The following is a 288358-nucleotide window of genomic DNA, read 5'->3' as shown; positions in this document are numbered from 1 at the left end:
GAATTTAAACATTATGGAGGGCATGGATGGATTGGGATTGTGCTGATTTTGCAGTGTTTTTCGATTTTTTTGTGCTCTATAACTGAACTGATGTTCCTCTGTCTTCCATTTTTTTTAGGTGCACAAGACTCAAGAGAACCACCAGTGCCAGGAAGAAGTCCTGCAGCGGTGCGTGTGTGTGTGCAGCATAACGTCACGCGACGTCATGTCTGGCCTCAGACAACTCTACAATTCGTGCAACTGCGGCCTGCTGTCTGACCTGCTCTGAAGAAGATGGCCCCGCCCCCAAAGAAAGTTCTCCGTAGCTCCTCTAGCAAGAAAGTTGCTAGTAAGCAGCAGAAGAAGCAAGTTACCAAGGAGGCTGGTGTGCCACCCGCCACTTTTTTTGGGAGCAAAAAAAAAAGTACGCCTGCAGCAGCAGGATCTGCTGGGGACCAACCTGAGAGCAGCACCCCTGCTCCATTGGGTTCAGTGCCTCCACCACCAAGGCAACTTAAGTCAAAGCCCTTGAGTGCTTCAGAGGCAGTCAGTGTACTTCTCCAATCACCATCGACCAGTGATGTTGGCTCATCGCAAGAAAGTAGCAGCAATGTCCCTGAATCAACACAGGTTGTTGTAACTCATCTGACAAGTGTTGAACAACCACAGCCGCAACAACACCATGTGCAAGTACACGCCCAAGTACATGTGGAAGGAGAGGCAGCAAAAGGAGATGCGCAAGCAAAGGTGCATGGAGGTTCACAAGTGCCCACAATAGTTGTTCCTCCCGAAGTAGGGGCACATTTGGAAATCGACATTGAAGCTGAGGTATCATTGGAAGCCACTCCTCCTGATGATCATTCATTGTCTTCCACATCCCTAGCAAGGAAAAGATCAAGGGGGGTGTCTACATCTTCTTCAAGCCCACCTCGTTCTGGTGCAAGTGATCTGTCTTGGGAACCACAACAACTGCGGTCTGACAGTGAGGCAGAGGCACACCATGATCTGACACCGGCACCTAAGCGTAAAAGGAAGGTCGTCCAAAAACTCAAACCTATGGAGTGTGATGAGGCTCAACAAGAAGTGACAGATACTGCTGGTGATGAAGCCTCTCACGATGACGACGAGCCAGTCATCACAAAGGTCACTGCAGCCCCACCGGGCATGCAGCAAAGAGACATTTTGACCCTATCCCGAGAAGCTGCTGAGCATGATGATGATGTCGGCGAGGAGGCAATGGAAATGGAATCATTAGATTTGGAGTTAAGTAGTACACCAAAACCTACCGCTTCCATATTTCTTCGCAAGAAGGTACCCACCTCGTCCTCGACCTCAATTCGTGGTGGTGAAAGTGCAAAACGTACTGAAGTTCGGCAATCCACATCCTCCACTTCATCTGTCATTAGCAGCAGGACCACCACCACCAGTATCGCCACCTACTCCGGCCCCCGAAGACATTTCAAGTCTCCAGTTTGGGACTTCTTTAGTGTTTGCCCAAAAAAGGAAAACGTAGCCATTTGTAGCCTTTGTAAGCTTCGATTTAGTCGTGGTAAGCTTGGTTCTAACTATGGTACCGGAGGCCAGAGAGGTCATCTTGAGAGAAGGCACGCTGTCGAATGGTTTCCGCACCTAGAGGCGGTCAAGAAAGCCGGAATTGCACGTAATGAAAACGTTGATTTGTCATCTGCTGATGACGAGGAGGTAGAAGAAGACGATTCAAACACTTCACTTACACCCAGTTCCCATGTCAGCAGCACACCCCATGGGAGCCACACTAAGAGTGTGGGAGAGAGTGAGACATCAATGCGGAAAAGTTCATCAGCGAGCGTAACTGGGTCGAAGAGATCATCATCATCCCGTAAATCATTGGTCCAGGGCAACATTAAAAAGATGTTGTTTACAGAAGCGCAATATGAACGCAACCACCCAATGACCCGTCTGTATAACACTAAGCTGGCTAAAATGCTAGCTCTGGACCTTCTCCCTTTTTCTTTTGTAGAAGGGGTTGGTTTTCTAGAATTAGTGGCAGTGCTCTGCCCTAAATGGAAGGTTCCTAGCCGGTTCTATTTTGCCCGAGTTGCGGTTCCAGCACTACATGAAGATGTTCTGAAGGTGATTGGGGCAGCTTTGCAGAAGAGTGCTGTTCACACTATACATCTGACAACAGACATGTGGACCAGTGGCGCAGGCGCTGATTACATGTGCATCACTGCACACTGGGTCTCTTTTTCAGGGGCTAAAGCAAAGCTAAACTCAGGTGTTGACACTAACATTGTTTTTAAAGGTGCTCGGAAACATGCAACACTAGCCATGTTTGGTTTGGAGAAACGTCACACAGCAGAAAACATTTTGGATGTCTTTAACACAAAGGTCCTTAACTGTCTGTCCCCACTAAAACGCAAGGTTGGTTATGTTTCCACGGACAATGGCTCCAATATAGTTAAGGCCATGAGGGACGGTTACTATTTCAGAGTGCCGTGTTTGGCGCACTGTATAAACCTGGTTGTCCAAAAATTCTTGGGTAATAAACGCAGTGCAGCGTACAGTGTATTGGAGAACTGCCGAAAAATTTGCAAGCATTTCAGGCATTCTTTTAAGGCCCGCAAGCAGCTGAGGAGCATGCTATATCAATGTCAAATGCCAGTGAAAGCACTCATCCAGGAGGTGGTAACACGTTGGAACTCAACCTTCTACATGCTTGAGCGTCTGTATGAGCAGTATACGCAACTCGATCAATATTTCTTGAAAGAGGGTATAGAGGAGCTGAGGATGGGTGGGCCGCAATGGAACATAGTTGAAAGCCTAACACGCATGCTTCGTCCTTTTGAGGTCTTCACGCGTGCAGTCAGCAAGGAGGACTCTAATTTGGGAAAAGCTATCCCATTGTTGTACATGCTGGAGGACCAACTGAAGGAGGTGTGTTCTGTGTTTCGAAAAGATGACAAAAAGAAAGACTCTTCTTTGCTTCTGGCTGAGCAATTATTAGAGCTCCTACAAGGTGATGAACGTCTTAAAAAGATCCACTCAGAACAGCATTACATTTGTGCTACTATTCTGGATCCACGCTACAAAAAGGCGCTGGCAGGCAGAGCATTCTTTCCTTTTGCTGATGAAGATGTTACAAAGTACAAACGTTGGCTAGCCTTGTCAGCCAAGAAGTTTGAAACAGAACGGCTGGAAATTGAAGGAAATGGCAGTACATCAGCAGGCCATCCCCAGTCAAAACAATCCACTTCTGCACCTGTGGCTGTGGCACAAGTGACCTCTCAGCCGTTAAAGACACCGGCAACCGGATCATCTGCACGAAAGACAACAGAAACATTGGAGGCTGAAGAGGATTGGCTAGCTCTGCGTGGGTTTGGTTCTCAAAAGGTCAGAGGCACAGCAAGAGCTACGCAAAGTGGAGGAACCTTGGAGGAGGACCTTGAGTCGATGGTGAAGGACTATCTGAATGACTCCACAGAGGTCTATGTTAATTCTGACCCATTGGCGTATTGGCATGGGAAAAAAGAATTGTGGCCACAGCTCACCAACCTGGCTTTAAACTACTTGTCTTGCCCACTCGCAAGTGTGTCTTCTGAACGGGTTTTCAGTGCGGCTGGTGGGATTGTAACTCCCAAACGGAGCCGCCTCTCGCCCAAAAATGTGGAGAGGTTAACAATGATCAAGATGAATCAGCACCTCATACCACCAGATATAAGAGTACGAGAGAGCGTGCCGGATGAAGAGGAGGTGGCCAGCACCATAGATGAGGGAATTTCTACTCTGTCAGGTGGCACTGACCTCACCCTGGCTGAATTCGCAGAGTATGATGACGAAGCCTTATTCTTATTCCTGGACCGTGATACCGACTTCGAGCCCTGAAAATGAGACAACGAATCAATAACTTTCTTTTTCATCCTTATTCACTTTTATTCCTGTGTGTCTGTCTTTCTTTGTTGTGCACAGTTAATATAATTCAAACTTTAATCAGATAATCACAAAAACAAGCCCATCAGCAGAACTGTCTTCACTTGTTTGCTAATTTATTTGAAGGTGCCGCAGTCTGCATTCCTCAGGTTCACAAGTTCAGAAGAACATGCTCCTCTATCCTCCTCCTCCAGACTCCTATTTCCATCAAAGCAGAGGGCTGGTTTACGCCCAATGAAGAAAGACTCAGCACTTGTGGGGGTGTTGTTCTACCTCTTTGCAGGTGAGTTGACGGGCCTGGGGCCATTGCTGGGAAGCACTAAAAGTGGTTTGTGCCAAATCCGAGGCGGAAAATTTTTTGTGTTTTTGATGACTTGCTTGCCTTTGAGGTGCTCTTAGGGGGGGTTCCGTCTGTTTGTGGGTGAGTTTCGTGGTCTGAGAGCATTGCTGGGACACTCTAATCTTGATTGCATTTGCTTTTCAGGAAATCCGTCGTGCCAACCCCGACTTATGGCCTAGCTACGCAGCGCGTTTGGACCGAAGGCCCAGAAATATTGCAAGTATGAGATTTTGCTTTTGGCCTGTTTGGGGGTGTTATGCTTCTTGGCGGGTGGGTTGCCGGGTCTTGGGGCATTCCTGAGAAGGTCTAATACCGGGTAGAAGTGGTTGGTACAAAATCCAGGCCGATTTTTTTTTGGGCTATTTCTGACATTTTGCTCTATGTAGCGTTTTCGGGGGCCTGTTTGGGGGGCTTCCTGGTGTTTGTGGGTGAGTTTCGTGGTCTGGGAGCACTGCTGGGACACTCTAATCTTGATTGCATTTGCTTTTCAGGAAATCCGTCGTGCCAACCCCGACTTATGGCCTAGCTACGCAGCGCGTTTGGACCGAAGGCCCAGAAATATTGCAAGTATGAGATTTTGCTTTTGGCCTGTTTGGGGGTGTTATGCTTCTTGGCGGGTGGGTTGCCGGGTCTTGGGGCATTCCTGGGAAGGTCTAATACCGGGTAGAAGTGGTTGGGACAAAATCCAGGCCGATTTTTTTTTGGGCTATTTCTGACATTTTGCTCTATGTAGCGTTTTCGGGGGCCTGTTTGGGGGGCTTCCTGGTGTTTGTGGGTGAGTTTCGTGGTCTGGGAGCACTGCTGGGACACTCTAATCTTGATTGCATTTGCTTTTCAGGAAATCCGTCGTGCCAACCCCGACTTATGGCCTAGCTACGCAGCGCGTTTGGACCGAAGGCCCAGAAATATTGCAAGTATGAGATTTTGCTTTTGGCCTGTTTGGGGGTGTTATGCTTCTTGGCGGGTGGGTTGCCGGGTCTTGGGGCATTCCTGGGAAGGTCTAATACCGGGTAGAAGTGGTTGGGACAAAATCCAGGCCGATTTTCTTTTGGGCTATTTCTGACATTTTGCTCTATGTAGCGTTTTCGGGGGCCTGTTTGGGGGGCTTCCTGGTGTTTGTGGGTGAGTTTCGTGGTCTGGGAGCACTGCTGGGACACTCTAATCTTGATTGCATTTGCTTTTCAGGAAATCCGTCGTGCCAACCCCGACTTATGGCCTAGCTACGCAGCGCGTTTGGACCGAAGGCCCAGAAATATTGCAAGTATGAGATTTTGCTTTTGGCCTGTTTGGGGGTGTTATGCTTCTTGGCGGGTGGGTTGCCGGGTCTTGGGGCATTCCTGGGAAGGTCTAATACTGGGTAGAAGTGGTTGGGACAAAATCCAGGCCGATTTTTTTTGGGGCTATTTCTGACATTTTGCTCTATGTAGCGTTTTCGGGGGCCTGTTTGGGGGGCTTCCTGGTGTTTGTGGGTGAGTTTCGTGGTCTGGGAGCACTGCTGGGACACTCTAATCTTGATTGCATTTGCTTTTCAGGAAATCCGTCGTGCCAACCCCGACTTATGGCCTAGCTACGCAGCGCGTTTGGACCGAAGGCCCAGAAATATTGCAAGTATGAGATTTTGCTTTTGGCCTGTTTGGGGGTGTTATGCTTCTTGGCGGGTGGGTTGCCGGGTCTTGGGGCATTCCTGGGAAGGTCTAATACCGGGTAGAAGTGGTTGGGACAAAATCCAGGCCGATTTTTTTTGGGGCTATTTCTGACATTTTGCTCTATGTAGCGTTTTCGGGGGCCTGTTTGGGGGGCTTCCTGGTGTTTGTGGGTGAGTTTCGTGGTGTGGGAGCACTGCTGGCTATATATACTTTACTTTGCAAGAGGTTTGAAGCAAATCCATGGTGGCTGAGGGGACTTAGGGCCTAGCTGCAGAGCGCGCGCGGAGTGATTTGGGAAATTTGTGAAAAAGTGACTAAGTCCCCATTTTTGTACTTTTGCTCTTTGGCTGTTTGGGGGTCTTCTACTCGTTTTCTCCTGGGTTGACGGCTCTGGGGCCATTGCTGGGAAGCTCTAATACCGGATAAAAGTGTTTTGGACCAAATCCCAGGCGGAATTTTTTTTGTGTTTTTGATGACTTGCTTGCCTTTGAGGTGCTCTTAGGGGGGGTTCCGTCTGTTTGCGGGTGAGTTTCGTGGTCTGGGAGCACTGCTGGGACACTCTAATCTTGATTGCATTTGCTTTTCAGGAAATCCGTCGTGCCAACCCCGACTTATGGCCTAGCTACGCAGCGCGTTTGGACCGAAGGCCCAGAAATATTGCAAGTATGAGATTTTGCTTTTGGCCTGTTTGGGGGTGTTACGCTTCTTGGCGGGTGGGTTGCCGGGTCTTGGGGCATTCCTGGGAAGGTCTAATACCGGGTAGAAGTGGTTGGGACAAAATCCAGGCCGATTTTTTTTTGGGCTATTTCTGACATTTTGCTCTATGTAGCGTTTTCGGGGGCCTGTTTGGGGGGCTTCCTGGTGTTTGTGGGTGAGTTTCGTGGTCTGGGAGCACTGCTGGGACACTCTAATCTTGATTGCATTTGCTTTTCAGGAAATCCGTCGTGCCAACCCCGACTTATGGCCTAGCTACGCAGCGCGTTTGGACCGAAGGCCCAGAAATATTGCAAGTATGAGATTTTGCTTTTGGCCTGTTTGGGGGTGTTATGCTTCTTGGCGGGTGGGTTGCCGGGTCTTGGGGCATTCCTGGGAAGGTCTAATACCGGGTAGAAGTGGTTGGGACAAAATCCAGGCCGATTTTTTTTTGGGCTATTTCTGACATTTTGCTCTATGTAGCGTTTTCGGGGGCCTGTTTGGGGGGCTTCCTGGTGTTTGTGGGTGAGTTTCGTGGTCTGGGAGCACTGCTGGGACACTCTAATCTTGATTGCATTTGCTTTTCAGGAAATCCGTCGTGCCAACCCCGACTTATGGCCTAGCTACGCAGCGCGTTTGGACCGAAGGCCCAGAAATATTGCAAGTATGAGATTTTGCTTTTGGCCTGTTTGGGGGTGTTACGCTTCTTGGCGGGTGGGTTGCCGGGTCTTGGGGCATTCCTGGGAAGGTCTAATACCGGGTAGAAGTGGTTGGGACAAAATCCGCGCGGAAAAGCCTTTAGTTTTGGCACTTTTTGTAACTTAGGGTTCGTTAGGGTTAGCCCTAGCAGCAGGATTGCATGTGTTTCGGGGTGTTCTAGATTTTTCAAACTGAGTTCTGGGGTCTTAGAGCACTCGTGAGAATGTGTAATTTTGGTTGCAAGTCATTTGAAGAAAATCCATGGTGGGAAAGGGGGGATTTGGCATAGATAAAGAAAGCCTTTGCCACTATTCTTAACTTAGGGTTCGTTAGGGTTAGCAGTATTTCTATTGCATGTGTTTGAGTGGGGGGGATTTCGAGTCTTGGAGCGATGCTGGCTATGGCTACTTTTGCTTGGTTGCTTGCAAGTGGTTTGAATGCAATCCACGGTGGGTAATGGGTAATTAGGGTACTTCGGCCTACTTTTACTTTCAAAGTAAGTTTTGTCACCAGTTTTCTGCTAGGCCTCGTTTTTTGAGATTTGATTGGGGGTCTTCTACATTTTTGCGACTGGCTTTAGTAAGGGTCTGGGTGGGAGCACTGCTAGGAAGATCTAATTTTGTTCTAAACCACAGTTTACAGCCTACATACCTTATATTTATTTATCAGTGGTGTTGTAATATTATATCACTTCCTGTTTTTCGTTGAATAATTACAGGCCGGGTTTCAGTCTCTGCAATGGGGAAAAAAGGATGGAGTCAGGCTTCACAGTAGCGAGCCACAATTCAGCATCAGGCAGGCAGTGGACAGGGTGTCTTCTGGTGACCAACATCGATGGACGAAGCGTCGGCTGCAATGGAGGAGTGCCGCTAATAGGAGGATTTTTTTTCTGCGGGCAACTTACTTACCACTTCCAACAGGACCACTACAACCACATAGATACAGTATCCCTTGCCTTTTTCTCTGACTGTGACTGCATTTCTTGGCTCTCTCTCTGCTTCTACATTGATCCCTTAACACATCACTTAGTCCACTCCACTATCACATCTGCACCACACATAGTCATTTGTAAGTGCTCCTACGTAATTCGCAAGTCGCAGCACGCCCCAGGCCGTAGAGGACTGGGATGGCCCCAATGATGAAGCATGTCACCAAGGGGCAACCCTGGTGAGTGAGGGGACACCTAGAAAAAAAGCAATTTCTCCTTTTCTATCTACTATACCTTCTGTCAGGTTACGCAGCCCCTAAGCGCCTACCGTACTATGAAACTACATTTCCCATGAGTAGGCGGGAGACTTGCAGACTATTTAGTGAGACTATATGAGAGTACCCTTGTATGTTAGGACAGCACTTCACTGATGCCTGTCTTGTCTTCTGTTACAGGTATCCTTTCCCTGCTGACCCTACCTTTACCCATCCCACATTTTTTATTTTAGTTTGTTATTTTTCTCCCCCGCCTAATGCCTCGAACACCCTGTGTTTACACTTCTGGGTGTTGGTGACATTTGGAGGTGGAACCATATTTGCATCGACTGGATCACGGGGAGTAAACCTGACACCTTCCAGACCAACCCCATTGAGTGTTGTTGTGAATGGATTTATAGTGACCAGCAAGGCTCTCAGGTATCTGGCTACAGAGACCTTATGTTGAATATAGTTATCAATATTTCCACCCACGCCCTGTACTGTCGCATTCTTTCTTCCACAGTTGTCGAAAGTACTAATTACTTTTAACTGACATGCATGCAGTTACAGTAGTGTATGCACTTTCAAAGATTGATGGATAGGTTTGTACCCAAAGATTTGTTTATGTTCACAATTGTTCGTCCATGCTGTGCTACTTTTTCTTGTCTCCCAAAACCTTTCCCAAAAACCCCCGTACCCATCCATTTTTCAAACCCTAACCCTCTTCCCCCGGGCTGTGTGGTTTTGATTGATGTGTGACTAAATTACAGCAATAAATCCACACACTTGCTGGGGAGGATAAGGTGATAGCAACAGGCTGGTGAAGAAATCCCAGGATATATTCTTACTCTGCTTGACAAAGACCCATGGCTAATGTCAAAGAACTTCAACCGAATTAGTTATACTTTAACATTTGTTAGGCTACAACGTGGCACTGTTCTAGTGTACTTCTGTCACCTGCTATATTCTGTATTGTACCTTTGTATTGCTCAGGAGGACAAACCAGATTTCATTTTCTTTTTTTCATAGGCAAGCAACTGCCACTGTGTCACACCACTAGTACCACCGCTATGAGGAAATTTTATCCGCCCAGGATTGCCAACCTTATTTGCTGTTTCCCGTGGAGCCAGCCCTGGGCCTAGCCCTACTTGCAAACAGAAATTACAGGTAAGATAGGCGTTTGGTTGGAGGTAGTATAATGGAGTATTAGGAGAGACGAGAGATTTGATTGACGGTAGTACTACTAAAGTCCTAGGACTATTCAGGAAAACAAACTTACTGTTATGTTAAACCCCCACCCACCAGACTCAAAAGCAGTAAAAAACAGGTATGGTCAGATAAAGTTTCAAAAAGTATATTTTTATAGCCCTAACAAAAGAATCTCCCGCAAGACCCTCCCTAACCCCAACGATTGTCCTTCAAAAGTCCCCAAAAATCCCAACTCCCAATTCCCACCCCCCAAAAGTCTCTAAAAAAGGGGCAAGGGACACTATGGCAGGGTGCTGTTGGAATTAGCAGCCAGGGCATCATGCTCCTTGCGGAGGGTGGCAAGTTCGAAGCGGAGGCCCTCCACCACGTTCTTATAATTATGGACCTCCTGCTCCAGGTAGGACAGTCTGAGGGATAAGCGGCGCCGGTGTGCCTTGCAAATCCTGTGAGGGGCAGCTGCTTTCTTTGCTGCTGGGCGGTGGCGTTTGGCTTTGGTAGCCCGGCTCCGTACCGCTGGAGCACTGCGCTGGCTGGCAGCCCGCACGGAGGAGGAGGCAGCTGTCCCAGTGGACGTTGTTGTTGTTCCAGACTGCGTCTCCTCCTCCTCCAGGGACACCAGCCGCCGATATTCAGCAACAGTGGCATCCAGCCTCCGTTGCCGGGCCATTCGAGCCTGCTCCTTCCTCCTTGATGGTGTCTTGGATTTGGAAGGAGCAACTACATGAAAAAAGAAAGACATAGTCTGTAACCAATGCTCCTTAAGATTAACACAAAATGATTGAGCAGAAAGTTGTCACAGTACAAGTAGCAAATTGAAAGCACAGTGCATAACTATTGAGGACAGTATCTATGTAACCTCCGACTTCTTCATCCTTGCTCTAACATTAGTGGGAGTTTAAGGAACAAATTCTACGAGCACTATGGACTTCTATTACAGTCGACTATGACAGTACACCACTCTTATTCTTCTTCTTCTCTCTTGTTTAGGAAAATTGGTACGTTATCTTATGCAAGCCGGCATAATGCCAGCGCAGTGAACTTGCACCCGAGAAAAACAGACGCACACCATGGTGAGTGAGACAGACTTGCGTTACTGTACCGGTCCAGTACATGCAGGTGGTGAAGCTCTTACTTTTCTATTACGGGTGGCACTGAGAATACTCTGTTAAAAGGGCTACTGCTTAATTAATTTAGCTTTCACCCTACAGTGCAAATGAGTATTAGAAAAGGAAAATGAAGAAGCTAAATTATCTGATTATCTATCACTTCACATGGGATGTATTTGATGACATATGGGATGACTTTAGGTGCTTTGCTTATTATTGAGTGAACAGTGATACCCCCACACATGAATGACGTACTACTACTAAACTAAAGTTATTAAGGGAGGTAGGGAGTGCCCACCGTAATAACTGGATATATGCTGTGCTTGCAGTTGCAATACAAACTACTGCTACTATTCATGGTAGTCTTTGGACAACGTTACAACTTCTTTTCCTTGCCTTTCCTACACTGGAACGGACGTGCGGGTGCGGTGTTACATGCTCTTCAAAGTAACACTTAGTTCATCCAGTGACCGTCTACTCTCTCTAGATTCACATATGCTATCTAAGAGTCAGATAGTACCATGAATGATCCAGGCATCCATCCATCCATTCAAAGTATATTGCACACATACAGTTTCTGTCTCACCCACCCAGGCTGTTCTCCTTCCACCCATCCTTGCTTCATCATTCACCCAGCCATGCACCATACCATTTTCTTACCTTCCCAGCCACCTCGGGGACCAAGCAAACACATATCATTCTTCTTTGCCAGTCATCATTACATTTCTCGTCCTTCCACACTTACTTACACCCTTCTTTCGCTTTTCGTTCATCCCATCCATCAAGTTCACCTCAGATCTGATTGGGATTCTTCTCGCCAAAAACTTCACAGCTAAGTCGAAGTACATTTAGAGGAGGCTACTACCTGCTTTTTTTATAATACACCCGTGCAGAAAGCACACTCTGCAGTCTTCAATCTCAATGACTAAGGAATGTATAGCTTACCTCTGCCCGCCACCACCGTGTGAACCCTCACAGGCATGTCCTTTTCCGGCACTTGCACCGCCTCCTCCCCAGAGTTGTCCTCCTCGTCCAATGCCACCACCTCCGCGCTGGCCCCGTCTCCAGATGTTCCACCTACAAAGTACATTTAATAATGTTAGAATTCACCACTCACTACTATATAATATTTGGTCTAGGAGGAAGAAAGAAATGTGAAAAAAAGTGTACAATTTAATAATTTTTGACTGTGTACTCTAGAGTAAAAATGTCCCTTTTTCCAGGGAAGGCTGTTGTCTTGCTGCACTTTTTGGCACAACTGATGAATGTTTGCTTTTTACTTTTTAACACGCACCACTTTTTCTCCTAACAGACAGAACCTTGACTTCTAAGAACACGAGCAGGATCAAGTTCAAACCAGGTGAGAGCTCGGCTCGACCACAAGAAATGTGTCCAATTAATCGTCAGCACTAAGCACTTTTCCATTTTCAGTTACACGTTCACTTTTATGACAAACTTGAATTTAATAAATGTGTTTACTTTTAATAAAGCTTTTAAACTTAAATAGACTCTGTGGTTTTTGGTCCTCCAGACTAGAGTGGATGAGCTAAAGGTTTTCAAATTTTTGCAAGCATGAGTCCGTGCCTCTGCCATCGGTGACTTTGGGAGCTAAATGACTCTGCCACACTATCTAGTCAGTAAGGAGATTGGGGGTTCAACTACAAAGTCTGTTATCACTGAGGTATGTGGAAAGTCTAACAGTTACAGCACCTATTATAATTGATAAGCTAAGCGATGCATTATTTAGTGTCCATAGTTCTGTTTGTGCAGATTTGTCCCTGCAACAGTAGTAGAATGGATTGTCCTATCCAAACCAAAAGTAAAGTAGTATCTTATTATTTCTTGGTGGTGGTCATTCACCTTTTTATTGTTGGCAATGGTCAAAGCATAAACATTTAGAATACTTGAAAAGACATTATGGACAATCCCAGAGGACTACACTCAGTGCATAGAGCTATTGCTGACTAGAATGGGAGTCCAATGGAAATGCCAAATGTGCAATCTTAGTTAGCTACACAGACAGACTAATAAGAATAATCTAGTAATACCACACGGAGTCATAGGGATAAGAATTTAGATCCTGTCTACAAGAAGATCAAAGACGATTTAGAAAAAATCGAATGAGGAACGCTAGGAAAAAATAAGTACTCTATATTACAATTAAAACTTACTGGGGCCAGCAAAGGAGCCCTCGACTGCCCGGTCCTGGCCTGCATCGACAACAGCACCCTCCTCCTCCTCCTCCTGTGTCCTCCTCTTGCCCCTGGGGGAAGCTGATGTACAACATGAAAGAAAGAAAAACAGAAAACATGGATGATATTGATTTCTCAACCAAATCAAACATTTAAAAAAGAACTAACAAAGTAACAAAATATTTTTGCGAAATAGCAAATAGGGAACGACTCCACGGGATATATTATTGACCAATCTCATGTGGTCGACTACGTCATTACTTTAGTATTGCTTGATTTGCGGACCGTCGAATTGGAAACTACCCTATGTAACTCACTAAACAAAGTACTAAAAAGGTTTGCCTAGGATTGGCAGGCAGCAGTCCGCAGCACGCAAAGTGACAGCCAAAGTCCATCGTGATTGAAGATCAGCGACAACACTAAAGTTTCCTACCACATTCACCAGGCATTAAAATACTCAAACTATTAATCCACCACCACTATTTCTTCTTATCGCCATGTGTACAAAGGAAGGACTGGACTTGAGTCTGTAGGGGCTGATTTATAAGGCCCTTGCGGCTCTTTTGCTCCATTGTTGCGTGACTTTTGTGACGCAGCGACAGCACAAAAGAGGCGCAATGGTGCGGCGTATATTAACAACGTGACGCATCTGGGAGATGCATCACGTTGTAAAGCCCTGCGCCAATAGGGGTGTTCCGGCGCAAGGGAGGGCGTTCCTGCGCAGGAACGCATCCTAAAAGTGGCTGAGGGAAATCTACAAGATTTCAATCAGTCACTTTGAGGACAATGATGCGTGACTCAAACCCTGCGCCTGCTTGAAGCAGACGTACGGCTTGACGCAGCATTGGGCAGATAGGGCACCCCAGAGAATTGATGGAGCTGCACCATCGTTGCGACGCAACTCCAGCAATGCGCCACCTTTACGGCACAGATGCGTAACGCTTTGGTGACGTTTTGGGCCCATGGCGCGCCGCATTGTAATACGGCGCACCATGGGTGATGGTGGTGTGACGCACAATTACTGGCGCATCCCTGCAACTTTGCAGGGATGCGCCGGTAATTAAAAATCTGAACCTTAGTGTGTAGCATTGCGCAGTTCTTTCAACTACACTCATACATAATTTCACAGGCCAATGAAATGAACACAAAATCTAAAAAAAATAAGCATAGTAGCAACACTACTGAGAAGGAGAGCAGTGTACCTGAAATGCACAGAAGATTTTGAAATAAAATGTACCTACAATGTAATGAGCAGCATTATTGCTCTTGGTAAAAAACAAAAATTTGCAATATAATAACACAGCAGGAGAAAACATAGTAGTAAAGACATAGCTACTACTACTCACCAAGCCCGGGGATCTCAAGGCCAAGGAGGTCGAGCAGATCTCGCTCACGGGTCAGGACATCCGTCCAGCGGTGGGTGGCCTGGTTGTAGGTGCGCCAGACCCGAGAGTGGTGGTAAATGGCCTGGCACACCTTCTCCCACCGCTTCCGGCGCTCCCGGGCCCCGTACCCGGCACTGATCTTGCCGCCTCCCATGATGGTCCTGGGGAGGCGGCGCTGAACATAAAAAATGAGTTGGGCCACCTCCTCCGGGGTAAAGATCTCCCGTGGCATCACTAGCTCCCCCCTCAAACGCCCGCACGGGAGCCGGACACGGGGTGCGGGACCCTTCCCCTTCTTGGGATGCTTCCCGGCTCCCTTCACCATGGTCTGGGCGGAAAGGAATAAAGAAAATAGAATAGGGAAGAGAAGAAAAGAAAAGAGTTTACAAAAGTAGTTTAAAATTAACCAAAAGTAGCAGTAAACACAAAAATATAGGGCTAGAAAAATAGAGGGATAGATAATAAGTAAAATAGATTAAAAAAAAGTTCAAACAAGCAAAGGATGGCAGAGATTGACAGAGGATACAAAGACCATGCCCAGAACCATAGCAATGAATGAGAAACAAGATGGCCGCGCCCGTTCACGACCGCGCGGGTAAGTTCGCGCGAGATTTTCCTTGCGAACACGCGCGAGACTGTACTGGCAAACCGCGGACTTTGCGAGATTACACTTCGCGCCCGGAAACGGAAATACGTCAGGCAAACAAGATGGCTGCGCCCTTGAACGACCGCGAGGGTAACTTCGCGTCTTGCGCTACGAGCGGCTCGCAAAAACGCACAAAACCTTGCCAACTAACACGCCGCAAAAAAAACAAATTGCATATTCGCACGAATTTGCGGCTTCCGAATCCGATCTTGCGCGTGTTCGCACCCCGCGAACCCCGCGAAATTGCAGAAAAACGAGTTTTTCAAAAGTGAAAGCACTCGGCAGGGGCAAGAGTTCAAACTCATCATTAGTAACAATTCCCGGTAGTGCTTCCTGACTGGGGCCCCTCAGAATTCAGTTGCTAGTTGCAACAATTGTATGACCCTGCTCTGACCCTCACAGCAGGCTCATACAATAGCTACAAGTAGGCCACAAAGAAGGTCCTGGGGAAAAAAAATGCACTGCAACAGAAAGCAAAATTACAGATAAGGAAGCAGGTGCCAGACTGGAATTTTAAAACAGTGACACATTAATAAACTAACCCCAAATTAATTCATCTGAGTTGAAGCAGGGATGGTGTGCTTGCTTTTCCCCCCCATAATCTACAGTAATGATGAACCAGAGGGTGGCATTGATGTAACAGAGGGTTGCAGTGGTGAAACAGAGGGTGCTGGGAACCTGTGATGATGAACCAGACGTAGAAACAACATAATTCGCGACCGTTGCGCGACGAAATGTAAGTTCGCAATTGCGAACTGGTACGAAACCCTCGCGAACTGGCAGAAATCCTTGCGAACACAAAAAAAAAAAAATTCGCAAGAATTCGCGGATTTTGCGGATTGCGAGTTCGCAAATCCGCAAATTCGCGAACGCGAGATCCGCAAAATTCGCTCATGCTTAACTCTGTCACACTCACACATAGACACACTGCCATTGCTTTTATTGTGTTAGAAAAGTGTGCCCTGTTGCTTCCGCTATACCCGCCTTGCCTTGTAGTGAAGCTTAATAAAAACATATTCTCTATACGCTATTAAAAAATAATAATATATTGCCTTGTCAATGTTTGTTACAAGCATGATGGGAATGAAAAGTGCACTTCCTTACAAAAGCTGTATGGGACTTATATATGTGGTATCATGTCTGGCTCAAGCAGTTACAGTATTGGAAATTAACTAATCCACGTTCTAACATGTAATATCACAGCATCCAACTGATTTTATAAAATGCTTGACTTCTTCTGTAACCATGGATTTCGTCCAGTAACACTTTGCATTTTTGGGTTTTTCAGACCCAACTTACAATATTAAAAAAACGACATGTTCCGTAATAAAGCATTGTGGTGAATGGAAAGCCAGGAATGGCTGAAGGTGTCACAAAATCCTCAATCCAGCACCATACCCCAAAGCCTCAGTCCTAGTCTTCCTCCTCGCCCCATCCCACATTCTCAGTCCACTCTCCCCTTTTGCACCAGTCCTGTTGTTGAAGATGGAATTAAGTAGGCATCTAGTACTACGGAAAGAGCACGTACTGCGTGGGTGCCTTTGTAGAAATATGTGTATATTCATGAGAGTGGTGTAATCTTTATATGGGCAGAGCAAGATGTATGCTAATGTACGTGCTGAATGATGGTGAATAGTGTGAGTGAGTGCAGCGTGAGTGGTGTGAGTGTAGGGTTTGAAATGTGCTGATGTGTCAGGTGAGCTGCATGAAAGTAATGTGAGAGGAGTTCCCATGTGATTGTCGGTGAGAGGAGTGTGTGCAGAGTCAGTGCAGGGTGGTGTGAGTGGTGTACATGCAGGGTAAGTGGTTTGCCTGTGTGTGGTGCAGGATGAGCGGCGAGAGTGGAGGGTGATCTGTGAGAGTGACTGGTGAGTGCATGGTGAGAGGAGTTAGTGCTAAGTGAGTGGTGTGTCCCTATGAGTTCCAGCAGACTGCCGTCATTGTGGGCAGACAGACAGGATGTACAGAGTGCCTGTATGAATGCAGGCTGGCAGGATTGTCTGTGTGAGTGCAGGGTGAGAGAAGAAAGTGCAGGGTGAGTGGTGGGACTTCAGGGTTTGTGTGGTGTGAGTGCTGTGCCCATATGAATGAAAATGTGCATGAAGATGTGAGTGAAGGGTGAGCTGTGTGAGTGACAGGAGTGCCTATGTGAGTGCACAGTGAGCAATGTGACAGTGTGAGAGGAGTGACTGCAGGGTGAGTGATGTGACATACGAGTTTGGGTGTGGGTGAAAGTGCAGAGTGAGAGGAATAAAATGCATAGTGAGTGATGTGTTTGTTTGAGTGAGATAGCAAAGTGAGCAGTGAGAATGACAGGTGAGTGAAGTGCCACATGAGTGCAGGGCGAGTAGTGTGCTCGTGTAAGTGCAGGATGAAAAGTGTGAGTGCATGGTGAGTGGTGTGATTGCAGTGTGATAATTGTGAATTCCGTGTGAGCAGTGTTCCCATGTGACCACAGGGTAAGTGGAGGGAGAACGACATGAGTTCATGGCAAGGGGCATGAGTGAGTGTGGTCACTGTGAGTGCAAAGTGAGCAGTGTACTCATGTGAGCACAAGAGGAGGATAAACAGTGTGAGTGTAGGGTAACAGCATGAGTACAGTGTGATCACTGAGTGTAGGGTGAGCAGTGACAAGTGAGTGGAGTGTCATGTGCATGCAGGGTGAGCGGTGTGCTCATGTGAGTGCAGGGTAGGAGGAGGGTGAATGTAAGCATGGGCGAATTTTGCGGATCTCGCGTTCGCGAATTTTGCGGATTTGCGAACTCGCAATCCGCAAAATCCACGAATTCCAGCGAATTTGCGGATTTTTTTTTTTGTGTGTTCGCAAATGTTTCTGCCAGTTCGCGAGGATTTGGTACTAGTTCGCAATTGCGAACTTACTTGTCGGCTCGCAACGGTCGCGACTATGTTGTTTCTACGTCTGGTTCATCATCACAGCCTCCCAGCACCCTCTGTTTTACCACTGGCACCCTCTCTTTGACCCATGCCACCCTCTGTTACATCAATGCCACCCTCTGGTTCATCATCACTGTAGAAGATGGGGGGGAAAAGCAAGCCCACCTGCCCTGCTTGAACTGACATGAATTAATTTGGGGTTAGTTTATTAACAACACCTGCCCTGCCCCAACTGACAATAATGAATTAGGGGCTAATTAATGTGTCACTGAAAGAATTTAAAGTTCCAGCCTGGCACCTGCGTGTCTGCTCCTTTAGCTGTAAATCAGGACCTTTGTGGCATACAGTTAAGGTCAGAGCAGGGTCACACAATAGTTGCAAGCAGGCAACCGAATTCTGGAGGGCCCCCTCAGGAAGCACTACAAAGAATCGTTACAAATCATGAGGTTGACCTTTTGCACCTGCTCATTGCTTTTGCTTTTGCTGAAATAGTTTTTCGGTTTTTTTCGCGCTATTCGCGGGGCGCTGCGTCGTGCGAAACCGACCGCGGAAGCCGCCAATTCGTGCGAATGAGCATTTTATTTTTTTGCGGCTTGTTGTTTCGCGAGTTTTTTTGCAGTATTCGCGAGCCGCTTGCAGCGCAACACGCGAATTTACCCCAAGGTCGAGTACGGGCGCGGCCATTTTGTTTGCGTGACGTATTTCCGTTTCCGCCCGCTATGTATAATCTCGCGCAGTAAGCGCATTGCGAGTAGAGGTTCGCACGAGATCGCGCGGGAAATCTAGAGGTTCGCACGAGATCGCGAGGAAAATCTCGCGCGAACTTACTTTCGCGCTCGTGAACGGGCGCCGGCCATCTTGTTTTTCATTCATTTCCTGTGTCTGGGCATGGTGTTTAATCCTCTTGGTATCTTTGCCATCCTTTGCTTGTTTTCAGTTTTTTTTTTTACGATTTTGCTTCTTATCTATCCCTCTCTTTTCCTAGCTGTATATTTTTGTCTTTTCTGCTATTTTTCTTTACTTTTAAACTACTTTTTTAAACTCTTTTCTTTTCTTCTTCCCTATCCTATTCTTTCTTAATTTTCTACTTCTTCCTACCTTACCTGCCCAGACCATGGTCAAGCCAGGCGCCGTGAAGCTGCCCAGGCACTTGAGGGCCGCAGCGGCGGCGGGGAGTAGTGCTGGACCCAGTGGCAGGACAGCATGCGGGAGATTGAGGGGGGAGCAGGTGACGCGACGGGAGATATTCAGCCCGGAGGAAGTGGGCGCGCTGGTCTACTTCGTCCAGCGCCGCCTGCCCAGGACCATCGCGGGAGGCGGCAGGATCGCGGCCGGCGGCTACAACATGCGGGAGCGCCGGAAGCGGTGGGAGAAGGTGTGCTGGGCCATATCCCACCTCTACGGGGTCCAGCACACCTACAGCCAGGTCACCCATCGCTGGACGGACCTCCTGGACCGCGAGCGCGACCTGCTGGACCAGCTCAGCTTGGAGATCCCCGGGCTTGGTGAGTAGTAGTAGCCATTTAATCACTCACTACTATGATGTTTTCTCCTGCTCTGTGTTGTTGTATTGCAAATATTTGTTTTTTACATGGAGCAAGCCAATAATGCCGCTGATGACGATTACATTGTAGTTAAATTATATTTCAAAATCTTCTGTGCATTTCAGGTGCACTGCTCTCCTTCTCAGTGGCGTTGCTACTATGCTTATTTGTTTTCTATTTCGTGGTCTCATTGGCCTGAGTAACTATTATGTATGAGTGTACTTTACAGAACTGCGTAATGCTAGACACTAGGGGGCAGATTACATTTACAAGCCCCTTGCGCCACGTTTACGTTGCCTTGCGTGACGCAACAGCGGCGTAAACGTGCCGCATCCCTGCGAGTCATTTACAGCATGACGCATCTAGGGAGATGCGTCACGTTATAAAGCCATGGGCCTGCACCACAATGGGTGCGTTCCTAGTACGCAGGGTGGGCGGTCCAGCGGCTGTGCGCCTCGCAAAATTGCCTGCGTGAAATGTACAAGATTTAACGCAGGCACTTCTGCGACGCTGCTACGTCAATTCAATTCCTTATGTCTGCTCGAAGCAGGCGAAAGGACTGACACAGCATGTTAAGTATTGGGTGGTCCTGAGCATTACTGGAGTTGCATTGCGTTGGCGACGTGACTCCAGCGATGCGCCGCTCTTACGTGACGAGATGCGTCACGCAAGTGCCTACCCTTGCGCCAGGGCGCGCCGCATTGTAAATGAGGCACATCTGCCGTGTCGCAAGGGTAGTTTTGCGTGACGCATTTGATCTGGCGCATCTCTGGAGATGCGCCAGAACGCGTAAGTAAGTATGCCCCTAAGGGGCAGAATTGCAATTACCGTCGCATCCCTGCAAAGTAGCAAGGATGCGCCATTAATTGTGCGGCCCGCTACCACCACCAAACATGGTGCGCCGTATTTGCAATGCGGCGCACCATGGGCCCAAAACGTCACCGAAGCTTTACTGCTGGAGTTGCGTCGCAACGATGGCGCAGCTCCATCAATGCTCTGAGGTACCCTATCTCCCCAATGCTGGGTCAAGCCGTACGTCTGCTTCAAGCAGGTGCAGGGTTTGTGTGACGCATCATTGTCCTAAAGGTGACTGATTGATATTTTGTAGATTTCCCTCAGCCACTATTAGGATGTGTTCCAGCGCAGGAATGCCCTCCCTTGCGCCGGAACGCCCCCTGATGGCGCAGGGCTTTATAACGGGATGCATCTCCCAAATGCGTCACGTTGTTATAATATTATACGCCGCACCATGGCGCCCTTTTTTGTTTAGCTGCTGCGTCACAAAAGTCACGCAAGAACGGCGCAAAAGAGCTGCAAGGGCTTAAATCTGCCCCTTCCTTTGTACCCCTGACAATAAGAAAAATAGTGGCGGTGGATTGATAGTTTGACTATTTAAATGACTGGTAATGTAGCAGGCAACTGTTAGTGTTGTCACTGATCTGACTGAAATCACAATGGAGTTTGTCTGTCACTTTGCGTCTTGCCTGCGGACTGCTGCCTGCCAGTCCTAGGTGAACGTTTCAGTACTTTGTTTAGTGAGTTACGTGACTTTCGAAGTCACAGGTCCGCAAATAAATGAAAAGTAACCATAATCAATATAATTTCGCGGAAATATTTTGTTATTGTTCTTTTGAAATGTTTGATTTGGTTGACATTGACAAGCAACAATCATCCATGTTTTCTGTTCTTTCTTTCATGTTGTACGTCAGCTCCCCCCAGGGGCGAGAGGAGGACACAGGAGCAGCAGGCGGCGGATGCTGTTCAACAGGGCCAGGATCGGGCAGGCGAGGGCTCCTCTGCTGGCCCCAGTAAGTTTTCATTTTAGACTAGTACCTATTTTTCCTAGCGTTCCTCATTTGACTTTTTTCAAAATTGTCTTTGCTCTTCTTGTAGACTGTATCTAAATTCTTATCCTGCCTCTACTATGACTCCCTGTGGTATTACTAGATTATTCTTATTAGTCTGTCTGTGTAGCTAACTAAGATTGCACGGTTGGCGAAACTCCCATGATTCTAGTCAGCAATAGCTCTATCAACTTAGTGCAGTCCTCTGGGATTGTCCATAATGTCTTTTGAAGTGTTCTATCTGGACTCATGCTTGCAAAAATTGCAAAACCTTTCGCTCAGTCACTCTAGTCTGGACCAAAAAACACAGATTGTATTTAAATTTAAAAGCTTTATTAAAAGTAAACACATTTATTAAAATGAAGTCATAATAAAACTAAACGTTTAACTGATAATGGAAAAGTGGTTAGTGCTGACGATTAATTGAAGACATTTCTTGTGGTCGAGCCGAGCTCTCACCTGGTTTCAACTTGATCTTGTTGTTAGAAGTCCATCTTCTGTCTGTGTGGAGAAAAATGGTGCGTGTTAAAAAAACAGCCTTCATCAGTTGTGCCAAAAAGTGCAGCAAGACAACCTTCCCTGGAAAAAGGGACATTTTTTTTTACTTTAACGTAGACAGTCACAAATTACATTGTTTTCACATGTCTTCATTCCTAGACCAAAGACTAGTGACTAGTGAGTGCTTTATTCTAACATTCTTAAATGTACTTTGTAGGTGGAACATCTGGTGGCGGGGCCAGTGTGGAGGTGGTGGTGCTCGACACGGAGGCGGAGGGCGATTCTTCAGGGGAGGAGGCGGCGGCTGTGAGAGTTGAGACGGTGGTGGTGGCGGCCAGAGGTAAGCTCTTATATATTCCTTACTTATTGAGATTGAAGACTAGCTGGGAAGGCAAGAATATGAGATGCATGGCTGGGTGAATGATGAAGCAATGATGGTTGGAAGGACAACAGCCTGGGTGGGTGACACAGAAACTGTATGTGTCCATATACCTGGATCATGCTACTATCTGACTCTTAGATAGCATATGTGTATCTAGAGCAGGGGTACTCCTAGTACGGCCCGCGGGCCGGTGGTGGCCCGGCAAGCCTTCCTTGGCGGTGCGCAGACCTTGCAGACAATCACTGCTCCCCCGGCCCCCACAGAGCAGAGGCTTTTTTGTATTTCACCTGTTAGCGCCCCTGCATCTCCACTCTGACAATCACTGCTCCCCCGGCCCCCACAGAGCAGAGTGGAGATGCAAGGCCACAAAGAGGTGAAATAGAACAAAGCCTCTGCTCTGTGGGGCCGGGCAAGCAGTGATTGTCAGGGTGGAGAAGCAGGGGCGCTACAACAAACAAAGCCTCAATAATATGTTAATGGTCTTTTAAAGACCTGTTAAGTACTTTGGTGTTGTTGTCTGTGTGTGCGCGTTGAGGAAGCGGTCTCAACCCGGGCTGAAGGCTGACACAGATAGACACACACACAGTGAGATGACAGAGGGGGAGGGAGAGGGAGGGCAGGAGGGAGAGAGAGATGGAGGGAGGGCAGGAGGGAGAGCAGGAGGGAGAGAGATGTATGTAAATGCTGGGTCTGGTGGCTCAGTGGATGAGGGCATCTACTGCAGGGACCTGTGTGCAACCTCATGGTCACAAGTTATCGTTTTGCTTTAGCCCCGCCCCCTCTGACTCCGCCCCCACCAGTGCGGCCCTCGGCCCCAAACTACACTGTAAATGTAGCCCCTGAGAGAAAGTTTGTGAGTACCCATGATCTAGAGAGAGTAGACGGTCAGTGGATGAACTAAGTGTAACTTTGAAGAGCATGTAACACTGCACCCGCACGTCCGTTCCAGTGTAGGAAAGGCAAGGAAAAGAACTTTTAATTTTGTCCAAATACTACCATAAATAGTAGCAGTAGTTTGTATTGCAAGCACTGCATAGATCCGGTTATTATGGTGGCCACTCCCTACCTCTCTTAATAAGTTTAGTAGTACTCAGTCATTCATGTGTGGATGTATCACTGGTCACTCAATAAAAAGCAAAGCACCTAAAGTCATCCCATATATAAGCAAAAACATCCCATGTGAAGTGATAGATAATCAGATTATATATCTTCTTCAATTTTCCATTTCTAGTACTCATTTCCACTGTAGGGTGAACGTTAAATTAATTAAGCAGTAGCCCTTGAGTTGTAACAGAGTATTCTCAGTGCCACCCGTAATAGAAAAGTAAGAGCTTCACCACCTGCATGTACTGGACGGGTACAGTAACGCAACGGCAACGCAAGTCTAGGTCACTCCTCATGGCGTGCGTCTCTTTTTCTCGGGTGCAAGTTTACTGCGCTGGCATTATGCCGGCTTGCAGAAAATAACGTACCAATTTTCCAAAACAAGAGATAAGAAGAAGAATAAGACTGGTGTACTTTCATAGTCGACTCCAATGGAAGTCCACAGTGCTCGTAGAATTTGTTCCTTAAACTCCCACTAATGTTAGAGCAAGGATGAAGAAGTGTGAGGTTAGATAGATAATGGCCTCAATAGTTATGTAATGCGCTTGCAAGTTGCTAGTTGTACTGCAACACAAATTTCTGCTGAATGATTGAGTTAATCTTGAAGAGCATTGGTTACAGACTATGTCTTTCTTTCTTCATATAGGTTCTCCTTCCAAACGAACAAGGAGGAAGGAGCTGGCTAGAGCGGCCCGGCAACGGAGGATCGAGGCCACTGTTGCGGAATATCGGCGGCTGGTGGCCCTGGAGGACGAGGAAAGTGTGCAGTCGACAACAACAACAACGTCGTCTGCATCGGCCTCCGTGGCCCCACGGGCTGCCACCCAGCACAGTGGTCCACCCAGACTGAGCCGGGCTGCCAAAGGCAAATGCCACCGCCGAGCAGCAAGGCCAACAGCTGCCTCTCACAGGCATTGCACCTGCAAGGCAGTGAAGGCACGCCTGCGCCGCACTACCCTGATGGTGTCCCGCCTTCAGCAGGAGCTCGCCTTGCTCCGCGAGGAGCATGATGCCCTGGCCCAAAAAGTTAACAGCATCCACCCATAGTGTCCCTTGCCCCTTTTTTAGAGACTTTTGGGGGGTGGGAATTGGGAGTTGGGTTTTTGGGGACTTTTGAAGGACAATCGTTGGGGTTAGGGAGGGTCTTGCGGGAGATTATTTTGTTAGGGATATAAATATACTTTTTCAAACTTTATCTGAGCATACCTGTTTTTTACTGCTTGCCTGGTGGGTGGGGGTTTAACGTTGACTGTTTTCCTGAAAGTTTAGTTCCATTTTCTTCCTTTAAGTGTAAATGCCCAAATGTTTTCAACACTAAGTGCCTCTCACAGACTAAGTGAAGTGAATCCAAGAGTCCTAGGACTTTAGTAGTACTACCTTCAGTCTCTCGTCTCTCGTACTAATACTCCATTATACCCCCAAACCACCAAACGCTTATCTTACCTGTAATTTGTGTTTGAAAGTAGGGCTAGACCCAGGGCTGGCTCCACGGGAAACACCGAATAAGGTTGGCAATCTTGGTCGGATAAAATTTCCTCATAGCGGTGGTACTAGTGGTGTGACACAGTGGCAGTTGCATGCCTATGAAAAAAAAGAAAATGAAATCTGGTTTGTCCTCCTGAGCAATTCAACGGTACAACTGAGAATATAGCAGGTGACAGAAGTACAGTAGAGCAGTGCCACATTGTAGCCTAACAAATGGTAAAGTATAACTACTAATTCGGTTGAAGTTCTTTCACATTAGCAATGGTTCTTTGTCAAGCAGAGTAAGAATATATCCTCGGATTTCTTCACCAGCCTGTTGCTATCACCTTATCCTCCCCAGCAAGTGTGTGGATTTATTGCTGTAATAATAATTTAGTCACACATCAATCAAAACCACACAGCCCGGGGGAAGAGGGTTAGGGTTTGAAAAATGGATGGGTACGGGGGTTTTTGGGAAAGGTTTTGGGAGACAAGAAAAAATAGCACAGCATAGACAAACTATTGTGAACATAAACAAATCTTTGGGTACAAACCTATCCATCAATCTTTGAAAGTGCATGCACTACTGCATGCATGTCAGTGAAAAGTAAGTAGTACATTCGACAACTGTGGAAAGAAAGAATGCGACAGTACAGGGCCTGTGTGGAATTATTGATAACGATATTCAACATAAGGTCTCTGTAGCCAGATACCCGAGAGCCTTGCTGGTCACTATAAATCCATTCACAACAACACTCAATGGGGTTGGTCTGGAAGGTGTCAGGTTTACTCCCCGTGATCCAGTCGATGCAAATATGGTTCCACCTCCAAATGTCACCAACTCCCAGAAGTGTAAACACAGGGTGTTCGAGCCATTAGGCGGGGGAGAAAAATAACAAACTAAAATAAAAAATGTGGGATGGGTAAAGGTAGGGTCAGCAGGGAAAGGATACCTGTAACAGAAGACAAGACAGGCATCAGTGAAGTGCTGTCCTAACATACAAGGGTACTCTCATATAGTCTCACTAAATAACCAAGGAAGTAGACAAGTACCTGAGCACCAAGAAAACATGACCTTGGATAGGAAATACTATAGCCCTTCTGCCACAATCTGTGAGGAAGGCCTAAGAAACACATAAACATATAGTTAACGAACACACTCCTGTCGCACCAAACACACTCGCGTTATACTAAGACATCAAACCCACTACTCACAACATACCACAAACATGGTAGAGGACTCAATGTACAAAGGGGGTTCCAAATAGTCAAAGCAAAGATGTATGGTCCAACAAAAAGGAAGAGGGAAACGGTAGTGTGTAGGAAGCAAGAACTACAACACTGCGCTCTCTAAGTAATGACCCAGTAGAGAATCTTTGGTGAAGGTCAAACAGAAAAACGTAGTTGCGACCACCACTGAATTCTGCCAACAACACACCCCACGGTGCACTACACAAAGAGAACTGGGGTAGCCTGTAGTTACCTCACTACATGCCCAGTTATGGAGGTCCTTTGAAATACACAGTTATACAACGGAGACGCGTAGTTGTCCTTACTACCGCGCTCCGTTTTAATAGTACAAAAACGATCCCCGATGTGAACGCTAACACGTGGTATAGACCGCCACTGTGCTCCGCCACACACAATTCAACCAAACAGGAATTCATCAAAGGTAGAATTCTGTTAGAAAACAGTCACAGAACCTCCCTTAACAATCCGTTCAGGCAGTAATCAGCTGACCGCACGGGCGGCCGAAGAGTTTAGAGCGGCTTTACCTGAAGACGCGTGAAGTCCGTCTACCGCCAAGGACAGAACACGGAAGCGCTCCCCACTGAGCCTCAGGGGGGGGGGGGGGGGGAAGGTGATAGTCCACAGGAGACACGATAGAAAAGCATGCAGAGCGTCCGCTCTCATGCCGGTGCAGAACAGAAACCAGAATAACGCGCAACAGGAAGCGCGTCTGTTCCCCAGATAAACTTCCTGCAAGTCTCCCGCCTACTCATGGGAAATGTAGTTTCATAGTACGGTAGGCGCTTAGGGGCTGCGTAACCTGACAGAAGGTATAGTAGATAGAAAAGGAGAAATTGCTTTTTTTCTAGGTGTCCCCTCACTCACCAGGGTTGCCCCTTGGTGACATGCTTCATCATTGGGGCCATCCCAGTCCTCTACGGCCTGGGGCGTGCTGCGACTTGCGAATTACGTAGGAGCACTTACAAATGACTATGTGTGGTGCAGATGTGATAGTGGAGTGGACTAAGTGATGTGTTAAGGGATCAATTTAGAAGCCTAGAGAGAGCCAAGAAATGCAGTCACAGTCAGAGAAAAAGGCAAGGGATACTGTATCTATGTGGTTGTAGTGGTCCTGTTGGAAGTGGTAAGTAAGTTGCCTGCAGAAAAAAAATCCTCCTATTAGCGGCACTCCTCCATTGCAGCCGACGCTTCGTCCATCGATGTTGGTCACCAGAAGACACCCTGTAAAAAAAAGCACAGCATAGACAAACAATTGAACATAAACAATTCTTTGGGTACAAACCTATCCATCAATCTTTGAAAGTGCATGCACTACTGCATGCATGTCAGTGAAAAGTAAGTAGTACATTCGACAACTGTGGAAGAAAGAATGCAACAGTAAAGGGCCTATGTGTAAATTATTGATAACGATATTCAACATAAGGTCTCTGTAGCCAGATACCCGAGAGCCTTGCTGGTCACTATAAATCCATTCACAACAACACTCAGTGGGGTTGGTCTGGAAGGTATAGTAGATAGAAAAGGAGAAATTGCTTTTTTTCTAGGTGTCCCCTCACTCACCAGGGTTGCCCCTTGGTGACATGCTTCATCATTGGGGCCATCCCAGTCCTCTACGGCCTGGGGCGTGCTGCGACTTGCGAATTACGTAGGAGCACTTACAAATGACTATGTGTGGTGCAGATGTGATAGTGGAGTGGACTAAGTGATGTGTTAAGGGATCAATGTAGAAGCAGAGAGAGAGCCAAGAAATGCAGTCACAGTCAGAGAAAAAGGCAAGGGATACTGTATCTATGTGGTTGTAGTGGTCCTGTTGGAAGTGGTAAGTAAGTTGCCTGCAGAAAAAAAATCCTCCTATTAGCGGCACTCCTCCATTGCAGCCGACGCTTCGTCCATCGATGTTGGTCACCAGAAGACACCCTGTCCACTGCCTGCCTGATGCTGAATTGTGGCTCGCTACTGTGAAGCCTGACTCCATCCTTTTTTCCCCATTGCAGAGACTGAAACCCGGCCTGTAATTATTCAACGAAAAACAGGAAGTGATATAATATTACAACACCACTGATAAATAAATATAAGGTATGTAGGCTGTGGAGTGCAAAAAGTCACAATTTGATTTTCCTAGTAGACAGTACAATATTTTTGAAAGTGCGTACTCTGAGTCACCTTTTGAAGGATAAATAAGTATGGGCAAATTAATGTAGCGGATCTTGCCCCTCAAGCTAGGTGTACTGTAAACTGTGTTTTAGAACAAAATTAGATCTTCCTAGCAGTGCTCCCACCCAGACCCTTACTAAAGCCAGTCGCAAAAATGTAGAAGACCCCCAATCAAATCTCAAAAAACGAGGCCTAGCAGAAAACTGGTGACAAAACTTACTTTGAAAGTAAAAGTAGGCCGAAGTACCCCCTTCCTAATTACCCATTACCCACCGTGGATTGCATTCAAACCACTTGCAAGCAACCAAGCAAAAGTAGCCATAGCCAGCATCGCTCCAAGACTCGAAATCCCCCCCACTCAAACACATGCAATAGAAATACTGCTAACCCTAACGAACCCTAAGTTAAGAATAGTGGCAAAGGCTTTCTTTAACTATGCCAAATCCCCCCTTTCCCACCATGGATTTTCTTCAAATGACTTGCAACCAAAATTACACATTCTCACGAGTGCTCTAAGACCCCAGAACTCAGTTGGAAAAATCTAGAACACCCCGAAACACATGCAATCCTGCTGCTAGGGCTAACCCTAACGAACCCTAAGTTACAAAAAGTACCAAAACTAAAGGCTTTTCCGCGCGGATTTTGTCCCAACCACTTCAACCCGGTATTAGACCTTCCCAAGAATGCCCCAAGACCCGGCAACCCACCCGCCAAGAAGCATAACACCCCCAAACAGGCCAAAAGCAAAATCTCATACTTGCAATATTTCTGGGCCTTCGGTCCAAACGCGCTGCGTAGCTAGGCCATAAGTCGGGGTTGGCACGACGGATTTCCTGAAAAGCAAATGCAATCAAGATTAGAGTGTCCCAGCAATGATCCCAGACCACAAAACTCACCCACAAACAGACGGAACCCCCCCTAAGAGCACCTCAAAGGCAAGCAAGTCATCAAAAACACAAAAAAAATTCCGCCTGGGATTTGGTCCAAAACACTTTTATCCGGTATTAGAGCTTCCCAGCAATGGCCCCAGAGCCGTCAACCCAGGAGAAAACGAGTAGAAGACCCCCAAACAGCCAAAGAGCAAAAGTACAAAAATGGGGACTTAGTCAATTTTTCACAAATTTCCCAAATCACTCCGCGCGCGCTCTGCAGCTAGGCCCTAAGTCCCCTCTGCCACCATGGATTTGCTTCAAACCTCTTGCAAAGTAAAGTGTATATAGCCAGCAAAGCTCCCAGACCACGAAACTCACCCACAAACACCAGGAAGCCCCCCAAACAGGCCCCCGAAAACGCTACATAGAGCAAAATGTCAGAAATAGCCAAAAAAAAAATCGGCCTGGATTTTGTCCCAACCACTTCTACCCGGTATTAGACCTTCCCAGGAATGCCCCAAGACCCAGCAACCCACCCGCCAAGAAGCATAACACCCCCAAACAGGCCAAAAGCAAAATCTCATACTTGCAATATTTCTGGGCCTTCGGTCCAAACGCGCTGCGTAGCTAGGCCATAAGTCGGGGTTGGCACGACGGATTTCCTGAAAAGCAAATGCAATCAAGATTAGAGTGTCCCAGCAGTGCTCCCAGACCACGAAACTCACCCACAAACACCAGGAAGCCCCCCAAACAGGCCCCCGAAAACGCTACATAGAGCAAAATGTCAGAAATAGCCAAAAAAAAAATCGGCCTGGATTTTGTCCCAACCACTTCTACCCGGTATTAGACCTTCCCAGGAATGCCCCGAGACCCGTCAACCCACCCGCCAAGAAGCATAACACCCCCAAACAGGCCAAAAGCAAAATCTCATACTTGCAATATTTCTGGGCCTTCGGTCCAAACGCACTGCGTAGCTAGGCCATAAGTCGGGGTTGGCACGACGGATTTCCTGAAAAGCAAATGCAATCAAGATTAGAGTGTCCCAGCAGTGCTCCCAGACCACGAAACTCACCCACAAACACCAGGAAGCCCCCCAAACAGGCCCCCGAAAACGCTACATAGAGCAAAATGTCAGAAATAGCAAAAAAAAATATCGGCCTGGATTTTGTCCCAACCACTTCTACCCGGTATTAGACCTTCCCAGGAATGCCCCAAGACCCGTCAACCCACCCGCCAAGAAGCATAACACCCCCAAACAGGCCAAAAGCAAAATCTCATACTTGCAATATTTCTGGGCCTTCGGTCCAAACGCACTGCGTAGCTAGGCCATAAGTCGGGGTTGGCACGACGGATTTCCTGAAAAGCAAATGCAATCAAGATTAGAGTGTCCCAGCAGTGCTCCCAGACCACGAAACTCACCCACAAACACCAGGAAGCCCCCCAAACAGGCCCCCGAAAACGCTACATAGAGCAAAATGTCAGAAATAGCAAAAAAAAATATCGGCCTGGATTTTGTCCCAACCACTTCTACCCGGTATTAGACCTTCCCAGGAATGCCCCAAGACCCGTCAACCCACCCGCCAAGAAGCATAACACCCCCAAACAGGCCAAAAGCAAAATCTCATACTTGCAATATTTCTGGGCCTTCGGTCCAAACGCACTGCGTAGCTAGGCCATAAGTCGGGGTTGGCACGACGGATTTCCTGAAAAGCAAATGCAATCAAGATTAGAGTGTCCCAGCAGTGCTCCCAGACCACGAAACTCACCCACAAACACCAGGAAGCCCCCCAAACAGGCCCCCGAAAACGCTACATAGAGCAAAATGTCAGAAATAGCAAAAAAAAATATCGGCCTGGATTTTGTCCCAACCACTTCTACCCGGTATTAGACCTTCCCAGGAATGCCCCAAGACCCGTCAACCCACCCGCCAAGAAGCATAACACCCCCAAACAGGCCAAAAGCAAAATCTCATACTTGCAATATTTCTGGGCCTTCGGTCCAAACGCACTGCGAAGCTAGGCCATAAGTCGGGGTTGCCACGACGGATTTCCTGAAAAGCAAATGCAATCAAGATTAGAGTGTCCCAGCAATGCTCCCAGACCACGAAACTCAGCCACAAACAGACGGAACCCCCCCTAAGAGCACCTCAAAGGCAAGCAAGTCATCAAAAACACAAAAAAATTTCCGCCTCAGATTTGGTCCAAACCACTTTTAGTGCTTCCCAGCAATGGCCCCAGACCCGTCAACTCACCTGCAAAGAGGTAGAACAACACCCCCACAAGTGCTGAGTCTTTCTTCATTGGGCGTAAACCAGCCCTCTGCTTTGATAGAAATAGGAGTCTGGAGGAGGAGGATAGAGGAGCATGTTCTTCTGAACTTGTGAACCTGAGGAATGCAGACTGCGGGCACCTTCAAATAAATTAGCAAACAAGTGAAGACAGTTCTGCTGATGGGCTTGTTTTTGTGATTATCTGATTAAAGTTTGAATTATATTAACTGTGCACAACAAAGAAAGACAGACACACAGGAATAAAAGTGAATAAGGATGAAAAAGAAAGTTATTGATTCGTTGTCTCATTTTCAGGGCTCGAAGTCGGTATCACGGTCCAGGAATAAGAATAAGGCTTCGTCATCATACTCTGCGAATTCAGGCAGGGAGAGCTCAGTGTCACCTGACAGAGTAGAAATTCCCTCATCTATGTTGCTGGCCACCTCCTCTTCATCCGGCACGCTCTCTCGTACTCTGAAATCTGGTGGTATGAGGTGCTGATTCATCTTGATCATTGTTAACCTCTCCACATTTTTGGGCGAGAGGCGGCTCCGTTTGGGAGTTACAATCCCACCAGCCGCACTGAAAACCCGTTCAGAAGACACGCTTGCGAGTGGGCAAGACAAGTAGTTTAAAGCCAGGTTGGTGAGCTGTGGCCACAATTCTTTTTTCCCATGCCAATACGCCAATGGGTCAGAATTAACATAGACCTCTGTTGAGTCATTCAGATAGTCCTTCACCATCGACTCAAGGTCCTCATCCAAGGTTCCTCCACTTTGCTTAGCTCTTGCTGTGCCTCTGACCTTTTGAGAACCAAACCCACGCAGAGCTAGCCAATCCTCTTCAGCCTCCAATGTTTCTGTTGTCTTTCGTGCAGATGATCCGGTTGCCGGTGTCTTTAACGGCTGAGAGGTCACTTGTGCCACAGCCACAGGTGCAGAAGTGGATTGTTTTGACTGGGATGGCCTGCTGATGTACTGCCATTTCCTTCAATTTCCAGCCGTTCTGTTTCAAACTTCTTGGCTGACAAGGCTAGCCAACGTTTGTACTTTAGAACATGTTCATCATCAAAAGGAAAGAATGCTTGGCCTGCCAGCGCCTTTTTGTAGCGTGGATCCAGAATAGTAGCACAAATGTAATGCTGTTCTGAGTGGATCTTTTTAAGACGTTCATCACCTTGTAGGAGCTCTAATAATTGCTCAGCCAGAAGCAAAGAGTCTTGGTTTTTGTCATCTTTTCCAAACACAGAACACACCTCCTTCAGTTGGTCCTCCAGCATGTACAACAATGGGATAGCTTTTCCCAAATTAGAGTCCTCCTTGCTGACTGCACGCGTGAAGAACTCAAAAGGACGAAGCATGCGTGTCAGGCTTTCAACTATGTTCCATTGCGGCCCACCCATCCTCAGCTCCTCTATACCCTCTTTCAAGAAATATTGATCGAGTTCCGTATACTGCTCATACAGACGCTCAAGCATGTAGAAGGTTGAGTTCCAACGTGTTACCACCTCCTGGATGAGTGCTTTCACTGGCATTTGACGTTGATATAGCAGGCTCCTCAGCTGCTTCCGGGCCTTAAAAGAATGCCTGAAATGCTTGCACATTTTTCGGCAGGTCTCCAATACACTGTACGCTGCACTGCCTTTATTACCCAAGAATTTTTGGACAACCAGGTTTATACAGTGCGCCAAACACGGCACTCTGAAATAGTAACCGTCCCTCATGGCCTTAACTATATTGGCGCCATTGTCCGTGGAAACATAACCAACCTTGCGTTTTAGTGGGGACAGACAGTTAAGGACCTTTGTGTTAAAGACATCCAAAATGTTTTCTGCTGTGTGACGTTTCTCCAAACCAAACATGGCTAGTGTTGCATGTTTCCGAGCACCTTTAAAAACAATGTTAGTGTCAACACCTGAGTTTAGCTTTGCTTTAGCCCCTGAAAAAGAGACCCAGTGTGCAGTGATGCACATGTAATCAGCGCCTGCGCCACTGGTCCACATGTCTGTTGTCAGATATATAGTGTGAACAGCACTCTTCTGCAAAGCTGCCCCAATCACCTTCAGAACATCTTCATGTAGTGCTGGAACCGCAACTCGGGCAAAATAGAACCGGCTAGGAACCTTCCATTTAGGGCAGAGCGCTGTCACTAATTCTAGAAAACCAACCCCTTCTACAAAAGAAAAAGGGAGAAGGTCTAGAGCTAGCATTTTAGCCAGCTTAGTGTTATACAGACGGGTCATTGGGTGGTTGCGTTCATATTTGCGCTTCTGTAAACAACATCTTTTTAATGTTGCCCTGGACCAAGGATTTACGGGATGATGATGATCTCTTCGACCCAGTTACGCTCGCTGATGAACTTTTCCGCATTGATGTCTCACTCTCTCCCACACTCTTAGTGTGGCTCCCATGGGGTGTGCTGCTGACAGGGGAACTGGGTGTAAGTGAAGTGTTTGAATCGTCTTCTACCTCCTCGTCATCACCAGATGAAAAAACAACGTTTTCATTGCGTGCAATTGCGGCTTCCTTGATCGTGTGTAGGTGCGCAAACCATTGGACATCGTGCGTTCTCCTAAGATGACCTCTCTGGCCTCCGGTACCATAGTTGGAACCCAACTTACCACGACTAACTCGAAGCTTACAAATGCTACAAATGGCTACGTTTTCATTTTTTGGGCAAACACTAAAGAAGTCCCAAACTGGAGACTTGAAATGTCTTCGGGGGCCGGAGGAGGCGGCGATACTGGTGGTGGTGGTCCTGCTGCTAATGCCAGATGAAGTGGAGGATGTGGATTGCCGAACTTCAGTACGTTTTGCACTTTCACCACCACGAATTGAGGTCGAGGACGAGGTGGGTACCTTCTTGCGAGGAAGAAATATGGAAGCGGTAGGTTTTGGTGTACTACTTAACTCCAAATCTAATGATTCCATTTCCATTGCCTCCTCGCCGACATCATCATCACGCTCAGCAGCTTCTCGGGATAGGGTCAAAATGTCTCTTTGCTGCATGCCCGGTGGGGCTGCAGTGACCTTTGTGATGACTGGCTCGTCGTCATCGTGAGAGGCTTCATCACCAGCAGTAGCTGTCACTTCTTGTTGAGCCTCATCACACTCCATAGGTTTGAGTTTTTGGACGACCTTCCTTTTACGCTTAGGTACCGGTGTCAGATCATGGTGTGCCTCACTGTCAGACCGCAGTTGTGGTTCCCAAGACAGATCACTTGCATCAGAACGAGGTGGGCTTGAAGAAGATGTAGACACCCCCCTTGATCTTTTCCTTGCTAGGGATGTGGAAGACAATGAATGATCATCAGGAGGAGTGGCTTCCAATGATACCTCGGCTTCATTGTCGATTTCCAAATGTGCCCCTACTTCAGGAGGAACAACTATTGTGGGCACTTGTGAACCTCCATGCACCTTTGCTTGCGCATCTCCTTTTGCTGCCTCTCCTTCCACATGTACTTGGGCGTGTACTTGCACATGGTGTTGTTGTTGCGGCTGTGGTTGTTCAACACTTGTCAGATGAGTTACAACAAACTGTGTTGATTCAGGGACATTGCTGCTACTTTCTTGCGATGAGCCAACATCACTGGTCGATGGTGATTGGAGAAGTACACTGACTGCCTCTGAAGCACTCAAGGGCTTTGACTTAAGTTGGCGTGGTGGTGGAGGCACTGAACCCAATGGAGCAGGGGTGCTGCTCCCAGCTTGGTCCCCAACAGATCCTGCTGCTGCAGGCGTACTTTTTTTTTGCTCCCAAAAAAAGTGGCGGGTGGCACACCAGCCTCCTTGGTAACTTGCTTCTTCTGCTCCTTACTAGCAACTTTCTTGCTAGAGGAGCTACGGAGAACTTTCTTTGGGGGCGGGGCCATCTTCTTCAGAGCAGGTCAGACAGCAGGCCGCAGTTGCACGAATTGTAGAGTTGTCTGAGGCCAGACGTGACGTCGCGTGACGTTATGCTGCACACACACACCGCTGCAGGACTTCTTCCTGGCACTGGTGGTTCTCTTGAGTCTTGTGCACCTAAAAAAAATGGAAGACAGAGGAACATCAGTTCAGTTATAGAGCACAAAAAAATCGAAAAACACTGCAAAATCAGCACAATCCCAATCCATCCATGCCCTCCATAATGTTTAAATTCAAGACAACCCACAGAAAGACTAGGCCCATGCAAGACTCACTACCCCTGGGCATAAATAAAGGTTGAAAAGTAGGCAAAATGGTTGGAGGCCTAACAACAAAGCCTGCATTCAAAATGGCCACTTGCCTGCCAGCACATGGCCAGTGCCTGTAGCTGCACTCAAAATGGCCACCAGCCACATGGCATGTCCCTCCCCATGAACACCCCCAAAAATCGAAAAACACTGCTAAATCAGCACAATCCCATTCCATCCATGGCCTCCATGATGTTTAAATTCAAGACAACCCACAGAAAGACTAGGCCCATGCAAGACTCACTACCCCTGGGCATAAATAAAGGTTGAAAAGTAGGCAAAATGGTTGGAGGCCTAACAACAAAGCCTGCATTCAAAATGGCCACTTGCCTGCCAGCACATGGCCAGTGCCTGTAGCTGCACTCAAAATGGCCACCAGCCACATGGCATGTCCCTCCCCATGAACACCCCCAAAAATCGAAAAACACTGCAAAATCAGCACAATCCCATTCCATCCATGGCCTCCATGATGTTTAAATTCAAGACAGCCCACAGAAAGACTAGGCCCATGCTAGACTCAAATACCCCTGGTGAAAAGGCCACAAGTACAGGCCCAAAAAACGAAAATCACTGAAAAATCTGCACAATCCCATTCCATCCATGGCCTCCATGATGTTTAAATTCAAGACAACCCACAGAAAGACTAGGCCCATGCAAGACTCACTACCCCTGGGCATAAATAAAGGTTGAAAAGTAGGCAAAATGGTTGGAGGCCTAACAACAAAGCCTGCATTCAAAATAGCCACTTGCCTGCCAGCACATGGCCAGTGCCTGTAGCTGCACTCAAAATGGCCACCAGCCACATGGCATGTCCCTCCCCATGAACACCCCCAAAAATCGAAAAAAACTGCAAAATCAGCACAATCCCTTTCAATCCATGGCCTCCATGATGTTTAAATTCAAGACAACCCACAGAAAGACTAGGCCCATGCAAGACTCACTACCCCTGGGCATAAATAAAGGTTGAAAAGTAGGCAAAATGGTTGGAGGCCTAACAACAAAGCCTGCATTCAAAATGGCCACTTGCCTGCCAGCACATGGCCAGTGCCTGTAGCTGCACTCAAAATGGTCACCAGCCACATGGCATGTCCCTCCCCATGAACACCCCCAAAAATCGAAAAACACTGCAAAATCAGCACAATCCCATTCCATCCATGGCCTCCATGATGTTTAAATTCAAGACAGCCCACAGAAAGACTAGGCCCATGCTAGACTCAAATACCCCTGGTGAAAAGGCCACAAGTACAGGCCCAAAAAACGAAAATTACTGAAAATCTGCACAATCCCATTCCATCCATGGCCTCCATGATGTTTAAATTCAAGACAACCCACAGAAAGACTAGGCCCATGCAAGACTCACTACCCCTGGGCATAAATAAAGGTTGAAAAGTAGGCAAAATGGTTGGAGGCCTAACAACAAAGCCTGCATTCAAAATGGCCACTTGCCTGCCAGCACATGGCCAGTGCCTGTAGCTGCACTCAAAATGGCCACCAGCCACATGGCATGTCCCTCCCCATGAACACCCCCAAAAATCGAAAAACACTGCAAAATCAGCACAATCCCATTCCATCCATGGCCTCCATGATGTTTAAATTCAAGACAACCCACAGAAAGACTAGGCCCATGCAAGACTCACTACCCCTGGGCATAAATAAAGGTTGAAAAGTAGGCAAACTGGTTGGAGGCCTAACAACAAAGCCTGCATTCAAAATGGCCACTTGCCTGCCAGCACATGGCCAGTGCCTGTAGCTGCACTCAAAATGGCCACCAGCCACATGGCATGTCCCTCCCCATGAACACCCCCAAAAATCGAAAAACACTGCAAAATCAGCACAATCCCATTCCATCCATGGCCTCCATGATGTTTAAATTCAAGACAGCCCACAGAAAGACTAGGCCCATGCTAGACTCAAATACCCCTGGTGAAAAGGCCACAAGTACAGGCCCAAAAAACGAAAATCACTGAAAAATCTGCACAATCCCATTCCATCCATGGCCTCCATGATGTTTAAATTCAAGACAACCCACAGAAAGACTAGGCCCATGCAAGACTCACTACCCCTGGGCATAAATAAAGGTTGAAAAGTAGGCAAAATGGTTGGAGGCCTAACAACAAAGCCTGCATTCAAAATGGCCACTTGCCTGCCAGCACATGGCCAGTGCCTGTAGCTGCACTCAAAATGGCCACCAGCCACATGGCATGTCCCTCCCCATGAACACCCCCAAAAATCGAAAAACACTGCAAAATCAGCACAATCCCATTCAATCCATGGCCTCCATGATGTTTAAATTCAAGACAACCCACAGAAAGACTAGGCCCATGCAAGACTCACTACCCCTGGGCATAAATAAAGGTTGAAAAGTAGGCAAAATGGTTGGAGGCCTAACAACAAAGCCTGCATTCAAAATGGCCACTTGCCTGCCAGCACATGGCCAGTGCCTGTAGCTGCACTCAAAATGGCCACCAGCCACATGGCATGTCCCTCCCCATGAACACCCCCAAAAATCGAAAAACACTGCAAAATCAGCACAATCCCATTCCATCCATGGCCTCCATGATGTTTAAATTCAAGACAGCCCACAGAAAGACTAGGCCCATGCTAGACTCAAATACCCCTGGTGAAAAGGCCACAAGTACAGGCCCAAAAAACGAAAATCACTGAAAATCTGCACAATCCCATTCCATCCATGGCCTCCATGATGTTTAAATTCAAGACAACCCACAGAAAGACTAGGCCCATGCAAGACTCACTACCCCTGGGCATAAATAAAGGTTGAAAAGTAGGCAAAATGGTTGGAGGCCTAACAACAAAGCCTGCATTCAAAATGGCCACTTGCCTGCCAGCACATGGCCAGTGCCTGTAGCTGCACTCAAAATGGCCACCAGCCACATGGCATGTCCCTCCCCATGAACACCCCCAAAAATCGAAAAACACTGCAAAATCAGCACAATCCCATTCCATCCATGGCCTCCATGATGTTTAAATTCAAGACAACCCACAGAAAGACTAGGCCCATGCAAGACTCACTACCCCTGGGCATAAATAAAGGTTGAAAAGTAGGCAAAATGGTTGGAGGCCTAACAACAAAGCCTGCATTCAAAATGGCCACTTGCCTGCCAGCACATGGCCAGTGCCTGTAGCTGCACTCAAAATGGCCACCAGCCACATGGCATGTCCCTCCCCATGAACACCCCCAAAAATCGAAAAACACTGCAAAATCAGCACAATCCCATTCCATCCATGGCCTCCATGATGTTTAAATTCAAGACAGCCCACAGAAAGACTAGGCCCATGCTAGACTCAAATACCCCTGGTGAAAAGGCCACAAGTACAGGCCCAAAAAACGAAAATCACTGAAAAATCTGCACAATCCCATTCCATCCATGGCCTCCATGATGTTTAAATTCAAGACAACCCACAGAAAGACTAGGCCCATGCAAGACTCACTACCCCTGGGCATAAATAAAGGTTGAAAAGTAGGCAAAATGGTTGGAGGCCTAACAACAAAGCCTGCATTCAAAATGGCCACTTGCCTGCCAGCACATGGCCAGTGCCTGTAGCTGCACTCAAAATGGCCACCAGCCACATGGCATGTCCCTCCCCATGAACACCCCCAAAAATCGAAAAACACTGCAAAATCAGCACAATCCCATTCCATCCATGCCCTCCATGATGTTTAAATTCAAGACACACCACAGGAAGACTAGGCCCATGCACCACTCACTACCCCTGGTCAAGGCCCCAACAACAGGTCAAAAATCGAAAAACACATAAAAATCAGCACAATCCTATTCCATCTATGCCCTCCATGATGTTTAAGTTCAAGACAGCCCACAGAAAGACTAGGCCCATGCACCACTCACTACCCCTGGTCAAGGCCCCAACAACAGGTCAAAAATCGAAAAACACAGAAAAATCAGCACAATCCCAATTCATCTATGGCCTCCATGATGTTTAAGTTCAAGACATCCCACAGAAAGACTCAGTCCACCCACCACTGAGTACCCCTGGGCAAAAGGCCCCAAAACAGCCCAAAAATCGAAAATTCCAAAATTTTAGTTGCAGCAACTGTAATGCCCCAAACAAACTTACTTGTAAAATTTCTAATCCAACAGTGATCCAAAGAAAGTCAAAAAGGCCTCAAATCCAAAGATCCAGCAGCATCCACAAAAAGCAATCCTTCCAGCTCCACATCCAAATGAAAAGTGACCAGGAGATGGACAAAGCACTGGGAGGAGCCTGCTGAACAGGAACAGGAAGTTGAAGACTGTGGGGCACTTCCTTCCTCCCACCCCCCTGCCCCCCTCCCCAAAATGGACTCCTCGCTAAAAAAGTGCAGGCAAATGTCAAACTAAGGAGTTATTCACATAAAAATCATCATTTCTAGAAGGTTTATGCTGCTTGCTGGTGGATTTCTTGTGCAGAATTGCAAATTTATATTTTCGCTCGCCGCATCTCAAATCTCGCAATTGCGAAGTACCGCGAGACGTGATCTCGCCGTACTCGCGTTGACAAACTATCGCTGGCAAGCCGCGATGACGTAATCGCGCTCGCCAATTCCCGCGGGATCACACAGCAAGATCCAAAATGGCGCAGCACTCGCAAACTATCGAAAAAAACAACTCGGCAAACGATGATAAACGCCGCGCGCCGCAAAAATTGTATCACCAACGCCGCGCGCCGCCAAAAAAATCCGCTGCGTGCGAATTTGCGGATTTTGCGGGAAATTCGCAAATCTCGCGGATTGCGAATTTCCCAAAAATCCGCAAAATCCGCGAGCATAACGGATTTTCCGCCCACACCTAGGTGAATGGTGTGAGTGCATGGTGACCAGTGTGAGTGCAGTGTGATCGCTGTGAATGCAGGGTGAACATGAAAGTGAAGGGTGAATGGTGAGAATGAGGAGGGAGTTTTCTGAATGCAGGATGAATTCTCAGACGCCTGGAGTAACTCAGCACTGTATTGACGGCTGGCGTAGGGTTTCAGATATAAGTTAAATAATTGCCATTATGGCATCAATCAAGGTTGGAAGGTGGAAGAAATAAATAACGTGCTGATCCTGCAACTCCTGCATTCTCTGGATTAGGGTTGCCAGCTGATCGGATTTATAGCCCACCACTGGTATTTTGATGTCCCGGCCAGTACAAAAATAAGCAAAACTACCTTAAACGAGTATTATTAGCACTTATCTGTGCATACTTCAAACAGCAAATACAAATAGAAGCACTTTTAAATGAGTTCTAGGGCTGCATTAATGATCCATGACTAATCTTGAAAGAAACAAAGACAGAAAAGACATGTTACAAATGAATACATACATTGTATTTACAACCCTGTTTATTTTCTAGGTGAGGCATTTGCAGACTCTTTAAACAACACCAAATAGCAGGTATGTTTCCTTTGGAAAGTTGGCATCCCTACTTTATACTAAATGGGTTCCGGGCTCACTGTGCCACTGGATTAAAGCTAGCCTGGCTGATAAGGGGTGAAACCCTGAAACCGGTCCCAGGATACTTGTTTCTGGTCCAAGGAGGACATGGCTTGGCAGTTCAGACTGGACTGTTCCCATGAATACCAGGGTCAAGACTGATTTGTATATGACTGCATCTAAACTGGAGTGGCGTGGTGAGCAAAAGAACGATGGATCAAAATACATCTCTTGACCTGGGGGGTGAATGTTTTGATTTATTCCAGATTCCTTCCATCATTTGTGTGCCTTTTTCTCACATTACTATACAACATTCCTTTAGAGCCAGACATACTGGCATTGCCAATGCTTGTTAATATTTGAAAGTCACCCCTAAGATAGGTCTGAGTAGCCCGTAAGCAGGGTAGGGGGCTAAATACTAAAGAGAAGGACATGATTGTTTTCTGCTTTACATAAATCTCATAATTGTCGTTTTCACTGTAGCCGGGCTAGTAGTCCCACTGGCCAACATGGGGTTGCACTAGCTCACACACTAAGTGGTAACTTTCCATTTGGGACCACCAAACATACTAGTGTAAAGTATCAAATTAATTGTTACAATAAACACGACTTATTGCTGAAATCAGATTTAAAGTAACTTGAAATATAAAGATGACTTTAGAAAGTCACAGCTAGGTTGTCTAAAGCTCTGGTAGCCTTTTCTGCTCCACTACTGCAGTTGTCACCTGAGAGAGCCTCCTGCTCTCCTGCTGGGAGGCGTGAAGTGCTCCCAGGGATGGGGAAGGAGGGGAACTATTGATGGGAGGAGGTGTGACCTCCTCCAGCAGCATGGCTACAGGGAGGTGGCTACAGATGGTCCAGCTTCAAAGCTGTTTCTTAGTACAAGTCACACCTTAACCTGCCCGCTCCTTTGGGAAGGTAGACAGGCCGGTCATCTCCTCCAGAGGGAGCAAACCTATTGAAGAACAGGTTTTCCAGGAAGAATGACTAAATATACTGGGCACACCTCAGGGGTGTGCCCAATTAATCAGAGGATTTATATAGCATGGCTAACCATCCGGGAAGCCCATAGCTCTCACCAAGGGAAGATGAGTCCCAACATTTTGGAACTGAGCAGGGAGTTGCACTGTCTGATTGTTTACTGCCACCGCCCACAGGAAATGATGTAAGAAGGGGTAGTGTTCCTGCATGGGATTGTAGCCCCATTGGCTAGGGAGTCCTCCACACACAAAAACTCACATATATATAATCTTTATTGATTGATTAATTAAAATCATTGCAATCACAACATCTTACAACTTCAAGAAAAACACATTTACAAGCAAAACATCTTCTCATCACATAATAATAAAAAAACTGTCCCATGAATACAATTAAAAAAAACAAATCTAACCACCTTACATACTTAATTGCAGGATATTATTGCACATTTTGCATTTTAAAGTGACGGCTTGCATTGCATACTTTTCCATATACATGACGGAAAAATATTCCAACAAATAACCATTAATTTCCACTATGAAACACTACACGTTATATTTCAAAGTGCTAATGGTAAAGTGCAGAAGTGACTAAAGCGGAGATGTTTCTATTATACATTTCTTGCACAAATTACCTTTCAAAGTGCTAATGTGCAATAATTGCAACAACCATCATATCAAAACAATAAAAGTGCATCAATTTACTGTGATGGTAACCCAGCCATTGTTACATTTCAAATTAACACCCTCGAAACAAACGTTATTAGGTGATAACATTTATGAGCCAATTCAAACTGTTAGTCACCAAAGCCATAAAAATAGTGGAGGAATATGACATGTTATTTCGCATGCTATTACTTCGCATGCTATTACTACGCGGTTATTACTTAGCAATAACCGTTACTACGCAAGTTTTTAGTTCGTATACCATTACATTGAAAGTGTTAATGTATGTGAAGTAAAAACTTGCCTACTAATACAAATGGTATGCTGAATACTGTGTCATATTAAAAAAATACATTCAACCCCTTTTTTCAAATGTATAAAACACAAAACTACAATAAATAATAAATAGAAATACACTACCCTACGCATCTAAAACTCTAAAACACTACCAAAACAGTAAAACACTACACTACCCTACACTACTGAAACACCACTACACTACCCTAAACCCTAAATCACTACCCCCTGCACAGACATACACATTCCCCTACTCCGGTCCCTACACTCATTCACTACCAATCACAACCCCGACACTACACTAAACACAAAAACAGTAAACTACACTACACTAACACCACAACACTACCCTAAACCCTAAAACACTACCCCAGCACGACCCCGCCCCTAGCCCCAGTCCTGCCCCTACTCCCAAAAACTACCCTGCACGACCGACACTACCCTAAACCCTAAAACACTACCTCAGCACAACCCTGCCCCTAGTCCCAGTCCCTTCACAATCCTCAACACTACCCTGCACGACCCCGACACTACCCTAATCTCTAATACACTACCCTACACTACACTAACACCACAACACTACCCTAAACCCTAAAGCACTACCCCCAGCACGACACTGCCCTTACCCCTAGTACTGTCCCTACACTGAAACACTTCCCCACACAACATTCCAAAACTACCCTAAACTTTAAAACACAACCCTACACTACACAAACTGCACAACACTTCCCTAAACCCTAAAACACAACACTGCCCCCTAGCCCTAGTCCTCTCCCTACTCCCAAACACTACCCTGCCCAACTGCCGACACTACCCTAAACCCTAAAACATTACCCTACACTAATACCACAACACTACCCTAAACCCTAATACACTACCCCCAGCACGGCCCTGCCCCTACCCCCAGTCCTGTCCCTACTCCTAAACACTACCCTTCACGACCCCGACACTACCCTATACCCAAACACACTACTCTACACTACACAAACACAAGTACACTACCCTGCACGACCCTACACAGCCCTACACAACCCTACACAGGCCCTCTTACCTCTCTCTCCTCGTGGTTCCTCCAGGCGTGGTTCCTCTCTTCTCCCCCTTCCTGCTTCCTGTGTTGTGCTCCGGCTTCCTTCGTCGACCACGTCGTTGTGACGAAACAAAGAAGCACCTGTTTCCTCACAAAGAAATGAAGCCATTACAACGCATGCGTTGTAACAACACATGCAATGTAAAAACTTGTGTACTAAAGGCTACGGGTTGTTACATTGCATGCGTTGTAACTCATGCCAAGTAATGGTACGTGGACTAATGTCCACGTACTAATGGCTGCTAACGATAGTGGAGATCAGCCTTATTGTATTAAACATTTTACAACTGCCATTAAAATTTTTACCAGTTGACATAATAATGGAACGGATTCACCAGACTATAACATGATTAAGGCCTGTCGAGCAGATCTCACGCCACTCATCAAAAAGTAAGGTCTCAAAACTAAACGTCTAAGATTAATCAAGTACTATATGTACTAGAGTTTCCTGTGGCCATCCACAAAATCTGCAATCCGGCCACTGCTTGGTCCAAGATTGAATGCCCTCCTTTGTTGGATTTATTCCCATACGTAACCTCAGAAACGTTTTTTTAAACTTTGCAGAAAAGAAAACATTCAGATACGCTGAACATGCAGGGATTGGTATGAATTAATCACATACCGTGCATAATTTTTCTCAGCTAGTGAATTTTTATCTAATTTAAACAATTCAGCTTTGATATGCTTTTTTAAAATTAACTTATAATTGGGCATTTTCAAATCTCCCAGTGCACTTTGCAGGCCAATATCTTGTAGGGAAGTTAAAATATAAGATCTCCATTTAGTCGCATAGACAGACTTGTCTATTTCGTGCCAACAAATATTCCCTAAAGATGCAGGGACATTGACAATGCAACCATCCATTTAAAAAAAGCTCCCTTTGATACCAGACTCTGTCTCTGGAGACCAAATTCCAATCTTATTGCTGCTTGACACACTGACCTGGCAATCCCAAAAGTTGCGTTGAAGACTGAGACAATCAATAGGTCAAGCACCTTCACATCTTTACCTCTTGTAATGAGGGAACCATAAAGGAGGATGGGTTGTAACTTGGCTTTGATTACTTTAAGAATAAACTCATATGATTGACAATTCAATTATTTTTTTTCAACATTTAAAAGCATGGATCAAGGTCACAGCCATGGCCCTTAAATCCTTAAAATGAAATTTAAAAGACACTCGATTGTCAAACATCACCCCTAGGTATCTATACATTTTAACAATATCAATTGTACCTGCTCTGGCCTTTCAGAGATTAAACCTCTGTTTAACTACACCAATTGTCATCTCTTTGTTTTTTTTTAACATTCAGTTCAAGGCCATTCTGTTGTGTATAATCATCAAAGACAGTAATAAGTCTTTGTAGGCCGATATATATAGGAATATGACAAGAATTGTGTCATCGGCATACTGGAGGTAACTAATTTGCACCGCCCCCCATCCTAGGAACATGCCCTTTAACAGCATCCAAATGCTGAGAAAGATCTGATATGAATAAATTAAATAAGCAGGGGGCAGGAACACAACCCTGCTTTAGGCCATTATAAGTTCTAATCTTCAAGGATAAGGGTTTGCCCTCCCCCCAGCTTAATTTGAACCCAAGTGTCGGTATACAGAAGAATAATAGCTTTCAACAATTTCTTTGATATGTCCTGATCTGACAGTTTTTTCCACAACAGGTTTCGTGGCACAGAGTCAAAGGCTGCCTTAAGGTCAATAAAAGCAATATATACATTTTGTTTATTCAAGACAGCCCTCTCTGCAAGTGAGGCTAGAGGCACCAACTTTGTAGAAGTGGATTGTCCTTTTCGGAAATCAGTCCGATTAAATGGAATAATACCCTCCTGCATAGCCCAATCTTCCAATTCTATCAGAAGAGCAGAAGCAAACACCTTTGCATCAACATCAGTCAACGAGATTAGTCGATAATTAGCAGGATTTGCCACCAGGCCGCTTTTATAAATAGGTTTCACTATGCTGCCTTGCCATGATTCTGGTACAACCCCCAGTGTCAAAACCCCCCTAAATAAATTATGCAGAATGCCGGCCCACATGTCACTATTAGCACGAAACAGGGCTTTAGATATCCCATCAGATTCAGGAGCTCCATTTGCTCGAAGCCCACGTAACAGGTCAAAACTTGATTACAACTTGGAATTTCTACGTCAAAATCTGGATCTGGACTAGAGTCAATAACATGATCTATGGAATTCTGATCCAGACATTCACCATTCCCCACATTGGTTGTTGATATATTATTTACCTCATATACAACCAACATGTCTGGTTGATTTCCCATCTGAACCAGTAAACCATACAAATTGGCTATAAACGTTACCCAACTCGATTCTGATGTATGTACAGAAAAAGCCCTACAGCCTCCCCTTTCGAACATATTAACAACTGCCCAATTTTTTTTTTGCATTATTGCATTATTTTGCTTTGAGGCGGATAATAAACTATTCCATAGCCCAGTTTGATGTTTTAGTTTGGCTTTCAATACTTCTTGTAGGTCTTCTTAGGTTCCTTCAGATTTTCTTTATACACTAAATAGGTCCGACAAAATCTTCGGGAGTATACCTCACAGACAGCTCTGTTAAGTAATTTCTTTAACTTTAATAGTTTGGGAGGGAACCATATTTTTTTGATATTCAGATTGGTATTAATTTTCCTAGCCTTTCCAGTTGCAAATTTCTCCACAAGGGAAGTTGTAATAAAATTCCATTTATTAATCATATTCGTATTGCCATGAACACCCTGATCACATTCCTTAATCAATACCTCAGCTGCTTGCATAATTTCCTCCTTTTTGGCTAAATGAAATTACCAGCCTCTTCAGGTTATATGCAGAATATGCCATATAGGGAAGATCATTAGGTTTAGAATGAAATTCAACAGAAAAATTAAATTTTACAACCTGGGGGTTGTGATCACTTTCAGGCCAGCCGATTACCTTATATTCAGACATACTTGATCTCAAATTGTCTGAAATAAATGTATAATCAATGATTGAACCTTACTTAGAATTCTTAAACGTGGGAGTAAATCTAGATTTTTCTTTTAACTGGCTGGCTCCAGCCTCAGACATAATGTCACAGCAGTCCTTTGCCAGACCTCCCGACTTACAATTAAATTTTGAAAACTGAATTAGTTGCAAATTAAAATCACCTGATACTATTAAGCCAGCATCTGGGTATTGAATTCTTAATGCGCTCAGTACTTCCTGCAGGATGTACAATTGTGCAGACTTGTTTTTATTGGCATTCAGGTACATATTAAGAATAACTAAGGTTAAATCAGTGGTATTTACCACAGGGCATTGTAGCCAACCCAGATAAATGTCTAGCACTTCCACAACTAGGTTAAAGTTGGCCGCAATGTATCACGCCAATCCACATTTTGCACAGCCAAATTTATTGGTTTTTACTGCCGGAATACTATATTCATTAAATTCAGACACAGGACTCATTTGTTCGCACCATGTTTCTTGGAATAATAAAAATGCAAATGAATTTATAAATAATATTGTATCTGGGTCACACAATAAATAATTCAATCAGTGGACGTTGCAGGAGCATAGAATTAGTTCATTTACATTAACATTCATAGCTCCGGCTATTCAATCACTATCTACCCGGGGCCCCTTTGCCAATGATGCTGGCTGCCAAGACCAGTCCTCCATTCGCACAATATTTTTGGGTTGCCACTTGCAAAACCGACCCCCTGACTGGGGATTGGTAATCAACAGACAAGAACTGCAAGATTGGTTATTCAATGGACCTGCTGCTCCTCTAAGTACTGGATTTGGCTTGTTACTTTCAACTACTTTGCAACCTTTATCCACCTTAAGAGCAAATACCATCTAGATCGGGGGATATTGTACACTGGCCCAGATCTCAACCTTAATTCCACATTCCATAAAGTGCAAACTTGATCCTAAAATCTTAGTAACAATATCACTCGAGGGCCAAATTGTAATAGTGGACTCTCGAGGAGTGTTGGGCTGTACCACAAAAACTCAAAATGGCGTAAAAGTGGACACCCAAGGTTCCAGCCTCAGAACACTGCTGAACTCAAAAAGGACAGAAGAAGGACTGCACCTCTGGAGCCTGCGGACCTCAGAAAGAAAGACTGCATCCAGGAAGACTGCACCTGCTGAACCAAGACAGGACTTCAGAAAGAGAAGGGCTGCTCCTACTGTCGACTTTGTGGTGAAAGACTCAAAGGCGTCCCACTTGGGCCAAGGACCCTTGAGGGGATTCCAAGGACTAGTCATCTAGCCTCTGTTAAGTTTCATGGACACAAAAGGTAAAGAAGCCTGCAGAATGCCAAGCTGACCAGTTGCCACAGGACGTTCCCTGGACTCCGTTGGTGTAGCCTGTGAGATTGAGTGCCGGCCCCCACGGGGTGCATCTCAGGTCCTGGATGCTTGGCCAGTGCCGGAGTGTACTCTTTCTCCCCAAGCCCTGTAACTTGTGAGCATAAAGCAAAATATGACTACAGATTCTAAAGCTCATAGACTGCCACTACTTGCCGATTTTTGGGTAGCCTCTAACACCGTTGAGAACCAAGACTTCACTGCACTGCCGCCGACACCAAACCCAAATCTAGCTTCAAGCTGCAGAGGATGCCACAGACCTCACTGAAGATGAGAAAAAGAAACAGAAACACTTCCAAATGAAAAGGTAAAATCCTGACCGGGACCAACCCGGCGCCCACATTTGACTCCGACTTCCATTGTGGTCGGCCTGAAACCGTGACTTCGCGCTGGGCCCTCGAGTTCGAGGCTCGTAGTCTACCACTTAAAGTGAAAAGCAGTAATTTACAAACTGAAAACTTTTTGGAGTGAATTATGAGACAAACAGAGAAGTGGAGAGATCTGCTGAGATGGGCATTGTTGAATCTTACCGTACCTTGGATTCCAACAGAAACTGCAAGATAACCTCACAGTAGGAAAAATAAAATAAATAAATAAATAAAACCACTTACCTTGCGCCTGCCGCATTGCCGAGTTGGTGATGCTACAAGCGCAAGGTAAGTGGTTTTATTTATTTATTTTATTTTCCCTATCCTTTCGTGTGTCAACTTACCCCCCCCCCACCCTGCTCCGCCCCACTGCTCTTACCTGTACCCGCCGTGCCTGCTTGTTACCCATAGCAAGAAGAGTAATGATCAAGGATCTTCGTAACCCACGGATCCTCCAAAAGAAAAAGATGACGGCTATATCTACAAGTTAAATTCAAGCACTATAAACAAAACAAACAGATAAGCCATAAGAAATCTGTGGGAGACCCTGCTTTCTCTGTACAAGCCGCCAAGCTCTGGAACTCACTAGCATCCAGGAGCTGACACTACAAATGACAGCTGAAAACATGGCTGTTTCCAAGGCAACTACACTACTCCACATCTCAGCTATAGAACCCGGAAAGACAGTCGCTCCCTCAGACTCAATCTTCAGCTTACAATCCACAGACGGGAAACATCCCAAGCTGCAGCTAATTTCGATTGGCAGGTAAGTTAACGAGGGTTGACCTATGGTTTTCTAAGTATTACATAGCTATATATTTCATGTATAACATTTCTGTCCCACACTAAAACTAATACAATAATACTTAGCGGTCTTAAATTCAATTAGGTCATGTTTGCTATGAGGGTCGCCCATCACCCCTCACCGTGCAGCCAATAAACCAGCCATCACCGAGTGAACAGGCATGGCATAACCGAAGAGATCTGTCACATACTGCTGGTAAATCACAGTCAAATCTACTACTGCAGGTCCCAAATATCTATACACTACGGCTGCTTTTATATATCTCTCAGTGACACTCAGATATGAGATCATAGTAACAATGCACATCCCAGCGAATCTCTCCACTTCTCTCTCCTCCCAACCATGCCAGCTCAGGCACAGAACTATACACAACATTTCTGATTGGACAGGCCAAGGCAGGAACCAGCTAAGCAGACTATATTATAAGTAGGGCTCCCGGTTTCATGGTATTTTTTTAAAAACTTTTCCGTCTGTATTTATCCTTATTTATTTTCTGCTAATTTTATGTGTATTTATCCATGTTTATTTTGGGTTTTGTGAAAAAATGGAGCTAAAGCTAGTATATTTCCACATGTATTTAACCAATAAATGTTCACTGATGCTTAAATCGCTGAGAAATTTCAATGACATGAAAACCCAGAGACAATAAATTAATGTACTTATATGAAAATATATGTATAGGAGTATCAACCTTGTGCATATCTACTGCTGTTTAAGCAACACCCTTGCCTGTTAATCTGCACAGCTATACACTTGACAGCCACGACTGACAGCATTTAGAATCACACAAAAAACAACCCAATTTCCATTTTTATCCACAATTAAAAATAAATAAGGACAGGAAAATAAATGGGTTTCTGTCTGTATTTATCTGTAAAAATCTGTAAAAACGGAAAACAGGGAGCCTTAATTATAAGAAATACCTTAAAGGGACCTGCAGAGCTGCTCAAAGCTGCCAGCGTACTGAAAAAGCATATACTGCCCTCGTGCATGTCTCACATCTCATGCGCCGCACTGCATCCCATATCACGATAACCACACCTCAGTGGCCATCACACATGACATGGAAATACTTCCCACAAAACAAAGACAACACTCTTCCAATCACACACCCTTGTAGCCCTTGGAGGTAAACACTTCATTGTCCCAATTAGGAGTGTACGCGTTATGCAAATTCAGAAATACAATACAATGCACCACAATATTTGTCATTTGTGCATCACCAAGATCTGTTTGGATCGTATTGAATTCTTTATTTCTATCAATCTTCAGAATTACAAAACAAAATGTGCTTCATTTCCATTTTCATAACTGCTGATATATTTTGAAATATGCGTACAGTTCATTTACAGGTATTAAAATGTTATTGTTTATTAGAAAACAATTGACATCCAACAGTCTTTCTTTTCACACTTCCTCTACTCCAGTGAACTTGTCACAAAGTTCACTTTACAAAATTCTCTCAGTTTGCAGAAATAGAAACAAAAGTATGCAACATCTCCAAGTTAAAAGAATAACCACAGGTTTTAAGGCCAATGATAGACTGCTAATGCAACAAGCCAGACGGACGTATAAAAACGTCATACGAGAAGCAAAACGTGAATGGGAGACTGAGAAGTGGGAAAGTTTGCCTGCAGAGGCCAAAAGAGGAGACTCACATACTGTCTGGAATGTTATTTCCACTAGTTCTGGCAAAGATTTCCCCCGCTGAAAACCATATTATGACGACTGAATGGGTTGCCCCTTTTAACAGCTTATACTCCCCATAGGAGGACAGTCTAGGCACTGGGTTGACAACCCGTGGTACAAGTTTAGCAAGCGTAGATGGGTCACAAACTACTCCGGGACTGCCCACCTTGGTTAGCGGCCCACAGGAAGACACAAGCATTAATTGTGGGGAAATTAGTTGGCCTGGGTGGAGTTCTCAGAGTTTATAGCAGAGTTCTGCCAGTGGCGGAGTCTGTTAAGTCACACTGCTCGCACTGATTTTTAGTGCCGGGAGTTTGTGCCGCACTGTAAAAATCAGCACGAACTGCACTGCGCATCACACCAGAGGCTGCTGCTACTTTCTGTCACTCGAGTAGACATTCTACTCGAGCAACAGCTTCATCAACGCAAGCGGCAGATTTCTCAATGCAAGCGGTCGTGACCTGCCGCGACTGCCCACATTGAGAAATCTCACCGGGAAGAGGTCTAGCACGCAATGTTTTCTTACAAGCACTCACCAACTTAACGTTGGCGAGCCACTCGAGAGAAAAAACACTGCACCAGTTAACTGAGTTTTTCAGAACTCCGACTGGAGAGGGCAAAATTCTGCAAACTCCGCTGGCTGAGCCGAATTCTTCGCCCACCCCTAGAAATTAGGCAAACTATAAAAAAAATAGCGATAGATAAAGCGCCAGGTTTGGACAAGGTACATGGAGATCTCCTCTTGTGCGAGGTTGATGTGTTGACCCCTTATAACGATGTATTGAAAAGGGCTTCTAGTGCCGCTACTTGGGTGGGTGCTGAGATTGTTCCCATTTTTAAGAAGGGATGTAGAGATCTCCTCTCGAACTATAGGCCTATAAGCTTAATATACAGTGCCCAAAAGCTCTTTGCAAGGGCTATTTCGAGGCGATTGCAAGATTGAATGGCTGTATCAAACATATTCACTTCCCTACAGGCAGGATTTAGAGAGCGGACTTGTACGTTAGATCAGGTTTCTTTGGTTCCCGCTATTGTACTGGAAGTTTATACAGGTAGGATGGTGGTGGCTGTACGCGGTGTTTGTTGACCTCAGGTCAGCTTTCGATCTTGTCCCCCGCCCCAAGCTGTGGCAAATTGTAGCTGACATGGGGGTAACACTTTATTTTTGTTGCAATTTTTTTATTATTAAAACCATATTTTTACACAAATTATACATGAAACGGGGTACTACTTTTTTGTTGCATTCTTTTTATTATTAAAACCATCTTTTTACACAAATTATACATGACATGGGGTACCACTTTACATATTACATTTGATTATAAGACTCCATGACTGCAATTTCCCCCAAGTAAGGTGTGGGCAGCTGGGGGAAATGACAGATAGATTTTCAGTCAGTAGGGGGTTAGGCAAGGGTGTGTCCTTGCACATAGACTATTTTGCTCTTCTCAAAGGACTTGGCAACATATGTGGATCGCGATTAGTCTGACGCACCCTGCCTGGCAAACCTCAGGGTTCCTGTCTTGATGTTTGCTGATGATGCCCTGCTAAAATCTAAATCTCCCATTGGATTGCAAAAAACTTTAGACAGGTTTGATAACTTTTGCATGATGAGGGGACTAGACATCAATTTGGTAAAACCAAAGTTAATGGTGTTTAACCCTTGCCGCTCCACCTGATCTAATCCCATCTTGAAAGCCCCGCCCCATTGGAGCCAGTCCACACCTATGAATATCTGGGTATTGTTTAGAACGAGCACCTCACTAGCACACCCGTATTGCCAGGTGCAAACCTTAGATTAGAGCCAACTACTGGGTGATTGTTGAAGACAACAGTGGCCTTGCAATACAGTTCCATCAAGCCGGTATTGCATGTCTACAATCACCAGGCGTTTGGGTCTGCATTGCTTGCGCTGAACTCTGGTGACATAAAAATGTTTAATTTCTAGCCACTGTAGAAAATCGCTTTATACTGCAACTGATTGGCTTGTCAACCAGCACACCGTTGCATTCCCTGCGTTTAGATCTGGGGCTTACAAATATAACAGATGTAGCTAGGCTTCGACCCCTTTTGTTCTGGAGAAGGTTGTGGGCCACCCCGGAACTGAGCCCTTATCATCAGGGGCTGGCCGAGATCCTGTGACTCCCAGGCCTGTGAGATCAACATTAAAGGACACTGGGCTTGGGAACCTGGGAAATGCCCCTGAAGAGACAGGTGCAAACTCCAAAGAGCAAAATAAGAGGGCTTATTGGCAACATCAACTAGGCTTATTGCCAGTCAGTCAGTCAAATTTGCTTTATTCGAGGTAAAAAACTCATAAAAGCATAAAACATTTAAAACCGTTACATCCACAGTTAGCAAATTTTTAAAACATATTACATCCTCAAGAGAAGAAAAAAAATTAAAACGATAAAGCATCGTGACATCAATAATGTTAAAATTCATCAATAAAACCTAGAATTCATACAATTAATTAACCACTGTAATCACAGAAAAGCCGAGTTCCCATTAGCTGAGAGAACATACAATGGCCTAGCTTCGTCTCATCAAGCCTACTGTTATGCAAGACCAACCCAACATGATTACCCTGACATTGGCCTTTCTAATGTTAAAAGACGGGTTTCAGATAGAGCAGGTCTTGGATGAAAGACAGCCTTGCATTGCAGCCCTCCCACCCAGGGCCTTGAGACCCTCACGGGTGAGTAGCGCTCTTACAATTCCCTGATTGATTGATTGTCAGGAAGCTATACCTACAATTCAGATACAGGCACTCAAGATTCTATGACGTCATCAGACATCCCAAGACCCACACCAGCTGAGCAGCAGGGAAGTCACACAAGCTAACTATAACAGGGACTCTACCACTTGCCTCGTTTACAGCCAGTTTGGGGCGAACAGCAAATTCTGGTAATGCTCATTCATCGTGTTGTGCAACATGGTCCGAAAAAATTGAACGTGTCTTGCTTTTTTGCCCTGGCTTTCGTAGTATAAGAAGTAAGTGGATCGGGCCGCCCTGCCGAAACCTTGGTGTCAGAGACTTCAGGGAACCTTTCGGAATCATAAAGTCTGTAAACAGGCAATCAGTGTTTTTTTAATCTTATTTTTATTGCCATTTCTTATACATTAATTCAAAACACAGACAGCTGGCAAATCTACGTACAGCATTCTTCTTCGGAAAAACATGGCGCTTTAAAATATATGTTCTCAGGAGCACTCTGAGCCATGGTTAGCATTTTTATCACCGTGCTGCATTTAAGTCATCCGAATAATTGCATCCGCAAGACCCTGGAGTACAAGGGTACATTCTATTACTCGCAGTCCAGTTCTTTTGGGTTTACCACATATGCGGCCTTTGGCCTCGCATTAGGGTATGACAGTATAGTCCAGAATTAATGAATTCATGTTTGAAAAGCTTCTAAAACAAACCTAAACCTGTGCAGAAGAATGGTATGAATTAGGGATTGACTGTTCATATCTGGGGAATCCGAGCTTTGGGGTCATGAGCCCATCGGGGTGTATCAGAGGAGAGCGAAGGGCCTCCCCCCTCATCAGTTTCCGTCACACTCATGAGCACATTCCAACGCACTGCATATTTTGGGAAAATCAACATGGTCATCCCCATGTTCACAGGGATAGGATCAGGCCATTATCTTTCAATGTCATCACTTGGGCTACCCCAGGGCACAAGTCCTAAAAAAAATAAGGGGGGGACGCTGACTTCATGACAGGAAGTGACGTCACGAAAGATGGCTTGACACCATCAGACTCATTGCCTCCCCTTGCTCACCCCTTAGATGCGATTGCATCAGAGAAGCCAGCGCGTGAGCAGCGTTCTGAATGAGCTCCGATCTCGCCCCCAGAGAGGCCAAAGAGTGAATGTGTGGCTCCCTTTGCTCCAGTTATCGAGCTCCCGGTAAAATAAGTGGGGGGACGCCGTCCACCCGCGTGGTACCCCGACTCGAGCCCTGCGCGTCTCCCATGCCCCCTCGTCTCTAGTGTGTGTTGGCTGCTCCCAGGACACCCTCATTTACTTCCATAATCCAGCTGTGTGGCGTTTCTGCACTCCCCTAGCCTCTTCCCAACTCAGTGCTCTACCTTCTGCTCCCACCCAGTTAATCATGTCTCGATTCCAGCTTTTAACCTTGGGTCCCTGTATTGATTTCCATTTTAGCTCTATTCTGCGCTTAGCAAGACCCAAGGCTAAGTCGATCAGCCTATTCCCAACATTATGTTAACCTCATCCATGCTGTTGACGAGCTCAGCTCGTCATGAAGTACAGTTGAGCTGTACTCATGACGAGCTGAGCTCGTCACGGCCGTTGGAACGTTTGCATGCGGGGGTAATTACCCCGCTGCGCTGAACGTTCTAAAAACGGGTGCGCTGTGACGAGCTCAGCTCGTCTTGAGGGCAGCTCCGCTGTGCCTCATGACGAGCTCAGCTCGTCACCAACATGGGGGCGCTGCCCACGTTTTGGCATTAGGTGCTTAAAAGGTCGACGGCGTTTCGGACCCCCTAGTAAATCACGGGGACCATCATCAGGACATTACAATCAAAGCCTTAACAAAAATATATAGCCTCTAATTGCCTAGAAGGGGAGAAAAGGGAAAAGGGAGATATATACATTAAGATATATAGCCTGAGCCTTACAGATCAAGTGAATATAGTGACCAGTGAAACGCTCCATTGTGGGAGCAAGTGGAATACAAAGGCATTACCGGTGTAACAGTGTTTCTTCGGAGCATGCTGGTGAAAGATTGCACATTTGAAAATCAGGTTGAATAATTGCACAACCTATGTCTTGACGAGCGTGACGCTTACAAGATTGCAGGCTTACCGCGTTCAGGATTGCGCAGTGGAGGGGTGTTTTATTATTATTATTATAAGCTAAGCCGATTGGTTGGGCGCGGGCATAAAAATAAAGGATGGACTCCCGTGAGCGGCCATATTGGGGCAGTGAGGCTGAATATAAGCCAATCCGATTGGTTGGACGCGGGCTATATATTTTTGTTAAGGCTTTGATTGTAATGTCCTGATGATGGTCTCCAGGAGCCACGTGTTACGTTTCACAGAGACAACTTCTTTTTTAGACACAATGAGAGATCTGTGTTCTTTAACTTGTGATATTAGTATATATAAACATTGGCAATGACAATAGGTTAGGCTTTTAATGTGCTACACCCTGCACTCACACAGGCACATTTGCTTACTGTACAATCACACATGCACACCACTCACCCTGCACTCACACTATTCACGCTGCACTCACCCTGCACTCACACATGCACACCACTCACCCTGCACTCACACTATTCACGCTGCACTCACAAGGCCTCACTGCTCATTGTACATTCACAGGCACACCATTCACCCTGCACTCACACAGGCAAACTGCTTACTGTACACTCACACATGCACACCATTCACCCTGCACTCACACATGCACACCACTCACCCTGCACTCACACTATTCACGCTGCACTCACAAGGCCTCACTGCTCATTGTACATTCACAGGCATACCATTCACACTGCACTCACACATGCACACCACTCACCCTGCACTCGCACTATTCACCCTGCACTCACAAGGCCTCACTGCTCATTGTACATTCACAGGCACACCATTCACCCTGCACTCACACATGAACACCACTCACCCTACACTCACACTATTCACCCTGCACTCACAAGGCCTCACTGCTCATTGTACATTCACAGGCACACCATTCACCCTGCACTCACACATGCACACCACTCACTCTGCACTCACACTATTCACCCTGCACTCACAAGGCCTCACTGCTCATTGTACATTCACAGGCACACCATTCACCCTGCACTCACACATGCTCAGAGAGAGAGAGTTCCGGTAGCCGCCAGAGAGCGCAAAAGAGCCAGAGAGAAGCCAGAGAGTAGCAGCAGCAGCCGCAGCGTGCAGCAGGACGCCGGGATTATCAGAACCGCGAGCCAGAGCCGCCGCCGCCGCCGCAGCACACCGCAGCTCACCCCGCCACAGTCCATCACAGCCGGGTGGGGCAGCGGTAAGCAGTAAGCAGTAGGCGATAAGCGAGCACCGGCTTCCAGGCATTCCCACCGCCGCCACCTCCGCCCTCCGCCCTCTGTCATTCACAGCCGCGGCTTCACCCGCCACAGTGGCGGCTGGCGTTAGAGCGGCGAAATAGCGGTGAACTCCATAAGGAGCGGCAATTTAAAAAGCACACAAGTGAAGCGGCGGACGGCACAAGACTGCACAAGGCACAAGGCACAAGGTACAGAAAAAGCAGCAAACAAACCGCTAAGCAAGCGGCATCACTGCCCCTGGCCCACAGGCACTCACCACCTTATTGCCTGTACTCCCCCTGCCCCCCCCCCCGCCCCAGAGGGAGCTGCCGGAATGGAATGGAATGAGAATTTGTAGAGCGCGATGGCTACCCAGGGGCGTCCCAGCGCTGTAGAAAACTGGATAGTTGAGCAGAGGAGGGGGGAGTGGGGTTCGTAAGGAACAGAAGGGGTTAGGTGGGAGTTTTATGAAAAAGCCAAGTTTTTAACAGCCTTCGAAAGGTAAGTAGGTTGGATTCTGACCTGATTGAAAGGGGAAGGGAATTCCATATCTTGGCCAGATTGTAGGAGAGCGAGCGGCCTCCGCATCTAGCTCTTCTTATGCGTGGTACAAAAGTGAGGTGAGAAGTCGCGGATCTGAGGGGCCGGGAAGGGTGGTAGGCTTCTACCAAAGGCTGGTTTATGGCGGGGCCCATTCCCCAGTAAGAGCGGTGTGCAACGCACATGCTCTTAAATTCTATCCTAGCACGCACAGGGAGCCAATGAAGGTCCTTCAGTCTCGCCTTGACTGAGGAGCGGCGGGGGAGACCAGCGGACTTAGCTACAGGTCTGCGCACAGGGGGAAGAGCACCTGGGGGGGGGGGGGCAGGACCGCTTCCAGGGGCCAGGGTTGTCGTGCGGAACGGATTTTGCCGGCGCCACCTTCAAAATTCCCCACAACCCTCCACAGGGCCCGGAGGCCAGGGGGCGTCAAGCCAAGCCAAGCCTAGCGCTGCCCGCATCAACGGGGGTCACGGGCGTGACGGGAGTACAGTACCCAGCAGCAGGTCAGCGGCCAGCAGGTCAGGGCCAGAGCCTCGAGCCTCCAACTACAACTACCCGCAAAAGCACCAGCTGGCCCACAGCAGAACTATAACCAGAGCCCAGAGCCGCAGAACATCACCCAGCCGAAGTTGAACAACGCTCTCCCCGTGGCCAGGGGGCCGCCACAGTTTTGGCATACAGCTTGGTCCTTCCCCTGGGCAACAAGCGCTTGCCTACCAGCATAAGCACAAGCACCGGATTTGCAGCAGTAGGAGAGGCTAGGGCGCCTTTCAACCCAGCAGGAGTCTCCAGGAGATCCCAGGAAGCTCCCACAGATCCCTTTTACCACGTGGGTTCCACCAACCAAGTAGCAGCTGCCGGGACCCGGCAAGCCACCCAAAACCAACCGCAAAATGAGGACCAGAAACTCCACCCTAATCTAATCCCAGGAGAGGCCCCGACCACACAGCTCTGCCAAGAGACGGAAAGCGAAGCTATTTTATCCTCCAGTATTAGAACTAGGGGGGACTTATCAAGGCCCAGGGCCCTGGGATGGGGAACACTCAGGATCAACGGGTGCGACTGGAGCAACTCCAACCTTCCCGGGACCCCACATCGATCTCACCGTGGAACCGCCGGCTCACTCCCTCATAGCTCAACCCCGGCTGACATTACGGGGAAGCCTTATAGCCACCCGAAGTTAAATGCGCACAAGGCCAAGCTCAGCACTAAAGAACGCTCAAATTGTGCCGCTGGAAACAGAGACATAAGAAGCTTTTTGAGCCCCAAAACAACCTCCTCTCCCACCTGTTCTAGGACCTTGAACAGATCACCTACCACGCAAGCACGGGAGGAAGGGCCGAGTCCAACATTTGCAAGTCCTCGGGCCAACAGGATTCCCCTCTCACCAACAGTTCTTACCCTCAAGAGGGGAATACTTCCTAAATCTATGACACCAGATAGGGTGGTGCTCGGGCCCATCCAATCAAACACAACGGACATGATCCTTCCTACACCAGAGGACTGTCAGCGGAGTATCCCTCCCTTAATCAATGCTAATAAGTTTGACACCTCAGACAGCACTTATGTTGACAAGAAAGGAACAATTTCCCCTATCATAGCGATGCACTCAGGACCGGCCTACGGAACATCCTCTACAAAGGGAGGAGTAACCAGACAACCCCTCGCCAGGACCCTAAACCAGCTACTGAAGTCGCCAAGACCGGGTTCCCAGGAACACGATAAAACGGCCTTGCCCCCGCTCTCTGACAGCGGCTCTGCAAACACAAATCATCTATCACTGATCAGCGAAGCCCTCCTATCAATGACAGGTGCAGCGATAATGCACGCGGACAAGCTTGATGTCCAGATCAATATCCTACAAATAGTGGCAAACTTGATCTCTAGGATAGACTCAAAACTGGACAACTTGAACGCCCTGATACGCAGAGCGCAGGACAGTGCACAATTCAAGCCAGAGTCATGTAGTTGCAGTCCGATCCTGCACAGCCTAGAAAAACTCCCAAACATCATGACCACATTAATAGAGGACCTCAAGGGCGAAGCAAATAAAAAAAAAACTGCCAGACGAGCTTGCCTTTAATCACACAGGGATCCACACAGGCACACTCTATGGACAATGGCCCAGCAATCCTCTGCCCAAGCAGTCCGAAAAAGACTGCTTCCATGGCCTCGACCACAACGTCCACCGCTCATGGAACAAGAATTACCCTGATCAAGGCTGAAAACCAAGTCCTTCAACAAACCCTTAAACCGATCAGCCCAGAGTCGCAAAACCTATCAAGGAAAAACAAGAAAAAATTAAGAAAACTCAACAAGGAGAAAAAAAATAATGCATATGCCACCAGCGTTATTCATAATTGGTTACGGCCCAATAAACAGCCTCCCGGTAACACCATAACAGTTGAAACACCCAATCTGGCAGCCACTATGCACATTGCAGAAGTAATCGAACCAACTACGGGAAATCCACACATAGTTACTTCAGCACCGGATCTAAGCTCACCAGCCCTCCTTGTGGCCCCCAACCCGCTACAGCTCCGATAAGAGAAAAATACGTGCACGAATCACAGGCACACAACCATGATGAAGCAAACAAACCTATGCCACACGAGCGGGAGTTCCACCAAACAAGCTATGAGCACTCTGGGCAACCTCAGTGCACACCGAGCGGAGCACTAGACTCTGACAACATAAAAACCCCCAATGACATCACTGGAGATCTTCAGAGGGCCCTCTCCGGGTCAACATGCCTTAAACTGGAGCATGCCGTGAACAGGCTATGGAAGAACTGCCCACCCTGCTCAATGCCCACTGAGGCGCCACATCTTACAAAAGGGCTAAAACATCAGACAAACTCTCACCAGCCCGGTCCGACACCGCTACTCCCAACCGGTACTCAGGGTAAAACTCGGCCCAACGAGGCCAGTGTAAGCTTGGCAAGTCAAGAAAGCACGAATGAACGGAAAATACTGCTACACCCAGAATACACCTCGCAAGGAAAATGGGACATCCTCAACCACAGCAACCTTTTAACACTCTGCGCAAACATCCTGGGACTCGAAGGCATAAAAATCACAGATATCGAAACCATCTCTTTCCTGCCCCCGGATGCGGAGGAAAAAAACGAAACAACGGAACTAACTTTCATCAGCCCAGCCCTGGCGGAGGCACTGAGGAGCCAACATTCTCTACTGGAAAGCTGGGGCATAAAGATAAAGGCAAAGCCGGCACAAAAATATCCCTCAATTTTAAAAACCTTGATGTCACACTCTAAGCTGGACAACCAGGAACAGGGCGTGGCAGGAGTCACACGTGTAAATGCTTCCTCGAACTGCAGGCCAAAAGTTGTGTCAGTTCTCCAGGGATGTAAAAGCAGCATAAATACTAGTTCAATTAATGGAACCCCAATCAAGATTACAACTAATCCCAGCCAAGGAAATCGATTGTGCATAACCAGGGGCCATGCAAGGAATGATTGGTCCTGGTTGTCATCAGCACTAAATTCCAGCTCCTAACACACTCTGTCCTGCAAATTTAGCCCGATCCTACCAACACACTCCCATTGAGCGAGTAAAAACTTTAGACAAAAAGAGAATTATCGAGAGTTTAAAAATATTAACGTGGAACGTATCAGGCCTCAAAAAAACTGCTACTGAATCAAGCCGCGGTGAAATTCTTGGAGGTAGCAGACATCATATGCATACAGGAAACTTGGCTGACCCAACTGCTGTCGCTAAGAGGATATGCAGAATATGGCAAAGCAGCAAAAAAGAATAACATATTTGGAAGACCTTCGGGGGGGACCTGCGTCTACATTAAACACTCGTTGAACATAGAATTCATGGAACTTCTTAACCAACCAGACACCCTTCAGGCGGGCATTTTGAAATTCCCCCACTCCAACAACGGCACTGCTCCAATGTTACTAATCAACATCTATCATAACACGCAGGAGAACACAGCTAATTCGCTCACACTTGCAAAACAATTAGAATCCTTACTGCTACACCACTCATCATTAGACTGTATTATCCTCGGTGACTTCAATATCCACAACATAGGGGTCCCTTCTGAGCAAAAACAACAGCGCGGGGCCGCCAAAGCACTCAATGAACTTTTAAAATCCTACAATCTGGCGACGGCGCACACAGTGCTCTTAAAGAATACCCCGGGAGCCTTGGTCGGTCCTACGTACAACAAACAAACGACGATCGACTACATCATCCTAAGTGATAAACTGCATGCCCAAATGACAAACTTCATTGTACACCAACGCAACGACAGCGACCATGCAGCTCTAACAATCACCATGAATTTATCAGTGAATCCACGACATAGGCCCGTATGCATCGGAGAAACGGACGGCCAAGAATTAATAAAGCTGCCCAGAAGAATTAAATGGGGACAAGTAGCCACCGCAACTTTTAACAACTGGGCAAACTCATGGGCAGGTTGGCCACCGCCCATACACAGCCATGACGCAATAGCAATATGGGATGGAATCACCGTCACCTTAGCGGCAATACTTCGGGGACGCGGGGACAAACAAACGACAATCTACTGGCATCCCCCGACGGCCTTTGGATTTAATGCAGAAATCAAAACAAGTGCAAAGGACTTAAATAAAAAACAAAAAGCCCTCAGTAAAAACCGCTCAATCACAAACAAAATACAACTGCAGGAGGCGGCAAAGAGCCACTCCAAAAAAGTGTGGGCCGCAAAGCGTGACCATTGTGAGGCTCAGTGGCTGAAAATCTTCGATTTGTTGAGCCCCGGGAAATCACAGGAGTTCTGGAGTTACATAAGCCACCTTGGTCGAGGCACAAATCACAAAGAAAACTCCCTTGAGGCATCAGCCTGGGTCTCCCATGTAAAAGCGTTCTATAACGAAGATCGACCAATTATTCAGCCACACGACACGCCCCCACTAAGAGAGAACCCGGCTTTAATCATCGAAACATTGCCCCCTCCCGGAAAATCTTTAGTGTCCAAAATACTAAAAAAAATCAGACCAAACGGCGCACCGGGCCCCAATGGCCTCCTAGGCCACTTGTTCAAATCAAACACTGAATTCTGGTCCGAAAATCTGACCCATCTATACACTGACTGCTGGCTAACGGGGGATGTGCCGGACTCATGGCGAGGCTCGCTCTTGCACCCAATCCATAAGAAAGGGACTAAATCGGATCCAACCAACTACCGCATGATCGCTCTCTTGGACATCGAGGGCAAAGCCTACGCCAGTGCCATCCTGAAGGACCTCACAGACTGGGCAAGCGAAGAAAATCTCCTGCCATTCTGTCAAACCGGCTTTAGACCAGGGTCCTCGACCGTAGACAATATCATTGCACTTTCCTACCTAGCCAATCAAGCGCGGGCGCGTAAAAGCCTCCCATTATTCGCCTGCTTCATCGATTACTCAGCTGCGTTTGATGGAGTAGATCGCACCATCCTATGGAGAAAGCTGGTCCACTGGAACATCGACCCCTCTCTGTTAAGAGCGATACAATCCTTATATCAAAACACCTGGGTAAGAATCAAACTTTCAAGCGATTCTGCAACTGACAAGATTGAAACGAACCGGGGCTTAAAACAAGGGTGCGTGTTGGCACCCCTGCTGTTTAATTTATATACAGCAGACATGGAGACAGCCCTGTCGGGGGCCGCCTTAGCAACACCAAAGATCGGGGCAACCAAAATTAATTTTATGCAATACGCGGATGACCTCGTAATCCTGGATCACACAAAAATAGGGCTTCAAAAGGCACTCACCGCCCTGGCAACATACAATAACAAAAACAGGCTGGTAGCAAACCCGACCAAGTCAAAAATAGTCATCTTCGGGCACTACCCCAAAAAAACAAGAGCAAAATGGAGCCTCGGCCACCTGACCTTGGACAGCACACAGAAATACACATACCTGGGGGTCTCCTTTCACGAATCGGGGTTGTGTGGCACCCACCTAAAGAAAATTCAGGGCAAAGGAAAGACCATCACCTTCGCCCTATGTAAACTACAAGCCTCCTTACACAGCCCATCATCAACTGCCATTCAAAGAGTCCTCAAGGCCAAGTTAATGCCGGCCCTCAATTACGCACAACAGGCGTACCCAGGAAAACTGAACAAGGAGTTGGAAAAAATTCACTGCGGGGCATACAAGAGATTGTATCATTTACCAAAATGTACAAGAAATACTCTAATGCGCCTGGAATTTTCACTCAACCAACAAAATCTGGAAGAGATGGCAGCCCTAAGCAAATATTACTACTTAACAACAGCCGCACGTGACAACACACTGAAGGCCGTCTTGAAACATATCTTCATGGTACCCGGGAACCCCTGGTCAGCTACCATTGAAATGGCAAAAACCCAACTTAACCTAGCGATCGAGTCGTGGAATCCAGACCTTGTCAACTACACGACCATCAAACACGCGATAAAAAAGCAAGTGCGTGCCTGCTCTCTGGGACTTGGACCTTGAGTCTCTCGCGAAAAGAGCCTTTCATGAGTCTCTATGCTTGCCGCACACTGCGTACAACCCCCGAAACCATCTCGTGCAGGCCGTGGGTCTCCCAGCCCTCCAAAAGATCCTAGCCTACAGACTGCACCCCCTCCCGCTCAAAGAACTATACCATCTGGGAAATGCGGGCACGGGAGCTCGGGAATGCAGACTCTGTAACTACAAACGTGAGTCATTGGCCCACTTACTATTCTGCTGCCCTGCCCTACGTGCACCCCGTACCCTCTACCTCAGGCCCATCCTTAGGGACGCGGGGACACGCACAGCTAAGGAGGCAATCCACCATTTATACTACTTGAGCATAGTAAAACAGATGGCCTCGTTCGGAAAGTTTATACAACAGACCCGGTTCGAGCTGATGGCAGCCAAGGGCGCACAGGAATAGAGACATTGTTGCGAGACACTGGGTGGCCCTTACAGGTCCCTGACTGCGTGTGCCACTTTGAACTCTGAGAACTTTTTATAAATGCTTGCCCGCAGAAACATTTTCGGTTTTAACTTTTGTAATTTTATACTCTGGTCTTAATGTAATGGTTTTAAGTAACCACACAATACAGTTATTCATTCATTCATCCATTCATTCATTCACTCACACATGCTCACCACTCACTCTGCACTCACACTATTCATGCTGCACTCACAAGGCCTCACTGCTCATTGTACATTCACAGGCACACCATTCACCCTGCACTCACACATGCACACCACTCACTCTGCACTCACACTATTCACCCTGCACTCACAAGGCCTCACTGCTCATTGTACATTCACAGGCACACCATTCACCCTGCACTCTCACATGCACACCACTCACTCTGCACTCACACTATTCACCCTGCACTCACAAGGCCTCACTGCTCATTGTACATTCACAGGCACACCATTCACCCTGCACTCACACATGCACACCACTCACTCTGCACTCACACTATTCACCCTGCACTCACAAGGCCTCACTGCTGATTGTACATTCACAGGCACACCATTCACCCTGCACTCACACAGGCAAACTGCTTACTGTAGACTCACACATCCACACCACTCACCCTGCACTCACACCACTCACCATACAGTAGAGGAGAGGTGTGGTGCAGCGGCCAGGGCAGCTGACTTCGGAGCACAGGGTTCATGGTTCGATTCCCAGCTCTGGCGGCAGCTCAGTTCAGCACCATGTGACTCTGGGCAACAGCTCACTCAATTTCCACAACGTCCCCCAGCGCCTTGAGACCCGTAAAGGTGAGTAGTTTGTGCTTTACAAATACGGATTTAATTTTTTTTTTTGTCACATGCGCTCACTGCTCATTGTACACTTAGGGTCCGATTCACAGAACTAACTTAAGACATAATCCTAATCTTACTACTTTTGGTATTCACAGAAGGCATTTAGTAGTAGTAAAGTTAGGATTTTGTCTTAAGTCTGTCTGAAATCTGTCCTTAAGGATTTTGTCTTAAGTTAGTTCTGTGAATCGGGCCCTTACAGTCACACCTCTCACCCTGCAATCACACAGGCCCATTGCTTACTATACACTCACACTTGCACATCACTCACCCTGCACTCACTAAGGCAAAGTGCTTACTGTCCACTCACACATACACAAGAAACATCCTTTACCACGCATCAATTACAATGCGGTATATTACATCGCGGTTTTGAATACGTAAGTCGTTACATCGACTAGCACTGGAGAATGCTCTAGACTAAGGAATAGTGTAAATTACTATTCCAACACCTTCCCTACTGTATGTAGACTGGAGTTGGAATAGTAATTCACACTGTCACTAACTCCGGCACCCTCCAGCGCAAGTCGATGTAACGACTTGCGTTTTTAAGACTGGGATGTAATATACCGCGTTGTATTGTCATACATCACAAATGCACACCACTCACCCTGCACTCACACAGGCAAACTGCTTACTGCTGTGTGCTGCATGGAATGTGCTGGAGTGATGATGCGCTCCGGAATGTTGGGAGCCTGTGAGGTGAAGTGACAGTTGAGAATGGGTTGAGCAGCAGGCAGGTTCTTCCTGGTGGGGCTGCTCTACAGAACACAACTACCTGCTGTGTTGGAACTTATATACCTCTAACCTTCTACAATAAAACATCTAAAACTACGGCGTACCTGTGTGGACCTTCATTACTACATTTATTTGGCGACGAGGATGGGACTACCTACACGCTACCAGCAGGTCTCAGGGACCGGTAAATCAATAGAGGACCTGAAAATTAAACAAACTCCAGAACGGACAGTCACAGGCAACACAAAGTACAAGAGGAGGTATCCACAGGAAAGGAAAACTGAAAACATGATACAGTGTGTTCTACACTGAACAACTAGGATGTCAACAAGGAAGAAACAAGTCCTTCACACAAAACCAAAGAAGACAACAAAAAACTAGTAAAGAGGAAGCACTACGCCTTTCAGCCCAACCAGTGTCATCAACATCTAACAGCTCTAGCCAAGGCACTGAAATGAATGGCCATGATAGGGAGTTGCCGTGTGCGCCAGAATTGGACACAGGATTTGAGTGACATCACTTCCATTCCTAGGTTTCCCTCCTTCAAATCTTCCAGAGAGTGAAAAACTTGGAGACCCAGGTATTTAAAGGAGTGGGGAGTCCACAGGATGACCAGCTGTAAAGCCTCTGGTCTTGGTAGCGGTCCCTCTACACAGAATAAATGTGTCTTGGCCTTATTAACCAGGAGGCCAGATATTTGCTCGAAGCCCTCTAAGATCTGCATTGCCGATGCTGTGCCTTACCCCGCATCCCCCAAATAGACCTGCAGGTCATCCGCATAGAGCGAGATAGTATACGCCCGTGTGCCCACCTTAAGACCCAGCCACACGCCTTCTCAGTCGGGCCCTTTCTGCGAGCGTTTCTATTGCTAGAGCGAACAGAAGGGGCGAAGGAGGGCACCCCTGCAGTGCGCCTCGGAAGATTGTATATTGCGTGGAGACTGTTTTGCCCGTTTTGACCCTGCAGTGGGTGCCGCGTAGAGGAGCCGCACCCACTTCACCCAGTCGTTCCCAAGACCCATTCGCAGCATGACCTCAAAGAGATAAGGCAAGTTGTGTTTTTTGTAATTTCATGGTTTTTAATGCCCATCTGGAGGATCAGGCAAAGAGGACTTTAAAATATGATGAACATACACTGTTTAGTAGATCACCTGTGTGCAGCTAGGCTTTTATACTTTTATGTCTATGTAATTTTAGTAATTTTTCGAGTGACATTTTATTGTCTTAAAGTTTATTTATCTGCTCCTTTTAATCCAATTTTACATGTTTGGATTATTGTGACCTTTGATAATTATCTTTCGCTGAATAAAGTGACTTTGACTCGGAAAAGGATAAGCAGCGATTTATCAGAAGATATAGCCTGACATTTACCTTCTTTCTTTGTAATGTAACAACATAAAACACAAATTAAAGAGATTTTTACTGCTCATTCACTTTCTGATCTCCAGCACAGTTATTTTAGGGGTGCTGCAGCACCATTACCCCCCACCTTCCAGTGTCTATGTTTTCTTTTTTTCAATTGCATAGTGTGTTCATTTAAATGTGAATGCAGTTCCTTCAGATAAACTGATTTTTTCGATCAATGTTGCCTGGTCATTTGAGGAGGGCCAAAAGTTACTTTGAGCAGACCAGACCCACTAGTGGGTGAGACCTCCTCATCCAATTAAATTGACACCTTGAGATCAGGATATACATCCCCTTGTGGCCCTAAGTGGGGTCTTTCAGGGCCTTAATTGTAATCAATTTGGTATGGGTCAAAATAGGCCTTATGCCGCCGGCCATCGCACTTTGTTGTGTTTCGCCTGATGATTGTGGAGGGTGTGCGATTGCGTACCTCCGGCTCTTACTTAATGTTACGAGGTTGAACTAACAACAGTGAAAAACAATTTTAGGAGCTTTCCACTGCAAGGACATGTAAAACTTAAACCCACATGTCCTACTTTTTACACACCATGCGCACCGCCTTCAGAACTTTCACTGCCTTATTTAGGGGTGAAATATAAGTAATGAAAATGAAAGTTAAGGCACGGTAAAAGGTTTATTTTGCCAGGATGAAATGGCAGTTTAAACCTGCACTGCAGGCTGAAGAGGCAGGCCTAAGACATGTTTAAAGTGCTACTTTAGTGGGTTTCACTATCAGTGCTGCACCCCACTAGTACCATTTATTTTACAAGCTCTGGGTACATTTTGCATCATTTTTTGGTAACTTTTAGGTAAAATAAATGTGCCAATTAGGTGAGGGCCAATTTGACAATGTTTTAAGGAGAATGCACAAGCACGTTACCACTGGTTAGCCGTGGTAAAGTGCATCCGTGGTAAAGTGCACAGTCCTAAGGCCAAGAAAAGCACATTTAGCAAATCAGGAGGGGTGAAGGTAAGATGGTTGAGGGAAGACCACTCGAGGGTGGCGGGCCTAACAAGTACCCTCTCCACCAGACTCTACCTCAGGCTCAAAGTCTGACCAGGGCACATGGCTGGTGTTCCTCCGAAAGCCCCGTTGCCTTTGCTTCTTGGTAGCTCTAGTGATCCAGGTAATTATTGCTTCATACAGAAGGAGGAGTGTGGCTCAATGATTAGATCAGCAGACCCTGATGCAGAGTTCTGGCCAGGGACCAGGGTTCGATTCCCACGTCGGCGGGGTCTCGGGCTCAATTTCCTCGGACCTGTTAATTCTCGCCTCAGTGCCTATTCTAATCATGGGCCCCACCCTGCAACTCTGGGCAATAGCTTGCTTAGCCTCCACGCCGGCCCCAACAGCGCTAAGGATGCCTGGCTTCACCCTGGGGGTGCCCAGGAGTGGACACTTCACAGGGAAAGCCACAGCGGTATGAGTATCAGCGCCAGGAAGCCGAATAGGTGACACCGCAAGGTGACCGTCTGATGACAGTGCGCTCCAAAATTACCATGACATTTACATTTACATACAGTGTTTTCACTTTCCTGTTTACTTTCGGTAACAAAGTTGTTGGCCTTTGATTGTTTGACTGTGTACTGGTTCTTCCGGTGCTCTAGTGTGTGCCGCTCTCCTTGAATCTGGTCAGTCTGGTTGTTGTCTGCCTTGCAGAAAGAATCCAACTTACTTATTGCAATCTTTCCAACTCTACTCTGATGCTACCCTTCTCACCTCCCTTACAAACCTCTTGGGTGCCCCTCTCTGCTCTCTTACATGTTCCTTGGGTACCCTTCTCCTTAAAAGCCCCCTGGGTACCCTTCTCTCCTCTCTTCCGCACTGCTTGGGTACCCTTCTACCCTCTCATACACACACCTTGGATACCCTTCTCTCCTCCCTTACACACCCGTCGGGTACCCTTCTCCTCTCTTTTATACACCCCTTGGGTACTCTTCTAACCATCCCTTACACCTCCCCTTGGGTACTCTTCTCCCGCTCTTACACACCCCTTGGATACCCTTCTAACCCCCCTTACAGACACCTTGTTTACCCTTCTCCCCTCCCTTACACACCACTCCGTACCCTTCTCTGCTCCCTTACACACCTCTTGGGTACCCTACTTCCCTCCCTCACACATCGCTTGGGTAGCCTTCTAACCTCCCTTACACACATCTTGTGTACCCTTCTCCCCTCTCTTACACACAATTTGGGTACCCTTCACCTTACACACCCCTTGGGCACCCTTCTCCCCTCTTTTACAAATCTACTGTGTACCCTTCTGACCCCCCTTAACACACCCCTTATGTACCAGTCTCCCTTCTTTTACACACCCCTTGGGTACCCTTCTAACCCTCCCTTACACACCTCTTGGGTACCCTACTCTGCTCCCTCACACACCTCTTGGGTACCCTACTTCCCTCCCTTACACACCCCTTAGGTACCCTTCAGCCCTCCCTTGCACACCCCTTGGGTACCCTCCCCCCTTCTCTTACATACCTCTTAGGTATCCTTCTCCCCTCTCTTACATACCCCTTGTCTACCCTTCTAAACCTCAATTGCACACCCTTTGGGTATGCTTCTCACCTCCCTTACAAACCCCTGAGTATGCTTCTCCCCTTCCTTACACACATCTTAGGTACCCTTCTCCCCTCTCTTACATACCTCTTTGGTACCCTTCTCCCCTTCCTTACACACCCATCGGGTACCCTTCTTTCCTCTCTGACACACCTCTTGGGTACCCTTCTCAACTCCCTTACACACCCCCTTGGGTACCCTTCTCCCCCTCTAACACACCCCCTTGGGTATACTTCTCCTCTCTCTTACATATCTCTTGGGTACCCTTCTACTTACACACCTCCTCATTAACCTTCACCCATCTCTTACACACCTCTTGTGTAGCCTTCTCCCCTCCCTGACATACATCTTGGGTACCCTTCTCCCCCCTCTTAAACACCCCTTGGGCACCCTTCTCCTTAGGCACCCCTTGGGTACCCTTCTCCCCCCTCTAACACACCCCTTCGGTACCCTTCTCCCCTCCCTTACACAGCCCTTAGGTACCCTTCACCCCCTCTTATACTCCCCTTGGGTACCCTTCTCCTCACTCACCTCTTGAGTACCCTTCTCCCCTCCTTTAAACTCCCCTTGGGTACCCTTCTACTCACACAGCCCCTGTGAGCGCAGGGTGAGTGGTGTGCTATGATAGACCATGACAAAGAGAGGGTTTATCTGCATGAGTACAGAGTATGTAACTGCACAGTAAATAGTGTGCCTGTATGAGTGAAGTGGGAGCGGTGGGCCTGCGAGCGTAGAGTGAGCAGTGTACCCATGTGAGAGCAGGCTGAGTGGTGTGTGTGTGAGTGAGTGTCCAGTGAGCAGTGTACCCATGTGAGTGCAGGGTGAGTTGTGTGCCTGTGTGAGTGCAGGGAAAGAAGTTCTGTCTGCATGAATATAGAGTTCAGCCTGTGTAAATGAACAGTAAGCAGTGCGCCAGTGTGTGAATGCAGGGGGTGGTGTTAGTGTATAGTGAGCAGTTTGCCTATGTGTGTGGAAGGTGAGTGGCGCGCTATGAGAGTCCACGGCAAAGGGGGGGGGGGTGTATCTGTATGATTGTAAAGTTCTACCTGTGTAAATGTTCAGTTGCCAGTGTGCCTGTGTGAGTGGAGGGGACGTTGTGTGCTATGGGAGTCCATGGCAAAAGGGGGTCTATCATAGGCGTGTAGAGTTCTACCTGTGTCAATGTACAATAAGTAGTTTGCATGTATGAGTGCAGAGTGAGTGGTGTGCCTGTGAGTGTACAGTTGAGCAGTGAGGCCAAGTGAGTGCGGGGTGAGTGGGGTGCATGTGTGAGTGTACAGTGTGAGTGGTGTGCCTGCGAGTGTACAATGAGCAGTGAGGATATGTGAGTGCAGGGTGAGTGAGGTGAGTGCAGGGTGAGCGAGGTGAGTGCAGGGTGAGTGGTGTGCATGTGTGTGTACAGTAAGAAATGTGCCTGCATGATTGCAGGGTGGGTGGTGTGACTGTTTCTGTGCAAAATGAGCAGTGAGGACATGTGAGTGTATGGTGAGTGGTGTGAGTGCAGGGTGAATTGTGTACAAGTGTGAGTGTACAGTAAGCAATGGGCCTGCGTGATTGCAGGGATAGAGTGGTGTGACTGTAAGTGTACAATGAACAGTGAGGATGTGACTGTATGATGAATGGTGTGAGTGCAGGGTGAGTGATGTGCATGTGTGAGTGTAAAGTAAGCAGTTTGCCTGTGTGAGTGCAGGGTGAGTGGTGTGCATTTGTGATGCATGACAATACAACGCGATCTATTACAACGCGGTATGTTACATCCCAGTCTTGAAAACGCAAGTCGTTACATCGACTTGCGCTGGAGGGTGCTGGACTTAGGGACAGTGTGAATTACTATTCCAAATCCAGTCTACATACTGTAGGGAAGGTGTTGGAATAGTAATTTACACTATTCCTTAGGCTAGAGCGTCCTCCAGTGCTAGTCGATGTGACGACTTGCGTAGTCAAAACCGCGATGTAACATACTGCATTGTAATTGATGCGTGGTAAAGGATGTTTCTTGTGCATGTGTGAGTGTACAGTAAGCAATTTGCCTGAGTGAGTGCAGGGTGAGTGATGTGCAACTGTGAGTGTATAGTAAGCAATGGGCCTGTGTGATTGCAGGGTGAGAGGTGTGACTGTAAGGGCCCGATTCACAGAACTAACTTAAGACAAAATCCTAAACTTACTACTTTTGGTATTCACAGAAGGCATTTAGTAGTAGTAAAGTTAGGATTTTGTCTTAAGTCTGTCTTAAGACAAAATTAAGACAAACTTAGGATAGACTTAAGTCTGTCCTAAGTCTGTCTTAAGTTTCTCTTAAGTCTGTCTTAAGTCTGTCCTACTACTTTTGGTATTCACAGAAGGCATTTAGTAGTAGTAAAGTTCGGATATTGTCTTAAGTTTGACTTAGGACAGACTTAAGACAGACTTAAGACAGACCTAAGACAGTCTTAAGACAAACTTTAGTCAAACTTAGGACGGACTTAAGACAGACTTAAGAGAGACTTAAGACAGATTTAAGACAAGCTTCGGACAGACTTAAGACAGACTTAAGACAAAATCCTAACTTTACTACTACTAAATGCCTTCTGTGAATACCAAAAGTAGTAAGTTTAGGATTTTGTCTTAAGTTAGTTCTGTGAATCGGGCCCTAAGTGTACAATGAGCAGTGAGCGTATGTGACTAAAAAAAAAATGTAAATCCGTATTTGTAAAGCGCGAAATACTCACCCTTACGGGTCTCAAGGCGCTGGGGGCCGTTGTGGAACTTGTGTGAGCTGTTGCCCAGAGTCACATGGTGCTGAACTGAGCTGCCGCCAGAGCCGGGAATCGAACCATGAACCCTGTGCACCGAAGTCAGCTGCTCTGGCTGCTGCACCACACCTCTCCTCCAGTGTATTGTGAGTGGTGTGAGTGCAGGGTGAGTGGTGTGGATGTGTGAGTGCAAGGTGAATGGTGTGCCTGTGAATTTACAATGAGCAGTGAGGCCTTGTGAGTGCAGGGTGAGTGGTGAGCATGTGTGATTGTACAGTAAGGAATGTGCCTGTGTGAGTGCAGAATGTAGCACATTAAAAGCCTAACCTATTGCCATTGCCAATGTTTATATATACTAATATCACAAGTTAAAGAACACAGACCACTCATTGTGTCTAGAAAAGAAGTTGTCTCGGTGAGACGTAACACGTGGCTCTTGGAGGCCCAGGGGCAGAGCTACTAATATTTGATGCAGTGCAACCCAGCAGCCACAAGTACTGCATTGTGTTGCGTTGTGTCAAAGGGAGTCAGCAGAACAGCGTCATATCAACTAAGATACGGCACTGTTTCTATCTTGGTCTGCGTTGGTACACTTCAGCAGGCCTCGTGCCACACACCCTCACCCTTCACAATAGTGCAAGGCTGAGTATGTGTGTCAGTCTAGCAAACCTTTTACACTAGACAGGGTACCCTTCCAGTACAAAATACTGTTCCTAAACGTAATTGAAACTGTTCCAAGTATGCATGTGCGTTGCTCGGTACAGCGCACTCGCAAAGCAGGAAAAGTTTGGACAAAGAAGAACATGTGTCCAACACTCCAGCTGCCTCGAGGAGGAGCAAAGATTGGGTGCAAATCAGTTTCTGCCTGATTTAGTAGATAGGACTTTGTGCCAAACCCCATGGGGGGTTCCATGGGAATCCCTTATAGCACCCCGGGGCGCTGCTGCGAAGACTTCCACCATGCCTGTATCATGATCGGTAAACCTTCAAAATATCGAGTCCAAAATACCGATTGGACATAATATCGAGTTTAAAATATACATTGGACAAAATATCGAAAGGACAGAATATAGACATCAAAAATATTTTTTTAGGGTAAATAATGTAATATCGAATGTTAAAAATATAGAAAGTTAAAATATCGAAGTATATAATATAGGTTATTAAAATTATCGAATTTTTAATAATATCGAATTTTTATAGTGTTTTTATGTTATTATATGTGTGAAAAGTGTGTATTTATGTTATAATTAATTTTAAAATAATGAATTTTGTGTTTTTTAATTTTTGCGTAATTTAATTCTCTAGCGGGTTGTGGGTTTATAGGGGAATAGGGTGGGAAGTAATTTAATTATAATTAATTAAATATGTAAATTTATTTATTGGTATTAAATTTTACTTAATTGTTATTTCATTTATATTTGGTAATGAATTAAATTTTAATTGGCAATTCATTTTAATTAATTGATTATTTGCTAATTATGTTAATTTTACTAATTTATTTTCTGTAGCGGGTTGTGGGTTTATAGGGGAATTGGGTGGGAAGTAATTTAATTATAATTAATTAAATATGTAACAACTAATTATTGGTATTTATTTAGAATTAATTGTTAATTAAGTTTTTATGTGTAATTAATAACATTTTAATTGCCAATTAATTTAATTTAATTGAATAATTGCTAATTATGTTAATTTTACTAATTTATTTTTTTCTGTAGCGGGTTGTGGGTTTATAGGGGAATAGGGCTGGAAGTGATTTATTTATAATTAATTAAATAACTACATGTATTTAATTTGAATTAATTGTTAATTAATTTCTAATTGTTAAATAATTATTTGTTAATTTGTAATTAATTTGTATTAATAGGTAACTAATTGTAATAATTAATGTTAATTAGTAATTTTAATAGGTTAATTATTATATTATATTACATTTGTAATTACTTTTAATTAATTTTTTATAGATATTAATTTATGTTTTTTAAATAATATACGAAGTATTTACTTTCCCTACTGTTGCACTCTCTGGAGTGGGAATAGTACTTTTAACCCCTTCACTATCCAATGCTTTCCCTACTGTTGCACTCTTTGGCGTGGGAATAGTAATTTTTACCCCGACGCTATCCAACTCTTTCCCTACTGTTGCACTCTTTGGAGTGGGAATAGTAATTTTTACCCCTACGCTATCCAACGTTTTCCCTACTGTTGCACTCTTTGGAGTGGGAATAGTGATTTTTACCCCTACGCTATCCAACGCTTTTCCTACTATTGCACTCACTGGAGTGGGAATAGTCATTTTTACCCCTACACTATCCAACGCTTTCCCTACTGTTGCACTCACTGGAGTGGGAATAGTATTTATTACCCCTACGCTATCCAACGCTTTCCCTACTGTTGCACCAACTGGAGTGGGAATAGTAATTTTTACCTCTACGCTATCCAACGCTTTACCTACTGTTGCCCTCACTGGAGTTGGAATAGTGATTTTTACCCCTACGCTACCTAACGCTTTCCCTACTGTGGCACCCACTGGAGTGGGAATAGTAATTTTACCCCTACGCTATCCAACGCTTTCCCTACTGTTGCACTGTTTGGAGTGGGAATAGTAATTTTTACCCCTACGCTATCCAACGCTTTCCCTACTGTTGTACCCACTGGAGTGGGAATAGTAATTTTAACCCCTATGCTATCCAATGCTTTCCCTACTGTTGTACTCTTTGGAGTGGGAATAGTAATTTTTATCCCTATGCTATCCAACGCTTTCCCTACTGTTGCACTCTCTGGAGTGGTCAGCAGTAATTTTTACACCTATGCTATTGTACGGTAATAATATTGGATATTATTTAATTATATTATATTTCTATATATATATGTTTTAACAAATATGATGTAAAAAAAATTCTTATAACTTTCATTAATTATTTAATTATTATAAGTTAATGTAAGTATTTTTAAGTATATTCTAGTAATTAATTTTTAATATTAATTTAATTTAACATTGTAAGTAATACTTTATTGTACAGTTAATAAAAACCATTACAAAAACCATCAGCAGTAAAAAAGGAAAGTATTAAAAATATTTGTAGCAGCATAGATGATGGAGCTATTCAATTTGAGCTATGTTACAAAGAGCAGTTTAAAAAAAGTTAAAAAGAACGGAGTGTCCGTCTGCCGTTAGGTGCTCGTGTCCTTCTACGGAGAGGGTTTCTTTTGTCAGTCCTGGCCCTCATTTCTATACAAAGTTAGGTATTGCAGTGCCTATTCCTTTTTGGAAGACTGGCTGGCATTTACCCTGAATGTTCGTGACTTTTAGTTATAGTATGCCAGTGTTTTAATTCAGTTTAAGTCTCTGAGCTGTCTTGATGTTTTGGCACTGACAGTATTGAGGGTGTGCTGTCCTTGTCCGTTTGTTCTTTCTTTGTGTTGATTCTGCTTTCTACAGCTCCGAGATATTTTACCAGTCGGCAAACCATTTGCACTTCGTCGCCTCTGAAGCAAGCCAGAGTTGCTTATCCGCACGTACTGATTCCTTTTTTTATGAATAGGGGTCTCAGTAGGTTCCTGCGATCTTGCTGCAGCTCTTTGCAGATGGTAATGAGATGTACTATATTTTCCTCATGAGTTCCACACAGGCGACAGTTTGCCGGTTTTGGGGGCCGCAGCCAAGGGGCCATGTGGTCAGCTGAGGGTAATACTCCTAATCGTAATTTTAGGAATGTTTCTTTTGTTTTTGTAGTGAAGCTGGTCAGAAGGTATGCCTGTTGTGTGAGTTTATTGTAGGTTTGTACTGTCAGCCAGGCATGTGCTCTCTCCGTTAGTGAGGCTTTGTCTTGTAGGAGGGATTCTTTCCTAACTGTATTGTTTACAGCTTTTTTTAAACCTGCCAGGCTCCCTTGCAGATCCCATAGTTGACTTGCCCCCAGCTGTTTAATTGCATCCTCTAGAAAGAGTCTTGCTGGGCAGTTGTCTTTGCTTTGTAGATCCTTCCAGAGGAGTGCGTTGAGGGTGTTTGCTTCCCCTCTGCTAATTTTGTGCCAGGTCGTAAGGTATGCTCCCTTGCGAGCAAGCTCTTCCTTAACCTGCCCAAATTCGAGTCGGATCTGCGCCTGAGAAGTGTATCTCGGGAGGCCAAACATCATACGCATTGCTCTCGTAATTACTCCTTCTAAGGTTCCGGTATCTCTGCTTCTCAATGCTTCGCTACCGTATGTAATGGATGTTATCAGTTTGGCTTGTATCAGTTTTAGGAGTGGGGTGAAGCTTGGGCCGATGATCTTATTTTTCAAGTTCCTTAGAGATACAGCTATCATTAAGCCTCTCTTTTTTATCTCCTCGCATTGCGGTTTGAAGCTCCCCCTATGATCAATAGTCACTCCCAAGTAACGATATTTATTTGTGACTTCCAGTTTATTTTTATCCAGGTTCCAACTGAATGTTGGTTTCTTCTTGCAATAGTTGAGGCGCATTACTTTTGTTTTACAATAATTAATACTGAGTTTATTTGTTTTGGAGTGTTGTGCGGTGATGTCGAGGAGCCGCTGTAGGCCGATCGGGGTCCGGCTGATTAGCACCAAGTCATCAGCATAAAATGAGTTAGACAATTGAGTGCGCCCCAGTTTTGGCGCATGTGAGTTGTTTTCGTTTAGTGTGGTAGATAGGTAGGCCATAAAGAGATTAAATAAAGTTGGCGATAGCACACATCCTTGCTTTACTTCGGTGTTAGTTGGAATTTTCTCAGTTAAAAAGTCGCTGGTACCTAGTTTAACCTGGACCCAAGTGTCGCTGTGCAGGAGGATTAGTTGGTTCAGTAGTGCTGCTGGAATTTTCATTCTCTCCAGTTTTTGCCACAGCAGATTTCTGTTTACGCGGTCGAAGGCGGAGCTGTAGTCAATAAAACACAGGTACAAAGGTTGTTTTCCTTCTAGAGCTGAGTCGATCAGGAGTGACAAGGCAAGGATGTTTGTGTTCGTCCCCATGTTTTTTCTAAAGCCTGTTTGATTGAGTGGGATTGCTGAGGTTTCTTCCGCCCATAATGTCAGTTCCTGAAGTAAGAGGTCAGCGTAGTATTTTGCTTCGTTGTCTAATAAGGCAATTAACCGATAGCTTCTTGGATCTTTGCTGTCGCCTTTTTAGGGCGAGCTGACGTAGCTTGCAATGCGCAGCATTGCAAGCTGTCAGCGAAGACAACTAATGTTGCCCATATTTGGGAGAGTGGACACGAGAGGGGCACGAGCGCAGACGCGGATTTCACCTCGTGGGCGCGCACGTCGCCTTGCCCCTCTCGTGTCTCATTCCCTTGCACAAACACACTCCACAGTCACGCATGCGCACATACCCATGCATACACACACTGCATACACACACTGCATACACACACGCAGACCCACACTGCATACACTGCATACACACACTGCATACACACACGCAGACCCACGCGCACACACGCAGACCCACGCGCACACACACAGACACATTCGAACAGACACACACGCGTACACCCCCCTCCCCTCCCCTCCCACTCACCTCCCACTCACCGGGCTCTTTCGGCGTGTTCCGTGTCTCCTCTGCAGCGCTGGTCGGAGTCGGTTGGCTTCACTGCTTCCTCGGCGGCGGCGGGCGGAACTTCCTGCTGGATTGCAGGCCCCGCCCCCATCTCGGCCAAAAGTGCCTGACTTCCGGTTTTCACGGAGCAGGGCTGCGGCGGTGATTTCTTTTGGGGGCAACAGCGGTAGGCACCCTCGTTCTTAAATGGAAGGGCAGTCTGGGCTACACCAATTAAGTAAGGCTCCGCCACGTTCACTGGGTTTCTGCATCTAAGAAGTTTGTGCTTTACCATAAGGAAATACTGTGACACATAGTTTTGGATTGCAGAAATTCAACAAAAGTTATGTTTTATGTAATAGTTGTAATGCATTGTCAAAATTTACTCTTTCACATGTGTAAGAGGTGGCAGAGGGGCTGTACATGTCGGATTTATGAAAATGCACCAAAAAATGGATTTTGCCCCTAGATTGACAGGCTGACTCTAATTCGTGCGTGAGGCCTCGCTGCAGATTCCCTTGTAAAACCGTGGTTGTGGACAGGCCGGGGAGCTGGGGACTGGTGACTGAAGGCTGTAACGGGCCAGCAGGTGCGGAATTTAGGGGACAGGTTTGTAAAACAGCCGGCGCCCAGACGGATTGTGAAATTTCCTCAGATTATCCGACTAGTATAGAGCCAATAACGCACATTTAATAATTTGCGTAATGTGAGTGGATGGACGTTTTTACAGGTAAGAACCTGAGAACGTAGAGTTGTTTATTATTATTACCTGGTAATAAGCCCGACTTACTCGTGTGAATTAAAAGGTGCGTTTTCCATTTCGTAAGAGTAAACCGCACATGTGCAATACTTTTCTCTCCTTGGCTTAAGTGAGACGGTACATTTATATACACTCCTCACATACATTGATTTCAGTAAACATAAACATTTAACGTGACCTTTACGTCAGAATCACGTGCAAGATCTGCCTGTTGCGTTTTCATTTATATTCTTGAAAACGTTTAAATCAGAATGTGCCTGTTTCTCATTAAAAACTAGACAATCGCATTTCATTGGAAATAGGGTTATCGCTGCCTCGTATTTCTCATCCTTTCTGCTTTATAAGATTACACGTTTTATTATGACACTTATTTTCTATAATGGTTCACATCGGAGAATTGCTTTTTCGAGAGTAACAGCCGCACAAAGGCCTGCGCGGCTAAAATCTTCACGGGTCAAAGGTCAAGTTTGCCCGGAGCATCTCTCGTTTGCAGCAGGAGTCAAGGCGTGATGACCCGGTTCAAACCTTGGAAGCTGCGGGTACCTCCTGGCTTACTGTAGAGGTGAACCTTGTGAAATAAACCACATGCCCAGGGCCTCTGTGAACCATTATACAGGAATCTCAGTTTCTGCCTTGAAAGATAATGTGTGACCAAGGCTCTAAAATGTACATAGATGGGGGATTCAGCGCCCTGAAGTGAGCAGTGGGTCAAACCTAATAATGAACTAGTGGGTTTAGGGGGTGTAAATTACAACTGGCTCTTACATTCATATGAACCGCCCTCTATCTCATCACAGTATACTTGCTGTTAATACTCTCAAGTCTTATCTAGATTTTTGAGACCCTGGCAACACATAATTTGGGTCCCCATGATCTGAGCAACTTTTTTTTAAATGTAATTACTAATCTTCTACTAGTTCAAAACCTGCATGGTGTTAGGTAATAATTATACATTACATTTTTAGAGTTGGGGTCACTTAAAAACAGTTGCAACATTTCTTGGGTGGATCTCAAAACCCTTACACAGACATGCCACAGCATGAAATATAGATAAGCAGGGAGAAGACAGGCTGAGAGGTAGAAATACAGGTGATATGGATGGAAAAATAGATTACCCATCCCCAGATTCAAACGGTAATTGAAACTATTAATTTCTACTCTGAGGCAATGCATATGTGGCTGAATCCTCTGTTTGTTTCCAAAACAAAATATCTGGGGAGTTTACTTTTTTTTTATTATGTTACCCTCCTCTAAGAAAAAAAAAGTAGTTTGTTAGTACTAAAATAACTAGGAGAGTTTTAACTATTGTTGAGCTGAATCGTTTTCTTCTATAGGACAGTATGTTATCACTGCTTTCTATTTAAGAGATGTATTTATTTCATTTCCATCTTCACCCCTGCATTCTATATTCCTTCTAATGATGTGTTCCTATCTACAAAGTCATAGTGTGTTACCTTTAATACCCTTCTGTCTTTTCTGGTCCTCATCTCGAAGACAGGCACGTAGGGACCATACAGATACTGTTTATGCACACTTCAAAAGCTTAATGCTTCAAACAGAGTAATGTAACATATCTTCATAGAGTCTCCGTCAAGATCTTTTCATCTCACACACAGTGACGTAGCCAGTGAGTGTGTCATGGGCTCTAGTGCTAAGGAAGAAACTTGTCCTCCTGGCTAAGGTTAGAATTGCAAAGTACATCAGTAATCAGGGTTCAGTGCACTTTCCGGGCCTCTAGGCCCTGTGCCACTGCACATGCTGCACCACTTAAAGCCACGCCCCTGCTTAAATAACATCCTCACTTCAATAAATCTACTAGTGGGTTGGCTCATTCTTTCTGAATTTTGCAGGCCTGTACATACAGGTGCTGTGGCCTTGGAACCTGAAATTAGAACCCTTTAATACATATGTAAAGGACTGAGTTCATTTTCGAAAACACACTAGTTTTAAATTTCATGTTTCTTGGCTCTGGTTGCCAACCTTATCAGAGAAAAGGACTTATCATCTCTTTATGTTTTAACATTCTGCAAGGGCCTGGGCAGGATTAAACTGTATGTCTTGTGTCATAAAAGCTATGCATAATTCACTGCAGCAAGAATATGAACTTGCTAACTATGATACTTGGATGATGGGCCGTGGCATTTTCTTACTCACTGCTTATCTGCAGCAAGGGCATTAGTCACCCTAGCTATCTTACCAGAAGAACAAAGACCTGCTTTATACAAACCAGTTGCTGCAATGGGCACTTTAACCCTTTGAGCTAGTCATCTACAGATTTATTTATGTACCACGTAGTACTGCTTGAAGTGAGGAAATATACATTTTTGGTCAAGTTATGTTCCCTATCGTGTACCCCACCGTCTCCATGTATGAGTTTAAAGTGCATGTAACTTCCCTCCTGTGCCAGCTATGAAGACGCAAATACATTTGCGTCCAACGTTAACATGTCCTCTTTCAGACCCACCCTGAATGGGTTGAATAGTCCGTTCCTAAGTATGCCATGCCAACGTCTTTTTGTAGTGTACTTTACACGTTTTCAGCTCTGGCAAAGTAGGCCCGGAATTCTGCCATCCAGCCTTTTTCCTGCCTTCTGACTCTGAAAGCCCAGGCTGCCCAGGCTGCCCCGTACCTGTGAACTCTGCCTTACTTTCAGCGCGGCCCACCGCGCTTAGCTCAGCCTGCTGCCTGCCAAGAATGAATTCAACCTTCGAGTTATCTGTTTCCCTCTCCGAAGATGCATTCCTGCCTACTAGTTTAAGTAAACATTCCCCCAGCTGTAGAGCAAAAGGGCCTGGCCTTACTGTCTCTGTGCAAGTAATTCATAGCCTCTGTTACCACGCTACCATGGAAGGCCCATGCCCCACGCTTCTCATGCAGACACTTAGGCGCTTATACACGCACTCACAGTCAGTATAGAATAGCTTCTGCCCCAGAGACCTTTCCGCCCAGATAGCTCAGTTCCTAAACATCAGATATCAGATCTGATAGAAGCACAAGTTGATCTGACATGCCAGACTTCTGTCTCTTTCCGCTAGTTGAAATGTCAAGTCCCTTGCACCCCTTCAGCTTCACGTCAGTCACACGTCATGCAGCTGCGCGCGCATCCAGGCCTCAGATTTCTGCTGACATTACAAGATTTTGCTTATTGTTGCCACCCACTTATGACATCTACCTGTGACGTTTCTAACACACACTTCTATGTTCACGCCTAGTTCACGCCTTCTAATTACGTATCATGACCACGTGTGTGTTTTATCTTGTTTCTCTCAGCTGTTACGCCTTCTGCATTGACTTCTATTATGTATATTAAGTATAAAAGTAATGTAATGTCAATAAAGTATGCTCTATCCCTTCTTACACCCCTGTGGTGGTAAGAACCAGAGATCCAGGTCATGACCATTCCTTTTTAAGGAATAAAACCCCTAAGAACTCTAACACCACGGACTCTGCGTCTTTCTTTCCGATTGAGTTATTATTGATTAAGTACTTACCTGCATAGAAATTAAGACGGTAAATTAAATATTTACGACATTTTGGCGCCCGAATAGGGACCCCTCCCCCACCTCACGCGCCGGTTGGTGCGTTGCAAACTCTGTCCCCTGCCATCAGTTAGACGGAAACTACGCGTACCGGCAGGATTTCCTGTATCTCCCTCTGGCCCACGGAGGTGACGAAGACTGCAATCAGCACCCAGACGAGGCGGTGAGGAGCGCGAAGGATCCCGACCAGAGCCTAGCCGAAAGAAGCAAGGTCCGAGGTGTCAAGAGGCCCACCAGTTTTCCGAAGTATCAACGTGTCGAGTCGAGTCGAGTCCGGTCCAGTCCAGTCGAGTTTTCCGAGGCCTTCTGTTTTCCGTGCTTCCCGGTGAGTACCATTGCTGGGACGTATCTAGACGGGTTTGGGTACACAAGTCCGGTCTGCACTGTTTTAGACAGTGTATCTGTACTGTTTAGCAGTATATCCGATGATTCAAGTTCTTGCACTGTTCTCAGCAGTGTATCTGTGCTGTTTAGCAGTACATCCGGTATAGGGGGTAGTAATAAGTGTTTTTTTAAAAATGTCTTTTTCCATGTGATCAATGTCGTTGTATGAGTGACTGTTTTTATGTACATTATTGTGTTCTTGTGTAACTAGCTGTATTCAGTATTAAATAGGAAGGATTGAGCATTCAGTACCAAGTAAGCAAGATGCCGTTTTTCAACAAGTTAAAGCAGATAGGAACTAGGAAAGGGATGCTAGAGGAAGAAATTCCTATCCCCCCTAGGGACACTCCTGGAAATTTCATGTACCATAAACATGGCATAGACGCCATACTGTATCTAGATTTATGGGCCGATTATACTAAGCATCTAGATGAGAGACACAGATGGCCCGTTACCGGAACATGGGATGCCGAGTGCATCTTGAAGGTAGAAGAAGCATTATGGAAAAAGATTTGGGGCCGGTCCCTGTGCCAAAAACAATAGTCAAGAACTTGGGCGTCAGATTGGAACCAGAGCTAACCATGAAGCAAAACGTTAACACCACTGTAGGGTCTTGCTTTCATGTGATTGGCCTTCTTCGTAAAATCTTCCCTTTCCTCCCTGACTTTCATAGGAAAACTCTGGTTCAGGCTATGATCATTAGTCGGCTTGACTATTGTAACGGGCTCCTGGCAGGTGCAAATGAGGAGGTTTTGGACCGTTTGCAGGTGGTGCAAAATACGGCAGCTAGGCTGGTGCTAAATGCACCCCCTAGATCCCCCTCCGGACCGTTACTTCATAAGCTTCACTGGTTGACAATACGTCAACGAGTGAAGTTTAAGACTTGCTGTACTATACACAAGGGCCTCAACCAATTGGGACCTGAGTATTTGGCGAACAAATTTATTCCTTATGTTCCCATCCGTGCCCTTAGATCTAGTGACCAATTGCTACTAAATGTTCCTAAGATCACGAAAACCAGGTTGGGTGGTAGAGCATTATCTGTCGTAGGTCCCAAATTGTGGAACTCACTTCCGTTGTCATTAAGGCAATGTAATGACCACTGTCAATTCAGAAAACATTTAAAAACGTTTTTGTTTGGTTCATTTTAAATTGTTTCCTTGTTCACAGTACTTTTTAACTATTTGCTCCTTTTTCAGCTCTGCACCGGCAGTTACAGCGCGGAGATACTCCCTAGGGAGTTTATTCATTGCGCTATATAAGCCCATAAATAAATAAATAAATAAATAAAGCCAGACAATCTCAGAAAGACGCCATAGAATTTTGGCGTAAGGAATCACATAAGCGTACAGAAAAAGCACTCCGTAGAGAAGACAGACTTAAAGAATCAGACAAAGCTCAAGAAAACGAATTAGTTACTGAGGGGATTCGAGTAAAAACAGAGCAAATAGACCGCGCACGAAACAATCTTGTAAATGGTATGTATCTCGTGGCCGAGGGTTCGCCTGAGGCCACTTCAGAAATACCGGAAAATCTGCCGCCACCATTAATTCCAACTAAAGTAACTCACAGGACCACTAAAGACATATTCCTGAATTCCTATCTAGAGGATGTAGCTCCCGCTTACACCAATCTGCCTGTCCGCGCCCTGCCTAACGACGGGGACGGGGGTGGTAACCCGCCCCAAGATCATATTCCGCCAGTACCACAACAAGGTTCCCCCGCCCGACAGTTTCCCCCTGTTCCACCACCTCCACCACTTCCCGCACCTAAAATTAATCTACCGAAACCGCTTCTACCTGATCCTACTAAAAGACAAATTCAAGTACCGATACGGACTCCACAAAGAGATAACGCTCAAGTTTCAGCCTCAGGAGGTGCGTCCGGGGGTCCCCAGACCCCGCCGCCAACACGTAGATTACACTTGCAGAAGCCCTTTATGCTCCACTCACCCCGCCTCGACCCACTTAAAGAACCACTTCAAGTTTGCAGATACGACCCAGTACCCGGTAAAGATGATAGGATGTTTATAGCATCACTACGCTTACGACAAGCTACCGATTACCTACTGTACTTCCCAGGAATGAAAGAGTACCTAGATAGAATATACAATTTTGTCCGGACTGGGGAAGACCCTGACAGTATTAAGGAAGCCATGGCATATCAGAAAGTCGACACTCAAGCGTATCTACTACGTTTTTTCATAAATTGCTTAATAAGAGAACGAGACAGGCCTGAGACAGACCAGGATGAATTAGATGGACTCAACAAATGGGGTCAAAATATATCTGAAGGAAAACATGATAAAGGGGGTTGCATAGCCAGTATGTACAAGAAAATAAGAAAAGAAGTAATAGAGATACACAAAAAAGAAAAAGAAAAAGAGAATGCCTCCTCCGAGGAGGAGGAAGAACGTGAAGAACCAGAAAAGACTACAGATACGATAGCATATGTAGGTAAGGGAGCTTACCTTAGGAAAGGCATTCGTCCAGAAAGCAAGAGAGTTTTTCTCTCTGGCTTAACCAATCCGAATTCTACTGAACATCAGTTCCAGGAGACCGATAAAAGGCTTCGAGACCGAATGGGGTACCATGTACTCAATTCTATGGATGAACAAGAACTAGCTCGGTCAGCAGTATTATGGGCTGACAACGCGGATATATATAATGATGACACAGTAGCGCAGACATTCCTGAACCTTTCCCCAGACGAACAGAAATTAGCAGGTGTATACATGATTCAGCACCTCCTCACGTTATACAGAAACCAACATTCTGATCCAGGTCCCTTACACGATACATTAGAAGCACTACTCATGGATAGATGGAGAGGTTTAAGCACCAAATTAATTCAAATAATTCTAGAACAACGCCACAGATATAACACTTTCGTAAGCTCCGAATATGTTCCCGCTCCGCCCCCAGAAAGAAAAATGTATCATATGGAACGTCTGCATGGCATTGAAAGTCAGAACCCCTTACGAGAAGTGCATCCAGTTATGGGTGAGGATCATACCTTGAAACGTGTGTATGTACACACGCCTCTAACTAAGTTAGAACTGTTAGAAATGAAGAAACTAGTACCGTGTCATGATAAAGACCCTGCAGGTTTTCACAGAGAACTTAAAGACATGTTACTGATGGGGGATTACACATATGAAGATATCATGAAAATGTTAAAGGTACTGCTGCCCACGGGCATCTACGAGAAACTCAAGGAAAAAGAATGGGAGGTGGGAGAGAAAAAGATTGTATGGGCAGAAATAGAAGACGAAGAGAACAAACGTGTCCCAGGGGTAGGCCTTGGGGAGAAAACTAAAGCATTACCAGGTTTGATAGTGCAGGTTCTGCCAAGATTATTGACAACTAGAAAGGAGGATTGGGACGCAATCTCGTCCTGTAAACAGAAACACAATGAAGATACTAGTGACTTCTATTCAAGATTCGAGAAATGTTTCATTATTAATAGTGGCCTTAAACCAAGTAGTGAGTCATACCCGCATCTTTTTGTATCAAAATTAGTCGAGAATTCCCTGCCATTAGTTAAGAACCGCGTGTACAAAGTTGAAAGTACTTGGCAGGCAAATACGCCATCCCAGATGTTACAGATGCTACAATACCATCAGAACAGAATTAGAGAAGAACAAGATCAGGAACAGAAACGCATGAAAGACACGAAAATGAAAATGTTAGTAGCCCAGTCGGTTCCAGCCGACGGTCAGAGAAAGGGTGCGACCCAGACAGGTCACACCACAGCTCCCGTTAAAGGGACATGCAACTATTGCAAGCAGCCGGGTCACTACGTACACGAATGCCCAGTTCTGACACATAATATAGCGACAGGTAAAACTAAAGAAAGACCGCACCCGCCTAGACAAGATCATAATCAGCATCAGTCTTCACAGAACATACAGCCCATGCAGAATACACAGCCTATGCATGCTTCATCACATGCAGCGCAGACAGTAGCGGTATCACAGCCACAGCCCATTGCCGCAACTCAGCAAGTTTCACAACAGATGTACCAGTATGCCCAGTCCGCTTATCCTGATTATCCACGATATACATGAAACAGCCTAGAGAGGGAAGGTGGCTTGCCTCTTATTGAGATTCCTGTAGATCAAGAGGGTCCTTATGTACATAGTCAAGTATTGGGAAAATACAGAAAGTTTTTAATTGACACAGGGGCAAGTCGCACCACAATCAGTCATGATGAAGTTCCAGGGGCACCCCTCTCAGGCTCACAGAATGTTTCCCTTGGTTTTTCAGGACAGCCTATTGTAAATGAGGTATCAAAACCAGTTCCCCTGGCTGTGGGTCCATTATCACGTGTTACAGACCTGTTACTCACGAAATCATGTCCAGAAAATCTGTTAGGAATAAAAACATTGAAAGCCCTAGGAGCTGTTATATGTTGCTCCCCGGAAGGAGTTAGACTTTTCTTGAGAGACTTTAAGGGTCATTACGTGTTACGAGAGTTTGATGTCAGATTGAAAAATGTACCAGATCACTTGTGGGCAAAAGGCCCAACTGATGTAGGTTGTATGCACATTACACCATACCGTGTTACACTCAAATCAGGTGTAGTTTTACCCAGAATCAGACAATACAAGTTACCACCCGATGCTGTAGTGGCTTTACTGGAAATCATTGAAGAGCTCATCGCCCAAGGAGTGGTCGTAGAAACCGACTCCAATATCTGTAATTCACCCATCATTCCGATTCTTAAACGTACTGATCCCAATGCACCACCAGTATATCGGCTGGTGATTGATTTAAGAGAATTGAATAAATGCATTATTCCACAGTACCCTTTGGTTCCCGACATCTCATCCTTATTGACGGCTATTGATTCAGAAGCAACGTTCTTTACTGTAATTGACCTCAAGAACGCCTTCTTCAGTGTACCTATTGATCCAGAGAGCCAATATCTCTTCGGATTCAGTTTAAATGGATGAAGTTTCAAATTTTCACGCGCACCTCAAGGATTCACAGAAAGCCCCAGCATCTATAGCCAAGCACTGAAAAGACAACTTGATTGTATCACCATGCCAGTTAACACCGCTTTACTGCAATACGTCGATGATCTGCTGATCACCGCACGAAGTGAGCCCGAATGTGAACAAGCATCACTGACAGTTTTACATTTTCTGGCCGACAAGGGACACAAGGTGTCTCCTTCGAAGCTACAATTCTGTGTTCAGCAAGTTGTGTACTTGGGTCACTTGCTGTCCAAAGTGGGGAGACAGCTCACTCCCGATCGCATTCAGATAATTGTAAATATGCCACAACCACAGACACAAAAGGAAGTGCGGGCCTTTATAGGCCTCACCTCGTACTGCAGACAGTGGATTCCCCAGTATGCATTTCTAGCCAAACCACTCATTCAGTTAACAACACAGGAGGCAGCGACTTCGACTGTCCTCCCTTGGACTCAGGAACATACACAGGCTTTTGAAGAATTAAAGAAAGCTTTATGCCAAGCACCAGTTCTAGCGACACCATGTTACAGCAAACCTTTTACACTTTTTGTTACAGAACGTGAGGGTACAGCATTGTCTGTCCTCACTCAAGACCAAGCAGGTTCACATAAGCCTTGCGCTTATTTTTCAAGTACATTGTATTCAGTAGCTCAGGCACTCCCTGCGTGCTTGAAGTCAGTAGCAGCGACAGCCTTAGCAATCAGACAGAGCGATTCAATTGTTTTAGGACACCCATTAACAGTTCAAGTTCCACATTCTGTAGAGGTTCTTTTAAACAGAACCCAGACTCAGCACTTGACTATAGCACGACTGACAGGTTATGAATTGACACTATTCCAGCCACACATAGAAATCAGACGCTGTAGCATTCTGAACCCCGCAACATTGTTACCTACAATTATGACAGATCCAACCCCGCATGATTGCATAGAGATCATTAATACAGTAACAAAACCTCGACGAGATCTAACAGATGTTCCACTGGAAAATCCAGACCTGACACTTTATGTGGACGGTTCCTGCATGAGAACAAGTACAGGAGAATTAGTGGCCGCGTATGCAGTGACCACTGAAACTGAAGTTAAAGAAACACATCGTATTGACACATTGTCTGCTCAAGCGGCGGAGCTCATCGCTCTGACCCGAGCTTGTATTCTAGCCAAAAACAGAAATGTTAACATATACACTGATTCCCGCTATGCGTTCGGAGTCGTACACGACTTCGGCATGTTATGGCAAGAAAGAGGTTTCTTGACCTCTCACGGTGCCAAGATCCAACACGGTCCCCTCATTCAAGCACTGTTAGAAGCAATACATCTGCCTTCAGGCATATCCGTTATGAAGTGTAAAGCACATACTAAAGTTACAGATTCTGTTTCCCAGGGTAATGACCTGGCAGACCGGACAGCAAAACATACAGCATTGACTCACACCCAGACTACTGATGTGACAAGGACAATAGTACCAACTCAGTGTATGTCAGTCAGGGATCCCACCCTAGACGTAATCGATATTCAGACACATGCTACTGCAGATGAAATAAAGAAATGGACTGAACTAGGAGGGATCCAGACAGATCAAGGATGGGTCACAAAGGGAAAATCTACGTGGTTCCTCCCCGACTCAATGGTCCAAATAATGATAAATACAGCACATAGTCCTGCACATCTAGGAGAGAAAGCTATGTTAGACAGTTTACAGAACCTCTGGTACAACAAACACTTACGAGCAGCAGCAAAATAGAAAGTGCGTACTTGCATGATCTGTTGTCAGTTCAATCCAGGTAAAAGCGTTCCTGTAGAGCAAGGTGGATTTCATCCTCCCGATCACCCTTTTGAAGTCCTCCAGATGGATTATATCCAGATGGACCGTTGTCGAGGATTCAAATATGTCCTCGTAGTTGTTTGTGCACTTTCTCGTTGGACCGAAGCATATCCAGTCCCAGACTACACTGCTCCGACCACTGCCAGGCAGCTGGTTCGAGAATTCTTCCCACGATACGGCCTGCCTCGTGTCGTGTACTCAGATAACGGACAGCCGTTCTCATCCGAACTCATGAAGCATGTCTCCCTTCTGCTAGGATATCAGTGGAGATTCCATTGTGTCCGACATCCCGAAGCCGCAGGCCTTGTAGAGAGGCATAACCAGACACTAAAGACCCGCCTTGCTAAAATATGCCAGGAGAAAGGGGTCGACTGGATAGTCGCCCTGCCAGTTGCACTGTTCTACATGAGAATGGTTGCCCACTCGAGATCAGGACTATCCCCGTACGAAGTGGTCTTTGGCAGACCACCGAATATGTGGGGGACGCCCATTCCTAAGAAAATTACTGATGTTGATTGTAACATGTTGACAGATTACCTTGCCTCCTTGATGTCTGCACTCCAATCATGTCGTTCACAGGTTGCCGCAGCCTTTCCTGACAACACTGATGTAAAGCCGCATGATGTCCGTCCTGGCGACCTGGTCCTAATTAGGAACTTCGACAGGAAAAGTCCGCTGGAGCCCCGCTGGAAAGCGCCGAAGACCGTCCTTCTTACTACGAGGACCGCAGTAAAGGTGGAGGGCAGAAAGGGGTGGATCCACACGAGTCATATTAAACAATGCAACGAACTGAAACCAGACCCAGACTCGTCCACCCCCACCAAAGACTGTATTAAACCTAGTGACTTTAAAGTACCCGAACGAGAGAAAACTCCCCAAGAGGAGTATAAACAGAAACTCCGATCTAGCAAGTCAGACAGTTTAATTGTTTAAGTCCTCCCCTAGGTGAATCGGTTAAATAGTTTTTGACATGTATCCCCTAGATCGAGATAGAGAGAGAGAGAGACAATTCAAGAAACGTACTTATTGCAAATCACTGCGTAGTCACTGTATAGTGACATTATTAATTATGTTTTTTCTAAGTCTTCTGATTATTGTGGCGAGTATATTGCTTCCTATATATTACCCTATTTTCAAGCGTGAACAATCTGCTTACAATGTTTCTGTTGAACATTCTTTTAGTACATTACCCCTTCACGAATTGTCTTACAGACTTGCGCTGCGCAACAACACATTCATTAGCATGTTACATCACTCCCATCAGACGAGCAATGCTACAAACTGTTGGATATGTGGCCGACTCCCTCCCCATCAGAAATACAAGGGAGTTCTGCCCCTCTTTCCGTATCCATTCACTCACAATGGCTCCTGTGGTGCATGGAGTAGATTGATTAATTCTTTAGATTCTGATATTGCTGTTACCCGCGAAGGGGGCTGGGTTTGGGGAAACCTGAATTCAGTTCTGTTCGACGTCTGTTACCCTGATAAAAGTGGACGATCCGTTAGAATAGGAACTGATCTAGAAAACGAAGTATATGGATTAGGTAATTACACAATTAACCTTATGATCCTTACTATTGAGTCCGAAGCTGCACCCATTCTCCCCGCTATGTCAGTATTACCAGTCACTGGTCATCTTTGTGTTAGAAAGAAAGGTTCAGTACACTTAGGTCATAGTAAATGTACTACTGTGGTCGAATTCACTGATGAGGGTAGGTCCTCATTTCGAGCTACACGTCATTCCTACTTTGTTTGTGGCCATACCGCATATATACGTTTACCTCCAGATTGGGATGGTACCTGTTACATTGCTTTTCTTCTGCCCCCTCTTTTCCTAGCTCCTCCTGATTATCATAGAAATACAAATCTAGTAAAAGATAGATTCCGAAGAGATCTCCCGATTGTCGACTATACTGAAACGGCATGGGAGCAATACACGGATTTTAATAAAGGATTCTTTTTCTTCACAGGTCCCGTCCAAAACAGTAAATTAATACGTAGATTAACTAGAACACTTGAAGCAGTAGTACATGAAACTGCCTCTGCCCTAGGTAACTTAACAGAGGAGCAGTCTGCTATGCGGATTGTTGTCCTTCAAAATCGTCTTGTTATTGACGTCATCTTGGCAGATAGAGGTGGAGCTTGTAAGGTCATCGGGTCAAGTTGCTGTGTTTTCATTCCAGAAAACGCGCCATCTGTATACAAAGCTATTACACGTCTTCATAAGATTGCAAGTTTAATACATCAGAATCCAGGCACCTGGACTTGGTCCGGATGGTTCTGGACAACGTTGACCGCTTGGGGATGGAAGATCCTATCCTTCCTAGGCATTGCCCTTGTCATAGTATTCAGTTGCTGTCTGTGCCTACAGTGTGGGCCGGCGATATGTGGACTGTGCGCCACATCGTGCATTGAACATTCCAGTTTTCTCTCAAACCGACAACGGAAGAGAGACGAGCAAATGATGTTACAAGAACAGACTGATCGATTCATGATGATCGAGATATCATGAAGGGCCGAAGGGAACAAGGAGGGAATGAGGAAATATAAATTTTTGGTCAAGTTATGTTCCCTATCGTGTACCCCACCGTCTCCATGTACGAGTTTAAAGTGCATGTAACTTCCCTCCTGTGCCAGCTATGAAGACGCAAATACATTTGCGTCCAACGTTAACATGTCCTCTTTCAGACCCACCCTGAATGGGTTGAATAGTCCGTTCCTAAGTATGCCATGCCAACGTCTTTTTGTAGTGTACTTTACACGTTTTCAGCTCTGGCAAAGTAGGCCCGGAATTCTGCCATCCAGCCTTTTTCCTGCCTTCTGACTCTGAAAGCCCAGGCTGCCCAGGCTGCCCCGTACCTGTGAACTCTGCCTTACTTTCAGCGCGGCCCACCGCGCTTAGCTCAGCCTGCTGCCGGCCAAGAATGAATTCAACCTTCGAGTTATCTGTTTCCCTCTCCGAAGATGCATTCCTGCCTACTAGTTTAAGTAAACATTCCCCCAGCTGTAGAGCAAAAGGGCCTGGCCTTACTGTCTCTGTGCAAGTAATTCATAGCCTCTGTTACCACGCTACCATGGAAGGCCCATGCCCCACGCTTCTCATGCAGACACTTAGGCGCTTATACACACACTCACAGTCAGTATAGAATAGCTTCTGCCCCAGAGACCTTTCCGCCCAGATAGCTCAGTTCCTAAACATCAGATATCAGATCTGATAGAAGCACAAGTTGATCTGACATGCCAGACTTCTGTCTCTTTCCGCTAGTTGAAATGTCAAGTCCCTTGCACCCCTTCAGCTTCACGTCAGTCACACGTCATGCAGCTGCGCGCGCATCCAGGCCTCAGATTTCTGCTGACATTACAAGATTTTGCTTATTGTTGCCACCCACTTATGACATCTACCTGTGACGTTTCTAACACACACTTCTATGTTCACGCCTAGTTCACGCCTTCTAATTACGTATCATGACCACGTGTGTGTTTTATCTTGTTTCTCTCAGCTGTTACGCCTTCTGCATTGACTTCTATTATGTATATTAAGTATAAAAGTAATGTAATGTCAATAAAGTATGCTCTATCCCTTCTTACACCCCTGTGGTGGTAAGAACCAGATATCCAGGTCATGACCATTCCTTTTTAAGGAATAAAACTCCTAAGAACTCTAACACCGGGGACTCTGCGTTTTTCTTTCCGATTGAGTTATTATTGATTAAGTACTTACCTGCATAGAAATTAAGACGGTAAATTAAATATTTACGACAGAAGAGGACAGCCAAAAGGTCGCATGTTTGAATCTCGTTGTGGTAGCACAGCCTTTCATGCTTCTAGGATATATAAATGTGATTTTGGCAGTTGGATAAGAATAACAAGCATTTGCAATGCAATAGGTCTCGCAGCATTAAATTTTGAGTTACTGGCATTGTCTCTGACAATGCTTTGCATAACTTTTTTGTTAATTTACAATTGGTATATAAACATTGTTTGTGAGTGGTTAGCTGTTGCTAACAGACACCCTCACAGACCTAGAGCACTGCACGGCTCATATACTCGAATTTGCACTGAAATCGGAAGGCTGCAATGCTGATTTAATGCATAGGGCCCAGGGCCAATGCACTCCTGATGTGCAGTTGAGGCTGACATTACAGAGGGCCCCACCAATTGTAAATTAAAAAAAAAAGTTATGCAAAGCATTGTCAGAGACAATGCCAGTAACTCAAACTTTAATGCTGCGAGACCTATTGCATTGCAAATGCTTGTTTATATATTGGTGAGATTATTGCCCCCCTCCATGATCGTGGAATTGTCGCAGTCTGCCATATTTTTTCAAACATTGGTTTTAGAGTAGGTGCCCAGTATTCTGTTGCCTGCTTGAATATTATTGGGGGTATACCGTTGGGGCCTGGATCTCCCTCTGTTCTCCCTTTGGAAATCCTACTAGTTATTTGTAGAGCCGTAATTGATAGTGCTTCGTTGGTTGTCGATGATTCTTTAAGTGGAGGCAAGTATTCTTTGCTCCTGATGTTGGTTTTGCCAGTTTCTTTCCATGTTTCGTTGGTGTCGCAGAAGTGTGTGCTAATATGGGTTGTCCAGGCATCTTCCGTTACATAGGATTCCATCGCCTGGCTTTGCTGGTTGATCAGACCGTTAATCTTTTGCCAGAACTGTGCGCTGTTGTTTGTCTTGGCATCGTGTAGGAGTTTTCCCCAGAATGTCTCATCTGCGTCCTTTTTGTAGTTGCCATATTAATTTCCTCTGGTCGCCTTTTAACTGTCTTAAAGCCTGGTAGGCGGAGTGATCTATTTTTGCTCTTTGCAGAGTGTGATTAATTTGTGTCTTCAGTCTTTTTAGATTGGTATCATTTCGGAACATTGTTTTTAATAAAGTCGATATTTTTATAAACTATATTTTTGTAAAGAATATTTTTAACTTTATATTTTTGTACTTACCTGTTTGTAGATACAAACTCGATATTCTGTCTGTAGATATTTTGTCAACGATATTTTTGATAGTCGATATTATGTCCCTCGATATTATGTCAGTGATCCGCTCGATGCTTCCTTTAGCTCTGAACACGCTTGCTAAGTTGAATCGCTCTTATAGGAAGCTTTGGGGCTGAGGGTCCTACCTTGTCCTAACAGTGCAAAGTTGTTTTCAAACTTGACAAGGGGCAGAAGGATGTTGTGAGAATAAAGAGGCTGGAATTGTACACATGAATGATATCTTCTCCTCAAAGTTGTGCGCATTAGAAAGGTTTTGCTGAGAGTGACAAGTTTCTGTCATATGATTAAGCTTCACTGACTTGTAGTGAGAGAGCACGTACATCTATATATTTGATTTTCTATGGATTTCACCTCTGTGCGCTAACCTTTAGCGATAACCCTGGTCAGTTGAGATGACAATTGTCTTTGATCTTTTGCTGTCTGCATTTTGCATTAAACCACAGTGGGGCTTTAGGCTTCCTGCCGTGTTGTGTTTTATTTTTGTCATGCTGTTATCGTAAATTAATACACGGCACTACTTTCCATTACGCTGTGACAACTTCCCAGCACAAAATAAGTTTTGTGATGTAAAGAAAATCCCAATTCTAGACTTTGGAGTGGTTTGCTTCACTTTTTCATTGCAAACTTGGTGCAAAATGTTAGTACATCTGCTCCCAAGAAATAAGAATTCTGTAGAAAAGATGCAGGGCCTGGCTTTCCTGGGGCTGCTTGGGCGCTAAACAGTGATGCTTCCAAAACCATAGGGTCTAGTTCAATCTAGACCCTCAGTCTTAGCAGCCCCGTCCCCCCCTCAACCCTCCGCCCCCTCTCCCCCCCCCCCCCCGTCCTCCCGCTCTGCGATGCTCATTCTCAGGTGACTCCAGCGCACTCAGCCCTAGCAGCGTCTCATTCATAACGTGCCATTGAATGCAGCCGCCCTCTCCCCGCCAGCCAATCGTATCTCTGACCGGTCCCCACACCCTCGCCTCCCCTGCCCGCTGGCCAATCAGCAGCCGAGCCGCCCCGCCGCTCCACACTCATCATGATGAAGCAGAAAGCGCTCCGGCTCCAGAGAAGGGCGGGAGCTGAGGCGGACTGCGGGGATAGCGCCGAGAGGCCGCAGGAGCAGCGCTTGGGGGAACCAGAAAACACCGATGCCTCAACTCAGGCTTTAGATATCTTTACACTCCCCTTGAAGCGTGAGATCTGCTTATGAGGTGCGCTGAAAGGAGGCGGGAGCAGCACTGACAGGTACAGAGTGCAGCGCTGCGAGGCACAGGAAACCTCACTGTGAGCTACAGAGAAAACACTGCTGCCTCCGGTGAGGGATAGAGCTGCATCTGAGGGAAGTACTGAGAGGATAGCGCTGCGAGGCAGGCGGAGGAGCAGTGTGAGAAAGAGAAATAATTCCACACCTGTTTGAGATTTGCATATGGGGAAGGAGCTGAGAGGATAGCGCTAAGAGGCAGGCGGGGGAGCACTGTGAGGAAGAGAAAGAAACGAAGCGTCCACCGATGTGTGAGCATTGCATAAGGAGGAAGTACTGAAAGGATAGCGCTAAGAGGCAGCGCAAGCCGCTCTGTGCCTACTGGCAGCGGTCCCCTGAGGTACGGGAGCATCTCTGTCGGGTACAGTGAGCGGTGCTGTGAGGTACAGAGAGAACAGCGCCCCTCCAGTGGGAGTCTAACTGGTTCACGGAGGAGGCGCACAGGGTATAGCGCTGGGAGGCGCTGCTGTAGCTCACAGTGAGGTGCAGAGGGAGCAGCAGTGCTAGGTACAGGTAACAGCCCTGTGAGGTACGTACATAGAGCATCCTGTGGCATAGATGGCGCACAACTGTGAGGTACAGGAAATGCACCAAACCCTTCAGCGAGTGTCAAAGATATACATCGGAGAAGCGCCCAGAGGATAGCGCCCAGAAGCCCAGCTCTAGCCCAGTGGGAGGCACGGCAGGAACACGGGTATGATATATATGCAATACACCTGTGAGGTGGCACAGGGAGCCTGTGCCAGACACGGTGCAGCGCTGAGAGGTGCGTGGGTAGAACCGTGGCCTCCAGTGAGGCGTAGGGTTATGTTAGAGTTGCACATGGACGGGCGGAGTGCCCCGAAGACAGCGCTCAGAGGCGCTGCAGAAGCGCTGTGAGGTACAGCGGGAGCAGCAGGGCCAGGTCCAGGCCAGCTGCCCTGTGAGGTGCGTACGTGGAGCAGCTTGTGGTGCACACAGAGCGTGGCAAGCAAGTAGCGCCGTGAGGTAGAGAAAGTAACAAGGCACACTCCAGGGAGGTGTGTGACAGAGGCAGAGTTGTGTATGGACCAATGACGCAGAAGATCGAGCCGCGAAGCGCAGCAGTAGCGCTGTGAGGTACAGCGGGTGGGAGGTGTATGCAATAGTCCTGTGAGGTGCGTACAGGGAGCCTGTGATGCACACGAGGCAGAAGTGGGAGGTACGGCGGGTAACACTCGGAGGATAGCGCCGAGAGGCGAGCAGGAGCAGCGCTGCGAGCACTAGGGTCGTGTACATGGGAGCAGCATTCTGAGATACAGAAGGAATAGCCGGGGAGGTACATGTACATGTCCGTCTCTGCCTCTCCACCCCCTGGACTGCTCTGTGTGTCTCACTACCTCGTGCGCTCCCTGTCGTATTTACCATCTGTGCCTCGAGCTAAAGCACCCGGTAAACATAACATAACACAAATACCAGAACATAACTTAATATAACGCGCGTATTTTTAAAGCGCACGTTCACCCGTGGGCATCTTGGCGCTGAATAACAGATGTTTATTGTTACCCAACTCGATGGTACTCATTTTATCGACCTCAGAAGGATGAAAGGCTGAATGGACCCTGTCTACTTACCTTTGTCTCTTGGTGTCTGACAGTGCTGTGGGTCCCTGAGTGTCTGTAAGCTGTCTAGTTACCGCTGTCTGTCAGTGTCTGACCACACTGTGGGTCTCTGAGTGCGAGTAAACTGTCTACTTACCTCTGTCTGTTAGTGTCTAACTGTGCTCTGTATCACGGTGTGTTTGCAAACTGTCTACTTACCTCTGCGTGTCTGTGCTTGACCGTGCTGTTGGTCTCTGAGTGTCTGTAAAGTGTAAACTGTCTAGTTACCTCTGTCTGTCAGTGTCTAACTGTATGACCATGCTGTAGGTCTCGAAGTGTCTGCACACTGTCTCATTATCTCTGTCAGTGTATGACCATGCTGTTAATCTCTGAGTGTCTGTAAACTTTCTAGTTACCTCTGTCTGTCTGTGTCTGACTATACTCTGTGTCTGATTGTACTGTGGGTCTTGGAGTGTCTGTAAACTTACTCAGTACCTCTGTCAGTGTCTGACCATGTTGTGGGTCTCGGAGTATCTGCAAACTGTCTACTTACCTCTGTCTGTGTCTGTCCATGCTGTTAGTCTCTGAGTGTCTGTAACTGTCTAGTTGCTTCTGCCTGTCTGTGTCTGACTCTGCTGAGGATCTCTGAGTGTCTGTAAACTGTCTACTTACATCTGTCAGTGTCTGATCATGCTGCTAATCTCTGAGTGTCTGTATCTATCTAGTTACCTCTGTCAGTGTCTGACCGCACTTTGGGTCTCGGAGTGCCAGTAAACTGTCTAGTTAACTCGGTCTGCCTCTGTTGGATTGTGCTGTTGGTCTCTGAGTGTCTGTAAACTATCTAGCTGCATATGTCTGTCTGTGGCCGACCGTGCTGTGGGTCTCAGAGGATCTGTAAACTGTCTGACTACCTCTGTCTGTCGGTGTCTGACTCTGCTGTGGGTCTTGGAGTATCTGCAAACTGTCTCGTTAAAGTTGTTTGTCAGTGTATGAACATGCTGTTGGTTTCTAAGTGTCTGTAAACTGTCTAGTTAATTAAGTCTGTCTGTGTCTGACTGTAGTCTGTGTCTGATTGTGCTGTTGGTCTCTGAGTGTCTGTAAACTATCTAGCTGCCTGTGTCTGTCTGTGGCCGGCCGTGCTGTGGGTCTCTGGGGATCAGTAAACTGTCTGGCTACCTCTGTCTGTCGGTGTCTGACTCTGCTGTGGGTCTTGGAGTATCTGCAAACTGTCTTGTTAAAGTTGTTTGTCAGTGTATGAACATGCTGTTGGTTTCTAAGTGTCTGTAAACTGTCTAGTTACTTCTGTCTGTCGGTGTCTGACTCTGCTGTGGATCTCTGAGTGTCCTCAAACTGTCTCATATCCTCTGTCGGTGTCTGACTCTGCTCTGGGTCTCGGAGTGTCTGCAAACTGTCTCGTTACAGTTGTTTGTCAGTGTATGAACATGCTATTGGTCTCTGAGTGTCTGCAAACTGTCTAGTTGCTTCTGTCTGTCTGTGTCTGACACTGCTGCAGGTTCTCCTGGTGTCTTTAAATGGTCCTGTCTGTCCGTGTCTGAACATGGTGTGGGTCTCTGAGTGTCTGTAAACTGTCTAGCTACCTCTGTCTGTCAGTATCTGACAGTGCTGTGGGTCTTGGGGTGTGTGTAAACTGTCTAGTTACCTCAATCTGTCTATGTCTGACCCTGCTGTTGTGCTCCAAGTGTCTGTAAACTGTCTAGTTATCTCTGTCTGTCTGTGTCTGACCTTGCTGTGAGTCTCAGAGTGTCTGTAAACTGTCTAGCTGCCTCCGTCTGTCTGTGCCTGACTGTACTCTGTGCCTGACTGTTCTATTGGTCTCTGAGTGTCTGTAAACGGTCCTCTCTAGTTCCCACTGTCTGTCCGTGTCTCCGTGTCCCAAATAACAGCAGCTGGATTTCAGATGTCTGTGAACTGTCCTGTTACCTCAGTCTGTCGGTGTCGGGCTGTGCTTTTGATCACTGTGTTTCTGACAGCGTCACCTCCTCCCTGTGCACCTGATAATGTCAGCTGGTCTTAGGGTTACGTAAACGGTGTAGTTACCGAAGTCTGCAGGTGTCTGACCAGGCAGTGGCTATCTGAGTGTCTGGTAGCATCATGTTGTCTCCATGTGCCAGACAGAGCCAGCTGGTCTCTGGGTGTCTGCAAACTGTGTAGCCATCTGTGTCTGTCGGTGCCTGACCATGCTGTGGGTCTCTCAGTGTCTGATAGCATCATTTCGGCTCCATACGCCAGCCAGTGCCAGTGTCTTCACTAGGCTGAGGGATTTCCATTGCCACCCAATTCTAAAGCTGCCCACCTTGTTCTTGGTGATACTCAGTTTAAGAATCTCTGCGGGACTGCAGGCGGGGGGCAAACCAAACCAGTGAGCTGCGGGTCTCTGGGAAAGAAGTCAGTGTTGGTCTGCTGGTGTCTGGTTGTCTGGGAGTGATGAGATGCCTGTTGATCTGTAGGGGGTTGTTTCTGTTGCTCTGTGTGAGTGATGATGTGCCTGTTGATCTGTAGGGGGTTGTTTCTGTTGCTCTGTGTGAGTGATGAGATGTTTGTTGATCTGTAGGGGGTTGTTTCTGTTGCTCTGTGTGAATGATGTGATGTTTGTTGATCTGTAGGGGGTTGTTTCTGTTGCTCTGTGTGAGTGATGAGATGCCTGTTGATCTGTAGGGGGTTGTTTCTGTTGCTCTGTGTGAGTGATGAGATGCCTGTTGATCTGTAGGGGGTTGTTTCTGTTGCTCTGTGTGAGTGATGTGATGTTGATGTTTGTTGATCTGTAGGGGGTAGTTTCTGTTGGTCTGTGTGAGTGATGTGATGCCTGTTGATCTGTAGGGGGTTGTTTATGTTGCTCTGTGTGAGTGATGTGATGTTGATGTTTGTTGATCTGTAGGGGGTTGTTTCTGTTGCTCTGTGTGAGTGATGAGATGTTTGTTGATCTGTAGGGGGTTGTTTCTGTTGCTCTGTGTGAGTGACGAGATGCCCGTTGATCTGTAGGGGGTTGTTTCTGTTGCTCTGTGTGAGTGATGTGATGTTTGTTGATCTGTAGGGGGTTGTTTCTGTTGCTCTGTGTGAGTGATGTGATGTTTGTTGATCTGTAGGGGGTTGTTTCTGTTGTTCTCTGGGAGTGATGAGATGCCTGTTGATCTGTAGGGGGTTGTTTCTGTTGCTCTGTGTGAGTGATGTGATGTTTGTTGATCTGTAGGGGGTTGTTTCTGTTGTTCTCTGGGAGTGATGAGATGCCTGTTGATCTGTAGGGGGTTGTTTCTGTTGCTCTGTGTGAGTGATGTGATGTTGATGTTTGTTGATCTGTAGGGGGTTGTTTCTGTTGCTCTGTGTGAGTGATGAGATGCCTGTTGATCTGTAGGGGGTTGTTTCTGTTGCTCTGTGTGAGTGATGTGATGTTTGTTGATCTGTAGGGGGTTGTTTCTGTTGCTCTGTGTGAGTGATGTGATGTTTGTTGATCTGTAGGGGGTTGTTTCTGTTGTTCTCTGGGAGTGATGAGATGCCTGTTGATCTGTAGGGGGTTGTTTCTGTTGCTCTGTGTGAGTGATGTGATGTTTGTTGATCTGTAGGGGGTTGTTTCTGTTGTTCTCTGGGAGTGATGAGATGCCTGTTGATCTGTAGGGGGTTGTTTCTGTTGCCCTGTGTGAGTGATGAGATGCCTGTTGATCTGTAGGGGGTTGTTTCTGTTGCTCTGTGTGAGTGATGAGATGTTTGTTGATCTGTAGGGGGGTTGTTTCTGTTGCTCTGTGTGAGTGATGAGATGCCTGTTGATCTGTAGGGGGTTGTTTCTGTTGCTCTGTGTGAGTGATAATATGCCTGTTGATCTGTAGGGGGTTGTTTCTGTTGCTCTGTGTGAGTGATGAGATGTTTGTTGATCTGTAGGGGGTTGTTTCTGTTGCTCTGTGTGAGTGATGAGATGCCTGTTGATCTGTAGGGGGTTGTTTCTGTTGCTCTGTGTGAGTGATGAGATGCCTGTTGATCTGTAGGGGGTTGTTTCTGTTGCTCTGTGTGAGTGATGAGATGTTTCTTTATCTGTAGGGGGTTGTTTCTGTTGCTCTCTGTGAGTGATGATGTGCCTGTTGATCTGTAGGGGGTTGTTTCTGTTGCTCTGTGTGAGTGATGAGATGCCTGTTGATCTGTAGGGGGTTGTTTCTGTTGCTCTGTGTGAGTGATGATGTGCCTGTTGATCTGTAGGGGGTTGTTTCTGTTGCTCTGTGTGAGTGATGAGATGCCTGTTGATCTGTAGGGGGTTGTTTCTGTTGCTCTGTGTGAGTGATGAGATGCCTGTTGATCTGTAGGGGGTTGTTTCTGTTGCTCTGTGTGAGTGATGATGTGCCTGTTGATCTGTAGGGGGTTGTTCCTGTCGCTCTGTGTGAGTGATGAGATGCCTGTTGATCTGTAGGGGGTTGTTTCTGTTGCTCTGCGTGAGTGATTAGATGCCTGTTGATCTGTAGGGGGTTGTTTCTGTTGCTCTGTGTGAATGATGTGATGTTTGTTGATCTGTAGGGGGTTGTTTCTGTTGCTCTGTGTGAGTGACGAGATGCCTGTTGATCTGTAGGGGGTTGTTTCTGTTGCTCTGTGTGAGTGATGTGATGTCTGTTGATCTGTAGGGGGTTGTTTCTGTTGCTCTGTGTGAGTGATGTGATGCCTGTTGATCTGTTGGGGGTTTTGCTGTTGTTCTCTGGGAGTGATGTGATGTCTGTTGATCTGTAGGGGGTTGATTCTGTTGATCTCTGGGAGTGATGTGATGTCTCTTAGTTTGTAGGTGTTTGTATCTGATGCTGTCTGAGAGTGTATGTGTTTGATGGAAGCAATGCAGGTCTGATGGGAAGTGCAGGTCCTCTCCCTGCAGGAAGCAATGCAGGTCTGATGGGAAGTGCAGGTACTGTCCCGCTGAGAGCAGTGTAGGTCTGATGAGAAGTGCAGGTACTCTCCCTGTTGACAGCAGGTAGGTCTGATGGGAAGCGCAGGTACTCTCCCCGCTGGAAGATATGCAGGTCTAATGGGAAGTGAAGGTACTCTCCCGTTGAGAGCAGTGTAGGTCTGATGGGAAGTGCAGGTACTCTCCTGCTGAGAGCAGTGTAGGTCTTATGGGAAGTGGAGGTACTCTCCCACTGATCAGTGTAGGTCTAATGGGAAGTGCAGGTACTCTCCCGCTGAGAGCAGTGTACTCCTGATGGGAAGTGCAGGTACTCTCCGGCTGAGAGCAGTGTAGGTCTGATGGAAAGTGCAGGTACTTTCCCGCTGAGAGCAGTGTAGGTTTGATGGGAATCGCATGTACTCTCCCCGCAGATGTAATACGCGTCTGATGGGAAGCGCAGGTACTCTCCCCATTGAGAGCAATGTACGTCTGATGGGAAGTGCAGGTACTCTCCGGCTGAGAGCAGTGTAGGTCTGATGGGAAGTGCAGGTACTCACCCCATTGAGAGCATTGTATGTCTGATGGGAAGTGCAGGTACTCTCCGGCTGAGAGCAGTGTAGGTCTGATGGGAAGTGCAGGTACTCTCCCGCTGGGAGCAGTGTAGGTCTGATGGAAAGTGCAGGTACTCTCCCGCTGAGAGCAGCGTAGGTCTGATGGAAAGTGCAGGTACTCTCCCGCTAAGAGCAGTGTAGGTCTGATGGGAAGCGCAGGTACTCTCCCCATTGAGAGCAATGTACGCCTGATGGGAAGCGCAGGTACTCTCCCCATTGAGAGCAGTGTAGGTCTGATGGGAAGTGCAGGTACTCTCCCCATTGAGAGCAGAGTAGGTCTGGTGGGAAATGCAGGTACTCTCCCTGCAGGAAGCAATGCAGGTCTGATGGGAAGTGCAGGTACTCTCCCTGCTTGATGCAATGCAGGTCTGATGGGAAGTGCAGGTACTCTCCCTGCTTGATGCAATGCAGGTCTGATGGGAAGTGCCGGTACGCTTCCTGCTGGATGCAAGGCAGGTCTGATGGGAAGTGCAGGCACTCTCCCTGCAGGAAGCAATGCTGGTCTGATGGGAAGTGCAGGTACTCTCCCCGCAGGAAGCAATGCAGTTCTGATGGGAAGTGCAGGTACTCTCCCTGCTTGATGCAATGCAGGTCTGATGGGAAGTGCTGGTATGCTTCCTGCTGGATGCAAGGCAGGTCTGATGGGAAGTGCAGGCACTCTCCCTGCAGGAAGCAATGCTGGTCTGATGGGAAGTGCAGGTACTCTCCCTGCAGGAAGCAATGCAGGTCTGATGTGAACCGACCCGGAGACCAACCCACCCAACCTTCTGCAGGACCTTCACCCCCCTTGAACATCCTTAATGACTGGAACCCAATCTCCACTGAGGACACCATTCGCCTGATGAACTCCATCCATTCAGGATCCCCCTCAGACCCTTGCCCTCACCGCATCTTCAACAAAGCAGACTCCATCATAGCACCACACCTCCGAGACATCATCAACTGCTCCCTCAAATCCGGCACCTTCCCAGAAAGCTGGAAACACGCCGAACTCAGCGCCCTTCTGAAAAAACCCACAGCTGACCCCACCGAACTCAAAAACTACCGCCCCATCTCGCTCCTGCCATTCCCGGCCAAAGTCAATGAGAAAGCTGTCAACAACCAGCTCGCCGCCTTCCTCGAAACCAACAAATCCCTCGACTCCTCACAGTCCGGCTTCCGAGCCAAACACAGCACTGAGACCGCACTCATCGCAGCAACAGACGACATTCGAACTCTACTGGACAATGGAGACACAGTCGCCCTCATCCTCCTCGACCTCTCCACAGCCTTCGACACAGTCTGCCATAGCACCCTTCTACTGCGCCTCAGAAACATCGGAATCCAAGGAATAGCACTGGAATGGATCACCTCGTTCCTCACCGGAAGAACCCAGAGAGTCCGCCTCCCACCATTCCACTCAGAGGCCACTGAAGTCATCTGCGGCGTACCACAAGGGTCCTCACTCAGTCCCACCCTCTTCAACGTATACATGAGCCCCCTCGCGGCCATCGCACGCCAACACAACCTCAACATCATCTCCTACGCTGATGACACTCAACTAATCCTATCACTCACCAAAGACCCTAACACCGCCAAAACCAACCTACATGAAGGAATGAAAGATGTAGCCGAGTGGATGAAGCACAGCCGTCTGAAACTTAACTCAGACAAAACAGAAGTCCTTATCTTAGGTACCTCCCCCTCCGCCTGGGATGACTCTTGGTGGCCAGAGGCCCTTGGAAAAGCACCCATCCCGACGGACCACGCTAGGAACCTGGGCGTCATCCTGGACTCCTCACTCTCGATGAACAGACAAGTCAACGCCGTTTCATCATCTTGCTTCAACATCCTTCGCATGCTCAAAAAAACATTTTGCTGGATCCCCACCGAAACCAGAAAAACGGTCACCCATGCACTGGTCACCAGCCGCCTGGACTACGGAACACCCTATACGCCGGTATCACTGCAAAACTCCAGAAAAAACTCCAACGCATCCAGAACGCATCAGCCAGACTCATACTAGACATCCCACGTAATGACCACATCTCTAATCACCTGAAAAAACTCCACTGGCTCCCCGTCAATAAGAGGATTACTTTCCGCCTCCTAACCCACGCACACAAAGCACTTTACGAACTTGGACCCGAATGCCTCAACACACGACTCTCCTTCTACACCCCCTCCCGCCAACTACGATCCTCCAACCAAGCGCTTGCTACCGTACCTCGCATCAATAAAACCACCATGGGAGGTAGATCCTTCTCCTACCTCGCAGCTAAAACCTGGAACTCACTCCCCACTCACCTTCGTCTCACTCAGAACCACCTAGCATTCAGAAAGCAACTTAAAACTTGGATATTCGACAAGTAACTCCCCACCCTTCTCCAAGCGCCTTGAGACCCTCCGGGTATGTAGCGCGCTATATAAATCTCTGACTTGACTTGACTTGAAGTGCAGGTACTCTCCCCATTGAGATCAATGTACGTCTGATGGGAAGCGCAGGTACTCTCCCCATTGAGAGCAGTGTAGGTCTGATGGGAAATGCAGGTACTCTCCCTGCAGGAAGCAATGCAGGTCTGCTGGGAAATGCAGGCACTCTCTCTGCAGGAAGCAATGCTGGTCTGATGGGAAGTGCAGGTAATATCCCTGCTGGATGCAATGCAGGTCTGATGGGAAGTGCAGGTACTCTCCCTGCTGGATGCAATGCAGGTCTGATGGGAAGTGCAGGCACTCTCTCTGCAGGAAGCAATGCAGGTCTGATGGGAAGCGCAGGTACTCTCCCCATTGAGAGCAGTTATGTTATGTTATGTTAAATGACTCTTGTAACGCGCACTGTCACCAAAGGTTTCCTGGCACTCTTTATAACAGGATGGAAAATGAAGAGTTGACACTGACCAGGTTAGCCTAGGGAGGGGAAGAGGAATGTCTTAAGCAGTTTTCTGAAGATAGAAAGGGAAGTGCTTGACTTGATGAAAAGAGGGAGGGAATTCCAAAGGCTAGGGGCCAGATGAGAGAAGCGGCGGCCGCCGTACTTCTTGGTTTTGACTTTGGGAACAACAAGCATGTGAAGGTGAGCAGAACGGAGGTTGCGTGACGGGCGATGTGAAGTGATTAAAGATTGCAAGAATGCAGGACTGGTGCAGTGCTGGGCTTTGTAAGTGAGGCAGGCTACCTTAAAGGCTGACCTTAGTCCCATCGGCAACCAATGAAGTCGATGCAGCAGGGGTTTTGCCGATTGCCATTTAGGGATTTTATAGATGAGACGGGCCGCCTGGTTCTGAACCACCTGGAGAAGATACAGCAGGGACTGAGGGAGGCCATGGTAGATGGAATTGGAAAAGTCCAGGCGGGAGAGAACCAAAGAGATGACAACCTGAGTTAGAGCAGAAGGTGGTAAGAGATGGCTAACTTTGCAGATCTTTCTCAGCTGATACATACAGGACGAGATGACAGCGCCCACTTGGGCTTTCAAGGAAAGCTCTGCATCAATGATCACGCCCAGTGTAGGTCTGATGGGAAATGCAGGTACTCTCCCTGCAGGAAGCAATGCAGGTCTGATGGGAAATGCAGGTACTCTCCCTGCTGGTTGCAATGCAGGTCTGATGGGAAGTGCAGGTACTCTCCCCGCAGGAAGCAATGCAGGTCTGATGGGAAGTGCAGGCACTCTCTCTGCAGGAAGCAATGCAGGTCTGATGGGAAGTGCAGGTACTCTCCCCGCTGGATGCAATGCAGGTCTGATGGGAAGTGCAGGCACTCTCTCTGCAGGAAGCAATGCAGGTCTGATGGGAAGTGCAGGTACTCTCCCCGCTGGATGCAATGCAGGTCTGATGGGAAGTGCAGGCACTCTCTCTGCAGGAAGCAATGCAGGTCTGATGGGAAGTGCAGGCACTCTCTCTGCAGGAAGCAATGCAGGTCTGATGGGAAGTGCAGGTACTCTCTCTGCAGGAAGCAATGCAGGTCTGATGGGAAGTGCAGGCACTCTCTCTGCAGGAAGCAATGCTGGTCTGATGGGAAGTGCAGGTACTCTCCCCGCAGGTACTCTCCCCATTGAGAGCAATGTACGTCTGATGGGAAGCGCAGGTACTCTCCCCATTGAGAGCAGTGTAGGTAAATGTAAATGTGTACCCGGGAGTCCGTAGGCTCCCGGCTCTACAAGAATCACGACAGTCAAAGAGAGCGTAATACTGTGCCAAATGCTGAGTGCTTAACAAATAAGGCCACCGGTTTTCCGTTTAAACGGATTTTTACACATAAATATAGATAGAAAAATATTTTTTTTGTCTGTATTTATAAATAGATATGGAAACATATGACCAAACCGGTGCTCCAGCCAAGTGGTTGCCTCGCCACGCCGCTCTTCCTGATTTCAGTGTGTGCCTGCCCACATTAATACCTGCTGGGCCATTAATCTTTGGATATGCGTGGGAAATTCCTCCCTATGAGGGTCTTGTATTGACCTCCACAGCCCTTTTGTTGCTCTGTTTGCTCTTTATGGAGGCTGGGGTGCCTAAGTAGCTGATGAAAGACCAGTAGAAATGGGTTGATGGCAGGATAGATTGTGACAAAGCTTTCAAAAACTCTTTTAATCCTTTCTCTGACATGTGGCTTCAGTTGTTTTTGTTTTTTTTTAACTGCTTACTGGAAGCGTGTGGCAATAATAATAATTAACCAAATGGTCACTGAGTGACTTTGAGAAACAAAAATAAATCTTTTGAATGTGACCTTAAAAGAGCTACAAGACCGCAGCATAAACACAGGTGGGGAAATTCGGTCAGATTAACATTCAGATCCTTGCGGCCATAAAACGAAACGTTCCACCCTGACTTTGGTTGGCATGAAGAAACACAGCAAGAAAACAATAGCAGAATGTAAACATTCCTGCGAGGTGCATCTTGACAGATACAGCCAGGGCATATCTATTCAAAGTTAAATCATGTTTTTTCCACCGTGGCCACAGTTACACTGTGTGATATAGCGCACTAACCCCCAGATTCATCATGGTCATGTTTTGCGAGTCCTTAATAGTGAATTTTAAGGATTCGCTATTAAAGACTCGCAAAACGGGATGCATGTAGAAATCGCAATATTTGATGCGATTTCTACTGCTTCGTTATTTGCGATTCACTAATTGTTAATCGCAAATAAGGAATGGCTTTCCCATTCATTCCTATGGACCTAAGGCCTATAGGAATGAATGGGAAAGCCATTCCTTATTTGCGATTAGCAATTAGCGAATCGCAAATAAGGAAGCAATTTCAAGGATGCCAGGGTGTCCAAATGACACCCTGTAGCACCCCTGAAATTGTAATGTACACTGGTGTTGCGCACACACATGTCCAAAGGACATGTGTGTGTAACATACAACTTAGAAAAATGCACTAAAGCGCATTTTTCTACGTTTTTGCTATTTACAACGTAGTTAGACTTCGCGGTAAATAGCGGCCCCAGTTTGCGAATTCGCAATTTTTAAATGGTTCATGAATTGCATTTAAGGAATCTCAAATTGAGATTCCTTAAATGCAATTAATCGCAATTTAGCGATTTCTAGAATTGCGATTTTTGCATTTGGGATGATGAATCCCAAATGCAAAAATAGCGCTTGCAAAGGGCCAGATTCTCCAAATCTGGCCCTTTGCGAGCTGAATTCGGCTTGATGAATCTGGCTGTAATGCACCAAAAATGTCTTCAACAAACAGAACTTTGTCTTCTAAATTGAGTGAAAGGTTCAATGCTAGTAGGCAGTAAAAACGAAAATAAGGCAAATGAAACACATCTAAGGCCCAGACTCTTCAATGCAGAGACTCGCTCTCCCGTCTCGAAAATGTATTTTGCAATAGTGAAGGAATTAGTTGAAAAAAAGTGATTCGAAAGATGCCAGCTCATGTGGGTGTTGTTCATTATTTCAGACTTCAGAAGTGTGAGGAAAATAAATCGTGGCAGGACTAATGCAGGGCTTTAATTTCTGAGGAGTGCAACTTTATTCCCACACCAGGTGGACGATTTATTCTCAAGACTGCCACTAGCCACATGGGAGACTATGGCGAAAGGCGGAGATGGGACGACGGTGTTGGCATGATACTTTAAAAATCCTTGGTGGCCAGAAATAAGAGCCCGCTGCCTCAAAGGAGGTTGTTTGCTCGCTCAGCTGTGGACAGCAACTTGCACCACAGAGGATGCTTCAGAGAGGTGCATGGAACTGGCAATAAGAGCAACGAGGCACCCAATATATCTAAATTATCATGAAAGCTGTCGTATCTTTCATGGTCTCTTTGGCCAGGTCACTGACAGTGCACTGGTGCTCTCGTCTAAATTCTAAATGTGTTTGCTTCTAATAATCATGGCTTGTGACATAGTGTATCCAATATTGTAACAGCAGCAGCTCACGAATGTATTATATTCACTTAATTTGACGTATATATAAATATAGTTAAACCTTTAACAACCGTGTGCACTGTCTATTTAAATAAACATGGAAAAATACTAGCTCCAGAGTGTCATCTTGCGTGCGCCAAAAATAAATGAGGATATCCATACTAATATAATAAAGGGAGAGCCCAAACGTTTGAGGCGGGTAATCTCAGGAACCACAGCACCAATCACAGCACCCAATACAGCGTTGGAAAGGGCAGTTGCAGCAGAAGGACATAGGCTATGCAGACGCCCACCATATACATTTAAAAGGTAAAAGAACCGTGCCAGCAAAGTAGTCCCTTGTGGGCGTGTCTGTGTTGTGCTGTGGGCGTGTGCTGGAGGCGTGACAAACGCTGAGGGCGTGTAGTACGTTCCGTCCTTCATGCCATGTCTCATATCGTGTGCTAATCCCACCCTGCTCCCTTTAAATACCCATGCACCCCATAATCATAACCCACCCTTACTCCTTAAAATACCCCAACACCCTTAAACATTAACCCATCTTAACCCTATAAAAATATCCTGTACTCAAAAACCCAAACCTAGCCCTGAACCCTAAAAATACCCCTGTACCCCAAAACCCAAACCTAGTCCTGCACCCTTAAAATATCACTGTACCCCAAAACCCAAACCTACCCCTGAACCCTAAAAATACCCCTATACCCCAAAACCCAAACCTAGCCCTGAACCCTAAAAATACCCCTGTACCCCAAAACCCATACCTATCCCTAAACCCTAAAACTACCCCTGTACCCCATAACCCAAAACTATATCTGAGCCCTTAAAATACCCAAACACCCCAAAACATATACCTCAGTACCCCAAAACATATACCCCTATACCCATACTTACCTTATCCAAACATTAAAAAAAACATGCTTTTACCATTCATGCATTTACAACGAATTTCGTTGTGAATGTATGCGTGGTAAAAGCATATAAAATGTAATGCCATGCGTTATAATGGCATTGCGGAGTCATGGTACTTTCGTAATGAAAGTATGCGGAGTGATGGTAAGCAGAAAGAAAGTTGCGGAATAATGCAAGTTAAGTACATTGGTGGCACGGCGGCCCACATCTCCAGCAACATACTCATATTTTTTCACCACCCATTTGAAAAATGCACAGTTCTCTCTCATTGATGGCCAGCACCGACATACACTTTTAGACCCATCTCCCGCCACAAGTTCTAGAATTGCGAACTTTAGAGCTGGTGAGCTACGTTCGAATCTCGGCATTTGCTCAACATCCTGTGATTCCAGGCAAATCGCTTTGTCTCCCCGTGCCTACCACAAATGAATGTGTTCTTTTATAATGTAAATTGTGCTCATGCCATTTTGTCCAGTTCGCGCTATATAATATTGCAAGGAAAAATAAAGTAGGGAAACTCGAGTTCACACACTACTGAACACGCACTCTTAAGTGCATCAGCAGTGCACTGTGAATCGGAGCGTTTCACAGGCCTGTCACAGATAAGAAATGCTATCAAAAAGAAATCCTACAAAACAATATACTACTGGCCGGCAGTAATTCATACCCGGACAACGTCGGGATGGGCTGCTAGTATACAGATAAAATGACCCAAAAAAATATGGATAAATACAGACGAAAATGTTAAAAAAATAAATACAATAAAACCGGAAGCCATATTAATAAACAAACAAAGTGAAAAAACAAGTGAAAAAACAGAGCTTGTCGGCTCTCACCATTTATGCAAAGTCCTCAGTCCAACAAAAATGAGTTCAGCAAAACAGAAGGAAGGAAGGCAAAATGTTTGGGGGATACATGCAAACTATGTTAGTTTTAACAGGATACAACACAGACACACTCAGTTTCCCTTTCTCGCGATCTCTCCCTTTGTCTCACACACACAGACTCTCCAAATAGCAAACCTCTGGCCCCCATACACATATAGAATCCCACATTTTCTGGTTGTATGATATTACAACGCATTCTGTTGCAACGCATGCCTTTACCATGCATGCGTTACAACGCAAATGCCTTTCCCACGCATAACCTTTAGCACGGAATATTCCTTTACCACGCATATTTTTACAACGTTTTTCGTTGTAAATGTATGCATGGTAAGGGCATACTCTTGTTAAAGGTTATTCCCCTACCCCTAAACCCTTCTTACAATACCCCTTCCCTGCCCTTTACTTTAAATTCGGACCACTTCTGTTTATTTTTATTCTAAAATTCCCCTTATCTCTCCACTTTGTCTCGTCTGTCGTCTGTTCTTCATCTTTTTTTTTTCACGTTGCACGTCGTTAAGAGGAAACGCAAGTGAGACTTCTGTTTCCTGTAACGACGGTTTAGCAGGTGCGTTTTTTTGGGGGGAAACTCCCAAAGCCCCCTTTTCTTTTTGGCTGCTTTTTTTTTCCGGTGGGAGACCCCCGCGTCCCCTTTTTCACGAATAGCCTTTACCACACATGCCTTTACTATGAATCTCGTAGTAAAGGTATGCGTGGTAAAGGCTATTCGCGTTAACCACACATGCGTTGTAATGCATGCGTGGTTAATGTTATGCATGGAAACGGTCGCGTTGTAGTGGCCGTTTCCCATATTTTCTTTCTCACTCTCTGTGTCTCACACACACATACACACACATACGCATGTACGCACACACACTACAATGCATCTGATTTAATGTGTAGGTGTATGTGATGTGGCGGGTTTGTGTTTGTGCATATCAGTGTGTGCTCTTTGAAGTGTGACATGGTAAACTCTTGTAGGTGTCTTGGGGTCTGCAGAGATGACAGAGGTGTTGCATTGAAGTTCCAAACCACAACAGTGCGTGGAAGCCTCGTGATTGACATGCACGGGTCCTGCTGTTCCTCGAACTCTTGTGTTTTCACCTCTAGTGTGTGTTTCTCATGTGAGCCATACAGATTTGCTGACTACATTTTCCCTCCCTTTTTCAGTAGTGAAAGATATGTAAAGTAGCAGCTGCTGTCTTGGGGCATTACACAGCAGTTCCTATCGCTGGGTGTGAGGACACCAGGGTTATTGAGAAGTGTGGCTCAATGGTTAGAGCGGCAGACCCTGATGCAGAGGTCTGGACCAGGGTTCAATTCCTGCCTCAGGGGGTTTTGGGCTCAATTTCCTCGGACCTGATAATTCTCGCCTCGGTGCCTATTCTAATCATGGGTCCCACTCTGCAACTTTGGGCAATAGCTTGCTTAATCTCCACAACGGCCCCAACAGCTGGGATGCCTGGCTTCACCTTGGGGGTGCCCAGGAGTAGGCATTTCATAGGGAAAAGCCTGGAAGGGTTCCACAGCGGTATGCGTACAGCGCCAAGACGCCTCAGAGTATAAGTGCGCTATACAAGTACCAATTCATTTCATTTAATTGATAACAGTGGCTGTGAATAATGCACATTTTGTGTTCCGCATAAAGCGCTATACTCCTCAGGTTCAATGTAATGAAATAGTGTAGCTCCTCAGTGGAAAATGCAGGCGCTACACGTGGGATAACGTTCTCAAGTCCGGGTTCATGAAGATCCGAGTACAGGAACCTGCAGTTATTCGTAACCAGTAGACTTTTCTTTTGTGCGCATGCCTGATACAAACAGAACAAACGAATGAAGGATGAATGCTTGGATGCATTAGACTTGTGTAACTACCCTGCTCATTCTGTACCTGTCCTAAAGTGTCCTTTTTAACGAATATTGGGGAAACTCAGGGAACTTAAACCTGAACAACTGCACGAGCTTTCAAGGTTGTATTGGTGAGTTTTTAACAAAACATCTGCATTTTTATTGAACCCTGAAAGTCAGGAACAGTTTGCAAGTAAAGGTTCATGCTTGCAGCTGCACACAAATACACTGTGACACATGCATCTAATAAGACTGTTACTTCAGGTAACTCCCATATGTCATCTTTACCTAGACAGCCTGATTGACATGATTTGGACCCCTGATTTTTATGTTCCTGCCCATTTGGGCTCATTTGCAATGTTTACTGCTTCACTGCAGGAATCTGTGGCTTTCCAAAAAGTTTCATGGACCTGCTAAACTATGATATCAAAATATGTCCAGGCTGGGAGATGGATTGAATGATAACCTATCATATAGGACCAAGGTGTCTGCCTCTGATCACATGTCAGCATCACCAAAGGTTCAGGATTGTACAGTGGCTGTGTTGGTGTTACAAAACATTCACTTTGCATCCCATACTCAACCATGCACCCTGGGACACTCATTTCAACATTCATCCACTAACTCACACATGATCACTCAGGCACTTGCTCGGATACTAACTCAGTCACATATTCTCTTACATAGTGAATGACCTATACACATATATTCACTCACCCTGGCACTCGATACCACTGTCACCTGAACACTTATGTGCTCTCTCGCCCTCAGACACTCATTCTCTCACTCAGTGCTCACACAATCACTCTCATGCTGACCCATCCTCTATTTCAGCATTTAAAGTGTTGTACAACTTAAAGGAAAGTTCCTAAATAAACAGAGCTTTTGACTGTAGTAACTGTGTTTTATTGGTGTGGCCCAAAGAAAAGGCGTTTCAAGATGGCCACCATCGTGGCTTGTTTTATCTAAACCGTTCTAAAAACTATTCCAAGATGGCCTCCCGTCAGTGTACAACACAGCAACCATCTGCTAAAACAAAAACATTGGCAAAGCCAGTAAGCCTAAGCTCAAGTGCAGCAGGTGAGACCTATTGGCTATGCTTCTTGCCTTTTCTGATTGCCCTGTAGTAGCCTTTTTACTGCAACTTGCAGGCAATACTTTTGCTGTTTCCTTAGTGCCGATATCGGCAACCCTCCACTTTTAAAAGGATAAAAGGCTACTTAGAACACAACGAGTCATAGAAATCACACAACACAAGGTTTGGTGGAAAACAGTTTGCTGCAGGTTTCTTTAATAAATAAAATATGCCGACGTGCTGGGCTAACTTACGGGTGATCTAAGGGAGGCAGCGATAAGTAGCCTAAGCTGCCTCCCCACCTGACACGCCAAACAGCACCGTGGGCAAATCCATTTGGTGCTACCATTTTATTTGGGGAGTTTTTCCCCTCAAATGCCAGGACCACCAGTCCAGAATTATTACTCATATGTTTTAGGGGCAGAGCATCACCAAGCAAGCCCCCTGTTGCTCAGGCTTGAAACTGCCCTAGGGACTAACAGGGCGCCGTTGCTAACATCCCAGGGTCCTGTCATAAAGACTCCTAGACGTTTGGCATAGGGCACCCTTGCTGTGCTCCATGAGATGGTAGCCTTATGTAACAAACAGCCTCTTGATCACCCTGTAACTCCACCTGCAACACAAATAAATAATTAATAGGCTCACAACATGAAGACACTTCGGCCGCCGGCACCCTGGCTATGGGATAAGGGTGGGTGAGAGCGTGGCCATTTGGGAAAGAAAAAGGGCGGTAACAGGCACTGGATATGATGCTGAGTGAGCGGCAGAAGTGAGGGACTCTCCTGGAAGTCCTTCAGACTAGCCTGTACCAGAATACGGTCATAGAGGGCTGCCCTCCAAGGAGGGCGCACTGCGTGCTCCATGGGCAGCCACATAGTGCCGACACTGGTAACATTCCCCTGCAAAATGATAAATATCTACCTTGCACAAAAAGTATAAAATAAATCACACAACACAAGGTTTGGTGGAAAACAGTTTGCTGCGGGTTTATTTCATGAATGAAATATGCCAACGTGGTGGGTTAACTTACAGGCGATCCAAGGGAGGCAGCGGTGAGTAACCTAAGCCGTATCACCGCCTGAGGAGCCAAACGGCTCCGAGGGCCAAACAATTCGGTGCTACAATTTTATTTGGGGATTTTTTTCCCTTAAATACCGTGGACCACCAATTCAGGATTATTACTCAAGCCTTTTTAGGAGCAGAGAATCACCAGGCAAGTCCCCAGTTGCTCAGGAGTGCAACTGCCTGATGGACTAATGGGCCACCGTCGCCTACATCCCCGGGTCCTGCTGTAAACACTCCTAGGAGTTTGGCATAGAGCACTCCTGCTGTGCTCCATGAGATTGTACCCCTATGTACCAAACTCCCTCCGGATCGCCCTGTAAATCTGGCAATGACTTGGATGTGATCACTGTCACATCCAGGGCTCGCCACCAAGGCAGACTCCCCATTACGTGCAACCTCCATTACTTACCTCCATTACGTGCAACCTCCATTACTTACCGCCATTACGTGCAACCTCCATTACTTACCGCCATTACGTGCAACCGCCATTACTTACCTCCATTACGTGCAACCTCCATTACTTACCCCCATTACGTGCAACCTCCATTACTTACCGCCATTACGTGCAACCTCCATTACTTACCGCCATTACGTGCAACCTCCATTACTTACCTCCATTACGTGCAAGCTACAGTTGCCAGAGCCTCTCGCAGATCCAAGAGGAACAAGTCCATGCCAGCCTCTGACAGGTGTACCCCATCCTTGTCAAAGTGCTCTGTGGTGCTTGCATTCATTAGGCAATACCTTATAAAGCCAAAACCGCTCTGCTCTGTGAACTTGCGTATGGAGCTATTTACCCTTCTGCTGGAATGTTCAAAGGCCTCCCCAGACCTGGCTCCATTCCATACCATGCGCGGAATCACATCTGACCACCATAACTCACAGTGCCCCATGAATTTGCTGATCTCACCCATGGGGGACTTCATTGCCTTGATTAGCGCTTGTAGCACCCCTTGACCGTAATTGATTAGCGCGCAGCGCCACAGGGCGGTGAGGTCATTGCCCCAAGGTGAATTACCAAAATGTGAGGTGGGCCCGCTCCCCGCTAGTCTCTGCTGCAGCTTCATGATCAAACTGCGCCAGTGCATGCCAGGGAAATCCAGCCAATGAGGAGGATGTTTACTTCCTGTGACTCGTGGCGAGTAGAGTATTGTCTCAGATTGTATCATAACATCGCTGGGGCTGGAGGCCTATCCCTCCCCAACCCTGGCCATTTGTTAACACGTCCCCGGGGGTTGGGGCTGTTTCATGCCCTTTTATGGACTCCCAGTGTGCCTCTACTGTCTAAACCAAGGCAAGGGTGGGACGGAAACAGGGGTGGGACAGGGTCCCCATAACGGTGCCCCTAACACTCTGCTTTATTTCCTCTTCTCATTGACGGAAGCCCACCCCAGTCAAACTGCCTTCTTTTGATGCTGTGTTGCCATGCTGGTGCCCCAACCCTGGTGCCCCCACCCTAGCATGCTTGGCCTAGTGCCAACATTTTGACACAGCTATTGTCAAATCTTACCTGGCCTCTCCTAAATTTTGGAAATGCAGAATGCTTTCAATAAACTTTGTCAGCCATTGTCCTCTAAACCTTTGTTTACAAAACCCCGAGAAACCTGACTCTCTTTCCAGGACGACCAACCTCCGCATCACCCCGCTGTTCTGGCCATGAGGCAGGTGGGCTCTAACTTTAAGAGCAAAATAACGATGGATTTAGGCCCAGGTCTCTGTACTGGGGTGAATGTATGACATTGTTCTGCATTCTGTCCATCAATTGTTGTTTTTGCATTTGTCACCCCGAGTGGGACTGGTATGCCCAGACGTGGGTCCCATGCACTCCACACAACTGGAGTCAAGCTATCCTGGCTGATGAGGGCTGAAAGCCCGAAACCGATCCTAGGATGCTTGTTTCCAGTCCAGGGAGGACCTGGCCTGGCAGTTCGGGCTGGACTGTTCCCATGAGGCACAGGGTCAAGGCTGATTTGCATATGGCTGGGTTCAAACTGGAATGGCATGGGGAGCATAAAAAACGATGGATTCAGGCCCGGATCTCGGTAGTGGGGTGAATGTATGACATTGTTCTGCATTCTGTCCATCAATTGTTGTTTAGGTCGAGCGGACAGAGTCTGCGCAGAGACCTATTGTTGGCCGTATTTGGGAATGTGGACACGAGAAGGGCACAAGCGCAGATTTCACCTCGTGGGCGCGCACGGCGCCGTGCCCCTCTCATATTCCCATGCGCAAACACACTCACACAGCCACACTCACGCATGCGCACATACACAGCCACACGCATACACACACTGCATACACACGCACACACACACTGCATACACACACGCACCCCCCCTTCGCCGCCGCACCTACACACACACTAGCGCACCTACACACACACAAAGACCCCCCACACACACACCAGCGCACCTACACACACGCACGCAAACATAGAGACCCCCCTCCCCCCGCCGCCGCCATCGCACACATACACATACACACAAGCGCACCCCCCTCCCCCCTAAAACTAAGCCCCACTTACCGCCATTCGGGACTTCTGTAGCCGGGGCTCTCCCTCAGGCATGGGAGCCCTGCTCTCAGGCACTCCGTGGGCGCGTGCGCGGGACTTCCGAAGACGGAAGTCCCGCCCAAAGGAACTGGCTCTTCTGTACGGCAGTTTTTGGGGGTGAAATGCACGCTCCCTGTCAAAACTCTTCGCCTAGTATTACTACATCTCTAGTTTGACATATGGTTAGCAAGCAGTGTATACGCTCTACTGTTTATGCTATAGAATAAGATACTAGCTATCTCCTTTCATCGGCACAGGCAAATTCTTAATCTGAATGCGCCCTTCATTTTCCGCAGGCTGGCTCGAGTATAGATCCATACTTGGCTCGCATTTTTTCAGTCAGCATATGATGTGCAAACTCTGGAATGATAGTTTACTGCACAGAATACAAAGGCAAGAGATCAAGTATCAGCAAAAAGCAGCATCTGTCGGACCACTGATCAGCTGTCTGTCTGCCGGCATTCCAAGGGCTGCACTGAACGTCCTTCTCTGCACGGTGTAACTGTGCACAGGGTGGCCCGGTGCCGCCACTGTCCTTGGCCTGGCACCCCCTGAGCATCAGCTGGAGCTGTGCAGAGCTGAGTCACGGCAAGTCTCACACTGCTGGTAAGTTCAGAGGGTACTATGTGTACCTTGGGGATTGAGAGAGGCAGCTCCGGTGACAGAGGTTTGTGGAGTGGCGCTGAGTGGGGGTGAGCATGTCTGTGTGTACATAGCTAGCCCGAGGCATGTGTGGGCTGCTCGGTTGCAGGGCTCCAAGGCACAGGGGACCGCGAGGAACTGCCGATGCTGCAGGCTGAGCCCAGCTTCAAGAGAGTCTATTTTCCTCATTAATTTCACCGCCAGCCAGGCTCTATTACTTCTGTCCCCGCTCCTCCAGCCCTTCACATTGTCCATTTTCTCTATGTGGCATCGCTGCTCCTGGGTAACCTCAAGGGCAGGGATTTCACTTCGCAGTGACCATTGCATATTTTAACAAGCATTTGCAATACAATAGGTCTTGCATTTAGGCGACTTGTAAATGACAATGCCTTTTATTTATGTTTTAAAAGCAAAAATAAAAGGCACTGTCATTTGCAATGTCAATAGCTCAAACTTGTTAAACATTGCTTCCGGGTTTGTTGGAAGAAGTACAGTGGACATGAATCAAAGGGGGATGTTAAATTGTTATGTAGGTTTAGTGGTGTGTTAGTTGGTTTAGTGTGAGGACGCTCTAATAATTCTTTGGTGTAGGTATAATCACCTGCTGTGACTGAAGCTGTGCCATGGCCCCATCTCTCTCGGTTTTATCAAACAGAAACTTTCAACATGTTTATTTCTGTGAGGCACGTAAGTTTGTGAAAAAATGACACGTTGAAACTGTTTACACTAAAGATGCTAGCACAGTACATTAATGTGCACCTACACAAACTGTCTTTAAAGTACACGTGTCTTCAAAAGTGCCACGTTTCGTAGTTTGCAAGTATTTCCACTTATCCAGTATTGGGGTATCTTTCATAGATTCACATGCCTGAATCATTCCCCGTCGTTGAGGCGGGAGTCCCACGGTAAATAAAAAAGCAGTGCCAAAAGCACTCTGTAGTAGTAGGCCCTAGAAAAGGCCTGGGGCCTATATTATAGTAGCCTATCTACATCATTATGCTAAAAGGACCAAAGTCTTTGCTCCAACCAATCAGCTTACAGCACCCTCTAGAACCTTCCCTGCAGAGCCAGCTCTCCTCAGATTTTCACCGCACGTCGTGTGGAAGGGAGTCCACACTAAAGATGCTAGCACAGTACATTAATGTGCACCTACACAAACTGTCTTTAAAGTACACGTGTCTTCAAAAGTGCCACGTTTCGTAGTTTGCAAGTATTTCCACTTACACGCTGAATATCCACCCTACTGTGTACCGCTGTGCCGCTCTGGGGATGCCGGAGGCTGGTTGCCATGCCGACGTTTTAGTTTTGTTAGCAGTAGTGTATGCCGAGGAGAACATCAGGGGCAGGGTGTTTGTCTGTCTGTCTTCCTGCCATACATAAGCACTTATATATAAACTTGTAGATGTCGTTTAAATATGGATGATGTTGATGGCAAATTGTAGGCACTTCCTGACCTCGTGGGAATTCTTAGGGCGAGGGAAGCATTTTCAAAGTGCATTGATGTTGTTTCTACATTAACTGAATAGTGCAGCACTGGAAACGAAGGAGAATACTAACGGTCTCCCAAACTCTGAGTTTGGGATCATTTCCTCCCAATTGTACAGACTTTTAACGTTGTGCATTTTCAACAGTGAGAACATAGTTTATTATTTAAAACGAACGTAAAAAAGTTCAACTTTTCCATGCGTCCACATAGAAAACATAGTAGCGAAAAGCACGGGCAGTTTGGGTGTTGATTGCTTTGATGCTTTTATTGTCTGTAGATAACAATGGAAGGCTGTTTTTTTAAGGGATGATCAACTGCTGTGCAGAGGGAATACAAGTAAAGAGTATTGACATTCTCGGGTGTTGAGCACAGCATACTAATATTTATGCATCAGTATCAAGAGCTGTGAAAAACTGGCGTTCCAGTAGTTATTTGCAGTGGAACTTACTGCAGATCATCTCCGTTGCAAAGAGTGTTTCCGATCTAGACACAGTGACATTTAGCTGTTTTCCATCTGCAGCCCCTGCAGCTTGTATGGCCAAGTGGCCCTCCCTGTGGGTTTTCCTTGTTTTTGACTTGTAATGTCCTATTGTCGATCTTGGTTGGTATCCTATTAAACATGTTCAGATTTTTATTAGTCTCAGTCTTAAAAGTCCTCCCAGTCACCCGGGGATGAGCACTTTCTTCCCTGACCCTTTGAGCATGCCACAAACTAGTGTAAAAAATTAAAGTGATGGAATGCTTGAAGTAATCTCAGCCACTGGTAAGCGCTCGGCTCACATTCAAATCCATCATTTTTCACCCACCATGCTACCTCAGTTTGGACCCAACTATATGCAAGTCAGCCTTGACCCTGCTCCCATGTGGACAGTCCAGCCTGCACTGCCAAGCAGCATCCTCCCTGAAACAGAATACACTCAACCCAGGAATAGTTTCACCCTCATCATAGGCTCATCGGCTCGTGTAGCTTGATTCCAGTATCACTGAGCACAGGGCCCAGGTCTGGGCGTACCCAACACACTTAGGGCACCAAAAAACAAAATGAAGAATGGAATGCTTGACGTAATCTCAGCCACTGGTGATAGCTGTGGCCGCATCCCAGTCCACCATTTTTCACCCACCATGCCATCAAATAGCACCAAAGTTAGCTTTGTAAAGCGTGGCTGAACCATAACTACAGAGGAGCTATTGCTGACTCTATAACACATGTATATGTGTATTCACTGAAAACACTTTATTAAAGCTGCATTATGGTTACCATCGCTCATAGAACTAAGACTCGTTTTTAAAAAGCCTGCGAAATCCACTAAAAGACAGTTTCAGTGAAGGTACAGCTGCAGGTCTTAGTTCAAAAACAGCAAAAAATTCACCAGTTCGGATTACGCAACCAAACTCACCACAAAATACTGCTCAAGTCTTCACATGTGATGTCATTAATGATATTACAAACCATCTTGCACCCTCTCCCTTCCTGTGTCTGAGAAATGAAGAGGGATAGCATAACTTGTGGCAAACCTCTGGCTTCTGTATTGCTCCACACACTGTTTCATGAGCCACGGAGTTCGCCATGAAAAGCAACAGGAGTCTCCATTTTCTAGCATGCATATTATACTAATTTTGTCTCAAAACATAAGTCCTAAATAATCATTCTACACCCGTCCCCTTCAAACTTGGATGTGGGATGGCCAACCGCTTTCTGAATACAATCCTCTAAAAAGAGTTTACCTCCTACTCCTGAATCAGAAGATTACATTTGATCTGACGCGCCTCAGCAAACTACATAAAATGCCTAATTCAAGCGTTAAATACAATGGCGTCAGGCGTGTCCGCGAAGCGACAAAGCATTTCCGTCACAGTCATCACCCAAGAAAGCAAATGGGACGTTCAAGCAAGTATACAATAGCAGTAGACAACTACCCATGCATGTAGTGTACGTAGCCGTCCAGCTGAGCGGTAGGCCGTACCTCCTAGCCCCCACCCCGCCACCCCAAATACCAAACAATGTCAGATCTAGTCATGTCTAATTGCCGTTCCTAGAAGCTAAGCCCATCTTTCCTGAATTTTCTTTTGTCTCGACGGCTGTGCACCACATTTATTTCGGTTTCCCCGCCATATTCACTGCTTCCTGCTTTGCCCTAACTTACACATCGTTTTATCTTCCCAGCGGTTTCTCGGATAGAATTTCTTAATCATAACCCCCACCGCCCAAATTCTCTGCCTCTGATACACTCTATCTATCTATCGCCCTCACTCTGTCTATCTATCTATCTATCTATCTATCTATCTATCTATCTATCTATCTATCTATCTATCTATCTATCTATCTATCTATCTATCTATCTATCTATCTATCTATCGCCCTCCCTCTATCTATCTATCGCCCGCACTCTATCTATCTATCTATCGCACCACCACAGCATCACTCAGGGGCACCACAACATCACTATGCGCTACCACAGCTTCACTGAACGACACAGCATTACTCGTTGCCATCCCTAACATCAACAAGCGCCACCATAGCATCAATCTGTGTAACCATTCAACTGGTTCAAATATGTTCTCTCAATGTTTCAAGCTTTATTACAAATGTCACAAAAAGATGTTAATAGTACACTTCTGTTCTTAGATTTTCCTCACAGTAAAATACACTGAACATAATCTTCACAAAAGTTAATTACAAAAGCTTCAGCTATTTCCATTATACATTACAATAACTTTTATTTAGGTATTAATTATTTAAAAAAAAAAACATTGTTATTTGTAATATCAATACATCTAAGTCACGTGAATACAAAACATGTTGCATTACAAATGCTATAGGTGTCACATTTCCAAAATTTAAACGTATTGGCATTGTAAATGACAAAGCTATTAACCCCTTCGCTGCTGATGACGAGTTCAGCTCGTCATCAGCCACGGTGGTCGTGTGCGGATGACGAGCTGAGCTCGTCATGTAACGCAGCTTTTCGTAATTTGCCGCACACAGCGGGAAAAGCCGCCGCAGCAATGCGGTTCATTTCGCTATTTTCAAAACCAACACATAAATAAAAAATTTGTCATTTACAAGACCAATAGCTCAAACTTTCCTAATGCGAGACCTATTGCATTGCAAATGCTTGTTTTGCATTTGTCACCCCGAGTAGGACTGGTATGCCCAGACGTGGGTCCCGTGCACACCACTGGAGTCAAGCTATCCTGGCTGATGAGGGCTGCAAGCCCGAAACCGGTCCTAGGATGCTTGTTTCCAGTCCAGGGAGGACCTGGCCTGGCAGTTCGGGCTGGACTGTTCCCATGAGGCACAGGGTCAAGGCTGATTTGCATATGGCTGGGTTCAAACTGGAATGGCATGGGGAGCAAAAAAAACGATGGATTTAGGCCCAGATCTCTGTACTGGGTGAATGTGTGACATTGTTTTGCATTCTGCCCATCAATTGTTCTTTTAGCTTTAAGTGTAGCATCCTGTGGCACGCACTCTTGTTCGACTGGTTTTACTGAGAGCACAGTTTCCATTGCCTGGCCACTAAGTTTACTCAGGCACATCATTGCATTGATGTGACTACAATGAACCAATGCTCATAACCCAGTTTAGTGGAGATTTATTTTTTGTACATCACCCAGTAAAGTGCCTTGCTTTGTTTTGTCCGTATTAAAATCTTTGCTGCGTTTTTTTTTCATTTTCTTTTCTTTCTTTGCCTGAACCAGGAAAGGAGTTTGTAATCGCCAATCCCAGTGTCAAAATTGGTTCAAATTAAAGCAGGATTCGCCTGCTGGCCTGGCCTCGCATTCGACCTCTGCATGTGAAGGCAGCACTCGCGCCCAGTTAATTATAGCGTATAATGGCATCATTATTTAGCCCGGCCTCACATGCCCCATACATCAAACGATCCTACTTCCTGGAAGGGTGTGGTACATCCCACACCCAGTAAACTCATGGGTGTGCACAGAAACATGTACTGTAGCGTGTGAGACTCAAGCTGTTATATAAGTCTCCTCCTACAATTACGCTCAGTCATGGTACTGGCTGGCACTGCCTGATCTGTGCCCGTTGACTGGTTATGGCTTGCCCTGCCGCCTTCTGTGGTCACCTCTGTTTCTCTGAACATAACCCTCTCATTATAAAAGCCCAAAACAACAGGCACATGATAGAATCCTCCCACTAATTAATGCTCCTAACAGCTAAGTGAGCCCTGCACATCCTTCAGGAAGCTTATGCGCTTTAGGGACAGCCCTGCTCATAATGGGGACCCTTAGAGTAGGAGCCAGCCAGGGCTTTAAGTGGGCCGGGTCTCACCGGGTCTGAGCACCGGCAGTTTTAAGGAGGCCTCGAAACCTCTATGAGGCTGTGTTTTGTGGCCTGGCACAGACGGTCCGTATTTTTCTGGACTGCAGTGACAGCGGCACATCGATGTGCGCTGCTCACTTCTCACTAGTGCAGCAGTTACGGCATGACGTCATGCCAGGTGAGCCTTGTAGGGGAAGGGAAATCTTTTAAAGAGAGTCATTTTCTCTCTGGATTCCCCTTCTCTTTTTGAGATCAGCAGCAGCAACATTGTTGTGGTGGCACCATGTCTTAATTAGAAGCTTTTTCATTATTAAATATAACAAGCCATAGTTGCTGCTTATTTATCTTATGCAACTAACAACCATTGACAAAACCAATAGTCCTGACTTGTTGTAGGTATAATGTTACTTGTTGTATGATATATCTGGATGCAATGACAGAAACAGCAAAATGCAAGTCGGGCGGCACACTATGCTAAGCACAGATTTTTAGCTTACGCATTTTAAGCCACACCCTTAATTACATTGGCCACGCCCCTTTGAGAGCCCCTCCAGTTTTTTCATCCCACTTAAAACCCTGGAGCCAGCCAACCCAATGGGAGGCCCTCGTGCTACAGAACCAACACTACATGGCCTGTAGCGCACCCTTATGTATCCATAATGCCATGACACATGATAAATGTAAATGTAAATGTAAATGTAAATGTATTGGCATTTATATAGCGCACTACTTACCCGGAGGGTCCCAAGGCGCTTCGACCGCTGCGAAACCCTTCCTGGCTTCCCTGAGAGATGGTCCCTTAATGGGTATCTCCAGGGTGAGACCAGGCATCCCCGGCGGTCTGGTGGGGCCGTTAGTGAGGATGAGGCAAGCTAATGCCCAGAGTTGCCGAGTGTGAACGCTGATCAGAGTGGGCACCGAGGCGAGAGAATTATCGAGTCCGCTGACCCTGGTCCAGAAACCTGCCGCGCCGGGAATCGAAGACTTTCCTTTATGTGTCAGACCATGAGCTGGAGTCGGGACCGGGACATCTTGATCAGCAGCGGTTGGCATCTACTGGGGGGATGGTGTGCGTAAAGTAAAATAAAATAAAATAAAAAAGCGTACCTGAATGCGATGCAACGTCCTCCGCTCCGGTACTCTTCTCACCAATTGACCTGGAAGCAGCTACTCCCTTGACCAATCAGAGCGCTGCTCTCATGAAGCATGAAAGTAGCACTCTGATTGGAGGGAGCGGCCTCACTCGGCACTCCACAGCGCTCTGGAGGCTTTGGCTTGCTCTAACCCAGCTGTCTTTGGACAGCTGGGTTAGAGCTGTTTAAAGTGCGCATGTGTCGCTGGCCGTCTCAAGACGGCTGGTAAAAAAGACATGCACACTTCAAACAGTGCATACCAACCAGGGTTGGATTGGGATTACAAATCGGCCGGGGCACGCAAAAAAAAAAAAATCGGCCCACATTTACATAATGCCTTTCCTCAAATCACAGCTTCAGCGTAATTTTAAATTTAAAAAAGTGGGGGGGGGGAGCGGGGTGTAAAAAAAATAAATGCACGCATTAGTTTGCACTGGTGAAACACACCTGAAAACAAGTGAGGCCACTTCCGCTCAGGCCCCCTGCCCCGCTCAGTATGCACACATTAATGGGATGCCCAGCGAGAGAAAGGGAGTTACACCTCAAACTGTTGCTATACGGGAGGTAATGAGCGCCCATCTCCCTCCAGAAAGGCCACTCAGACACCCACTTGGCTGCTGGCGGTATTTGAACAACAGAAACACTGCCCAAATCGGCCCCCAGGCTGTTCAAAAGCAGCCCACAGCTGGAACTCGGACCCCAGTCCCTCGGGTTTTGCCCGAGTGCCCCTGTTACCAATCCAACGCTGATACCAGCCCACCTTCCTCCCTGCTGAGTGACATGCAGCTGTCACTCAGCAGCATCCCCGCCCCCATCCTGATGCTTGGTTCGGGACGGGGAAGAAAAATAAAATGGTAATCAGTTTAGTTGCCATGTCATTTTTCTGAGGGTTGGGGGGATTTTAAGTGGGGCGACGCTCCTCCGCTCCAACGGAGAAGCCCCTCCTGGTCTTGATAGCTGTAGGTAAATGGGTGGGTACTGTCCGGAATTCTGGCCACAAACAGGTTCAGAGCACAAGTCAGTGATTGGCACGCCCGCCTCAAGTCGCTGCACCCAAGAACCACTATATTGAGCAGCTTAGTGGGGGCATAGAGGGAGAAAGTTGTGCTTTTAATGAAAGCATCCTGTAGTGATATAATCCAAAACACTTTCTTCGGTTTTTTAGTCCATATTTTTGAAGCTGGTCCAATGACCCAAAACAAAAAGAAAACAGCTGACACGTGTTTCGCCCTCGGGCCAATAGGTCAAGGGCTTTTTCAAGGCTGAGAATCACAGTGATATCTAGGATTTCAATTGGGATAAGCCCACGATTTTAGATACGTGATTGGTAAGTGAAAGGGTAATAAGTCATTCCGTAGTTAAAGCATTTACCAAACATGAAGGATTGAAGAAGGAAGAAGAAGGCAGAGGGTCAAAAAGACCTGTGCTGATATTTAAAGAGACGGGGCACTTAAGAAAATGATAGGGAGGAAGAAAGAAAAAAAGATTTTTTAGGAAAGAGAAACATGAAGCAAAAATTTCAAAACATTCCTCAAAACAGTCTTGATCCTAAGCGTGCCAATGCAAAGTGCATAAGACTGCGCGTTAATCACACTCACACATTATAGAGTTCTTTGCCATCGGTCAGTCTGGGTAGAACTGCATTGCAAGTTAAACACAATTTCCATATAATTTAGGCCTCATGTTTGTCAGGCGGAGAGAGGAAAACAATCCACATTTCATCATCAGACAACGGGAAAAATAACTCCCGTGCAGCCGTTCATAGTTAGAAATATGCAGAACGGACATATTTTAGAAGACGAATTTACCAAGAAGTCTTGTTAACGATCAATTGACCTAATCAAAACAAACAAGTAAACAGAATTAGGGGCCTTTCACTATGGAGTCTCGTAAAATGATTTACATTGGGCGATCTGTTCCAAGTAGGCAGTCTCCAAATGAAACCCCATACTGTCCCGGGCCGGGTGAATTAACCCTCCGCGTGCTCTTCTGAGCAAAAACTAAATTGAGTAGGAGATTAGTGCGTAGAGGTGTTAGCGCCAGTAATGCAGTCTTGGCCCCCGCTGACCCCTCAGCTAAACAGAAATAGATAATGAATATTGACATTGGCGCAATATTTATTATGTATTTCCGTTTTAAACGAACGTGCAGAAGGATATTTGTTCTGGCTAATAGATGATATACACAGAGGGCCTTATTTATGAAGGACTTGCGCCGCCGGTGCGCCCCTTTTAACATGGGAAAAAGTGACGCATCGGCGGCGCAAGTGCTTTATAAATAAGGCCCAGAGTGACGAAGGTTCGCCACGTTTGACCGGAATTTTCCTTCACACTTAACCAGTAGTCCTGTAGTCACCTAGGGCCCGATTCACAGAACTAACTAACTTAAGACAAAATCCTAAACTTACTACCATTTTGGTATTCACAGAAGGCACTTACTCATTTTGGTACTGGAGTAGAAAAGGTAGGAGCCCTAACTTTACTACTCCTAAACGGAGAAAAATCCTAACTTTAAGACTTTCGGTATTCACAGAAGGCATTTAGGAGTCCTAAAGTTAGGACTCCTAACTTCTGTGAATACCGAAATGAGTAAGTGCTTTCTGTGAATACCAAAATGGTAGTAAGTTTAGGATTTTGTCTTAAGTTAGTTCTGTGAATCCTCTGTTTGCAAGGATCCTGGCCCCATGGTATTACCTACTGCTACAGGACTGCCCTTTTGCCTGCACTCGTGGGAGGCGTGTGGTCCACCATAATTTGGTCGGACATACGCTTGATTTAACGCCAAACTGAGGATAAGTATATCCATAAGGAGTAATTCTGGATGAATTGATTTGAATGATTTGATTTCTTTTGTGTTTAATTTTCCAGGGAGGGAATTAGCACTTTTGGTTTGCCCTGAAGAAAGCCATGGACCCTTAGGGCCGCTCTTTGGCTGAAACATTTTGGCAAGTACTTTAGGGTCATAGGACCATCGTATCCCGGGAACACCCTTCTTATGTTTTTAATATCTACCACTACTCCATATTAAAAGGATACTGGCCTTTTCTCTTAAGTGCTCCCTGAAACACGGTTAAGCGCCACACCTGCTCCAAGCTGCAAATCCACCTGGGGGAGGCGCTGCAGCGTGGCTCTCCGTCAGCACACCACAGGGCGCCAGCATCACACGAGGGGCAGAAACAGGCCAACAGGGGCACATGTCTCACGTTGCTGAGCCCGGACAGTGAGGAGCAGAGGAGCAAGCCACGAGGTGCAGCAACAACCACCCACCCCGATGGGTGGGGCAGTACACAAGGACGGGAGAAAACCCACACCCGGTCTCAGCGCGCCCCATGCAAACTGCCAAATGACAAACACGGATGCCCAACGCCACCCCCGGAATCCCCAGCAGGACACAACCTGACAGTGTGACCAGCGGGGAAACATAAATGGCGGCAACTGTGTGTGGCAAGTATAAGTTCCTGGTCCCAGCCCGCCAGGCGCCGGGCATGATGCTGGGTGTGCGCCGGAAGTGAGAGACTCCCCCAGGGATCCTGCAGTCTGGCCTGATGGGCGTGTGCTAGAATGCAGCACTAAGGGGCCCAATGAAAAGCCTTCCTAAGCACGCGCATCAGGCCGAAAGAGGTTCCAGAAATGGTTTTAATGTGTTCATTCATAGACAGATTATTTTCCAAAAAGATGCCCAGATTTTTGACCAGTTTTTTGGTGTCAGGGGTGATCCGAGTTCGGATGGCCACCAATCAGAAGACCAAATTGAATGAGCCTTCCTAAATAATAAGACCGCCGTCTCACTGGTGTTAAGCTGAAGGAAGTTAGCAGCCATCCATGATGCAATGTTTAACTTACAGTGTTCGAATGTGACTTTGGTAACTTCTGGATTAGAATCCATCGTGATGACAAGTTGCGTGTCATCATCATATGAGACAGTCTCAAAACCACACGACCTGATAAGCTTGTCCAGGGGAGTCACATATCTATATTAAAAAGAGAGGGGCTCAAGATTGATCCCTGCAACACTCTTTTGTCCAGGACCGTGGATTTCGAGTGGTAGGGATCCATATGTACTATATGGGTGCGTTCTGATAAATATTTTTCCATCCATTTCAGGGCTTTGCCGCTGATACCAATCTCCTCCAATCTTTGACCTAGAATTTGATGGGAGATGGTACCAAAAGCTTCTGACAGATCAAGGAGAATCAGCATGGCTGAATGCCCCTTATCTAGTCTCATTGTGTCGGTGACCTCCAGTAATACTGACTCTGTGCTTTAGGAGATACGGAAGCCTGACTGGGAGGGGTCCAACAAATAGTTGGATTCCAGATAAGACACCAATTGGTGATTCGATAATGACTTTGAATCTTTGGAATGAGAGGGAGCAGAGATATAGGTGTATAGTTTTGCATGTCCATAAGTTTTGTAATAATGGCTCTAATCCGTGCCGTCTTCCATTTAGATGGAAGGTATTGCTAGCTGTAGTGAAGATTGCAAAGATCAGTGATGGGGGCGAGAAGGATAGGAGCCAGAGTGGTAGTGATGCAAGGGGACATGGTCCCACAGGGATCTGGATTTAATCTTATTTAGCCAATCCAAGAATTGATCAGGGGTGGCAAAATAAAAAAAGTTCCAGGGTGGGGGACTGGGAGTTAACACAGACTTCAAACGAAGCTAGTTCTATTGGCAGAGTGTTATTTGAGAGAGAATGATAGATAGTATTAATCTTTTGTTCAAAATGTGCTGCATGATTATCACAGAGCGCCTGGGATGCGGGGATTGTAGAACTACAAGTAGTCAGATTGGTAAATTATTTTAACATTTTAAAAAGCTCTTTTGAGGAATTCTTTGCAGAGTTAATTCTGTCAACTATGTGGGTCCTTCTTGCAGTATTGCAATTTTCTAAATATATCCTTAATGCAGTTTAATTGATGAGCTTTTCCTCATCTGATTTAGATTTTCTCCACTTCCTCTCATGTTTCCTACATATAGACTTTTCCTTTTTTAGGGATTCAGTATACCAGGAAGTGGGAGGATTTTTGTTTTGATTTTTCACAGATTCAGTGGGGCAATGGTATCTGAGGCCAGTGTAAATGAGTTCTCAAAAGCCTTTAATGCAAGATCCATGTCTTCATAGTCCCACAAAAAAGGAGGAGTAAAAGCGGGGAAGAAAGTAGAGTGAACAACCTTCCTCCAGGGTCTGGTAGGTTTCAAGACATTGGAGTGACCAATACTGGGATTCTGAATGGCTAAGAGAAGTGGTCAGTCCACACCAGGACAACCTGGGGATCCACCACTAAGTTAGGGGCATTGGTAAAAACTACATCCAGGTTTCTCTCAATTTAGGAGTAGTGAAGTTAAAGTACTCCTAAACTAAGGAAAGTCCTAAATTTAAGACTTTCGGTATTCACAGAAGGCATTTAGGAGTTCTAAAGTTAGGACTCCTAACTTCTGTGAATACCGAAATCAGTAAGTGCCTTCTGTGAATATCAAAATGGTAGTAAGTTTAGGATTTTTAGTTAAGTTAGTTCTGTGAATCGGGCCCAAAGGGATTCTAAATCTGTGAGAAGACGGATAGATTCAGAGTCAGACTGATTGTCCATATGGTAGTCAAAATCCCCTAAGAGCAAATAATTATCTGCTGCTAAGATGTGCGGGGCTAACCATTCCATAGGCTTAGAGCAGAAATCTTTCTTTTCGCCAGGTGGGCGATAAACCAAAATCTCCTTCCAGTTTAAATTGGAGGTGGTTTCTAATTGAAATACTATAATTTCCAACCAGGTAGTGAAGCGTTTATCTTTAGCGGACCTCGTGCCGCAATAGCTACTCCACCCCCTTTTCTCCAGTGCCTATCAAACTTAGTTCAATTATAATCATCAGGGGATCCTACTACAATAGTGGTGGAGGCAGAAGAGGTTAGCCAGGTTTCAGTGATAAAACATAATTTTGGTTTGGTTGTATCTGAGAGATCTCAGAGCTCCGAAGCGTGCTTTCATTGGGCCCCTCTGCATGCTAGGAAGACCCTCATCCAGGGGTTGATAGTGAGCTGCCTGGACTATAGGAATCTCCTGATGGTTGGAATGAATGAAGGCTTTTTCTCCATACTTCAGGTGGTGCAGAATACAGCAGCGGGCCTTGTCTGTAATCTTCCTCTGCGATCCCCATCTGAATCCTGATTGCGCTCCCTTCATTGGCTGCCTATAAAAAAGCATGCACAATTTTTTTTTAAAGTTCAGAATGCTTTTTTGAAGTAATAAACATAGTAAAAAATCAGTACAAGGTCATGTAGCACAAAATGGAAATAAAACATATATATATGACAACAATGCCATTAAAGCCCTCGGAAGGGACACCTGGTACATAGAGAAAATTTATTTTAACATTTTAAAATGTTAAAGAGACGAAGAAAGAATAAAGAACAGGAGAGGAGAGAAAAGAAAAGGGGGGTAAAGAAGAGAAAGGGGAAATGCATCAGAAGTTAAAAGAAAAATGCATAATATTTAAATAAAAAGTTGAACATTATAAAGTGTTAAAAGGTAAAATTGAGTAACCAGCCTAGAAAGAAAAGAGGTTAATGGTAACCACAACAAGTCTTTTTTGATTAACAAAGGTAATGTAGTGGCATAAGCACGACCCAGCCGATGATGGCGACAAAGTAAATTCCACCATGCTTGATAAGAAATCTTGGAGGTGTTCTTCCAGTTGGTGGTGATGACCTGAAAGGAAATAGCTTAAAATAAGTCTATAAATTTGCCTACATGACTCTGAACATCCCAAACAGGAGAAGTACTACCCAAAAATACATGTACAATATCAAACGGAACATTGGTAGATATTATTTCATTTAATTTCAACCAAATACGAGACCAAAAAGACTTAACTAAAGGGCAAAGGAAAAACATATGAAGGAAGTCACTATTCTCGTGGATGCAAGACCAGCATTTTTTTGAGTCCAACAACTTGAATCTGTGCAGATCAGTAGGGGTAAAAAAGAGTCTATTATAAAAATAATATAAAGTCTGCGTTGTGCTAGCTGAGCGTGAATCAGTATGAATTTTAGACCAAATGGAGTCCCAAATTTGAAACTAAAAATCCTGCGCTAATTCTTTCTCCCATAAAAGTTCTAAATCGTATTTAGTTCTAGCAACCACAGGACGGGATAGTAATTTATAAATGACAGCTGCTTTATACTGGGTAGAAAAATCAAGCGGGGAAGGGAGGGTCTGGTCAGGTATGTCAGAGGAACAACTCTGGGAAAGGAGACAGGTCAGGGACACCCAGAGTAAGGGGTAATGAGGGGTCTGTGTAGAAGAGATACCATAAAGCTCTTGAATATCTGAGAAGTCCATAGGGGATCCATAAACATGCGCTTTTTAAACATATGTTTTTAAATCACTGCACAGGAGGGGACAATGTTTGTTATCTTAAAAATAAACTACAACCTTATATCCCGGTACCCCAGCTTAGATGCAGTGAACTACTAATGCTTTGCCCCAAACGTATGCATAAAGCCAGATTTAGGAGCCGTCCCTTCTCTGGCTCCATAACCACTGGAATCAGCGACCCCTGCCCATTTGCTCTTGCTCAGATCTAATCATTTTCAAGAAACTTCTGAAGACATGGCTGTTTGATCCTTACTCATTGTATAGAACTGTGAACTGTTTCTGGAGGTTTGGGCACCAAGAGCAGGGCCAGACTGGGAACAGAAACCGGCCCTGGAATACTGCTCAGCTGCCCCCCCCCCGGGGTGAGGGGGAGTACAACCGAGCAGTTTGCGAGGGCTGGTTTTGGACGATTTTGTTATCGGGTCGATATTGCCAACCCCCGGTAACAAAAATGGCCCCCCAGGGGCCCAAAACCCTCCCCCACCCTAGCAGCCTACTGGAGAAACGCCCGGTGCCCGCTATGGCCAGTCCAGCCCTGGCCGAGAGATCCACTCGGGGATGATTTGTGCGCATAACAAATAAAATAAATTAAATAAGGGACCGCCCTCTTAGGAGGGCGCACTGCTTGCGCTGCAGGCCGGTGCAATGAATCTACATCGAAATAATGTGTCAAGTCTGTAATTATCCTGAAGATCTGGCATGAATCTAACCCTCGTTGCACAACTCTGCCTCCAATGAGGGTTGAGTAGTCACTTGAGATGTTGATTAATTCAGGAGTGGTAATAAACATGCTCAGAAGGCAAATAATGTGATGACCTGTGTTTACGTGGTTAGTCATTAGTCCAAAAGGCAGGACTCATTCTAACCACCACAATACCAGGTTAAAGGTTTTCCGGTTGTCTGGGCGCTACAGTCATCCGTTTCTGTGTTAAAGGTTGTGAATTTAAGCAACAGCCTATCCAGACACATCTTCTACAATTGAGGACCTTTGGGAATCAACTCGGTTGTGGTCCTAATTTAAAGGTATTTTCAAAAAGCAATTATGAAACCTTTCTTTTCATCTGGATTCCTGTGCCTGTCTTACACTAAAGCACTTTGGCACTTTAGTAACCCCTTATTGACAGGGAGCCCTGAACCCCACTTAACAGACGCTCTCCTGTTAAATTTGGGAAAAAGGCGTTGTAAGACCAAGGTTTGGCCAGTGTGATATTGTCTAAAACGAAAAGGGAACATACTCTGCGCTCTGAAAGCTGCAGACCGTTCTTTCAAGCTGGAAACCTTGTGATAAGCCAGGCCCCCCTTCCCTCTCATCCTCTGCCAGGTGACCAGAGGACAGGTGGGTCAGAGAGTCCTTCGAAAGCTGTAAACAAAATAAATATGAATCAGAGTATCTAACCTCCCACCCAACACCCAGAGCGGATACCCAGGGCCTGAATACAAGTAATATCCCTCACTGCCGCATCTCAGAGGGGATACCGAGTGTGAGAAAGCGCCTCTTTTGCATGGTTAACCCCCCATATTTTGCCTGGTTTTTATGTAGTTTCAAATGTAGTGCACAATGTCCCTGCCAACCAGTCCCCCTGTGCCAGTGCTCCTTCCCTAAAACAAACTCCCAATTTGTACATCTGCCTCCTGTAAGTCCCTAGTAACTGGTACCCTGGGCACCTAGGGCCTGGGAGCTGAAAAGAGTGCTTTGGGACCCCCCTCACTGGGACCATGCCATGCCCCTTGCAGCCTGTATTCTCCTAAGAGGGAGAAAACAACAAAGTTGACATAGCAACCTAACTGGGTGCCATGCCAGCTAACACTGCCTGACAGCATAGGTAAGTCACCCCTCTAGCAGGCCTCACAGCCCTAAGGCAAGGTGTACTATACTACAGGGAAGGGTATATCTGCATGAACATCAGATATGCCCCTGTAATATTGGGCACCATTTCCTAATATCGTAAGTGCCAGTGAATCCATAGAGAGTACAATCAATCAATCAATCTAAACATTTATAGAGCGCGCTACTCACCCGTGAAGATCTCAAGGCGCTGAGAGGGGGGGGGGGGGTGCTGCTACTGCTCGAAAAGCCAGGTCTTGAGGTGTTTCCTGAAGTTGAGGTACATGAGCTGGCAACTCAACAGCTCGAGATCCACAGCTGCAGCCTGTGGAGGGAGTTCGGTGGGGCAGGGAGGCGGTGCGGGGAAGGGGCAGGGTGGGGGGTGGTAAACAACGGAATATGGATAATTGGAGGTAAGTAAACAATTTAATATTAAACCTTTTTCGTAGCGCATGCTGCATCGCATTTTGTGATGCAGGGTGCGACACAAAAACAATTAGACCAATACAACGAACTCAAGGAATTGGGAGATATATTATCAGTCATGTATTGTATAACACAATAAGGTCAAGGAAATGGGCAATATATTATCAGTCATGTATTGTGTAACATACTACATATGTAAATACAAGAAACAATTTACAGTATAACATACATAGATATGTATACGTGATCAACAAAAGACCAACATATAACATTTTACAGAATACAAGAAAGAATAATTTTGGTTAGACATCCATCGTAACACGGCATATTAATTAAAACATATTGTCATGTCACTGGGCACCCATATGCGAAGTGCTAGTATGGAATGTCCGTTTGAGTATGTTGATGTTTCGACCCTGTTCAAGGAGTATAATTAGAAAACATCTCAATGGTCCTCTTCAGGACTAGGGCTTTTGTCTCAGAATCGGCCCGTTTGCGAACGGGAATATCACACCAAAAGGCCCTCGCACAATAGGGAATCGCAAAATTTGTGATTCCCTATTCTGTGAATGCATTTAAGGAATTGCAAATTTCAATTCCTTAAATGCAATTCTGGAAGCACCCAAGTTGTGCGATTTTGCCTTTAGAAATCGCAAATTATCACCAACCTCAAGTTGGTGGTAATTTGCAATTTCTTGGAAAAATGCACCTTTTTGCATTTTTCAAAGTGCCATGTGGCGCGCATACATGCCCTAAGGCCCTGTATGTGGGACACATGTGCACACATGCTTATTTCAGGTGTGCAACAGAGTGTCCTTTTGACATCCTTGCACCCTTGAAATTGCATTCGTAATATGCGAGTACCTCATGGTTACTCGCAAATTGTGAATGTGTTCCCATTAATTCCAATAGGCCTCTAGGTCCATGGGAATGAAAGGGAAGGTATTCCTTAATTGCTAATCGCAACTTGCGATTCGCAATTAAGGAATACGTAGGAATTGCAATTAAAATTGCGAATTTTACAAACATTGCCTTTTGTGAGTCCTTAATAGCAAATAGCTAAAATTCGCTATTAACGACTCACAAAATGCTTTCTTAATACATATGCCCCATTGGGTTTTGCTTTGAGCCCTGTACACTTTTGGGGATCCCTTGGACTCTGTGCACGGTATTGCCACCTAGTGGTAATACCATATGCAGAACCAGCCTCCTACACCCAGGGCCTGGGTACAAGTAACAGCCCTCCTTCCAACCACGCATACCAGATACCCAGGGCCTGAGTATAAGTAACAGCTCTCCATCCAACCGCGCATGGCAGATACCCTGAGCCTGAATACAAGTAACAGTCCTCCATCCACCACGCAGAGTGATTATCCATGTGCTCAGTGCACTTAACAGCCCTCCTTCCAACACCCAGAGCAGATCCCAATGGCCTGAGTACAAGTAACAGCACTCCAATTGTTCTACGGATTCTGCTGGTAAAAGCAGAACTGTGTGTTAGGACAACAGGACATCAGATTGTAGGGAGTGAGTCTCTCTAGGGCATCAGTGCCGTCAGCCCAATCCTGGATAGCTCACAGGACCTGAACTTGTGACCTTCCCAGAGAAATAGGTGATTTCAGCAACCTCAAACATGACCCTCTAGTTCCCAAGAGAACCGTGGAAACAGACCCTCCCCTTTCGTTACTCTCTTACTCACTCATGCAAGCCCGTAGTGAATAGAGGAAAGACACAAAGAAAGTTTACAATATATTTATTTAAACTATCATAGCCTATTATGAAGCAAATGTGCTGAGATCATTGGGCAGAAGCAACTAAACAAATTATTAACATACTGTATAGGACAACCATCCCAACCATGGCAAATTATATATCTTTCTAGGTTTACCCTTACTATATGTGCACAGGGAAATATTTGTGATCTCTGGGATTGGCATAGGACCCCTTACCTGGTATATATATGTACATGGTCCGCATCATGAGTGTAAATGTAGTTTACGCAGGACTGCATGTCAGGCACTGCTGTTGTTCCAGAACAGTCCTCTCTGCTGGAAGTCTCCTCTCTGCCCCCAAGGGAACAGAACACAGTATAAATGTATGAACTATTGTGCTGGAGATGCAGCTGTGTGACTGTGTTATGCTAAACATTAGGAACTGTCACAGAACGAGCAAAGACAACAGTCAATATGTTGTTATGTATTCCCAGCAACCTTGTGCAAAATGTGTAGCCGAAATTCCAAAAGAGTCCCCGAATATCAAATGACATGCACAGCGTATTCTCAAAATATTGTAGCAAAAACAATTGTGTTATATGTGGCTATGCAGAGCGAGCAGATGCAGCCTAAAACATCTAGAAACACAATACTAAGGGAGAACCAAAGTGGGCCCAGAAGGGAAATCACTACACAAACACAGTAGCAATTATCCCTGTGCCAGGTTCCTGCTGCTATTAAGTTTGCAAGATGACTTTTTGTGGCCAACACCTCTTAGTCGTACCCTCATTTTTACTTTGTTTTGGTGTAGCATCATCGATCCTTTGTGGTTGGGCTGTGGAGCTGAACTTGGTCCCCTGATGTGCTCTTGTTGAAGTCCTGTTTCTTGCTTCATTCCAGGTGCAGCTGCTGTTCACAGGCTTCAGGCGCCTTCTACCAGGAAGTGACTTGTGGCAGCCCCAGTGAGGGAGTCGAACCATGGCGCTGGCGGTCCATATGCTGGCTTGCCTCCTTGGGACGGGGTCCTGGGTGGCCATCAATGGCATTTGGGTCGAGCTGCCCTTAATTGTGCCTCAGATCCCAGAAGGTTGGTACCTCCCCTCGTACCTCACCGTCCTCATCCAGTTTGCCAATGTTGGGCCTCTCTTTGTGACACTGGTGCACCGTTTCTGGCCCGGCCGCCTCAATGAGGTTGCGGTAATCTATGCCATCCTCTGCATTGGTGCCTTGGCTTGCCTGCTTCTGGCCTTCTTCTGGAGGGAGACCACGCTGGTGGCAGGAGCCCTCCGCAGTACCGCCCTGCTGGTGCTCATGTTCTTCCTGTCCGTGGTGGACTGCACCTCCTCGGTGACATTCCTGCCTTTCATGATGCGGCTGAAATCCCACTACCTGACCACATATTTCATTGGCGAGGGGCTCAGCGGCCTCATTCCAGGGCTGGTGGCCTTAGGGCAGGGGGTTGGCGTTGTGCAGTGCATCAATGCGACTCACATATCAAGCAACATCACATCCAATGGAAGTGATGGACACAAACTCCAGGCCATGTACCAGCCTGCCAGGTTCTCAGTCCAGATCTTTTTCCTGTTCCTCAGCTGCATGATGGCCACATGCATCGTGGCCTTCTTCCTGCTCAACCATCTGCCAGTGGCACGGCGGGAGCGCGCCAAAGTGAGACTTCAGGGTAAATCCGCGCAGGTCAACGGCAGGGAAGATTCATCAGGATTGAAAACCGTGGAGGATCGACCAATGATCAGCCCTGTGGAAGGGTTCGAAAGGAAGGGCAAGAGCTCCTTTGGGGCTGGGACCTACTCGTGGCCGCAGGTCATCTACATCTTCATCCTGCTGGCATGGGCGAACGCCCTCACCAACGCTGTCCTACCATCAGTGCAGTCCTACTCCTGCCTGCCCTACGGGAACTCCGCCTACCACCTCTCTGCCACCCTAGCTGCCGTTGCAAATCCTCTGGCCTGCTTCGTGGCCATGTTCCTACCAAACAGGTAAGGGGGTAAAACAGAGGATGGAGGAGCATCTGAGCTAAAAGCTTAAGTTTTTCTTTTGTTTAATTTAAGAGAAAATCCTAATTTAAGGCAAAATCCTAATTTAGAACAAAATCCTAACTGAAGGGAAAATCCTAATTTAAAGAAAAAAAAACTAATTTAAGACAAAATCCTAATTTAAGACAAAATCCTACCTTAAGACAAAATCCTACCTTAAGACAAAATCCGAATTTAAGACAAAATCCTAATGTAAGGCAAAATCCTAATTTATGACATAATCCTAATTTATGACAAAATCCTAATTCAGGACAAAATCCTAATTTAAGACAAAATCCTAATTTAGGACAAAATCCTGACTTAAGGCAAAATCCTAATTTAAAGAAAAAAATCCTAATTTAAGACAAAATCCTAATTTAAGACAAAATCCTAATTTAAGACAAAAATTCTAATTTAAGACAAAATCCTAATTTAAGATAAAATCCTAACTTAAGACTACTAAATGCCTTCTGTGAATACCAAAAGTAGTACGTTTAGGATTTTGCTGTAAAGTAGTTCAGTGAATCAGCCACCTAGTTAGCTTCACCCTGGAGTAGATTGTGACGGCTATCAGTTCACTGCAACCAGGGAAAGCACCATGGCTAGATAGAATACCCGGTGATCTCTACCCCTCTGAGCCAAATATTTGGGCACTTTATTGAACTCAGTTTTTAATGTTATTGCACGAGGCGGTGTGGAGGGATATCCCTGGGAACTGGTAGGGCGCCGAAATAATACCAGTTTTTTAAAAAGGGGATACATGGGATCCCTCTAGTTATAGGCCTATTAGCCTTGTAGATACAGCACAGAAAGTTTTCTGCAAAATAATTTTGACTCATCTGCAATCCTTGATAGAGGAAAATAATATTCTGTCGCACTTGCAAGCTGATTTTAGGGCATCCACAAGCCCCTTGGATCTGGTGTTTTGCTTCCTCCTGCTTATATGGACGGGAGTAACCATTAAAAAGGGATACCTGTATGTCGTGTTTGTGGATCTCAAATTGGCATTTGACTCCATCAATCGTGCTAAACTATGGGCTGCCCTTAGGGATCTTGGGCTTCCCATTGGCCTACTCTGTCTAATTGTGTGTCTGCATCAAGATAATTACACCCAAGTTAGATGGAGCTCTGGAGGAGACTTATCCAAGAGTGTTAGAGTACTAATAGGGGTACGACAAGGTTGTGTCCTGGCCCCAACCCTGTTTACCTTATATATGAATGAGCTAATCAATGCCCTATATGATAGTGGGGGTGATCCCCCGAAACTTACTGGTAGACTAATCCACTCCCTACTGATCGCAGACAACACACTGCTCATCTCCAAAACCCCAATGGATATTCAGAATGTTTTAAACAGGTTTATAACAGCATGTAATGACGGAGTCTTGAAATTAACTGTTCTATAACTAAGTTTATGGTTTTAAACCGAAACAAATCTTCTAAAGTGAAACTGAGGTTGGGTTTAAACATTTTAGAACAGTTTAAAGTGTTCGACTATCTGGGAGTTAGGCTCGCTAGTAATTTGGCATGGTATTCCCAGATACAAAAGAGCCCCTATACACTTCAGCATGTAGACAGTGCAATTGTCAAGGACCTTAACCGATCTGTGTACCACCCAATTTCTCCTGAAATTGAAATCCCTCGGGCGAAAGGGCTGGGAGCGGCACTCTATGGTGCCAAACCGTGGGGCACGTACCATCTGAAACAACTAGGGGTGACAGAAAACAAATTCATCAGATCAATTCTAAATCTACCAATAAATATGCCACTTCTCCCGGTACGCCTGGACTAAAGTCCATCTCACTCATCGCAGTTTTGTAGGTCCTAGTGTTCTGGGTTACATTGTGGACTGGTAATACCCACATCACGATCAAGGAAGCTGTAGATAAACTATTTACTTTTGAAAAAAAAGTTGGGCAACTGGGTTGGTTTAAGGAGGTTAAGAAGTGCCTGTATAAACTAGGGCTGGGGGTCCTATGGGAGGACCCAAAATCCATGACTAATAAAGTGCTCCCCGTTTTAAAAAAACAGATTTTGGGGCTAAACTGAGCTTGCATGTGTGAACAAGGCAGCACCAGGCACTTTAACTGATAGATTCCTGGATTTTAAAAATTATTTTTATTTTGCTGGATGACACTGAACCTTCCCATGCCCCTGTAAATTTGTTACAAATCAGGGTTGGGGTTTTGCCACTTAATGCTACCAAAAGTAAATGGAAGAATACAGCGTATCTCCCCTGTGTCCTGTGTGTAGCTTAAGCTCCGAATCAATTGAACATGCTATGTATATTTGTCCCCACTATGCACACATTAGAAAAAGGTGGAAATCCCCATATGGCGCCTCCTGTTCTTCAAACGACCCACAGATGCCTTACGTGTGTTTAGATCTGACAAAACTAAATGGCTCATGTTCACAATAACAAGATATCTGCTTTATGCTTGGCGTATCTGGACTAGACTGTTATCTATCATCAAGGAATCAGCATGTGCAATGAAAGATGCGAGGAGTGTCCCTCTATCGACGTTTGTAAATAGGATTGTATTAGCCCCCCTCACAACTGGTGACTCCCCATTAAGAAATCCATATGAATCCTTTCGGACTTTGTTCTTACTTATATTTTATTTTCAATTTTAATTTTTTATGGTATAACTGAGATGCTTTGCATGTGAACGGTCATAAAATGATTGAATAAACTAATAATACTACTACTTAAGTCTAAATTTACTACTTTTGGGTATTCATAAAGGTAAGTTACTACTAGTAACTTTATTACTAATACACCGAGTAGTAGTATAGTTACTACAAGTAAGGTTACTAGTAGTAAATTACCTTTGTGAAAACCAAAACGCAGTGAACTTACACTTAAGTCTAGGTTTACCTCTGTGAATTGGGCCCACAGGCAGCTTTTCTCCCAAAATAAACAAGGCTGAGGGATGTCATCCCTCGCCTTTCATGTAGTTAAGTCAAGTCAAGTCAAATAATTTATATAGCGCACTACATACCCAGAGGGTCTCAAGGCGCTTGATGGGGTGGGGAATTACTTGTCGAATATCCAGGTTTTCAGTTGCTTTCTGAATGCTAGATGGTTCTGAGTGAGGCGAAGGTGAGTGGGAAGTGAGTTCCAGGTTTTAGCTGCCAGGTAGGAGAAGGATCTTCCTCCCATATTAGTCTTGTTGATGCGAGGTACAGTGGCAAGGGCTTGGTTGGAGGAGCGTAGCTGGCGGGGGGGGTGTAGAAGGAAAGTCGAGTGTTGAGGCATTCGGGTCCGAGTTCGTAAAGTGCTTTGTGTGCGTGGGTTAGGAGGCGGAATATTATCCTCTTATTGACGGGGAGCCAGTGGAGGTCTTTCAGGTGACCAGATATGTGGTCGTTACGCGGGATGTCTAGTATGAGTCTGGCTGATGCGTTCTGGATGCGTTGGAGTTTTTTCTGAAGTTTTGCGGTGGTGCCGGCGTACAGGGTGTTCCCGTAGTCTAGGCGACTTGTGACCAGTGCGTGGGTGACCGTTTTTCTGGTTTCGGTGGGGATCCAGCGAAATGTTTTTCTGAGCATGCGAAGAATGTTGAAGCAAGATGATGAAACGGCGTTGACTTGTCTGTTCATCGAGAGAGAGGAGTCCAGGATGACGCCTAGGTTCCGTGCGTGGTCCGACGGGATGGGTGCTTTTCCAAGGGCCTCTGGCCACCAAGAGTCGTCCCAGGTGGAGGGAGAGGTACCTAGGATAAGGACTTCTGTTTTGTCTGAGTTCAGTTTCAGACGGCTGTGCTTCATCCACTCAGCAACTTCTTTCATTCCTTCATGTAGGTTGGTTTTGGCGGTGGTCGGGTCTTTGGTGAGTGAGAGGATCAGTTGAGTGTCATCAGCGTAGGAGATGATGTTGAGGTTGTGTTGGCGTGCGATGGTCGCGAGGGGGCTCATGTATACGTTGAAGAGGGTGGGGCTGAGTGAGGATCCTTGTGGAACTCCGCAAGTGACTTCAGTGGCCTCTGACTTGAATGGTGGGAGGCGGACTCTTTGAGTTCTTCCGGCAAGGAACGAGGAGATCCATTCCAGTGCTTTTCCTTGGATTCCGATGTTTCTGAGGCATTGTAGGAGGGTGCTATGACAGACTGTGTCGAAGGCTGCGGAGAGGTCAAGGAGGATGAGGGCGACTGTGTCTCCATTGTCCAGTAGAGTACGAATGGCGTCTGTTGCTGCGATGAGGGCGGTCTCAGTACTGTGTTTGGCTCGGAAGCCGGATTGTGAGGAGTCGAGGGATTTGTTGGTTTCGAGGAAGGCGGCAAGCTGGTTGTTGACAGCTTTCTCGATGACTTTGGCCGGGAAAGGTAGGAGCGAGATGGGGCGGTAGTTTTTGAGTTCGGTGGGGTCGGCTGTGGGTTTTTTCAGGAGGGCGCTGAGTTCGGCGTGTTTCCAGCTTTCCGGGAAGGTGGCGGAGTTGAAGGAGCAGTTGATGACATCCCAGAGGTGAGGTGCTATGATGGAGTCTGCTTTGTTGAAGATGTGGTGAGGGCATGGTTCTGTAGGGGAGCCAGAGTGAATGGTGTTCATCAGGCGGATGGTGTCCTCGGTGGAGATAGGGTTCCAGTCGTTGAGGATGTTCGAGGGGGGTGAGGGTACGGCAGAAGGTTGTGAGGGTTGGTCTCTGGGTTGGTTGTCGAAGCTGTTGTGGATGTCTGCGATTTTGTTGTGGAAGAACGAGGCTAGGGAGTCGCAAAGGGTTTGAGGGGGAGTGATGTCATTGGAGTTGGCAGAGGGGTTGGTAAATTCTTTGATGATGTTGAATAATTCCTTGCTGTTGTGGGCGTTGTTGTCTAGTCGGTCTTTAAGTGCAGCTTTCTTGGCAGTCCGGATCAGTTGGTGGTGTGTGCGGGTGGCGTTTTTGAAGGCGTCCTTGATGCTGGTGTTCGGGTCTTTTTTCCAGGCCTTCTCGAGGGAGCGACAGAGTTTCTTGGATTTCTTAAGATCATCGTTGAACCAGGGAGCGTTTTTGCGGTCTAGTATGTTTTGACGTTTTTTCAGAGGTGCTAAGTTGTCTGCGCTGTTGGTTAGCCAGTGAGTGAAGTTCATGGCTGCTTGGTTGGGGTTCGAAGAGTGGGCAGGGGGGTTTTGGAGAAGCGAGGAGGAGATCTGGTCGATGGTGATTTTGTTCCAGTTTCTTCGTAGAGTGGGTTGAGGATGGTTGTGGGTTGTGGTCTTTTTGTAGACAAAGTGAATGCAGCTGTGGTCCGTCCATTGGAGAACTGTGGTGTGACTGAAGGAGATATGTTTGCTGGAGGTGAAGATGGGGTCGAGTGTGTGGCCTGCGTGATGAGTGGGGGTGTTAACAAGTTGTTTGAGTCCAAGGTTGGCGAGGTTGTCCAGTAAGGTGGTGGCGTTGCTGTCGTTGCTCTTTTCCAGATGAAAATTGAGGTCTCCCAGTAGAATGTAGTCCTCGGAGGGGAGGGCGTGAGGAGTGATAAAGTCAGTGATGTCTTCTCTGAATTGTGCACGGGGTCCTGGTGGCCTGTAGAGGAGGGTACCTCTGAGAGTGGTCTTGGGGTCGGTGTGGATCTGGAAGTGAAGGTGTTCGGCGCTAGTGAGGTTGACGTCTGAGCTGGTTGAGATGCGGATGGAATTCTTATGGACGATGGCGATGCCTCCTCCTGTTTGCTTGGTGCGGTCTTTACGAATAATCTTGTATCCTTCCGGGATGGCGATGGTGATGTCTGGGGCTGAGGAGGCGTTCATCCATGTTTCTGTTAGGAAGGCGACGTCCAGAGAGATGGTGTCTAGTAAATTCCAAAGGTCGATGGCGTGTCTGTGGACCGAGCGGGTGTTGAGCAGGATGCATTTTAGGTGGTTGGTGTCAGATCTCTGTTTGGTGTTCGTGGGCGTGGATGCTGTGATGTGCCACTGCTGCCGCGTGATCTCAGCTGAGCTGATGTTATCACGTCCCGCGAATACAGTGCCCACGGTGTTGGACTGGCTGTCTCTGGCAGGAAGGAGAAGCAGCTGACACGTCAGCTTGGATGCACTCCCAGGTCAGGGCAGATGTGTTAGCAGAAGTGGGTGCCTGGAGACTTATTTACTGATGTGCTTCATCACTGTAAACAAGCTTGTGCGGAGACTGGGGGATGCGAGTGAGGGAAAAACACACTGGAGAGAGCAGGAAAACACATGCACTCCACTGGCGTGCTGGAACAATAAGAAACAAGCACTGGCAAAGTCAATAGGTCTCACCCACGAGAGAGCTGTTGGATTTGTCAATGGGGGTCCTAGCCATGCTGTTGCAATGCATGGTTGAACCTAAACAAGCATTGGCTTTGCAATATTTTTTTACATGTTGCACAGCTGCACGAGCTGCTGTGCAACATGACTTAATCCTAAAAAGAGTTATGATGCGGCCAGCGCTACCTACATCAAATAACTTTTTTTTTTACCTTTAAGAAATTTTCCACAGCGACCCGCTGCTGTGCAGTATGTCTTGAAACAGCACGGGGTCTTGGGAGAGAGCAAGGGGGGCAAGCAACATGGAGGAGGAGGGTGAGAAACAAAGAACAGGCAGTGGAAGGAGAGGAAGGAATACTCAACAGAATGGACAAAGGGGGGAGGGTGGCGGGTGATGAACCAGAACAGACAGCAAGAAGAGGTCAGGCCAGTGGGGAGACACACTAGACACCTTACTAGGAATACAAGGCCCAGAATGCTAAGGAAAAAATCCCTGAACTGGTACATGCAAATCCACCTGGCGAGCTTGAGAGCTTTGCTCTTGCAGGTGATCCAGGCGCTCGCCCGCAGCCCCTGCACACTTTCCAAGTACTTTCGCAAGTGTGTCTAAAACACAGTTTGGCCGGTTGCAGAGTTGCTCTGCGCCTAGTGGATTGTTGTATATTGATTCTTCATGTAATATGGCTGACAGTAGTCATTATGGATCATGTATCTTGCATTTCTGATTTTAATCTTCTGTGCCTGCTTTCTTGTGTACAATGGTGAAGCAGAGCTTGAATGCCGGACTGGCCTTGTATCCACCGGGCATTTCCACAGTGGACTGGGGTTCTTGGAGGGCAATTTTGAAAGGCTAGGACTGGTCCTGGTGCCTCGTGACTTTCCTCAGCTGTTAGTTGCAGTAAACCCGGTAGGCTTCAAGAGGGAAAGAAAGAGATGCAGGAAAAAAAAAGCTAGGAAGAAAGTGATTAGAGTGGGAGAAGAGAGAAAGAAGAGAAGGAAAGACAGAGAATGGATGGAAGGTGAACATTAGCACGAGTAGCTGAAGGGAGCAGCGCTGTTTGGAGCATTTTTGGCAGGGCGGCTTTTGGTTCTCAGACCTCTCAACTTTCCCAGGTCACTGACTGTGTAGTCATGCCCGTCTAGTTTTTTACTTTGCATTCTGGGACTTGTCATCTCCGTCTTATAAGTGGATGAAGATGAATATAAGACCAGAATGGCCACCGTCGATGACTATGTTGAAACCTTAGTGCGTGCCCTTTTAGGGACCGTCTACCCCCCTACACCACTCCCGCTTTCAGTGGAGCACGCCCACCGAGCCCTGGGACCTCAACCCCCACCTGGGGTGTCCACCTGACCCATTATTTCTTGTTGTCTACACTACAGAGATCGTGACACGATCCTCCGACTAGCTCTCGAGATAGGAGAGGTGCACTACCAGCGGAACAGACTTCCATTCTACCTGGATTTCACCAAGACATCCCAAAAAGCTCACAGACTTCCCACCTGCCAAACGGCTGCTAACAAAGATTAATCTCACCTTTGCTTTCCTGTACCCCGCACCAATTGCATCCTCCACAATGGCGAAACTCATTAGTTCACGGATCCCAAGCTCGCTATTAAGTTTTGCTGCAAAAAAGCATACGACTCAACCAGTGGCGGTTCCTCCGCTAAGGCGCAAGAGCATTGCCCCGCTGGGCAAAAAGGAAAAATCAAATGACAATAACGTATCGTTAATGTCATTTTATTTCTCCCATTGCACGCAGCCGGGGTGCACAGTGGCGGCTCCTCCGCTAAGGCGGAGGAGCGTTGCCCCACGGCGCAAAAAAGGAAAACGATTTTTCAGATTGCATGCAGTCAATGGCCTATGTTGGGCGGGGTGGGGTGCATTGCATTGCAGCGTTGTGATTGGCCGGGTGCTTCCTGCTGCCTACCGGACTGCAGAAAGGAAGAGGACACAAGGAATGCGGCGGCTGGTTGGTCGTTCTAAGGTAAATGTGTTTTTTTTTGTTAATGAAACTCCCTCTGCCCCACCACCCCCGTCCGGTAGTAGCTGCTACTGAAGATTTCCATGCTAGTACAAGCCGAGTAACGATTAAGGGGAGAGTAGCCATGCTCCGGGGACACCATGCCTGCCCAAAACTTAAAGATTGGCTGGCAGACGCACTCTTCTGCCATCAACGCCTAGTGTAATACTGGCAGCTAATTCAAGAGAAAAAACAACCCAAAGGCATAACATGTATTTGTAAATTGTATGTTCACTAAGAGGGTATCTTGGCACTAAATAATTGATATTTATTGTTACTTAACTCAATGGTACTTCTTTTATCAACCTCAGAAGGAAGAAAGGCTGAGTGGATCCACTGGGATTTAAACCTGTTACCTTGAGGTCGAACATGTGCCCCTACACTGGGTGCATTGGTCCACTAACCCACCAGATGCGGCCTACAGGGTTCTCGAAAATTCAATAAAAACATACATAAAAAAGACCCAGAATGCAAAGATAATAGCCTGGACTGCCAGAGCTACTCACGTGGTCCTGGGAACCCTGAGCTCTCTGGTCAGGAAATTACAGAGGATAATTTGTTTACTCTGATACTTACCAGCACTCCACACTAAACAGTGATTTCAGTGGAAATAGAGGAGCGCTGGTACTCCTAATTCAAATTGCCTATTTGCTCTCGAGAAGTGCCTGTGCTCTCCAATTAAATGTATTGCTGCAGAGCTGAGAAGTGCAGACACTCTCCGTTTCATAGTGGATAAGTGCAGGTACTCTGTAGCGGGCAGTACCTGCTCATTTAAAGCACTGCTGCTACCCAATGAAAATAATGTTAGGAACTACTGCAATATATTAAGGTGTTAAGAGGTTTTCCTCAGAGGGGCCTGGTGCTTTTCATTTACATGAGTAGAACTCTCAAGTATCCCCTGCCCACGTCGGAGCAGCTCAGCCAGTCCATTCATTTGTTTCACATTAGAGGACTCGTAGTTCTCACTTTATAATAGGAAACACAGGACTACAAATCCGAGAATGCAATGTAGGCACGGGGATTGGGTGAGCTACTCACATATAGATCTGTGAAACGTGGGAGCTCTTGAAGAGGACTGTCTTCGGGCAATAACAGCGGCGTATGCCCCTCCATTTTCTTCAACCACTGTGAGAAGTTGGCCTGGTATATAATGCTCACTAATTCTTAGTGATCACTTTGTACCATGCCAAGCAACCCTTATGATGATGGTTGTAATTCAACCTTGTAGACCAGTTATCCTACTGGTAACGTGGACAAAGCAGTCTTAGGCTAAACTCTGAAAGGCATGTGAAGCCAGCTGTTATACCATACACAACCCCCTTGAATACCAAATGAAAGGGACACCACACAGATATATATTGAAAATATATATTGATTTATTAACTATTAAAATCCCCTGGACTCTTTATGAGCACAGAAACACAAGCGTTAAATCACAAGACAGTTTAAAATACACAAAAGTTGCACAATATGGATGAGCCCTAGGGGCCACTTAAACCATATACTAAGAAAGTGGTATAAGAGATACCAATAGGAAAGTGAAGAGGCCTAGGGCCTTGGGAATCGCTGGAGCTATTCGAGACTGGAAATAACTAAGTCGGGAAAGGCCCACGGGACTCGGGTGCAGTGTTCAAAGTGCACGCACTTTTCAATACAAAGTCTATGGTGCGTAAAAAGCACAAAGTTAGAAAGTTAGGAACCTTCCGAGTGACCTAGGGAGCTGAAACTTAAGACACAGGCCCTTGAGATGTGTACCAGTGCAGGAGCACCGGCGGAGCTGAGTTACCTCACCCACAGGAAGCGGGTGCACAGGGTCGAAGTAGTGTCGGGTTTCGTCACGCTGGTCGATGGTGCTTGGAGCTGAAGATGCTGCAGGCGGCTCGATGAGGAGGGTTCCGGTGGATCCAAGGGTGGATCTGAAGATGTGAAGACCTGAAAGCAGAGGGGACAATGTTCAAAGTCACTAGCCAGTGACTACCGTGGAACCAGATTGGAACCAGGCGATGTCGGGTGCAAACAGGCGTTGTCGGGTAGCTTCTTTCTGCAGCCACGTGGATACCCGGGGTCGAGGACGTCCAGGAGTCGGTCACGAGCTGTCCCACGCAGGCCTCTCGCTGTTGGCGGTGTCGGCACCTCGATCGGAGCAAACAGGCCTTGGCAAAGGCAAGCCAGGCAGAAAGTGAAAGATGCTTAACACTCGAACCAGCAAGGTCTGAGCGGGTGCTCCTTTTTACAGGAGCTTGGGTAGGTCTGGAGCAACCAGACCTGCTGTGTAAATCTTCGGGTTCGTCGCCAAGATGGCCGCTGACCACGTGGCTAGTGGCCGGGATGGCGCGTCGAGTGGCACAATGCAAAAGGGCCCCACGCAGATCGTGGAGATGCTGGAGGGCTGATCTTCGGTGCAAGGGCTACTCGGTGGTGGGGGTTCTCAATCCCCAAAGCACAACATCGAGGATGCCTCAGAAGCTGCGCAGTCAGCTGTTCGGGTGTCTTCCAAGAGGTCCGGTCCCACGTCACTCGGTGCCTCCACGGGTCCCTTCTTTGCAGGGACTGTGGATCGGGCTCTGAGAGGTCTGGGAGTCTGGTTCTTGTCGGGCTCTGGGCTCGGTCTCCGGCGGGAGGCGGCGGCAAAGCAGACGTCGGGTCGCTGGTTGGTACCTGTGTTCCCAGGGTGGCCACTCCTAGGCCACAAGGGAGATTCTCTTCAGTCTTCTGTGCAGCAGAATGTCGAAGTCCAGTCTTCTTCTTTGTTTAAAGTTGATTTCAGGATGATCTGCTGTGCAATGGCACTGCTCCCGCTCTTATTCCCAATCTGAGGGGTGGATCACCTACTAGGTCCCTCCTCTGGGAGGAACCAGGAAGGGGGGCGGTTACACCCCCTTTCCTTTGTCCAGCTCCTCGCCAGGACTGGGGCTGGAAGGCCCCAGAACCGGTTTGGACTGGCCTATGCACGGGGACACCTTGTGTGCCCCGGGCATGTCTGATTCTATTCAGCCCTGTCCTACCCAATACACAAAATCCTGTCTGGGGTGGTGCTCGCACCTCCCAAGGCAGGAAACCCTTTGTCCAGGCCACCATCTGCCGAGTTTCGGTCAGCAGCAGGAGGTCAGACTTGTGTCTGTGGTGGCAGCGTCCATTTTGTGAAGCTGAGGCTCTGTTTAACTTTAACCGGGGTTAAGGCTACACACATGTCGTGTCCCTCTAGAAGGGTGGAATGCTATCCCCGTCGCCAGAACTGGCGAGGGGATAGTATTCCAATTCGTATGACACCTTACTCGACATGTTTTGATAAAGCCAAACCAAAGATAGCATTTAACCGCGAGGATTATAATGCACTTAAGAGTATATGGTATGGCAATATCCCGGAACAGCTTAGGGAGTGGTTCCCGACAGCTGCAGACAGGTTCAGCTCATGCTAGAGCACCATCTCACATATTTCCAAGCACTCTGCCTCCAGGATTGATGAGGCCTTCCATAGGAGTGGCTGATAGGAACATATGTGTCCAGTTTAGGGTTAGGCACAGGCATACTGTACCTAAGTAAGAGGTGATTACACCAACTTACCCCAGCTGAGTGATCAGCCAGTTGTGTCAAATATGGAGGCCAGGCCAGGGGTGGCACAATACATGCTGCAGCCCCTGGTAGGCCTTGGCTACACCTATGCCCTGGGTACCTAGGGTACACTACTACAGGGGCTCATAAGGTGAACCATTTCCAATTGTGTTATGCACCTAAGGTACATGGAGTCCATTTTAAGGAGAGAGCAATCAGCCTGGGGCCCTGAATAGCAGGATCCCAGGCCAACTAAGTCAAAAACCAGCTAAACACCAGGCAAAAAGTTTGGGGGTAACCATAGTCAGATATCCACCTTCCTACATAACCCCCCCCCAAACGAAGGGAGATAAGGCTATCCTTGACCAGGTAAGCCTATATTGCCTAAGTGGCCATATAAGGAAGTACCAACTCTGGCTTGGTAACCCCCTGTCTCATGGTCCACTAAGCAATCCCTCACCCTAAGGGTATCTGAGGGTCTCCACCATAGGGAATCTCTACCTGTGATGTGTCTTTGCAAAGTCAAAGGCTGGTGTTGAGATGGAGTACTGAAGTGAGTTTCCTCTGTAGGGCTCAGCTTCCTCCAATCACTCTCCACCATGTGTGCCTTTCTTTCTCTGACTGAGTTGCACTGTGCTCTCAGGGTCAACCTCTGGCTACCTAAAGCTGGAGGCTGAGTCCCTCTGTTTGGCTTACTGGAGGGACAGTTCAGGTTTGGGCCCTTAGGGTCCCAGGTTTGGCTGTGCCCAACAATATCCATCTGGGGGAGGTCCCTAACTACTTTTAAGGGGGATCCCTCAGGAGTTTTTAAAGTTTTCCCCTCACTAGGGCTACTAGTTTCGGTGCCCCTAATCTGTTGATGGGGGTGCTTTATTTGACAGGGGGCCCTTTGGGTCTCACTGTCCTTCTTGTCCTCTGCAGCCCTGGGCTGAGTAAGGCAAGGTAGAGAGGGGCAGGTTACCTGCTCCAGACTGGGTCCCTCCTGAGAAGGGTCCACTGCCATCAGAGGCTCTGTCAGGCCAGGCCTAACAACCTCTGGGTCAGTTCCTTCATCAGGGGTAAGATCAGTTCCCTGAGGAGGCTGATCCTTTCCTAAAGTCTGGTGGGAGGGAGATTTCTCTTCCTCCTTAATGCTCTCTGTTTGGGTGGAGTGATCCATCATTTCAGGCTTCACTACCCATGTATCAGTTTGAGTTTGGGCTGTGGCCATCACAGCCCCACCAACCTTTTCAGGAGGAGACTCAGTTTGGGTATGGGCTGTTACTAGTACAGCCCTGCTACTCTTTTCAGGAGGGAGGTTATCTAAAGATGGGGCTGAGGTTTGCTCAGCCCTCCCAACCTTTTCAGGAAGGACATCTTGGATTGGGGCTGTAGCCATCACAGCCCCACTAACCTTTCCATGGAGATTTACCATTCTAGAATGGGTTTGCTGTTCAACCTCAGCCCAGGCTGAGATTTCCAAATCATTACCCAGTAGGCAATCTACAGGCAAGTTTGCTGACACTGCCACTCTCTTTGGGCCAGTGACACCTCCCCAGCTAAGATTGACTACTGCCATGGGATGATTGGTTTCTATGCCATCAATGTTTGTCACCTGATATCTGGCATCAGGTAAAAGTTGCCTTGAGGGGACTAGACATTCAGCCACCATGGTGATGCTAGCCCCTGTGTCTCTGAAGGCCTCAACTTTCAAACCATTGATGAGGGGCTCCTGTCTATACTTGCTCAAAGTGTTTGGGCAAGCAGTGAAATTGGCAAACCCCATGCCAGTCTCATAGACAAGAGTATCTGAGTTAGGGGACCTGGATAGGCCAGAGTCCACCTGTCCTCCAAAAGTAAACCCACCCAAATTCTTGGGGGTGCTCCCACCACCTGGGGGACCACTGCTAACAGTGACAGGAGGTGTTGGAGCCTTACCTGGAGGTATATTCTCCTTATTGCCATTCTTGGGACAACAGCTATCTGTTTTGTAATGCCCCACCTGTTTACAGGTATGACAATAAGGCTTTTTCTGGGTTGTAGAAGTGTCTTGGGACCCACCCCCATTCTTGGAGTTTTGGGGCCCTGGGGAAGTCTTTTCCTTACTTTTATCCCCACCCTTCTCTTGAGGCTTGGTAGTCTCTTTCTTTTGGTCACCACCCTGGTTCTTAGGCCTGATCCTGGTTCTGACCCATTTGTCTGCCCTCCTACCCAATTCTTGTGGGGAGGTCAGATCAGAGTCAACCAAGTGCTGATGTAGAAGCTGATTTTGACAATTACTTAAGATTTGCTCTCTCATAATTAAATTATACAATCCTGTATAGTCAGTAACCTTACTTCCCAGCAACCAGCCCTCTAGAGCCTTAGTGGCACATTCAACAAATTCAGACCAGTCCTGAGTCTGTGTCTTCTGGGTATCTCTGAACATTAACCTGTACTGTTCAGTGGTTAAGCCTAACCCATCAATCAGAGCACTCTTCAGGACCATGTAGTTTCTAGAATCCTCATCACTAACTGTGAGGAGTCTGTCTCTGCCTCTACCTTCAAAGGAGAGCCACAGGATTGCTGCCCACTGCTCCTGAGGGATCTGCTGTACCATGCAGGCTCTCTCAAGTGCAGTCGTCATCCATTTGTGGATGTCATCCCCAGCTTTGTAAGGGGGCACAATCTTACTCAGGTTTCTTGTATCAAAAGACCTGCCTTTATCCTTGTGGATATTGCTGCCACCAGTGGGTTCTATTACCCCACTCTCTCTAGGCTGTCTTGCTCTAGCAAGTTTCTCTTTGGCCAGGGCAACCTCTAACTCTTGCCTCTGGACCCTAAGCTCAGCCTCTCTCATCTTGGCCTCATGTTCCCTTCTCTGAGGGCTAGTCATCTCCCTCCTGGAGTGACCATGAGAACCTCTAGAAGCATGGGAGTTGTCAGAGTCACCTGAGTGAGTCCTTCTCCTCCTAGGCTTCTGGTTAAGTCCACCTGGGGGTCTGAATGGGTTGTTACCTGATTCATTCCCAAGTAAGCTTAAGTTAGCCTGGTTCAGTCTACTGACCAGCACCTGACTATCTCTGTCATCATCTGACTCACTGCTTTCCACCTCCTCCTCCTCTTCTTCTTCCTCTACATCTACCTGAGGAGCTCCAGTGGTGGAGGCTTCCTCATCTACTAGGATGATAGGGGTAGGGGTGTCTACAGTGTCATCCTCTGAAGGATGGCCTCCTTCAGCATTCCCTGTGGGGTTTGCTTTAGAGGGCTTTAGAGTCTCAGACTGGTCTAAGAGCTCTCTTAGGTGGTCTGTAGTAGGGGAAGGCCCTGTCTTCAGACCCCTTAAGACACAAAGCTGTCTTAATTCCTTAAAGGAAAAAATAGCAAATTTGGATGGTGCCCTTGGAGGGTCACTCTCAACAGGAGTAAGTCCACTGGACCCCTCTGCTCCAGACATTGCTCTAGTGTGGGTGGATGTGTTGCAATCTACCTACACTGGTGTTTACCTACTAAACCTATCTAGTAGTTGTAGCTAGGGTGTGCTACTCCCTTTGCTCTACAACAACTAAGTTCAGTAGAACTTATGTATACTAGTCTTGTTTTATATGTACCTAGCAGGTACCTGTATGATCTTTCAAATGATAATCTCAAAGATTGTAATGGTAAAACAACAGCAAGCTCAGATCCCAATCCGCTGCTCACCAATGTGAGAAGTTGGCCTGGTATATAATGCTCACTAATTCTTAGTGATCACTTTGTACCATGCCAAGCAACCCTTATGATGATGGTTGTAATTCAACCTTGTAGACCAGTTATCCTAGTGGTAACGTGGACAAAGCAGTCTTAGGCTAAACTCTGAAAGGCATGTGAAGCCAGCTGTTACACCATACACAACCCCCTTGAATACCAAATGAAAGGGACACCACACAGATATATATTGAAAATATATATTGATTTATTAACTATTAAAATCCCCTGGACTCTTTATGAGCACAGAAGCACAAGCGTTAAATCACAAGACAGTTTAAAATACACAAAAGTTGCACAATATGGATGAGCCCTAGGGGCCACTTAAACCATATACTAAGAAAGTGGTATAAGAGATACCAATAGGAAAGTGAAGAGGCCTAGGGCCTTGGGAATCGCTGGAGCTATTCGAGACTGGAAATAACTAAGTCGGGAAAGGCCCACGGGACTCGGGTGCAGTGTTCAAAGTGCACGCACTTTTCAATACAAAGTCTATGGTGCGTAAAAAGCACAAAGTTAGAAAGTTAGGAACCTTCCGAGTGACCTAGGGAGCTGAAACTTAAGACACAGGCCCTTGAGATGTGTACCAGTGCAGGAGCACCGGCGGAGCTGAGTTACCTCACCCACAGGAAGCGGGTGCACAGGGTCGAAGTAGTGTCGGGTTTCGTCACGCTGGTCGATGGTGCTTGGAGCTGAAGATGCTGCAGGCGGCTCGATGAGGAGAGTTCCGGTGGATCCAAGGGTGGATCTGAAGATGTGAAGACCTGAAAGCAGAGGGGACAATGTTCAAAGTCACTAGCCAGTGACTACAGTGGAACCAGATTGGAACCAGGCGATGTCGGGTGCAAACAGGCGTTGTCGGGTAGCTTCTTTCTGCAGCCACGTGGATACCCGGGGTCGAGGACGTCCAGAAGTCGGTCACAAGCTGTCCCACGCAGGCCTCTCGCTGTTGGCGGTGTCGGCACCTCGATCGGAGCAAACAGGCCTTGGCAAAGGCAAGCCAGGCAGAAAGTGAAAGATGCTTAACACTCGGACCAGCAAGGACTGAGCGGGTGCTCCTTTTTACAGGAGCTTGGGTAGGTCTGGAGCAACCAGACCTGCTGTGTAAATCTTCGGGTTCGTTGCCAAGATGGCCGCTGACCACGTGGCTAGTGGCCGGGATGGCGCGTCGAGTGGCACAATGCAAAAGGGCCCCACGCAGATCGTGGAGATGCTGGAGGGCTGATCTTCGGTGCAAGGGCTACTCGGTGGTGGGGGTTCTCAATCCCCAAAGCACAACGTCGAGGATGCCTCAGAAGCTGCGCAGTCAGCTGTTCGGGTGTCTTCCAAGAGGTCCGGTCCCACGTCACTCGGTGCCTCCACGGGTCCCTTCTTTGCAGGGACTGTGGATCGGGCTCTGAGAGGTCTGGGAGTCTGGTTCTTGTCGGGCTCTGGGCTCGGTCTCCGGCGGGAGGCGGCGGCAAAGCAGACGTCGGGTCGCTGGTTGGTACCTGTGTTCACAGGGTGACCACTCCTAGGCCACAAGGGAGATTCTCTTCAGTCTTCTGTGCAGCAGAATGTCGAAGTCCAGTCTTCTTCTTTGTTTAAAGTTGATTTCAGGATGATCTGCTGTGCAATGGCACTGCTCCCGCTCTTATTCCCAATCTGAGGGGTGGATCACCTACTAGGTCCCTCCTCTGGGAGGAACCAGGAAGGGGGGCGGTTACACCCCCTTTCCTTTGTCCAGCTCCTCGCCAGGACTGGGGCTGGAAGGCCCCAGAACCGGTTTGGACTGGCCTATGCACGGGGACACCTTGTGTGCCCCGGGCATGTCTGATTCTATTCAGCCCTGTCCTACCCAATACACAAAATCCTGTCTGGGGTGGTGCTCGCACCTCCCAAGGCAGGAAACCCTTTGTCCAGGCCACCATCTGCCGAGTTTCGGTCAGCAGCAGGAGGTCAGACTTGTGTCTGTGGTGGCAGCGTCCATTTTGTGAAGCTGAGGCTCTGTTTAACTTTAACCGGGGTTAAGGCTACACACATGTCGTGTCCCTCTAGAAGGGTGGAATGCTATCCCCGTCGCCAGAACTGGCGAGGGGATAGTATTCCAATTCGTATGACACCTTACTCGACATGTTTTGATAAAGCCAAACCAAAGATAGCATTTAACCGCGAGGATTATAATGCACTTAAGAGTATATGGTATGGCAATATCCCGGAACAGCTTAGGGAGTGGTTCCCGACAGCTGCAGACAGGTTCAGCTCATGCTAGAGCACCATCTCACATATTTCCAAGCACTCTGCCTCCAGGATTGATGAGGCCTTCCATAGGAGTGGCTGATAGGAACATATGTGTCCAGTTTAGGGTTAGGCACAGGCATACTGTACCTAAGTAAGAGGTGATTACACCAACTTACCCCAGCTGAGTGATCAGCCAGTTGTGTCAAATATGGAGGCCAGGCCAGGGGTGGCACAATACATGCTGCAGCCCCTGGTAGGCCTTGGCTACACCTATGCCCTGGGTACCTAGGGTACACTACTACAGGGGCTCATAAGGTGAACCATTTCCAATTGTGTTATGCACCTAAGGTACATGGAGTCCATTTTAAGGAGAGAGCAATCAGCCTGGGGCCCTGAATAGCAGGATCCCAGGCCAACTAAGTCAAAAACCAGCTAAACACCAGGCAAAAAGTTTGGGGGTAACCATAGTCAGATATCCACCTTCCTACAACCACTAGCACTAAGCATGCTGGAACTTGTAGGCTCGTATCGAGGATGAGTAGTCACACTACAAGTCCCGGCATGCTCAGTCCTATTTCTTTAACCACTGCCACTAAGCATGGTGGGACTTGTAGAGCCCTATCTAGGGTGTGAGAAGTCACAGTACAAGTCTCGGGCTGCTTAGAGGAGGTGTCTGAGCGAAGCCTGCTAGAGGGGGCACCCTTGTCACGCGTGGGGAGGCGACAGCTGTGATGTCAGAACTTAGGTCACAGAAGTCCGATGGAAAAGGGGTGAGCCAAAGGGAGAGGTCTGGAAAAGAAAACGATGAATACATTTTAAAGAAATAAACGCAATTGCACAGATGTTTCCGGTTCTTGAAAATGTGACATTCTTTAGTGTTCCAGGTCCAAGCGAGGGTAGGTCTATTCTACAAGTCTAGGGGTTTTAATCCTGATTTCATAATGAGTTAATTAGAACAAAAAAAATGCAAATAAAGAAAACGGGAATGGAGGGGTTATTGCCCTTGGAACTGAGAAATGTAAGGCTCTGGAATTCGTAGTCAAAGCAGCATTACCTTCCTTTGGGTGTTCACTTGATATTGACTAACTCTAATAAATGTATATTTCTTTTTTATCTGGACCATCGTCTCATTTACCCTCGGCTGTTGCTTTTTCCGTTTAATTCACTTTTTGGGGAGAAAATGCAAGGACACATTATTCCGCACAAAAAATGTCATACGTCTCTGCGTCTCGAGTCTTTGCACGTGCTTTGTGATTAACCCCACGACACTAAATATGCAATGCCCCAGACCTAGGTTTTCATTTACAAGATACTTTCTTCAGAAGTCTTTGAACCCATGGAAGTGAACCAGGACCACAAGTCCCAGAATGCACTGTGGTCGTAAGTGGAAATCCAGGGCTGGCACTCTAACATGGTGATGCAGACTCAGGTGATAACCATACTTATCATGTATTTATTGAAGAATACTTCAGGCTGCATGAACTCGACACAAGTGTTAGCAGGGTGCAACAGCTTCTAGGCGCAAGAATGCGTGCTTCCCAGTCACAGGGCACTCTCTGAACATATAGGGCAATGCCTCTGCAGAGCTCTTCAGATTCCTAGGTCCATGGGTGAGAGGTTCTTCTGGCGCAGATATTTACTAAAACAACTGAAACACTGGCTTTGAAAATAGTGCTTTCTGAAGAAGGCGCTTTTTTTTGCGGCAGGATTCCAGAGTGCCAAAAACTAACGGGCTGGCTTCAGACCAGAAGAGTGAGTTTATTTATTTATTTATTTTTTTTTTTTTTTTTGTCCTCATACGCCAATAAAGATATTTTCAGTATTGATTATACCGAGATCTTTATGGGAGCTCTTTCCGCAGACACCCGGTATAAATCTCACGGTACCACCATGTGAATAGTCAGCTCAGTCGCTCGATTTACCAGACCCTTAGACTGATCTACGGGTGAATCATTCTGCAAAAAGGGCTAATCATTGGACAAAGTTGTTATAAACCATCAAGCCAAATAATACAGGGAGTCCAAAAATGCTTCCTTTTCTTCCACGCCCTACTATCCAAACTGAGAGTATGCCTAATTGCCCTAATCCAATTTATATATGACGGAACAGTGGTGCTCACCCACAATTTACATATTTCCCTACGGGCTAAGACAATTAAATAAAAAAATAACTTATTATTATCTTGTGATGCATTCTCATAATTAGAAGGTATTCCAAAAAAAACTTGTTGTGTACTAACCTGTATTTCATACCCAAAAAGGGCTTCCATACCTTCTTGTATTTCAAACCAAAATTCTCTAAGTGCGGGACAGGTCATAAACATATGCAGGTCATCTGCTTTTTCCAAATTGCACTTTGGACAACAGGGAGTAGGCCCCTTCGAAAATTTGGCAAGTCTAGCTGGAGACCAATATACTCTATGGAGAGAAAACAAGTGATTGCGCTTTAAATTGGCAGGTGAGACCGTAAGATGTAATAAGTCAAAGGATACTTGCCATAAATTCTGCAAGTCGACGTCCTGTACTTGATCCCTCCAAAGCTGATCTGGAAGGGCAAACTCTCCATCTTCTTCCTCGAGTATTATCCAATAAAGGACTGATGTTTTAGGTGTTCTAGGTTTCTTCATTAAAAGCTCATCCAAAACAGAAGAGTGAGTTTATGTGCAGAACGTGTCTTAAGGGCCCCTGCATGTCTGCCAAGTTTCACATGTGAGTGTGTGACTAGTTAATTAGTTTATTTTTTCCTTGAGTTCTGGGACTCAGTCCTGATTTTATTCTGCATTATACAAGACAGTCCTAGAATTCTAATAAAATCAACGTCACTGGACTAAGTAAGTAGTCACACAATCCCCTGGAACACTTGGCAGCTATTCCCCTGGAACTGATTTCAGAGCAGGTCACGTCTGCTGTGGGATTTGGGAGACACCCTGGCTCAGAGAAGACCAAATACCTGTTTTGGGTGCCCTGAAACTAGGCCCTCCGAAGTTACCCAATAAATCCAGGTGTTGTGTTCCTCTTACCATAAATGTGAGGTCAGGAGCAGTTGCACGGGAGGCAGCCTTCGCCTGGTTACTTACTGCTAATTGTTAATATCCCTGCTTCCTTGTCGCTGTCATTTCTTTTGACTATACCAAAGCCACACAGCTTCCAATTCTAAACGCAATGCTTAATTTGAGCCAGTGTTTTCGGTGCTCAGCACCGGCACATATATGCCGGAACCAACACTTTTGACAGCTGCCACATGGCGGCGCTGTTTATGTGTTTAAAGATTAGCAGAAAAACAGTTAGCTTGTTAATTCAATATACATTAAAACAACTATTACTCACACTACTTTTGCTTCGCCCTTTAAGTAGTAATAAATATTTGAAGAAATAGCTAAATTGAAAACACCTTCCTCAGAAGAATGGCCTTCAGATCTCATGTTCTGAATACATACGATAAAGTTTAACAAAACTGTCCAACAAAGTCCAAGTTGCAGCTGGGATAATTCCATCCAAGGGTTCTTCCTGGACTTCAGCTCAGATACCAGGACCATCTCTGGTAGATCTGCCTTGAATCCCTTCTGGAATAAGAGCTTCAGCTAGAGCAGTTGCAGAACTAATACTGATCACCTTATTCGATGCTTTGTGACCTTGATTTGTACCTCCAAAAGTTACAAACAAATGTTGAGACTTTCTCTACAATTTACATTGCTCTTACTAGGTCGAGGATACATTTAATATCCCTTCCAGTACTTTGCGTGATTAAATAGCCAACAGATATAAGATTATTTTCATCCTGTGAAACAAGAGAAGAAAAGAAAGCCGGTAAAAAGGTCTCTTGTTCCTTATGCAACTTGGACAGAAATTTAGGAACAAAGGCCGGGTTAGGACTTAAAACAGCTCCACCCTCCAGCAATCTAAGAAATAGTGGGTTACATACAAGAGCACCAAGCTCTCCAATTCATCTAGCAGATGTGATTATTGTAGGAGAGTAGGGTCTGCTATCCTATGGTCACCCCAAACTTTTGCTTTTTGCTTCACTGGTTTTTGACTTAATGTGGCTGTGGGCCTGCTAATCAGACCCACAGCCTGCTGTTCTCTCTCTAAATTCACATCCATGTACTTTAGGTACATACTCAATTGGACATTGGTTCACCTTATCAGCCCCTGTACAGTGCACTATAGGTACCCAGGGCATAGGTGTATCCAAGGCCTACCAGGGGCTGCAGCATATCTTTTGCCACCCCTGGCTGGCTATCCAAACTGACACAACTGGCTGATCACTCAGCTGGGGTAAGTTGGTGTAATCACCTCTTACTTAGGTATAGTATACCTATATCTAACCTATCTGGACACATAGTAACCTATAAGCCACTCCTATGGAAGGCCTCAGCAATCCTGGAGGCAGAGTCCTTGGTTTTATGTGAGATGGTGCTCTGGCACGAGCTGAGCCTGTCTGCAGCTGTCGGGAACAACTCCCTTAGCTGTTACAGGATATTGCCATACCATATACTCTTAAGTGCATTATAATCCTCGCGGTTATAAGCTAACTTTGGTTTGGCTTTATCAAAACATGTCGAGTAAGGTGTCATATGCACAGGAATACTACCCCCTCGCCAACTCTGGCAACAGGGGTAGCATTCCACCCTTCTAGAGGGACACGACATGTACATAACCTGAACCCCGGTTAAAGTTAACTCGAGACTCAGCATCACAAAATGGATGCTGCCACCACAGACACAAGTCTGACCTCCTGCTGCTGGGAGTCCTTCCAGCGAGGGAGGCTTGGACAAAGGGTTTCCTGCCTTGGGATGTGCGAGCACCACCCCAGACAGGATTTTGTGTATTGGGTAGGACAGGGCTGAATAGAATGAGACATTCCTGGGACACACAAGGTGTCCTCGTGCATAAGCCAGTCCAAACCGGTGCTGGGGCTTTCCAGCCCCAGTCCTGGCGCGGAGCTGGACAAAGGAAAGGGGGTGTAACCACCCCCCTTCCTGGTCCCACCCAGAGGAGGGACCTAGCAGGTGATCCGGCCCCCAGATTTGGAATAAGAGTAGGAGCTGTGTCCCAAGACTTCAGATCATCCTGAACTCGACTTGAAACTAAGAAGAAAACTGGACTTCGACATTCTGCTGCACAGAAGACTGAAGAGCATCTCCCTTGTGGCCAAGGAGTGACCACCCTGTGAATACAGGCACCATCCAGCAACTCGACGTCTGCTTTGCCGCCTCCTCCCGCCGGAGCCCGAGCCCAGAGCCCGACAAGACCCTGATTCCCAGATATCTCAGAGTCAGATCCACAGTCCCTGAAAAGAAGAGACCCGAGGAGGCACCGAGAGACGTGGGACCGGACCTCTTGAAAGACCCCCGAGAAGCTGACTGCGCAGCACCCGAGGCACCCTCGATGCTGTGCTTTGGGGTTTGAGAAGCCCGACCACCGAGCAGCATTTGCACTTAAGATCAGCCCCCCAGCATCTCCACGATCTGCGTGGGGCCCTTTTGCACTTTGCCACTCGACGCGCCATCCCGGCCACTTGCCACGTGGCTAGCGGCCATCTTGGTGACCAAACCTACAATCAACACCGCTGGTCTGGTTGTCCAGACTTTCCCTCGCTCCCCTGAAAAGGAGCACCCGCTCTGACCTTGCTGGTCCGAGTGAGAAGCTTGCATAGATTCCTGCGTGGCTTGCATTAGCCAAGGCCTGTTTGCTCCGATCAAGAAGCCGACACCGCCATCGGCTAGAGCCTTTGTGGGACAGCTTGTGACCGACGCCTGGACGTCCTCGACCTCTTCGTGTCCACGTGGCTGCAGAGACAATCTTCACCTTTTCACCTGTTTGCGCCCGACATTGCCTGGTTCCATCCTGGTTCCACGGTAGTCACTGGTTAGTGACTTTGAACATTGTCCCCTCTGCTTTCAGGTCTTCACCTCTTCAGATCCACCCTTGGATCCACCGGAACTCTCCACGACGACCCGCCTGCAGCATCTTCATCTACAGGCTCCCCAGACCAGCACGACGAAACCCGACACACTTTGAGACATATGCACCCGCTTCCTGTGGGTGAGGTAACCCTGGCACTCCGGTGCTCCTGTGTAGCAATACATCTCTAGTGTCTATGTTTCAAATTGCTAGGTTCTAGGTCATCCGGGAGGTTCCCTTTACAGTAACTTTGTAACTTTTACGCACCATTGACTTTACATTGGTGTATGCGTGTGCTTTAAGCTCTGCACCCGAGTCCCGCGGGCCTTTCCGGACTTCATCACTGTTAGTCCCAAACAGCTCCAGCGATTCCCCAGGCCCTAGGCCTACTTCCTTTCCAACTAGTGACTCTTATACCACTATTTTAGTATATGGTTTAGGTGGCCCCTAGGGCTCATCCATATTGTGCAGCTTATATATATTTAAACTGTGTTTTGTTTTAACGCATTTGCTCTGTGCTCATAAAGAGTCCAGGGGATACTTGTAGTAAATAAATATATATATATATTTTCAATATATATCTGTGTGGTGTCCTTTCGTTTGGTATTCAAGGGGATTGTGTATGGTAAAACAGCTTGCTTCACATGCCTATACAGAGTTTAGCCTAAGACTGCTTTGTCCACGCTACCTCTAGGATAGCTGGTCTATAAGGTTGACTTACAACGAATCATCATAAGGGTTGCTTGGCTTGGTACAAGGTGATCACTAGAACTAGTGAGCATCATATACCAGGCCAACTTCTCACAATTATTACTGAAAAAGACGCATCCATTCTCAAATATTTCAGATCAATTGAAGATATAGGTTAAAACAGAACCCCTTCAAGAACCTTTAAAGCCAAGGCACAGTCCCAAAGGGGAGCAGATGTTCTGTTAGAAGTCTTGAGATAGAGACACTCCTTACTAGACTCATTACTAAAAGGCTGTCCTTCCCAAAACCGCCCCAAGTTTCTCTAAAAGATTTGATAGCCGGCCGGCCAAGCTTTTAATATAGATACTTACAGATTTTTGTGGAGCCCATCAAGCAAAATCTGGAGAACAAAAGAAATATCACAAGTAGGATATATCACAAGTAAGAAGAAATAAATGGCCATACCACCGCTGCAATACCCTTTGTTCGTGTATGATTCCACTGTGGCAGAACATCTAGAACCCCGTAAGGTTTGAGCTTGATGTTCAGGGAATCTCTTATTATGAGGCCCAATCCTCTCAATTTCCAGATCGACACAGAAAGCCTTCACTGAGCGAAACACTTTGGTGTTTTCAGAGGACAAGGTGAGGATGCAATCGAGCAGTACAACTGAGGAGGTTCTGATCTGTTGAGGGAGGTTGTTCCATGTCTTGGGTTCAATGTGGGAGAATGAGCAACATCTTGTTTTGCTTTTGTGGATGCGGGTTGTATGCGAGTAAGAGTGAGGCAGAGCATAGGTGGCTGATGGGTTGGTGCAAGTGTATGCGGCTGTTCAAGTATTTTGGACCTGTGTTGTATAGGGTTTAGATATTTTGTTGATATCCTTGTCAAGGCTGTCAATGGGGCTGGGTTGATCTATGCTGAAGGCTCTGAGCCAATCTGCTTCTGTTTCTGCAATGAAACAAACACTTTGCTTAGGAGATCTGTGTTATATTGCCCGTCTCTCTTTGATACGCACTGCCTTCTGAGACAGCAGAAGATTTAGAAGAGGAATATGGTGTTGAGTCAGTGGCACATTGACGTAAAGAAAAGACAATTTTTTTTACTTTGAACAACTTTTGAAGCTTCCCTTCCAATTCTGTGCCAAATGACTTTCACACCTCCTACCTTCAGCCAGTGCAGCAGCTCAAACAGCGTCAATTGAGATGTCCGAGAGGCATTCAATGTGCTTTTCTACAGCTTCAAGAGAGAGAAACATTCAACTCCATCCTGAATGGGTTCATACAAATCCTCAAGGTGATTGTTCTGTGTTTGTCCCCTCAAACCCCGCCCACATTCCACATAACAACGCATGTTTCTTCATACAATTTCTTAAAAGCATAATCTATCTCTTTTATCAGTTTGGTCCTTTAGAATACTCTCTTTGGCTATAAAAGTACGGCCAGCCGGGCAGTCGAATTCTCAGCCATTGAATCTGGCATAGTCTTCTCCATTGGAGCTTTTATCAAGGCGCTTCCAGTCTCTGGCGACCATCAGAAGCATGCCCGTGTACTGGGAGGTCCACGGAAGGTGCCTTTTGAAGCTGTCTTCGGAGCGGCTCTGTAGATGTGCTCTGAAATTCTGCCGGACATCCCACGTTCCACCTTGATCCTGCCCAGTATTTCTCCACTATGGGAAGAGCAGGCAGGAGTAGGGTGAGCAGATGGCGCCATGCCACACAAACCCAACATTTCAGGTCTCCATTTTGATTTTACATATCAGTGATTTCTGGGAATTGTAGACTTGGTTTATTTTTATGGAGCTAATCAGTAGCAGACCTGCTACCAATGACATATAATAGCATGACGTGAAATAGCAAAGTCTAGGAACATGAAACATCTGTCCCGGATGACAAGAAGCCATCTAGTCATCTTGTGCAGGAGCATCCATCATGGACTCTGGCCTCTGCTTCCACTCTGACATGGACCGAGCCCAGCTTCCAAGGCCCGTTCGATCTCCGCTTGCCTCGAGCAGGGTCGGACTGGCCTCCAGGGCTAATAGACGGTGCCCGATGGGCTGGTGTGCAAGGCCAGGGCTTGTGCCGGTTTTGTTGGCCTGTTTTATGGTCTGCTGGGCCTATTTTTACTGTTCCCTGATATTAAAACAAACATTAGCTGCAGCAATCTCAGATCCTTGCAGTTTTCAATGCCTTGCAAAACACGTGTCTTTAAAAGTTCAAAGCTGTCCTAATTGGCAAACATGGGACGTTCTTTCAGCCCCCTAATAACTCAATAATGAGGGCCACTTTCATGTTGGAACAAGGACATTTTGTATGTCCGAGTCCGCCCCTGGCCTGGAGGGACTATTTCCTGGCCCTCTGAGCACCGTGAAATGCACCTTGCTCCACTTCCTGTTCCCCTCATTTCCTCTGACGTCTCTGGTGCTGCGCAGCTGAGCCAGGCCTCGTGCTGTGACTCCAAACAACAAAGGGGGGTTTGTCCTGCAGATACAGGGGGCTCTGGGAGGCGGCAGGGTCCGGCCTGGGCAGCCGGCCTCAGAGCTCTGCTGGGGCAGAGAGGGCACGAGCGCGTGACGTCAGGGTGGAATCCACCTCTCTCTGCAGAGGAGCGCGCGGGAAGAGCGCGTGACGTCAGGCTGGATTCCACCTCCCTCTCCAGAGAGCAGCGCGCGGGAAAGAGCGCGCGGACCAGGCACGTGGAGCCTGACTCCCGGGGCATGTCCTGCGTGGGGTGGGAGAGGCCGAGATCGAACAAACGCCCAGTTTCAGCTCCTACCTTAATTAGTTATCTAACTATTGAAATAATTGTACTTACTACTGTGACAGTTTTCTCACAGGCGAGGGACTCATCCCCGACCAGCGCCCGCCCGGCGTGAGGTGAGCCTCAGAGGGTGCTTGCAGGCCGCCCAGCCGCCGCAACGTGGTGCAAGCACTTAGCAGCATGCTCAGCTGCACTACCAAAATCCCAAGCCCAGCTATTTACTACTTTCGAATTGCTGCCCTCTCGCGCTGCCGCCCCACCCTATTAAATGGAGTCTCACGAAAGCAGGCACTGACAGCGACTCTTCTCCTGACGTGTGATGCCTGGCGAAACCACAGGGCTGAGCAGACGCACCAGCCCCCGCACATCGCACTACCACTGCAGATTTCGGAATTGGTGGATTATAAGTGCTCCGGCTTCACAGCTTAGAGGCGCCATAATGCATGACAGTGCATTTCAGGGCGGTGATGCGGACCACCGCACTGAAATGCGTTAGCGTCACGTCTGAAGCGTGATACTTGGCAGGGCTGCGAAAGTCCCTGGAAGAGGAGAGATGCCATGGTCTCAGGCCGAGCTTCCACATCACCACGCGGTCAGATGTGATCCAAGCTGAGCCTAACACCGGCTGGGAAAAGGACAAAGTGAGCCAAGCTTCAAAAACAATACTGGCTTTTAAAAGGCCAAAGTGGGCCAAGCTACGCCAAAACACGTTAAATCTAGATGTTAAAAACAAAACTCCGCTCTTAAAAACCAAAGGCGTCAGCACCTGAAATCCAGGTAAATTCCAGATGGTAAATGGCCAAAGTGGGCCAAAATTCGACCGCGACTTAAATACAACTTTTAAAACTAAAAAGAGGGTCAAGCATCGACAGCAACTTAAATCCAGCTGCTAAAAGGCAAAGTCCAGCTGTTAAAAGGCCAATGTGGGACAAGTTACGACAGCACCTTAAATCCAGCTCTAAAAGTCCAAAGTGAGCTAAACCTTGACAGCTCCTTAAATACAGCTGTGACAAAGCAAAAATCCTGCTTTGAGGAGCTAAAGTGGAGCAAGCTACAGCAGCATTTTAAATCCAGATGTTAAAAGGAAAAATCCAACTGGTAAAGCCAAGCACTGGCAGCGCCTTAAATCCGCAGACCAAGTTGGCCTGTTTGTATTTACAATGTTGTCATTACATTAGAGGTAGGCACATCAAAAGTCTTTTTCAGTATATCATGGTACTTTATAATGCAGGTACATAATTATTTTAATGTTATTAAGCATCATATCATTAGATTTATATATGTGTGTGGGATACATATATACATCTATGTGTATATATAAATATATATATATACATATATATACACACACACACACATATATATACATACACACATAAATAAAAGCTAATGTTATGGCACTTAAAAACATTAAAATAATTACTTATCTGCAATGAAATGTACTGTAATATATAGATAGTTATAGTTAAGTTATATGTAGTTTCTTATACTATAACTGGTGTATTTCATTGGTTTCTGTTTGTTGTTACTAACATTAGCACACGTCTCATTCCAACATCTATCTAGCTATAACGTCACTTTAAACTTTCTCTTAAGTGACTTTTTGGGGCTATCGATCTTATTTTAAATTGAAACAACGACCAGCCCTTCACATACAGCCAACTCCCACATGTGGAAAACTCCCACTGTGCAAAGCTTTTGGGAATGCTCACAGGGCCTTCCTAAATGCAGCTATTCAGAGAAGTGGGTGGATTTCAACAGAACCCTAATCCAGTAGCTAAACATAAGCCACCACAGCCCGTGCGGGGGGTGGGCACTCGAGCCTCTTTGGATCCCCTGAGAAAAAGCGGTAGGTGGTGGGCCAGGGAGGGGGCTCTCCCTGTACTTTGCAGGAGGGCCCCATCAAGTTTTGTCACGCCACTGCCCTAAACACAGCTATTTGTAGAGAGAGTAGGCCGAGATTGGATGCCATCCTAAACCCAGCATCTTCGCCCATCTAAAGGGTGTACATGGATTGTGGGCATCTCACAGGGCAGAGGAGACTGGTGGACATTCATCGGCCCGGTTTAGAATGGTTGATATACCACCATGCCTGGGTGGATGAAATAGCTGCCTTGAACAACCACCACGGAAAAGACGGCCACCTTCCAAAGGGTGGTAAGATGAGCATCCTTCATATCAGGAAGCCACCTTCAGGGGGTTGGGAGACTGGAGATGTGGGTGCTAACAATATATTTCCACAGCGCCAAGATAACCCTAGGGGTGACAGTGTGCGCTTTACAAATGCTGATCGATTGATTGACTTTGGGAGTACATTGCAGAGTCTAGATCTGCTAGCGGAATTTCTGCCACCAGTGATGGGCTTGGGTTGGCTTTCGGCTGGACTGTTTCCAGTAAATTACACACCCATGGCAGATAAGTGGAGGGACCACAGCAGCCTTGGTGAAGTACCCTACATTTGGATGATTTTCCTACGCTGCCTTGGTGGAGGAGAATAATTTGATGGGATAGTGGACACAAAAATTGAAAACAAGGCGGGGTCTTTAAAAAAGGCAGTTTGGCTGAGCAGAGGATAGTCAAAAGACACCTGGAAATCTATGTGTATGCACTATGTTGATGCATTCAATATCAGCGTTCTGACGGGTCAGAGGTGCGTAGATTCTCATGTCTATGCAGTGCTAGCAGAAAAAGTCTGTAGACACCCTGTGGCCTTTAAAGGCCGGTAGAGCCCGCTAGGTCTGGCTCTAAGGCTATACTATGCCACTCAACTATACACCACTCCACTCTACAACACTCTTCTCCTGGTAATGCCCTTCGACCATACTCCACGCCACTCCACTCTACAGCACTCCACTTCACTCTGCGACATGCTACTGCACTCAAATATACTTTGTGAAACCCCACTCGACTCCATGCCACTGCACTTTATGCCACTCACCTCACGACACAACCCACCACTCTACTCTACGCAGCGTTACTCTATGCCCCTCCACTCTACATCCCTGCATTTCATACGATTTAACCCTTTTCCAGGCCAATCTACCTCACTCCACTTCAATCTACCTCACTCCACTTCACTCCAATCTACACCACTCCAATCTACTCCACTTAAGTCTACCCCACTCCACTTCACTACAATCTGATCTAACCCACTCCAACCCATCACAATCTACCCCACTTTACTCTACCCCACCCCAATGAAGCCCACTCCAATCTACCCCAACTCACTCCAATCTACCCCACTCCAATCTGCTCAATTCCACTCCACTTTAGTCTGTCCACAATCTACCACAATCTACCTTACTCCTCCTTAATCTACCCGTCTACCCCAATCCACTCCACTATGATCCAGTTTACTCCACTCCACTAAAATCTACCCCAATCTACTCCACTCCAATTTACCTTACTCCACTACACTATACTCCACTCCAACCAGTGTACCCCACTCCACAACAGTCTACCCCAATCTATTCCACTCCAATCTACCCCACTCTACTCCTTTCCACTCTACCCTAATTTACTGCACTTGACTCAAATCTACCCGACTCCTCTCCAATCTACCCTAGTCTAACCCACTCCACTTCAAGCTATCCCACACCACTCCAGTCTACCCCAACCCACTCAACTCCACTTTACCCCACACATCTTCACTACAATCTACCCCACTCCACCCAATTTTCCCAACTCAACTCCAAACCAATCCACCCCACTCCACTCGTCTCCAATCTATGACGCTTTACTCAATCTAACACAATTAACCCCACCCCACTTAATTCTACCCCACTCAACTCTACCCAATCTAATGTACTGCTCTTGAATCTACCCCACTACACTCCAGTCCACCTCAATCCACTCCAATCTAACCCACTCCACTTTATCCCACTCCATTCCAATCTACCCCAATCCAATCCACTCCACCCTAATCTACCCCACTCCACTCCAATCTACACCACTCCACCCCAATCTTCGCCAGTCCAATCTACCCCACTCCATTCCAAATTACCCCACTCCACTCCAATGTATCCCACTGTACTCCACACACATCTACTCCACTCAATCCCCGCTTTAATCTACCTCAGTCTACCCCACTTCAGTCTACCACCATCTACCCCACTCACTCTAATCTACCCCACTCCACTCAAATCTACCCCACTCCACTCAAATCTACCCCACTCCACCTTACACCAGCCTACCCCACTCCAATCCACCCAATCTAACCCACTCCTCTGCAATCTACCCCACTCAAATCTACTCACGCCACCCTTCCCCAATCTACACCATTCCGCTTCACTCCAATCGATCCCACACAAATATACCACACTCCACTCCAACCTAACCCTCCGCACCCCACTCCAATGTATCCTATCCAAATCTTCCCTACTCCAATCTACCCCACTCAGCTCTACCCCAATCTATCCCACAGCACTCTACCCAAATCCAATCTTCACCAATCTACCCCACTACACACCATCCCACTAACCTTTAGACATGCTGAACAGCAGACACACTGGTGTACAACATGGCTTAAACACATTGCTGAAGCTAATAACTCTGGCACAGGCAAGACCCATTTGCTTTGCCAATGTTTGCTCAGTAGGGATAGACTCATCGGGGTACTTATATTCAGTACAGGGCTGGGAATGTCACAGGTGGGGACAGACTTCTCAGGTCCCTGTCGGCCACGCCCCCAGGCAGAACAGGAGCAAGCTTCACTTCCCTAGCAGCGCCTCCTGAAACAGAAGCAGCTCGAGGCGCACTGTGCATGAATCACGTGGGAGGTCCGGGCAGGTCACACTCGGGTCACAGCGCCTGATGTGGAGGGGGAGGCAGAGGTCTGTAATCTGAATTCCCATGATGACTGTTGCTTCCAGACTGGTGCAGTGAAACGTGGGCCATAAGCCGGTCTTGGGATTCTTTAACCCCCCTCCGCCCCGTGTCTCGTTGTAGAGTGGGTGTCATGCCCACCAGTTTCCACTTTTTTATTTTATTTATTTATGCGTTTTTGTATAGCGCAGACTTTACTCGAAGGTGTCAGAGCGCTTCACAATAGGAACAGAACTGATACAGGAGAACATTACAAGTGAAAAAATTACAAAAGCAAACGCTAAGTTACGTGAGGCAAAAGTGACAATCGTGAGCAAACAAATACAAGCGGTAGAAAACGGTGCATTACAGGAGGAACAAGTGACGTGTGCGGGTTACTAAAGCGTACAAAGTACAAGTAGAGGTATAATACTGCAATACATGGCAGACAATCAAACAGAAGAATAAACATGATTAGTTGGCGCTTAAAAAATACCGGATTTACAGCACAACACAAAATGCATCACATATGTAGCTCAGCAATAGACACACAGATGGGTGATCACGATGACAGCACACCCAGGAGGCGCGCACTAAGCATGTACCACACAGGTAAAAAAACACAGCACACACGCATAAAGCAGGTACCACACAGGTCACAACACACAGGCATCAAACATGTACCACCAGGGGCAGCTCTAGGCTCATGGCGGCCCTGGGCAGGGAGCGTAGATAGGGGGCCCTGGAACAGGGGGTCCGGGCGGGGCGGGGCGCGGAGGCCAGTGAAGAGGGAGGGGGGTCAGGGTGTTTGGAAGTGGAACAGAGCCGGAAGCCGCCAAATCCCTGCCAGGGGCCGCCACGCAAATATGTATCCATCCTCAGAGGATTATTATATTAAGGATATATATTGGCGTGGTGGCCCCTGGGGTTTGGTGGCCCTGTGCAGGTGCACAGCTTGCACATGCCTAAGGCCGCCCCAGGTACCACACACGTCACAACACACAGGCATCGAGCACAGATCTGTTTTCAGCTGGACTTGTCTCTCTCCCGCGTGACGCCGGTGACAAGAGCGGTTCTCGGTAGAATCTGTTTCTCAAAATCCATCAATTCTTAATCGCCAACAGAGCGCTCTCAATATTAAATGTAGCACTACTGCCAAGAAGGAATCTACGTGCATTGTGTAGGCTGTGGAGTCCTGTATCAGCACTGAAAAGTCCATAGCCCACACCTTCCAGACCCCTGTGGACCTGTACAGGGCCGGACTGGGAACCACAGCCGGCCCTGGCAAAGTGCTCGGCGGCCCCCCTCCCCACTCAGGGGGGTTGTGGGTGCCGCCAAGCTCTTTGCCGGGGCCGGTTTTTGGCCCATTTTGGTACGGCCCTGAAACAAAAATGGCCCCCACGGGGGCCAAACCGGCCCCCACCCGTGCGGCGCACCGGGGGATTGCTCGGTTCCCGCTACGGCCAGGCTTGCCCTGGACTTGTAAGACCAGTGCCTCCCCCAGGGGGCATCTCTCCTAACCCCCTCCCCTCCCCCTCCCCAGAAGGTGGGCGGGAATATCTCCTCCAGGAGTGCACACATGGGCACAGGCGTGTTTAACAGTGACAACTCTACTCCGCTCTCAATAATAATACACACATATGCTAAATTAGTATAAAAATCTCGCCCCCACCCAACAAAAACTGTCCCTCAAAGCACTAAAGTACATTAATAATGACATTTCAGAGGAATTGGCTTCCTAGCAGACTTAATTGTGAGTTGGGCCGGGACTGCAAAATGCACATTTTGACCCTCTTGACAAGGCAGATTTGCTGCTACAACCTGGGCTTGAGTGATGTCCATGCAGTAGCGGAAGGGGGCGGGGCTAGTGGTAGAAATGGGTGGCGTCTGAGATGGAAGTGGGTGGCGGCCTCCTAAGAAAAATTCTTGGCACCGGTACTTGTTTATTTTTTGTGCAATTTTTTTTGCAAATAAGGCAGTGTTGCACTGCATTGGGAAACACATTTCAGTTTCTTTCATTTTCAGGGCAGAGACGCAGTACTGATTCTGTTGGATTTATCGGCCGCATTTGATACAGTCTCTCATGGTATTTTGAGAGACAAATTCAAGACGAGTGGCCTTCCAAACAAGGCACTCGCCTGGTTTTCATCTTTTCTAGAAAACAGATGTAATATAGTGACCCTTGGTCGCCACAAATTCTCAGAAGAAACAGCTATCAGCAGGAGTGCCGCTGGGCTCATCCTTGAGCCCGACGTTGTTTAATCTTTACATGACCCCATTGCTTGTTTTAATTGACTCTTTTGGTGTCGAAGCTATCACATATGCAGACGACACTCAGATCATTCTTACCTTAGACAAAAACTCCACCGCTGCAGAAGAGAAATTTCACCACTGCCTAACGGCAGTCATGAATTGCATGACACTCAACCATATGAAGTGTAATAGTCAAAAAACTGAAATTATGCTGTTCGGGAAGGCCAATCCCTTCACGCCTAGTCAGTGGTGGCCTGCAAACATGGTTCCGCTGCCTAATACTGCAGATACAGCACATAACCTAGGAATTCAGTTTGATCTCACCTTATCTTTACACAGCCAAGCACTTGCAGTGGCAGGTATGTGTTTTCATACCATAAAAATACTGAGAAAGTTCTTAGAGCTACTCCCGATGAATGCTAGGAAGACAGTAGCTGTTGCATTGGTTTTGTCTCGTTTGGACTACTGCAGGAGTAAACAAGGCTGTTTTGAAAAAACCACAGGTGGTCCAGAATGCCGCAGCCAGGTTGGTGCTCCGGCTTCCTAGGGGATCTCCCTCTGCGGCAGCAGTCCAACGCCTGCACTGTTTACCAATTCACAAAAGGATCCTATTTAAAGTCCTAATAATCATCTACAAAGCCCTAAAGGCAACAGGGATGACATATCTTAGGTCAAGAATACACCCCTATTCCAACGCCTACTGCGGTCATCCTCAGGTAACTTCCTAGCAGCCCCCAGCTATCATCTGAAAACAAAAGGGGTAAAAAACATTGCTAGGAACAAAAGCCTGGAACTCTTTGCCGCTCCAGTTGAGACTGACACAATCAGAACTTCTTTTCAGAAAACTGCTGAAAAACATGGATGTTTTCTCCACCTGACAACTTGGTACTTTCTCTCATCTGATCCTCTCCTCTATCGGGACCCTCACACTGTTGTTTATCACTGACCTCCTATATCCTCTCCCCCAACTCCAAGACACTCCTTGGAGTGAACATTGCCCTTTATAAGTATACTCATTCATTCATTCATTCAAAAGATCGATGACACTTCTCCAACATGGACAACTACCAAAATTAGCCTGCATGAGTCATTTTAAGGTATGCGTAAATGAAATGCCTTTATTTCTTCTGAACTCTCAGTTTTAAGCAGGGCTCCCCCTTCCTAAAACCTTATTTTGCATCTTTTTAACGCTCTCCTTCCTAAAACCCTTTACCACCCAAGATCCACTTGTAGGTGACCGGATCCCTCACACTCCAGTACCCTGGGCCCCCGGTACACTCGCATCGCCTTAGCAGTTTGAAGCGGACCTAGGAGGAGACAAGAAAGTTTATAGGCGAATACGAGCCTCGTGTACCATACAAAGGGTATTACACTCACACTAAGGGGCTCATATTCACACTGTGGGGCTCATACCCTGATACTGTGGGGCTCACACCATGACACTGTGAGGCTCATACCCTGACACTGTGGGGCTCACACCACGCCACTGTGACGCTCACACCCTGACAATGTGGGGCTCACACCATGACACTGTGGGGCTCACACCATGATACTGTGAGGCTCAGCCCCTGACACTGTGGGGCTCACAGCACGCTACTTCGAGGCTCACACTCTGACACTGTGGGGCTCACACTTCTGCACTGTGGGGCTTACACTCTGACACTGTGGGCTCACACTCCTGCACTGTGGGGCTCACACTCCTGCACTGTGGAGCTCACACTCCTGCACTGTGGGGCTCACATTCATGCACTGTGGGTCTCACACTCTGACACTGTGAGGCTCACAACCTGACACTGTGGGGCTCACACCCTGACACTGTGAGGCTCACACCCTGACACTGTAGGGCTCACACCACAGCACTGTGGGTCTCATACTCTGACACTGTGGGGCTCACACTGACACTGTGGGGCTCACACTCTGACGCTGTGGGGCTCACATTCTGATGCTGTGGAGCTCACACTCTGATGCTGTGGGGGCACACTCCCGCACTGTGGGACTCACACCCTGACACTGTGGGGCTCACACTCTGACACTGTGGGTCTCACAGTCTGACACTGTGGGGCTCACACTCTGAAAATGTGGGGCTCACACTCCCGCACTGTGAGGCTCACTGTGATACTGTGGGACTCACACTCCTGCACTGTGGGGCTCACACTCTGACACTCTGGGGCTCACACTCCCACACTGTGGGACTCACTCTGACACTGTGGGGCTCACACGCTGACACTGTGGGGCTCACACTCCCACACTGTGGGGCTCACACTCCTGCACTGTGGGTCTCACCCTCCTGCACTGTTGGGCTCACACTCTGACACTGTGGGGCTCACACTCTGACACTGTGGGGCTCACACTCTGACGCTGTGGGGCTCACACTCTGACACTGTGGGGCTCAAACTCCCACACTGTGGGGCTCCCACCCCCACACTGTGGGGCTCCTACTCCGACACTTGGGGCTCCCACTCCGACACTGTGGGGCTCACACCTTGACACTGTTTGGCTCACACCCTGACACTGTGGGGGCTCACACCATGGCACTGTGAGTCTCACACTCTGACACTGTGGGGCTCACACTGACACTTTGGGGCTCACACTCTGATGCTGTGGGGCTCACACTCTGATGCAGTGGGGCTCACACTCTGATGCTGTGGGCTCACATCCTGACACTGTGGGGCTCACACTCCCAAACTGTGGGGCTCACACTCGCGCACTGTGGGGCTCATACCCTGACACTGTGGGGCTCACACTCTGACACTGTGGGTCTCACACTCTGACACTGTGGGTCTCACACTGACACTGTGGGTCTCACACTCTGACACTGTGGGTCTCACACTCTGACACTGTGGGTCTCACACTGACACTATGGGGCTTACACTCTGACACTATGGGGCTCACACCCTGACACTGTGGGGCTCACACCCTGACACTGTGGGGCTCACACCCTGACACTGTGGGGTTCACACCCGGACACTGTGGGGCTTACACCCAGACACTGTGGGGCTCACACCCGGACACTGTGGGGCTCACACACTGACACTGTGGGGCTCACACCCTGACACTGTGGGGCTCACACCCTGACACTGTGGGGCTCACACCCTGACACAGTGGGGCTCACACCCTGGCACTGTGAGTCTCGGACTCCCGCACTGTGGGGCTCAAACTCCTACACTGTGGGGCTCACTCTCCCGCACAGTGGGGCTCACACTGACACTGTCTGGCTCACACCTCACTCTGACACTGTGGGGCTCAAACTCTGACACTGTGGGGCTCACACTCTGACAATGTGGGGCTCACACTCTGAAACTATGGGACTCACACTCCCGCACTGTGGCACTCACTGTAATACTGTGGGGCTCACACTCCCGCACTGTGGGGCTCACACTCTGAAACTTTGGGGCTCACACTCCCACACTGTGGGGCTCACTCTGACACTGTGTGGCTCCCACTCCCACTCTGTGGGGCTCACACGCCTGCACTTTGGGGCTCACCCTTCTTCACTGTGGGGCTCACCCTTCCTCACTGTGGGGCTCACCCTCCTGCACTGTGGGTCTCACCCTCCTGCACTGTTGGGCTCACACTCTGATGCTGTAGGGCTCACACTCTGACACTGTGGGGCTCAAACTCCAACACTGTGGGGCTCCCACTCCCACACTGTGGGGCTCCTACTCCCACTCTGTGGGGCTCCCACTCTGACACTGTGGGGCTCACACCCTGACACTGTGAGGCTCACACCCTGACACTGTGGGGGCTCACACCATGGCACTGTGGGTTTCACACTCTGACACTGTGGGGCTCACACTGACACTGTGGGGCTCACACTCTGACACTGTGGGTCTCACACCCTGACACTGTGGGGCTCACACCCGGACACTGTGGGGATCACACCCGGACACTGTGAGGCTCACACCCTGACACTGTGGGGCTCACACTGACACCGTTGGGCTCACACTCTGACACTGTGTGGCTCACACTCTAACACTGTGGGGCTCACACTGACACTGTGGGGCTCACACACTGACACTGTGGGGCTCACACCCTGATACTGTGGGGCTCACACCCGAAGACTGTGGGGCTCACACCCGAACACTGTGGGACTCACACCCGGACACTGTGGGGCTCACACCCGGACACCGTGGGGCTTACACCCTGACACCGTGGGGCTAACACCCTGACACTGTGAGGCTCACACTCCCGCACTGTGGGGCTTACACTCCTGCACTGTGGGGCTCACACTACCGCACAGTGGAGCTCACACTGACACTGTGAGGCTCACACCTCACTCTGACACTGTGGGGTTCATACTCTGACACTGTGGGGCTCACACTCTGACATTGTGGGGCACACACCCTAAAACTGTGAGGCTCACACTCCCGCACTGTGGCGCTCACTGTGATACTGTGGGGCTCACACTCCGCACTTTGAGGCTCACACTCTAACACTGTGGGGGTCCCACTCCCACAGTGTGGGGCTCACTCTGACACTGTGAGGCTCACACTCCGACACTGTGGGGCTCACACTCTGACACTGTGGGGCTCACACCCTGACATTGTGGGGCTCACACTCTGAAACTGTGGGGCTCACACTCCCGCACTGTGGGGCTCACTGTGTGGGGCTCACACTCCCACACTGTGATGGCTCACTCTGACATTGTGGGGCTCACACTCCCACACTGTGGGGCACACACTCCTGCACTGTGGGGCTCACCCTTCTTCACTGTGGGGCTTACCCTCCTGCACTGTGGGTCTCACCCTCCTGCACTGTTGGGCTCTCACTCTGACACAGTGGGGCTCACACTCCGACACTGTGGGGCTCAAACTCCCATACTGTGGGGCTCCCACTCTGACACTGTGGGGCTCACACTGACACTGTGGGGCTCACACTCTGACGCTGTGGGGCTTACACTCTGATGCTGTGGGGCTCACACTCTGACACTGTGGGGCTCACACACTGACACTGTGGGGCTCACACCCTGATACTGTGGGGCTCACACCCTGATACTGTGGGGCTCACACCCGGACACTGTGGGGCTCACACCTGAACACTGTGGGACTCACACCCGGACACTGTGGGGCTCACACCCGGACACCGTGGGGCTCACACATTGACACTGTGAGGCTCACACTCCCGCACTGTGGGGCTCACACTCCCGCACAGTGGGGATCACACTGACACTGTGGGACTCACACTCTGACACTGTGGGTCTCACACTCTGACACTGTGGGTCTCACGCTCCGACACTGTGGGTCTCACACTGACAATGTGGGTCTCACACTCTGACACTGTAGGGCTCAAACTCTGACACTGTGGGGCTCACACTGACACTGTGGGGCTCACACTCTGACACTGTGGGGCTCACACCCTGACACTGTGGGGCTCACACCTGGACACTGTGGGGCTCACACCCGGACACTGTGGGGCTCACACCCCCTGACACTGTGGGGCTCACATCCTGACACTGTGGGGCTAACATCCTGACAATGTCGGGCTCACACTCTAAAACTGTGGGGCTCACACTCCGGCACTGTGGCACTTACTGTAATACTGTGGGGCTCACACTCCCGCACTGTGGGGATCACACTCTGGCACTGTGGGTCTCACACTCCCACACTATAGGGCTCACACGTCTGCACTGTGGGGCTCACCCTTCTTCACTGTGGGGCTCACACCTCACTCTGGCACTGTGGGGCTCACACTCTGACAATGTGGGGCTCACACTCTGAAACTGTGGGGCTCACACTCCGGCACTGTGGCAATTACTGTAAGACTGTGGGGCTCACACTCCCGCACTGTGGGGCTCACACTCCCACACTGTGAGGCTCACACGTCTGCACTGTGGGGCTCACCCTTCTTCACTGTGGGGCTTACCCTCCTGCACTGTGGGTCTCACCCTCCTGCACTGTTGGGCTCACACTCTGATGCTGTGGGGCTCCCACTCTGACACTGTGGGGCTCAAGCTCCCACACTGTGGGGCTCCCACTCTGACACTGTGGGGCTCCCACTACGACACTGTGGGGCTCACACCTTGACACTCTGGGGCTCACACCCTGACACTGTGGGAGCTCACACCATGGCACTGTGGGGGCTCACACCATGGCACTGTGGGTCTCACACTCCGCACTTTGAGGCTCACACTCTAACACTGTGGGGGTCCCACTCCCACAGTGTGGGGCTCACTCTGACACTGTGAGGCTCACACTCCGACACTGTGGGGCTCACACTCTGACACTGTGGGGCTCACACCCTGACATTGTGGGGCTCACACTCTGAAACTGTGGGGCTCACACTCCCGCACTGTGGGGCTCACTGTGTGGGGCTCACACTCCCACACTGTGATGGCTCACTCTGACATTGTGGGGCTCACACTCCCACACTGTGGGGCACACACTCCTGCACTGTGGGGCTCACCCTTCTTCACTGTGGGGCTTACCCTCCTGCACTGTGGGTCTCACCCTCCTGCACTGTTGGGCTCTCACTCTGACACAGTGGGGCTCACACTCCGACACTGTGGGGCTCAAACTCCCATACTGTGGGGCTCCCACTCTGACACTGTGGGGCTCACACTGACACTGTGGGGCTCACACTCTGACGCTGTGGGGCTTACACTCTGATGCTGTGGGGCTCACACTCTGACACTGTGGGGCTCACACACTGACACTGTGGGGCTCACACCCTGATACTGTGGGGCTCACACCCGGACACTGTGGGGCTCACACCTGAACACTGTGGGACTCACACCCGGACACTGTGGGGCTCACACCCGGACACCGTGGGGCTCACACATTGACACTGTGAGGCTCACACTCCCGCACTGTGGGGCTCACACTCCCGCACAGTGGGGATCACACTGACACTGTGGGACTCACACTCTGACACTGTGGGTCTCACACTCTGACACTGTGGGTCTCACGCTCCGACACTGTGGGTCTCACACTGACAATGTGGGTCTCACACTCTGACACTGTAGGGCTCAAACTCTGACACTGTGGGGCTCACACTGACACTGTGGGGCTCACACTCTGACACTGTGGGGCTCACACCCTGACACTGTGGGGCTCACACCTGGACACTGTGGGGCTCACACCCGGACACTGTGGGGCTCACACCCCCTGACACTGTGGGGCTCACATCCTGACACTGTGAGGCTAACATCCTGACAATGTCGGGCTCACACTCTAAAACTGTGGGGCTCACACTCCGGCACTGTGGCACTTACTGTAATACTGTGGGGCTCACACTCCCGCACTGTGGGGATCACACTCTGGCACTGTGGGTCTCACACTCCCACACTATAGGGCTCACACGTCTGCACTGTGGGGCTCACCCTTCTTCACTGTGGGGCTCACACCTCACTCTGGCACTGTGGGGCTCACACTCTGACAATGTGGGGCTCACACTCTGAAACTGTGGGGCTCACACTCCGGCACTGTGGCAATTACTGTAAGACTGTGGGGCTCACACTCCCGCACTGTGGGGCTCACACTCCCACACTGTGAGGCTCACACGTCTGCACTGTGGGGCTCACCCTTCTTCACTGTGGGGCTTACCTTCCTGCACTGTGGGTCTCACCCTCCTGCACTGTTGGGCTCACACTCTGATGCTGTGGGGCTCCCACTCTGACACTGTGGGGCTCAAACTCCCACACTGTGGGGCTCCCACTCTGACACTGTGGGGCTCCCACTACGACACTGTGGGGCTCACACCTTGACACTCTGGGGCTCACACCCTGACACTGTGGGAGCTCACACCATGGCACTGTGGGGGCTCACACCATGGCACTGTGGGTCTCACACTCTGACACTGTGGTGCTCACACTGACACTGTGGGGCTCACACTGACACTGTGGGGCTCACACTCTGATGCTGTGGGGCTCACACTCTGATGCTGTGGGGCTCTGGGGCGTACCACAAGGATCTTCACTCAGCCCCACCCTCTTCAACGTATACATGAGCCCCCTTGCGGTCATCGCACGCCAACACAACCTCAACATCATCTCCTACGCAGATGACACTCAACTGATCCTATCACTCACCAGAGACCCTAACACTGCCAAAACCAACCTGCATGAAGGAATGAAAGAAGTAGCAGAATGGATGAAGCACAGCCGTCTGAAACTGAACTCAGACAAAACAGAAGTCCTCATCCTAGGCACCTCCCCCTCCGCCTGGGACGACTCTTGGTGGCCAGAGGCCCTTGGAAAAGCACCCATCCCGACGGACCACGCACGGAACCTGGGCGTCATCCTGTACTCCTCACTTTCGATGAACAGACAAGTCAACGCCGTCTCTTCATCTTGCTTCAACATTCTTCGCATGCTCAAAAAAACATTTCGCTGGATCCCCACAGAAACTAGAAAAACAGTCACCCACGCTCTAGTCACGAGCCGACTGGACTACGGAAACACCCTCTACGCCGGTACCACCGCAAAACTCCAGAAAAAACTCCAACGCATCCAGAACGCTTCAGCCAGGCTCATATTAGACATCCCGCGTAAAGAACACATCTCTGGTCACCTGAAAAACCTCCACTGGCTCCCCGTCAATAAGAGGATTACTTTCCGGCTCCTTACCCACGCACACAAAGCACTCTACCAAACCGGACCTGAATGCCTCAACACACGACTGTCCTTCTACACCCCCCCTCGCCAGCTACGATCCTCCAACCAAGCCCTTGCCACTGTACCTCGGATCAACAAGACCACCATGGGAGGTAGATCCTTCTCCTACCTGGCAGCTAAAACCTGGAACTCACTTCCCACTCACCTTCGCCTTACTCAGAACCACCTAGCATTCAGAAAGCAACCTAAAACGTGGATATTTGACAAGTAATTCCCCATCCTTCTTCAAGCGCCTTGAGACCCTCTGGGTATGTAGCGCGCTATATAAATTTATTGACTTGACTTGACTTGACACTCTGATGCTGTGGGGCTCACACTCTGACGCTGTGGGGCTCACACTCCCACACTGTGGGGCTCACACTCTGACAATGTGGGGCTCACACTCTGACAATGTGGGGCCCACACTCTGACACTGTGGGTCTCACACTCTGACACTGTGGATCTCACACTCTGACACTGTGGGTCTCACACTCTGACACTGTGGGTCTCACACTGACACTGTGGCTCTCACACTCTGACACTGTAGGGCTCACACTGACATTGTAGGGCTCACACTCTGACACTGTGGGGCTCACACTCTGACACTGTGGAGCTCACACCCTGACACCGTGGGGCTCACACCCTGACACTGTGAGGCTCACACTCCTGAACTGCGGGGCTCACACTCTCGCACTGTGGGGCTCACACTCCTGCACAGTGGGGCTCACACTGACACTGTGGGGCTCACACCTCACTCTGACACTGTGGGGCTAACACTCTGAAACTGTGGGGCTCACACTCCGGCACTGTGGCGCTTACTGTAATACTGTGGGGCTCACGCTCCCACACTGTGGGGCTCACTCTGACACTGTGGGGCTCACACTCCCACACTGTGGGGCTCACATGCCTGCACTGTGGGGTTCACCCTTCTTCACTGTGGGACCTACCCTCCTGCACTGTGGGTCTCACCCTCCTGCACTGTTGGGCTCACACTCTGACGCTGTGGGGCTCACACTCTGACACTGTGGGGCTCAAACTCCCCAACTGTGGGGCTCCCACTCCGACACTGTGGGGCTCCCATTCCGACACTGTGGGGCTCACACCCTGACACTCTGGGGCTCACACCCTGACACTGTGGGGGCTCACACCATGGCACTGTGGGGGCTCACACCATGGCACTGTGGGTCTCACACTCTGACACTGTGGGGCTCACATTGACACTGTGGGGCTCACACTGACACTGTGGGGCTCGCACTCCGACACTGTGGGGCTCCCACTCCGACACTGTGGGGCTCACACCCTGACACTGTGAGGGTCACACCCTGACACTGTTAGGCTCACACCCTGACACTGTGGGGGCTCACACCATGGCACTGTGGGTCTCACACTCTGACACTGTGGGGCTCACACTGGCACTGTGGGGCTCACACTCTGATGCTGTGGGGCTTACACTCTGATGCTGTGGGTCTCACACTCTGACGCTGTGAGGCTCACACTCTGACACTGTGGGGATCCCACTCCGACACTGTGGGGCTCCCACTCCGACACTGTGGGGCTCACACCCTGACACTGTGAGGGTCACACCCTGACACTGTTAGGATCACACCCTGACACTGTGGGGGCTCACACCATGGCACTGTGGGTCTCACACTCTGACACTGTGGGGCTCACACTGACACTGTGGGGCTCACACTCTGACACTGTGGGGCTCAAACCCTGAGACTGTGGGGCTCACACCTGGACACTGTGGGGCTCACACACGGACACTGTGGGGGCTCACACCCCCTGACACTGTGGGGCTCACATCCTGACACTGTGGGGCTCACATCCTGACAATGTCGGGCTCACACTCTAAAACTGTGGGGCTCACACTCCGGCACTGTGGCACTTACTGTAATACTGTGGGGCTCACACTCCCGCACTGTGGGGATCACACTCTGGCACTGTGGGGCTCACACTCCCACACTATGGGGCTCACACGTCTGCACTGTGGGGCTCACCCTTCTTCACTGTGGGGCTCACACCTCACTCTGGCACTGTGGGGCTCACACTCTGACACTGTGGGGCTCACACTCTGACAATGTGGGGCTCACACTCTGAAACTGTGGGGCTCACATTCCGGCACTGTGGCACTTACTGTAAAACTGTGGGGCTCACACTCCCGCACTGTGGGGCTCACACTCCCACACTGTGGGGCTCACACGTCTGCACTGTGGGGCTCACCCTTCTTCACTGTAGGACTTACCCTCCTGCACTGAGGGTCTCACACTCCTGCACTGTTGGGCTCACACTCCGATGCTGTGGGGCTCACACTCTGACACTGTGGGGCTCAAACTCCCACACTGTGGGGCTCCCACTCTGACACTGTGGGGCTCCCACTACGACACTGTGGGGCTCACACCTTGACACTCTGGGGCTCACACCCTGACACTGTGGGAGCTCACACCATGGCACTGTGGGGGCTCACACCATGGCACTGTGGGTCTCACACTCTGACACTGTGGTGCTCACACTGACACTGTGGGGCTCACACTGACACTGTGGGGCTCACACTATGATGCTGTGGGGCTCACACTCTGATGCTGTGGGGCTCACACTCTGATGCTGTGGGGCTCACACTCTGACGCTGTGGGGCTCACACTCCCACACTGTGGGGCTCACACCCTGACACTGTGGGGCTCACACCTGGACACTGTGGGGCTCACACCCGGACACTGTGGGGCTCACACCCCCTGACACTGTGGGGCTCACATCCTGACACTGCGGGGCTCACATCCTGACAATGTCGGGCTCACACTCTAAAACTGTGGGGCTCACACTCCAGCACTGTGGCACTTACTGTAATACTGTGGGGCTCACACTCCCGCACTGTGGGGCTCACACTCCCACACTGTGGGGCTCACACGTCTGCACTGTGGGGCTCACCATTCTTCACTGTGGGGCTTACCCTCCTGCACTGTGGGTCTCACCCTCCTGCACTGTTGGGCTCACACTCTGATGCTGTGGGGCTCACACTCTGACACTGTGGGGCTCAAACTCCCACACTGTGGGGCTCCCACTCTGACACTGTGGGGCTCCCACTATGACACTGTGGGGCTCACACCTTGACACTCTGGGGATCACACCCTGACACTGTGGGAGCTCACACCATGGCACTGTGGGGGCTCACACCATGGCACTGTGGGTCTCACACTCTGACACTGTGGTGCTCACACTGACACTGTGGGGCTCACACTGACACTGTGGGGCTCACACTCTGATGCTGTGGGGCTCACACTCTGACGTTGTGGGGCTCACACTCTGACGCTGTGGAGCTCACACTCTGACGCTGTGGGGCTCACACTCTGACGCTGTGGGCTCACACCCTGACACTGTGGGGCTCACACCCTGACACTGTGGGGCTCACACCCTAACACAGTGGGGCTCACACCCTGACACTGTGGGGCTCACTTGCTGACACTGTGGGGCTCACACTCTGACACCGTGGGGCTCACACCCTGACACTGTGAGGCTCACACTCCCGCACTGTGGGGCTCACACTCCCGCACTGTGAGGCTCACACTCCCGCACAGTGGGGCTCACACTGACACTCTGGTGCTCACACCTCACTCTGACACTGTGGGGCTCACACTCTGACACTGTGGGGCTCACACCCAGGCTCTGTGGGGCTCACACCCAGACACTGTGGGGCTCACACCCAGACACTGTGGGGCTCACACCCGGACACTGTGGGGCTCACACTGACACAGTGGGGTTCACACTGACACTGTGGGGCTCACACGCTGACACTGTGGGTCTCACACGCTGACACTGTGGGGCTCACACCCGGACACTGTGGGGCTCACACCCAGGCACAGTGGGGCTCACACCCGGACACTGTGGAGCTCACACCCTGACACTGTGGGGCTCACACCCGGACACTGTGGGGCTCACACCCTGACACTGTGGGGCTCACACCCTGACACTGTGGGGCTCACACCCTGACACCGTAGGGCTCACACACTGACACTGTGAGGCTCACACTCCCGCACTGTGGGGCTCACAATCCCGCACAGTGGGGATCACACTGACACTGTGGGGCTCACACCCTGACACTGTGGGGCTCACACTCTGACACTGTGGGTCTCACACTCTGACACTGTGGGTCTCACGCTCCGACGCTGTGGGTCTCACTCTGACACTGTGGGGCTCACACCCTGACACTGTGGGGCTCACACCTGGACACTGTGGGGCTCACACCCAGACACTGTGGGGCTCACACCCCCGACACTGTGGGGCTCACATCCTGACACTGTGGGGCTCACATCCTGACACTGTGGGGCTCACATCCTGACAATGTCGGGCTCACACTCTAAAACTGTGGGGCTCACACTCCGGCACTGTGGGGCTCACACTCCCGCACTGTGAGGCTCACACTCCCGCACAGTGGGGCTCACACTGACACTCTGGTGCTCACACCTCACTCTGACACTGTGGGGCTCACACTCTGACACTGTAGGGCTCACACCCAGGCACTGTGGGGCTCACACCCAGACACTGTGGGGCTCACACCCAGACACTGTGGGGCTCACACCCGGACACTGTGAGGCTCACACTCCCGCACTGTGGGGCTCACACTCCCGCACTGTGAGGCTCACACTCCCGCACAGTGGGGCTCACACTGACACTCTGGTGCTCACACCTCACTCTGACACTGTGGGGCTCACACTCTGACACTGTGGGGCTCACACCCAGACACTGTGGGGCTCACACCCAGACACTGTGGGGCTCACACCCGGACACTTTGGGGCTCACACTGACACAGTGGGGTTCACACTGACACTGTGGGGCTCACACGCTGACACTGTGGGTCTCACACGCTGACACTGTGGGGCTCACACCCGGACACTGTGGGGCTCACACCCGGACACTGTGGGGCTCACACCTTGACACTGTGGGGCTCACACCCGGACACTGTGGGGCTCACACCCTGACACTGTGGGGCTCTGTTAGACGGGGACCCGGAGGGTCGGCCGAGGACAGGGGAGAGGCCTCCGGTGAGGACCGTCTCCAGCGATCGTACAGACAAGTAACTTCCCCCCCACAGATGGACACCACACAAGGATAAGGTCAACACTCTTTATATATGATTCTTGAAGAAAGGTTATCAGCGATACAGTAAGGTCGGGACACGAGGGTCCTCTCAATTCTAGTCTCTTGAAGGGGAAAGGGTAGCGGGACAGTCTTGGTACCGGTCTGGTACTGAGGTGGCAAGATGGGTAGCTCACAATCCTCGAGCTCGGAGTTCTGGAAGGTCGGGCCGCGGCAGCGCCAGCAGGCTAGGATGATAAGTCTCACTTGAGAAGGGCCGCGGCAGCGCCAGCAGGCAAAGGCGATGGTTCACACAAGGATGGGCCACGGCAGCGCCAGCAGGTCCCGACGAAGATGTAGGTTGCAGAGGGCCCGGCAGCGCCAGCAGGCAGGGACGATGGTTCAGAAGGATGGGCCGAGGCAGCGCCAGCAGGTCCCGACGAAGATGTAGGTTGCAGAGGGCCGCGGCAGCGCCAGCAGGCAGGAACGATGGTTCACGAGTATGGGCCGCGGCAGCGCCAGCAGGTCCCGACGAAGGTGTAGGTTGCAGAGGGCCGCGGCAGCACCAGCAGGCAGGAACGATGATTCTCAAGGCAGGGCTGCGGCAGCGCCAGCAGTCCGTCAAGGATGAGTTCTTCTAGGTGTCTCTCGACTCCAGGATACAACTGCCTTCCTGCTCTGGAGCTGCCCCAGTTATAGGTCTGGCCTCCTTTGATGTCCGGACCCTCGCTCTTGGAGGTCGGGAGGCCCGGGATGAGGGAGTCCAGACACCCAGCAGGGGTTGGAGCCAGCGCCCGGGGAGGCTGGGGGCGATCGGCACCTGGCGGGGGAGAGCCATCGACACTCCTCTCTCCCATTGACCTGCCAAGTGGTCCGTTCACCTCCTGGGTGGATGGTTGTGCCTCGATGTCGGGGCCTGGCCAGGCCCAGGGTTGGGGTCGAGCTGAGGCCACGCGGCCTCGTGGTGCAGTGTCCAAGATGGCGGCGGCCGGGGCAATGCTGCTGATGGTGGCCCGGGCCGGCCGATGTCGGGGTGTTCGGGAGCAGGCGTCCCGTTGGGGACGGGTTGCGGGTTGCTTCTGTGAGTTGCCGGGGTGGTTCTTCTGGAGACACCGGGAGAGTCGGTGTTCGGGTCTTATTATGCGGGAAGGGAGCGGCCCCTTCACGAGGCCTGTCCAACATGCGTCCCCCCCAGCTGAAGGCAGGGAGAGTCACCCATCTTCTTGGGTACTCTCCTCGCCGAGGCGGAAAAAGCGTGACAGGCCGTCCGCGTTGGCGTGGTCTTGGCCAGGGCGATGCTCCACAGTGAAGTCCATCCCCTGCAAGGAGATGGACCATCACAACAGTTTTGGGTTTTCCCCCCGCATCTGCATCAGCCATTGCAGGGGTCTATGGTCTGTTTGTACCCTGAAATGGGTACCGAAGAGGTAGGGCCGGAGTTTCTTGAGGGCCCATACTACTGCGAAGGCCTCCCGCTCGATGGTGCTCCAGCGCTGCTCTCGGGCCAGCAGGCGTCGGCTGATGAAGGCCACTGGTTGATCGACTCCCTCGGCGTTGAGTTGAGAGAGTACTGCCCCAATGCCATGATCTGAGGCGTTCGTCTGGACGATGAATTCCCGGCTGTAGTCGGGGGCCTGGAGCACGGGGGCGGTGCACATGGCGGCCTTCCACTTCTCGAAGGCCGCTTGACAGTCCGGAGTCCAGTTGACGGTTTTGGGGTTTTTCTTGGATTTGAGTTCTGTGAGGGGCCCCACAATGCTGCCATAGTCCTTTACAAACCGCCGGTAGTATCCGGTGAGCCCTAGGAAGGCTCGGACCTCGGTTTGGGTGACAGGAGGTTGCCAGGACTGGATGGCAGCGATCTTGAGCTGAAGGGGGGCCACCAGACCGCTCCCCACTTGGTCACGGACCCCTGGCCAATCTGACATTTGCTGGCTTTGATGGTGAGGCCGGCCTGCTGGAGGGCGTGCAGGACTTCTCGGAGGTGGTGAAGGTGGTCTGCCCAGTGACGACTGTACACAGCGATATCGTCCAGGTAGGCGGCGCTGAATTCTTCGAGGCCCGCCAATACCTGGTTCACAAGTCGTTGGAAAGTAGCTGGAGCGTTTTTCATGCCGAATGGCATCACTTTGAAGTGGTAGTGGCCATCCGGGGTAGAGAAGGCGGATCGTTCTTGGGCCCTGGGGGTGAGGCCGATCTGCCAGTAGCCTGCTGTTAGATCGAAGATGCTCAGATAGCGGGCAGCCCCCATGCGGTCAACCAGCTCATCCGCCCGGGGGATGGGGTGAGCGTCGGTTCGGGTAACAGCGTTCAGGCCCCGATAGTCTACACAGAACCGGAGCTCGGGGGCGACGCCCGGGGCGGCAGCCTTGGGGACCAGTACGACTGGGCTGGCCCAGGGGCTGTCGGATGCCTCGATCACCCCGAGAGCCAGCATTTTGGAGACTTCGTCCTGGATGCAGGTGCGCACCCGATCTGGCACTCGGTACGCCCTGTGTCGAATAGGTGGACTATCCCCAGTGTCCACGTCATGAAGGCACCAGGGGGTGACCCCTGGGGTGAGGGAGAACAGATTCGCAAATTGTAGCAGGAGAGCCCGGCAGTCTTGGCGTTGCTCCGGGGACAAGGCCTCGGAGAGTCTGACCCCTTCCACTGAGCCATCTTTTTCACGGGTCCTCAGTAGGTCAGGGAGGGGCTCGGAGTCTTCTTCCATCCCACTATCTGTTGCCATTAGTAGGCTGAGCTCCGAGCGTATGAAGTGGGGTTTGAGTCTGTTGGCGTGGAGGACTCGGAGTGGGTTCCGGGGGGACTCCATGTCTATTAGGTAGGTGACAGGGCCCTTGCGCTCTATCACCTTGAAGGGTCCTGTCCATTTGTCCTGCAGGGCACAAGGTTCGACTGGAGACATCACCCATACTTGCTGGCCTGGCTCGAACTCGATGGAGGAGGCATGTTGATCGTACCATTTCTTCATGTCCTCCTGACTGGCCTCAAGGTTGGCTTTGGCGAGTTCCCGGAATCGCCGGGTCTGGTTGCAGAGGGTCAGGAGATACTTATATACGTCCGGAGGGGTCTTTTGGGGGGCCATCTCCCATCCTTCCTTGACCAGGCTGAGGGGGCCCCGGACGGGGTGTCCGTACAGGAGCTCGAAGGGGCTGAAGCCGAGGGATTTCTGGGGAACTTCTCGATAGGCGAAGAGGAGGCACAGGAGCAGCACGTCCCATTGGCGATGTAGGGGTTCTTCCAGGCCCATGATCATTCCCTTGAGAGTACGGTTAAACCGCTCGACCAGTCCGTTTCCTTGGGGGTGATAAGGGGTCGTGAACCGGTAGGAGACCCCGCACTTCTGCCAGAGAGACCTCATGTACTTTGAGATAAAGTTCGTGCCCCTGTCGCTGACGACCTCCCGGGGGAAGCCCACTCGAGAGGAGATCCCCATCAGGGCTCGGCCTACCACGGGTGCTGTCACGGTCCGAAGAGGAATGGCCTCGGGGTACCGGGTGGCGTGGTCCACCAGGACTAGGATGAACCGGTGCCCCTGGGCCGTTCGGGGGTCTAGGGGCCCCACAATGTCTATTCCCACCCGTTCGAACGGGGTGGTGACGACGGGAAAGGGTTGCAAGGGTGCTTTGATCTTTCGGCCGCTCTTCCCGCAGGCCTGGCAGGTGGGGCAGGCCCGGCAGTGGTTGGAGACATCATTTCGCATTTTGGGCCAGTAAAAGTGTGTTACCAGGCGGTTGTATGTTTTGTCTTGTCCCAAGTGTCCAGCAAGGGGGACATCGTGCGCTAAGTTCAAAAGGAAGTCTCTGAAGCGGAGGGGCACCACCAGCACCCGACTGGCCCCCAGCTCAGCAATTTTTTGCTCGCTGTAGAGCAGGTCATTGTCCCAATAAATCCAGTGGGCCCCTGCGGTGTCTCCTGCGCTCTGGGCGAGGGCTTGCTGCCTGAGTCCCTCGAGGGAGGGACAGGACTTCTGTTCTTGTCGGAATTGTTCCTGGGTGGGACCACCCTCTTGACGCCACTGGGCCAGTTCGGGAAGGTCCTGGAGTTGAACGGGCCCTTCTTCGTTTTGCCCGGGGGGATTGGCACTTAGGGCGTCTCCCTCCGGGACGATCGGGGGAGGAGGTTCTGGCCATTCGGGTTCTTCGGGACTGGAGATGGCGCGGGCGGCCATGGACCGGGTCGTTATGCAGGCCCATTCAGGGAGGCCCAACATCCCCAGGTGCTCTCTTCTTTCGACGGCTGCCCAGGGGGAACTTTCGAGGTCGTTTCCCAGGAGGCAGTCCACGGGGGCATCATCGCGGACAGTCACCTTCAGCATTCCGGACACTCCTCCCCACTCGAAGGGGACGCAGGCCATCCGACACAGGCTTTCTGAGTTATCGGCTGATCGGACGGGGCAAAGGACGTTTGGCAAGATCTGCTCCGGGGTTACCAGATGACAGCGGACTGCCGTCACACTGGCCCCGGTGTCGCGTAGGGCTTCAGCCTTGCGCCCATTTATGTTTACCCACTGGCTGTATTTTCTCGTATTGGCGGGTAGGGGAGCCCGCGGAATCATGTCTCTTTCTCCTAGGCAGACCAGGGACATGGCAGCTGGTTCCCACTCGGGCTGTTCCTGCTCGTATTCTTCATAACCCTCTGGGGCTTGCTCTTCTCCCAGGGCGGCGGCAGCGACCTGGCGGGTATAGGATTCTGGTTCTTCGGGCAATTAGGGTCGTTGGCATAGTGGCCGGTCCGCTGGCACCGGTGGCAAGTAACGTTGGCTCGGAACCCCGGACGCATCGGGGGGTTTCCCCTGCCGGCCGGGGGTGGGGTGTTGCTGGCGGGAGCCGCCGGGACGGCGTCTCTGCCCCGACCCTGGCCTCCTCCTCCTCGGGGGCGATGGGGACCTTGGTTGGTTCTGTTTGGCTCGCTGGGTCCGCTTCGGGCAACTCGAGTGCTTTCCCATCGGTCAGCTTCGGCGGCGAGTTGCCGAGGTTCAGTCAGTTTACTGTCGAGGAAGTGCTGCCTGAGCTCGACGAAGCAATTGTTGGAGAGGTGCTCCCACACAATGAGGTTAAAGAGTTGTTCGTAGGTGGTTACCTGGCTGCCCTTGATCCACCCCTCGAATGCTCTGCTGAAAAAGTTCACGTACTCCACCCAATTTGTACCCGGGATCCGTTTGCAGTCGCGGAACCGCTGGCGGTACATTTCGGGCGTGAGTCCGTATCGAGTGAGGAGGGCGGTCTTCATGTGGTCGTAGGAGGTCATCTGATGGTCCGGGAGTTGCAGCAGGGTGTCGCGCCCTTTGTTGACGAACCTCCCCCATAACCCGGCTCCCCAGTCACTTCGCGAAATCCGGTGGGAGGTCATGGATATCTCGTAGGCTTTGAACCATTGCTGGATATCGTCGTTCCGATAATACTCTCTGACGACATCCTTGGGGATGTGGACTTTAGAGTCTGTAGTGCCAGGAGTGTTCGGGCGCTCGGGCACCCCGAGCTCTTTATTCTGTTTCCGAAGCTCTATTTCTGCTAGATTGCGCTCATGTTCGTAGGCCAGTTTTTTTTCTTCTAACTCCCTCTGTTTTTGCTTCTCTTCCCGTTCCTCTTGGAGCCGCAAGTGTTCCAATGTTATCTTTTGTTCCGCCAACTTCAGTTCTTCATCCAACCGAAGTCGAGCCAGCTCTAATTCATGGAGTCTGCTTTTCTCTCGTTCTCGGATCTCCTCCGGGGAGAGACCCGATCTCCTTCCTTCTGTCGGAGTGGTGCTTGTTTCTGGTGCTTCGAGGTTTTGGTTCTGGGGTACGGACGTACCCGTCTCCGCCCAAGACTCTAGGGCCTGTTTGAAGTCTTCTTTCGTGCTTAGTCCTGTGGTAGCAATGCCTAGTTCTATGCAAAATTGTTTTAGCTCTCGGTGGTTGTACTCTTCTAATTTCTCCATCTGGAATTTTTCTGTGGATCCGCTCTCCTTGGTTGTCATTGTGGTTGAGTCGAGTCTGTACGATTACGCGTTGGTTCGGATCGCGCCGCTGGCCACCAATGTTAGACGGGGACCCGGAGGGTCGGCCGAGGACAGGGGAGAGGCCTCCGGTGAGGACCGTCTCCAGCGATCGTACAGACAAGTAACTTCCCCCCCACAGATGGACACCACACAAGGATAAGGTCAACACTCTTTATATATGATTCTTGAAGAAAGGTTATCAGCGATACAGTAAGGTCGGGACACGAGGGTCCTCTCAATTCTAGTCTCTTGAAGGGGAAAGGGTAGCGGGACAGTCTTGGTACCGGTCTGGTACTGAGGTGGCAAGATGGGTAGCTCACAATCCTCGAGCTCGGAGTTCTGGAAGGTCGGGCCGCGGCAGCGCCAGCAGGCTAGGATGATAAGTCTCACTTGAGAAGGGCCGCGGCAGCGCCAGCAGGCAAAGGCGATGGTTCACACAAGGATGGGCCGCGGCAGCGCCAGCAGGTCCCGATGAAGATGTAGGTTGCAGAGGGCCGCGGCAGCGCCAGCAGGCAGGGACGATGGTTCAGAAGGATGGGCCGCGGCAGCGCCAGCAGGTCCCGACGAAGATGTAGGTTGCAGAGGGCCGCGGCAGCGCCAGCAGGCAGGAACGATGGTTCACGAGGATGGGCCGCGGCAGCGCCAGCAGGTCCCGACGAAGGTGTAGGTTGCAGAGGGCCGCGGCAGCGCCAGCAGGCAGGAACGATGATTCTCAAGGCAGGGCTGCGGCAGCGCCAGCAGTCCGTCAAGGATGAGTTCTTCTAGGTGTCTCTCGACTCCAGGATACAACTGCCTTCCTGCTCTGGAGCTGCCCCAGTTATAGGTCTGGCCTCCTTTGATGTCCGGACCCTCGCTCTTGGAGGTCGGGAGGTCCGGGATGAGGGAGTCCAGACACCCAGCAGGGGGGTGGAGCCAGCGCCCAGGGAGGCTGGGGGCGATCGGCACCTGGCGGGGGAGAGCCATCAACACTCCTCTCTCCCATTGACCTGCCAATTGGTCCGTTCACCTCCTGGGTGGATGGTGGTGCCTCGATGTCGGGGCCTGGCCAGGCCCAGGGTTGGGGTCGAGCTGAGGCCACGCGGCCTCGTGGTGCAGTGTCCAAGATGGCGGCGGCCGGGGCAATGCTGCTGATGGTGGCCCGGGCCGGCCGATGTCGGGGTGTTCGGGAGCAGGCGTCCCGTTGGGGACGGGTTGCGGGTTGCTTCTGTGTGTTGCCGGGGTGTTCTTCTGGAGACACCGGGAGAGCCGGTGTTCGGGTCTTATTATGCGGGGAGGGAGCGGCCCCTTCACGAGGCCTGTCCAACAGGCTCACACCCTGACACTGTGGGGCTCACACCCTGACACCGTGGGGCTCACACACTGACACTGTGAGGCTCACACTCCCGCACTGTGGGGCTCACACTCCCGCACAGTGGGGATCACACTGACACTGTGGGGCTCACACCCTGACACTGTGGGGCTCACACTCTTACACTGTGGGTCTCACACTCTGACACTGTGGGTCTCACGCTCCGACACTGTGGGTCTCACACTGACAATGTGGGTCTCACACTCTGACACTCTAGGGCTCAAACTCTGACACTGTGGGGCTCACACTGACACTGTGGGGCTCACACTCTGACACTGTGGGGCTCACACCCTGACACTGTGGGGCTCAAACCCGGACACTGTGGGGCTCAAACCCCCTGACACTGTGGGGCTCACATCCTGACACTGTGGGGCTCACATCCAGACAATGTCGGGCTCACACTCTAAAACTGTGGGGCTCACACTCCGGCACTGTGGCACTTACTGTAATACTGGGGGGCTCACACTCCCGCACTGTGGGGATCACACTCTGGCACTGTGGGTCTCCCACTCCCACACTATGGGGCTCACACGTCTGCACTGTGGGGCTCACCCTTCTTCACTGTGGGGCTCACACCTCACTCTGGCACTGTGGGGCTCACACTCTGACACTGTGGGGCTCACACTCTGACAATGATGGGCTCACACTCTGAAACTGTGGGGATCACACTCCGGCACTGTGGCACTTACTGTAAGACTGTGGGGCTCACACTCCCGCACTGTGGGGCTCACAGTCCCACACTGTGAGGCTCACACGTCTGCACTGTGGGGCTCACCCTTCTTCACTGTGGGGCTTACCCTCCTGCACTGTGGGTCTCACCCTCCTGCACTGTAGGGCTCACACTCTGATGCTGTGGGGCTCCCACTCTGACACTGTGGGGCTCAAACTCCCACACTGTGGGGCTCCCACTCTGACACTGTGGGGCTCCCACTATGACACTGTGGGGCTCACACCTTGACACTCTGGGGCTCACACCCTGACACTGTGGGAGCTCACACCATGGCACTGTGGGGGCTCATACCATGGCACTGTGGGTCTCACACTCTGACACTGTGGTGCTCACACTGACACTGTGGGGCTCACACTGACACTGTGGGGCTCACACTCTGATGCTGTGGGGCTCACACTCTGATGCTGTGGGGCTCACACTCTGATGCTGTGGGGCTCACACTCTGACGCTGTGGGGCTCACACTCCCACACTGTGGGGCTCACACTCCCACACTGTGGGGCTCACACTCTGACACTGTGGGTCTCACACTCTGACACTGTGGATCTCACACTCTGACACTGTGGGTCTCACACTCTGACACTGTGGGTCTCACACTGACACTGTGGCTCTCACACTCTGACACTGTAGGGCTCACACTGACATTGTAGGGCTCACACTCTGACACTGTGGGGCTTACACTCTGACACTGTGGAGCTCACACCCTGACACCGTGGGGCTCACACCCTGACACTGTGAGGCTCACACTCCTGAACTGCGGGGCTCACACTCCTGCACAGTGGGGCTCACACTCCTGCACAGTGGGGCTCACACTGACACTGTGGGGCTCACACCTCACTCTGACACTGTGGGGCTAACACTTTGACACTGTAGGGCTCACACTCTGACAATGTGGGGCTCACACTCTGACAATGTGGGGCTCACACTCTGAAACTGTGTGGCTCACACTCCGACACTGTGGCACTTACTGTAATACTGTGGGGCTCACACTCCCACACTGTGGGGCTCACTCTGACACTGTGGGGCTCACACTCCCACACTGTGGGGCTCACATGCCTGCACTGTGGGGTTCACCCTTCTTCACTGTGGGGCCTACCCTCCTGCACTGTGGGTCTCACCCTCCTGCACTGTTCGGCTCACACTCTGACGCTGTGGGGCTCACACTCTGACACTGTGGGGCTCAAACTCCCCAACTGTGGGGCTCCCACTCCGACACTGTGGGGCTCCCATTCCGACACTGTGGGGCTCACACCCTGATACTCTGGGGCTCACACCCTGACACTGTGGGGGCTCAAACCATGGCACTGTGGGGGCTCACACCATGGCACTGTGGGGGCTCACACTCCGGCACTGTGGCACTTACTGTAAGACTGTGAGGCTCACACTCCCGCACTGTGGGGCTCACAGTCCCACACTGTGAGGCTCACACGTCTGCACTGTGGGGCTCACCCTTCTTCACTGTGGGGCTTACCCTCCTGCACTGTGGGTCTCACCCTCCTGCACTGTAGGGCTCACACTCTGATGCTGTGGGGCTCCCACTCTGACACTGTGGGGCTCAAACTCCCACACTGTGGGGCTCCCACTCTGACACTGTGGGGCTCCCACTATGACACTGTGGGGCTCACACCTTGACACTCTGGGGCTCACACCCTGACACTGTGGGAGCTCACACCATGGCACTGTGGGGGCTCATACCATGGCACTGTGGGTCTCACACTCTGACACTGTGGTGCTCACACTGACACTGTGGGGCTCACACTGACACTGTGGGGCTCACACTCTGATGCTGTGGGGCTCACACTCTGATGCTGTGGGGCTCACACTCTGATGCTGTGGGGCTCACACTCTGACGCTGTGGGGCTCACACTCCCACACTGTGGGGCTCACACTCCCACACTGTGGGGCTCACACTCTGACACTGTGGGTCTCACACTCTGACACTGTGGATCTCACACTCTGACACTGTGGGTCTCACACTCTGACACTGTGGGTCTCACACTGACACTGTGGTTCTCACACTCTGACACTGTAGGGCTCACACTGACATTGTAGGGCTCACACTCTGACACTGTGGGGCTTACACTCTGACACTGTGGAGCTCACACCCTGACACCGTGGGGCTCACACCCTGACACTGTGAGGCTCACACTCCTGAACTGCGGGGCTCACACTCCTGCACAGTGGGGCTCACACTCCTGCACAGTGGGGCTCACACTGACACTGTGGGGCTCACACCTCACTCTGACACTGTGGGGCTAACACTTTGACACTGTAGGGCTCACACTCTGACAATGTGGGGCTCACACTCTGACAATGTGGGGCTCACACTCTGAAACTGTGGGGCTCACACTCCGACACTGTGGCACTTACTGTAATACTGTGGGGCTCACACTCCCACACTGTGGGGCTCACTCTGACACTGTGGGGCTCACACTCCCACACTGTGGGGCTCACATGCCTGCACTGTGGGGTTCACCCTTCTTCACTGTGGGGCCTACCCTCCTGCACTGTGGGTCTCACCCTCCTGCACTGTTCGGCTCACACTCTGACGCTGTGGGGCTCACACTCTGACACTGTGGGGCTCAAACTCCCCAACTGTGGGGCTCCCACTCCGACACTGTGGGGCTCCCATTCCGACACTGTGGGGCTCACACCCTGATACTCTGGGGCTCACACCCTGACACTGTGGGGGCTCAAACCATGGCACTGTGGGGGCTCACACCATGGCACTGTGGGGCTCACACTCTGATGCTGTGGGGCTTACAATCTGATGCTGTGGGTCTCACACTCTGACGCTGTAAGGCTCACACTCTGACACTGTGGGGCTCCCACTCCGACACTGTGGGGCTCCCACTCCGACACTGTGGGGCTCACACCCTGACACTGTGAGGGTCACACCCTGACACTGTTAGGCTCACACCCTGACACTGTGGGGGCTCACACCATGGCACTGTGGGTCTCACACTCTGGCACTGTGGGGCTCACACCTGGACACTGTGGGGCTCACACCCGGACACTGTGGGGCTCACACCCCCTGACACTGTGGGGCTCACATCCTGACACTGTGGGGCTCACATCCTGACACTGTGGGGCTCACATCCTGACAATGTCGGGCTCACACTATAAAACTGTGGGGCTCACACTCCGGCACTGTGGCACTTACTGTAATACTGTGGGGCTCACACTCCCGCACTGTGGGGATCACACTCTGGCACTGTGGGGCTCACACTCCCACACTATGGGGCTCACACGTCTGCACTGTGGGGCTCACCCTTCTTCACTGTGGGGCTCACACCTCACTCTGGCACTGTGGGGCTCACACTCTGACACTGTGGGGCTCACACTCTGACAATGTGGGGCTCACACTCTGGAACTGTGGGGCTCACACTCCGGCACTGTGGGGCTCACGCTCCCACACTGTGGGACTCACACGTCTGCACTGTGGGGCTCACCCTTCTTCACTGTGGGGCCTACCCTCCTGCACTGTGGGTCTCACCCTCCTGCAATGTTGGGCTCACACTCTGATGCTGTGGGGCTCACACTCTGACACTGTGGGGCTCAAACTCCCACACTGTGGGGCTCCCACTCTGACACTGTGGGGCTCCCACTACGACACTGTGGGGCTCACACCTTGACACTCTGGGGCTCACACCCTGACACTGTGGGAGCTCACACCATGGCACTGTGGGGGCTCACACCATGGCACTGTGGGTCTCACACTCTGACACTGTGGTGCTCACACTGACACTGTGGGGCTCATGCTCTGATGCTGTGGGGCTCACACTCTGATGCTGTGGGGCTCACACTCTGAGGCTGTGGGGCTCACACTCTGACGCCGTGGGGCTCACACTCCCACACTGTGGGGCTCACACTCTGACACTGTGGGGCTCACACTCTGACACTGTGGGTCTCACATTCTGACACTGTGGATCTCACACTCTGACACTGTGGGTCTCACACTCTGACACTGTGGGTCTCACACTGACACTGTGGCTCTCAAACTCTGACACTGTAGGGCTCACACTGACATTGTAGGGCTCACACTCTGACACTGTGGGGCTCACACTCTGACACTGTGGAACTCACACCTTGACACCGTGGGGCTCACACCCTGACACTGTTGGGCTCACACTCCTGCACAGTGGGGCTCACACTGACACTGTGGGGCTCACACCTCACTCTGACACTGTGGGGCTAACACTCTGACACTGTAGGGCTCACACTCTGACAATGTGGGGCTCACACTCTGACAATGTGGGGCTCACACTCCGAAACTGTGGGGCTCACACCCTGGCACTGTGGCGCTTACTGTAATACTGTGGGGCTCACACTCCCACACTGTGGGGCTCACTCTGACACTGTGGGGCTCACACTCCCACACTGTGGGGCTCACATGCCTGCACTGTGGGGTTCACCCTTCTTCACTATGGGGCCTACCCTCCTGCACTGTGGGTCTCACCCTCCTGCACTGTTGGGCTCACACTCTGACGCTGTGGGGCTCACACTCTGACACTGTGGGGCTCAAACTCCCCAACTGTGGGGCTCCCACTCCGACACTGTGGGGCTCCCATTCCGACACTGTGGGGCTCACACCCTGACACTCTGAGGCTCACACCCTGACACTGTGGGGGCTCACACCATGGCACTGTGGGGGCTCACACCATGGCACTGTGGGTCTCACACTCTGACAATGTGGGGCTCACATTGACACTCTGGGGCTCACACTGACACTGTGGGGCTCCCACTCCGACACTGTGGGGCTCCCACTCCGACACTGTGGGGCTCACACCCTGACACTGTGAGGGTCACACCCTGACACTGTTAGGCTCACACCCTGACACTGTGGGGGCTCACACCATGGCACTGTGGGTCTCACACTCTGACACTGTGGGGCTCACACTGACACTGTGGGGCTCACACTCTGATGCTGTGGGGATTACACTCTGATGCTGTGGGGCTCACACTCTGACGCTGTGAGGCTCACACTCTGACTCTGTGGGGCTCACACTCTGATGCTGTGGGCTCACATCCTGACACTGGGGGGCTCACACCCCCACACTGTGGCGCTCACACTCCCACACTGTGGGTGGGGCTCACACTCTGACACTGTGGGTCTCACACTCTGACACTGTGGGTCTCACACTCCGACAGTGTGGGTCTCACACTGACAATGTGGGTCTCAAACTCTGACACTGTGGATCTCACACTGACACTGTGGGGCTCACACTCTGACACTGTGGGGCTCACACTGACACTGTGGGGCTCACACCCTGACACTGTGGGGCTCACACCCTGACACTGTGCGGCTCACACCTGGACACTGTGGGGCTCACACCCGGACACTGTGGGGCTCACATCCTGACACTGTGGGGCTCACACCCTGACAATGTGGGGCTCACACTCTAAAACTGTGGGGCTAACACTCCGGCACTGTGGCACTTACTGTAATACTGTGGGGCTCACACTCCCGCACTGTGGGGATCACACTCTGGCACTGTGGGGCTCACACCTTGACACTCTAGGGCTCACACCCTGACACTGTGGGAGCTCCCTCCATGGCACTGTGGGGGGTCACACTATGGCACTCTGGGTCTCACACTCTGACACTGTGGTGCTCACACTGACACTGTGGGGCTCACACTGACACTGTGGGGCTCACACTCTGACGCTGTGGGGCTCACACTCTGACGCTGTGGGGCTCACACTCTGACGCTGTGGGGCTCACACTCTGATGCTGCGGGGCTCACACTCTGACGCTGTGGGGCTCACACTACCACACTGTGGGGCTCACACTCTGACACTGTGGGGATCACACTCTGACACTGTGGGTCTCACACTCTGACACTGTGGACCTCACACTCTGACACTGTGGGTCTCACACTCTGACACTGTGGGTCTCACACTGACACTGTGGCTCTAATAACTCTGACACTGTGGGGCTCACACTGACACTGTAGGGCTCACACTCTGACACTGTGGGGCTCACACCCTGACACTGTGGAGCTCACACCCTGACACTGTGTGGCTCACACTCCTGAACTGTGGGGCTCACACTCTCGCACTGTGGGGCTCACACTCCTGCATAGTGGGGCTCACACTGACACTGTGGGGCTCACACCTCACTATGACACTGTGGGGCTAACACTCTGACACTGTAGAGCTCACACTCTGACAATGTGGGGCTCACACTCTGAAACTGTGGGGCTCACCCCCCGGCACTGTGGGGCTTACTGTAATACTGTGGGGCTCACACTCTGACACTGTAGGGCTCACACTCCCACACTATGGGGCCCACTCTGACACTGTGGGGCTCACACTCCCACACTGTGGGGCCCACATGCCTGCACTGTGGGGTTCACCCTTTTTCACTGTGGGGCCTACCCTCCTGCACTGTGGGTCTCACCCTCCTGCACTGTTGGGCTCACACTCTGACGCTGTGGGGCTCACACTCTGACACTGTGGGGCTCAAACTCCCCAACTGTGGGGCTCCCACTCCGACACTGTGGGGCTCACACCCTGACACTCTGGGGCTCACACCTTGACACTGTGGGGGCTCAAACCATGGCACTGTGGGGGCTCACACCATGGCACTGTGGGTCTCACACTCTGACATTGTGGGGCTCACATTGACACTATGGGGCTCACACTGACACTGTGGGGCTCACACTCTAATGCTGTGTGGCTCACACTCTAACTCTGTGGGGCTCACACTCTGATGCTGTGGGGATCACACTCTGACGCTGTGGGGCTCCCACTCCCACACTGTGGGGCTCACACCCTGACACTGTGGGGCTCACACTCTGACACTGTGGGGCTCACACTCTGACACTGTGGGGCTCACACTCTGACACTGTGGGTCTCACATTCTGACACTGTGGGTCTCACACTCTAACGCTGTGGGGCACACACTCTGATGCTGTGGGGCTCACACTCTGACACTGTGGGGTTCACACTGACACTGTGGGACTCACACTCTGACACTGTGGGGCTCACACCCTGACACTGTGGGGCTCACACCCGAACACTGTGGAGCTCACACCTGGACACTGTGGAGCTCACACCCGGACACTGTGGAGCTCACACCTGGACACTGTGGGGCTCACACCCGGACACTGTGGGGCTCACACCCGGACACTGTGGGGCTCACACCCTGACACTGTGAGGCACACACTCCTGCACTGTGGGGCTCACACTCCCGCACTGTGGGGCTCACACTCCCGCACAGTGGGGGTCACACTGACACTGTGGGGCTCACACCTCACTCTGACACTGTGGGGCTAACACTCTGACACTGTAGAGCTCACACTCTGACAATGTGGGGCTCACACTCTGAAACTGTGGGGCTCACCCCCCGGCTCTGTGGGGCTTACTGTAATACTGTGGGGCTCACACTCTGACACTGTAGGGCTCACACTCCCACACTATGGGGCTCACTCTGACACTGTGGGGCTCACACTCCCACACTGTGGGGCCCACATGCCTGCACTGTGAGGTTCACCCTTTTTCACTGTGGGGCCTACCCTCCTGCACTGTGGGTCTCACCCTCCTGCACTGTTGGGCTCACACTCTGACGCTGTGGGGCTCACACTCTGACACTGTGGGGCTCAAACTCCCCAACTGTGGGGCTCCCACTCCGACACTGTGGGGCTCACACCCTGACACTCTGGGGCTCACACCTTGACACTGTGGGGGCTCAAACCATGGCACTGTGGGGGCTCACACCATGGCACTGTGGGTCTCACACTCTGACATTGTGGGGCTCACATTGACACTATGGGGCTCACACTGACACTGTGGGGCTCACACTCTAATGCTGTGGGGCTCACACTCTAACTCTGTGGGGCTCACACTCTGATGCTGTGGGGATCACACTCTGACGCTGTGGGGCTCCCACTCCCACACTGTGGGGCTCACACCCTGACACTGTGGGGCTCACACTCTGACACTGTGGGGCTCACACTCTGACACTGTGGGGCTCACACTCTGACACTGTGGGTCTCACATTCTGACACTGTGGGTCTCACACTCTAACGCTGTGGGGCACACACTCTGATGCTGTGGGGCTCACACTCTGACACTGTGGGGTTCACACTGACACTGTGGGACTCACACTCTGACACTGTGGGGCTCACACCCTGACACTGTGGGGCTCACACCCGAACACTGTGGAGCTCACACCTGGACACTGTGGAGCTCACACCCGGACACTGTGGAGCTCACACCTGGACACTGTGGGGCTCACACCCGGACACTGTGGGGCTCACACCCGGACACTGTGGGGCTCACACCCTGACACTGTGAGGCACACACTCCTGCACTGTGGGGCTCACACTCCCGCACTGTGGGGCTCACACTCCCGCACAGTGGGGGTCACACTGACACTGTGGGGCTCACACCTCACTCTGACACTGTGGGGCTAACACTCGGACACTGTAGGGCTCACACTCTGACAATGTGGGGCTCACACTCTGAAACTGTGGGGCTCACACTCCGGCACTGTGGCGCTTACTGTAATACTGTGGGGCTCACACTCTGACACTGTGGGGCTCCCACTCCCACACTGTGGGGCTCACTCTGACACTGTGGGGCTCACACTCCCACACTGTGGGGCTCACACGCCTGCACTGTGGGGCTCACACGCCTGCACTGTGGGGTTAACCCTTCTTCACTGTTGGGCCTACTCTCCTGCACTGTGGGTCTCACCCTCCTGCACTGTGAGGCTCACACTCCGACACTGTGGGGCTCACACTCTGACACTGTGGGGCTCACACTCTGAAACTTTGGGGCTCACACTCCGGCACTGTGGGGCTCACTGTAATACTGTGGGGCTCACACTCCCGCACTGTGAGGCTCACACTCCCGCACTGTGAGGCTCACACTCCCACAGTGTGGGGCTCACTCTGACATTGTGGGGTTCACTCTGACACTGTGGGGCTCACTCTGACACTGTGGGTCTCACTATGACACTGTGGGGCTGACTATGCCACTGTGGGGCTCACTATGACACTGTGGGAATCACACTCTGACACTGTGGGGCCCACACTCTGACATTGTTGGGGTCACACTCTGACACTGTGGGGCTCACACTCCCACACTGTGAGGCTCAAACTCACACTGTGGGACTCACACTGTGGGGCTATCACTCCCACACTGTGGGGCTCACACCCTGACACTGTGGGGCTCCCACTCCTGCACTGTGGAGCTCCCACTCCCGCACTGTAGGGCTCACACTGACGCTGTGAGGCTCACACTCCTGCACTGTGGGACTCACACTCCTGCACTGTGGGGCTCACACTCACGCACTGTGGGGCTCACACTCACGCACTATGGGGCTCACACTCACGCGCCGTGGGGTTCACACTCTGACACTGTGGGGCTCACCCTCTGACACTCTGGGGGTCACACTTTGACACTGTGGGGCTCACACTTCCACACTGTGGGGCTCAAACTCCCGTACTGTGGGGCTCACACTCCCGCACTGTGAGCCTCACACTCCTGGCACTGTGGGCCTCACACTCTTGGCACTGTGGGGCTCACTCTCCTGGCACTGTGGGGCTCACACTCCCGCCCTGTGGGGCTCACACCACGACACTGTGGGGCTCACACCACAAGACTGTGGGGCTCACACTGACCCTGTGGGCATCACACTTTTGGCACTGTGGGGATCACTCTCCTGGCACTGTGGGACTCACACTCCCGCACTGTAGGGCTCACACTCTGACACTGTGGGGCTCACACCACAACACTGTGGGGCTCACACAACAACACTGTGTGGCTCACACCACAACACTGTGGGCCTCACACTCTTGGCACTCTAGGTCTCACACTCCCGTCCTGTGGGGCTCACATTCCCGCACTGTGGGGCTCACACTCCTGCACTGTGGGGCTCACAGTCCCGCACTGGAATATAACTGGTGCAAAGCTTAAACTTACTGATGACGCACTACCAGCAAACTGGGAAAAATATGAAATCATAGCTCTCCAAGAAACCTGGCTGTATGAGCACTCCAATGTAACTGGCTGGCTGTACCCTGCACCACGTGGATGACAATAAACTCCACCGATCAGGGAGGCCCAGTGGAAGACTCGCATTATATGTCTCAATAGCATAGCAGATCAACTATCAAGTGCAAATTCAGAGCTACAGATAATTAAGCTCCATTTAACGCATGAACATGCACTCCCCCAGTAACATTATTTAATATCATTCCACATCAAAACACTAAATGAAAACTGTACTATTTAAGAACTTGATTAACGAGCTGATGGGATATAAGATTCAGGGATCCTACTTGGGAAATACTGGTGAGAGGTGACGTTAACACCAACCTGATATACACACCAGACGAAAACGAACACTTGGCTGCTGAAAATTCCACCTGGGTGGTTTCCCCACAGGCTATCCACCCCCGAAAACGACCTGACCGCATAGGGAAAGACCTGGTCTCTGCCCCTGAACACCTGGGCTTAAGGGTAATGGGTTAATGGTAGAACTCAAGATGACAACCCACCCGGGTTCACATACTGTCCCTAGTATTAACCCCTGATTTTAAAGCATACCAACTAGGAGCAGGAATAAAATATTAGCTCACTAGCTATGTATTTTTAACCTATTTTTCCCACGCCACATCACTGCACGACACATTTTCCAAAAACGAAGTGCTCCTACATAGTTTGCAAGTCGCAGGATGCCTCAATCCGCAGCGGATTGAAAAGACCCCAATGATGAAGCATGCCACCTACGGGCAACCCTGGTGGGTGAGGCGACTCTAGAAAAAATATCTCTTTCTGGAAAGAGGGTTTTTCACACATGTTCAGTGGAATCCCTGTTCTTCCTATGGTTAGGTTTCTAATTCCGGTATTCCGGATGTTGTGGAATCACATACTATGGATCAACCCCAGGATCAGGTATTGATTCCACAATACGCTCCTTGCCACTACTAAACCAGTCAAGAAAATATCAAATGAAAAGCACCTTGCAGAGCAGAGCCGGTCCTAGGCCTTCTGAGGCCTTCTGAGGCCCCGGGCGAAAGGGAAGATGTGAGGCCCCTCTAAGTGCCTTACTGCCTGCGCGAGTGCACTTTTCCCTACTCTGCGGGCCGGCAGGGGGCCCTCTGAGCGCGAGGCCCTGGGCAGCTGCCCATACCGCCCATGCCTAGGACCGGCCCTGTTGCAGAGCGATCATTTGTACCAACATCTGGCGCTGAGATTAAATCCCGCAAGGCACTCGCTAGCTAGGGAGAAGCGTGGCTCAATGGTTAGAGCGGCAGACCCTGATGCAGAGGTCTGGCCCGGGACCAGGGTTCAATTCCCGCCTTGGCGGCTCTTGGACTCAATCTCCCCGGACCTGTTAATTCTTGCCTCGGTGCCTATTCCCATCATGGGTCCCACTCTGTGACTCTGGGCAATAGCTTGCTTAATCTCCACAACGGCCCCAGCAGCGCTTGGATGCCTGGCTTCACCTTGGGGGTGCCCAGGAGTGGACATCTCACAGGAAAGCCAGGAAGGGTTCCACAGTGGTATGCGTACAGCGCTACGAGACCTCTAGAAGGCGCTATATAAATACAAACACATTTACATAGGGTGGAAATTGGAAGCCTGGAAATCAATTAGAAACGTTTAACATGGTCAAACTGCACACTTCAAAAGCTAGCTGTCAGAGCTGTCAAGGCAAAAGAAATACTTAATTCAAGCAAAACATTCCATGCAGCCCCAATAACAGTCTGGACACTGTTCTCGACAAGATTGCTATTGCATGACACAACATTAAAGACAAGAACAAGGCAAACTTCCAGGCAACCAGAGACTCTGACTGAAAAAAAAAACACAAATCTAAGGAAAGAACTGAGCCGGGTGATGAGGAAGCTTAGAAAACCCTGTGCTACAATCGCCACATGGGAGAACATGAAAAGACTAAAGAAGCTGAAAAAAAAAACACTCTGGGAAGAGCAGCAAAACTAAATCCGGTGAGTTCTGGGCAATGCTTCTTTTCAATTTGAACCAAACGAATGCAAGAGCCTTTTGGACAACCAATGGGATTGGGAGAGAACTAAGAATAACAAGCATTTACAATGCAATGGTCTCGGCATTGTTAAAGTTAGAGCTATTGGCATTGCTCATGACATTTTTATTTATGTTTTTAAAACATAAATAAATGGCATTGTCATTTACAATGCCAATAGCTTAATCTCTCGCAAATGCGAGACCTACCGCATTTGCACCCACACACACAAAGCCACCCACACACATATACAGAGCAACCCACACAGAGCCACTCTCACACACACAGAGCCACCCACACAGAGCCACCTACACACACACACAGCCACCCTCACACAGACCCACCTACACACACACACACAGCCACCCTCACACAGACCCACCTACACACACACAGCCACCCTCACACAGACCCACCTACACACAGAGCCACCCTCACACAGACCCACCTACACACACACACACAAACCCACAAAGTCACTTCCTTGAGGGACATTAAAATTGGTGTATTAGTTCTGGAAGGCCGTGTAGTGTAAGGGCCCCGCTCCAACCAAACTGGCTTCTGTACAACCAGCCGGGAAACGCTAGGGGCCATTTCCCTCTCTTGTTTGATGCCCTACGCCCCTTGGAACACCCCCTGGGAGCAGGCTAGACTTTCCTAGTAATATAAATAATCTACTAATCATACATGTTTAAATTACAATGTCAATAAGAACAATAAAATCACTGATATGTTTAGACGAATGATTCCACCCTACTCAAATAAGCAGGAAATTTTTTAGCCGTATAAGCATGAGCGAGTTCAAGTGTACAGTACGATTCCCAGTACTGGGCCTGGGTGCGCAAGGCCTCCAAAGGGAGAACTGTACATTTTGGGAAGTGCGGTTCCGTAGGTAAAATACACACTGAAGGGAAGTGCGGAGAGATGATGCGCACAGCAGAGCCCTCTGCATATCTAAAGCAAACAACACCACACATGAATATACTGCAGGCAGGCGTGAACAGAGAATGGTGAGTGAGAGAAGGGGGAGTGAGTGAGAGAAAAGAGAGGGGCAAGGAGGACGAGTGAGTGAGAAGTACGATGGAGGAAGGAATGTGAGAGACGATGAAAGAAAGGATAAAAAGGGTTCAAAAAGGGTGAGAAAAGTGAAAGACAAGACCGAAAGATAAGAGAATAGGAAAGTATATAAAAGGGTAGGAAGAAATTACGTAAGTGAAGAAAGGGAGTTAGATGTACGTGTGGCAGAGAAAAGTGCAAGACAGGTGATGGAGAGGCAGGTGGAGGAGTAGGATGGAAGTAGGAAGAGTAAGAAAGAGGGGTGAGGTGGGCCGGGGTCGAGAGCGCTGGATAAAAGCATGCCAAGGGAGAATGAGGGAAGAGGGGAAAGGAATGAGAGAAGCATGAATGAGGGCGTGAAAGTAAGAAGCAGAGGAGGAATGAAAAGAGGAGGCGTGGGAGACGGAGGGGAGTGGGCGTGGACCCCTGTACCTGGGTACTGCAGATGAATCGCAAAGAACTGAGGCTGGCACCCCAGCTATGCAGCACCCGCCGGCTGCTCTCCACCACCGCAGGGTGGCTGCTGCGGCCCAGGTAGTTGTTGGTGCAGAAGTTCAGGATTTTTTGTGAGGGTGGAAAACAGTGGGACTCAGTGAGTGAAAAGACGCCCTTAACCAAACACAGAGGGTCCTCTCTGCAGGGCAGCGCACATCCGCAGCCCCGGTACCAACACATCTGGTACTGTAGAGCTTTGGGAACCTGCTGCCTCTCCAACCCTTCCAGCACCACAGCAGCGTGAGCCGCCAGAGCTATGGACAGCTGAAGACGGCTCATCCCCCAGCAGTACCCCTGGTTGCCTCTTCTCCCCAGCCCTTCTGGCACCATAGCAGCGTGTGCCACCAGAGCAATGGACAGCTGAAGACGGCTCATCCCCCAGCAATACCCCTGGTCACCTTTTCTCCTCCGGCGCCAGTATTCTACTAGAGCGCCGAGAACCTGCGGCCCACAGCCCCTCCGGCTCCAGAGTGGCAGCAACCCCCACAAAGCGCTCAAGTGTCCCTATATTCACGCACAAGTGTGTAATGTGGGCCAATGTTTTTACTGTGCAATTTAAAATGTGATTTCCGGTTTTTACACGATAAACAGGAGTCAGCAGGAAACCTAGAGATAGATCAAGACCACTGAAAGCAGAACGGAGCCAATATGAGATCAAAGACCCTGCAGCCTGCAGCCCCTGCGGCTCCAGAGTGGCAGCAACCGCCAGAAAGCTCTCAAGTGTCCCTATATTCACACAACCAGTTTTTACGAGGTAAACAGTAGTTTGCAGGAAACCTAGAGATAGACCGAGCGCACGGAAACCAGCCCACGGAAACCAGAACGGGCCAGGGGCGCAATAGGATGACTGAGGTACCATTGAAGGACGATAACGGCTTGACAGAGACATCCTTCTGGCGGGAGTACGCTAAGCAGAACGAGAGCAGGTCTGATAGCTGAGCACCAACAAGTTCACAGCAGAGCAACAACAAGCACGCGCGGCAAAGTAAACAAAGATGTAGTTGGGATTAAAAATGTGCATTCACTTCCCCAGCAGTGTGAGTTGTCCACTTTCTCCGGGCCTCTGAGCGGTGGGGGCCATGCTTCAAAGCGCTGAGAAGCTTTCCAGCGTGTCCGTGAGAATGCGGGCAGTTGTTGGTTTCACGTGAGCAGCAGATCACACCCTGCGGTGTTGGCGGACAGTGAAAATAAAAAAACAAGCACCAAACAAGCAGTGGGTAGCATGGTCGGGTGGAATCCCGCCGCGGCCGCCCCGGAAGTCAGGCACGGTCGCCTGTGACGGGGGCGGGGCCACGTCCAGACCGGAAGAGGAGGCAGGTGGAGTTGATGCGTCTCGCGGCCCGGGGCTCCTGTGAGCGGTGTGGAGATCCGGGGCCGCGCTAGCAGGAGGTTGGGCGCCGCGTGCTGAGAGAGGAGTCCCCGACATTGCCCAGGTAAGTTTCAAAAGGCTGGGGGGGCTTGGTGCACTTGTGTGTGTGTGTGTGCGTGTATGCTCGTGTGTGTATGCGATGGTGACGGCGGGGGAGGGGGAGGGGGAGGGGGGGCCTCGGTGCACTTGTGTGTGTGTGTGTGCGCGCGCGCGTGTGTGTATGTGTCAGGGGGGATGTCTCTGTATGTATGTATGTGCGTGCATGGGCGCTTGTGTGTGTGTATGCGCATGCGTGTGTGGTGCTTGAGCTTCCCAGGAGACAGCGCCTGGCCACAGCGCGCGTTCCAGTTACAAATCGGCTCGAAGGATGCGCGTGGCCGAAACTGTCTCCTGGGAAGCACAGTCGCTAACAAAAGATCTCGGCGGAGACGCGCTGCCGCGCGTTTAGCCGAGACCTAAAAAGTAGCTCAAGTGTTTCAGAACGGATCGAGCAGTTTATCCGTCAATGACCTTTTCAGAAGAAAAATGTAGCCTAGAGCAAGAACAAAACAATGACGTTGAGGTCAAAGACATTAAAGATCTGCCCAAACCTACAAGAAGGATGTTGCACCAGTCCCTGGTACAAGCAAATCATCAGCATACAACGTCTAGAGTAGCCAAAGTGATCTCGGCAGAACGAAGTGATGGGGCATCTGGCCCAAATGGCATCCCTCAGGCACTTTATAAGTTAGATCCTGATTACTTGACAAACCCATTAACTGCGTTATATAACAGTGTGTAATCAACTGGGATTATCCCAAGCAGCTAGAGAGGGTTAATAATAAATCCAATTTACAAAGGAGGGGACCGATCAAACCCAGCAAACTACAGGCTTATCGCGCTCATCTACTCTGAAGCCAAGTGCTACACTACATTAATTCTGGAAGATTTCGTCGAATCTTCCAACCCCAATAATCTGGTTCCCCTAAATAAAACTGGTTTCTGGAAAAGTTATGGAACCACTAGCAATCTGTTTACAAATGCAACCTCCTAAAGAAGAAACTATATCTATGTTTCATAGATTTTAAAGCGGTGTTTGACCAGGTGGACAGAGCACTCCTGTGGGTAAAACTGCGGAGGTTTGGCCTCCACAACTAAACATTGTGAGCCATTGAGCAAATGCATACAAATAAGTGGATACGGGGGCGCTGGCGAGCCAGTCGTAAGATGGCCGCCACACTGTGAGACTTTTCCAGCGGGGCAGTTAATTTGGCATTTATACTGTGGGCGGCCTGCCCAATGCAACCCACAACTTAGCGGAATTGACTCTGTTTGGGCAGCTGCACCTGACGATGCCGAATGCGGTTGTGACGGAGTACCGGATCCGGTAAATTTGGCCGAGACCCCCTCTTGCGGCATAATGGCGGCGGCGGCCTGGCAGCGGCCTTGCTTCCGATAGCCCCTGTGTGGAACCGGCTGTAGCCGATGCAGGAGACAGTGTGTCATCGGGGGCCTGCGGCAGCGATTGGTACCTGTAGCCTGGAGAACTGTGACCCGCGGCTGCGGAGGTGGGGCTGGGTCGAGCGGCCGGCGATTTTACCTTCCGGACCTACACCGAGCCCCACGTGAAGCCCCCTGTGGAGACGTCCCTTGACTCTGCAAGTAAGTGACTGTGGCGCTTCGGCCGGCGTGTCGCCTGGCGGAGGGAGTGTGCCACCGGCTCGCCGCCAGGAACCTAGTGCGTGCACAGAAGGGGGCAGCTGGCTCGGCCTGCGCCATAGCTAATTGTGGGACCTCTGCGGTTCCATCTGCGCCATTGGCTCGACACTCCTGCACGTACAGACAGAGATGCTTCTGCCCGCGCTTTGAGGGTCTAGGCCTTCTGTTACCCCCTGGAGCTGGGCCTCCCTCTCGAGCTGCTTTACCGTTGGCCCCCTATGGACTGTCTGCTGACTCCACTTGGTGGCTTTGCACTGTGGCCCAGGGGGGGTTTGTCGGGCCCTCGCTGCTGCATCACGCTGATTGACCCATGCTTGGGCCTCTACCAGGGTATCGTCTTGTGGGCTGCTGGGAGTGGTGATTGGGGACCCGGAAGCGGATCAAGGTGGGGCTGCAGTCTGGAGACCCACTCCGTGTACCACCAGCGCAACATTGATACTGCCCCTTGGGCCTGCTGTGAAGTGGAGCCTAGTTCCTTGTGGCTGGAGTAGCGGGGCCCGCTGCGCCCTGTTGCGGCCCTGACTCAGACATCTGCTGTTGGACCTTTAGGACATGCCTCAATCGCCCTCCCTGGCTCCTGGCATTGTGGGGGGCGGCTGGCGCTCCCGGACTGCATTGGTCTCCCGGGGCCCCCTAGCTAATGCAGTGCCATTGTGACAATATGGGCAAAACTGATGCCAAACAGCCAAAGCTCGCCTTCAACCATCGAAAAAACCCCAAGGTGGCTAACCCCCCGGCGGCAGTGCTCGACGGAGAGAACATGGCAACCGTGCCATCAAGCGCATCGTCGCGGTTGAACAACGTACTTCCGCATGGAAAATGAGGGAACAGTGAGAGGTGACAAGCCTCACAATATGGAGAAGGTCCTTGAGGTGATTTGTGCTAAAAATTAGTACCTTGAAGCCCGGTCCCAGCGCAATCATCTGCGCATTCTGGGAGTCCCTGAGTCCACTGCCGGGACTTGTGTGGAAGATTACACCGAGGACATGCTTCGGACCCTATTTGGGGACTCCCTGTCATCTGTGTGCATGGTGGAGCGGGCCCACAGATCCCTGGGCCAGCGGCCACCCACGGGCACCACGGCCCGCCCCATCATCACGAGACTGCGGAACTACAGGGATAGAGACATGGTTCTTCGCAAGGCCCATGATCTGCTGGACTCCTGATATCAGGGCAACTTTATTTTGTTTTTCCCGGACTTCACGATGGAGGTCCAGGCGGCACGCCGAGAATTTGTCTCTGTTAGAAATGGAATTTCTGGTTGGCTAAGGTTTGCGCCAAAGCCAGGCAGGAACCACCACTCTAGTCAGGGCAAGGGAGTTACACGCTGAAGATAACCCCTGATCACCCCCTTGGTAGCTTCGCACAAGCAGTCAGGTTTATCCCAGAGGCAATGTGTAAAGCGTTTGTGTAACACGCACAGAGCAGCAACACACTAGGCACACCACAAAAGAAACTCCTCACAAGGTTAAGTATGAAAATAGCCTTTGTATTATCCAATACACATTAGAATAGCAATCACACAATATACACTGTGCCAACTGGCACTAGGCAATATTTACAGGGGATTATATACACAAGACAGGGCCAATTGGGCCACTGTCAGGATCATCACAAAGCACAAATAGTCAATGTAGAACACAACCAGTAATTATTGGCAAAATACTGTACTCAGTATTATATCCTGCAACATAAATCACATTATGCAATCAGCATCACCTTAGGCGTAAAACAAATTATGCCTCAACCTTATAAGTATAAATCACATTAGGCAATAAGCAGCCCCAGCATGAACACAGTATGCAATAACCTCATAAGCATCAATCACATTAGAGGCATAAATCAAGGGGCATAAATCACATTTATCATATGCACCACATAAATCACATTAGAACCTGGCACCCTACTAACCTAACTCTGACCCCCGGGCCAACTGGCCTTCTCTCTGGGGCTCAAATGCCCTATGTCCAAAATTTCAGGGCTTGGCTACCAATGCAGCAACATTACAGGGCGCACACTGTGTGGGGGCAGGGCAGGAGTTTATCCCACTCCTTTCTCATCAAAATGCTCCCAAATAACTAATGGTGCTGGCACTACTGTGCCTCCTGGGTCCCCACTGGGACTTTGCAAAACAATTGTGCCCAACGTTGCAGCTGCCCGCTTGGCGCGGTGCAGCTGTGTCAACAACAATGAGACACTGGCACTTGCGTGCCCTCTGGACCCCCACTGGGGCCCTACAAAACAAATGTGGCCAAACATTGCAGCTGCCCGCACCGGTGTGGTGCAGCTGTGTCAAATAAATCAGCACTGGCACCACTGTGCTGCCTGAGCCCCACTCCGGGACTCTTTAAAAATAACTAGGGCCCCCTTGGTGCAGCTGCCCGCTACGGCGGTGCAGCTGTGCAGGAAAATTGGCACTGTACTCAGGAGCCCCGCTGGGCCTCGAGAGAAAATGGCCCCATTGTTGGAGCAGCCAGCTCTCCTGCGGGACCGCTCAGGCACCGACAATGTGCCTCGACACACCTCCCCAGCCAGGTTTGCACTTTGGCCCCACTCACCAGGCTCTTTGGGGGACTCTGCGGCTTCTTCTCACACTGGGGCCATCTTGTAGACCCCTCAGGACTCTGTTCACCAGCACAGCAACACACAGGGCTCTCTTTGCTCATGAGAGGCCCGCCTCGAATCCTGCACAGGCGCTGCCTGCTCTGGCCGCACTCCGCAACACCCACGCAGGCGGGATGGGCTCCGCCTGACTTCAGCCTCTACTTTGGGCACCGGGGCTCCCACCAGCTCATGAGAGCCCCCCTAGGGCCATAATACTTCTGCCTCACCTCCGACTCCCTCTGGCAAGGCCCCACCCACCGTCAGGTGGACGTGCCTAATTTCTGGTTTTGTCCAGACTCAGCGGCTTCTCCTTTTCGGCCGCAATGCAGTGTGGGCTCCCGCTTCACTTAAAGATACTTGCAGGGTGGGCACCCACCGATCAAAGGTACATACAATGGGTTGGGCACCCGCTAAATAGCATGCCAGTGAGGTGGGTACCAGCTCTCCAAACTAGCACATAAGCGGGGTGGGCACCCACCCAATTAGTAGCACCTCGCGCTGCAGACGCCAGTATTTCCTCTGATGGCGAATAAATCAGAGCGCCCACGAGGCACTGGATTCCATAAAAAAGGCCCACGGCAAAGTTCTAGGGGCACAGCTGGGCCCAGGGAGGCCAGCGCACAGGGCTCTCCAGCAGGGAGGCATGCCCTCGTGGCAGTTCCTCCTGGGACGCCAGCAGCAGTAAGCCCCAGCAAGTACAGGAACAGCACCCAAAAGCACACCATACATGGGGTCACAGCCCCCATATTTACACTGCATATTGGCTTTGTCTGCCCTGGCACAGGGCTTGGGGAACCAGCAAAAACATTTCTAAAATAGTTATAATAAATCTGTGCACACCATTACTTAGCATTTATTATTACTATTCCAAACATATTAAACTTGACCACGCTGCTCCTCTCATATCAGGAATTACCACTGAAACACTTATTAGGGAATCCCCAATGCATTCCTATGGGAGGGCAGCCTCACAGTAGTGAGAAACCAAAATGCCTGTTTGTCACTACCAGGACATGCCACACACTTAATGTACATGTCCTACCTTCTACAATGCACCCTACCCAGAGGGCTAGCTAGGGCCTACCTTAGAGGTGACTGACATGCAGCGAAAGGGGGGTCACAGACATGGCACACCCTTTAGGTGTCACGTCACAGTGGCAGTAACACTGCGCGCACAGGCCCTGCAATGGCAGAGGCCTGAGATAGGTCTGAAAGGCGACTTTGGTGGGTGGCGCAATCAGCGAGCCAAGCCAACCAGTACAATTTAATTTACCAGCCCTGGGTATGTGAGATACCACTTTACAAGGGACTGACAGGTAAATTAAATAGGCCAAACAGGTGTAGACCAATCTTACCATAGGTACCACAGAGAGAGCACTCACTTTACACTGAACAGTATTGTTAAAGTGCCCAGAGTCCTAAAACCACTAATACCATGTCAGAAAAAAGACTAGGAGAAAGGCAAAACGTTTAGGGATGACCCTGCAAAAAGGGCCAAGTCCAACCGTCTCCGTCAAATGGCTATTACAACAGCAGAACAACAAATATTCTCTCATGTACCCGGCGAAGCTGCGGATTTTCCACGCTGGCAAGACATCTTACTTCACCGATCCTAAGCTGTCTGCTAAGTTTGCCTGCTCCCTCAAGCGCCCGAAGCAGGCCGCTGCTGTGGATACCGATTGGTGGGCTGGAGATGAACTCAGTGAGAATGAGTGAGTACTATGCAGCTGTTGTGCCTTGCTTATTTGGATCTTATGTTCCCTTTAGTTGAATTGTCTCTTCCATTTGATAACCGCCTTATTGCAGCTCGGCCCTTTTGGCACCCCGTGATGGCGGACCGCTCTCCTGATACTGTGAGCTCCTTACGAGCTCTCGCCCGGCCACCCAGCTCTAAAGGCTGGGATCCACTGAGCTTCCTAGTGTTCCACCTGGGATGAGTCCCGTATTGTGATTTGATGTTGGCCCCTTGTGGCGTATTTTGGAATGGGTGAGTACTTAAAAGTCTAGATGGGTGGATGCTGTGGGTTGGGGGTATGATGGTTGCACTGTCTGCTATGTTAGTTGTCTGTCTCTTCCTTGTTTCCTTCCCCTCCCTTATCTTTCGGCCTCTATGGCTCAACTATTACTGCTGCTGGGGCGTGGCCAGCAGCCTGAGGGAATGGTCGCTTGTTAACGCGGCTCCTGGCCCTCGCCCGACTATCCGTCCCAAAGCTCCGTTAATTGACTGGGGACACCCCTAAAATCGGGAAGTCCCCAGCGCGAACATCTGGTGCACATCTGAGCTGCATCGCGGACCGGGCGGAGGTCGCCGTGAGGGAGAGAGACCCCGGTAAAGGCGACCCTCATCGGTGGCAAGATGGCGCCCGCTATAGAGGTCCGTCTCAAAGCGAATCGACCCCCGGGCCGAGGCCTGTGAGGACCCATAGAAGCGTGGCGCACCCCTCCAGCAGACATCGGAGCAGGTGGGACGTCCTCCGCATTTGCCGGAGACCCACCACGTCGCTTAGAGGCCTGACAGACTAGCGCGGAACGAGCCGCTGGTCCCCGCCCACGCCCAGGGGAGACATGCACGCAATGTCCCGGCTTTGCGGTCTGGGTGGTCTGGAGGCCCCAGATTCGGATCTTCCCACCCCTGGCACCGGCAGCAGTCATCTCCGCCCAGGCGCCCTGATGGCCATCTGCCACACTGCCAAGATTGGAGGTTGGCTCCCTGACCTCCCGAGGTGGACGAACTCCGGACCCCGGAGAACAAGGCCGGGGGCACCCAGAGGTGTTCGAGCAGCGAGTCCCGCCTGCATCACGGACTTGAAAGACAGGCCCTGCTTCTCCCGGCGAGAATGGAACCCCTGTGGTGCTTTAGAAGGTACTGGCCCCTATTTCTAGCGCTATTGCTCTGGTGTTGGGAGACATTACAGACCTTGGCTGGTGGAGGCCGCGAGACGCAGCCCACCCGTGGCCCCTCATAATTCCTTGCTCGTGGAAACCTGGGACTGGACAACCTGAGCCCCTAATCAACACACACTTGGCTTGGACACTGGACCCCCCGGATTCTCCCATACTGTAAGGGGCTACCTCTAACTGGACGGGTGCCCACATCGCTAGTCCCGGGTAGAATCGGAGCGCCGGAGGCCGTCCCGCCACCTGCCCTGAACTTTGTCGGGACTGAGGGGAGGGCCCACGGAAAGTGCAGTTCCTCTCTCGTGATACCCCAGTGGTGGCCCGACTGGGAGGATTAGTGACGGACAGGCGCGACCAGGAGCGGGGTCACTCCCCTGAATTGCGAACTGCCTTGCATTCAACCTGCTGCTTTGAAGGGCAGGTGTTGTAGTTCCGATCAGAGGCAAATCAACAAGCTCTCCTGGGGCACTGAAGGGGACGGTAAGGACGCGACTTCATCCTGTGACCTCAAACCCGCATCCCCCTCGCCAGTAGTGAAGTCTCTCACCCTAGAAGACGTCATGGCAGCGATAGCTGTGGTCCGGACCTCCCTGGAAACCCGTATTGATTCTGTCAACATTGAAGTGACCCTACTACGGGCTGACCTTCGTAAAATGAACTCAAAGGTCAAGGATGTCGAAATCAAAACTGCGGCCCTCATGGACGACACCTCCACCCTCCAGCAACAGGTTGCCCAACTCCAAAAACAACAGAAGCAAATGAGTGACCAGCTGGATGATTATGAAGGAAGGGCTAGAAGGAACAACATCCGTATCCTAGGCGTTCCGGAACGGATGGAGGAGCTTGCAGCGGACGTCTTTGTCGAAGACCTAGTCACTAATCACCTTAAGCCAAAGCACCTCTCGAATTATTTTTCAATCGAGCGAGCACACAAAGTCCCAGGGGGGAGGCCGAAGCCGGGGGGCCCTCCCCGCCCCATCATTGCGCGAGTCTTCAATTTCCGGGACAGTGATACCATTCTCCAAACGGCTAGAACGGGACCGCCTTTACGCCTGGACAACGCCCGTATCACGCTGTTTCCGGACTTCACGATGAAGGTGCAAGCCCGAATACGCAGCTTCCTGGAGGTTAAGAGGGCCCTACGTGATAAACATATAAAGTACTCCATGCTCTTTCCTGCGAAGTTACGCGTGGAACTGGACGGTAAAGCATGGTTCTTTTTGTCGCCGGACGAGGTATGGGACTGGATTGAGGGATGGCGCAGAGTTGAGAGATCTCCGAAGACACGCAACCTTCCAGATGACCGTTCGCAGGATGGCCAGGTGCCGGTAAGCCAGGACCTTTTCACTGGGACTTACAACGCAGTGGAATGATCTGCCTTTGACATGCAGGGAATCTTTAAACGGCTTACTGTTGGCTCTACTACACCAAACTTATTTCCTTGGTCTAGTCGCTGCTGCGGGCGACAAGATGCGGCCTGATGTACAACCCTGCTCTCGAAAGGCTCTTCTGCAGGTCCAGTTCAGGCTACACAAACTGACTGTAAAGTATCTTTTCTAATATGTGAATGTTGCACCCAATTGGGTTTTGGGATTTGTTCAATGTATTTTTATTACCGCTCTACTGATATCGGGTGAGCGGCTTCAACGGTTCACCAGATACCCCTGATATGGTTGGGAGGTCGACAGGCACTCTGCCTAGTTGGGGTGTGGATAGTTTTAAATCTGCAGGCAGGGAAGCAGGGAGGGGGGTAGAGTTGGGGGGAGGTGGGGTGCTAATCGGTTTTGTTATTCCTTTTATCTTTCTTCGTATTCCTAGCAGAGTCCTTTTCTGTCACATTGCACTGCTCCTTCAAGGTCCACCACTGACACTAAAGGCGGGTAGGCCAACCTGGTAATTTTCTTGTTCCAGGGATGAACAGAGTCCTACTGATGCAGTGTCCCATCATGTTCTGATGACCCAGCGGCCTGAGTGGGCTCTCTCCCACTGCCCTTTCCATGGCCCCCATGCTATCCACCACCATGTCGAAGCCCATCTCTAGAACCCTTACAGTAATGTCCTGGAACGTCAACGGGCTGGGGCACAAAATAAAACGAGGCATAGTCCTTCAGTACATACAGCGCCACTCCCCAGACATCGCTCTATTGCAGGAAACGCACTGTGTGGGTAACACTTGTGAGGCTCTCCAGAGAAGTGGCTATAAACTATTGGTCCACGCGGGGTTCACCACTGGATCCCGCGGTACCGGAATTCTTGTTAAAAAGAGTCTCGCGCTTACCCATACTAAGACTTGGGCTGATCCCCTGGGACGCTTTGCGCTGGTTGAGGCTACATGGGAGGGGCGCCCGTTGAATATCATTTCGGCATACCTACCGCCGACCCTGGTTCGTGACTCCCTCAAGGAGCTGGGCGTCCAACTGTTGGGCCTCCCCGCTGGCACACTCCTCATGGGGGGGGGGATTTCAACACGACAATGTGTGACGAATTAGACCATAGACCCAAGCGTAGCTCGCATCAGCAGAACTCAGATCTGTCCGACTTCGTGCAGGCCATAGGGATGGAGGATATTTGGCGACATCACTATCCGGACACACCATACTTCACATATTATTCTAACGCACACAACAGTATGTCCCGCATTGATTATTTATTTTGTCCTTCTGGAGACATTGGTTGCTTTGTCCGCCTGAGGGGCCTTCCCCGGGGCATTTCTGACCATTCACCCATTAGTGTGGACTTAACCTACCACCGCCCGCACATACGAGGCCCCATCATTATCAACCCCTGGCTTATGCAGATCCCTGATATTAAAGACAGCCTGATTGAGCGCCCTGAATTTTACTTTGCGGAAAACGTCGGTTCTGTGGACTCGGCGGTCACGCTCTGGGAGGCCTACCTAGCGGTTGTCAAGGGTGAGGCCCTATCACTTAAGATGGGGTGTGAGAAGTTGGCCTGATGTATGATGTCCACAGTTCTGTGGGCATCCTGTATCAGTCCAAACAATCCCTTATGGTGGTGGTTGTAAAGTCAAACTTATAGACCAGCTATCCTAGGGGTAGCATGGACTAAGCAGTCTTAGGCTAAACTCAAGAGGGCATGTGAAGCCAGCTGTTTTACCGTATGCAATCTTGTAATATCAAATGAAAGGACACCACACAAGTTATATATTATAAAAATATATGTATTTATTACTAGAATAATCCTCTGTACTCTTTATGAGGGCAGAGGCACAAGCGTTTAAACGAAAGCACAGTTAAACATTCAAAAGTTGCACAATTTTGGATAGGCCCGGTGGCCACTCAAACCATATACTAAAATAGTGGTATAAGTAACACCTCTCGAACAATGGTAAGGCCTAGGGCATTGTGAATCGCTGGGACTACTCGGGACTAGCAGTGATGAAGTCAGGAGAGGCCCGCGGGACACGGATGCAGTGCCTAAAGCACACGCATGCACCAATGCAAAGTCAATGGCGCGTAAAAGTTAAAGAGTTACTGTTTTGGAAGTCTTCCGACAGGAATAGAATCAGCCCACTTTAAACTAGGACACTAGAGGTGTAAACCACTACAGGAGCACCGGTGTTAAATTGTTACCTCACCCACAGGAAGCGGGTGCATAGGTGCCAAAGTGTGTCGGGTTTCGTCGTGGAGATCTATGGAGCCTGGAGATGAAAATGCTGCAGGCGGCCAGGAGAGAAGAGTCCGGTTAGATCCAAGGGTGGATCGAAGATGGATTGAAGATGTACCTGAAAGCAGAGGGGACAGAGTCTGGGTCACTAGCCAGTGACCAGGATGGAACCAGGAAGGAACCAGGCGATGTCTGGCCCAATCAGGTGGTTATCATGAAGCTTGTCTCTCCTGCCACGTGGACTCTGGGACATCGACGATGACCAGGAGTGGAGCACGAGCTGTCCCACGAAGGCTCTCACTGTCGGCGGTGTCGGCTTCCGGATCGGAGTTAACAGGCCTTGGCAAATGCAACCCACGCAGGATTGGAAGATCGCTTCTTACTCGGACCAGCAAGGTCAGAGCGGTGGCTCCTTTTCAGGGGAGTGAGGGCCAGTCTGGAGTAATCAGACTACCAGTGTAAATTCAAAGGTTCATTGGTTCTGGGGCCACTAGCCAGCAGGCAAGCAACCGGACCAACGCGTCGAGCAGAAGAATGCAAAAGGGCCCCACGCGGCACTCGATGAGTGTGGAAGGGAGATCTTCAGGGCACAAGCTGCTCGGGGCTAGGGATTCTCAAACTCCAATGCACAGCTTCGAGGGTGCCTCAGGAGCTGCACGGTCAGCACTTCGCAGTCTTTTCAAGATGGCAGGCTCTACGCTTCACATCGCCTCCACGGGTCTCAGATTTGCTGGGACTGTGGATCGGCCTATTAGAAGTCAGGGAAGCTGGGTCTTGTTGATCTCTGTCGCTCGAGTTCCGGCGGGAACTGCAACAAAGCAAACTGTTGGGTGCTGGATGGTGCCTGTTTGCACAGGGTGGTCACTCCTTGACCACAAGGGAGATTCTTCAGTCTTCCACGGTGAGTGGGATGTCGAAGGGTCCAGAGTTCTGTATCAAAGTTTCGTTCAGGATAATCTAATGCTCCTGGGCACAGCTCCTACCTTTATTCCAAATCAAGGGGCTGGATTACCTGCCAGGTCCCTCCTATGGGTGGAACCCAGGAAGGGGGTGGTTACACCCCTTTCCCTTTGTCCAGATTCGTGCCAGAGCAGGGACTGGGGTGTCCCTGCACCGGTTTGAACTGGACTATGCATGAGAAGCCTTGTGCTCCTCAGGCAGTGTCTAGTTTCATTCAACCCTCCCCGCTACAATCCACTATCTCCTGTCTGGGGTGGTGAAACACCTGCCTGTGACAGGATATCTTTTGTCCAGGCCTCCCCTGCCGGAGTTTCTGTTAGCAGCAGGAGGCCAGACTCGTGTCTGTGGCAGCAGCATCCATTTTGTGATGCTGGGGCTTTGGTTAGATGTAACCTCGTTGAAGTAAAGTAACATGTCTTCTCCCTCTAGAAGGGTGGAATGCTACCCCTGTCGCCAGGACTGGCGAGGGGGTAGTATTCCAAAGCGTATGACACCTTACACGACATGTTTTGATGAAGCCAAACCAACGTTTGCAAGTAACCGCGAGGATTATAATGCACTTGAGTATATGGTATGGCAATATCCCGGAACAGCTAAGGGAGTTGGTCCCGACAGCTGCAGACAGGCTCAGCTCATTCTAGAGCACCATCTCACATAAAACCAAGCACTCTGCCTCCAGGATTGTTAAGGCCTGCCATAGGAGTGACTTATAGGTATATATATGTCCAGGTATAGGTTCAGATATAGGTATACTATATCTAAGCAAGGGGTGATTACACAACCATGACCCAGCTGAGTGATCAGCCAGTTGTGTCAGTTTGGATAGCCAGCCAGGGGTGGCAAAAGATATGCTGCAGCCCCTGGTAGGCCTTGGATACACCTATGCCCTGGGTACCTATAGTACACTGTACAGGGGCTGATAAGGTGAACCAATGTCCAATAGGGTATGTACCTAAAGTACATGGATGTGAATTTAGAGAGAGAACAGCAGGCTGTGTGTCTGATTAGCAGGCCCACAGCCACATTATGTCGAAAACCAGTGAAGCAAAAGCAAAAATCTGGGGTGACCATAGGAAAGCAGACCCTACTCTCCTACATGGGGTATCTACGGAAACACAACAAACAGATTCTCCAGGCTGAATCTGACCTTATTAGCCTCGAAACATCCCACAACGCGGCCCCCTCGGATGACACTGCTCCTCTTCTCCGAGCTCAGCAATTGGCCTACAGGGGTCTAGCTCAGGAAAAGACGCAAGCGCGTCTGCTCCACACACGTCATCGGGTTTACGAGTTCGGCGACAATGCCGGTAAAATGCTGGCATGGCTGGAGCGACGCGACCAAGGGTCCAGGTGGGTGCCATCCATAACCAGACCGGACGGATCCACTGTGGTGGATCCGCAGGAAATCGCAGAGGCCTTTGCCGATCACCTGGAGGTCATATATACCGCTGGTGCATGCTATACGTCAGAAGAGTCCAGACAACTTCTGGATGAGATGCGTCTACCTACCATCTCGGACGCTGATAAGGATGCCTTAGATGCCGCCATCACGGCGGAAGAGCTCACTACGGCTCTCTTTGCCGTTAAATCTGGCAAGGCTACGGGTCCCAATGGGGTCCCCATCGAATTCCTGAAGGGCATGGCCCCGGGAATTGATCCCCACCTCAAAAATATGTTGGAGGACAGCCGGGAAAGGGGTACTCTCCCATTTGATCAACGTCTGGCCTCCATCGCGGTCATCCTCAAGCCAAATAAACCACCCACCGATTGCAGCTCTTATCGACCGATTTCCCTGATTAGCGCGGAAGCAAAGGCCCTGGCCAAACTGCTGGCAAATCGCCTCCTCCTCGTGCTGCCATCCCTAATACATGATGAACAGTCCGGCTTTCTCCTGGGTCGCAATACGGCGTTAAACCTGCGAAGGGTTCCCAATGCTATGCGTCGCAAATCCATCAAACAATAAGATGCCGCCATTCTATCCCTCGACGCCACAATGGCGTTCGACTCGATCGAATGGCCCTACCTCTTTGAGGTCCTTCTTCGATTCGGTTTCGGGCCCAATTTCATTAGCTGGGTGCGACTCCTATACACGGACCTCTTGGGCCAAGTTCGAGTCAATAACCACACGTCCCGGCAATTCCGCCTCCACAGGGGGACCAGACAGGGCTGCCCCTTGTCTCCTCTGCTGTTCGCCCTCACCCTTGAACTCTGGCCCACTAGGTCCGTACAGATGCCTCTATTAAAGGCCTCCAATGGACCGACGATATAACGGATAAAATTTCCCTATATGCCGACGACATCCTGGTATACATAGCTTCCCCCCGGTCCTCTATCAATAGTTTGTTCCGAGATCTTACCAACTTTGGGAAATATTCAGGCTTTACAATTAACTGGACTAAGTCGACACTGTGCATGTTACACGGCCCTCCACCCCGTTTGCCCCGGGGATTTTCTATCACAGTGGCTCCAGAGGGATTCAGGTACCTCGGTATCTATATCACGCCCGACACCAAGATGTTCTATGATCATAATTTGTTGGGTCCCCTGCGCAGACTGCACAGTGACGTGACCCATTGGAGGTCCCTCCCACTCTCCCTCCCTGGCAGGGCAGCCTTGTTGAAAATGCTTGCTCTCCCGGGCTTCCTGTATGCTGCAGCTAACAAACTAGAGATAAACACAACCAAGAAGAAAATCATGCCCATTTGGAATGGTCCTGCCCCTCCCCCCCTTAAAATCAAGTCAAGTGATGTCCATCTGGAAAACATCTGCAACTACAAATAGCTGCGTCAGTACATTGACAAGAAATTAAATTTCCTGGAGTACAAACAGTACAGGGCAAAAAAAGTTATGCGCTGACCTATGCCTTCTGTGCTCTCGCCAAGAAGCTGAATGGTCCCTCTTTCAAGGCATTATGGGATGTTATTAGTGCAAAATTACTCCCCATGGTAACATATGTGAGTCCTGTCATGCATGGGAAATTTAATCAAAGTATGCACGAAAAGAAATACAGGAAGAAACACAACATGATTAAACAGCTAACACTCTCAGGGAATGCTAATTTAGGTAAACCGTTTGAAATAAGAGAGGAACTAAATCTCTGACAGGCGTTGCCTTAATGTTTTTAACATTCATTGTTCGTAAATCAATCCATGTTTTCGGCATGAGCACCTTTCTCCATCTCAGGCATCCACACTATGATTAAAAGACATTTTTACCCGAGTGTTGAAGCATCAGCCATGCCTGTGACCTCCTAAAGGCTGCCTGCTTAGTTACCCAGCAGCAAGAAGAACGAAGCACTGTGAGAATGAGGAATTCCAGTCTGTGACCAGACATATCCCACAGCAGCAAACCTTTCGGTATTTAGTATTTGAATTTAATTTGAATTTGAATTTGAATTTAAAAACATTTGTACAGCGCTCGCATACCCAGCGGTTTCATGGCGCTAGTGGTGATCAGTGGATGGCAGCAGCAGAGAGATTAAGGGTAGGCTTGTGTGAACAGAAAAGTTTTGAGATTTTTCCGGAACAAAAGGTAGGAAGGTGAGTAGTACTTCAGTTAAGTGCTTGACTTGGCCTTTCGAGTACTTCAGAGCACTAAGGAGCTAGACAAAAGTTGGAGTCCGATGGGTGAGCTTGGAAAGAGGTGGTTGGGGGCAGTGATTCAGAGTCTACACAGTGGCAGGGACTGGACTGGACACATGTTGGTTCCAGAATTGTGACCAGAATCCGTCCCTCGCCTCTGATTTCGATTGGAGGTAAATGTGGGGCTTACAAACAGGGCCGGACTGGGAACAGCAACCAGCCCTGGCACATCGCTGCTCACCCGGCCATGTGACCTTGGGGGGCAAGGGTGTGGGGAGGAATCTGGTAGGGTTTGCTAGTAAGAAGCACTGCTCCCGCTTTTGTTACAGGAGGTAGCCAATATTGCAACTCTGCTGCAATACCGGCCCTCACAGCCACATAACTGGCCCCACCCGTCCGGCCCACCGGGGAAACTCCCTGTGCCACTACGACCCCTCCGGCCCTAGTTACAAATGGCACCGTGGACTGCGGACACATTCTGACCAGCCGACACCAGGAAGAGGCGCGGCAGGTGGCTAACTAGGATCTTCTGGTCTACTCAAAGCTCTTTGAGGGGAGGGTGTTTGTGTACAATAAAAAGGAGTGCGATTTTGCAGTACAATTCAATATAACTTTATTCGGTCTAAATAAAAATAGGCCATAAAAATGCATACAAATATTACACAGAGCTATAGTCACACAAAAATGATCATACATTAAAAACAATTTAAAAAAACAAGTGCGTCAAGGACTTTAGGGTTCATCAACACATCAAATAACCGATTATGCGTTTACTTTGAATTTACAACAGTTTTTCTTCTTTTTGCGCCAACTACATGAGGTTCCTGAAGTAGAACCTTCGCAGACCTGTAGCCAACTCACCCCCTGCAATGCTTAAAATCCCAGGCCTGCCACAGCCCATACACCACGGTGCAGCTCTAGTTCGCCCTCCCTCCAAGAAGGCAATGGTCGCCTGCACAAGCGGCCTCCTGACGTCACTTAGCCTCAGGCCTTTTCTGCTCAGCATAAAAAAGGAGGCTTCACTGCCTCAAGGCACCTTTCCACTCTGAAGGGAGAACTAGATATATTCACCTGAAATGAAGCCATCAAGCTAACCTCCCTCCCCACCCCAAAACAGATCAAGCCCCCATCTGCAGCTTACACCCAGCTCAAAAAGGGAGCTAATACCTTACCAGATCCTGAGGTGAGCAGTCCGAAGAGACACCTGGGTCTGTTTGCATGAACTAGAGCCATTGGGTTAAACGCCTGCCCCTCCCCCCCCAAACACACAGACCGAGCTCCCATTTCAGCCTACCCTCGACCCAGTTCACTAAGGCTCAGAGGCACTAACACGGTACCAGGGCATGGTGTGAGCAATCTTCTCGTCTGAAGAGACAGATTTGGGCTTGTTCAAGACATCTGTTGCCACAAAGAGGAGCCCCCGCTGGCTGAGTTCCAGCTGCCACCCACACTTGCTTGTTACCTTGGGCAGAGGAAGGATGTATACTGCATCAGAGCTCTGTGTGACCAGAGTTCTGTTCCGAAGAAAGAACGAGTGATCTCTTCATCACCTGGAAGCACCCAAGGTCACTCTGCTCTCATCCCCGGTACAGCACCTCTGAGCCCGCCAGACAAGACATTAATTCAGTATTAGAGCCTTTTGGCTGTAACACAGCAGTTCACGAGCGCCTCGAAAGTCAAGCGCTGTCAGCCTTGCCCAGACCTGGTCAGTGACTGCTCTTCCCCACACAGCTCCACCACTAAGAGTTGCTCCCTGAGACCCCTGAGCTCCGGTGAGGGGTGTTCGAGGCCTTACTCCACTCGCAGTCTCATCGCTGGTGGCCCAGTGGGAGTGCACTCTGATTTTCTTCTTCTCTGCCTCTCCTTCCTCTTCTTTGTGCCCTTTTGCTCTTCGTTTTTCACTCTTTCCATCTGCTCTCTCCTTCGTTTTTCACTCTTTCCCTCTACGCCCACCTTCATTTTATTCACTCTTTCCTTCTGCTCTCTTGGTTTTTTTCACTCTTACCCTCTTCTTGCTCGTTCCTTTTTATTCCCCGGCCGCTGCTGCCCCCATGACCCCTTTCCCCTCCAGTGTGTCCTTCCAGCTCCTGCCTCCCAGCCGATCCACCCACCCTGATCCCTACTTAATGGCAGCCTCCATCACAACTCCAGCACCCTCCACGATCTCAACCCAGGATGCAACAACAAATGCCAGCTTCGAGGCTGACCAATACCCACAGTCCTTTCTCCTGTCCACACTGCCGCCGCACCTTCACCCACCTCCGTAACCCAGCAACATCTCCCAGCCTACCAGACAAGCCATTCAACTAGATCCTCCTCAATGTATGCTCCCTACACAAGCACGCAATGGACATCTGGGACCTCCTTAACACTTGCTGGCCTGACGTCGCCTTCCTCACGGAAACCTGGACCAACGCCAACTCAGCACCCAACATCGCTACCACCATTTCCGACGGGTACAAGATCCAGAGTAAGGACCGTCCCATCCACTCAGGAGGAGGCGTCGCCATCATTCACAAAAGCACTCTTTGCATGACCATCCTCCCGTACCACACACGGAACCTCATGGAGCACCTCCCCTTCCAGATCCAGACCAACCCAAAAACGACTTTCTGTGGGACCCTTATCTACAGGCCTCCCGGCCCCGTGCGCCCTTTACCAAGGCCATCTCCGACTTCATCGCACCCTATGCCCTAATATCCACAGACTACCTCCTACTCGGAGACCTAAATTTCCACCTGGAAAACCACAACGGCTCAAACACCGCCTCCCTCCGAGAGAACCTCGCCAACTTAGGACTGAATCAACTAGTCACTGCCCCCACACCCACAGCGTTACACACACTCGACCTCATTTTCATCGGAGGAAAAATCATCTCCTACAGCCACACCACGGAACTCTCCTGGACAGATCACCACTGCATCCACTTCTCCTTCAAAAAACCCACAGTACACAAGCATGCCCACCACCTCCCCTGCAGACCTGCAGAAGCTGGAACAAAGTCACAGAAGACCAGCTCACCTCCACCCTCTGCAGCACCCTACCACCGACCACGTCAGACACAAATACCGCAGCACTGAACTTCCACCCCTGGATCAAGAACTACGCCAACACACTCTCCCCTCTCAAGAAAGCCACCGGAAGACACATCAAGAAAGAAAGATGGTTCACCCCTGCAATACAAGAATCCATACACTCCTACAGATGACTCAAAAAGACATGGAGGAACAACAAAACCCCCGCAACCTGAGCCCCTACAAAGCAGCCACCACCGCACACAACCAACTCATCAAATCCACAAGGAAGAACTCCCTTCAAGACAGAATTCTCACCAGCGCACACAACACCAAAGAGCTATTCTCCATCACCAAGGAATTTGTCAAACCTTGCAGCAAAGCAATAGACACCCCACCCTCCCAAGACCTCTGCAACAGACTCCCCACCTTCTTTCACCACAAGATTAAGATGATCTATGAAAACGTTGACATCCAGGACGACCTCACTGCTCCAGATCCTCCCTCACGCAACATCACCCAACAGACCCTGCTCAAATGGATCCCGCTCACGATAGAAGGCACCTTGAAGACCATGAAAAGCATCCACTCCGGAGCACCATCAGACCCCTGCCCACACCACATCTTCCACAGAACCATCACTGCCATCACATACAAACTACATTGGACAATCAACTGCTCTTTCGAGACTGCCACCTTCCCCTATGACTGGAAACACGCCAAAGTCAATCCCCTCCTGAAGCAACCCTCCATGGACCAGACGGACCTCGAGAACTTCAGGTCCATCTCCCTGCTTCCCTTTGAAGCCAAGGTCATTGAAAAGGCTGTAAACACCCAGCTAGCAAACTTCATTGAAGCTAACAACATCCTGGACATCTCCCAATCCGGATTTAGAAGCAACCACAGCACCGAGACCGCCCTACTCGCCGCCTCCAACGACATCGTTCCCTCCTCGACCAGGGCAAAACAGTCTCATGGTCCTCTCTGCAGCATTCAACACAGTCTCCCATCACACCCTAGCTACCACACTCCACAACGCCTGCATCTGCAGAGAGGCCCTCGACTGGATACGTTCCTTCTTCACCAATGGAACTTAAAGGGTTAGACTCCCTCCCTACCTCTCAGAACCAACATAGACCAACTGCAGAATGCCACAGGGCTCCTCTCTCAGCCCCACCCACTTCAATGTCTACATGGCTCCCTTAACAACCATTGTCAGGAATTCAACATCGTCTCTTACGCCGACAACACCCAGTTGATCATTTCCCTCACCAATGAACCAAACATCACCAAACACAACTTCCAAGAAGGGATGAAAGCCATCACCACCTGCATAAAGAACAGCTGCCTGAAACTCAACTCAGAAAAGACAGACGTCCCATCCTTGGATCCACCCCTACACCTTGGAACGATTCCTGGTGGCCCTCTGGCCTTGGAAATCCCCCCACCCCAACAGACCACATCATATTAGACTCCTCTCTCACAATGAACTGCCAGATCAACGCCATATCCTCGAACTGCTTCAACACCCTCCGCATGCATCGAAAGGCTTTCAGATGGATCTGTACCGAACCCAGAAAAAATGTCATGCATGCACACATCAGCAGCAGACTGGACCATGGCAGAGCTCTCTACTTCAGAATCAGTAAGAAACTCCTTCGCAAACTCCAGACTGTTCCTAACACCACAGCCAGACTGATCCTCAACATTCCCCGCTGCAGTCACATTAACCAACACCTGCGCAATCTCCACTGGCTTCCAGTCCAAAGAAGAAGAATTCTCGCCCACGTTTACAAGGCCCTTCACAACATTGGACCCACATACCTGAACAGTCACCTGTCCTTCCACGCACCGAAAAAAGATATCTGCTATCAGCCAAGTTCTTTCTGGCCACCGACCCACGCATCAACAAATTGAAAACAGGAGGAAAGTCCTTCACCTACCTCGCAGTCAAAGCCTGGACAACCTACCCATCCATCTCCAGCAATCTCCCACATTGCTCCAGTTCAGGAAGGACCTCAAGACCTGTCTCTTTGGTTGACCTCAGCACACTACGGAGACCACCATCCCCCCCCCCCAACGCCTTGAGACCCTCACGGGTGAGTACTTGCACTCTAACAACCCCTGACTGATTGATTGAAGGACTGAACACTGACAACGGTACTGGGTCTGAGAACTTACAACTCTGGAAACCGTGATTAGTGTTCCATTTGAAAAAAAATCCTTTCAATTATCTCTTCTTAACAGGGGGGTGGGGGGCTACTGTTGGTGGGATTTGAGCTACTGGTGGTCAAGGAGGACATTTCTAGGCACTGGATGTCCCCCACAGCAGGGCTGGTTGCTGAATAGCAATATGAGGGTGATGTTAATAGATAAATCCACATCTTTGTGGTCAAACAGGAGGGTGGTTGGGCAAATAGTTCATGACGGGCTGTGCTTTTTGATTTTATCAGTGTTGCTACGTCTGTTCAGATTTTGATGAATCGGACGTACACTGTTAATAAATACTAATAAAAAGATTTTTCTTTTTTTAAAGAAAGGACTAAAAGGTATTTTGTACATTTACTGCCTGTCTCATGGCTTGGGACAGCCGTCAAGCTGTGAGTACTGTGGCCAGGGTAGATACCGGCTAGTAAGACGGAGACGCTGAAGGTGCAGAGATGCTAAAGAAGACAAAGACGCTGTATGCACGGAGACGAACAGCCCCGTGAGACCCCAAAGAATAAGAAGCGGAAGTGCGAAGACAAGCCAAAAGAAAACAAATTGGGTGAGAGATACCCACATCTAAGCACTACATAAGAAATATCAACAGGATTTACTCCACAGAAAAACAACGCCACAAAAGGGGTGGGAATAGACAAACACGCCCCCATCCAACAGAAGGCGGATATAAAATTGTCCTACAACATACCAAAAACAAGCCCTGAAGAAGACCTTAATAAAATCGAGAGTGAAGGTCCCACATGACAAGGTCGAACCGCGTCGGCGAGATTATTACGGTTATATAATCACAAATGAATACCACAACAAGTTAAATGTATCTGGTGGAAAAAAGATAAAATTCCCCGATCTACATATTATGAACTAATAATATAAATTTCATTTGGTGATTACATTGTTTAAGGACCACCAATTAAGTATGTGGATTTGATCAAAAAGGCAGTTGATTTTGACAATACTAAGAAAGTAGGACCGTTTGTTTGTATATACATCAAGCAGCTTTGATTAAAAGAAATGTGCCATCTTGCAAATTTCAGTTAAGTAGGATACGGTGTTTTGTATATACAAGTGCTGATTTCATCTTTTAGGAACAACAACAAGAATGTAGATATATGTACAGTATGATGAACATGATGTAAATATTGTAAATGTATATTATATATAAAATGTATAATAGGTGTGCGATATAAAAACATATATACAAAAAACAGAAAAAGAGATACTGAATACACAGAGTCAATAAAAAAAGGACTTCTGGAAGTAAGATACTTGTGTCATCCATGGTGTCAGGGGTAAACCTTTTTGAAATTCTAGTGGCCAGGGTAGATGGCACTCGGTGGAATAAGACGAACCCAGAGAGAGGCAATCTCACCGTACTCCTCTCTATTTCTGATTTGTTCTGTTTAAAGTTTATGCATTACCTCGGCCCATCATGAAACAGAGCAAACTCCTTGGCTTCTTTTAAATAACTGATCCGTTCTTGCTCTCTGGCGGGAGTTGTGCGGTGTGCTGAGGTAGGCATGTCAGCTGCCTTAATCAGAGAGGCACACTGCTTGATTTGTTAAAAGAATTGAGTGCCAGGGGCCTCGTCAGACAGCCACTGCCGCTTGCACCACCCATTTCCCCTGTCAGTGCTGCCAATGGCACCACAAACACAAGTACTAACTATCACACCCTAGACATGTGCTTAGTCAGACTATTTTAGGCTCCCAAATCAAAACCAATGGCTTGGGCAGCAAGTAATTGTCATTTGTTATGTATATTGAACAAATGAACAACTGTAGCTGTGTTAATCTCTAATGTAGAAAAACAGTGCCACCATGTGGCAGACTGTCATAAGTGTCAGTGTTGACAATTAAGTGCCTGTGCCGAGCACTGGAAACCACTGGTTGAAATTAAGCACTGGCATGGCCGCATGAGTGACCATGGGAAGTGATTCCGGTCCGTCCACCTGTTACCAGTACTGCTGATAGAGATCTCCGCCTTCTTTTCTATGTAATAGACGCTGAGTTCAGAACAAGGCTGTCACTTACATGGAAGGCAAATGTTGTTTAAATTACTTTCATGTTCAGGATCAGGAGCAGTGTGAGGCTCCTTCTCGGCGCTCCACCACTGCTCCTAGGTTTTTATCCAGATATGTTGAGGTTGTCCTCGCTGGAGTGGGGTACGAGAGTAGAGCTGTCTGTTTTAGGGTTGTGGGTTTTGGTTTATGCATATTCCTGTTCTTTTGTGGGTTTTCTTCACTTTTCTTGCCCTTTCCTCTTCTCACCCCCTTCCCTCCACCTCTGGAAGGCCCTGTCAGATTATAACCTTCTCCACCCATTGCTGGGTCTAAATTCCTGACATGAGCTGAGCCCCCCCCCGTCACACCCGCCAACAGACCTAGACAGACCAGATCAGGAAGATGGGGCTTGGAGACTTCATTGAGGACTCAGCCCTCGTAAGGATCCTCCACCCTTGGCCCAGTGTATACCTCCCCATCCTACCTCTTCCCTTCATGTGCCAGTCCCGACATTAGAGTTCTTTCGTTAAACAACAAAGGCCTTCATCACCCTGTTTAAAATAAAAAAATCACAGAGTATTGTAACACATTTGAAAAATGCATGAAAACTAAAACTGGCTCCTGAGATGCACTGAAGCTGAGGTCAGGGTGCAAACAGGATTTATCCTTCTCCGGTGCTATCGAGGGAAACACTGAGCAATACCTTTTATCTCAACATGCTGAGTCTCTCAATCATTTCTATTTAAAATTAATTTTTATTGACATTTTTGATACGGAAAAAGACCATTCCAGCTAGACATAATCAATAAAAGCCTGAGCGAGTCAGCAGTGCAATCAGCATTGTGCTTACAAGGGAGCAACGGATTGTACTACAGAGGGGAGGGGGAGGGGTGGAAGGCGATAACCTGGAGACAACGAACACCAACTAGAAAAGCTTGAACAGTGGAGTCAGTGTTTAAAAGAAAAGACAAGCATTAGCAATGCAATAGGTCTCGCAATTGCGAGATTTCGAGCTATTGGCATTGTAAAAAACAATGCTTCTTATTTATGTGTTTAAAAAACCTGCAATAATAAAAGGCATTGTCATTTGCAATAGGTCAAAGTTTCTAAAATTGCAAGAGCTATTGCATTGCAAATGCTTGTTTTCTTAGTTCTCAGAAGTGGTCAAAATGACGAGTCGCTCTATCCAAAACTCCAAAATAAAACTAACTAAATAAATGAATGAATAATATGCCGGCTTCTCAGTTTAACCCATACACATTTCACGATGAAGCAGTCGTGTTTGGGAAATAACATGCGGAACTAAAGCAGGCGAAATGCAATGTTGGTGTTTAAAAATGAAACTGCTAATATAACTTTTAAATGAAAAACATATAAAAAAACACACAAAATTGCCACTTTAATAAGGAAGTGCTCACACAGATTATAAAAGAAAACACTGAAGGCAAAGGACGTCTTCCTGCCCGACACAACTGTGTGCTTAGTATTAGTTTTAAAAGAAGTTGGATTCTAGTTGGGAAAGTATAGATCGATTCTAGTGCAGGCATGGTCGTCGTTGTTCACTAGTATGAAAAGTGAAATGTGTAAAGTAACACAAATCTCTTTTGCTGTTATGTACATATCTAAATTATTAATCAATCATTTCTGCATCTTTCCACTTACATGATAATAAATTGTGTTTAAGTAGTGCCTCATACCTCACTATATATTCCCACCAGGCGCTGCAAGCGGTTTATAACAGGAGTATTTTTTATTAGTATGTAGCCTGGGTCGCTCAGTCGGAAAATTAACTTCCGATCTGTACTTCACGACAGATATTAGCGATGAGCGTTCAAATGGTAAACCACTTTCCTTGTATTTGTAGTGTAATTGACACCTCGACATTTCGAGGCGCATTTTCCTCTATCCGCCTTCGTGCTTTCAGCGCTTTGATGTACTACACCATTAAAGGTGTGTGCAAACTCAGATTACTGCATGTGCCACCGGTGTCAAATCTACACGAGTAAGACATTAAATGTTTATAAATAAATAAATAAATTTTGCAAAACCGCATGTCTAACTCATGATAGGATATTTTAAAATGAAACATTACAAACAATACAAAATTTTCATTTATGTATATATTTTCATAATCGATCATGAGTTGACGTTGGTACAACAGCAAATAACAGTTTAGCATGAGAAGGACTGTGATTAACATACACATAAGCGAACAGGGACAGTAAGTTTAAATTTAGGGACATGATACGCACCCACTGTTCTCATGAGCGTACGAGAGCCGTAACTCATGACGAGCTGAGCTCATCATGAGCGTCGAAGGGGTTAAAACAACCCTATGCCACAGTGTTCTAAAAGTTGAGAGGCGCCCGCCTCAGAAAACAATGTGCGCCTCTGTGCATGCCAGTCCGCATTCGCCTGCATCGATTATAACGGGGTGTGTGTCAGCGCCACTAGAGAAAAGGCGGTGCCTGGCAGCGAGTACAGCTGCACCCCGAGGCCGACTCCACTGCAGCTAGCGCCGGCGTGGAGGGTACGGCTGCGGCCCAGGCCCCGGAACCCAGACCAGATCAAAACAAACGTCAGGAGCAGACCCCTGTCAGCAGCTCACCTCGTGCACTGGTCACTCTGCAAGGAAATGAACCGTTCTTATAACTCCTTTCAGGTTAAAATCAATCAATCAATCAATCATTGAACTTTTAAAGCGCGCTACTTACCCGTGAGGGTCTCAAGGCGCTGAGGGGAGGGGGTGCTGCTACTGCTCGAAGAGCCAGGTCTTGAGGAGCCTTCTGAAGGTCAGCAGGTCTTGGGTCTTCTGCAGATGGGTGGGGAGGGTGTTCCAGGTCTTGGCGGTGAGGTAGGAGAAGGATCTGCCGCCGGAGGTTGTTCTTTGGATGAGCAGGACGGCGGCGAGGGCGAGTCTGGCGGAGCGGAGCTGGCGGGCGGGGGTGTAGAAGTTGAGTCTGCTGTTCAGGTACGCTGGTCCGGTGTTGTCGAGTGCTTTGTGTGCGTGGGTGAGGAGTTTGAAGGTGATCCTCTTGTTGACAGGGAGCCAGTGCAGGTCTCTTAGGTGGGAGGTGATGTGACTGCGGCAGGGGTCGTTGAGGATCAGTCGGGCGCAGGCGTTTTGGATGTGTTGTAGTCGTCGCAGGTGTTTGGCTGGGATTCCTGCGAAGAGTGCGTTTCCGTAGTCCAGCCTTCTGCTGACAAGGGGTTGGGTCACCGGTCTTCTGGTTTTGGTCGAGATCAACTTGTAGATCCTGCGAAGCATGCGGAGGGTGTTGTAGCAGGAGGAGGAGATGGCGTTGACCTGCTTTGACATGGAGAGGGAGGAGTCGAGGATGAATCCTAGGTTGCGTGCGTGGTCCGTGGGTGTTGGAGCTGTTCCCAGTGTGGTCGGACACCAGGAATCCTCCCAGGCGGAGGGGGTGGGGCCAAGGATGAGGACTTCAGTTTTGTCCGAGTTCAGCTTTAGCAGGCATGGGAGCCACTTACAGACACAACAGACAACCCTCTCATCAACGTTAAATTTGTTCCGGTGGTCGCAGGTGCTGATCACCAGGACCTGTTTCTGGGCCCCGGTCCTATTTTCCGTCACGAGACTTTGGCACGAAACAAGAGAATGGCGGGAAAGGGAGAAAGAAGGAAAACGTGAATATATGGAAAGAAGCCTGCAGGATTGGGATAAAAAAGTGCTCATCAACTAATGAAGGAGACAGTGTAATGTCGCAAGTAAAAGATACAGTCCTGATGGGTGGTCCCAAAAGGAGATAGGGCGGTAACAAGGAGGGACTAAATAGCCTTATTATCAATCGGAAGCCAGCATTTACCATGGACGATGAGGCCAGCCAATGAAAAATACGGGCGGGCTTCAACACCACTTTTAAAGCATACCCTAATACACCGTGCCTCTCAAAGTGAGCAGCGCATGCGCTGTAATGCTAGGCTCGACCTCAAAAAACAGTAATGCTGTTGCGGTCTAAAGGCGCCAATGTCCACAGGAGCAGGGCTGGCCCATGCGTTGGTAGAGAAGCAGAGGGCAGTTGTCACTTGTCCATGCTTTGGCTCGCGTGGGGCGGTAGCATGTAGGTGTAAGCAGGAGGGGCATCGCAGTGGGTTCCAGCTCATGGACACAACGGGGCAGGAGTCTAGGAGTGTTGTGAGAAGCTGCACTGCAGCATGGGTCATCTTTAGCCCTGGAGGGAGAGGGCAACTCTGCCAAGTGATAAGGCTCCAGGTCCGGGTGGTTATGGATTCTGCCCAAACCATAGCAAGTGGTAAGGCTCCAGCCTGAGATGTGTTTCCTATTCGTTTCTATAAAATATTAGCATAAAGAAGTATTACCTCTTGAAGCTTCCAATAAACACTTCACTTACTCGGGTGCATCCAACAGTGAGGATTAGATACATCGGACCTTCTCAGACCCTCTCATTCTCACTTCCCAGGGCTGCCCACCTGCCTCTGGCATAATTGTGTGAGGTAAGCCTCCGGAGGACAATGTCAGGGCAGGCGGGGGTCGGGGCAGCCGGGGGACGGGGCGGACGGGGGCCCGGGCTGCTGGCCAATGTCAGGGCAGGCGGGGGTCGGGAGAGCCTGATTGCTCCCGGACAAGGTCAGGACGGGCTGCTAGTAATGATATATAACGTGATACATGCAGCACTTGCAACCAAACCTCCAATACTCCTTTTGGGGTTCTAGTGGAGCATACTACTGACCGAAAAGCGCTTCGACGCTTCATCACGGGTTGGTGAGCACTATATAAATACAATTACATCTTTGATGTTGAAAATGCGTGCGTACCTTCTTATGCATTAGGACTGTAAATTTCCTGCACTACAAGAATTTTTCCACTGGAGGGCACCAGAGACCAGCGCAACGTTGAAAGAGTACAAATGGTGTAAACCACACTGCAGCGAAGGCTGGTGATCTTTCACAGCAGATGGCGCTATTTGTGCCCCGAATTCCAGGGAGTGAGTCAAGGGAGTGAGCCCAGCTTCATCCAGGAGGGTTCGGATATGAGTGTCCCACACCCTGAAGATTTTTTTTTTGTTTTTAATGGGGTCAGACAGCACATTTTAAAGCACAATCTTCTCGCAAATGCGCAAAAAGACGCAGTCTTTGAAACTGAACTTATTAAATATTCCATTAATTTCATGCTCTGCCACAGCAGTGAAGCTTCGAGCTCCAAGGACCTGACACTTTTTTTCCCCCAAATGCGCAGGGACAGTATGTCAATAATTGCTGGCACTGTGCCAGGATCAGCATTTTGTCATGAGGCTCCCCATATGCCCTGATTAACTTTTATTCATTTAATATTTATTTTATTTTTGGAGTTTTCTATTGCGCTGGCCAGACCCGAGGGCATCGCAGCGCTTCACAACCAGATATGTGTAGGTCAAATAAGCGAATACAATACACAGAAAGGATAAGCGACCAACAAGTCCAACATGTATAACGAATCAAAAGCGCAAAGAGTGAGCGTACAGCAGGACCACAGATAGAATACGCATACTAATAAGAGATTCAACTGGCCCCAACAGTCAAAAGTCATATCCGTGGCCGACCCCAGGAAATGGGGACGGAGGGAAAGGGAGAGATCTATTGCAGGTACGTGCGATCTGGAGGCAACAAAAGCTCGTATTAAAAGGTTACGTAGTTGGATTCGGGAAGGCACGTTTGAGGTAGATGTCTTTGAGTTGGCTTTTAAACTTTAGAAAGGAGGAAATAGTTCTGATGTCGACCGGGATGGCGTTCCAGATTTTTGGAGCATTCCCAGCATAGGAGCGGTTTGCCGTTTTCTGTTTATGTTATATTCATGGAATATTATGCTGTAGCTGGGAGGCCTTACCATGCATATTCTGACAATACACAGAGATGGTCCTTGTATTCTACAACAATAATCCTAAACTCAGCCCTGTCAGTGTGGCGAAGAGCAGTCCGGCATTACTGGAGGAACATGTGTTACGCATGTGAACGTACCATTATGGTGCATAAGTAATTGAGACGACTCGAAAGAAATCCAACACCAATTTATAAAAATAGAGTGTATTTTTATATAAATTTAAACACTAAAATGAACTTTGTATCATGCATACAAGCGGAGTTGTGAGTTTTAAAAGCTTTTAAAAATAAATGCAGTAAATTTGTCAAGCTGGTCCTATTGAAATAAATGGGGAAAACACAGGACACACTCGGTCACTTGCAGGGTGAGTTCAAACGAACCCTCTTGTGGATAAGGTCATGAGGACCGTAGATCAAGTACCAACTGTGGTTACCTCCTGACTTTGCTCAGAGAGTCTGGGTGCAGAGGAGACTTGGCTGTCCTTGGTACTGACAGGATCCGCAGGTGCTGTCAAACTTGCAGCACTTCAGAATACCCCCCTTAGAGGTGGAGTTCCACTCTACCCTCGGGAGTAGAGGCCTCTGGGGTCCCAGGACCCAGGTTCAACATCTGGATTTCTTCTACCTTGCTCGGCAGCTCCTGGTGCAGAGGTTGCTGACAGCTGTCAATCACTGATGGCAGGTTGCAGCAAAGGTGCTTCGACACACACTCAACAACACCAATTTCAGGATGCATGAACATAGCAGCAGGGTCGACGCCAACATCGGTCGCTGTAACTGTGAGTTGTCACTCAAGAGGTCGATCACCTGACTAGTGATCATCAGGCCTTGACTGCGGCAAATGTAGTCCACGGTTACTTCAGCGGATAGGGGGTGACAGGAGTGGAGTAGCGGCTTGAAACATGGCGGAGGCTTGGCTACCCCTCCGGACTTGCAGGACGCCACTTCTCTGTGGGCTCAATCACTGCAGGCCCAGCTGGTCGTAATTCTTGTCACACAGCATGTCGGTTTTCCTGCTGCTTGCAGGGGGCAGGTCACACCAGTCCAGGGAGTCTGCTTTGGGTTTCTGCCTCCACTGAAGTCCCTCTTGCTAAGAGCAACCAGCTTTTGCCACGGACACACATCGGCAATGGTTCCAGTATATGGTCGATTCCGGGCACTTAGGCTTGCTATCTTCGCACGGCGGCAGAGTCACAAAGTCCTGTTGTTGGTGACAGTATCTACTTTATCCCTGCTCTCAGATTCAAAGTCAGAACTGAGGTTCTGGTGTCAGGGGAGCCCCTTAAATCCTAGTTTAGGGTGTGTTAAGGCTGTGGGGGACAGTGGCCAATAGTCTATTGGTTGGTGCGGCTAACATGCACCTGTAGTGACAACGTGCTCTGGGTGTTCTTCACTGTGCTACCCAGAACCCACCACTTTATGGTCTGCCAAAATGGCAGAGCCCTTCCTTGGCTGTACAGACCTCCTAGCCCACCCTAAAGATTTGGTTAGCCTTCTGGAAGTTTATGCCTCCTGACTACCGAATGTTCCTGCCTTACAGAATGCTGATCTGCTTCAGGAGTGGGAAAGGCTTTGCCCTCAAGTGGATGTAAATGTAAATGTATTTGAGCTTATATAGCGCACAGCTACCCACAAAGGGTTTCCCGGCGCTTGCTTAGGGAACCCGTCCTGGTATTCCCCTGTGAGATAACCCTGGCAGGGTATCCACAAGGTGAAACCCAGGCATCCCACCGCGAGGGGCCGTTGTGGAGATTAAGCAAGCTATTGCCCGGAGTCACAGAGTGTGAACCCGTGAGTCGAGAAGGCACCGGAGCGAGAATTATCGAGTCCGTGGAATTTTTGAGCCCAAGACCCGCCGAGGCGGGGAATTGAACCCTGGTCCAGGGCCGATCTCAGCTTCCGGGTCTGCCGCCTCTAACCCCTGAGCCACCTTCTCCGGATGACAAGTACATTTGTACTTAAAGGGCTGTGAAAGCCTTTGTGGCTCACTGCCTTCATTTCTATCACACTAGCTACCCAGAGAGGGAGGGGATGTGACCTCCATCCTGCCCGGGCCTTTGTTTCTGCCCAGAAGAAGTGATAGCACATCCCACCAGGAGGGCAGACTCTTGGCTTGATGGCAAATGGCTCAGGGCAAAGCCCACCAAGGCACTGGAGCACTAATCCTTAGGTGGGCACCCACTTGGGTTGGCACCTATATGCATGCCAGCCCACACTTGACACGAGAATCATGTTGGGAGTGAAAAAGCACGATGTTTGACACTAAACACGACACAATTCGGCCATTCCATAATGAAGCTGGCCATCTCGAGTTTTCTTACAGTAAACCTTGCTTTACAGGGTAAATATAGAGCTGCTTATGTCCTGGTCTATAGGAGGCCTACCTTAGGGGTAAGTTACTTATATTAAGGCAGTAACAGGGACACTTCAGCTGGCTATCTCGAGTAGCCAGCCCATGTTATCCTATGGATTGACGGTTACTTACAGTAAATCTTGCTTTACAGGGTTACTGTAGAGCTGCGTATGTCCAAACATATATATCTACACCATTAATATAGTGCACCCTGCCTCCTGGTCTATAGGAGGATTACCTTAGAGGTGACTTACTTACATTGAGACAGTAACAGGGACACTACAGCACCAGGTCTGTGCTGAGTCTCTCTCAAGCAGACAGGCTGCTCGTGTAGGGCCACAATGGCAGTCGTCCTGCAGACACACTTTTACTCGAGTCACACAGGGTGGCACAAAACAGTGCTGCAGCCCTGGTGACTCCTTTTATCACCTCTGCCATGGGTACCACAGGTACCATCTACTAGGGACTATAAGGGGGCAAAGCACCTTGCAATGGGGTGTACCAATTCATAGTTCACTTTTGGGGAAAGAGCTGTGGCACTGGGGCCTGGTTACCAAGTCCCAGGTCACTATCAGAGTCAAGAACCAGCTTCTAGCAGTTCTAAAGGGAGCACAATGTGTGTAGGGGGCTGGGGGTCTGCAGAGAAGCGAAGTGTATTGCAAAGATTTATTAATTACTTTGATTATTTATTTCTTTGTGGGGTTTTTAGCACAAGCATGGCCTGAAGGCATCAGAGCTTTGCCCAAGAGTACAAGATTAAAATGGTCAACAAGTATAGAAAGCAAACATTTGAATTGAAAAACATGAAGCAAGAAAATAACCGAAGAGTAATTTGGGAGTGTGTAGGCGACTATAGTCACAGACAAAGGTCTTTTGAAAAGAAGGATTTTGAATCACAACAGGGGTCCTACGCATTTCAAAGGGAGTTCCAGGTTCTTGTTGCGCTTCCACGGAGCGATTGGTTAATGTAACCTACCTGTTTGAAGGTGGAGGGCCCAGCGGGAGGAATTCAGCTTTTCCCAAGTTCTATCATGTCCATGAAATGTCTAATTTGTCCGATAGGCAAGCGGGAAAAGAGGTGTGAGGGCTTTGTAATGTAAGCTGTTTTAATGCCCTTGTTACCACAGTTCACAAGGTTGATGGTTGTTACTGTGGGCTCCTTGGCACAACAGCTCACTGGGTCTATGGTTGGTATTGTTGGCTCCTTGGCACAGCCCCTTGCTGGGTCTGTGCTTGTTATTGTTGGCTCCTTGTCATAACAGCTCACTGGGTCTATGGTTGGTATTGTTGGCTCCTTGGCACAGCCCCTTGCTGGGTCTGTGCGTGTTATTGTTGGCTCCTTGTCATAACAGCTCACTGGGTCTATGGTTGGTATTGTTGGCTCCTTGGCACAGCCCCTTGCTGGGTCTGTGCTTGTTATTGTTGGCTCCTTGGCACAGCCCCTTGCTGGGTCTGTGCTTGTTATTGTTGGCTCCTTGTCATAACAGCTCACTGGGTCTATGGTTGGTATTGTTGGCTCCTTGGCACAGCCCCTTGCTTGGTCTGGGCTTGTTATTGTTGGCTCCTTGTCATAACAGCTCACTGGGTCTATGGTTGCTATTGTTGGCTCCTTAGCACAGTTCCTGGCTGGGTATCTGTTTGTTATTGTTGGCTCCTTGGCACAGCCCCTCGCTGGGTCTATGTTTGTTTATGTTTCTCCTTGGCACAGCTCCTCGCTGTGTCTGTGCTTGTTATTGTTGGCTCCTTGGCACAGCTCCTTTCTGGGTCTATGGTTGTTACTGTTGGCTCCTTGGCACAGCTCATCGCTGGGTCTATGGTTGTTATTGTTGGCTCCCTGGCACAGCTCCTCGCTGGGTCTATGGTTTTTATTGTTGGCTCCTTGGCACAGCCCCTCGCTGGGTCTATGTTTGTTTATGTTTCTCCTTGGCACAGCCCCTTGCTTGGTCTGTGCTAGTTATTGTTGGCTCCTTGGCACAGCCCCTCGCTGGGTCTATGTTTGTTTATGTTTCTCCTTGGCACAGCCCCCTGCTTGGTCTGTGCTTGTTATTGTTGGCTCCTTGGCACAGTTACTTTCTGGGTCTATGTTTGTTATTGTTGGCTCCTTGGCACAGCCCCTTGCTTGGTCTGTGCTTGTTATTGTTGGCTCCTTGGCACAGCTACACTGGCGCTATGTATGTTATTGTTGGCGCCTTGGCACAGCTTTTCACTGGGTCTTTGTTTGATATGGTTGGCTCCTTGGCACAGCTACACTGGGTCTATGGTTGTTATTGTTGGCTCCTTGGCACAGTTCCTGCCTGGGTCTATGTTTGTTTATGTTGACTCCTTGGCACAGCCCCTGGCTGGGTCTATGTTTGTTTATGTTGACTCCTTGGCACAGTTACTTTCTGGGTCTATGTTTGTTATTGTTGGCTCCTTGGCACAGCTCCTCGCTGTGTCTGTGCTTGTTATTGTTGGCTCCTTGGCACAGCCCCTCGCTGGGTCTATGTTTGTTTATGTTTCTCCTTGGCACAGCCCCTTGCTTGGTCTGTGCTTGTTATTGTTGGCTCCTTGGCACAGCCCCTCGCTGGGTCTATGTTTGTTTATGTTTCTCCTTGGCACAGCCCCTTGCTTGGTCTGTGCTTGTTATTGTTGGCTCCTTGGCACAGCCCCTCGCTGGGTCTATGTTTGTTTATGTTTCTCCTTGGCACAGCCCCTTGCTTGGTCTGTGCTTGTTATTGTTGGCTCCTTGGCACAGCTCCTCGCTGTGTCTGTGCTTGTTATTGTTGGCTCCTTGGCACAGCCGCTTGCTTGGTCTGTGCTTGTTATTGTTGGCTCCTTGGCACAGCCGCTTGCTTGGTCTGTGCTTGTTATTGTTGGCTCCTTGGCACAGCCCCTCGCTGGGTCTGTGCTTGTTATTGTTGGCTCCTTGGCACAGCCCCTCGCTGGGTCTATGTTTGTTTATGTTTCTCCTTGGCACAGCTCCTCGCTGTGTCTGTGCTTGTTATTGTTGGCTCCTTGGCACAGCTCCTTTCTGGGTCTATGGTTGTTACTGTTGGCTCCTTGGCACAGCTCATCGCTGGGTCTATGGTTGTTATTGTTGGCTCCCTGGCACAGCTCCTCGCTGGGTCTATGGTTTTTATTGTTGGCTCCTTGGCACAGCCCCTCGCTGGGTCTATGTTTGTTTATGTTTCTCCTTGGCACAGCCCCTTGCTTGGTCTGTGCTAGTTATTGTTGGCTCCTTGGCACAGCCCCTCGCTGGGTCTATGTTTGTTTATGTTTCTCCTTGGCACAGCCCCCTGCTTGGTCTGTGCTTGTTATTGTTGGCTCCTTGGCACAGTTACTTTCTGGGTCTATGTTTGTTATTGTTGGCTCCTTGGCACAGCCCCTTGCTTGGTCTGTGCTTGTTATTGTTGGCTCCTTGGCACAGCTACACTGGCGCTATGTATGTTATTGTTGGCACCTTGGCACAGCTTTTCACTGGGTCTTTGTTTGATATGGTTGGCTCCTTGGCACAGCTACACTGGGTCTATGGTTGTTATTGTTGGCTCCTTGGCACAGTTCCTGCCTGGGTCTATGTTTGTTTATGTTGACTCCTTGGCACAGCCCCTGGCTGGGTCTATGTTTGTTTATGTTGACTCCTTGGCACAGTTACTTTCTGGGTCTATGTTTGTTATTGTTGGCTCCTTGGCACAGCTCCTCGCTGTGTCTGTGCTTGTTATTGTTGGCTCCTTGGCACAGCCCCTCGCTGGGTCTATGTTTGTTTATGTTTCTCCTTGGCACAGCCCCTTGCTTGGTCTGTGCTTGTTATTGTTGGCTCCTTGGCACAGCCCCTCGCTGGGTCTATGTTTGTTTATGTTTCTCCTTGGCACAGCCCCTTGCTTGGTCTGTGCTTGTTATTGTTGGCTCCTTGGCACAGCCCCTCGCTGGGTCTATGTTTGTTTATGTTTCTCCTTGGCACAGCCCCTTGCTTGGTCTGTGCTTGTTATTGTTGGCTCCTTGGCACAGCTCCTCGCTGTGTCTGTGCTTGTTATTGTTGGCTCCTTGGCACAGCCGCTTGCTTGGTCTGTGCTTGTTATTGTTGGCTCCTTGGCACAGCCGCTTGCTTGGTCTGTGCTTGTTATTGTTGGCTCCTTGGCACAGCCCCTCGCTGGGTCTGTGCTTGTTATTGTTGGCTCCTTGGCACAGCCTTTGCTGGGTCTATGTTTGTTTATGTTGGTTCCTTGGCACAGCCCCTTGCTTGGTCTGTGCTTGTTATTGTTGCCTCCTTGGCACAGCTACACTGGGTCTATGTATGTTATTGTTGGCTCCTTGGCACAGTTCCTGGCTGGGTCTGTTTGATATTGTTGGCTCCTTGGCACAGCTCCTCGCTGGGTCTGTTTGATATTGTTGGCTCCTTGGCACAGCTCCTCGCTGGGTCTGTTTGATATTGTTGGCTCCTTGGCACAGCTCCTCGCTGGGTCTGTTTGATATTGTGGGCTCCTTGGCACAGCTCCTCGCTGGGTCTGTTTGATATTGTTGGCTCCTTGGCACAGCTCCTCGCTGGGTCTGTTTGATATTGTTGGCTCTTTGGCACAGATGCTCACCAGGTCTGTGGCTTTTACTATGTCCTTCTTGGCACTGCTGCTCACGGAGTCTGTGTCTCGTCTCTTACAGATCACTGAAGATGATGGGCGCCCTGACTGCGGCTGGATCAGGAATCGGCTGTTACATCATGGCCATGGCAGTGCTGAGCCCGTGCCCACTTCTGCTCCACCACCATGGAGGCGTTGTGCTCATTGTAAGTATGGGTCAAGTATGTACACCTCTGACACCACAGAGGGCCCAAGATCACACAACTAACTAAAGAGAGACGAGACCACCAGGCACACATCTGACCCCCTCGAACGTACACTTATTTTTGCTGAAGGGGACATCTGAGACACTTTTAAATCCAAAGACCCCCTTCTTCACAGAAGCCACCAAGCGCAGAGAATACTCTGACTCCACAGTGGATCCACTGCTCACATCCAACCCCAAAGTGCCCCCCTACTGAAGCTACATGAGCACATCAGTTTCAGAAGGCGCTCAAGAGCACACATCGAACCCCTCTCTATACGAGCCTCGGCTGCACCTCTGACCCCAAAAGGGGACCCAGAGAGTTCATTCTCTACTAGAGCCGCTGTCACAGCTTGGAGCCTGAAAGGGTCCCACAGCAATGTCAGACCCAACAGAGCATCCTCTCCTGAAACCCCACCGGGCACACCTCTGATGCTTCGTACAAGAATATTGATAACAAAAATATCACCTGACATAAATACAATTTTCACAAATATAGCATCATTGGGTGCAGGTTCTCTATAAATAACTCCAGTGGGGAGATATTCTGTAGGTGATATTTTGAGACTAAGGGGAAGATTCACTAAGGTCTTACCTTAAAAAGTCCTTAAATGTGATTTTCAAAGCCATGCAAGGGGCTACATGTGCCACCTTGCACCCAAACACAAAAGGCATAACGAGGAGAAATATATTTGTATATCTTTTCATTTCTTCCTCTTTCCAAGCGTGAAGCATTTCTGCATCATGCAAAAACAACAATTGATGGACAGAATGCAGAACAATGTCATACATTCACCCCAGTACACTGATCTGGGCCTAAATCCATCGTTTTTTTGCTCACCCTGCCATTCCAGTTTGAACCTAGACATAAGCAAATTAGTCTTGACCCTGTGCCCAATGAGAACAGTCCAGATCGAACTGCCAAGCCATGACTTTCCTGGACCGGAATCAAGCATCCTAGGACTGGTTCCGGGCTTTCAGCCCTCATCAGCCAGGATAGCTTGACTCCAGTGGTGTGGAGAGCATGGGATTCACTTCTGAGCATACCCATCCCACCCGGGGTGACAAATGCAAAAACAACAGTTGATGGTCAGAATGCAGAACATTGTGATACATTCACCCCAGTAAAGAGATCTGGGCCTAAATCCATGTTTTTTTTGCTCACCATGCCATTCGAGTTTAAACCCAGCCATATACAAATCATGCATAGGAAGAAGTACTCGCCTCTTCGGTTTGTTTTTGTGAACTAAAACTATCCCGCCTGTAACTCATGCACATGTGTAGTATGGCCCAAGAGTGCCCTCGTTGGCACTACACAGCATACAGTGTGCCAGTACTTGGAGAGAGCAGAAGTTAGCATATCTCAGCTGATATGTGCTTTCACGCAAATTTGCCTTGCTGAGTTTCCTTGCGTGAAATATTAGTAAAGCTACCCATATACTTGGGTCAGGGTGTTGATGTACCGCACCCACCTTCGACACTACAGGTGAGTACAGAGCGCACATCTTACCCCTCAGAGCATCCTCACTGTAAGGGCCTCCTGGCAGCCCTCTAGCACTACAGGGTATTATGGAAAAGGTCCCTGGACCCACAATGCACAGTTGCCAAGCACATATTTAACTCCATAGGGCACCATCTGGGATGGCTCTTATGTCTTAGGTGGCCCCAGAGCTCCCATCTAACCCTGATGATTGGGCTGTCTACAGAGACCCACTGCGCTAGTGGTGAGAAGACACTTACAGGTACCACTCACACCAAAGGGTCTGAAAGTGGCAGCGATGGAATATTTCCTGAAGAGGGCTAGAAGTGTAGTTTTTTTTTAACCAGTGGAGCATTATGGTTGGTTTTCCACTAATATAATTTTAAGGGTCTTGAATGCTCAGGGCAGGAATGTCCGTCCATCATGACCCGCCAGTTATCTGCTATTGGGCTTTCCAAGCTGAACAAATCAATGAGGAACAAAACGTATGCAGTACTAAGGACTTCTGGAGCACAAATACATTACACATCTCTCCATAAAGGTAGGTTTCAGCACTTCCAATCCAGGAAAGACTAAACTGCACTTCCAATCAATGTATTGTATTAATAGCACTTTCAATCCATATAGGACATTAACAGCATTTCTTATACATGATGATCATTAACAGAACAGCCAATTATTAGAGGGCACTCACAGAACTTGCAAGCCATGGAGACATTGAGGGTATTATCAGCACTTCCAGTATTATTAGCACTTTCAGATCATGAAGGGCATTGACAGCACTCCAGTCCAAGAAAGGTATGAACAGCACTTCCAATCCAGGAAGAAAGGTAACAACACTTTCTTCAAGGACAGCACTTCTATTCCAGGAAGGATGGTACCAAAACTTTCTTCAAGGACAGCACCTCTATTCCAGGAAGGATGGTAACAAAACTTTCTTCAAAGACAGCACTTCCAATCCATGAAGGGCCTTAACAGCTATTGGTTTGGAAAAGTCCCATGCATGGTGCACTTTAGTGGCCCCCGAACTGCATATATCTGTGATCCTGGTTTTTGATTTTTGGTCATGCTGCAGGCTAAGCTTGTGTTTTGACCTTGGCCAGATCGGTGACAACGACTGGTTCTGGTTCTTGTTCCAAGTGCACCCTTATAGTGACAGAGGATCTCGATCCCTTTCGCTGGCTTTGAGCGCGGGGCGCGGTGGTGCAGCACACTGTGTTACATGAATTATGGTAACAGGCCTTTTACCTGTGAGACATGAATGCACGCCTAGCTGCCCGGACATCTAAAAACCTCCACTGCTCACGATGAACCAGGGATCCGGAGGGCTGTACATGTGTGTATGTGCTAGGATTAGTAATGCCCGTGCAAAAGGGATCCAGGCCCCTGGTTCCATTTTGGAAGCCCAAAACCTGGGCCAGAGTACAATAGGAGGGAGAGGTTACTTTTGCTTGACAGCATGTGTCTTTTGCTGACATCTGCTAGAAGGGAGGGAAGAACAGTAGACGCCATAGTGAGGTAGGAGGAGGCAGGCTTGCCGCGTGTTTGCCACAGGAGTCGTTGTGGCCAGGCACAAAGTAAGACAGTGCCCTGGTGTGTATAATCCGACTCTCACTCTGCTGCTAATAACATTTTGGTTCATGAATGATAAAAATAGCGGTTTAGCGCATGGTCATCAGCCGCCTGCTCTGTGTGTTACGCAGGGCTTTAAGAGGGCCGGGTCTTACCGGTGTTGAGCACTGGCAGTTTTTTAACCCATTCCATGTGAGCGTGTAAGGAGGATGGCCGAGGGTCCTCTGACCCCGCCCACTCATTATTTTGCCAGCACAGCGGTGGAATTCGTGCCTCTGTCAATAGGTTAAAGGGAGCCTGGAAACGGGTCTCTATCGGGCTCTGTTTTGTGCCTTGGCACAGCGGTCTGTTTTTAGGTTGAGACTACAGGCAGCCCGCATGCGCTGCTCTGCGAGGCATGATGTAATTTGTATTGTGGCTTGAAAGCCCTCCTCTTTTTTTTTTATTGGTTCCTGTTGTGCCTTTAGAGATGCATGCTTTTGTTTCGTTCTCGTGTCTAATTACTCCCGCCTTTTGTTGATCTAAATCCTCCCTGGTGACTGCCACAGCTACATGTTAATTACAATGTACTTCAATTAACGTGGATTTGTGCGTACTCCTTTTTTTCCCTTTGGTTGAGGGCTTAAAGGAGGCATAGCTCCTTTTTGGTAGACGCATTGTTTATATTATGCTTTAAGGCTAGACCTTGCGTTTACATTTTAACGAGGCATTGCTTTGCTGTCTCGGATGCTGTTTTTGCATTTTAGACCGTGGACTGCTTAATTATGGTAACTTCACCCCAGCGCCCCTCACAGGTTGAATGTATCTATTTTCTGTGACTGAGGATGAGTTTACATTGCAACTAGGCATTGCTTTCCTGTTCCAGACAGTTGCTGGAGGCCGCTCGGTTCCTCCATTGTTGCCTCTCTCTGCAGTCCCGCCGTTGGAGGAGGGGGCGGGGTAGGCGGGGAAGAGCCGGGCCTGCATCTCAGTGCTTTATATGGGCCTGTACTCACCGGTACTTAGTGTCTGCACTTCTAAATTTTCTGCGTTTGAGTACCGGAACTTCTCCTTGTCCAAAGAGAGTACCGGTACTCGTGGGGCAGCAATTCAAGCTCTGAAATTTTTAATTTATAAAGAGAAGCGCGACACAGAAGGCGAGTTGGACAGTGTTGTTGTAGCACTCTGATAATCGAGTGCTAATTCACCCTTTCAAGGTGCTAATTGAGCTGCGGACCGGCCCGTATTTATTCAGGGCTGGCAGGGAGTTTGGGAGGTGCTGGAGTCACACTGCCGTTATTGACACAGGGTCCACTCAGGCTCCTTGCTCCGTAGGTGTGCGAGCAGGGCTTTCTAACAGCCATGTCTCCTGACTCAGCGCGAAATCTAGAAGGCTTCCTGCTGGCAGAGCAGAGAGGGAGCCAGATTGAGGACGAAGGTGGAGATAGTGACACAGAAGCAGAGTGGGTGGGAATCAAGGTTAATAATGTGGTTGTCAGCGAATGTGAGCATTTTCTAAAACACGCATTGAATGTCCTGTCTGCGCGCACCAGTGCTTCTTTGTCCCTGCGGGTGTGTCTTGCATGAGTGCGTATTGTCTGCAGGGTCCAGCATCAGATATATAGCTGCAAGCCTTGAATTACCACACTCTGCCCATAAAGCGCAAGCGAAAGGGTCTGCATGTAGCAAGTGCTAGGCCACTTTCTCTCCTGTGCAGATCTGCTTTCTCCCCAGTTTCAGCATGACTGTATTTTGTTTTTTAGAAGCAGTTTTCTCTTGGGTAAAATGCAGGGGCTCTGGGAAGGTGGAGAACCAACAAATTAACAAGGAGAGCCCAGACATAGCCGAACCACAAAGTATAGCATGGGCTTAAAAGCCTGTGCATATGTGGAGCCTTGAAAACATTCCCACTGGAATACAAGCGTGTTTTTTTATCCCATGGAAGCATTTAACCTTGGTGCATGAGCTTAAATCACAGCATTGAGATGAATTTTTGCTCTCATGGTTACAATACTGCCATTAGTGAACTAGGAAGGAAGGTAATTTTTATGTGTACATTATGTATGACCGACACCAATTACATCTCAACCAAATTAAATGTGTGCCCCTGGCCGGGTCTCATAGCACTGCCCGTAGCCCGCCCCTATAGCCCCGCCCCAAAACCCCACCCCCTAGTCCATATCTTAATTTGGTGAGTACCTGCACTTATTTTTTCCATTAAAAGCACTGCTGCGTCTCCTTTGCTCTCGGGATCCTATGGGGGTGAAAGCAGCTTGTTCTGCTAATCGTTCCCTAACTTTCCAGAAGTGTCAGAGTCAGGCAGGGTCGCCGAGTCATTCTTGGTTATTGAGTGGGTCTGTTGCATTTTTGCAACATTTCTTCCTTGAGTCTGTTTATTCTGAAATGTATGGTGCCGGGGAGCGCCGATACTGATTAGGTATTCCACCGGGCAGGACCTGTAATGTACAATTGACTACAAGCCTACCCTTTCTCGACCCCGGGACACGCAATTTTCCCTCAAATTGGGTGGAATTTGTCTATTACAGAAGAAAGGAGGATAAGTATTATACTCACTGTGATAAAAAGTGTTTAATTTTTGTCATTCAAACATCTATAATTTATGGTATTCATGAATGTGACAGCTATCTGTACCTTCAAAAATCAATTGATAGGTCAACAAAACTTGCCTTAAATAAACGAGGGAGGGAACTCTTTTTTGTGCCCTGAAGAATGCCCTAGACCAATTTTTGTCCTCTTTGTGTGGGCTGAAACATGTTGGCAAAAGTATAGGGTCTTAGCACCATAACCTCTGACAAGACCCGTTTTTTACCATTTTTTTAATATCCACTATATCCCCTCTAATAAAGGGATAACAGGGGCGGTAGTAGGATTTTTAATCTTTAAATCCCCCTGGCCTACATCTACTAAGAGCTTCCTGAAAGACGGTCGAGCCCACCCAGACCTTTAGGAGTCTGGGTGAACCTGATGATAAAGCATGACACCAATAGGGTGTGTGAGGGTTAAACAACAAAAGGAATTATTTCCTTTCCGCAACTGCAGCATACACCACCAGTAGGAGGAATTAGAGGCTTTAGGAGCCATCCTGGGTTTGGATACAATTGTGTGAGAAGTGTGCAGCATTGTCACAGAGAGGGACATTGCTAGACTACTATGCCTCTCTTTAAGGCAATGAACCGGGATTCACCAAATATAAGCACGCACATGAGCAATGTATGCCCTCATGTATATATATATATAAGGAAGGCTTAAATGTATTTTGGTACAACAATGTGGGAGAGTTTTAATGAGATTTGGGGGAATATGTACACATTAACTTTTATTGAGCAGAGCAAGTTTCCAGTGGGAGAAAGCTAAAATATTGTAAAGCATGATATAGAATGAATATAGTCCTCTCTAAAGCTGACTTACATATCTATGTACTTTTTTTTACTGCATTGCACAGATATTCTACGCAGCAGTCTATTATTATTTTCATTTTGCATGGTAACGTGTGTATGATATCTCCTACATTTACTAATTTCACTTTGTGATGGTTCTGACAGTGGGGCACTTTACACTAGACTACAGTGCTAAAGTGCCTAGAGGTCTAAAACCACCAACACCATGTCAGAACTTGAGGTAAAAAGTTTAGGGGTGAACCTGCCAAAAAGGGCCAAGTCCAACAACGTGCATTACAATTAGCTTATGGATGCCACTTTTTCAGAGATTTAATTCACTAATGGGGAGCATTTTTATTTTGGTGCCTTTGTATATTCTCTATCTCAGTACGACCCCTATAGTTGGCAGTCCACTAGAGATTCCTTTGATATTTACTAAATACCTAGCAGTTGGGGTATGCCTGGTACTTGCTACCAAATGGGTGTTTGGACACATAACGAACTGGAAAAAGGCAATGCGATGTGTTTTCACTAGCATAATTAAGCTGATTGTTGGTGTCTCATCATTTCCGTTTGTTTCAGTTGGCGATTTTTAATATGTACATTAAAACATTGTTTTGTTTGCTAGACTTGTGCTAATGTCCAGCAGGAAGTTTTCGGCACCTGAAGTAACAGTAGATGGTGTAGCACCCAGGATAATTGTGCTGCATTGCTAAATACTTATAAGGTCCCAGAAGCAAGACTTATTGGCCATGCCAATGTTTGTTTTCCATACTGCAGTGACAGCAGGCACATCGATGTACGCACGCTCACACTGCTCACTTCTCACTACGGCATGACCTCACGCAAAGTGAGCGTTGTAGGGGAAGGGAAATCCTTTAAAGAGTCATTTTCTCTCTGGATTTCTCTTCTCTTTTTGAAACTCAGGAGCAGCAACATTGTTGTGGTGCCACCAGGGCTTTAAGTGGAAGCTTTTTCAATATTACATACAAGCCAAAGTTGCTGCTTATTTATTGTATGCAACTCACAACCATTGACAAAGTCAATAGTCCTGACTTGTTGCAGGTATGATGTTACTTGTTGTGTCATAAATCTGGAAGCAATGACAGGAACAGCAAAATACCAGTCTGGCGGCACACTATGCTAAGCACAGATTTTTAGCTTACATGTTTTAAGCCACGCCCTTAATTACATTGGCCACGCCCCTTTGCTAAACCCCCAGATTTTTCATCCCACTTAAAGCCCTGCTGTTACAGCTGAAGTGTTGTAATACCGGCCCTCCTTTTGTTTGCCTGGTTACAACGTGGATGGAGGCCCTGGAGATGGGAACCCTCCAGCCACTGTGGAAGAATGGGGAGGTCTAGGGGATGGATGTGAGGGCGGAGGCCCTGCTATTTAAAAAAAAAAGAGAGAAAAACAGATGCAAGGGAACATGTGTTTCTTGAAGGTAAATGTCGCAGATATAAAGGAAACTGAGGCACTGAAAGAGATGCATTATAAATGCTAAAAACACTAAAGGAAAAAGTGAACAAGCAAAGCAAAAAAGCAAAACAACACTGTGTACTGAGATGTCATCCAACAGCATTGCTATGTACTATAAAACTGCAAAGATAAGGTCCCCCCTGGTACTAATGTGAAGTTCACATAGATTATTTACAGTATGTACTACAAAGGACCATACAAGACAAAGCAGCTCTGAGGAACATGGAGTGGTTGTAAGTAAAATGTCAAGCCATCTGACTCCGAATAGTAGTTGCTCACAGAGAAAGAAGAGAGGTGGTGGAGCAGTCCACGGTGCAGGCAAACTTCAGAACAAAAAAGCAAATGGCGGTTCGTATGCGCCTCTCCACGTTCTTTCAACTGGAAAGTTCTTTATTTACTTGGAACTTTCTATTAAGCGAGACATGTCGCCATATTAACAATGCAAAGTGCAATTAAGGACATAGCAAGTCTGAAAACGTACTACAACCTGGTATTTTTCATTCACTGCAGTTGTACTTGTGTGTCCTCAACAGAAGTCTGTGTTTAACCCCTTCCATGCTGATGACAGCCCCCGGCCGTCATGCATCACGGTGCTCGTGTGCTGATGACGGCTGGGGGCCGTCATGAACCCACCCACACAATAAAAGTGCCGCACAGGCGCAGAATCGCGGCCGCGCCAAAGGGGTTAAGAGTTTGTCATTCAAGAGTCTGTTGTTCAAGAGTTTCCTGCAGGAATGGAGCCTGGGTTCAGTTCTGAAGGCAGGGTGCTTGAAACATTTCACCACCTGGGGCCCCCATGCCCACTGATGGGCCCCTGTGTCTCTGATGTTTGAAGACGTTTATGTGAACCAGATGTGGGTTGCCTGACCATAGGTTTCCGCCCGGAATGTGGTAGGGAAAGGGTCAAGAAGTGGCCCCGGCCTTCATTCCAGCATGCCTTGTGGACGGTCTGAAGAGGTTTAAAAATGAATCCTTGACTTCACGCTGTCCACTAAAGTGCCCTTCCATTGCTGGTGCTTTGCAGCAGTTTGAAGATCTTTTTAGAGTTTATCGTTGCTCAGATGGGTGCAATTACTCATATTTATGTGTTCCCCTTGCCTTTATTGCTTGATTTTGCTTGTGAGAAAATGTCACTCATAGTTGTTGAATGTCACTCATAATTACACTGAAATTATGAAAATGTCACACATAAGCAGTCTGAGACCTTGGAAGCTCTGGGTTTGAGCAGGCAGCACCCAGCTATTTATAACCCCTTCTCACAGAGGAAGGGATACAAGAATCTGTGCCCCTTCTAAGGATTCTTTTCCCCAACAACAGAGACTGCAGGCTTCACCCTGCACCATCCGCCACCTATCTAACGGCAGCTGCAGGCAAAAGGTATTTACAGCCCAGTCTGTCAGGAAGAGCCCTCGTACTACTAAAGAATCTTCAGACTGCAGCATAGCGGTGCACTGTTCTCTGGGCTCCAGCGGTCACCGTGGTCCATGCGGTTGGGTCCAGGTCCGTTCTGTCGCGGGGATCAATACTATTGATTTTTTAAATTTACTGTGCGGCAGTGTGAGCCGCATTGCCGCAGCCTCCCACACAACTTCTCATCATGAACCGAGCCACCAGCTCGTGCCGACGCGGGAGCCAGCAGGACGTCTGCGTATTGAAGTCTCTGTGTCACAAAACTATCCAAAGACCAGACACCTGGCTAATGTCTCGGTAGTAGCCATTGGCCACTGCCTCTCCTCATGCAAGTGAATATAATTAATTTGCTGTTGCCCAGTCTTGGGAATACAGGCTAAAGTTACATTGTAGCAGCTCAGCTCAGCCAGCCCCCAATCCTGCCGAAAGCAGCGCACACGCCATGGCGTGCTGCCACCAGCTTTAGTTTCACTGTCAGCATTCGGAATTTGCAGTGCTAGGGCTTGACAGCCGAGGCAAGCGCTATGCCTATTATGGCTGACTTTGCATTCCAGTGCAGTTATGCGGACCACCACACTGAAATATGCTAGTCTAATGCCTGATGCATGATACTTGAACAACTGCAAATCTCTTTGTATTTCTGTGGTGGGCACTCCTCTGAGAGACTGTGTTCCTGGGGAGAGTAGAATTGCAGTCAAAGGCCAGGTCTGGACCAGAGAGGACACATGATAGGGGAACTGATCCAGACTGGCGACAAGAAAGCAGAATTGTTGAACACATCTTCATCTATGAAATTGGTATAAGGATGAATGAAATGAAATGAGGGTTTTTATAGAGCGCGTGTATACCGTGGCGTCTTAGCGCTTAACTATCAAAAATACAGAGTAAGGAGAAATGCAGCTGGTTATGTACAGCTAAAACAGCCAGGTTTTGAGTTCCTTCCTAAACTGAATGTATGTATTGGCATTTATATAGCGCACTACTTACCCGTAGGGTCCCAAGGCGCTTCGACCGCTGCGAAACCCTTCCTGGCTTCTCTGAGAGATGGTCCCTTAATGGGTATCTCCAGGGTGAGACCAGGCATCCCCGGCGGTCTGGTGGGGCCGTTAGTGAAGATGAGGCAAGCTAATGCCCAGAGTTGCTGAGTGTGATCGCTGATCAGAGTGGGCACCGAGGCGAGAGAATTATCGAGTCCGCTGACCCTGGTCCAGAAAACCTGCCGCGCCGGGAATCGAACCCTGGTCCCGGGCCGTCCTCTGCTCTCGGGTCTGCCGCCTCTAACCAGTGAGCCACACTACTTCACTGCCCAAGACCCATTGTTGTTCGTTGTTGTGGTCTCTTCTACCGAAGAGGGGGTAATCTACAAAGTATTCAGTAACTACTCTACAGCCAAGGTTTGGTATTGCACTGACAGCACACTCCCCAGAGGTGGGGGAACAATGCCTGGTTCTGATCTGTAGAAGAAACTACTAGACTGACCTGGGTGCCAAGACATCCTGCCTGTGAGCAAGGAAAGGAAGTATCAACCCTGCAGGGGACCGCATTGTTCCTGGCTTTGGGTCGATCCGACAGAGACTCGCTAATCAGCTGCATTTACAGAATCACCACCCTGGCAGTGTCATCCTTATCAGATCGCCAAATTGTAGCTACCGAGGCACCTGTAGCTGTGTGCCCAAGTGGTAGGTCTGATCCAAACTGCGATAAATGCATGCTGGTGGCCAGTGTGCCCCACAAGTGGACTGTTTGACTGCATCACTGTCCAAGTGTGCCTTTAGGTCAGGACCAGTCTAGAAGACCATGTGATCAGAGAGGGACCCTGGGGCATCACTTGAAGAATCAAGGTCATCACCTTGATGCACTACACGCTGAACATAGCGCATGGCGACCCTCACACTGAAGACACAGCATCTGCGGGTGTGTTGCTGTTGCACTTAAGAATAAGCTCCAGTAATCACCGGCATGCCAGAGTAAACCTCCTTGTGAGTCAAGAACCCACCATAGTAAACTGCACCATATGCAATAAAAATTACAGCCAGCCACCAGAAAGAGGGCCACAGTACAAGGGGGACTGTTGGTACAAGAGGCCCCTGAAGCACGTTGGCTTCCAACCATAAACCATATATTCGTGCATTAGTGTATGTGTTCTTGATTTCTGTGTTTTTTGTGTAATAAAATTCTTGTCTTTTATACAAGGGGATTCACTGGGCTGGACGTTGATCTTATTGCATTGCTGGTGATTGGTAGGGGGGAGGTCTGGTGTTGATCGGGTCCATTGTTGCCGGGCCACTCGCTTTAAGAAACGCACTTTTCCATAAAAAAATGTGTTCTAGTATTTGCAGCGTAAAGTAGTGTCTGCCACCTTCGATCAGTAAATAAAATGCCCACCGTGTAATTCAGTTGGTGTGTGCATATGTGTGATGTGTGCATGTGCTTAAGTCATTATGCATGCATGTGCCTACTGTAAGATCAGCTGCATGATGGCAAGAGATGTATGAGTTCATGTACATAGTTTGCCATTGCATCTGTTTTTTGCTGATGTTGCAAAGCATTCGCAAAAAAGATTTTTTCTATTTACCCATGCTGCACAGCATGGGCGAAAAGCATTACCAAAGCCAATATGAGAAAGGCGAGACCTATTGCCTTTGCCAATGCTTGTTCTCAGATGAGTGCTATTAAATGGGGCCCATCTAAGAGGGATGGTTGTTTGAATTAGAGGAGCTGCAGGGGTCCCACACATATACACATTTAGCCTGATTTTGAATCCTAAATTATAGTAAATTAGCCCACTAGGGGGAGGCTCTATCAGGTCTGCTGCCATCGCTTGGTCCCAGCTCAGATTTAATACTCATTATGGTGAGTTTAGCTTTGCTGCTTTATTATCAGCTTTTATTGCAAAGGTGATCCCCACATGGGGTCATTGGGCTGTGGCCCGGGCATGGTGGTTGCCGCGGAGTGTCTGTTCCCCTGTGCTTGGATTCAGGAGTTCCGAAGCAGCCAATTCGCTTTTGCAGGTTCTTTGTTTTATCTGCTATTTGTTCCCTATTTGAGGAGAGTTTAGAGTGTTTTTAAGGTCACTGTTTTTGTAGCATTCAGCTCTCACCTATGATCAAGCATTTGCAGTTTTAATCTTCTTCCCCTCTAATGAAATCAGCCACTGTAATTTTTACAGTCTGGCTTGACAATTATGTGAGCATCACTAGAGAGGGGGATTGGCTCGGCCCACATGTTGAGAGTGAGGAGTACATGTTTTGATTGGGCAGAAGTTGTGTGCTTCCACAAAAAAAGTGCTTGCCCTCCACGCTGCCATGATCAATTTGTTTATTTATCCAGCTGTCTGAGCTTGAACCTTTAGGGGCACACACGACATTGTATAGCTTTTAAAATGTCTTAGAAATGTTTTGCAAATGTATAGTGTTTTTCTCAGGCAGCAGCACAGATAGGCGTTGGGCAGTCATTAACCTACGCAGCCGCGGTCCATGCAGGTAACAGCGGTGGTGCAGTGGGACCGCGTAGGGAGGGGTTTCAAAGGACGATGCAGAGGGAAAATTAATCATTTATTTAATTTTTCCTCTGCAACGTCCCTCAAAATCCCCCCATTGCGGCCTCAACGAGCCACCGCTATTACCTGCACCGCACGCGATTGAACCTACGTGGATGTTTAGGCCTGGCTTGAAAGTTCAACTGGCACCTGACCTTTTCACCTTAATCAATATTATTCTACAGTTCTTTGTTTCCACGCAATAGATATCCATTCCCATTCCATTTACTTGTAATGCTTCACATTTGCATACAACATTCTTCCAAAGCCAGACTAATGATTGCTTACATTACTTTATTGCTCCTCCTAATGCAATTTCTTCACCTAGTATTTCTCCTATTATGATTTGTTCTGAACTTTTATATATGTTTTATATTATGTCAAATGTGTGTTGAAGTTTTTGTTTAAAATATATATTAAAAACTTAAAAACGTTGAAAATGAATGTTCTTCTTTATCTGTATCTTTTCCACTCTCTTTTCATATGTACCATTGCACTTTGCTCTGTCTCTGTATATTTGTGCCTTCTTATTTGTGTATCCGTCTGTCCCTTTATCTCTGTATCTCCGTCTCTCTATTGGGTTAGCTTTGTTTCCTCTCACCTTTGTCTCTTTTCCTGTACCTGTCTATATTTTGTTCTTCGTCTCTCTTCTGTAGTTCTCTGTGTAGCTCTCACTCTCTTTTCTTTTTCTGTGTGAAGCTTTAAGTATACATTTCTGTTATTCTCTAAATTCTTTCTTCTTTTGAGTCCTTTGTAAACTAAACCTACTTTCCTTATTCCCCCACAGGTCTTGGCGTGGGTCTTGTTCGTTGGCACCCTGTCCTATGTAAAGGTGATGATTGGTCTTATCCTGAGGGATGAGGGGCACAGCGCCCTCGTCTGGTGTGGAGCGGTAGTGCAGCTGGGCTCCATGATTGGCGCCCTTGTCATGTTCCCGTTGGTCAGTGTTTACAGCCTCTTTCAGTCGGGAGACCCCTGTGACACCAACTGCCCCCCATGAAGGCAGATTGAAGACCGCCAAGACACTGGGAGAAAGGACAGTGGGTTCACTGCTGCCTTAATGCAGATCTGAGACTAACATGGCAGGGTTGGCAAAGACATTGGAACGCCAGCTTCATGCCATGAATGCAGCTGTAAGGCAGATATGTCAAGGCGGTGGGTGCAAAATGAATGAACTACCAGCTTCCCACCATAAATGTAGATCTAATGAAGGCATGCAGTGTGGAGGGGGCAATAAATGTAACAGCCACTTCCAACCATAAAAGTGTATCTGAAGAAGACATGGTGTTGGGGTGGGGTCAATGCACTACCAGTTGCCTAGAATGAGGTAGGTCTAAGGAGGAACAATCTAATCTTTAAGAGTTGCCCATGGGGTTCCGTGTCAAAAGACGACAAGTTACTGTGTATCGACAGCTGCCAATCAAGACTTAAAATTCATGGAGGGTGTAAGACAATGTCACACAAGCTGCAGGACAGGAACTTGAATTCAATATGCATGTGAAAGAACGACACCAGGGGGACACAAGGCAACGTGACACGAAGTGATCAACAGAAGCCAGATCCAAGAAGAACCCAACACAATGTGACACTAACTGTACAGCTGGAGGCGAAGTAGAAAGAGGACGCGATGTGGTGACATATCTTATAGGAATGAACCTGTATGGTTGCACACAAGTTATTATGTACAAGTTGCTCTTTATGATTTGATGCTTGGGGTGGTATGATGATATGTAGATAAGACCCCTTAGCAGATGTTAGAACCTGACCCAGCAAAGACCTCAGAACTTTGTCAAATGTATTTTAGTAAGATTTGACAAGAGCAATAAAAACGTCACTATTGTTTATAGATATTCTCAACAATAATTTCAAAATAGTTTGCATTCATCTTCCACTACTATGAATTAACCCCTTGTAAACTCTCCGTTCTCCTCCCTTCCCTGGTTCAACCCCTCCATACTTGCTTCAGTCATGAATATCTGTAGTTACAATATCTGACTAATACCACTCCCCTGACCGACTCTGTGTCGTCAATAATTTTGAGACTCCTTTTCGCGATGGAGCGCCTCTAGAGTGGTATTGCAAACGTGTCCACCACGGACTGTCAGAAAGAAGGTGTCGCTGCTCTAGGCCTGAGCTTCTCCATAGTGAGTATCGACCATCATCTGTGGAACCTCTGAGAAACTGATGGGGGGTCTGGTCTCTTCCACTAAAATGCTAGTGCTACATTTCCAGTCTCCAAACATTACAAAGTCATGTACCATTCAGTTTGAGAGATATGTACCTGATGTTCTGGCCTCTCACTTAGCAGAAATACTCCTAGGTTGAAGGGTGGTAGGTGGGACAGGGTCTGCTGTGGTGTCCAGCTTCTTCTGACCACTTTGAGCATTCTTACCATATGTGCACAGCAACGTCTAACATCCCACAGCTCTTCCAGCAACACTACAATGCTGCAAGGGACACGCGCTGTGTCTTCACTAGGGTGCATTGCCAGTCATGCACTACTTTATCTGAATCTTTCGATTGTCGAAGGTGATAGAGTTTTTATGAATGTCCTCCCTCTGTAACAAGTCCCTTTCTCACGAGGAAACTGGAAACCCAGGATTTGCGTCCCATTCTTTCATGTAAGCCCATTCTTTGGCTGGGAGAGGATGTGCTAGAGGGCGACCAGCTTGGAAACCACACATTTTAGTTTTCCATTTACCTTCTTGAATAATCATATCTCTAATGGGAGAGGGTTTTATGAGTTGGTGGAGGGCCCAGTGATGAATCTGTGCATAGTGGAGTCTCTAAGAATCTTTGAGACGGGATTCTCTCTTGCAATGATCAAGAGATTTTATGACGGAATTCTGAAATAGGTCAAACACTACCCTGCAATTTCCACTTCACCATTAGTCGAATAGGCAAGAACCTAGAGCTGGTGAATAGCTGCTATTAAAGTGCACAGAGGTAAATGGGGAGGGGGATATGGTAAGGTTTAGTTTCTCCCCAATCTCATCCCAAGCCCTAAGCATAGTGCTAACTGGTGTAGATCTATATGCATTCTGGGGGGGCTCTTATTTTTATCTAGCCATAGATCTAACTATTGAAGACCCAGGGCTGCGCATGGCTTGTCCGACTCCTATTGGGACCGTTCGGATCTGATTCTTAACCTGTGTTGCCACATAATATGCGGTGAAATCTGGTAGGGCTGGGCCTCAACTCCTTTTGAAGTGTCACAATAGTCGAAGAGAGATGGGAATGGCTTCATCCCATTTAAATTTAATCAGAGCCTGATGAACACACTTATCTAGTGGGCCTTGAATAAATACAAGAGTACAGGGAGGACATTAATCTTGATTTTATTTATTCACCTATCTATGAGGCGGTAAGTTGCTCCACCCACTGAGGTTGTTTTTGACCTCCTCAATAAGGGGTTGGGTAATGAATCTGTTCAGTTGGTGTGTGCCCGCTGATTCCAAAGAGGTTTTGGACGAGTGAAGTCACAGAGATTAGAAGTGTGACATTGAGAATTTCAGTTTTTCCATGCTTATTTTGTAGCCAAAAATGACTTGAACGTTTTGAAGCTGTGCTTTTATTTCAGATTGAGATGACTTGGGGTCACCTAGAGTAAGCAGAACACCAACCACAGACAGAAAGTTTGGATGTGTCTGTCAGTCAGTCAAACACAGCTTTCATTTGTTGATTGAGGAACCATCGGATAGTGCCATGGTGGTGGCATGGGGCCATGGAACACTGGGCCATTCTCAGTGGTTTCCCCTTCTATATTCCACTCTCACATAGGATATCTACAGTGAGGTATCAACGCCCGGGGAAACCTTTGAAGCGGATGCTTCCTTTGACTCGGGTGTGTTACTCCTTGACCAGCCTAGGCTGATTTTATTCCCTCTGTTTTTCTGATTCCAGTCATTGGTCGTATTTACTTTTGTACCAGCTATTGGCTTTAGGGGGGGGCATACTCACCGTCTCTCCATATTGACGGTTGTTATACACTTTGTGAGCAAATGCTGGATGACACTACTGTTCTGTGTTTATGTCATCCTATCCAGGTTTCAGCCATGGCGGGACCCTGGACTCATCCAATAAGTATTAGGGTGTGAACACTTTTCACCCTAACCTAGTAGTGTGGATAGTTTTGTTTGGTCCTGAAGAAATGCACAGTATCACTTTGAACTAATTAGCATGAAACATGTCGACCATTTTTATATAGAGTAGGCGTTTGCTTCCCTGGCCCCTTAAGCCAGAAAGCAACCACTCTTTCTGTTTTTAGTGAGGTGGGTCACCACTTTATTAAAGTTTTTTGTGGAAAACCCAACCTTTTTTCACCACTTATACACATCTACATCATTCACTTCCTTCCCTAGGGCCCTCACACCCACAGCACCATACAGCAGGAACAAAAGATCTCCAATAAAGAGCCCCTTTATGGGTGCCCGTCTGGTATTGCACCGCCGACCCGACGAGGAGCGAGCCCATATAATGAAACATGACACCTAGCTTGCTGGGTGTGTGAGGACTCTAGTTACGACAAGGAGGATTCCCCTCCTGTGTGCCTTCACTCACTTTGGTTTCAACTGCCTAATAGGTTTTTATCCAGGGGAACTGCGTACTCTCTTTTTTGATATACATTCTGCCTATGGCCCTATTTAAAAATTGGGTGCAGTATTGAACCTCTCCAACTGACAGGAACTTGGCAGAACTTGAAACCTATGCAGAAGAAGTGGAGAAAGTATTTCAGGTCACAGTACGTGAGCAAGTGAGAAGCATTTGTATTCTCTGTCTAATGTGAGATCTGTAGGTGATTATGTGTGGATAGCATCTGTGTGTCAGTATGTGTGGAGAAGGTATGAGAAGTATCTGTATTCTCTGTCTAGTGTGAGATCTGTGTCTTATTATGTGTGGAGAGCGTGTGAGAAGTATCTGTATTCTCTGACTAGTGTGAGGTCCATGTGTGAGTATGTATGGTGAGCTTGTGAGAAGTATCTATATTCTCTGTTGTTAGATTTGGGGGTCTCGGGTTGGCACAGGTTGGCACTTGTGACAAGCAGGGACCCTCTCCTCTAGTCAGGGCAAGGGACTTACTCTAGTGAATAACCCCTGCTCACTCTCTAGGTTACGTGGCGCGAGCAGACAAGGCTAATCCCGGAGCGTTAGAGGTTAAGCATTTATGACAGTGCACAACAATCTAATGACTCCCATAAATGGACACAAGTCTATGTTTTGAAAAAAAATAGGTATACTTTATGTAAATATATAGATATATGCAGGTTCTAAATACAAGACCATAAATAACGTTTTACTTGTGCACAATACTGTTGTTGGGATATGTGCTTTCTTTTAAAAGTGTCTCTAGGCCATGAATACGTTTTAAAATGCACACAGTTCGTTTTATGCAAGGATATGCGTTTTTAAAAGTGCCTCTTATAAAAAGATAAGCTTAATTTCAGGTTGCACAGTTCGTAGTTCCTAGGGCGACCTGCGAGGGTAAACGTACAGATCCAGCCTTTTAATAACCTAAAACCGGACTGTCTAGTCCGAAGCATGCAGAGTACCTTTGAGATGAGCTGCGGACAATGCGGGGGTACGAGGCAGACTCAGGACGAGGATTGGCAGCGCTGGTCCGGCTCGTGGCAGGTGTTGTGACAGGACGGCTGGAGCGGGACCTTAGAGGGACGCTGTGGAGGGTCCGGGACGCTGGCGAGGTCTGCAGCGTAGGCGTTCTTTGTAGTTGACCTATCTCCCCCAGAGGTGGAAATGCGGCACGGGGTGGCCTATACACAGCGTACAGCGCGGCTCTCCTTTGTGCGGCGCGGCTTCGTGGGCAAGGTACGTTGTGATTCAATACGCTTCTAGCATACGATGCGTACTTCAATTCACTTTGGCAGGCGTTGTGCGAGGCGTACTGAGCGAGGGCAAAAGGCGGTACGACTCGCAGGGACGCAGAAGGCGGTGCGGGTTGGTACGCCTCTAGGTTACGCAACGTTGATTCAGGAGATGCCCGTCTGGGCGGGGAAATGCGTTTTACTTTCGTGCCGCGACGTCTGGGAGATGGTACGCTTAGGTGTACCAGTCGTCTACGGTGGCGATGCGCTTCTCCTCAAGGGTTCTCCCCCCAGTGGGGATGCGGCAGGCAGTACAGTGCGTCCTTCAGAGGAGGGCGAAGCGGGTGTGGGCAGCCCAGCGGGACGGTGTGAGTACGGCTCGCAGACAGAGCAGTTCACACGGGGGAGGCAGTCACAGGATGGCTTCGCAGCAGTCTAGAGATACGGGACGCACTTGTGGCGGCTCCAGCAGCAGGCGAATAGTTCAGCAATTTCTTCATGGTCCAGATGCAGGCTGGCAGAGTCCAATGTTCCTGGGACTCAGGTCAGGGGGCCAGCTCACTTCCAGGCCCATGGAGATCGTTTTTGAGCGCAAGTTCTTTGTAGAGAGTAAAATAAGGTCTTTAAAAAGCAACAAGCCCTTTGTAGGTTTCTTCCTCTCCTTTGGCAGCAAGGCAACCACTGCAGGCCAGTCCCCCAGGATAGGGACAGTCTTCCTCCTTCAGCTTTCCTGGTTTCTTCTCCTCAGGCAGAGGGGTCTTCTTGGTTCAAAAAGCAGAATCTGATTTCTTAGGAGCGGGGTTCCTCTTTTTATACACAGTTTCTTTTGTTCTTTCAGACCAGGAGGGCCTTTGCCTAATCCAGTCCAGGCCCTGAGCACTTTGTTTTGCAAACCCTGGCTTCTCCTTTCAGGGAGCAGGGCAGGGACATCAGACGCTCCACAGGAGGTGGAGTACTCTGTTGACAGTCTTCCCCTCTCTTTTCAAAAGGTGCAGGGCAGAGTCATCAGTCGCTCCCCAGGGGGTGGAGTCAGCATTGAGGTGGCAGAGCACAGCCCTATTCAGAGTCAAGGGGCACTCCCCCCACCTATCCTGGTGTAATCCCTCTATTCACCACCTGTCATCCTCAGTTCTGTCACTCACAGAAACCAGACAGCAGATACACATCCTAGCAGAGGCGGGCTGAAATGGTTAGGCAAGCAAATACTAACTTTCTAAAAGTTGTATTTGCAAACACAGGATATTAAAATAAACTTTACTAAAAGAAGTATTTTATTATTCTGAGTTCAGGCATACTAAAGGTGACTTTCTACCATACTCTCTGAGTCTGTTAGGATTACATAGTGTAATAATTCCAGCAACCCATTCTGGCCTATGGAGAGCAGGTAGCCTTACAATAGTGAAAAACGAAAATGGCTGTAATTCACTATTAGGACATGCCACACACATCAGGGCTTTTCCTATCTTATGCTTACAATGCACCCTGCCCTTAGGCCTACCATAGGGGTGACTAATATGAAGTTAAGGGAAGGTTTAGGGACTGGCAAGTAGGTGCATTTGCAAAGTCAGCATGACAGTACCAGACTGCACGCAGGTTCTGCATTGGCAGACCTTAGACATATTTTGCTAGGCCGCTTCTGCGGGCGGCACAACCAGTGCTGCAAGCCCACCAGCAGCATTTGTATTTACAAGCCCTGGCACTCCTGGTGCACCAAATAGGCCAATCATGGAAACCAATCAATATATACACTTTTCATCGGGAGCACTTGCACTGTGGCACTGATTGACAGTGGCACATTGCTCTGAGCAGCTAACACCAGCAAAACACATCAGCAAAAAAGTGGAAGGGAGACTCACGCCAAGGTGCCAGGTCTAACACGTGTCCCCTCTAGCTGAAATGTGGGAAGAACTACCCTACCCCAGGGAGTTCCTCATCACTAAGGCAGAAAAATCTGGACAGACTGTCAGCATTGGCGTGATCTGTGCCTGGGCGATGTTCTACCGTGAAGCCCATACCCTGTAGGGAAATGCACCTCAACAGTTTTGGGTTCTCACCCCTCATTTGCATCAACCATCTGAGGGGCCTGTGGTCTGTCTGAACCTGGAAGTGAGGCCCAAACAAGTAGGGTCTTAGCGTCTTCAGTGCCCAGACCACAGCAAATGCTTCTCGCTCAATTGCACTCCACCTCTGTTCCCGTTGAAGTAACTTCCTACTGATGAAGGCTACAGGTTGGTCCCAGCCCTCCTCAGTCACCTGTGAGAGAACAGTCCCTACACCATGCTCTAAAGCATCTGTTTGCACTAGGAATTCTTCGGAGAAGTCAGGAGCCAGGGGCACGGGTGCCGTGCACATGGCATTCTTCAGGGTTTCAAAAGCTTTCTGACAAGTGTTCAATCCTGATCACTTTCCTCGGCTGCTTCTTGGAAGCCAGCTCTGTCAAGGGTGCAACAATGTTGCCATACCCCTTGACAAACCTCCTGCAGTACCCAGTGAGTCCTAAAAAGGCCCTCACCTCTGTCTGGGTCTTTGGGGGCTCCCAAGCCAGGATGGTTTCAATCTTGGGTTGTCGGGGCGCCACATGGCCGCCCCGCACTGGTGTCCCAAGTACACCACGGAACTCTACCCGATCTGGCACTTACTTGCCTTGATCGCGATGCCTACCTGGCGCAGTCCCAACAACACTTCACAGAGGTGGCGCAGATGTTCCTCCCATGTGACACTGAACACTGCGATGTCATCCAGGTAGGTGGCACTGAATTCCTCCAGCCCAACCAACACCTGGTTGACCAACCACTGGAAGGTGGCAGGGGCATTCTTCATCCCAAATGGCATAATCTGGAACTGGAAATGCCCATCTGGTGTGGCGAATGCTGACCTCTCTTTGGCCTCATCAGTCAGGGAGATCTGCCAGTACCCAGACATTAAATCAAACGTGCTGAGGTACCGGGCAGCCCCTAACCGATCAATTAGCTCATCAGCTCTGGAGATGGTGACTGAATTGAGTCCTCTGTAGTCCACACAGAACCGGAGTTCAGGTGTGGCACCCGGCGCTGCAGCCTTCATGACCAAGACCACTGGGCTGCCCCAAGGACTGCTGGAGGACTCAATCACCCCAAGAGCAAGAATCTTTGAGACCTCCTCTTTGATGCTCCTGACCCTGTCAGTCACCCTGTAAGCCTTGTGCTTCACAGGTGAACTGTCCCCTGTATCCACATCATGGACGCACCAATCAGTGATACTAGGGGCCAGGGAAAACAGGTCAGAGAACTGTCCCAGCAACTGGCGGCAGTCCATCTGTTGTTCAGGGGTCAGGGTGGGTGAGAGGTTAACTCCATCCACTGACCCATCTTGCTCTCTGGCTACCAGGAGGTCAGGAAAAGGCTCAGTCTCCTCCTCCATTCCATCATCTGTGGCCAGGAGCATGCCCACTTCGGACCTCTCCAAGTGGAGCTTAAGGCGGTTGACATTTAGGACCCTCAAGGGGTTCCTGGGAGACTGCAAGTCCACCAAGTAGGTGACAGGACTCTTGCGCTCCACAACCTCAAAGGGGCCTGTCCACTTATCCTGGAGTGCACAAGGCTCTACTGGGGCCAAGACCCACACCTTCTGACCAGGCTGAAATTCAACCAGAGTGGCATTCTGGTCGTACCACCGCTTCATTTCCTCCTGGCTGGCTTCCAGGTTTGCCTCAGCAAGTTTCCTGAAACGCCTAGTCTGGTTCCTAAAGGCCAGCATGTAACTGTATACATTCTGGGGAGGTTTCCTGGGAGATTGCTCCCAGCCTTCTTTGACCAGACTTAGAGGTCCTCTGACTGGGTGGCCATACAGAAGCTCAAAGGGGCTGAACCCTAGAGACTTCTGTGGCACCTCACAGTATGCAAAGAGAAGGCATCGTAAGAAGACATCCACTTACGCCTCATGGGTTCCTCAAGACCCATAATCTTGCCTTTTAGGGTTCGGTTGAATCTCTCAACCAACCTATTGCCTTGGGGCTGGTAAGGTGTGATGAATTTGTAGGTTACACCACACTCTTGCCAAAGGGATTTCATATACTTGGAAATGAAATTGGTGTCCCTGTCAGACACCACCTCTAGAGGGAATCCCACTCGGGAGAAAATTCCCATCAGTGCTCGTACCACCCCGGGGGCCGTCACTGTCCTCAGAGGGATGGCTTCAGGGTACCGAGTGGCATGGTCCACCAGGACCAGGATGAACCTGTTCCCCAAGGCTGTTATGGGGTCCAGTGGCCCCACAATGTCAATTCCCACTCACTGTAATGGGGTACTGATGACGGGGAATGGCTGGAGAGGAGCCTTTTGCTTCCTCACACTCTTACCACTTGCCTGGCAAGACTAGCAGGTCCTACAATGAGCATCTGAGCTCCTATGCATTTGAGGCCAATAAAAGTGGGTGACAAGCCTTTCATAGGTCTTGTCCTGCTCCAAATGCCCTGCTAATGGCACATCGTGAGCCAGCCCCAGTAGGAAGGCTCTGAACTTCTGGGGTACCACCAGCGCATGGGATGACACAGGTTCAGCAACCTTAGGCTCTGAATACAGGAGGTCATTCTCTCAGTACATTAAATGTGTACCGGACTGATCACCATTGGCCTGGTCTGCAGCCTGCCGCCGCACACCGACGAGAGAAGGGCATTCTTTCTTCTCCCTGCAGAATTCCTCCCTGGAGGGACCTCCTTCCTGCTGCCAATGGGTCAGCTCAGGCAGGTCCCACAGTTTGGCTATCTATTCCCCGGTAGGCTCCAGAGCATCCCCCTTAAGGTCTGCTTCCTCCTGGGCTGTGGGAACTTCAGGGGCTGGTTTCCCACGCCCCCTGCACCCACTCTCTAAGGCCGGTTCCTGGGCCTCTCCCTCAGGCTCCAGGACCTCTTGGGCACCCCTACTGGCTGCCATTGACCGGGTGGTCACGCACGCCAACCAGGTAAACCCACCATCTTCAGGTGAGTTGTCTTCTCCACCTTTTCCCAAGGGGAGCTCTCCAAATCATTCCCTAGCAAACAGTCTACAGGCATGGAAGTTCTCACAGCAACCTGAAGAGTACCAGAGACCCCCCCCCACTCAAAGTGAACCTGAGCCATTGGACACTGGCTCTCAGAGTTGTCAGCGTTGACAACCTGGCAGTATGCATGGGGTACAACCTGCTCTTGAGACACCAGGTGCTGCCGGACTGCAGTCACAATGGCTCCTGTGTCTCTAAGAGCCTCTGCCTTCTTTCCATTGATGGTCACCACCTACCCATATTTCTAAGTGTTGGAGGGTAGGTAGTTTTCAGGGACCATCTCACTGTCTCCTAAAGAGACTAGGGTCATCTGAACAGGGTCCCACCCACCTTGGACTTCTACCTCCTCGCCAAAGGCTACACTAGCCATCTGCTGGGGCGGAGCACCAGTGGGTGCTGCTTTACCAAACAATTGACACTTGAGATCAGTGGCAAAATGACCCAGTTCACTTTATGGGCCCTCTTTGAACAGGGATACCTGTCGGGGCCCCGGTCTGTTTCTGGGGTGGGGGAGGCTGAGTACCTTTCCCTTGGTTCCCTTGGGGACTACTTTGGGGACTCTTCTGAAACTCCCTCTGTTTACCCTTGTCCCCCCCCCCCACTCTTCTGCTGGAGACCCTGCCCACCCTTGGCTGAGTCTCCCACTTGACCCTTGTGGTCCCTGGTGCTGAGCCAGCAGTCCGCCTCCTCAGCAAGCTTCCTAGGGTTAGTCAGCTTGCTATCAATCAGGTGCTGGCGTAGCTCAGGAAAAAAATTACTAGACAAGTGCTCCCATGCCATTATATCAAGAAGCCCTTGAAAATCATTCACTTTGCTACCCTTCACCTAACCATCCAGTGCTCTGCAGAAAAAGGATACATATTCAACATAGGTACTTCCAGGAATCTTTGTACACCCCCTGAATCTCTGTCTATATAATTCAGGAGTCAACCCACACCTGGTCATCAAAGCTTCCTTCATGTGGGGATAAGAATTATAAACTTCAGAGGGCAAATCTAGGAGTGTGTCCCGCTCCTCACTAAGGAACCGCCCCCACAACCCCGCTCCCCAATCTCTCTCAGGGACTCGGTGGGAAGACATGGCTACATCATAGTCTCTGAACCACTGCCCTATGTCATCATTCTTCACATATTCTCTCACCACATCCTTTGGCATGTACACCCTTGACTCCACCTGCACTGGCGATGCGCTGCCACCAGAGGGAGTAGTTTCCAAACTTTTAGCTTTCAGCTGCAGCTCCTTCAATTTCATCTCATGCTCCAATTGGATCTTTTTCTCTTCCATTGCCAATCTTTGTTTTTCCATGTCCATCTGTCCATTGAGTTTTGCCATCTCCATTTCATGTGCCCTGGTTGCTGCCCTGTCTGCCAACTCCTATGGCGACAGGACTCTGCCAAATTCATGGATACTCTCTGCGCGTTCAACTTCCACCACATTTTCAGGTGCCCTTGACTCAATCCAGGCCCTCAGTGCCTTTTGGTAGTGAGCCTTGGTTCTACATCCAGACTGGGAAATTCCAAATTTCCTACAGAAGCCTCTTAGCTGCTCCCATTTGTAGCTCTCAAGTTTTTCATTTTCCCACTCTATTTCCTCTATGTCACTTCCATCAAATACTATGGATGCTGCCCTTCCTCCATTCAGTGAACCAGGCATGGCTTTCAAATCAAATGGAGCTCTTCTTAGCAAAACAAAAATCAACAGTATGTGGCTGCGTTATGGGTCTGAACTCACTATGTGGTGATCAGAAATTATTGTACACAAATCATAAATGCAAATTTGAAATCCTTACCGCTGCCTCCAATGTTAGATTTGGGGGTCTCTGGTTGGCACAGGTAGGCACGTGTGACAAGCAGGGACCCTTTCCTCTAGTCAGGGCAAGGGACTTACTCTAGTGAATAACCCCTACTCACCCTCTAGGTTGCATGGCGCCAGCAGACAAGACTAATCCCGGAGCGTTAGAGGTTAAGCATTTATGACATTTATGCATTTAATCCAATGACTCCCACAAATGGGCACAAGTCTATGTTTTATAAAAAAAATAGGTATACTTTATGTAAATATACAGATATATGCAGGTTCTAAGCACAAGACCATAAATAACGTTTTACTAGTGCACAATACTGTTGTTGGGATATGTGCATTCTTTTAAAAGTGTCTCTAGGCCATGAATACGTTTTAAAATGCACACAGTTCGTTTTATGTGAGGATATGAGTTTTTAAAAGTGTCTCTTGTAAAAAGATAAGCTTAATTCCAGGTTGGACAGTTCGTAGTTCCTAGGGCGACCAGCGAGGGTAAACGTACAGATCCAGCCTTTTAATAACCCAAAACCGGACTGTCTAGTCAGAAGAGTGCACAGTACCTTTAAGGTGAGCTGCGGACAATGCGGGGTACGAGGCAGACTCAGGACGAGGATCGGCAGTGCTGGTCTGGCTCGTGGCAGGCGTCGTGACAGGACGGCTGCAGCGGGACCTTAGAGGGGCGCTGCGGAGGGTCCGGGCCGCTGGCGAGGTCTGCAGCGAAGGCGTTCTTTGTAGTTGACGGATCTCCCCCAGAGGCGGCAATACGGCATGGGGCGGCCTGTACACAGCGTACAGTGCGGCTCTCCTTTGTGCGGCGTGGCCTCGGGGGCAAGGTACGTTGTGATTCAATACGCTTCTAGAATACGATGCGTACTTCCATTCACTTTGGCAGGCGTTGTGCGAGGCATACTGGGCTGAGGGCAAAAGGCGGTACGACTCGCAGGGTCGCAGAAGGCGGTGCAGGTTGGTACGCCTCTAGCGTACGCAACGTTGATTCGGGAGATGCCCGCCTGAGCGGGGAAATGTGGTTTCCTTTCGTGGTGCGACGTCTGGGAGATGGTACGCTTCGGTGTACCAGTTGTCTCTGGTGGCGGTGCGCTTCTCCTCCAGGGTTCTCCCCCCCAGTGGGGATGCGGCAGGCAGTACAGTGCGTTCTTCAGAGGAGGGCGAAGCGGGTGTGGGCAGCCCAGCGGGATGGTGTGAGTTTGGCTCGCAGACAGAGTGGTTCACCTGGGGCGGGCGGTCACAGGAAGGCTTCACAGCAGTCCAGAGATACGGGACGGACTTGTGGCGGCTCCAGCAGCAGGCGAAGAGTTCAGCAATTTCTTCACGGCTCAGATGCAGGCAGGCGGAATCCAATGTTCCTGGGACTCAGGTCAGGGGGCCAGCTCACTTCCAGGCCCTTGGAGATCGCTTTTGAGTGCAAGTTCTTTGTAGAGAGTAAAAAAAGGTCTTTAAAAAGCAACAAGTCCTTTATAGGTTTCTTCCTCTCCTTTGACAGCAAGGCAACCACTGCAGGCCAGTCCCCCAGGATATGGACAGCCTTCCTCCTTCAGCTTTCCTGGTTCCTTCTTCTCAGGCAGAGGGGTCTTCTTGGTTCAAAAAGAAGGATCTGATTTCTTAGTAGCAGGGCTCCTCATTTTATACACAGTTTCTTTTGTTCTTTCAGGCCAGAGGGGCCTTTGCCTAATCCAGTCAAGGCCCTGAGCACGTTGTGTGCAAACCCTTGTTTCTCCTTTCAGGGAGCAGGGCAGGGACATCAGACGCTCCACAGGAGATGTAGCCAGCATTGTTAACAGTCTTCCCCTCTCTCTTCACAAGGTGCAGGGCAGAGTCATCAGTCGCTCCCCAGGGGGCGGAGTCAGCATTGAGGTGGCAGAGCACAGCCCTATTCGGAGTCAAGGGGCACTCCCCCCCACCCATCCTGGTGTAATCCCTCTATTCACCACCTGTCATCCCCAGCCCTGTCACTCACAGAAACCAGACAGCAGATACACATCCTAGCAGAGGCGGGCTGAAATGGTTAGGCAAGCAAATACTAACTTTCTAAAAGTAGTATTTGCAAACACAGGATATTAAAATAAACCTTACTAAATGAAGTATTTTATTATTCTGAGTTCAGGCATACTAAACTTGACTTTCTACCATGCTCTCTGAGTCTTTTAGGATTATATAATGTAATAATTCCAGCAGCCCATTCTGGCCTATGGAGAGCAGGTAGACTTACAATAGTGAAAAACGAAAGGGGCTGTAATTCACTATTAGGACATGCCACACGCATCAGGGCTTGTCCTACCTTATGCTTACAATGCACCCAGCCCTTGGGCCTACCATAGGGGTGACTAATATGAAGTTAAGGGAAGGTTTAGGGACTGGCAAGTAGGTGCACTTGCACAGTCAGCATGACAGTACCAGACTGCGCGTAGGTTCTGCTATGGCAGGCCTTAGACACATTTTAATAGGCCCCTTCTGTGGGTGGCACAACCAGTGCTAGAAGCTCACCAGCAGCATTTGTATTTACAAGCCCTGGCACTCCTGGTGCACTCTACTGGGGACTGACAGTAAACCAAATAGGCCAATCATGGAAACCAATCAATGTATAAACTTTTCATAGGGAGCACTTGCACTGTGGCACTGATTGGCAGTGGCACAGTGCTCTGAGCAGCTAACACCAGCAAAACACATGAGGCACATCAGCAAAAAAGTGGAAGGGAGACTCACGCCAAGGTGCCAGGTCTAACATCTGTCTAATGTGAAATCTATGTGTGAAGTTATGTGGAGAATGAGTATGTGTGCAGAGCATGTCAAAAGCATATGTATTCTTTATCTCATGTGAGATATGTGTGTGAGTATGTGTGGAGAGCATTTGAGAAGTATCTGTATGTTCAGTCTAGTGTGAGATTCGTGTGTGAGTATGTGTGTATAGCATGTGAGAAGCATTTGTATTATCTGTCTAATGTAAGATAAGTGTGTGAATACATGTGGAGAGCATGTGAGAAGTATCTGTATTCTCTGTCTAATGTGAAATGTATGTGTGGCTATGTGTGAAGAGTACTGGAGCCCAAAAAAAAGACTCTCGTCGGTGGTTCAGCTCTTTAGGTGCACCCACTTATAAATAAAGCAGCAAGGGGAGTCCTCCAAGCTCCAGAGAGGTCGAAGGACCTTTTCTACGGTGCTCAAAATTAAAGTACATCTGAAATGAAACTCATTAATACGTCATGGACATTTATAAATATCAATGAGTCAATGGCGAGAGGTTAAGATGGCTTTAAAAGTTTTTATTTACCTTCTAAGATTTAATCTCAGGTCTCTTTATTCAGTTTAGTAGTTACAGAAATAGGGAAAGATTAATCATCAATATCAATACTTGTGTTCCATAAAGAAAACCAATAAACTAGCTCAAAGATCTATTCTATAATCAGAACCCAGGAAGAGCTCTCATGGAAAAAAAGCGGTAAATAAGGACGATCTTCTCATTAAGAGAACTCAGCTGAGATCCCCTACAATTGCAGCAGCAACAGTTTAGAACAGCGATCCGTGCTGTAGCATCGATCACACATCAGCAAAGGCAAATCACCTCCAGAATAACTAAAGGAATCAACTCTAAAAAAAAAAAAAAGAATCTCGGGCATGAAGGAATCCAGCAGCAGGACCACCGGACATCCATGCGATTGGGAAAGAGGTGTATGGTAATTGATTGTCTAACTATCTAGGAACACTCATTAATCTAAACCTTCAATATATGTATCGTTTGCTCACAGACTCCTTCTCTCAATGTCCAATCAGAACAGCCCGTCGGGTGGTGGTGTCAGTCATACCATGCATTTTCTTCTGATTCCCACAGTCTGCACTCTCGTCATCTGGATTGATACAGTTTTCCTAACACAATTGTTACATGACAGAGGATTCCCATGAAAACCCTCTTACCGAAGCTAAAGGCGCATTATGAGTTTCAATGCTGAAAGACTCAGTCAACAAATATAAAGATACATCAAGTTAATTTGAAAGCAACATTTATAAGTCTCTTCCACCATTTGTTCCTCAAAGTTTCAGTAGTCTATTATTCTATGTGGAAATGATCTAACATGGCGTGAGAGAAAACTAAATGAACAGAATATTAAAGTCAGCACATTTCTAAGATGTCATCAATCCTAGCTGCTGTTGCACAGAATACTTTACTGGGACTAGTTTCTGCACAGGCCAAGGTATAGCTTGCTGGTGCAAAATGTTTTAGAAAATGTGAAATTTTAAATAAAGCATTTCTAACAGCATCTTCCACTTTTACATTTCCTATTCTGTAATATGGTTTTTGATATAAATAAACTGTATTTCTAAAGATATTCACACATTTTGCAAGCTATTTCTACAATTTGAGTTTAATTTACATTTTAACATGTTCAATATTGGATTTTTAATACGCTAAATATGTTGAATATTAGATATGTGGTAATATCTCTCAAGCGCATGGGAGAAGTGTCTGTAGTCTGTTTAATGTGAGATCCGTGTGTGAGTATGTGTGGAGATCATGGGAGAAGCATCTTATTCTCTGTCCAATGTGAGATCCATGTATGTGTGTGGAGAGCATATGAGAAGCAGTTGTATTCTCTCTCTAATGTGAGATCTGTGTGTGGAGAGCGTGTGAGAAGTATCTGTATTGTCAGCCTAATGTAAGATCTGTGTGTGAGTGTGTGGAGAGCGTGTGAGAAGTATCTGCATTCTCTGGCTTGGAAGTGCTGTTCTTGTTATGATGACTACCTGCTTAGAAGGCACAATATGTGCAGTGACTGTTACATTTCAGGATAAAGGGTAACAATTCTGGACAAAATTTCAAGACAAAGGGCCAATTTTACGGACACATCTGAGTTTGACAGCTGACAGAAGTTCAAGTGAACATAGGTTTATGTTTATTTGGTTTGTGTAACACATGGGAATATTAAGAAAACATTCACATATAGCTGGTATTAGTCAAATATAAAGAGCCAGCAAAGACAATTGAAGAAGAATGTGACAGCATTTATAAAGGAGAGTTGTCACAATCCAACCAATAATAGTGCCAGAATCAGTGCCCTGTTTTTGAATGTGGACTTCATATTCATAGGTAGTATCGCTCCTAGTTCTAATGTTTCTATCTGATGGTTCACTTTTTATCACACTTGGCGATTTAGCAGGGTCTTTGTGCCCAAAAGAATCTGCGGGACAGAGAGTTCAGTTGCTGTGAGAGTGATCGGTGCAAGAGATTGATGGGACTGTGAAGGTGTTGGTTGTGAGATTGTGCAGTTGTGAGCATGGTGAGTGCAAGAAAGTGCAGGTTCTGGAGAAGGATGGTGTGACGAGTGAGGTAATGAATCGCTGTTATGTGCTGATCTTCCTGGCCAAACTCAAAGTGATCCACAATGACCGCTCTCACTTCTTGGATACCAGAAGCAGCCTGGGCATGGGCGGCAGAGAGGTGAGATCTCTGTGGCCCTGCCGCTTGAGAGCAGTACTCACCAGAACCCTCTGACACCAAAACCACCCACATGTAAAAGTAGTGGCCCTGCACGCCCAACTGGACTGATTACACCCTGACCTGGAGCCGAGAGACCGGCATAACTGATGTGCACCCTCCCAAGTGAATGATTCCAGGATAGTCAACCAACCATGTGACCACTAACATGTAAACCGCTAATAATAGCTGGCCGCTTTTCCCAGCCACACATTTTCTGGTAGGCTTGGCAGACTATTTTTAGTTTTGAAAAGAGTGAGTTTATTGAAGTAAACAGGGAAGGGTAAAAGAGGGGGATTACAATAAAGATACATATATATATATTATGTTTCTAGAAAAACAAAAATAGAAATAAATATACATAGATGAGTGGTTAACTTAACAATAAAGAGAAAATATGTGAGAATATATTACAAATCTGGTCAATTACCTAAAACATAACAACATAACTCTTATAAAACCTATACAAACATTATTAAAAATAGAGAAAGATCAAAATGTCAAGGATGTTTTGACACTTCTTGGTCTGAAGTTTTGCGTGTATATGAAATTTTTGCATGGCTATCAATAAAACTTGTACCTGGAGACCATATAATCAGACGTTTTACAGTCAAAGATATTGGGTATACATAAACAGTATCCAATCTCTGGTTATAGCATACAGCGTACCACCAAGCCTGGAAAGAGAGGTCAGACAAATTTTAACAGTGTTTAGTAATCTGCTGAAACGCTACACCCAAAAGCAAATGGAAAACCTGTAAATGTAAAGGATATTGTGACCAGCCATCAGAAAGAGACCCCAAAAAAATATTAGCAAAAGAGAAAGGCACCGCAAGCTGAAAAATCTAGGTGATTTGTTTCCAGACACTCTTCCAAAAAATGTTGAACAAATGAACAGGAAAAAGTAAGTGTTTTAAATCAGTATTCATGGATGAACATGACCAGCAAGTGTCGGGCAATTCAGTGTTAATCTTATGAAGAAATGAGGGGAAAAGGAGTAGCCTATTATAAATGAAGAAAAGTGTCTGTGTGGTGTTGGTTGCTCTAGATGCTTTTCTAATTTTAAGCCAAATTTTATTCCATATTTGAAGGGACCAGTTGACATTAAAGTCACAGTCCCAATCTAATTCCACTCTAGTTTTGTTTCTAATGGGAGCCAGGTTACATAAGTATGTATAAATTGTTGATGCCTTGGACCCAGAATTAAAAAATGTATGAGAAGTGTTAGAAGTAATGTTTGATTGGTCTAAAATTGGAGCAGACTGATCAACTGTTGAATTCAAGGCCTGTTGCACAAATGATATTTATTAGAAAATGAAGTAGGGAAATTAAATATAGTTCTAGCTTGGGGATAAGATATAATTGTATTATTCTGAAACAACTGGTGTATCCAGAGAAGGCCCTTTTGTCTCCATGACTTCCAATAAATGGGTTTGTCATTAATCATTATCTGATGATTGTGCCAGATGGCGGTTTGAAGGAGTGATGTTATATTAGAAGAATTATCTAATAGAAGAGAATCTAATAACTTATATGTGTGTTTAGAAATGGGAGTAGATAATTTCTGAGGATTTCGGATGAATGATAGGTATTCCTGAAAAGGAAAAGGGGTGATATAGGAATGTTCAAGTGTCACCCAAAGAGGGGAATCTGGCGAGATATTGGTAAGCCAATGAGATGATTGACATAAGATAAAAGCTTCATGGTAGGTAGGAAAATCAGGAAAGTTAACGCCACCCTCTATTTTAGGATGGATAAGCTTTGCTAATGACATACGTGCTCTTCTCCTATTCCAGAGAGAGGAAGATAATAAAGAGTTAATATTTTTTTTAACTTTTGGGGTATGGTGGCTGGAATGTTAGACACAGTAAATAAGACAATAGGGGATAACATAATCCTTATTGTATCCAACCTTCCCCACCAGGATAGGTACAAGGGATTCCATCTGTCAATGAGGGAAGAAATCTTCGAGCAACACGTCCAAATTAATGGAAACTGATGAATTGATTTAAGAAGAGAAATATATGCCTAAGTACTTTATGTGTTTTGTATTCCACTTGAAATTAGTTATTTTAAAATCATCCTTAAAAGTAAATTTTGTTAAAGGCAAGATTTTGGACTTATCATTCTTAACTTTATCACCAGATACAGAAGAATAGGAGTCTGTCTCAGAGAGAAAAGGAGGTAAAGAAGAGAGAGGATTAGAGAGAAATAAGAAAATGTCATCCGCATAAGCTGCCAACTTAATATGTGTGTTACCATAACTGAAACCTTTGAAAATCTGAATTTTGATAAAGCCTAGATAGAAAGGGTTCTAAAGCAATATTAAACAAAAAGGGGGATATAGGACAACCTTGCCGAACGCCTCTATTCAACTTAAAATATGAAGAAGTGAGGTCATTAACAAATATAGCCGCTCTAGGATTTGAATATAAAAGAGAAATTAAAGTATTAAGTTTAGGACCAAAGCCGAACCACTTAAGCGTTGAAAGAATAAAAGGCAAATAGACTCTGTCAAAAACTTATTCCGCATCTAAAGCTATGACTGCCATAGATTCTAAATAAGGAGAAGACTTGGAAAGTATATAAAAAAACAGGCGTGTATTATCAGTAAGAAAGCGACCTTTCACGAAACTTGATTGTTCCTTACCTATGGAGATCTGGAAAAGATTCTAGATGTAAAGCCAAGGGTTTTAAGGACATTTTATAATTGATATTTACTAATGAAATCGGTCTGTTATTTTTACAAAGGTGTGAATCTTTATTTTCCTTGGGAATGAGGCAAATTAGGGCTTCTAAAAAGGAACCTGAAGAAGTACCGATTTGTAAAAAGGAAGTCAAGAGATTATGTAACTTGTGAAGAAGAAGTTGGGAAAAATGTGAAAAGAAATCGACAGTGAGACCATATGGACCAGTGGCTTTATCCTTCTTGAGAATGCGCAAAGCATTATGTAGTTCTTTCACTGAAACATTTAGTTCTGATTAGTAAAAATCTAAATGTATATTAGAAGGTTTAGTAATAGAGGAGAGATAATTCATAATGGACTCATCCGTAGGAGTAGTTTCGGGTATATACAGAGAATTATAGAATGTATGGAGTTCTTGCAAAATTTCTGAGTCCTTAAATTTGGGTAATTGTTGGTCATCGAGGATTGAATCAATAGTAAAAAAAAAATTTTTACTTTGAGATAATTGGCCAGTAATTTGCCTGAATTATTTTGGCCACCATAAAACTTTGCACTGGATTTAGGTCAATATAAAGAAGCATTTTCAGTGGACTCCGTATTAAATTGAAGCTTGGCAGCTATTAGATCTTTAAACAATCCTTTGATTTAGAAGTGTATTAGGTATGTTCCAATTTTTTTAATCTTAATTAAAAGATCTGTGGCAGATTTTCGGGCAGTATGACGCCTATTAGAAATGTGATTAATCATAAAGTCCTGTGCAGCAGCTTTAAAAGTGTCTCATATGACATGAAAAGGAAGGGTGTCTGATTCATTAAAAGAGAAATATTCATTAAAAAAAAAGAGGTGAATCAGGATTTAAAAACAGGATCAAGCAGTAATGAATTATTAAAATGCCAGTGTCTAGGGGCAGAAGGTTTGTGTAGAATATCTAAAGAAATAGAGACCGGGGCATGATCGGAAATCAAGGTGGAGCCAATATCTGCAGATCTTATTGATTGAGAGAGGTCATGAGAGATAAAGATGTGATCAATACGCGACTGTGTGTGATGAACTGCAGAAAAAAAGTGTATTCTCTCAAGGTCGGATTGCACAATCTCTATGTGTCGATTAAATGTCTGTGTTTAAAGGAGTGTAAGAATGATTTATGTGCTTTGGAAGGTATAAAGGGAGATAAAGAATTGCGATCAATGAAGTGATCAATAATTTGATTGAAATCTCCAGCTAAAATAAAATTATCATGAGGGAAGTACAACAATTTTTCAGCAAGGTGGGACCAAAAAAGGCAATCACCTGTAGTTGGTGCATAGTGGAATTTTCCCAATCAATAGGTCTGTGAGTAACAATGACCTACGTTGTCTTTTTCTTGAGAAATAAAGTTAGCATGAAGAGATCTATGACATAATGTGATAACACCATTACGCTTACCATCACCTGGAGAAAAGAAAACATCCCCAAACCAGTCTCATTTCAACTTTAAGGATTCATATTCTGTTAGGTGAGATTCTTGAATCCTAGCTATATCAGTCTTCAGTTTAGACAAATGTGATAATATCCGTTGCCTTTTCATCAGTGAGTGCAAACCTCGGACATTCCAAGTCACAATATTTAATGACATCTAATAACCATTAAGTGAACAGGTTAAATTGGACCACATATGACAGTAAACTTGATACAAAATAAACCACAAGAGCAAATCTATGAAGAAAAATCTAGTGACATATGAAGGAAGAATCATGTAAAGAAACAAGGAATTAACTATAGAGAGAGCAATTTGACTGAAACCAGACCCAGAAAAATCTCGATAAATGAGGAGAAACATCAGAAATGAGTATCCGATATAGTCTAATGTTATGGAATGTTTGAAAGAGAGTTCAAGGGCTACAGATGCTTCAGTGGTAGATGTATGGGGTGGAGGGCTGTTGGAGGTGGGGATGTCCATATTGTTTATGTTATTCACTCTTCCACACACTACTTTAGAATTCCATAGTATGCCATCATCATAATCCAGTCCCTTTGGCATTCTCCTTGGTCAGCCTGACCGGTGCCCGGTAGAGACACACTGGTTTGCCTCTGTTACATCCACCCCCAAATATCCAGCATGACAGCTTTTTCGATTATGTCTTGAAATGTCAATGGCATGCTAGGTTGCATTAGGAGGGCGGCTTTCCATCGCTGCTACGCTGAGCCCACCTATCTATCGATCCTTATGCTGCAGGAAACCCAGCTGCTAGGGCCCCACTGCCCCATTCTGCATTACTTTGGCTACAACAAGTCATTCACTCGGGCTTTGCAAGAGGCTCCTGAGGGACAGCCATACGCCTACACAAAAGCTCTCCCCACAGTGATGTCTTCCACAACTTACCCCAAGACAGGTTTATTGGGGTGGAGGGCCTTCTTGCAGGGAAGCAATATGATTTCCTTATTGTCTATGTGCCTGCACAGATGATGGCCCCACCTTGGAGACTGTCAGGGTCTCTATCCTGGCCTTCCAATATGAAATAATCGTAGTGGGCCGGAGCTTTTGACATCTCTCCTGACCCAGACGCGGAATCCTCGTGCCTCACACAGTGACCCCGATACAGAGAGCCAAATGGCTCAGGAACTGGATGAACTCACTGGGCCTATGTGATGTTTGGAGGGTCTGACATCCCCATGGTAGGGAACACTACAGATTTACTTTTGCATCCCACAAATGCTATTGGTGTCACATTTGTGAAAGTTATAACTATTGGCATTGTAAATGACACAGCAATTAATTTTGCTATTTTCAAAAACAAAACATAAATACAAAATGTGTAATTTACAATACCAATAGCTCAAAATTTCCTAATGCGAGACCTATTGCATTGCAAATGCTTGTTTTTTTCTTCATGATCTTATGACCTGTTTGGCACCGCACAGTGTGATGGCCCTTTGTTGCCAACCAGCCCGCACAGCCCCGTCAGGCCCGCGTGGAAGGTTCGATCCATCTGGTACTGGTCCGTCAAAAGCTGTTTTTCAGCCGGGCTTGATGCCGGATCATGGAAGTGCTATAAACAGCCCTGCCTTTGAACTACGATATGAGAGACGTGGCCATAGGATGCCGTGAGACCCATCGCAGGGTTGACTGGCTTTCCTAGCCTCCATTTCCCACTCCTTACAGCCCTGTGAGGAAGGAAGCAAAGCCGACAGACTTCCATCAATGTCTACTGGATTAGCTCATTGTCAGTGTTTATGGCAAATTCTCTTTGTCATGAAAGCCAGCAGATCTCCCTACAGTGACTGTTGGCTTTATGATAAAGGGCACCCACGTGACCAGCCGCCGGGCCTGGCTCCGCCCTTCCTTTTAATCTTTTCGAACTTCAGTAGCCAGCTTGCCGCTGAAAACCATCACAACCTTCCCATGGCTCTCAAGTTACCATATGTTGCATACTTGTCAACGTTCTCCGGCCCGAAAGCAATAGGGTTGGTAAAGTTTTAAAGACCGCTAATTAGGGTAATGCTAGCAGTACTGGAAGTTATATCGCAGGACATTGGTCCGATTATGTCGTCACAGGAAATCCGGTTAATAGAAATGACCACTTTACTGCATCATAATATCTTTCATGACGTAAAGAAACTTACTTTGAGGATTGCAGACAATTTGATTCTTACTAACAAATCTATCAGCAGGCATATACGTTTATTCAGTAATGTTTGTAAGTAATACCAGCATTTTCCCCATTGACTTCTGTTGAAGTGCAGACAATTTTACGCTGGAAACCTCTAAAATATACTCCCCAAGAGCAGAAGTATGAATAATATAACCATGTAAACCGTAGCGTTCACAAAAAAGGTGCTGCCTAACCCCTAAATGATTAGATTGGCAGGATGTGGTTGAAAGGACTGTCCCTACTAAAAAAAAAAATTCAAAGGCCTTATTGTATAGTGGTGGGTCCTTTTCTCAATGACGTAATGCTGACAATGGGAGGGAGTGGCGTTTAATAAGCATACCGCTCAACTCGCCTGCCTTTGGCAGGTGTTGCCTGCTTTCCACCTTTTTTAACTAAGCCCTTTCCCCCACCATAGTAGCGGCAAGTAGGGAAGGCTTCTGATTTGATGCAGTCATGTAATTGCTTTTAGAACCGGTCTTCTTCCTTCCTCCGACTCACTGACTTGCAGGGAATCGAACATTTGCTAGCATTCGCGACAAGAATTTTCAATTCTATTAAGGACACGGAGGCGAGGATTATGCTTCTCAATCTTTACTGCATAAAACACAGCAGCCAATGAAAATGGATATTTTCACAAAAAACAGTAAATAAACTTCATTTCCCATGAGTACACATGAGTATAGGCACGGCCCCATAGTCCATAAGAACCCCTTGCGTGCTCCCATCATCCTCTTTCTTTGAGGCGAAACAAGTCCAACGAAACTTGAACATTCACAACTCCTCCAACGTGGAAGAACATCTGTAGGTTAACGTCCTGACATCCGACGTTGTTCAATCCGACTTCTTATCAGATCCTGAAATAAAGGAATAACACCACCGTAATCACTGAATAATAGGGTGGGCAAGCTTAATACATACTGTACATTAAGCCGGGTGGGATAATCCTCGCCTCCGTGTCCTTAATAGAATTGAAAATTCTTGTCGCGAATGCTAGCAAATTTTTGATTCTATTATAGGACCGGAGGCTTCAGATTATGCTAGTTTAACGCTGATTAAATACCACTGAAGAAATATCTCCCACCGGCTTATAATAAAACGTTTTAAACGTTGACTCAGAAGACCAATCTGCACAACGCATTATGTCTTGAACAGTTGAACCCAAACCATATGATTTCTCACTGAATGAGCACCAAAGATCTGCGTATCAACATCAGCTTCTTTCATAATGAAGCAAAGCCATCTGGCAATAGTGGCAGCTACCACAGGTTTAAAGGGCTTTTGGATTGCAATCAACAATTGGGTATAGCCCTGCGGCCGCAAGGCCTTGGTACATTCCTCGTAAACCTTCAAACATTGGACCACACATAATTTTTCATTATCAGGGAAAGAATTGTAAGAAATATGTTGAGACAATAATTTAGTACGACCTGTAATATGAAAAGAAACCCCTTCCGGGGTAAACACTCTACCTGTTACATCGAGTGCTCTCACATCCGAAGATCTCCTGCAAGACGATAAGCAAAGCAACATGGTCAATTTCGCCGACAATTGCTTCCTCGACAGAAGAGCATTGATCGGCCTTTTGTTAAATAACGAGATCACTAAAGAAACGTCCCATAACCCGGTATACTTGGGTTTGGGAGGGTTAGTCACCCTGATTCCTTTCAATAACTTGCAAACCACCGGGTGAATGCCTACCGGTTTCCCGTCCACCTGAGCATGTCCCGTCGAGATAGCGGAACGAAAATTAATTACCGAACGGTACGCTAAACCGTCGGCTGCTTTCTCCGACAGAAAATTCAAAATTTGGGGTAACTCTGCCCCCACGGGATCCAGGTGTGGTCCCACGCACCAATCCACCCAGTTCTTCCAGGCTGCGGAATAACGTTTCCTGGTGGAAGGTGCCCATGCCTGCTTGATGAACTCGGCAGTTTTGCTCGAAGCTCCCGGCAACTGCCACTGTTCCCGGAAAGCCTCCATGCCATCAGCAACAGCCGCCTGCCCTCCAACAGCAATGGATGTTTCTCATGACGAGGGCCCTGCAACAACCACTTCGAGTCCGGTAGTAACCGTGGACGATTGCGACTCCACTGTAACAACGTGAGACACCATGTCTGTGACGTCCACCACGGAGTCACCATGACTATTTCCGCCCTTTGTCTGATCACTTGAGTCATCACTCTGGGAATCAACAAGAATGGGGGAAAGGCATACTGAATCCCTTGAGACCAATCCTGCAGAAAGGCATCGGTCGCTGCCGCCATCGGATCCGGTCTCCAGCTGAAGAACCAGGGAATCTGATAAGTCAAACTGGAGGCGAACAGGTCCGTCTGAAAAGGACCCCAAATCGCTTTTAGCCAGTGAAATACTTGGGGAAGCAACTTCCAGTCGCTGTAATCCCTCAAATGTCTGGAATTCCAGTCTGCCACCTGGTTGGCCTGACCTGGGATGTATTCTGCTATTACCGAGATTTGATTCTGGAGGCAATAGTGCCAAAAGTCCTTGCAATTTGGACTAGAAGAGACGACCTCGTGCCACCCAACTTGTTGATATACCTCACCGCGGACACATTGTCCAAACGGAGGAGGATGCAACAAGATGTCTGCCTCGGGGATAATGTGAGAATCGCAAATGACCCCGCTAGCAGTTCAAAACAATTTATGTGAAGTTCGAGCTCTTGCGTTGACCATCTGCCGCCTGTGGAAACCTCTCCACAATGCGCGCTCCAGCCCCACCTGCTGGCGTCTGACTCTATTATCACCTCTGGTTGTGATCCGAAGATCGCCCTACCGTTCCAGGCGTCCACGTGGCCTAGCCACCACTGAAGCTCGGTTCGGACCTCCTCTGAAAGGGGAACCGAATCCGTGTATGAGAGTCCCCTCTGAAGATGCTTGATCTTCAGACGCTGGAGGGCCCTGTAATGCAGGGGCCCTGGGAATATCGCTTGAATAGACGATGCCAATATCCCCACTACTCTGGCCAGCGCTCTCAGCGTGACCATTTGCTTGTCCAGTAATTTCACAATCTCCTTCTTCAAATCCCTCAATTTCGCTTGGGGTAGACACAGTTGCGCTGTCTGGGAGTTGATCGTGGACCCCAGGAATTCTATCACCTGTGTCGGGACCATCACCGACTTCTTTAGATTTATCACGAACCCTAAGTCCTGGAGCAGCGAAGTAGTCATGATCAACTGCTGCTGTAGGACGGACTGATCCTGCGCCATGATCAGAATATCGTCCAGATAAATGATCAGTCGCACTCCTCTTTCTCTGAGATAGGCTACCACCGGTTTCATCACTTTGGTGAAGCACCAGGGAGCTGAGGAGAGACCGAAAGGAAGGGCCAAGTATTCGTAGCATTGGCCGTTCCAGAGAAACTGCAGGAACCTGCGGTGTGGAGGAAAAATCGGTATAGAAAGATATGCATCTTTGAGGTCCAGACAGACCAACCAATCGTTTTCATGTAATAAATCTGCTAACAAATAAATACCTTCCATTTTGAAATGGTTGTACATCAGGTACTGGTTGAACTCTTTGAGGTTGAGCACTAACCTGTTGCCACCTCCTTTCTTTTGAACAATAAAGACATTCCTGGAGAAACCGCGAGGGCCTCTCTGACATGAGCAATCGCGCCTTTCTTCAGCAAGTCTGCCACCTCTTCGTCTATGAAATTGTGATCTAGTTGGGAAAAATTAAGAGGTGGTGGGGTGAACGCTTGCGCTGGGCGAGAGTAGAAGTCCAGCTGAAACCCCTGAATGGTCTGCAGCACCCAAGCGTCCTGAGTCAAGGCTTGCCACTGTGGCAGACAGTGTTGCGTGTGCCCCCCCCCCCCAATGGAAGTAGAGAGACATCTGTTACACTCACCGGTATTCTGGTTTGACTTGAAGCTCACTCTGTTGTTTCCCGACTGGAAAGGTCCTTTTTAAACCTCCTTCTGGATGGGTAGAAGGTGCCACCGCGGGTGGAGTCCCACTCTCCACGACCGCGACCAAAGTCTCCTCTTTGGGAGCCTTGAAGGAAACCTCGCCCTGACGAGCGAGACCCGCCTCGCCTGGCCCTGTTGAAAACCCCTTGATTGAGGGCACGCTTTATCCCACTCTGTGCCTTATCCAAGGCGGTGAAAGTCCCCACGTATTTAGTGATGTCCTTGACGAAGCGGTCTCCGAACAAAAACCCCCCTGCCAGAGGGCCTGGCTCATCTTCGGCAAGTTCAGTCAGATTACTGTCCATCCTGAGTAACAAGGACTTGCACCTCTCGGAAGAGATCGCGCAGTTCGCATTGCCTACTAAGCAAATAGCGCGCTGAGCCCAGCCTGCCAAGATGTCCGGATCCACAGGAGTCGCCCCTTCTTTGGCCACCAGGGCCATCTCCAGGATTTTTGCCAGGGGCCCCACAACATCAAGCATTTTGTCTTGGCATCCCCGCCAAGCCCGGTCTAACCCCCGTTTGGGATCCTTCGAAAATTTCTTCAAGAAGGTTAGCATGCTGGCATCTATCTCCGGAGTGTCAGCCACACCATCCAGGATATCTGGGCGTGGACACTCCGACCTTAACCTGTTACGAACTTTTCTATCGAAGCTTTTCCTGAGGTTCTCATGAAGATATTCGGAAACCTCTTGCGGCGGGACCCAGTCCGAAGATCGCGGGTGTACTATATCCGAAGGGTCAAATTTAAAGTTTTTGGCAACCTTGTCCCCTGTCATTTTGGGGACAACCTTAGCTTTTTTGGGAGGGGGAGGTTGCTCCACCAAGGTGTCGGTGTCCGTGTTGGTATCTGTATTGGTGGTGGTGGTATCGGTGTCTGTCGGAACCGGTCTTTTATTTCTCACTTTACCACTTGCATGGGGCTGGTCCGATGCCCCTCTTGCCGGTAGGGAAGCCAAAGATTGCGCATGCGGCCATTGCGGTTGCTCGGCCGAACCTGCGGCGGAAGAAGAAGAGGCTGCTTGCTTCCCTTTTCTCTTCTTAGTGTATCCGTGGCGTTTCGCAAAGCCCTCTAGTTGTTTCTGTAAGGTGCCACCGTAAGTGCCTGTTGCACTGTCTGAGTGACCTTCATCTCCATGGCTCGGTTCACTGAAGCTTGGACCGAGGCATCCAAAGCATCCACAATATTGTCTTCCAAGACAGCTTCCTGCTGTCCTTCAACAATCTCCTCTCCATCTGCATATTCTTTGTCCGGGTACCGTACCCAATTCTCCATGGTGCAGGAATACACCTCGCGGTACAAAGAAGAACACTCTAGAATGTCTCACACCTGGGGGTTAATGGGGGGGTCAGCCCAAAGCACACTGATACAAATGAAAAAGTCCGGTAACGTTACCCAAACCCCCTCAGCAAAGCTGTAGTCAATTAGGCCAGTGACCTCTGCCCTTAGATCTCCTGAGCGTGTGCACACCCTGGGCCTCCACTATTTTCCAACCAATATCTCTGGTGAACTAACAAGGAGCACATCGGTGTGTGGAACGTGCGAGCACGTGCGTTCCTGTAAGCCAGGGTATCACACCGAGGCGCGCAGCCCAAAAGCGACCAAAAAAACCTACCAAAAATAGCCCAATTTGGTCAGCGATTTGGGCGTGCGCGTCGACCGAGAGCCACCCGGTCTGAACGTCAGGGCGTATCAGGGGAGCCCATGCGCGCCCTCAGGCAGCCGGTACCAGGCTCCACTGAAAAGTGCGACGGCTCCTTGCCAGTCAAAGACCGTTTTTTCAAGCGCTTCGAAGCGCGCGCTCCACAGCGGAAATAATAACAGCTGAAAGCTGAACGGCCCAAAGCGAGATTAGAAAGAG

At 48.4% G+C, this 288358-nt stretch overlaps 1 protein-coding gene across 1 annotated transcript; it reads left to right on the top strand.

Moving 5' to 3' along the window:
• The first annotated feature begins 96091 nt into the window (after positions 1-96091).
• LOC147725037 (riboflavin transporter 2-like) lies at positions 96092-260711 on the top strand. The gene is made up of 4 exons (XM_086966499.1): positions 96092-96275; positions 137795-138891; positions 245113-245236; positions 258921-260711. Exons 2-4 carry the CDS (start codon positions 137873-137875, stop codon positions 259131-259133), a joined length of 1356 nt encoding a protein of 451 aa, XP_086822625.1. The 5' UTR covers positions 96092-96275; positions 137795-137872; the 3' UTR covers positions 259134-260711.
• The last annotated feature ends 27647 nt before the right edge of the window (positions 260712-288358 follow it).

The sequence above is a fragment of the Lissotriton vulgaris genome, chromosome 4_1 (genome assembly GCF_964263255.1).
Source record: "Lissotriton vulgaris chromosome 4_1, aLisVul1.2, whole genome shotgun sequence".
NCBI classification, from domain to species: Eukaryota; Metazoa; Chordata; class Amphibia; order Caudata; family Salamandridae; genus Lissotriton; species Lissotriton vulgaris.
The sequence above is the reverse complement of the archived record's forward strand: the minus strand, read 5'-3'. Positions and strand labels throughout refer to the sequence as shown.

What these genes read in the sequence shown, in the direction of transcription:
- LOC147725037 (XM_086966499.1), top strand. Translation starts at nt 137,873, where the DNA reads ATGGCGCTGGCGGTCCATATGCTGGCTTGCCTCCTTGGGACGGGGTCC. An exon ending in GCCATGTTCCTACCAAACAG is followed by an intron (nt 138,892 to 245,112) that starts GTAAGGGGGTAA and finishes CGTCTCTTACAG; the next exon opens with ATCACTGAAGATGATGGGCG. An exon ending in ATGGAGGCGTTGTGCTCATT is followed by an intron (nt 245,237 to 258,920) that starts GTAAGTATGGGT and finishes ATTCCCCCACAG; the next exon opens with GTCTTGGCGTGGGTCTTGTT.